Genomic DNA, 288,358 nt, shown 5'->3' with positions numbered 1-288,358 from the left:
AGGCTGAGCATGTCCCACAGGGGACACCTGTACTGGGTCCTAGCTCAGGGTAAATGGTGTGGGGGTAGATGGTGTGGGGGCAAAAGTATGATTGTGGTGGAGTGTGGGGATGGTGTAGGGTGGATGGTGTTGTGGTATAGTCTGGGTTGGGATTGTGTGGGGCTGTGCGGCTGTGAGGGGGATGGTGTAGATGGGATCCCATTTGGCATGATAATGTAGGGGAATGATGTGGGAGTGGGGAATGAGCGGGATGTCATCGGGACCTGTGGACACAGGGTATCTCCTTCCCCTAAGATGCAGAAGGAGACTTCTACAGTTAAAGGCGAACCCAGTCTGGGGTTTCTTGTGACACCCGCCCCTGAGTCGTTGTGTGGTCAGTGCAGGGCCCTGGCTGGACTGGGGGCATTATCTGGGGGTCATCATAATTTGTATGTTTTCAAATTACAAATTGTCTCAAATTAAATGCATAGAATTTAGAAATATATAAAGCACTGAGAGTGGGTGTCACTCTGACCCATCTGACCCTCATGGGATCGATGTGTGTCCTGCTTCAGCCATGGCCATGCTGCTTGGCCCCCAGGTCCAGTTCTTGCCCCCCCACATCCCCCACCCCATCCCCTGTTTCTCAAGGGGCTGTCTCTCTCCCCTATGGTGTTCGGCTCCCATGGCAACCCCTGGAGTCCCCATCCTAGTGGCCTTCTCATCCCTGAGGTCCCAGGGGTGTGGGCACGATGGTCATCCCCATCACCCTACCATGGAGTGGTGACTTGTTGACTGCTGTTGCTCCCCTGGCCTCAGAGAACCCGTTTTCCCTACCCAGAAGCCACCGGGACCCCGAAGCCCCCTGGCCCAGCAGCCTCACCTGACCCACTAGCAGTCCTAAAACATGATGTGGCTGCCCAACGTCCTGTTGACGTCCAGGTCTACCTGCGTGATGTCCTAGGAGGAGACAAGGGCGTCCTCCTTCATTTCCTGTGGGAACACCGGGGAGGAGGAGCAGGTGTCAGGGACACAGACCTGACCTCTCACAAGCTGTCATGCTGGGCAGGCAGCCCTGGTGCCACCATGGGAATGTGTCCTGCTGAAACCTCCTTCCATCCTCTGGGAGGCCAGGGACGGCGGGAGTGCCCACCGTGCCCGTGGGACCTGTGTGACGGCCTGTGCCCAGCTGTTGTGGGTGGGCAGGTGACTGAGTGTCACCCTGGGTGGGAGGGGATAGGGGTTCAGCCCAGGTGGGAGGGGACATGGGGGTGTTGTGCCCAAGATTGCGAATCCGAGAAACCACTAAGGAGCTGACAGCAATGCAAACACACAGGGTTGATTTCCAAACTTGAGCTTGCGTCCAAGTACACCCAACACAGCGGAGCAGGGACTTGGACCCCGAGGTGGGTTTTAGCTTAGTTTTAAGGGCTTGTCTCCGGGTCCTCCAGAAGGGCAGGAGCAATTCCTCAAGTTCTGTTTACATTTTGATATGGGTCCTTCAAGGGCATTGAGCTCTGTTCTCATTCTAATAGGCACTTCCAGCCCTTGACATGGGCTCAGTTCTTATTCTATTGTGGGGACTTTCTAGGACATTAAGCTGTAAACTTTTGTTTTTTTTTTCCTGTAACTAAAGTAATGTAAATTTCAGCTCTTCTTCACAGGGGCCTGTGATGGCTGGATTTGTTCAAATGTTGAACGTAAAGTGGATAGGCCTTCATTTTCTTGGCCTCCTTGCGTCCCTTCCCATCCTATCTAGCTCCTTCACCCTTCCAAGGAACTCCTAAGAGAGCAATTGCAAATGACCTCAGCCTGGCAGTGTGTGTTGGGGAACAGGCCCAGAGATTTGGGATCAGGAAGATCTGGGGCACGGGCGTCCCAGTTGTGCAGCGGGATTCGATGCTGCAGGCTCTTATTCCCTAAGGCTGTCTTGACAACTGACTTTGTACATAGAAAAGTTCTCCTTTGTCTTTAAAAGATGAGGAGCGAGTCAAAGCGTTTTTTCTCTGCCCATCTGATTGCTCAGATTCCAATATGAGATGTATTTCCTGTTAATAAGGATAATTTACATTCTGTAGTACTATGGTTAAAATATTCTGACACAAGTAATTCAGAGGGATGAGGGTTTCTCATCTCTTTCTTCACAGCTCAGTCACTCATCAGGAAATGCATCTGTATGGATTTGGAATTAATTGAGAGACATTAGTACCAATGGTCCTATTATTATGTGAAGGATTCTTCCCTGAGATTCTTCCCCTGTTTCAACTGGCACTGAAACACTGTGAACTCTTTGGAAGACAAATGTCAAGGAAATAAATGTTATGCATTGCTAATTTTAAATGCACTTGCAATATGGTGTCTATTATAATAGAAGTATTTTTATCTGATTTTTGCTATTTATTATCCTTTCCTGCTTTTCAGGTTGAGGAGGCATTATACGTGTTCATAAGTGTTTTTCTTTCCTTCTGATAAAAATTCTTACTTTGTTCCCATCGAAGGAACTCTTTAAGGCAAAAGTTCATTCAATGATTCTTAAAATGTCTTCAGACTTGGAGCCTGATTCATTTAAGTCAATTTTCAAAATAAATCTTATTTATTAGGAAAAAAACAAAGATTTACAGGGAAATTGAGAAGATAGTACAGAGCATTCGCATGCACTTGCACTCAATTTCTCCATTTATTGATATCTTTTATTAGTACAGTACAAATATTAGCTAATGAATCAATATTAAAATAGTTGCATTAACCAAAGACCATACTTTATTCAGATTTCCTTAGTTTTTGCTAAGTTACCACCCCTCATATCACATTCCATTTGTCGTGTTTTCTTAGGCTCCTCTCGATTGTTACAGTCTTTCAGCATTTCCTTGTTGTTGTTGAACTGGAACACTTTGTGAAGTAGAATATTTTGTAAAATTTCCCTCAGTTGGGACATGTCTGTTGTTTATCTCATGAGTGAACTGTTTTTGTGGATTATATACAGAGATATACTGCCATTTTCATTATATCATATAAAAAATAGATACTATCTACATGATTTATCAGTGTTGGTATCGATCTGGTCATCTTGCTGAGGTGTTTGTCAGCTTTCTCCGTAGTAAAGTGATTCTTTATTATTATTATTATTATTATTATTATTATTATTATATTATCATTATTATTTTAAGTTTTTCATAATATATTTTCTAGAAGCAATTTACTATGTGTATTGCACACATAAGAGTGGGAAGCTATGCTCATGAACTTGAGGGTGGAATGTCTACACAAATTGTTTGAAATTATTCTATATGGGAGATTTCTCTTCCTTCTGGGTTTGTTTCTTTTTCAAAGATGTTATTTAATTATTTGTGAGAGAGAGGAGAGAAAAAGCATGAGCGAGAGGGGCAGAGGGAGAGGGAGAATCAGGTTCCCTGCTGAACAGGGAGCCTGACTTGGGACCTGGATCTTGATCTGAGCCTAAGGCAGAAGCTTAACTGAATGACCACCCAAGTGCCACTCTTTCTTTCTTTCTTTCTTTCTTTCTTTCTTTCTTTCTTTCTTTCTTTCTTTCTTTCTTTCCTTCTTTCTTTCTTTCCTTCTTTCTTTCTTTTTTAATAATAAATTTATTTTCTTATTGGTGTTCAATTTGCCAGCATACAGAATAACACCCAGTGCTCATCCCGTCAAGTGCCCCCCATCAGTGCCCGTCACCCTTTCACCCCCACCCACCGCCCTCCTCCCATTACATCACCACTAGTTCATTTCCCAGAGTTTGGAGTCTTTATGTTCTGTCTCCCTTTCTGATATTTCCGACTCATTTCTTCTCCCTTCCCTTATATTTCCTTTCACTATTATCCATATTCCCCAAATGAATGAGAACATACAATGTTTGTCCTTCTCCGATTGACTTACTTCACTCAGCATGATCCCTTCCAGTTCCATCCACTTTGAAGCAAATGGTGGGTATTTGTCGTTCCTAATGGCTGAGCAAGGCCCACCTGTTCTCTCTCTTCATCTTCTGAGTCTCCTATGATATGAATGTTATTGTTTTAATAAGTGGCTGAGTTCCCTAAATCTGCCTCTATGGTCCATAACCTTTCTTGTTTTTAAGGCTTCCACTTGGGACTGCGTCAGAGTTATAGCGTTTTTAACGTTGGCCTGACTAGATTTTAGTTCTTTTATTTCTACAGTAAGGGATTCTCTAGTTTTCTTCTGTGCTCTTTTTCTAGCCCAGCAGCTATCTTTAGAATCATTGTTTTAAACTGTAGTTAGACATCATATATGTGTATTAATGAACTTCCTGGCAGTGAGTAGAACCTCATGTTATTTTATGGAGGTGAATTTCTCAATCTCATTGTTTTTGCCCGAAAAGAATGAGGGAAGAAAAAGAAAAACCAAGAAAAACAATAACAACTGCCCTCCAAAAAAAAAAAAAAAAAAAAAAAAAAAAAAAACAAGCCTAGATTATCTAGATTATTTTGGCCTGCTTGTTAAAAGATTCTAAATCCCAAAATAAGAAACACAATTAAAGTGATCCCTGGGTGGCACACCGGTTTAGTGCCTGTCTTTGGCCCAGGGCGTAATACTGGAGACCCGGGATTGAATCCCACGTTGGGCTCCCGGCATGGAGCCTGCTTCTCCCTCTGCCTGTGTCTCTGCCTCTCTCTCTCTCTCTCTGTGACTATCATAAATAAATTTTAAATAATTAAAAAAGGAAACACAATTAAAATACCATAAAAGTAAGGGATCCCTGGGTGGCGCAGCGGTTTGGCGCCTGCCCTTGGCCCAGGGCGCGATCCTGGAGACCCGGGATCGAATCCCACATCGGGCTCCCGGTGCATGGAGCCTGCTTCTCCCTCTACCTGTGTCTCTGCCTCTCTCTCTCTCTCTCTCTGTGACTATCATAAATAAATAAAAATAAAATAAAATAAAATACCATAAAAGTAAAAATAAGAAATATATAAGGTACATACATAAAAATTAAAATAAGGCATATAATAAAAAAGAATCAAAGAAAATACATGAATATAAAGCACAAAGTACAAAGGAGGCTAGACCCTACTTTCCAGGCAGAGCTGAAGATGAAGCTCTGCAGCCTCTGTGGTTCCACAACTTAGTTGTAGCAGGTGGTCTGTGCGGGGTCTGGGGATGGGCCATGGCTCTGGTTGTCCAATGCACATCTGCTTGGGAGATGCACCTGCGGGGTCAGAGGCGGGGTGGGCGTCAGCGCCTCTGGCCTCCAGCACGCGGCGCTGTGCTGCTCCCTGAGACTGGGCCAGACGCCGGTGGGGACTTGGGTACTGTGGCTCTGGGGCTGAGCATCCCGCTCCCCAGTCTGCAGGGGCCTTCACAGAAGATTCCCCAAGCCCCCGGGTCTCCGCCGTTTCTCTCCATACCCTGCGTTTATTTTGCCTGTGTTCCAGCTTCTTTTGGTTTTGTTTTTTAATCTCAGGCTGTTGTGCCCAAGATTGTGAATCCGAGAAACCACCGAGAATCCGACACCGATGCAAACACACGAGGGTTTATTTCCATGTTCGAGCTTGTGTCCAAGTATACCCAACACAGCGGAGCAGGGACTTGGTCCCTGAGGTGGGTTTTAGTTTAGTATTAAGGGCTGGTCTCGGGGACCTCCAGAAGGGCTGGAGCAATTCCTCAAGTCCTGTTTACATTTTGATATGGGGACTTCTTGGGCATTGAGCTCTGTTCTCATTCTAATAGGGGCTTCCTGCCCTTGGCCTGGGCTCTGTTTTTATTCCATTGCTGGGCTTTCTAGGACATTAAGCTGTAAACACAAAGGTTCCACATCTGGAAGAGGGACATCACACTGTCCCTATATGCTGAAGACATGTACTAGAAACAGGAAACCTGAGAGCCTCCACCAAAACCTGTTAGAACTAAGGAGTGAGTTCAGTAAAGTCACGGGACCCAAACTGACGCTACAGAGCAGAGTAGCCTTGCTGTGTCCTGACAATGAGCACGCAGGAAGGAAATGAAGGACGTGACTCCCTTCTCAGGAGCATCAAGGAAAATAAATAATGAGACTGAACCAAAGGAGCACAAGACTTGTGCACTGAGCCAAACGAGGCTCTGGGAGGCCGTCCTGGGCTCGTGGGGTGGGAGCCCCATCTTGTGAAAATATCCGCAGTTCCTGAAGCCACCCTCAGTTTCAATGTCATTCCTATCAAAATCATGGTGGCAGATCTTAGAAATAGGACAAAATTCCCTAACATCCATCCGCCCCCACAAATACCTCAGTATTGGAGAAGCAGGACAGAGCAGGATGCAGCACTTTCCTATTTCAAAGGATGTCACAGAGACACAGGATAAAGCAGTGTGGTTCTCAGGCCCCCGGCTGGCTCCTTCGGTTAAACATCCGACTCCTGACCTCTCCTCTGGTCCTGATCTCAGGGGTCGTGAGTTCTAGCCCTGGCCTGGGCCATGGACTAGGTGTGGCGCCAACTTAAACAAACCAGACCCTCGGGGGGTGGTCCCGGCATAAGCCGAAAGAGCAAAACAGAGAGTCCAGATGGAAATGTATTCTGATACAACTGATTTTTTTATCTTAATTTAATTTAACCCAATTAATTAACGTATAATGTATTATACTTTCAGAGGACGAATTCAGGGATTCATCAGTTGGACATAACAGCAGTCCTCGTGACATCACGTGCCCTTCTCCATGCCGGTCGCCTGTTATCCTCTCCCCCCTCCCCTCCCCTCCAGCGACCCTCAGTTTGTTTCCTATCATTAAGAGTCTGTATTTCCTACATCTGTTTTCATCTTGTTTTTCCTTCCAGATGTTCATCTGGTTTGCTTCTTTAATTCCACGTATGAATGACACCACCCGGTCATTCTCTTTCCCGACTGACTTATTTCAATTAACACGATCCCTCTAGTACTATCCACGTCATTGCAAATGGCAAGATTTCCTTCTCTTTGATAGTTTCATTCCATTCCTCTCTCTATGACCATTATCTATCTCCCATCCTCTTTATCCATCATCTGCCAGAGGGCACTGATGCTCCTCCCACAGTGTGTCTACTGTGGACCCGGCAGCTGTGGACATTGGGGTGCAGGTTTCCCAAGTCTCACTGCATTTATATCTTCGGATTGAGCTCCAGGTCCTGCACCTGCTGGTCACAGGGCGGCTCTATTTGTAACTTCCTGAGGAGCCTCCACACTGTTTCCAGGGCAGCTGCACCAGCCTGCAGTCCCTCCCACAGTGGAAAGGGTTTAGTGAGTTTTGCAGGACGTGGTAAAAGTCTGGTCCACATTTCATTTCGTGTCCTGTGGGCACCAGTTCCTTGTCCTTAAGTATTTCTGGGGATGCCGGGTGTTGGGCTCCGTTTCAGTGAGACGTTTCCAAAACTAACAGGCCATAGCTGGAGCCTGGGAGGAGGCAGGTGCGGCCCCGGGAGCTCCCGCTGCCTCCTGCAGGGCCTCCTGCAGTGCCTGAGCATCCCGCAGGGGGCGCCCGAGCCCAGGCCCCACCCAGGGGGCGCGCATGCCCAGTTGGCCTCCTCTGTCTGCACTAAAAGGAGCCTGCCTCTGCTGGGGAGGCCTGAGGAGGACGACGTGGTGAGCTGCAGCCTCCTCAGGACCCGCGGGCAGTCTTCAGGGGGACATTGGGCGGTGTTCATGCTGATAGGAGTCCCGGTTTCCTCAGGACCCACGATGAGGCTTCAGGAAGATTTGGGGCAGAATCCGCCCGGACAGGAGCCCCTGGGCCATCTCAGGACCCACGGGGAGGCTTCAGGAAATTGTGGGCCCGCATCCATGCTGACAGGAGCCCCTGGGCTGCCTCAGGACCCTCGGGGAGGCTTCAGAAAGATGTGGGCCTGCATCACCCTGACAGCAGCCCTTGGGCCCACATAACCCTGAATCACCCTGATAGGAGCCCCTGGGCCTGCATCACTCTGACAGGAGTCCCTGGATCCCGATGTGGGTTTCGATCCTGCATCTCCAAGTTCATGCACTGGGCCAAAAGCAGGAGACAAACCGCTGCGCCACCAGGGATCCCCTATTTTTAAATTTTCGAGGACGCTCCACACTGTTTTCCACAGTGGCTGCACATTTTCACATGCCCACCAGGAGTGTAAGGGGGATCCCCCTTCTCCATATCCTCACCAACACCTATAGTTTCTTGTGTTGTTAATTTTAGCCATTCTGGCAGCTGTCAGATGTCAGGTGACACATGATTGTGGTTTTGGTTTGCATTTCCCTGATGATGGGTGACGCTGAGTGTCTTTCCGTGTGTCTGGTGGCCATCTGGATGTCTTGTCAGAGACAAAGTACATTCATTTCTTCTGCCCATCTGCACTTGTATAATTTGTGTTTAGGATGCTGAGATTTATATTTGCTTTATGTATTTTGCATACTAACTCTTTATTGGATGTATTGTTTACAAATATCGCCTCTCATTTTGTTTGTTGCCTTTTAGCTTTGGTTGTTTCCCTCATTTTGTGGAAGCTTTTCAATTTGATGAAGTCCCAATAGTATTTTTGCTTTTGTTTCCCTCACCTAGAAAGAAGATCCAATGGCCAATGTCAAAGACGTTGCTGCCTATCTTTTCTTCTTTGTATGGTTTCAGGTCTCACTTTTAGGTCTTTCATCCATTTTTAATTTATTTTTTTATATATATGGTGTAAGAAAGTGGTCCAGTTTCATTCTTTTGCATGTGGCTGCCTGGTTTTCCCAACACCATTTGTTCTTATCCTGGGCTCAGGGTTAGGGTTTGTTGATGAGACTGTCTTTCTGCCTTTGGATATTCCTTCCTGCCTTGTTGTCGATTAATGGATCATAGAGTTACAGGTTTGGATCTTGTTTCGGATTTCCATTCTATTCTATTGTTCTAAGCGTCTCCTGTTGGGAGACCCTTGATTGCTGATTCAATTTCTTTGCTGGTTATCTGTCTGTTCAAGTTTCTTATTTCTTCCTTTTTCATTTTTCCTGTGTTAAATGTTTCTAGGAATTGATCTATTTCTTCCAGGTTCTAGGTTCCTGGCATATAATTTTTCATAATGTTCTCTTATAATCGTTTGCATTTCTCTAGTGTTGGTTGTTATTTCTCTTTTCTCATTTGTGATTTTATTTGGGTCCTTTCTCATCTTTTCATCTTTTTTCTTATTTAAAGATTATATTTATGTATTCGTGAGAGACACAGAGAGGCAGAGGTATAGGCAGAGGGAAATTGAGGCTCCATGCGGGGAGCCTGATGTGGGACTTGATTCCCGAGGACCCCGGGATCATGACCTGAGCCAAAGCCGATGCCCAACAAATGAGGCACCCAGGTGCATTGCTGATTCAATTCCTTTGCTAGTTATGGGTCTGTTCACATTTTCTATTTCTTCCTATTTCACTTTTACTCATTTGCACATTTCTAGGCATTTGTCCATTTCCTCCAGGTCTCCCAGTATGTTAGCGTATAAGCTTTCATAGTATTCCCTTATGATTGCCTAATTTTTCTGGTGTTGATTGTGATCTCTCTTCTCTCTTTTGTGGTTTTATTTATTTAGGTCATTTCTCTTTTCTCGTTGATAAGGGTGGCTAGGGCTTGATCCATTTTCTTAATTGTTTTGAAGAACCGTCCCTTTGTTTCGTTATTCCATTCTACTGCTTTGTTGTTTCTGTATTGTTTATTTCTGCTTTCATTTTTTCCCCTCTTCTATAGCCTTTAGGCATTGTTTGCTATTCCTTTTCCAGCTCCTTAAGGTGTAGGGTTAGGCTGTGTATTGGAGACTTCTTGTTTCTTGAGGTAGGCCTGTATTGCTATGTACTTCCCTCTTAGGACTACCTTTGCTACATCCCAGAGGTTTGTAGAAACATGTTTTCATTTTCTTTTGTTTTAAATTTCCTCTCTAATGTCCTAGTTGCTCCATTCATTCTCTAGTCGGATGTTCATAATCTCCACGTATTTTTGCTATGTCCAAATATTTTCTTACTGTCGACTTCGATTTTCATAGCGTCATGGTCTGAAAATGTACAGGATGTGCTATCAACCTTCTTGTACCTGTTGTACCTGTTGAGGGCTGATTTGTGGGCCATGATATGATCTGTTCTGGAGAATGTCCCATGTGCACTTGAAAGGAATGTGTATTCTGCTTTAGGTTGAAATGTTCAGACTATATCTGTTGAGTCCCTGTGGTCCAGTGTGTCAAGGCTATTTTTCCCTTGTTGATTTTCTGTATAGACGATCGGTCCATTGCCATAAGTGGTTGTTAAAATCCCCTGTCATTGTATTATCATCAGTGAGTTTCTGTACGTTTGTTGTTAATTGGTTTCTATATTTCGGTACTCCCATGTTGCCAGCATAAATATTTAGTTTTTTGATCTTGATAGAGGGTCTTTTAAATTATGAAATAATTCCCTTCTTCATCGCTTTTTACAGAATTTGTTCTTTCTTTATTGAAATGTAAATATTTTATTTATTTATTCATGAGGGATACACAGAGAAGAAGAGGTAGAAATATAGGCAGAAGGACAGGCAGGCTCCCCAAAGGGAGGCCGATGTGGGACTCGATCCTTGGATCCCAGTATCACCCCATGATCTGAAGGCAGATGCTTAACCACTGAGCCACCAGGTGTCTCCCAGGGTTTGGTTTCAAATCTAGTTAGTCTGATATAAGTATGGGTCTTCCATCTTTCTTTTGATATCCATTACTTTTATAGATGGTTCTCCATGCCCTACTTTCAATCTCCCGGTGTCTATAGGTCTAACGTGAGCATCTTGTAGGCAGCATACCAATGGATCTGGTTTTTTTAATAACGATTTTATTTATGAGCGAGAGAGAGAGAGGCAGAAAATTAGGCAGAGAGAGAAGCAGGCTCCGCACCAGGAGCCCAATATGGGACTGGATCCCAGATTCCAGGATCCCACCCTGAGTCAAAGGCAGAGGCTGAACCCCTGTGCCACCCAGGCATCACGGATCCTGCTTTTTAAGCCACTCAGATACCCTCTATCATTTGATTGGAGCATTTTGTCTATCAGCATTCAGAGTGATTATTGAAAGATATGAACTTATTGCCTTTGTGTTACCGGTAGAGTTGGTGTTTCTGGTGACGTTCTCTGGTCCTTTGTAGTCTTTGTTGCTTTTGGTCTCTTTTTTTCACCCACTAGAACAGTCCCTCTTAAAATTCCTTACTGGACTGATTAAGTGGTCCTGAACTCCTTTATATTTTGCTTGTCTGGGACACTCTTTCTCTCTCCTTCTATCCTGAATGACACCATTGCTGAAGAAAGAATTCATACAAATTGGACTCCAATAAAAAGAAATTTAAAAACATAAAATAAGTTTTTGGTCTTATAATTGAGGAAAATGGCATTTAGGAGGAAAACCAGAAGCTGAAACGGAGGAGGACAGATTTCACCATCCGTAGCCTTCACAGCAACCTGGTATCCTTTCCTAGGATTGGCCCCCCCTTCCTGACCCTCTGCGCTCCTTGTTGAAACCCAGCAGTCACATCTCCGTACCTCCCGCACCTCTGCAGTCATGCTTTATACCGCCTTCCATGTATCCTATTGGGGACCACAGCGTCGTGTATGGAATCATCCAGAAGCTGTTTGACAACATTGGGGGGATTCTGACTTTTGTTGGTTTTGGGGTGTGTGTGTGTCTATCACACGCAGCTATCACATGCAGCTATCGGATCCTCTGGCTGGGTCACCCCGATGCCAAAATGGTTGACACAATAGAATTTCTGGTGCTGGAGCTGGGCGGCTAGCCAGGCACTCCTGGCCGACCCGGTGCTCGCTTGTGCAGTGACATTCCACTGGAGGGGCAGCTGAGCTGGAAGGTCCAGCTCAGCCACATTCACATGTCTGGAAGTGTGGCCTGCCAATGGCGGCTGCTTCTCTTCTCCCCGATGCCTCTCCAGCAGGGAGCCAGAACTCGGGGCCGCCATGCGGGGAGCTCCTGAGTAGCTGGGTGCACATGGCGGGGAGCCCAGGGGCTGCCTGTGTGTGGGAGTTGGGGTGGGGACGGGGCTGGGTTCCTCGGTTTCCTGTGCTGCCTGGCCTTCAGGCCAGCCCCATGCTCACCCAGCCCCTACTCACTTGGGCAAGGAGGGTGCCCTCCACATGCTGGTGTGAGAGATCCCGCACCACAAGGTGTGCAGGCTGAGTTCACCTGGTGAGGGTGGCCCAGGTGCGTGAGTTGCAAGTGTGGGACCCAGGAAATTTAACAAAAATCTCCTACCTCTGGACAAGCAGAGCAGGACTGATTCCATTTTATGCTACACCTGCCACCTCCAGGATGACCCCCACATGACCTGCTTATGGCTTAAGGTGCTGCCCCCCCATAGTCAGGCCGCTGTGCACACCCTAATCGGAAATCAGCTCACAACAATGTAACCCTGCTTTGTGCCCCCCAAAACTGCATGCCCATTCTGAACTTCTCCTGGGGAGGGAGAGCTTTCTGTCCTTTAGGGGAGGGAAAGAATGACACAGGTTGGGGGGTCAGGTGCTGGAGTCCCCCACCTGAGCATGTGTGGAATCTGGGTGGGGGCATATGTCCTGAGGTTTCAGCCTGAGAGACGGTTCTGAGGACAGCAGAGCTGACCTGGACCTGCAGCTCATGGGCTCCTGCACTGGGTCCCTGCAGGGCAGCTGGACCCCGGCCTTGGGCTCCCAGTGGCCCCAGCACCTGGAGCAGCCTGCTTCCTGGTGTTGGTGCGGGTGGGGCCCACCGGCCTACTCCTGCTCTCCCCACCTTGGGGTGTCCCAGGATCCAAAGGGCGCCCTAGGTGAGTGACCTGGATCTGTGGGGTATGCCCAGGGCCTAAGAGACCACATCCAGCTGTGAGAGGGCTCGCTCAGCCTGGGGCCAGAATCCAGGGCTGGCCAGGGCCATGGGGGGCTGGATCCCATTAGTCTTTGTGTTGGGCCTGGAGCGGCTCAAATCAACTCAGCCCCCACAGAGCCCGGGGCCAGGTCAGCCCAGGTCCCTATGGGTTAGGGGCTGGTGTCCTGTGCAGGGTGTGCTGCCCTCCAGAGGGACAGTGGGCAGAGGCAGGGCACGGTGCATCCTCTGAACCACTCACCTGCACCCACCCTGTCAGGGGCTCCCTGTCTTTCCTCCTCTCTGCAACCCCTGGGTACTCTTTGAGACACCCGGGCTTCTGATGGGATCAGGGTATGCAGAGAAATGCCGGGAGGCTGAGCATGTCCCACAGGGGTCACCTGCACCTGGTCCTTGCTGGGGGTAAATGGTGTGGGGGTGGATGGTGTGGGGGCAGGGGTATGATTGTGGTGGAGTGTGGGGGATGGTGTAGGGGGATGGTGTTGGGGTATAGTGTGAGTTGGGTTTGCTTGGGGCTGTGTGGGTGTGAGGGGGATGGTGTAGGTGGGATGCCATTGGGAATGATGATGTAGGGGGGTGGAGTAGGAGTGGGGAATGAGGGGGATGTCATGGGGGGCCTGCGGACACAGGGTATCTCCTTCCCCTAAGATGCAGAAGGAGACTTCTACAGTTAAAGGCGACCCCAGTCTGGGGTTTGTTGTAACACCTTCCCCTGGGGCACGGTGTGTTCAGTGCAGGTGTCTGGCTGGACCGGGGGCATTATCTGGGGTTCATCATAATATGTATGCTTTCAAATTGCAAATTGTCTCAAATTAAATGCATAGAATTTAGAAATATATAAAGTACCGAGAGTGGGTGTCGCTCTGACCCATCTGACCCTCATGGGATCGATGTGTGTCCTGCTCCAGCCGCGGCCATGCCGCCTGGCCCCCAAGTCCGGTCCCTGCCCCCCACATCCCCACCCCATCCCCTGCTTCTCATGGGGCCGTCCCTATCCCTTTTGGTGTTCAGCTCCCATGGCAACCCCTGGAGGCCCCATCCTACTGGCCACTCATCCCTGAGGCCCGGGGGGTGGGCACGGGGGTCATCCCAATCACCCTACCATTGAGCAGTGTGTTGTTGGCTGCCGTTGCTCCCCCTAGCACAGAGGCCCTGTTTTCCCTACCCAGAAGCCCCCGGGGCCCCAAAGCCCCCTGTACAAGCAGCCTCACCCGACCCCCTAGCAGTATTAAAATATGATGTGGCTGCCCAACGTCCTGTTGACGTCCAGGTCTACTTTCGTGATGTCCCTGGAGAAGAAAAGGGCATCCTCCTTCATTTCCTGTGGGAAAACCAGGGAGGAGGAACAGGCGCAAGGGATACAGACCCCGACCTGTCACGAGCTGCCATGCTGGGCAGGGAGCCCTGGGGCCACAATGAGAGTGTGTCCTGCGGAAACCTCCTTCCTTCCTCTGGGAGTCCAGGGATGACGGGAGTGCCCACCGTGCCCGTGGACCTGTGTGACGGCTTGTGCCCAGCTGTTGTGGGCGGGGAGGTGACTGAGTTTCACCCTGCGTGGGAGGGGATAGGGGTTCAGCCAAGGTGGGAGGGGACATGGGAGTGTTGTGCCCAAGATTGTGAATCCGAGAAACCACTAAGTATCTGACACCAATGCAAACACACAAGGGTTAATTTCCAAACTCGAGCTTGCGTCCAAGTACTCCCAACACAGCGGAGCAGAGACTTGGACCCCGAGGTGGGTTTTAGCTTAGTTTTAAGGGCTTGTCTTGGGGTCCTACAGAGGGCTGGAGCAATTCCTCAAGTTCTGTTGACATTTTGATATGGGGCCTTCAAGGGTATTGAGCTCTGCTCTCATTCTAATAGACGGTTCCAGCCCTTGGCATGGGCTTAGTTTTGATTCAATTGTGGGGCTTTCTAGGACATTAAGCTGTAAACTTTTGTTTTTTTCCTGTAACTGAAGCAATGTAAATTTCAGCTCTTCTTCACAGGGGCCTGGGATGGCTGGGCCTATGCTAATGCTGAATTTAAATTGGAATGGCCTTAATTTTCTCAGCCTCCTTGCTTCCTGTCCCACCTATCTAGCTCCTTCCCCCTTCCCCAGAGCTCCTAAGAGAGTAATTGCAAATAACCTCAGCGTGGCATCCTGTGTTGGGCAACAGACCCAGTGATTTGGGATCAGGAAGACCTGGAGCACGGGTGTCCCAGCTGTGCAGCGGGACTCGAAGCTGCAGAATCTTATTCCCTGAGGCTATGTTGACAACTGACTTTGTACATAGAAAAGCTCTCCTTTGTCTTTAAAAGTTGAGGAGCAAGTCATAGAGTTTTATCTCTGCACATCTGATTGCTCAGATTCCAATCTGAGATGTATTTCCTGTTAATAAGGATAATTTACTACTATCTGTAGTACTATGGTTAAAATATTCTGACACAAGTAAATCAGAGGGAAGGGTTTCTCATCTCTTTCTTCACAGTTCAGTCACTCATCAGGAAATGCATCTTTATGGATTTGGAATGAACTGAGAGACATTATTACCAATGGTCCTATTATTATGTGAAGGATTCTTCCCTGAGATTCTTCCCCTATTTCAACTGACACTGAAACACTGTGAACTCTTTGGAAGACAAATGTCAAGGAAATAATATTATGCATTGCTAATTTTATTTTTTTATTTATTTTCTTTTATTTATTTATGATAGTCACAGAGAGAGAGAGAGAGGCAGAGACACAGGCAGAGGGAGAAGCAGGCTCCATGCACCGGGAGCCCGACGTGGGACTCGACCCCGGGTCTCCAGGATTGCGCCCTGGGCCGAAGGCAGGCGCCAAACAGCTACGCCACCCAGGGATCCCCCATTGCTAATTTTAAATGCACTTGCAGTATGGTGTCTATTATACTAGAATTATTTTTATCTGATTTTTGCTATTTATTATCCGTTCCTGCTTTTCAGGTTGAGGAGGCATTATACGTGTTCATAAGTGTTTTTCTTTCCTTCTGATCTAAAATTCTTTGTTTCCATCAAAGGAACTCTTTAAGAATAAGGCAAAAGTTAATTCAACTATTCTTAAAATGTCTTCACACTTGGAGCCTGATTCATTTAAGTCAATTTTCAAAATAAATCTTATTTATTAGGAAAAACAAAGATTTATAGGGAAATTGAGAAGATAGTACAGTGCATTCACATGCACTTGCACCGATTTCTCCAATTATTGATATCTTATTTTAGTACGGTACAAATATGAGCTAATGAATCAATATTAAAATAGTCGCATTAACCAAAGACCATACTTTATTCAGATTTCCTTAGTTTTTGCTAAGTTACCATCCCTCGTATTACATTCCATTTGTCCTCATTTTTTCTTAGGCTCCTCTGGATTGTGACAGTCTTTCAGCCTTTCCTTTTTGTTGTTGAACTGGAACACTTTGAGAAGGAGAGTATTTTGAAAAATTTCCCTCAGTTGGGACATGTCTGTTGTTTATCTCATGATTGAACTGTTTTTGTGGATTATATACATAGATATACTGCCATTTGTATTATATCATATAAGGATAGATACTATCACATGATTTATCAGTCTTGGTATCGATCTGATCATCTTGCTAAGGTAGTGTTTGTCAGCTTTCTCCATAGTAAACTGATTCATTTTTGTTATTTTTATTATTTTTTTAATTATTATTAGTGTATTATCATTATTATTTTAGGTTTTCCATAATATATTTTTAGAAGGAAGTTACTACGTGTTTTGCACTCATAAGAGTGGGAAGCTATGCTCATGAACTTGACGGTGGAATGTCTGCACAAATTCTTTGAAATTCTTCTACATGGGAGATTTCTCTTCCCTCTAGGTTTGTTTGATTTTTTTCCCAAAGATGTTATTTATTTACATGAGAGAGAGAGAGGAGAAAAAGCATGAACGAGAGGGGTAGAGGGAGAGGGTGAAGCAGGTTCCATGCTGAACAGGGAGCCTGCCTTGGGACCTGGATCATGATCTGAGCCTAAGGCAGAAGCTTAACTAACTCAGCCACCCAGGTGCCACTCTTTCTTTTTTTTTTAATAATAAATTTATTTTTTATTGGTGTTCAATTTGCCAAATATAGAATGACACCCAGTTCCCATCCTGTCTAGTGCCCCCCTCAGTGCCCGTCACCCATTCATCCTCACCCCTGCCCTCCTCCCATTCAATCACCCCTAGTTCATTTCCAGAGTTAGAAGACTTTATGTTCTGCCTCCCTTTCTGATATTTCCCACACATTTCTACTCCCTTCCCTTATATTCCCTTTCACTATTACCTATATTCCCCAAATGAATGAGAACATACAATGTTTGTCCTTCTCTGATTGTCTTACTTCACTCAGCATAATACCTTCCCGTTCCATCCACCTTGAAGTACATGGTGGGTATTTGTTGTTGCTAATGGCTGATCAAGGTCCACCTTTTCCCTCTCTTCATCTTGAGTCTCCTATGATATGAATGTTATAGTTTTAATAAGTGGCTGAACTCCCTAAGTCTGCCTCTTTGGTCCATAATCTTTCTTGTTTTGAAGACTTCCACTTGGGACTACATCTCAGTTATAGAATTTTTAACGTTGGACTGACTTGATTTAAGTTCTTTTATTTCTACAGTAAGGGATTCTCTAGTTTGTTCTGTGCTCTTTTTCCAGCCCAGCTGCTATCTTTATAATCATTGTTTTAAACTGTAGTTAGACATCATATATGTTTATTGATGAACTTCCTGGCTGTGAGTACTACTTCATGTTATTTTATCGAGGAGAATTTCTCAATCTCATTATTTTTTCCAAAAAAGAAAGAAGAAAGAAAAAGAAAAATCAAGAAAAACAATAACAACTGCCCTCCCAAAAAAACCCAGATTATTTTAGCCTGCTTGTTAAAAGATTCTAAATCCCAAAATATGAAACACAATTAAAGTACCATGAAAGTAAAAAAAGAAATATATAAGGTACATGCAAAAAATTAAAATAAGGCAATTAATAAAAAAGAATCAAAGAAAATAAATTAAAAAAGAGCACAGTGTACAAAGGAATCTAGACCCTACTTTCCAGGCAGAGCTGAAGCTCTGCAGCCTCTGTGGTCCAACAATTTGGAGGCAGCAAGTGGTCTGTGTGGGGTCTGGGGATGGGCCGTGGTGCTGATTGTCAGGTGCACATCTGCCTAGGAGTTGATCCTGCGGGGGTCAGAGGCGGGGTGGGCGTCAGCGTCTCTGGGCTCAAGCGGGCAGCGCTGGGCTGCTCCCTGAGACCCGGCCTTGATGGGCGGGATGCCGGTGGGGATGCTAGGTCCTCTGGCTCTGGGGCTGAGCATCCCACCCCCTGTCTGCTGGGGCTTCCAGAGAAGAGCCCCCAAGCCCCCGGGTCTCTGCCACTGCTCTCAGAACCCTGCGTTCACTCTACCTGCGTCCAAGCTTCTTTTGGTTTTGTTTTTTTATCTCAGACTGTTGTGCCCAAGATTGCGAATCTGAGAAACCACCAAGAAGCTGACACTGATGCAAACACACAAGGGTTTATTTACAAGCTCGAGCTTGTGTCCAAGTATACCCGACAGAGCGGAGCAGGGACTTGGACCCCGAGGTGGGTTTTAGCTTAGTTTTAAGGGCTGGTCTCGGGGAACTCCCAAAGGGCTGGTGCAATTCCTCAAGTTCGGTTTCCATTTTGATATGGGGCCTTCAAGGGCATTGAGATCTGTTCTAATAGAGGCTTCCTGCCGTTGGTCTGGGCTCAGTTTTTATTCTATTGTGGGGCTTGCTGTGTCCTGACAATGAGCACTCAGGAAGGAAATGACGGACGTGACTCCCTTCTCAGGAGCATCACAGAGAATAAATGAGACTGAACCAAAGAGCACAAGACTTGTGCACTTAGCCATACCAGGCTTTGGGAGGCCGTCCTGGGCTCGTGGGTTGGGAGCCTCATCGTGTGAAAATGTCGACAGTTCCTGAAGCCACCCTCAATTTCAATGTCATTCCTGTCAAATCATGGTGGCACATCCTATAAATAGGAAAAAAAAAACCCATAACATCCATCCGCCCCCACAAATGACCCCGGATAGCAAATCAGTATTGGAAAAGCAGGACAGAGTGGGACGCAGCACTTTCCTATTTCAAACGATGTCACAGAGACACAGGATAAAGCAGTGTTTTCCTCGGGACCCCTCCTGGCTCCATCAGTTAAGCATCCGACTCCTGACCTCACCTCCGGTCCTGATCTCAGGGTCGTGAGTTCTCGCCCTGGGCTGGTCCATGGACAAGGCCTGACGCCTACTTAACAAACCACACCCATGTGGGTTGGTCCCAGCATAAGGTGAAGGAACAGAACAGAGAGTCCAGTAGGAAACGTGTTCTGATACAACAGATTTTTTTAACTTAATTTAATTTAAACCCAATTAATTAACGTATAGTGTATTATACTTTCAGAGGAAGAATTCAGGGATTAAACAGTTGGAGATAACCGCAGTACTCGTACATCACGTGCCCTCCTTCATGCTGGTCCCATGTTATCCCCTCCCCCATCCCCGCCTAGCAGCGACACTCAGTTTGTTTCCTTTATTTTTTTTAATTAATTATTTATTTATTTACCATAGACACACACGCACAGAGAGAGGGGGGGGGGGTGGGCAGACAGAGACACAGGCAGAGAGAGAAGCAGGCTCCATGCCCGGGAGCCCGATGTGGGATTCGATCCCGGGTCTCCAGGATCGCGCCCTGAGCCAAAGACAGGCGCCAAATTGCTGCGCCACCCAGGGATCCCCAGTTTGTTTCCTTTAATTAAGAGTCTGTATTTCCTGCATCTGTTTTCATCTTATTTGTTTTTCCTTCCCTTCACAGATGTTCATCTGCTTTGCTTCTTTAATTCCACCTATGAATGACAACACACGGTCATTCTCTTTTCCGACTGACCTATTTCACTTAGGATGATCCTTCTAGTTCTATCCACGTCATTGCAAATGGCAAGATTTCCTTCTCTTTGATAGCTGAGTACCATTCCTCTCTCTATGACCATCATCTATCTCCCATCCTCTTTATCCATCATCTGGCAGAGGGCACCGAGGCTCCTCCCAAGTATGGCTACTGTGGCACGGCTGCTGTGGAAATTGGGGTGCAGTTGTCCCACGTCTCACTGCATCTGTATCTTCAGAGTGAGCTCCAGGCTGTACACCTGCTGGTCTCAGGGCAGTTCTATTTGTAACTTCCTGAGGAGCCTCCACACTGTTTCCAGGGCGGCTGCACCAGCCCATTGTCCCGCCCACAGTGGAAGAGGGTTGAGTGAGTTTTACAGGACATGGTAAAAGTCTGGTCCACATTTCATTTCGCTTTTTGGGCCCCAATTCCTTCTCCTTAAGTATTTTTTGGGGAAGCTGGGTGTTGGGCTCCTTTTCAGTCAGACGTTTCCGGAGATAACAGGCCACAGCTGGAGCCTGGAAGGAGGCAGAGGTGGGCCTGGGGATGGGCACTCTGCCTCCTGCACAGCCTCCTGCAGCGCCTGAGCATCCCGCAGGGGGCGCCTGAGCCCAGGCACCACCCAGAGGGCACGCATGTGCAGTAGGCCTCGTCTGCCTGCACTAACAGGAGCAAGCCTGTGCTGGGGAAGCCTGAGGAAGACGTGGGGACATGTCCACGCTGATGAGCCACAGCTTCCTCAGAATCTGCGGTGAGTCTTCAGGGGGATACTGGGCAGCGTTCACGATGACAGGAGCCCCGGTCTCAGGACCCGCGGGGAGGCTTCAGGAAGATGTGGGTCCATCTACGCTGACAGGAGCCCCTGGGCCACCTGAGGACATGCGGGGAGGCTTCTGAAAGATGTGGTGCTGCGTTCACTCTGGCAGGAGCTAATGGGCCCCTCAGGACATAAGTTGAGGCTTCTGGAAGCTGGGGGCCGCATCCACAGTGACAGGAGCCTCGGCCACCTCAGAACCTGTGGTGATGCTTCGGGAGGACGTGGGGCCACGTCCACACAACCGGACACTGATGTCCTCAGGACCCCCGGTGTAGATGTTGGGAAATATGGGGATGCGTCCGTGCGGACAGAAGACCCCAGCCTTGTCAGAGCCTGTGGTGAGGCCTAAGAAAAATGTGGATGCCGAATGCACACTGACAGGAGTCTCCGGCCTCCTCAGGATGCACTGTGAAGGACTGGGATGATTTGGGGCCACGTCCATGCTGACAGGAGCCCCCAACCTCCTCAGGTCTTATGGTGAGGCTGAGGAAAATGTGGGGCCAAGTCAAGACTGAGAGAACCCCCGTCCTCCTCAAGACCTGCACTTTGGCTTTGGGAGACATGGGGCTGCGTCTAGGCTGACAGGAACCCACAGCCTCCTCAGGACCTGCGGTGAGATTTCTGGGGGACGTGGGGCCATGTCCAGGCTGACAGGAGCCCCGGGCCTCCTGAGAACCTGCTGTGAGGCTTCCAGAGGATGTGAGGCATACCCACGGTGACAGGAGACCAGGCGTACTCAGGACCCGCTGACTAAGTCTCTGGAACACGTGGGGCCACGTCTGCACTCACAGGACCCCGGCTTCCACAGGACCTCCTGGAGGACTCTGGAGGTGCCATTGGGGACAATGTCCATATCAGTAGGGACTCCTCAGACCCATAGGGTAAGTAAATGGGTAGAATGAATGGTAGGGTCAGGGGAGGGGTGGCATTTGGTGGTGAGGCTTAGGTTAGATGTTAGGGGTTATTATTATGCTTATGGTTACGGATTAGAGGTTAGGGTGAGGGATAAGGGTAAGGGTCAGTGGTTAGGAGTTAGGATTGGGGTTTGTGTGAGGGACAGGAGTTAGAGTTAGGGATAGGGCTTAGACTTTAGGGATTAGGGCAGGAGGTTAGGAGTTGGGGTTTGGGTTATGGTGAGAGTTAGGTTTGGGCTAGGTTTGCGGTTAGGGTTTAGGGTGTGAGTTACGGTCAGGGGTTAGGGTTAGGGGTTATAGTAAAAGTTACAGCTAGGTTTAGTGTTAGGGCGAGGGTTAGGTTTAAGATAGGGGTTAGGGATAGGATTAGGGTTAGTGTTTGGTAGGGGTTAGGTTTAGGGTCAAGTCAGGGTCAGGGTACGGCTTGGAAAAGGTTAAGAGTGGGCTAGGCAGTGGGTTAGGGATTAGTTTTAGGGTACGGTTTAGGGTACACTTTTGGGTATGAGATAGGATTAGTATTAGAGGGTTAGGGTTAGGGTACAGGTTAAGTTTAGGAATACGATTTGAGTACATTAAGTTAAGGTTATGGTTAGAGGTTAGGGTTAGATTTAAGGTAAGGGTCAGGGTTTAGGGTTTAGAATATGTTCAGGAGTTAGGGTGAGGGTTGGCAGGAAGGTTCAGTGAATGTGTTTCGGTCTTGGGGTTTGTGTTTGGTTTTTGATTAGTGATAGTTCTTGTTTAAGGGTTAGGTTAACATTAGGCTTAAGTGTAGGGTAAGGGTTATGTCTGTGTATGGTTAGAGTTTGGGTCTTGGCATGTGCCTGCACTGGGACTCCTAGCATCTTGGGCAGTTTAGTTTTCTGCACTCTATTTAGGTTTTGGGATCAAAGATAGCCTGACTCCACCAAGTCAGTGGCCTCCCGAGAGAATCAAAATCCAGGCTTCTGCTGGGGTTAGAATAGGCATGGCAGGCTTCTCCTGAGCTCAGCTAAGGAGGGGTTTGTGGCTCTAAAGACTTTTGTTTGGATTTTCAGTTGCATTTCTGATTTTATCTCTTGTGCGCACATGTATCCTCTATACTACCAATTATTATTTTAAAGTTTTACTTGAATTCCTCTTTGTAAACACAGTATGATATAGTTTCAGGTTTACCACATAGTGATTCAACCCTTGAATACAACGCCTGGTACTGGTCAGAGGTGACCTCCACTATCCCCATCCCCTGATTCCCCATCCGCCCCACCTTCCTCTGGTATTTATTAGATTATTTTGTGTGGTTAAGAGTGTGTATCTTGGTTTGCATCTCTCATCCCCCCATTTGCCCCTTTGCCAGTTTGGTTTCTTAAAATTCACATGTGAATGCAATTGTATGGTATTTGGTACCTGTCTTACTCTGACTGACTGAGTTCATTTAGCGTAAGTCCCTTCCACTTCTCCCACGTCATTGTAAATGGCTTCATTTCATCCCTTCTGATGATCCAGTGATGTTGCAGTGTGTATATTTACCACATCGTCTCTGCCCATTCATCGTCGATGGACATCTGGGCTGTATACACAGTTTCGCTGTTGTTGATAATGCTGCTACCAACACTGGGCTGCGTGTTCCCCTTCGAATCTACTAAACTACTTTTGTATCCTCAGGGTAAATACGTAGCCGTGCAATTTTGGAATCCGAGGGTAGCTCTATTTTTAACTTAAAAAATTTTTTTTTATGATAGTCACAGAGAGAGAGGCAGAGACACAGGCAGAGAAAAAAGCAGACTACATGCACTAATAGCCGGACGTGGGATTCGATCCCGGGTCTCCAGGATCACGCCCTGGGCCAAAGGCAGTTGCCAAACCGCTGTGCCTCCCAGGGATCCCCTATCTTTAACTTCTCAAGGACACTCCAGACTGTTTTCCACAGTGGCTGCATCTTTATTTATGTATTTATGAGAGACACAGAGAGGCAGAGTTATAGGCAGAGGGAAAATGAGTCTCCATGCGGGGAGCCTGATGTGGGACGTGATCCCCCAGGAGCCTGGGAACATGACCTTAGCTAAAGCAGATGCTCAACCAAAGAGGCACCCAGGTGCCTTACTGATTCTGTTTCTTTGCTAATTATGGGTCTGTTCATATTTTCTATTTCTTCCTATTTCAGTTTTGCTTCTTTGCACATTTCTAGGGATTTGTCCATTTCTTCCAGGTCTCCCAGTTTGTTAGCATATAATCTTTCATAGTATTCCCTTATAATTTTTTTATTTTTCTGGTGTTGATTGTGATCTCTCTTCTCTCATTTGTGATTTTATTTATTTAGGTTTTCTCTTTTCTCATTGATAAGGCTGGCTAGGGCTTGATACATTTTATTAATTATTTTGAAGAACCAGCTCTTAGGGATCCCAGGGTGGTGCAGTTTTGGCGCCTGCCTTTGGCCCAGGGCGTGATCCTGGAGACCCGGGATCGAATCCCACATCGGGCTCCCGGTGCATGGAGCCTGCTTCTCCCTCTGCCTGTGTCTCTGACTTTCTCTCTCTCTCTCTGTGTGACTATCAAAAAAAAAAAAAAAAGAACCAGCTCTTAGGTTTCGTTATTGCATTCTACTGTTTTGTTTTTTCTGTATTGTTTATTTCTGCTCTCATCTTTATTTTTTCCCTTCTTCTGTAGGCTTTAGGCTTTGTTTGCTATTGCTTTACCAGCTCTTTTAGGTGTGGGGTTAGGTTGTGTATTGGAGACTTCTTATTTCTTGAGGTATGCCTGTATTGCTATGTACTTCCCTCTTAGGACTGCCTTTGCTACATCCCAGATGTTTGGAGAAACATGTTTTCATTTTCATTTCTTTTATATTTCCTCCTTAATTTCCTGGTTGCTCCATTCATTCTCTAGTAGGATGTTCATAATCTCCACGTATTTTTGATCTGTCCAAATTTTTTCTAACTGTCGACTTCGAGTTTCTCGGCGTCGTGGTCTGAAAATGTCCAGGGTGTGATATCAACCTTCTTGTACCTGTTGTACCTGTTGATGGCTGATTTGTGGGCCATGAATGATCTGTTCTGGAGAATGTCCCAGGTGCAGTTGAAAGGAATGTGTGTTCTTCTTTAGGATGAAATGTTCAGACTATATCTGTTGAGTCCCTGTGGTCCAGTGTGTCAAGGCAATTGTTCCCCTGTTGATTTTCTGCATAGACGATCAGTCCATTGCCATCATTGGGTGTTAAAATCCCCTGTCATTGTATTATTATCAGTGAGTTCCTGTACGTTTGTCATTAATTGGTTTCTATATTTAGGTACTCCTATGTTTGCAGCATAAATATTTAGTTGTTTGAACTTTTTTTAAAAAATAAATTTATTTTTTATTGGTGTTCAATTTACCAACAAGCAGAGTAACACCCAGGCTCATCCCGGCAAGTGCCCCCCTCAGTGCCCGTCACCCATTCACCCGCACCCCCTGCCCTCCTCCCCTTCCAGCATCCCTTGTTCCTTTCTCAGAGTCAGGAGTCTTTATGTTCTGTCTCCCTTTCTGATATTTCCCACACATTTCTTCTACATTACCTTATATTCCCTTTCACTATTATTTATATTAACCAATTGAATGAGAACATATGTTTGTCTTTCTCTGATTGACTTACTTCACTCAGCATAAAACCCTCCAGTTTCATACAGGTTGAAGCAAAAGGTGGGTATTTGTCGTTTCTAATGGCTCAGTAATATTCCATTGTATACATAAACCACATGTTCCTTATCCATTCATCTTTCAAAGGACTCCAAGCTTCCTTCCACATTTTGGCTATTGTGGACGTTGCTGCTATGAACATCGGGGTGCAGGTGTCCCCGCGTTTCATTGCATCTGAATCTTTGAGGTAAATCCCCAAAAGTGCAATTGCTGGGTCATAGGGCAGGTCTATTTTTAACTCTTTGAGGAACCTCCAGACAGTTTTCCAGAGTGGTTGCACCAGTTCACATTACCACCAAAAGTGTAAGAGTCTTCCCTTTTCTCGGCATCCTCTCCAACATTTGTTTTTTTCTTGCCTTGTTAATTATCCCCTTTCAGTGGTGTGAGGTGGTTCTCATTGTGGTTTTGATTTGTATTTCCATGATAGCAAGTGATGCAGAGCATTTTTTTATGTTCATGTTGGCCATGGCAATGTCGTCCTCTGTGAGATTTCTCTTCATGTCTTTTGCCCATTTCATGATTGGATTCTTTGTCTCTTTGTTGTTGGTTTTAAGAAGTTCTTTATCGATCTTTGAAACTAACCCTTTATCTGATACGTCATTTGCAAATATCTTCTCTCATTCTGTAGGTTGTCTTTTAGTTTTGTTGACTGTATCCTTTGCTGTGCAAAAGCTTCTTATCTTGATGAAATCACAATAGTTCATTTTTGCTTTTGTTTATTTTGCCTTCGTGGATGTATCTCCAAGAGGTTACTGTGGCCAAGTTCAAAAAAAGATATAGCCTGTGTTCTCCTCTCGGATTTTGATGGACTCTTGTCTCACATTTAGATCTTTCATTCATTTTGAGATTATTTTTGTGTATGGTGAAAGAGAGTGGTGTAGTTTCATTCTTTCTTCTGCATGTGTATGTCCATTTTCCCAGCACCATTTATTGAAGAGACTGTCTTTCTTCCAATCGATAGTCTTTCCAACTTTATCGAATATTAGTTGACCATAAAGTTCAGGGTCCACTTCTGGGTTCTCTCTTCTGTTCCATTGATCCATTTGTCTGTTTTTGTGCCAGTACCACACTGTCTTGAACCACAGCTTTGTAGTACACCCTGAAATCTGGCATTGTGATGCCCCTAGATATGGTTGTCTTTTTTTAAAATTCACCTCGCTATTTAGGGACTTTTCTGATTCCACACAAGTCTTTTTTTATTATGATAGTCACAAACAGAGAGAGAGAGAGAGAGGCAGAGACACAGTCAGAGGGAGAAGCAGGCTCCATGCACCAGGAGCCTGACATGGGATTCAATCCTGGGTTTACATGATCGTGCCCTGGGCCAAAGGCAGGCGCCAAACCACTGCATGACCTAGGGATCCTGATTCCACACAAATCTTAAAATAATTAGTTCTAAGTCTCTGAAGAAAGTCCATGGTATTTTGATAGGGTTTGCATTAAAGGTGAACATTGCCTTGGTAAAACTGATATTTTCACAATGTTAATTCTGCCAATCCATGAGCATGGAATATTTTTCCATCTCTTTGTGTCTTCCTCAATTTCTTTCAGAAGTTTTCTATAGTTTTTAGGGTATAGATCCTTTACCTCCTTGGTTAGGTTTATTCCTAGGTATCTTATGGTTTTGGGTGCAATTGTAAATGAGACTGACTCCCTAATTTCTCTTTCTTCAGTCTCATTGTTAGTGTATAGAAATGCCATTGATTTCCGGGCATTGATTTTGTATCCTGTAACGCTACCAAATTGCTGTATGAGTTCTAGCTATCCTGGGGTGGAGGCTTTTGGTTTTTCTAGGCAGAGTATCATGTCATCGGCGAAGAGGGAGAGTTTGACTTCTTTGTCAATTTGAATGACTTTCTTTTTGTTGTCTGATTGCTGAGGCAGGAATTCCAGTACTATTTTGAATAGCAGTGGTCAGAGTGGACATCCCTGTCTTGTTCCTGATCTTAGGGGTAAGGCTCCCAGTGCTTCCCCATTGAGAATGATATTTGCTGTGGGCTTTTCCTAGATGGCTTTTAAGATGTCGAGGAATGTTCCCTCTATCCCTACTCTCTGAAGTGTTTTGACCAGGAATGGATGCTCTATTTTGTCAAATGCTTTCTCTGCATCTAATGAGAGGTTCATATGGTTCTTGGTTTGTCTCTTGTTGATATGATGACTCACATTGATTGTTTTATGAGTGTTGACCAGCCTTGTGTCCCAGGGATAAGTCCTACTTGGTCATGGTGAATAATTTTCTTAATGTACTATGGGATCCTATTGGCTAGTATCTTGTTGAGAATTTTTGCATCCATGTTCATCAGGGCTATTGGTCTGTAATTCTCTTTTTTGGTGGGGTCTTTGTCTGGTTTTGGAATTAAGGTGATGCTGGCTTCATAGAACGAATTTGAAAGTACTCCATCTCTTTCTATCTTTCCAAACAGCTTTAGTAGGATAGGTATGTTTTCTTCTTTAAACGTTTGATAGAATTCCCCTGGGAAGCCATCTGGCCCCGGACTTTTGTGTCTTGGGAGGTTTTGGAAGACTGCTTCAATTTCCTCCCTGGTTATTGGCCTGTTTAGGTTTTCTATTTCTTCCTGTTCCATTTTTGGTAGTTTCTGGCTTTCCAGGAATGCGTCCATTTCTTCTACATTGCATAATTTATTGGTGTATGGCTGTTCATAATATGTTGTTAAAATCGTTTGTATTTCCTTGGTGTTGGTAGTGATCTCTCCTTTCTCATTCATGATTTTATTAATTTGAGTCTTCTCTCTCTTCTTTATAATAATGTTGGCTAATGGTTTATCTATCTTATTAATTCATTCAAAGAACCATTTCCTCATTCTGTTGATCTGTTCCACAGTTCTTCTGGTCTCGATTTCCTTGAGTTCTGCTCGAATTTTAATTAACTCTATTCTTCTGTTGGGTGTAGGATCTATCAGCTTTTTTTTCCTCTAGGCCCTTTATGTGTAAGGTTAGCTTTTGTATTTGAGTAGTTTCCCGTTTCTGAATGGATTCTTGTATTGTGATATATTTCCCCCTTAGGACTGCTTTTGCTGCATCCCAAAGAATTTGAACGGTTTTATGTTCATTCTCATTAGTTTCCATGTATCTTTTTAATTCTTCCTCAATTTCCTGGTTGACCCTTTCATCTTTTAGCAGGTTGATCCTTCACCTCCACGTGTTTGAGGTCCTTCCAAACTTCTTGTTGTGATTTAGTTCTAATTTCAAGGCATTATGGTCTGAGAATATGCAGGGGACGATCCCCATCCCTTGATATCGGTTCAGACCCTATTTGTGACCCAGTATGTGGTCTATTCTGAAGAAAGTTCCACGTGCACTTGAGAAGAATGTGTATTCAGTTGAGTTTGGATGTAAAGTTCTGTAGATTTCTGTGAAATCCATCTGGTCCAGTGTATCATTTAAAGCTCTTATTTCTTTGGAGATGTTGTGCTTAGAGACCTATCGAGGGTAGAAAGAGCTAGATTGAAGTCACCAAGTATAAGTGTATTATTATCTAAGTATTTCTTCACTTTGGTTATTAATTGGTTTAAATATTTGGGAGCTCCCACATGCGGGGCCTATATTGAGGATTGTTAAGTCCTCTTGTGGGATAGATCCCTTAAGTATGATTTAGTGTCCCTCTTCATCTCTCACTACAGTCTTCTGGGTAAATTTTAGTTTATCTGATATAAGGATGGCTACCCCTGCTTTCTTTTGAGGAACATTTGAATGGTAAATTGTTCTCCAACATTTCATTTTCAGGTTGTCGGTGTCCTTCTCTCTAATATGAGTCTCTTTTTTTTTTTTCGATTTTTTTTTTAACTTTCATTTATTTATGATAGTCACAGAGAGAGAGAGAGAGGCAGAGACACAGGCAGAGGGAGAAGCAGGCTCCATGCACCGGGAGCCTGATGTGGGATTCGATCCCGGGTCTCCAGGATCGCGCCCTGGGCCAAAGGCAGGCGCCAAACCGCTGCGCCACCCAGGGATCCCTAATATGAGTCTCTTGTAGACAGCTATAGATGGGTCCTGCTTTTTTATCCAGTCTGAAACCCTGCGCATTTTGATGGGGTCATTAAGCCCGTTCACCTTCAGAGTTACTATCAACAGATATGAGTTTAGTGTCTTCATGATATCTATTCAGTCCTTGTTTTTGTGGATTGTTCCACTGAACTTCTTCTTAAAGGGGAATTTTAAGAGTCCCCTTTCAAATTTCTTCCAGAGCTAGTTTGGAGGTCACATATTCTTTCAGTTCCTGCCTGTCTTGGAAGCTCTTTATCTCTCCTTCCATTTTGAATGAGAGCCTTGCTGGATAAAATATTCTTGGTTGCATGTTCTTCTCATGGAGGACCCTAAATATATCCTGCCAGCCCTTTCTGGGCTGCCAGGTCGCTGTAGAGATGTCTGCTGTTACCCTAATGCTCCTCCCCATAAATATCAGGATTTTATTTTCTCTTGCTGCTTTAAGGATCTTCTCTTTATCTTTGGAATTTGCAAGCTTCACTATTAAATGTCGAGGTGTTGGACGGTTTTTATTGATTTTAGGGGGGTATCTCTCTATTTCCTGGATCTGAATACCTGTTTCTCTTCCAGAGTAGGAATGTTTTCAGCTAGGATTTGTTCAAATACATATTCTGGCCCTCTGTCCATTTCGGCACCCTTGGGAACCCCAATTTCACATAGGTTTTTCTTCCTCAGGCTGTCGTTTATTTCCCTTAATCTGTCTTCCTGGTCTTTTAATTGTCTGTCTCTTTTTTCCTCAGTTTCCCTCTTTGCCATCAACTTGTGTTCTATGTCACTCACTCGTTCTTCCACCTCGTTATCCCTCGTCATTAGGACTTCTAGTTTGGATTGCATTGCATTCAATCGATTTTTAATTTCAGCCTGATTGGTTCTAAATTCTGCAGTCCTGAAGTCTCTTGAGTCCTTTATGCTTTTTTCTAGAGCCACCAGTAGCTGTATAATAGTGCTTCTGAATTGGCTTTCTGACATTCAGTTGTAATCCAGATTTTGTAACTCTGTGGGAGAGAGGACTGTTTCTGATTCTTTCTTTTGAGGTGAGGTTTTCTCTCTAGTCATTTTCCTGAGTGCCAAGTGGCCAAAAACAAATTGAATTGGGAAAAGGATAAAAAGAGAGGAAAGAAAGAAGGAAAGAAAAGAGAAAAAGGAAAAATAATAAAGGAAGAAAGAAGGAAAAAAGAGAATAAAAAAAGAAAGAAAAGAAAGAAAATGGGAAAAAGGGTGGGGGAAGCAATCAGAAATAAAAAAAAAAACATGGGGGAGTATCTTCTGTTTCTGTGTACTTTAAGTCCCTTGACTTCCCCTGGAACTTGTCCGTCTAGCTGGTCTTCTGGCGGAGGGGCCTATTGTGCTGATTTTCAGGTGTTAGCATTTGGGGGAGCTGCTCTGTCCCCTGCTTGTTGCAGGGCTCAGTGCGGTTAGTTTACCCCATGAGGTCCCAGGAGGAACAAACCCAGTGGCAGCGGCAAGCTCTGGAAACCTGTATCCAAACCACATAGTAACTCGGGAGCAGTCCACTTCTAATGGCTGAGTAATAATCCATTGTATACATAAAGCACATCTTCTTTATTCATTCAACTTTCGATGGACACCGAGGCTCCTTCCACAGTTTGGCTATTGTGGACATTCCTAATATAAGCATCGGGGTGCAGGTGTCCCGGCGTTTCATTGCATCTGAATCTTTGGGGTAAATCCCCAACAGTGCAATTTCTCGGTTGTCTTGAAGGTCTATTTTTATCTCATTGAGGAACCTCCACGAAGTTTTCCAGAGTGGCTGCACCAGTTCACATTCCCACCAACAGTGGTTTCTATATTTAGGTCCTCCCATGTTGGCAGCATAAATATTTAGTTGTTTGATCATGATAGAGAGTCTTTTTAATTATGAAATAATGCCCTTCTTCATCTCTTCTTACAGTATTTGTTCTTTCTTTTTTGAAATTTAAAATATTTATTTATTTATTCATGAGACTTACACAGAGAAGCAGAGGAAGGAACATAGCAGAGTGAGAGGCAGGCTCCCCAAAGGGAGGCTGATGTGGGACTCGATCCTGGGATCCCAGAATCACACCCTGAGCCGAAGGCAGATGCTCAACCACTGAGCCACCAGGTGTCCCCCAGGTTTTGGTTTCAAATCTCATTTGTCTGATATAAGTATGAGTCCTCCAGCTTTCTTTTGATATCCATTAGCGTCATAGATGATTTTCCATCCCCTGACTTTCAATTTGTTGGTGTCTATAGGTCGAAGGTGAGCATCTTATAGGCAGCGTACAGATGGATGTTGTTTTTTTAATAATAATTTTATTTATGATAGTGAGAGAGAGAGAGAGAGAGAGAGAGAGAGGCAGAAAATTAGGCAGAGAGAGAAACAGGCTCCCCACCAGGAGCCCAATATGGGACTCGATCCAAGACTCCAGGATCACACCCTGAGTCAAAGGCAGAGGGTCAACCCCTGAGCCACCCAGGCATCCTGGATCCTCCTTTTTAAGCCACTCTCATACCCTATATCTTTTGATTGAAGCATTTAGTCTATCAGCAGTCAGAGTGATTATTCAAAGATATGAACTTTGTGCATTTCTGTTACCAGAAGAGTTGGTGTTTCTGGTGACGTTCTCTGGTCCTTTCTAGTCTTTGTTGCTTTTCGTCTCTTTTTTTTCCCCCACTAGCAGAGTCCCTCTTAAAATTCCTTACTGGGCTGGTTAAGTGGTCATGAACTCCTTTATATGTTGCCTGTCTAGGAAAATCTTTATCTCTCCTTCTCTCCTGAATGACACCCTTGCTGAAGAAAGAATTCATACAAATTGGACTCCAATAAAAAGAAATTTAAAAACATAAAATAAATTCTTTCTAATATGATTGAGGAAAATGGCATTTAGGAGGAAAACCAGAAGCTGAAAGAGAGGAGGACAGATATCACCATCCATAGCCTTCACAGGGACCTAGTGTCCTTTCCTAGGTGGGCCCCCTCTCCGGAGGATGCTTCCTGCCCCTCTGCACTCTTTGTTGGATCACAGCAGGCACATCTTGGTGCCTCCAGCACCTCTGCAGTAATGGCTTATAGCGTTTTCCATGTATCCTATTGGGGACCACAGCGTAGTGTATGTAACCATCTGGCTGCTGTTTGACAACATTGGGGGGATTCTGACTTTTGTTGGTTTTGAGGTGCGTGTGTGTCTATCACATGCAGCTATCCCGTGCAGCTATCAGATCCTCAGTCTGGGTCACCCAAAACCCCAAAATGGTTGGCAGAATATCATTTCTGGTGCTGGTACTGGGTGGCTAGCTGGGCTCTCCTGGCCACACTGGCGCTCACTCGTGCAGTGACTTTCAGCTGGAGGGTCAGCTGAGCTGGAAGTTCCAGCTCGGCCACATTCCCATGTCTGGCAGTGGGTCCGGCCGCCCCGGGAAGGCACGTGGGGACGTCAGCTGTGTTTGCCTGGTGGCGCCCCTGCAGGGGCTGGTTGGGGCCTAGGTGGTGCCCCCTCCTCCTCTCTGGGGGGTCTCTCCACCCCCCATGCACAGAGTTCTGGGAGACACAGAAATGGGCTGGCTGTGCATTTTCACACCACAACACTTTATTGACTTTGTACAGCAAATGGGCTCAGAGCCGTAGGTGCGTGTCTTCCCCTGGGGAAGGAGACCTTTCTGTCCTTTATGTGGGGGCAAGAATCACATGGGGTGGGTGGGCGGGTGCTGGAGTCCCCCATCTGGGAGCATGTGTGGACTCCGGGTGGTGGCGTGTGTCCTGAGGTTTCAGCCTGAGTGACAGTTCTGAGGACAGCAGAGCTGACCTGGACCTGCTGGTCATGGGCTCCTGTGCTGGGTCCCCGAAGGGCAGCTGGACCCCTGCCTCGGACCCTCTGGGGCCCCAGCACCTGGAGGAGCCTGCCTCATGGTGTGGGTGCGGGTGTGGCCCACCGGCTTACCCCTCCTCTCCCCACACTGGTGTGGCCCGGGATCCTCAGGGCTGCCCTAGATAAGCGACCTGTATCGGTGGGGCACGCCCAGGGCCCAGGAGGCCACATCCACTTTGAGAGGGCTCGCTCATCCCGGGGCCAGAATCCAGGGTTGGCCAGGGCCATGGGGGCCTGATTCCATTAGTCTTTGAGTTGGGACTGTGGGGGCTCAAATCAACCCAGCCCCCACAGAGCCTGGGCCCAAGTCAGTCCAGGTCCCTCTGGGTTATGGGCTGGTGTCCTGTGCAGGTTGTGCCGTACTCCCGGAGGGACAGTGGGTGGAGGCAGGGCACAGTGTGTCTTCTGCACCACTCTCCTGCACACACACTGTCCGGGACTCCCTGCCTTCCCTCCTCCCTGCAACCGAGGTGTACTCAATGGGACACCCGGGCTTCTGATGTGAGCAGGGTATCCAGAGAACCCCGGGGAGTCTGAGCATGTCCCACAGGGTGCAGGTGCACTGGGTCCTTGCTCAGGGACGATGGTGTGGGGGTCGATGGTGTGGGGGCAAGGGTATGATGGTGGTGGGTTGTGGGGGATGGTGTAGCGGGGATGGTGTTGGGATATAGCGTGGGTGGGGATTGTGTGAGGCTGTGAGTGTGTGAGGGGGATGGTGTAGGGGCTATGCCATGGGGGATGATGATGTTAGTGGATGGTATGGGTCTGGGGAATGGGAGGATGGGGTGGGGGGCCTGCGGACACAGGGCATCCCCTTTCTCTAAGATGCACACGGAGACGTCTGCAGATAAAGGCGACCCCAGTCTGGGGAATGCTGTGACACTTGCCCCTGGGGACCCCTGTGGTGAGTGCAGGGCCCTGGCTGGACCAGGGGCATTATCTGGGGGTCATCATACTATGTATGTTTACAAATTGCAAATTGTCTCAAATTGAATGCATAGAATTTAGAAATATATAAAGTCCTGAGGGTGGGTATCACCCTGACCCGTCCGACCCTCATCAGATCGATGTGTGTCCTCTAGTCACGGCCATGCACCCTGCCCCCAGGTCCCCTTACTGGCCCCACGGCCCTCACCCCAGCCCCCTGCTTTTCAGGGGGCCGTCCCTCACCCCTCTGGGGTTCAGCTTACATGGCAATCCCTGGAGGCCCCATCCTAGTGGCCTCCTCATCCCTGAGACCCCGAGGGTGGGGGCACGGTGTTCATCCCCAACAATCTACCATGGAGCGGTGTGTTGTTCGTTGCTGTTCTTCCCCAGGCTCTGAAGCCCTGTGTTCCCTACCCAGAAGCCCCCGGTCCTCCCGGGTCCGGATCCCCCTGGCCCCTCAGCCTCACCCTACCCCCTAGTAGTCCCAAAACATGACGTGACTGCTGAACATCCTGTTGATGTCCAGGTCCCCCCGCGTGATGTCCCTAGAGGAGACTAGGGTCTCCTCCTTCATTTCCTGTGGGAAAACCGGGGAGGAGGAGCTGGCATCAGGGACACAGACCCCAAGCTGTCTGTCCTGGGCAGGGATCCCTGGGGCCACCATGGGAGTGTCTACTGCCAAAACCTCTTTCCTTCCTCTGGGAGGCCAGGGACGGCGGGAGTCCCCACCGTGCTCATGGGACCTGTGTGACGGCCTGTGCCCAGCTGTTGTAGGCAGGGAGGAGACTGAGTGTTACCCTGGGTGGGAGGGGATAGGGGTTCAGCCAAGGTAGGAGGGGACATGGGGGTGTTGTGCCCAAGTTTGCGAATCTGAGAAACCACTAAGGAGCTGACACCAATGCAAACACACAAGGGTTGATTTCCAAACTCCAGCTTGCGTCCAAGTACACCCAACACAGCGGAGCAGGGACCTGGACCCCGAGGTGGGTTTTAGCTTAGTTTTAAGGGCTTGTCTCGGGGTCCTCCAGAAGGGCTGGAGCAATTCCTCAAGTTATGTTTACATTTTGATATGGGGCCTTCAAGGGTATTGGGCTCTGCTCTCATTCTAATAGGCGCTTCCAGCCTTTGACATGGGCTCAGTTTCATTTTATTGTGGGGCTTTCTAGGCCATTAAGCTGTAAACCTTTGTTTTTTCCTGTAACTGAAGTAATGTAAATTTCAGGTCTTCTTCACAGGGGCCTGGGATGGCTGGACTTGTTCGAACACTGAACTTAAAGTAGAAAGGCCTTCATTTTCTCGACCTCCTTGTGTCCATTCCCATCCTATCTAGCTCTTTCCCCTTCCCTGGAGCTCCTAAGAGAGCAATTGCAAATGACCTCAGCTTGGCAGCGTGTGTTGGGGGACAGGCCCAGGGATTTGGGATCAGGAAGACCTGGGGCGTGGGCGTCCCAGCTGTGCAGCAGGATTCCATGCTGCAGACTCTTATTCCCTAAGGCTATCTTAACAACTGACTCTGTACATAGAAAAGCTCTCCTTTATCTTTAAAAGATGAGGAGTGAGTCTAAGTTTTTTTCTCTGCCCATCTAATTGCTCAGATTCCAATCTGAGACGTATTTCCTGGTAATAAGGATAATTTACTATCCGTAGTACTATGGTTAAAATATTCTGACACAAATAGTTCAGAGGGATGATGCTTTCTCATCTCTTTCTTCACAGCTCAGTCACTCATCAGGGAATGCATCTTTATGGATTTGGAAAGAACTGAGAAACATTATTACAATGGTCCTATTATTATGTGAAGGATTCTTCCCTGAGATTCTTCCCCTAATTCAAATGACACTGAAAAACTGTGAACTCTTTGGAACACAAATGTCCAGGAAATAAATGTTATGCATTGCTAATTTTAAATGCACTTGCAATATGGTGTCTATTATAATAGAAGTATTTTTTTTCTGATTTTTGCTTTTATTATCCTTTCCTGCTTTTCAGGTTGAGGAGGCATTATACGTGTTCATAAGTGTTGTTCTTTCCTTCTGATATAAAATTATTTCTTTGTTCCCACTGAAGGAACTCTTTAAGAATAAGGCAAAAGTTAATTCAACGATTCTTAAAATGTCTTCACACTTGGATCCTGATTCATTTAAGTCAATTTTCAAAATAAATCTTATTTATTAGGAAAAAAACAAAGATTTATAGGGAAATTGAGAAGATAGTACAGAGCATTCGCATGCACTGGCACTCTATTTCTCCAATTATTGATATCTTATATTAGTACGGTACAAATATGAACTATTTGTACATAGAATGAATCAATATTAAAATATTCGCAATAACCAAAGACCATACTTTATTCACATTTCCTTAGTTTTTGCTAAGTTACCATCCCTCATATCACATTCCATTTGTCCTCCTGTTTTCTTAGGCTCCTCTGGATTGTGACAGTCTTTCAGCCTTTCCTTTTTGTTGTTGAACTGGAACACTTTGAGAAGTAGAGTATTTTGTAAAATTTCCTTCAGTTTGGACATGTCTGTTGTGTATCTCATGACTGAACTGTTTTTGTGGATTATATAAAGAGATATACTGCCATTTTCATTATATAATATAAAGGATAGATACTATCAACATGATTTATCAGTCTTGGTATCGATCTGTCATCTTGCTGAGGTAGTGTTTGTCATCTTTCTCCGTAGTTAAGTGATTCTTTATTATTATTATTATTATTATTATTATTATATTATCATTATTATTTTAGGTTTTTCATAATATATTTTGCAGAAGGAAGTTACTATGTATATTGCACATATAAAAGTTTGAAGCTATGCTCATGAACTTGAGTGTGGTATGTCTTCACGAATTGTTTGAAATTCTTCTACATGGGAGATTTCTCTTCCTTCTGAGTTTGTTTCTTTTTCAATGATGTTATTTATTTATATGAGAGTGAGAGGAGAAAAAGCATGAGCGAGAGTGGCAGAGAGAGAGGGAGAAGCAGGTTCCCTGCTAAACAGGGAGCCTGCCTTGGGACCTGGATCATGATCTGCGCCTACAGCAGAAGCTTAACTGAATGACCACCCAGGTGCCACTCTTTCTTTCTTTCTTTCTTTCTTTCTTTCTTTCTTTCTTTCTTTCTTTCTCTCCTTTCTTTCTCTCTCTCTCTCTCTCTCTCTCTCTTTCTTTCTTTCTTTCATTTCTTTCTTTCTTTCTTTTATTTTAATAATAATTTTATTTTTTATTGGTTTTCAATTTGCCAGCATACAGAAAAACACCCAGTGTTCATCCATCAAGTGCCTCCCTCAATGCCCATCACCCATTCACCCCCACCGCCCGCCCTCCTCCCCTTCCATCACCCCTAGTTCATTTCCCTGAGTTAGGAGTCTTTATGTTCTGTCTCCCTTTCTGATATTTCCCACACATTTCTTCTCCGTTCCCTTATATCCCCTTTCACTATTATCTATATTCCCCAAATGAATGAGAACATACCATGCTTGTCCTTCTCCGATTGACTTACTTCACTCAGCATAATACCTTCCAGTTCCATTCACGTTGAAGCAAATGGTGGGAATTTGTCGTTTCTAATGTCTGAGCAAGGCCCACCTGTTCTCTCTCTTCATCTTCTGAGTCTCCTAAGATATGAATATTATGTTTTAATAAGTGGCTGACTTCCCTACGTCTGTCTCTGTGGTCCATAATCTTTCTTGTTTTTATGGCTTCCACTTGGGACTGCATCTCAGTTATAGCATTTTTAACATTGGCCTGACTAGATTTTAGTTCTTTTATTTCTGCAGTAAGGGATTCTCGAGTTTTCTTCTGTGCTCTTTTTCCAGCCTAGCTGTTTCTTTATAATCATTGTTTTAAACTGTAGTTAGACATCATATATGTGTATTGATGGACTTCCTGGCTGTGAGTACTACCTCATGTTATTTTATGGAGGTGAATTTATCCATCTCATTACCTTTTCCAGAAAAGAAAGAGGGAAGAAAAAGAAAAACCAAGGAAAACAATAACAACTGCCCTCCAAAAAAACCACCAGATTATTTTGGCCTGCATTTTAAAAGATTCTAAATCCCAAAATATGAAACACAATTAAAGTACCATGAAAGTAAAAATAAGAAATATATAAGGTACATACATAAAAATTAAAATAAGGCAATTAATAAAAAAATCAAAGAAAATAAATGACAATAAAGCACAAAGTACAAAGGAACCTAGATCCTACTTTCCAGGCAGAGCTGAATCTCTGCATCCTCTGTGGTCCGACAACATGGTGGCAGTGAGTGGTCTTTGCAGGGTCTGGGGATGGGCTCTGGCGCTGATTAGCATGTGCACATCTGGGTGGTAGATGCACCTGCGGGGTCAGAGGCGGGGTGGGTGTCAGCACCTCTGGCCTCCAGTGGGCGGTGCAGTACTGCTCCCTGAGACCCCCCTGATGGGCGGGATGCGGGTGGGGTCTCTGGGTCCTCTGGCTCTGGGGCTGAGCATCTGGTCCCCCAGTCTGCATGGGCCTCCACAGAAGAGCCCCCAAGCCCCCGGGTCTCGCTGATTCTCTCAGAAACCTGCGTTTGCTCTACCTGTGTCCGAGCTTCTTTTGGTTTTGTTTTTTTATCTCAGGCTGTTGTGCCCAAGACTGCGAATCCAAGAAACCACGGAGAAGCCAACGCTGCTTCAAACACACGTGCGTTTATTTACAAGCTCGAGCTTGTGTCCAAGTATACCCAACAGAGTGGAGCAGGGACTTGGATCCCGAGGCGGGTTTTAGCTTAGTTTTAAGGGCTGGTCTCAGAGACCTCCAGAAGGGCTGGAGCAATTCCTCAAGTTCTGTTTACATTTTGATATGGGACATTCAAGGGCATTGAGCTCTGTTCTCATTCTAATAGAGGCTTCCTGTCCTTGGCCTGGGCTCAGTTTTGATTCTATTGTGGGGCTTTCTAGGTCATTAAATTGTAAACTTTTGTTTTTTTCCTGTAACTGAAGTAATGTAAATTTCAGCTCTTCTTCACAGGGACCTGGGATGGGTGGACTTTGGCTAACACTGAATTTAAATTGGAATGGCCTTAATTTTCTTGGCCTCCATGCTTCCCGTTCCATCCTATCTCCTTCTCCCTTCCCCAGAGCTCCTAAGAGAGCAATTGCAAATGACCTCAGCATGGCAGCATCTGTTGGGGGACAGGCCCAGGGATTTGGGATCAGGAAGACCTGGGGCACTGGCTTCCCAGCTGCCCAGCGGGATTCCATGCTGCAGACTCTTATTCCCTAAGGCTATCTTGACAACTGAGTTTGTACATAGAGAAGCTCTCCTTTGTCTTTAAAAGATGAAGAGCGAGTCAAAGCAATTTTTCTCTGCCCATCTGATTGCTCAGATTCCAATCTGAGACATATTTCCTGTTAATAAGGATAATTTACTATCCGTGGTACTATGGTGAAAATATTCTGACACAAGTAATTCAGAGGGATGAGGGTTTCTCATCTCTTTCTTCACAGCTCAGTCACTCATCAGCAAATGCATCTTTATGGATTTGGAATGAACTGAGAGACATTATGACCAATGGTCCTATTATTATGTGAAGGATTCTTCCCTGAGATTCTTCCCCTGTTTCAACTGACACTGAAACACTGTGAACTCTTTGGAAGACAAATGTCAAGTAAATAAATGTTATGCGCTGCTAATTTTAAATGCACTTGCAATATGGTGTCTATTATAATAGAAGTATTTTTATCTGATTTTTGCTATTATCCGTTCCTGCTTTTCAGGTTGAGGAGGCATTGTATGTGTTCATAAGTGTTTTTCTTTCCTTCTGATCTAAAATTCTTACTTTGTTTCCATCGAAGGAACTCTTTAAGAATAAGGCAAAAGTTAATTCACTATTCTAAAAATGTCTTCACATTTGGAGCCTCATTCATTTAAGTCAATTTTCAAAATAAATCTTATTTATTAGGAAAAAACAAAGATTTATAGGGAAATTGAGAAGATAGTACAGAGCATTCGCATGCACTTGCACTCAATTTCTCCAATGATTGATATCTTATATCAGTACGGTACAAATATTAGCTAATGAATCAATATTAAAAAATTCGCTTTAAACAAAGACCAAAAACAAAAAAGAAAAAACAAAAACGAAAACGAAAACAAACCATACTTTATACAGATTTCCATAGTTTTTGCTAAGTTTCCATCCCTCATATCACATTCCATTTGTCCTCATGTTTCCTTAGGCTCCTCTGGATTGTGACAGTCTTTCAGCCTTTCCTTTTTGTTGTTGAACTGGGACACTTTGAGAAGTAGAGTATTTTGTAAAATTTCCCTCAGCTGGGACATGTCTGTTGTTTATCTCATGACTGAACTGTTGTTGTGGATTATATACAGAGATATACTGCCATTTTCATTATATCATATAAAGGATAGATACTATCAACATGATTTATCAATCTTGGTATCGATCTGATCATCTTGCTGAGGTAGTGTTTGTCATCTTTCTCCATAGTAAACTTATTATTATTATTATTATTATTATTATTATTATTATATTATCAATATTTTAAGTTTTTCATATTATATTTTGTAGTAGAAAGTTACTATGTGTATTCCACACTTAAGAGTGGGAAGCTATGCTCATGAACTTGAGGCTGGAATGTTTTCACAAATTGTTTGAAATTCTTCTAAATGGGCTATTTCTTTTCCTTGTGGGTTTGTTTGTTTGTTTCTTTTTCAAAGATGTTTTCTATTTATTTGAGAGAGAGAGGAGAGATAAAGCATGAACGAGAGGGGCAGAGGGAGAGGGAGAAGCAGGTTCCCTGCTGAACAGGGAGCCTTCCTTGGGACCTGGATCCTGATCTGAGCCTAAGGGAAAAGCTTAACTGACAGAGCCACACAGGTGCCACTCATTCTTTCTTTCTTTCTTTCTTTCTTTCTTTCTTTCTTTTTCTTTTTCTTTTTCTTTCTTCTTCTTCTTTCTTTCTTTCTTTCTTTCTTTCTTTCTTTCTTTCTTTCTTTCTTCCTTTATTTTTAATAATAATTTTATATTTTATTGGTGTCAATTTGCCAACATACAGAATAACACCCACTGCTCATCCTGTCAAGTGCCCCCCTCAGTGCCCATAACCCATTCACCCCCACCGCCCGCCATCCTCCCCTTCCATCACCCCTAGTTCATTTCCCTGAGTTAGGAGTCTTTATGTTCTGTCTCCCTTTCTGATATTTCCCACTCATTTCTTCTCCGTTCCCTTATATTCCCTTTCACTATTATCTATATTCCCCAAATGAATGAGAACATACAATGTTTGTCCTCCGATTGACTTACTTCACTCAGCATAATACCTTCCAGTTCCATCCACCTTGAAGTACATGGTGGGAATTTGTCGTTTCTAATGTCTAAGCAAGTCCCACCTTTTCTCTCTCTTCATCTTCTGAGTCTCCTATGGTATGAATGTTATTGTTTTAATAAGTGGCTGACTTCCCTACGTCTGTCTCTGTGGTCCATAACCTTTCTTGTTTTTAAGGTTTCCACTTGGGACTGCATCTCAGTTATACCATTTTTAACATTGGCCTGACTAGATTTTTATTCTTTTATTTCTACAGTAAACGTTTCTCTAGTTTTCTTCTGTGCTCTTTATCCAGCCCAGCTGCTATCTTTATAATCATTGTTTTAAACTGTAGTTAGACATCATATATGTGTATTGATGATCTTCCTGGCTGTGATTAGAACCTCATGTTATTTTATGGAGGTGAATTTCTCCATCTCATTATTTTTTCCAGAAAAGAAAGAAGGCAGAAAAAGAAATTCAAGAAAAACAATAACAACTGCTCTCCCCCCCCCAAAAAAAACACAACAGATTATTTTGGCCTGCTTGTTAAAAGATTCTAACTCCCAAAACAGAAACAATTAAAGTGATCCCTGGTGGCGCAGCGGTTTAGTGCCTGCCTTTGGCCCAGGCCATGATCCTGTAGACTCTGGATCAAATCCCACATCGGGCTCCCAGTGCCTGGAACCTGCTTCTCCCTCTGCCTGTGTCTCTACCTCTCTCTCTCTCTCTCTCTGTTTGTGATTATCATAAATAAATTAAAAAAATTTAGAAAAAGAAACACAATTAAATACTATGAAAGTAAAAATAAGAAATTTATAAGGTACATACATAAAAATTAAAGTAAGGCAATTAATATAAAGGAATCAAAGAAAATAAATGAAAATAAAGCACAAAGTACAAAGGAAGCTAGACCATACTTTCCAGGCAGAGCTGAAGCTCTGCAGCCTCTGTGGTCTGACAACCTGGTGGAAGCGAGTGGTCTGTGTGGAGTCTGGGGATGGGATGTGGTGCAGATTGTCAGGTGCACATCTGCCTGGGATATGCACCTGCAGGGATCAGAGACGGGGTGGGTTCAGCATCTCTGGGCTCCAGCGGGCGGCGCTGTGCTGCTCCCTGAGTCTCAGCGCTGATGGGGGGATGCGGGTGGGGACACTGGGTCCTCTGGCTCTGGAGCTGAGGATTCCGCCCCCCAGTCTGCAGGTGCAGGAACCAAAGGAGCCGCCAAACCCCCGGGTCTCTGCCGCTTCTCTCAGAACCCTGCTTTCACTCTGCCCGCGCCTGAGTTTCTTTGGTTTTGATTTTTACCTCAGACTGTTGTGCCCAAGATTGCGAATTTGAGAAACCACCAAGAAGCCGATTCCGATGCAAACACACGAGGGATTATTTACAAGCTCGATCTTGTATCTAAGTATACCCGACTCAGCAGAGCAGGGACTTGGACCCTGAGGTGGATTTTAGCTTAGTTTTAAGGGCTGGTCTCGGGGACCTCCAGAAGAGCAGAAGCAATTCCTCAAGTTCTGTTTACATTTTGATATGGGGCCTTCAAGGGAATTGAGCCCTGTTCTCACTCTAATATGGGCTTCCTGCCCTTGGCCTGGGCTCAGTTTTGATTCAATTGTGGGGCTTTCTAGGACATTAAGCAGTAAACAGCAAAGGTTCCACACCTGGAAGCGGGACGTCACACTGTCCCTATATGCTGAAGAAGAGGTACTAGAAATGAGAAACCCGAGAGCCTCCACCAAATCCTGTTAGAATTAAGGAGTGAGTTCAAAAGTCACGGGACACAAACTGACCCTACAGAGCAGAGTAGCCTTCTGTGTCCTGACAATGAGCACTCAGGAAGGAAATGAAGGATGTGACGCCCTTCTCAGGAGCATCAAGGAAAATAAATAATGAGACTGAACCAAAGGAGCACAAGACTTGTGCACTGAGCCAAACGAGGCTCTGGGAGGCCGTCCTGGGCTTGTGGGGTGGGAGCCTCATCTTGTGAACATGTCCGCAGTTCCTGAAGCCACCCTCAGGTTCAATGTCATTCCTATCAAAATCATGGTGGCAGATGTTAGAAATAGGAAAAAAAAAAAACCCCATAACATCCAACCCCCACAACAAATGACCCCGGACAGCAAATCAGTATTGAAGAAGCATGACAGAGTGGGACGCAGCACTTTCCTATTTCAAAAGATGTCACAGAAATAAAGCAGTGTGGTTCTCAGGCTCCTGGCTGGCTCCGTTGGTTAAGCATCCGACTCCTGACCTCACCTCCGGTCCTGATCTCAGGGGTTGTGAGTTCTAGCCCTATGCTGGGCCAAGGATGAGGCGTGGAGCCTACGTAGACAAACCAGACCCACGGGAGGTGGTCCCGACATAAGCTGAATGAGCAAAATAGAGAGTCCAGAAGGAAATGTGCTCTGAAAGAACTGATTTTTTTAACTTAATTTAAACCCAATTAATTAACGTATAGTGTATTATACTTTCAGAGGAAGAATTCAGGGATTCATCAGTTGGAGATAACAGCAGTGCTCGAGAAATCACGGGCCCTCTTTCATGCCTGTCCCCTGTTATCTGTCCCCTCCAGCTACCCTCAGTTTGTTTCCTATCATTAAGGGTCTGTATTCCCTGCATCTGTTTTCATCTTATTTGTTTTTACTTCCCTTCACAGTTGTTCATCTGCTTTGCTTCTTGAATTCCACCTATGAATGAAACCACGCGGTCATTCTCTTTCCCGAGTGACTTACTTCACGTAACATGATCCCTTTAGTTCTATCCACATTATTGCAAATGGAAAGATTTCCTTCTCTTTGATAGCTGAGTACCATTCCTCTCTCTATGACCATCATCTATCTCCCATCCTCTTTATCCATCATCTGACAGAGGGTACCGAGGCTCCTCCCACAGTGTGGCTACTGTGGCCCCAGCTGCTGTGGACATTGGGGTGCAGATGTCCCAAGTCTCACTGCATCTGTATCTTCGGAGTGAGCTCCAGGCCGTTCACCTGCTGGTCACAGGGCGGCTCTATTTGTATCTTCCTGAGGGGCCTCCACACTGTTTCCAGGGTGGCTGCACCAACCCGCGGTCCCGCCCACAGTGGAAGACGGTTGAGTGAGTTTTGCAGGACGTGGTAAAAGTCTGGTCCACATTTCATTTCACGTCCTGTGGGCTCCAATTCCTTGTCCTTAAGTATTTCTGGGAAGCCGGGTGTTGGGCTCCTTTTCAGTGAGATGTTTCCGAAGCTAACAGGCCCCAGCTGGAGCCTGAAAGGAAGCAGGTGTGGCCCATAGAGCACCTGCTGGCTCCTGCAGAGTCTCCTGTAGCACCAGAGCATCCCGCAGGGGGCGCCTGAGCCCAGGCCCCTCCCATGGGGCACGCATGTGCAGTAGGCCTCCTCTGCCTGCACTAACAGGAGCCAGCCTGTGCTGGGGAGGCCTGCAGAAGACATGGGGATGCATCTATGCTGATGAGCTGCAGCCTCCTCAGGACCCGCGGGGAGTCTTCAGGGGGAAATTGGGCCACATTCATGCTGACAGGAACCGCGGTCTCCTCAGGAATCACGGTGAGGCTTTAGGAAGATGTGGGCCCGCATCCACCCTGACAGGAGCCCCTAGGCCACCTCAGGACCCGCGGGGAGGCTTCAGGAAGATGTGGGCCCACATTCACGGTGACAGGAGCCCTGAGCACCTCAGGACTGGTGGGGAGGTTTCAGGAAATTGTGGGCCCACATCCACGCTGACAGGCGCCCCTGAGCAGCCTCAGGAACTGTGGGGAGGCTTCAGGAAGATATGGCGACGCGTTCACTCTGGCAGGAGCTCCCGGGCCCCTCAGGACATAAGTTGAGGCTTCTGAAAGCAGGGGACCGCATTCATGGTTACAGGAGCCCTGGCCTCCTCAAACCCTCAGCTACGCTACAGGAGGACTTGGGGCCAAATTGACACAACAGGACGCTGACTTCCTCAGGACCCCTGGTGTAGACTTGGGGAAATATGTGGATGCGTCCATGTGGACAGAAGACCCCAGCTTTGTCAGGGCCTGCGGTGAGGCCTAAGAAAACTGTGGGTGCCACATCCACAGTGACAGGAGTCTCCAGCCTCCTCAGGACACACTGTGAAGTTTTGGGAAGATTTGAGGCCACGTCCATGCTGACAGGAGCCCCCAGCCTCCTCAGGTCTTATGGTGAGGCTTGAGGAAAATGTGGGACCACGTCAATGCTGACAGGAACCCTGTCTTCCTCAGGACCTGCACTTTGGTTTCGGGACATAAGGTGCTGCGTGTATGCTGACAGGAGCCCACAGCCTCCTCAGGACCTGCGGTGAGTTTTCTGGGGGACGTGGGGCCATGTCCAGTCTGACAGGAGCCCCCGGCCTCCTGAGGACCTGCTGTGAGGCTTCCAGAGGATGTGAGGCATAGTCCACAGTGACAGGAGACCCAGCGTCCTCAGGACCCGTTGACTATGACTCAGGAACACGTGGGGCCACGTCCACACTCACAGGAGCCCGGCTTCCTCAGGACCCCTTGGAGGAATCTGGAGGAGCCATTGGGGGCCACGTCCATATCAGAAGAGACTCCTCAGAATCACAGTGTAAGTGAAAGGGTAGAATGAATGGTAGGGTTAGGGGAGGGGAGGAAGTTGGTGGTTAGCCTTAGGTTAGATGTTAGGGGTTAGTGATTATGCTTATGGTTACGAATTAGAGGTTAGGTGAGGCATAAGGGTATTGGTCAGTGTTAAGAGTTAGGATGGTGGTTAGGGTAAGGGACAGGATTTAGTGTTAGGGTTAGGGTTTAGGCTCTAGGGATGAGGGCAGGAGGTTAGGAGTTTGGGATAGGGTTATGTTTAGAGTTAGGGTTGGGCTTAGGTTTGCAGTTAGGGTTAGGGGTTAGGGTGTGAGTTATTGTTAGGGGTTAGAGTTAGGGGTTAGAGTTAAGGGTTAGAGTTAAAGCTAGGGCTAGGTTTAGGGTTACGGCGAGGGTTAGGATTAGGATAGGGGTTAGGGCTAGGGTTAGTGTTAGTGTTTGGTTAGGGTTTTGGGTTAGGGTCAGGTCAGGGTCAGGGTACGGTTTTGGAAAAGGGCAAGATATAGGATTAGGGAGTGGATTAGGGGTTGGCTTTAGGGTACGGGTTAGGGTACAGTTTGTGGTATGAGATAGGATTAGTATTAGAGGGTTAGGGTTAGGGTAAGGTTAAGGTTAGGAATAGGATTTGAATACCTTATTTTAAGGATAGGGTTAGAGGTTAGGGTTCGTGTTAGATTTAATGTAGGGGTCAGGGTTAAGGAAACCTAAGTTTAGGTGCACCTGCATTTAGGAGTTAGGGTGAGGTTTGGCAAGAAGGTTCAGTGAATGTGTTTTGGTCTTGGGGTTTGTGTTTGTTTTTCGATTAGTGATGGGTCTTGTTTAAGGGTTAGGTTAACTTTACGATTAAGTGTAGGGTTAGGGTTATGTCTGTGTATGGTTAGAGTTTGGGACTTGGCATGTGCCTGCACTGGGACTCCTAGCATCTTGGGCCGTTTAGTTTTATGCACTCTATTTAGGTTTTGGGTTCAAAGATAGCCTGACTCCACCAAGTCAGTGGCCTCCCCAGAGATTCAAAATCCTGGCTTCTGCTGGGGTGAGAATAGACATGGCAGGTTTCTCCCGAGCTGAGCTAGGAGGGGATTTGTGGCTCTAAAGACTCTTTATTTGGATTTTCAGTTGCCTTTCTGATTTTATCTCTAGTGCGTACATGTTTCATCAATACTATCAATTATAATTTTAAAGTTTTACTTGAATTCCTGTTTGTATACACAGTATGATATAGTTTCAGGTTTACCACATAGTGATTCAACTCTTGGTTACAACGCCTGGTACTGGCCACAGGTGCACTCCACTATCCCCATCCCCTGATTCCCCATCTCCCTCACCTTCCTCTGGTATTTATTAGTTGATTCTCTCTGGTTAAGAGTGTGTTTTTTTGTTTGCTTCTCTCATCCCCCCCCGCCCCTTTGCCAGTTTGTCTGGTTTCTTAAAATTCACATGTGAATGCAATTGTATGGTATTTCATATCTTTCTCTGCCTGACTGAGTTCATTAAGCATAAGTCCTTTCCACTTCTCCCACATCATTGTAAATGGCTTCATTTCATTGCTTCTGATGGCCGAGTGATGTCGCAGTGGGTATATTTACCACATCGTCTCTGCCCATTCATCAGTCGATAGACATCTGGGCTGTATCCACAGTTTGGCTATTGTTGATAACGCTGCTACAAACACTTATCTGCATGTCCTACTTGGAATGTACTAAAAGACTTTTGTATCCTCGGGGTAAATACCTAGCTCTGCAATTTTGGAATCGTAGGGTAGCGCTATTTTTAACTTCTTTTTTAATTTTTTTATGATAGTCACAGAGAGAGAGGCAGAGACACAGGCAGAGGGAGAAGCAGGCTCCGTGCACTGTTAGTCCGATGTGGGATTCGATTCCAGGTCTCCAGGATCGCGACATGGGCCAAAGGCAGGTACCAAACCGCTGCACCACCCAGGGATCCCCTATTTTTAACGTCTCGAGGACCCTCCACAGTGTTTTTCACAGTGGCTGCAACTGTTCGCATGCCCACCAGGAGTGTAAGGGGGGGCTCCCTCTTCTCTATAGCCTCAACAACACCTGTTGTTTCTTCTGTTGTTAATTTTAGCCATTCTGTCGGCTGTCAGGTGACATCTTATTGTGGTTTTCATTTGAATTTCCCTGATGATGGGTGACGCGGAGTGTCTTTCGGTGTCTGGTGGCCATCTGGATGTCTTGTCAGAGACAAAGTCCATTCATGTCTTGTACCCATCTGCAGTTGGATAATTTGTGTTTAGGAGGTTGAGATTTATATTTGCTTTGCGTATTTTGCATACTAACTGTTTATTGGATGTGTTATTTACAAATATCTCCTTTCATTTTGTATGTTGCCTTTTAGCGTTGGTTGTTTCTTTCATTTTGCAGAAGCTTTTGAATTTGATGAAGTCCCAAGAGTATTTTTGCTTTTGTTTCCCTCAACTCAGAGGCACATCTAGAAAGAAGATCCAATGGCCAACGTCAAAGACCTTGTTGCCTATCTTTTCTTCCTTTTATGGTTTCAGGTATCAAATTTAGGTCTTTCATCCATTTTGAATTTATTTTTTATATATATTGTGTAAGAAAGTGGTCCAGTTTCATTCTTCTGCATGTGGCTGCCTGGTTTTCCCAACACCATTTCTTCTTATCCTGGGGTCAGGGTTAGGGTTTGTTGAAGAGACTTTGTGCCATTGGATATTCCCTGCTGCCTTGTTGTCGATTATGGATCATAGAGTTACAGGTTTGTATCTTGTTTCGGCATTCCATTCTATTCTATTGATCTAAGCATCTCCTGTTGGGAGATTCCTGATTGCTGATTCAATTTTGTTGCAGGTTATCTGTGTGTTCTAGTTTCTTATTTCTTCCTTTTTCATTTTTGCTGTGTTATATATTTCCAGGAATTGATCTATTTCTTCCAGGTTCTAGGTTGCTGGCATATGATTTTTCATAATGTTCTCTTATAAACGTTTTTATTTCTCTAGTTTTGGTTGTTATTTCTCTTATCTCATTTGTGATTTTATTTGGGTGTTTCTCATCTTTTTATCTTTTTTCTTTTTTAAATATTTTATTTATGTATTCATGCAAGACACAGAGAGGCAGGGGTATAGGCAGGGGGAAAATGAGGCTCCACGCAGGGAGCCTGATGTGGGACATTATTCCCCAGGACCCCGGGATCATGACGTGAGCCAAAGCAGATGCTCAACCACTGAGGCACCCAGGTGCCTTGCTGATTAAATTCCTTTGCTAGTTATGGGTCTAGTCACATTTTCTATTTCTTCCTCTTTCAGTTTTGCTCGTTTGCACATTTCTAGGGATCTCTCCAATTCTTCCTGGTCTCCCAGGTTGTTAGCGTATAATCTTTTATAGTATTCCCTTATAATTGTCTTATTTTCTGGAGTTGATTGTGATCTCTCTTCTCTCTTTTGTGATTTTATTTATTTAGTTCTTTTCTGTTTTCTTGTTGATAAGGCTGGCTAGGGCTTGATCCATTTTCTTAGTTATTTTGATGAACCAGTTCTTAGTTTCATTATTCCATTCTACTGTTTTGTTGTTTCTGTATTGATTATTTCTGCTCTCATCTTTATTTTTTCCTTCTTAAGGAGGCTTTAGAATTTGTTCCCTATTCCTTTTCCAGCTCCTTTAGGTGTAGTGTTGGGTTGTGTATTGGAGACTTCTTGATTCTTGAGGTAGGCCTGTATTGCTATCTACTTCCCTCTAAGGACTGTCTTTGCTACATCCTAGAGGTTTGAAGAAACATGTTTTCATTTTCATTTGTTTTAAATTTCCTCCTTAATTTCCTGGTTACTCCATTCCTTCTCTGGTAGGATGATCATAATCTCCACAAATATTTGGTCTGTCCAAATTTTTTCTTACTGTCGACTTCAAGTTTCATAGCGTCGTCGTCCGAAAATATACATGGTGTTATACCATCCTTCTTGTACCTGTTGTACCTGTTGAGGGCTGATTTGTGGTCCATGATATAATCTATTCTGGAGAATGTCCCATGTACACTTGAAAGGAATGTGTATTCTGCTTTAGGAAGAAATGTTCAGACTATATCTGTTGAGTCACTTTGGTCCAGTGTGTCAAGCCTATTGTTCCCCTGTTGATTTTCTGCATAGACGCGGTCCATTGCCCTAAGTGGGTGTTAAAATCCCCAGTCATTGTATTATTATCAGTGTGTTCCTGTACGTTTGTTGTTAATTGGTTTCTATATTTCGGTACTCCCATGTTGGCAGCATAAATATGCAGTTGTTTGATCTTTTTTTTAAATAAATTTATTTTTTATTGGTGTTCAATTGACCAACATACAGAATAACACGCAGTGCTCATCCCGTCAAGTGTCCCCCTCAGTGCCCGTCACCCATTCACCCCCACCCCCCGCCCTCCTCCCCTTCCAGCACTGCTAGTTCTTTTCCCAGAGTTAGGAGTCTTTATGATCTCTCTCCCTTTCTGATATTTCCCAAACGTTTCTTCTCCATTCCCTTATATTCCCTTTCACTATTATTTATATTCCCTGAAGGAATGAGAACATACACTGTTTGTCCTTCTCCGATTGACTTACTTCACTCAACATAATAGCCTCCAGTTCCATCCACGTTGAAACAAATGTTGGGTATTTGTCGTTTCTAATGGTTGAATATTATTCCATTGTATACATAAACCACATCTTCTTTGTCCATTCATCTGTTGATGGACACCAAGGCTCCTGACACTGTTTGGCTATTGTGGACATTCTGCTATAAACATCGGGGTGCAGGTGTCCCGGCGTTTCCTTGCATCTGAATCTTTGGGGTAAATCCCCAATAGTGCAATTGCTGAGTCATCGGGCAGGTCTATTTTTAACACTTTGTGGAACCTCCACACAGTTTTCCAGAGTGACTGCACCAGTTCACATTCCCAACAGCAGTGTAAGAGGGTTCCCTTTTCTCCGCATCCTCTCCAACATTTGTGGTTTCCTGCCTTTTTAATTTTCCCCATTCTCACTGGTGTGAGGTGGTATCTCATTGTGGTTTTGATTTGTATATCCCTAAGGGCAAGTGATGCAGAGCATGTTTTCATGTGCATGTTGCCATGTCAGTGTCTTCCTCTGTGAGATTTCTCTTCATGTCTTTTGCCCATTTCATGATTGGATTGTTTGTCTCTTTGGTGTTTATTTTAAGAAGTTCTTTATAGATCTTGGAAACTAGCCCTTTATCTGAAACGTCTTTTGCATATATCTTCTCCCATGCTTGGGTTGTCTTTTAGTTTTGTTGACTGTATCCTTTGCTGTGCAGAAGATTCTTATCTTGATGAAGTCACAATAGTTCATTTTTGCTTTTGTTTCTTTTGCCTTCATGGATGTACGTTTCAAGAAGTTGCTGCGTCCAAGTTTAAAACGGGTGTTGCTTGTGTTCTCCTCTAAGATTTTGATGGATTCTTGTCTCACATTTAGATCTTTCATCCATTTTGAGTTTATCTTTGTTTATGGTGAAAGAGAGTGGTCTAGTTTCATTCTTCTGAAGGTGGATGTCCAATCTTCCCAGCACCATCTATTGAAGAGACTGTCTTTCTTCCAATGGATAGTCTTTCCTCCTTTATCGAATATTAGGTGACCATAAAGTTCAAGGTCCACTTCTGGGTTCTCTATTCTGTTCCATTGATCTATGTGTCTGTTTCTGTGCCAGTACCACACTGTCTTGATGACCACAGCTTTGTAGTACAACCTGAAATCTGGCATTGTGATGCCCCCAGATATGGTTTTCTTTTTTAAAATTCCCCTGGCTTTCGGGGTCTTTTCTGATTCCACACAAATCTTAAAATAATTAGTTCTAACTCTCTGAAGAAAGTCCACGATATTTTTTTAATTAATTAATTAATTTATTTTTGGTAGTCACAAGAGAGAGAGAGAGGCAGAGACATAGGCAGAGGGAGAAGCAGGCTCCATGCACCGGGAGCCTGATGTGGGATTCGATCCCGGTTCTCCAAGATTGCGCCCTGGGCCAAAGGCAGGCGCCAAACCGCTGCGTCACCAGGGGATCCCAGTCCATGGTATTTTGATAGGGATTGCATTAAATGTGTACATTGCCTGGGTAGCATTGACATTTTCACAATATTAATTCTGCCCTTCCATGAGCATGGAATATTTTTCCATCTCTTTGTGTCTTCCTCAATTTCTTACAGAAGTGTTCTATTGTTTTTAGGGTCTAGATCATTTACCTCCTTGGTTAGGTTTATTCCTAGGTATCTTTTGATTTGGGTGCAACTGTAAATGAAATTGACTCCTTAATTTCTCTTTCCTCAGTCTCATTGTCAGTGTATAGAAATGCCATTGATTTCTGGATATTGAGTTTTTATATTGCAATGCTACCAAATTGCTGTATGAGTTCTAGCAATCTTGGGGTGGAGGCTTTTGGGTGTTCTAGGTAGAGTATCATGTCATCTGAGAAGAGGGAGATTTTGACTGCTTCTTTGCCAATTTGAATGCCTTAATGTCTTTTTGTTGTCTGACTGCTAATGCTAGGACTTCCAGACTATGTTGAATAGCAGTGGTGAGAGTGGACATCCCTGTCTTTTTCCTGATATTAGGGGAAAGGCTCCCAGTGCTGCCCCACTGAGAATGATATTTGCTGTGGGCTTTTCGTAGATGGCTTTTAAGATGTCGAGGAATGTTCCCTCTATCCCTACGCTCTGAAGAGTTTTGATCAGGAATGGATGCTCTATTTTGTCAAATGCTTTCTCTGCATCTAATGAGAGGATCATATGGTTCTTGGTTTTTCTCTTGGTGATATGATGAATGACATTGATTGTTTTACACGTGTTGAACCAGCCTTGTGTCCCGGGGAAAATCCTACTTGGTCATGGTGAATAATATTCTTAATGTATTGTTGGATCCTATTGGCTAGTATCTTGTTGAGAATTTTTGCATCCATGTTCATCAGGGATATTGGTCTGTATTCTCCTTTTAGGTGGGGTCTTTGTCTGATTTTGGAATTAAGGTGATGCTGGCTTCATAGAACGAATTTGGAAGTACTCCATCTCTTTCTATCTTTCCAAACAGCTTTAGTAGGAGAGGTATGGTTTCTTCTTTAAACGTTTGATAGATTTCCCCTGGGAAGCCATCTGTCCCTGGACTTTTGTGACTTGGGAGGTTTTTGATGACTGCTTCAATTTCCTCCCTGGTTATTGGCCTGTTCAGCTTTTCTATTTCTTCCTCTTCCAGTTTTGGTAGTTTGTGGCTTTCCAGGAAAGCGTCCATTTCTTCTAGATTGACTAATTTATTTCCGTATAGCTGTTCATAATATGTTTTTAAAATCGTTTGTATTTCCTTGGTGTTGGTAGTGATCTCTCCTTTCTCATTCATGATTTTATTAATTTGAGTCTTGTCTCTCTTCTTAATAAGACTGGCTAATGTTTTATGTATGGTATTAATTCTTTCAAAGAACCAACTCCTGGTTTTGTTGATCTGTTCCACATTTCTTATGGTCTCAGTTTCCTTGAGGTCTGCTCTAATTATAATTAAATCTCTTATTTTATTTGGGTGTAGGATCTAGCTGCTGTTTTTTTGTCTAGCTCCTTTATGAGTAAGGTTAGCTTTTGTATTTGAGATCTTTCCAGTTTTTGAATGGATGCTTCTATTGTGATGTATTTCCCCCTTAGGACTGCTTTTGCTGCATGCCAAAGATTTTGAACATTTGTATCTTCATTCCAATTAGTTTCCATGAATCCTTTTAATTCTTCCTCAATTTCCTGGTTGAACCTTTCATCTTTTAGCAGGATGGTCCTTAACCTCCATGTTTTTGAGGTCCTTCCAAACTTCTTGTTGTGATTTAGTTCTAATTTTAAGGCATTATGGTCTGAGAATATGCAGGGGATGATCCGAATCTTTTGGTATCGGTTCAGACGTGATTTGTGTCCCAGTATGTGGTCTATTCTGGAGAACGTTCCATGTGCACTTGAGAAGAATGTTTATTCAGTTCAGTTTGGATGTAAAGTTCTGTAGATATCTGTGAAATCTATCTGCTCCAGTGTATCATTTAAAGCTCTCGTTTCTTTGGAGATGTTGTGATAGAAGACCTATCGAGGGTAGAAAGACCTAGATTGAAGTCACCAAGTATAAGATAATTATTATCTAAGTATTTTTCACTTTCGTTATTAATTGGTTTAAATATTTGTCAGCTCCGATATTCGGGGAATATATATTGAGGATTGTTAAGCCCTCTTGTTGGATAGATCCTTTAAGTATGATTTAGTGTCCATCTTCATCTCTCACTATAGTCTTCGGAGCAAATTTTAGTTTATCTGATATATGGATGGCTACCACTGCTTTCTTTCTTTTTTTTTTTTTCACTGCTTTCTTTTGAGGACCATTTGAATGGTAAATGGTTCTCCAACACATTATTTTCAGATTGTAGGTGTCCTTCTGTCTAATATGAGTCTCTTGTAGAAAGCAAATAGTTGGGTCCTGATTTTTTATCCAGTCTGAAACCCTGCGCCTTTGAAGGGGTCATTAAGCCCATTCACGTTCAGAGTTACTTTCAACAGATATGAGTTTAGTGTCATCATGACATCTATTCAGTCCTTGTTTTTGTGGATTGTTCCACTGAACTTCTTCTTAAAGGGGAATTTTAAGAGTCCCCCTTAAAATTTCTTGCAGAGCTACTTTGGAGGTCACATATTCTTTCAGTTCCTGCCTGTCTTGAAAGCTCTTTATCTCTCCTTCCATTTTGAATGAGAGCCTTGCTGGATAAAGTATTCTTGGTTGCATGTTATTCTCATGGAGGACCCTGAATGTATCCAGCCAGCACTTTCAGGGCTGCCAGGTCGCTGTGGAGGGGTCTGCTCCTCCCCATAAAGGTCAGGGATTTCTTGTCTCTTGCTGCTTTAAGGATCTTCTCTTTATCTTTGGAATTTGCAAGCTTCACTATTAAATCGAAGTGTTGGACGGTTTTTATTGATTTTAGGGGGGATCTCTCTATTTCCTGGATCTGAATGCCTGTTTCCCTTCCCAGATTAGGAAAATTTTCAGCTAGGATTTGTTCAAATACATATTCTGTCCCTCTGTCCCTTTCTGCGCCCTTAGGATCCCCAATTACACATAGGCTTTTCTTCCTCAGGCTGTCGTTTATTTCCCTTAATCTGTCTTCCTGGTCTCTTAATTGTCTGTCTCTTTTTTCCTCAGTTTTCCTCGTTGCCATCAACTTGTCTTCTATGTCACTCACTCGTTCTTCCACCTCGTTAACCCTCGTCATTAGGAATTCTAGTTTGGATTGCATCTCATTCAATTGTTTTTTACTTTCTGCCTGATTGTATCTAAATTCTGCAGTCATGAAGTCTCTTGAGTCCTTTATGCTTTTTTCTAGAGCCACCAGTAGCTGTATAATAGTTCTTCTGAATTGGTTTTCTGACATTGAGTTGTAATCCAGATTTGTAACTCTGTGGGAGAGAGGACTGTTTTTTCTTTTGAGGTGAGGTTTTCCTTCTAGTCATTTTGCTCAGTGCAGAGTGGTTAAAAACAAGTTGTATTGGGAAAAGGAGAAAAAGAGAAGAGAGAAAGAAAAAAGAGAAGAGAAAAAGAAAAAAGGAAAAAGGAAGAAAAAAGCAAAAAAGAATAAAAGGAGAAAGAAAAAGAAAGAAAGGGGGGAAAGGATGGGGGAAGCAATGAGAAATTTAAAAAAAACATGGGGGAGTATCTTCTGATTCTGTCTACTTTAAGTCCCTTGACTTCCTCTGGAACTTGGCCGTCTAGCTGGTCTTCTGGGGGGAGGTGCCTGTTGTACTGATTTTCAGGTGCTAGCCCTTGGGGGAGCGCCTCTCCCCCTGCCTAGTGAAGCGCTCAGTGGGCTCCTATACCCTGTGACCCCCAAGGAGGAACAACCCCAGTGGCAGCAGCCAGGTCGGAACACCTGTATTCAGCCTCCCCAGTAACTCTGGAGCAGTCCGTTTGCAGGGTCTGGAGGCTCTGGGGCAGGGCTGCTGATCTTCTCAGCTCTGAGCAGGAGCGTCCTTGTGGCCTGGGCCCTCCAGGCCTCTGACTGTCCCGGGAGAGGCCGAATCCTGGGCTGTGTCCCGGCCCTGTGCTCCCCGACCTGCGCTGTTGATTCTTGCTCCCGGCCGGGTAGGCACCTCTCCACGAGCCGCCATAGCCCCTCTGAGCTGCTCCTGGAGCCCTGCAGCCCCCTCCACACGAAGCCACTTCCTCTGCCCTAGGCGCCGCCACCTAGCTGTTCCCAGGGACCCGTTGCCCCCTCCGCACAGAGCTGCTGCCGGATCCCCTCAGAGCTACTCCTGGGTCAATGAATGTGCCCTACAGCCCTTAGGGACCTCAGTGCAATCTCCTGGGAGTGCAGGTGTATGTTTGTGTCCCGTGGAGCCCGAGGGTATCCATGCCCTCCTGGGGTCTTGCTCTGAATCCCTGCGGGCATCATTTCCCCCTGGAAGAATGGTGCAGCTCCTGCTTCTCTGGACAGAGCTCTCCTGCCCGGGGGGCACTCACCCTGGCCTTAGCCTGGCTCTGTGGGGCCCCTCCCCCTTGGATGCCTTTTGTATCTTTATTTCTTTTTCCCCATCTTCCTACCTTGATAGAAGTGTGAACTTTTCTCACTGTAGCATTCTATCTGGTCTCTGTTTAAGTCTCAGGCTGAATTCCAAGATTTTCAGGATGATTTGAAGTTTATCTAGGTAATTTGGTCAGGACAGGTGACTTGGGGACCCTTCTCTTCCACCATCTTGCCTCTCCTCCTGTATGTTGCTTTTTAGCTTTAGTTGTTTCCTTCACTTTGCAGAAGCTTTTCAATTTGATGAAGTCCCAATAGTATTTTTGCTTTTGTTTCCCTCACCTCAGAGGCATATCCTGAAAGAAGATCCAATGGCCAATGTCATAAACGTTGCTGCCTATCTTTTCTTCTATGTATGGTTTCAGATCTCACATTTAGGTCTTTCATCCATTTTGAATTCATTTTTTATATATATGGTGTAAGAAAGTGGTCCAGTTTCATTCTTCTGCATTTGGCTGCCTGGTTTTCCCAACACCATTTGTTCTTATCCGGGGGTCAGGTTTAGGGTTTGTTGAAGAGACTGTCTTTGTGCCATTGGATATTCCTTCCTGCCTTGTTGTCCATTATGGGTCATAGATACATGTTTGTATCTTGTTTTGGCTTTCCATTCTGTTCTATTGATCTAAGCGTCTCCTGTTGGGGAACCCTGATTGCTGATTCAATTTCTTTGCTGGTAATTGTCTGTTCAAATTTCTTATTTCATCATTTTTCATTTTTGCTATGTTATATATTTCCTGGAATTGATCTATTTCTCCCAGGTTCTAGGTTGCTGGCATGTAGTTTTTCATCATATTCTCTTATAATTGTTTGTATTTCTCTAATGTTGTTATTTCTCTTTTCTCATTTGTGATTTTATTTGGGTCCTTTCTCATCTTTTTTATCTTTTTTCGTTTTTAAAGATTTTATTTATGTATTCATGAGAGACACAGAGATGCATAGGTATAGGCACAGGGAAAATGAGGCTCCATGCGAGGAGCCTGATGTGTGACTTGATTCCCCAGGACCCCGGGATCATGACCTGAGCCAAAGCACATGCTTGACCACTGAGGCACCCAGGTGCCTTGCTGATTCAATTCCTCTGCTAGTTATGGGTCTATTCACATTTTCTATTTCTTCCTATTTCAGTTTTGCTTGTTTGCACATTTCTAGGGATTTGTCCATTTCTTCCAGGTCTCCCAGTTTGTTAACATATAATCTTTCATAGTATTCCCTTATGATTGTATTATTTTTCTGGTGTTGATTGTGATCTCTCTTCTCTCTTTTGTGATTTTATTTATTTATGTCTTTTCTCATTTCTCATTCATTTGGCTGGCTAGGGCTTGATCCATTTTATTAATTATTTTGAAGAACCAGCTCTTAGTTTCGTTATTCCATTCTACTGTTTCTGTATTGTTTATTTCTGCTCTCATCTTTATTTTTTCCCTTCTTCTGTAGGCTTTAGGCTTTGTTTCCTATTCCTTTTCCAGCTCCTTTAGGTGTAAGGTTAGGTTGTGCATTAGAGACTTCTTGTTTCCTGAGATAGGCCTGTATTTCTATGTGCTTCCCTCTGGACTGCCTTTGCTACATCCCAGTGGTTTGGTGAAACATGTTTTCATTTTCATTTGTTTTAAACTTCCTCTTTAATTTCCTGGTTGCTCCATTCCTTCTCTGGTAGGATGTTCATAATCTCCACGTATTTTAGGTCTGTCCAAATTTTTTCTTACTGTCGAGTTCGAGTTTCATAGCGTCGTGGTCGAAAATGTACAGGGTGTGATATCAACCTTCTTGTACCTGTTGTACCTGTTGAGGGCTGATTTGTGGCCCATGATATGATCTGTTCTGGAGAATGTCCCATGTGCACTTGAAAGGAATGTGTATTTTGCTTTAGGAAGAAATGTTCAGACTATGTCTGTTGAGTCCCTGTGGTCCAGTGTGTCAAGGCTATTGTTCCCCTGTTGATTTTCTGCATAGACGATCGGTCCATTGCCATAAGTGGGTAGGTGTTAAAATCCGCTGTCAGGGATCCCTGGGTGGCGCAGCAGTTTGGCGCCTGCCTTTGGCCCAGGGCGCGATCCTGGAGACCCGGGATCGAATCCCACATCGGGCTCCGGGTGCGTGGAGCCTGCTTCTCCCTCTGCCTGTGTCTCTGCCTCTCTCTCTCTCACTGTGTGCCTATCATAAATAAATAAAAAAAATTAAAAAAATAAAATAAAAATAAAATCTGCTGTCATTGTATTATTATCAGTGAGTTCCTGTACGTTTATTGGTAATTGGGTTCCATATTTAGGTACTCGCATGTTGGCAACATAAATATTTAGTTGTTTGATCCTGATGGAGAGTCTTTTTAAGTATGAAATAATGCCCTTCTTCATCACTTCTTACAGTATTCTCTCTTTTTGAGATTAAATATTTTATTTATTTATTTATTCATGAGAGATACACAGAGAAGCAGAGGCAGAAACATAGGCAGATGGAGAGAGGCTCCCCAAAGGGATGCCAATGTGGGACTCAATCCTGGGATCCCATGAACACACCTTGAGCCGAAGGCAGATGCTCAACCACTGAGCCACCAGGTGACCCCCAGGGTTTGGTTTCAAATCTAGTTTCTCTAATATAAGTATTGGGCTCCAGCTTTCTTTTCATAACCATTAGCATGATAGATGATTTTCCATCCCCTGCCTTTCAATCTGCTGTTGTCTATAGGTCTAAGGTGAGCATCTATTAGGCAGCATACCGATGGACCTTGTTTTTTTAATAACAATTTTATTTTTGAGAGCATGAGAGAGAAAGAGAGACAGAGACAGAGACAGAGGCAGAAATTTAGGCCAAGAGAGAAGCAGGCTCCCCACCGGGACCCCGATATGGGACTCGATCCCAGACTCTAGAATCACACCCTGAGTCAAAGGGAGAGACTTAACCCCTGAGCCACCCAGGCATCCCAGATCCTGTTTTTTAAGCCACTCTGATACCCTCTATCTTTTGATTGGAGCATTTAGTATTAGCATTCAAAGTGCTTATTCAAGGATATGAACTTTGTGCCTTTGTTTTACCTGTAGAGTTGGTGTTTCTGGTGACGTTTTCTGGTCCTTTCTAGTCCTTGTTGTTTTTGTCTCTTTTTTTCTCCCACTAGAATAGTCCCTCTTAAAATTCCTTAGTGGACTGGTTTAGCAGTCATGAACTGCTTTATACTTTGCCTGTCTGGGAAAATCTTTCCTTCTATCCTGAATGACACCCTTGCTGAAGAAAGAATTCATACAAATTGGACACCAATAAAAAGAAATTTAAAAACATAAAATAAATTTTTGCTATTATGATTGAGGAAAATGGCATTTAGGAGGAAAAGCAGAAGCTGAAAGAGAAGAGGAAAGATTTCACCAACCGTAGCCTTCACAGGGACTTGGTGTCCTTTCCTAGGAGGCCCCCCCCTCCGTTGGATGCGTCCTGCCCCTCTGCGTTCCTTTTTGGAACACAGCAGGCACATCTCCATGCCTCCAGCACCTCTGCGTTCATGGTTTATAGCGTATTCCAGGTATCCTATTGGGGACCACAGCGTCGTGTATGTAACCATCCAGCTGCTGTTTGACAACATTGGGGGGATTCTGACTTTTGTTGGTTTTGGGGTGTTTTTGTGTCTATTACATGAAGCTATCATGTGCAGCTATCAGATCCTCTGTCTGGGTAGCCCAAACGCCGGAATGGTTGGTACAACATCATTTCTCGTGCTGATGCTGGGTGGCTAGCTGGGCTTTCCTGGCCGACCCGCGACTCGCTCCTGTAGTGAATTTCAGCTGGAGGGTCAGCTGAGGTGGTAGGTCTGGCTTGGCCACATTCCCATGTCCGGCAGTGGGTCTTGCTGAGCTCCGGCTGCTTCTGTTCTCCCCGATGCCTCTCCAGCAGGGAGTCAGACCTCGGGGCCACCCTGGCGGGAGCTCCTAAGAACATGGGTGCCCATGGCGGGGAACGCTGAGACTGCATCTGTGTGGTCGGGGTGGGGACGTGGCTGGGGTTCCTCCGGCCCTGTGCTGCCTGGCTTTCAGGCCGAGGCCCATGCTCACCCAGCCCCTACTCACTAGGGCGAGGAGGGTGTCCTCCACACGCTGGTGTGATAGATCCAGCACCACAAGGTGTGCACGCTGAGTCCACCTGGTGAGCATTGCACAGGTGCATGAGCTGCAAGTTGGGACCCAGGAAATTTAACAAAATTCCCGTACCCCTGGACAAGCAGAGCAGGACTGATTCCATTTTGTGCTACACCCACCACCTCCCCTATGACCCCCAAATGACCAGCTTATGGCTTAAGGCGCTGCCCCACCCAAGTCAAGCTGCTGGGCACACCCTAATCGGAAATCAGCTCATAACAATGTAACCCTGCTTTGTGTCCCCGAAAACTGCGCACCGATTCTGACCAAAGTAATAGGCCAGCTCAAGTGGATACTATAGTGTAAGGTGTAATTCAATCAGCCACCTGCGTGTTGACCGACATGACTGTGCAAATTTCTGCATATCCCACGGTCCACTGACCCTATAAATCTGCTATGCCTCTTAGTCTCGGGGTCCAAGTCCCTGCTCCGCTGTGTCGGGTGAACTTGGACCCAAGCTCCACCTTGTAGAGAAACCCTCGAGAGTTTGCTTCGGTGTCAGCTCCTTGGTGGTTTCTCAGATTCGTAGTCTTGGGCACAACACAAGGGCCTGCTGTCCTGACATCCCTTCCATGTACAAGCTGAGTGTCCCACAGGCCCTCTGCCCCAGGCACTCTGGCATGGGGATGCGGGGAGGGTAGTACATGCCCTGGAACCGGGCCAGCCCCGGCCTCCTGGACAGAGGGAGCACAGACCTCCCAGGTCGCTTTGAACAGACCCTGGTGACCTGAGGTTCCCTGGCTGTCACTCTGCCCTAGCCCATTCTGGCCCGTGGGACACAGGATGAGTCCCAGTATAGTCTGTGGGGTCCTGACCCTGGCGTCTGGTCACCCTTGGAAGGCACGTGGGGACGTCAGCTGTGTATGCCTTGCGGTGTCCCTGCAGGGGCTGTTTGGGGCATGGGTGATGCCCCCTCCTCCTCTCTGTGTGTCTCTCCACACCCCGTGCACAGAGTTCTGGGAGACACAGAAAAGGGCTGACTGTGCATTTTTACACCACTACACTTTATTGACTTTCTAGAGTAAACGTGCTCAGAGCCGTGGGTGCACGCCTTCACCTGGGGAGGGAGACCTTTCAGTCCTTTACGGGAGGACAAGAATCACATGGGTTGGGGGTTGAGTGCTGGAGTTCCCCACCTGGTAATATGTGTGGACTCCGGGTGGTAGCGTGTGTCCTGAGGTTTCAGCCTGAGAGACGGTTCTGAGGACAGCAGAGCTGAACTGGACCTGCAGCTCATGGCCTCCTGTGCTGGGTTCCCGCAGGGCAGCTGGACCCTGGCCTCGGGCCTCCTGGGGCCCGAGTATCTGGAGGAGCTTGCCTCCAGGTGTGGGTGCGGGTGGGGCCCACTGGCCTACCCCTGCTCTCCCCACCCTGGGGTGTACTGGGATCCTCAGGGCTGCCCTAGGTCTGTGACCTGGACCTGTGGGTCACGCCCAGGGCCCAGGAGGCCACATCCAGCTGTGAGAGGGCTCGCAAAGTGTGGGGCCAGAATCCAGGCCTGCCCAGGGCCATGGGGGGCTGGAACACATTTGTCTTTTTGATGGGCCCTTGGGGGGGCCCAAATCAACCCAGCCCCCACAGATCCTGGTGCCAAGGCAGCCCAGGTCCCACTGGGTTAGGGGCTGTTGTCCTGTGCAGGGTGTGTCACCCTCCAGGAGGGAGAGCGAGCGGAGGCAAGGCACAGTGGTTCCTTTACACCACTCACCTGCACCCACTCTGTTGGGGATTCCGTGTCTTCACTCCTCCCTGCAACCCCTGTGTGCTCTATTGAACACCCGGTCTTCTGATGGGAACAGGGTATCCAGACAATCCCAGGGAGGCTGAGCATGTCTCACAGGGGTCACCTGCACCGGGTCTTTGCTGGGGGCCGATGGTGTGGGGTAGATGGTGTGGGACCAGGGGTATGATGGTGGTGGAGTGTGGGGAATGTTGTAGGGGGGATGGTGTTGTGGTGTAGTATTGGTTAGGATTGTGTGGGGCTGTGAGGGGGATGGTGTTATGTGGAATGCCATTGGGGATAATGATGTAGGGGGATGATGTGGGGGTGGGGAATGAGCAGGATGGCGTGGGGGGCCTGGGGACACAGGCATCCCCTTCCTCTAAGATGCACAAGGAGACTTCTACAGTTAAAGGCTACCCCAGTCTAGGGTTTGCTGAGACACCTGCCCCTGTGGCACCGTGTGGTCAGTGCAGGGACCTGGCTGGACCAGGGTCATTATCTGGGGGTTATCATACTATGTATGTTTTCAAATTGCAAATTGTCTCAAATGAAATGCATAGAATTGAGAAATATATAAAGCACCGAGAGTGGGTGTCACTCTGACCCGTCCGACCCTCATGGGATTGATGTGTGTCCTGCTCTAGCCGTGGCCATGCCGCCTGGCCCCCAGGCCTGGTTCCTGCCCCCCACATCCCCCACCCCATCCCCTGCTTCTCAGGGCATAGTCCCTCTCCCCTATGGGGTTCAGCTCCCATGGCAACCACTGGAGGCCCCATCCAATTGGCCTCCTCATCCTTGAGGCCCCGGGGTTGGGGGCATGTGGGTCATCCCCATCACCCTACCATGGAGTGGTGTGTTGTTGGCTGCTGTTGCTCCCCTTGGCTTCAGAAGCCCCATTTTCCCTACCCCGAAGCCCCCAGGCCTCCCCTGGGGCCCCTAAGCCCCCTGGCCCAGCAGCCTCACCTGACCCCCTAGCAGGCCCAAAACATAGTGTGGCTGGTGAACGTCCTGCTGACGTCCAGGTCTACCTGCGTGATGTCCCTGGAGGAGACCAGGGCCTCCTCCTTCATTTCCTGTGGGAAAACCAGGGAGCAGTAGCTCGCATCAGGGACACAGACCCCGACCTATCACGAGCTGCCATGCTGGGCAGGGAGCCCTGTGGCCACCATGGGAGTGGGTCTGCCGAAACATCCTGTCTTGCCCTGGGAGGCTGGGGATGGCGGGAGTGCCCACCGAGCCCATGGGAACTGTGTGAGGGCATGTCCCAAGCTGTTGTGGGTGGGGAGGTGACTGAGGGTCAGCCTGGGGGGGAGGGGATGTGGGGTCAGCCCAGGTGGGGAGGACATGGAGGTGTTGTGCCCAAGATTGCAAATACGAGAAACCACTGAGGAGCCGACACCAATGCAAATACACGATGGTTGATTTCCAAACTCGAGCTTGCGTCCAAGTACACCCGACACAGAGGAGCATGCACTTGGACCCCGAAGTGGGTTTTAGCTTAGTTTTAAGGGCTCGTCTCGGTGACCTCCAGAAGGGCTGGAGCAATTCCTCAAGTGCTGTTTACATTTTGATATTGGGCCTTCAAGGGCTTTGAGCTCTGTTCTCAATCTAATATGGGGCTTTCTGGGACCTTAAGCTCTAAGCTGTTTTTTTCTTTTTTTCCTGTAACTGAAGTAATGTAAATTTTAGCTCTTATTCACAGGGGCCTGGTATGACAGTACTTGTGCTAAGAGTGAACTTAAAGTGGAACCGCCTCAATTTTGTCAGCCTCCACACAGACAAGTTACTGATGTTTAAAACTCCAAATTTTAGGGGTGCCCTGGTGGAAACCTGCGCTCTTCCTGCCCGGGAGAGTGTCCTCCCCCTCATGGCCTTTGCTGGCCTGTCCCAGGAACGCAGCCCGGTGACTGCACAGGGGTTTGCAGCTTATGGCCACACAGGGCAGACAGCTGGCCCGAGTCCCACTGCTCTCAGCCGCGTTCCCGCTCCTGTGCCTGGGAACAGTTGGTGCCACCATCCTTGGGTCCCGTGGGATCCTGAGCCCACCCTGTCGCTCCAGGGACTGTACCTGACTTCTCCACCTGAACACCTTAAGGCTGGTGTGTCCCCCACTCTAGGAGACTTCTGAAAGTTCACATTTTGTGCTCTGCTGCATATAATACTGTGTGTAGAACCATCAGCTGGCTCCCTGCACTTGTGGAATCCGGGGCTATGTCTCCCCCAGATAAACTGATTGATTTTTTTTAAGATTTTATTTTTCTGTAATCTCTACAGCCAACATTGGGCTTGAACATGCTACCCCAAGAACAAAGTCCCATGTTCTTATGAAGCACACCGAGCCAGTTAGGCTCCCTTTGATTGATTGATACATGTTAATTGAAGCAGGGGTGTTGCATGTGTCAGGGCAGAAACTGAGGCCACGCTTTGAGGTGTGGTGGAGTCATTTGGACCTTGATCAATGTTAAAGAAACCATAGCTTCCCTGGGAGCCCAGGGAGCAGGGACCACATACGTGAAAATTTGATAATTTCCTTTTTGTAGTAGTTATCTTACTGACTATTTATTTAAAGTGCTATTCAATGGTAAATGTCAATCTAGGATTGGGATACAGTGAGAACATTCTAGGATTCGGAGGTAACTAAAGCTCCCCGTCAAGGAGTCAATGTTCCAGTTCGATGCAGAGATAGGCAAGGAAGCAAAGAGTTATGAAACATGGCACTGGGGTGCCTGGCTGGCCTGGTTGGGGGATCTTGAACTCAGGGTTATGAGTTTGAATACCGTATTGGGTATAGACAGGACATAAAATTAAAATATTTAACAAATAATAAATGGATGAACAAATAAAGCATGACATCAAAGGTAAATGTTTGCTTATGCCTCACCTGCGAACTATTCTTGATCGCCCCGTTTACACTACTTGGCCCAGATGACGTCTTCCACAAGGGATAGTCCCGCCCGAGTGGAAGTGGGCGTCTTTCATTGTAAGACCTGTGGTTCCCCTCATTCTGCAGAGAGAGAAGGGCCACGAAGGCACGAGTTCGGGGGATCAGCATACACCTAGAAAATGATCATTTCTGAACCCGGTAGCCAGAGCTCAGCCTCCTTTTAGGACCGGATATCGTAAATAAGCCTCTTTGGTCATTGGTTTGGATGCAGGGTGGAGGCTAAACTAGAATTAGGAAGAACAAAGGAGGAGGAAATCCAGAAGCTGAAAGAGAGGAGGAAAGATTTCACCATCCGTAGCCTTCACAGGGACCTGGTGTCCTTTCCTAAGAGGGCCCCCCCCATTGAAGTATGCTTCCTGTCCCTCTGCTCTCCTTGTAGGAATCCAGCAGGCACACCTCCTTGCCTCCAGCACCTCTGCAGTAGTGATTTATAGCGTCTTCCATGTATCCTATTGGGGACCACAGCGTCATGTATGTAAACATTCACATGCTGTTTGACAACATTGGGGGATTCCGACTTTTGTTTGTTTCGGTGTGAGTGTGTGTCTATCACATGCAGGTATCACGTGCAGCTATTGGATCCTCTGGCTGGCTCACCCAAACACCGAAATGGTTGGCACAATATCATTTCTGGTGCTGGTGGTGGGCAGCAAGCTGGACTCTCCTGGCCGACCCGGGGCTGGCTCATGCAGTGACTTTCAGCTAGAGGGTCAGCTGAGCTGGAAGTTCTGGCTTGGCCACATTCCCATGTCCGGCAGGGGGTCCCGCTGAGCGCCAGCTGCTTCTCTTCTCCCCAATGCCTCTCCAGCAGGAGCCAGATCTCGGGGCTGCCCTGGGGGGATCTCCAGAGGCGCCGAGTGCCCATTACGGAGAGCCATGGGGCAGCCTGTGTGTGGGAGTAGGGGTGGTGATGAGGCTGGGGTTCCTCGATCCACTGTGCTGCCTGGCCTTCATGCTGAGCCCCATGCTCACCCAGCCCCTACTCACTCGGGCAAGGAGGGTGCCCTCTACACGCTGGTGTGAGAGATCCAGCACCACAAGGTGTGCACACTGGGTCCACCTGGTGAGGGTGGCCCAGGTGCGTGAGCTGCAAGTGTGGGACACAGGAAATTTAACAAAAATCCCCTACCCCTGGACAAGCAGAGCAGGACTGATTCCATTTTGTGCTACACCCGCCACCTCCCCTATGACCCCCACATAACCTGCTTATGTCTTAAGGCGCTGCCCCAACCCAGTCAAGCCGCTGGGCACACCCTAATCTGAAATCGGCTCATAACAATGTAACCTAGCTCTGTGCCCGCCAAAACTGTGGGCCGATTCTGACCATAGTAATAGTCCAGGTCAAGTGGATCCTATAGGGTAAGATGTCATTCAATCGGCCACCTGCGTGTTGACCGACACGACTGTGCAACTTTCTGTGTATCCCATGGGCCACTGGCCCCTTTAAAGCTGCTATGCCTATTAGTCTCAGGGTCCAAATCCCTGCTCTGCTGTGTCGGGTGCACTTGGACTCAAGCTCCAGCTTGTAAAGAAATCCTTGGAGTTTGCATCGGTGACAGCTCATCGGTGGTTTCTTGGATTTGCAATCTTGGGCACAACACAAGGGCCTGCTGTCCTGACATCCCTTCCAGGGTCATGCTGACGGCCCCACAGGCCCTCTCTTCCCCAGGCACACAGGCACAGAGATGTGGGGAGGGGAGGAAGTACCTCAGAAACCAGCCAGCCCCGGCCCCCTTGACAGAGGGTGCAGAGACCTCCCAGGTCACTTTAAATAGACCCTGGTGATCTGAGGCTCCCTGGCCGTCACCCTGTCCCAGACGCTCCTGGCCCATGGGGCACAGGCTGAGTCACAGTATAGTTTGTTGGGTCCTGACTCTTCGTCTGGCCGCCCCTGGAAGGCACGTGGGGACATCAGCTGTGTGTGCCTTGCAGTGCCCATGCAGGAGCTGTTTGGGGACTGGGTGGTGCCCCTTCCTCCTCTCTGTGGGTCTATCCACGCCGCGTGCACACAGTTCTGGGAGACACAGAAATGGGCTGGCTGTACATTTTTGCACCACAACACATGTCAATAGACATTCTACAGCAAACGGGCTCAGAGTCGAGGGTTTCGCTCCTTCCCCTGTGGAGGGAATGTCTGTCCTTTAGGGGAGGGCAGGAATCACAGGGGTGGGGTGCGAGTGCTGGAGTCCCCCAACTGGAAGCACGTGTAGACCTCGGGTGGGGGCATGTGTCCTGAGGTTTCAGCCTGAGAGACGGTTCTGAGGACAGCAGAGCTGACCTAGACCTGCAGCTCATGGGTTTCTAGCTGGGTACCCGCAGGGCAGCTGGACCCCAGCCACGGGGCCCCTGCGGTCCCAGCACCTGGAGGAGTCTGCCTCCTGGTGTGGGTGCGGGTGGGGCCCACCAGCCCACCTCTGCCCCCCCAACCTTGGGTGTCCCGGGATCCCCAGGGCTGTCCTAGGTCAGCGACCTGGATCTGTGGGGAATCCCCAGGGCCCAAGACACCACATCAAGCTGTGAGAGGGCTCGCTCAGTGTGGGGCCAGAATCCAGTGCTGGACAGGGCCATGGGGGCCTGATCCCATTAGTCTTTTTCTTGGGCCTGGGGCGGGGGCTCAAATCACACCCACCCTCACAGAGCCCGGGGCCAGGCCAGTCCAGATCCCCCTGGTTAGGGGCTGGTGTCCTGTGCAGGGTGTGCCACCCTCCAGGATGGACAGTGGGCAAAGGCAGGGCACAGTGCTTCCTCTGCACCACTCAACTGCACACACCTTGTTGGGGGCTCCCTGTCTTCCCTCCTCCCTGCAACCCCTGAGTACTCTATGGGACACCTGGGCTTCTGATGGGAGCAGGGTTTCCAGAGAACCCCGGGGAGGCTGAGCATGTCCCACAGGGGTCACCTACACCGGGTCCTTGCTGGGGGCCGATGGTGTGTGGGTGGATGGTGTGGGGGCAGGGATACGATAGTCGTGGAGTGTGGGGCATGGTGTAGCTGGGACCCCATTGAGGTAGAGGATGTAGGTGGATGGAGTGGCAGTGGGGAATGAGGGAGATGTCGTGGGGGGCCTGTGGACACAGGGCATCCCCTTCCTCTAAGATGCAAAAGGAGACATCTACACTTTAAGGAGACTCCAGTCTGGGGTTTGCTGCAACACATGCCCCTGGGGCCGGGTGTGGTCAGTGCATGGCCCTGGCTGGACCGGGGGCATTATACAGGGTTCATCATATTATGTGCGTTTTCAAATTGCAAATTGTCTCAAATTAAATGCATAGAACTTAGAAATATGTAAAGTACTGAGAGTGGGTGTCACTCTTATCCGTCCAACCCACATGGGATCGAAGTGTGTCCTGCTCCTTCCGCGGCCATTCCGTCTGGCACCCAGTCCGGTTCCTGCCCCCCATGTCCCACCCCATCCCCTGCTTCTCAGGGGGTCGTCCCTCTTCCCTTTGGGGTTCAGCTCCCATGGCAAGCCCTGGAGGCCCCATCCTAGTGGCCTCCTCATCCCCGAGTCCCTGGGGGTGGGGCACAGAGGTCATCCCCAACACCCTACCATGGAGCGGTTTGTTGTTGGCTGTTGTTCTGCCCCCCGACTCAGAAGTCCCGTTTTCCCTACCCGGAATGCCCCGGTCCTCCCCTGGGTCCTGATCCCCCCTGACCCCTTAACCTCACCCTACCCCGTAGTAGTCCCAAAATATGATGTGACTGCTGAACGTCCTGTTGAAGTCCAGGTCCACCTGTGTGATGTCCCTGGAGGAGACCAGGTCCTACTCTCTCATTTCCTTTGGGAAACCAGGGAGGAGGAGCTGGCATCAGGGACACAGACCCCGACCTTTCACCAGGTGCTCTCCTGGGCAGGGAGCCCTGGGGCCACCATGGTAGTGTGTCCTGCCAAAACCTCCTTCCTTCCCCTGGGAGCCTGGGGATGGCGGGAGTGCCCACCGTGCCCGTGGGACCTGTGTGAGGGCCTGTGCCCCGCTGTTGTGGGCGGGGAGGTGACTGAGGGTCAGCATGGGTGGGAGGAGACAGGAGGTCAGTCCAGGTGGGGAGGGGTCATGGGGGTGTTGTGCCCAAGATGGCGAATCTGAGAATCCACTAAAGAGCCGACACTGATGCAAACACACGTGGGTTGTTTTACAAACTCCAGCATGGGTTCAAGTATATGCCACACAGTGGAACAGGGACTTGGACCCCGAGGAGTGTTTTAGCTTACTTTTAAGGGCTGGTCCGGGGACCTCCAGAAGGGCTGGAGCAATTCCACCAGTTCTGTTTACATTTTGATATGGGGCCTTCAGGGGCATTGAGCTCTCTTCTCATTCTAATTGGGTTTCCAGCCCTTTGCTTAGGCTCAGTTTTTATTCTATTGTGGGGCTTTCTAAGACATTAAGCTGTAAACTTTGTTTTTTTACAGTAACTGAAGTAATGCAAATTTCAGCTCTTCTTCACAGGGGCCTGGGATTGCTGGACGTGTGCTAATACTGAAGGTAAAGTAGAATGGCCTTAATGTTCTCAGCCTCCACGCATCCCGTCCCGTCCTATCTAGCTCATGCCCCCCTCCCTGGAGCTCCTAAGAGAGAAATTGCAAATGACCTCAGCGTGGCTACCTGTGTTGTGGGACAGGCCCAGGGATTTGAGATTAGGAAGAACTGGGGCACGGGCATCCCAGCTGTGCAGCAGGATTCGATGCTGCAGACTCTTTTTTTTTTAAATTTTTATTTATTTATGATAGTCACAGAGAGAGAGAGAGAGGCAGAGACACAGGCAGAGAGAAGCAGGCTCCATGCACCAGGAGCCCGAAGTGGGAATCGATCCTAGGTCTCCAGGATCGCGCCCTAGGCCAAAGGCAGGCGCCAAACCGCTGCGCCACCCAGGGATCCCCGATGCTGCAGACTCTTATTCCCTAAGGCTATCTTCACAACTGACTTTGTACATAGAAAAGTTCTCCTTTGTCTTTAAAAGTGCAGGAGCGAGTTAAAGCATTTTTTCTCTGCCCATCTGATTGCTCAGATTCCACTCTGAGACATATTTCCTGTTGATAAGGATAATTTACTATCCATAATACTATGGTTAAAATATTCTGACACAAGTAATTCAAAGGGATGAGGGTTTCTATTCTCTTTCTTCACAGCTCAGTCACTCATCAGGAAATGCATCTTTATTGATTTGGAAATGATTGAGAGACATTAGTACCAATGGTCCTATTATTACCTGAAGGATTCTTCCCTGAGTTTCTTCCTGTTTCAACTGACACTGAAACACTGTGAACTCCTTGGAAAACAAATGTCAAGGAAATAAATGTTATACATTGCTAATTTTAAATGCACTTGCAATATGGTGTCTATTATAATAGAAGTATTTTTATCTGATTTTTGCTATTTATTATCCTTTACTGCTTCAGGTTGAGAGGCATTATCTGTGTTAATAAGTGTTTTTCTTTCCTTCTGATATAAAATCCTTACTTTGTTCCCATCGAAGGAACTTTTTAAGAATAAGGCAAAAGATAATTCAAGGATTCTTTTTTTTTTTTTTAATTCAAGGATTCTTAGAATGTCTTCACACTGGAGCCTGATTCATTTAAGTCAATTTTCAAATTAAATCTTATTTCTTAGAAAGAAAACAAAGATTTATAGGGAAATTGAGAAGATAGTACAGAGAATTCTCATGCACTTGCACTCAATTTCTCCAAGTATTGATATCTTATATCAGTACGGTACAAATATTAGCTAATGAATCAATATTAAAATTTTCACAATAACCGAAGACCATACTTTATTCAGATTTCCTTAGTTTTGGCTGAATCACCATCCCTCATACCACACTCCATTTGTCCTCATGTTTTCTTAGGCTCCTCTGGATTGTGACAGTCTTTCAGCCTTTCCTTGTTGTTGTTGAACTGGAACACTTTGAGAAGTAGAGTATTTTGTAAAATTTCCCTCAGTTGGGATATGTCTGTTGTTTATTTCATGATTGAACTGTTTTTGTGGATTATATACAGAGATATACTGCCATTTTTATTATATCATGTAAAGGATAGATACTATCAACACGATTTATCAGTCTTGGTATCGATCTGATCATCTTGCTGAGGTAGTGTTTCTCAGGTTTCTCTGTAGTAAACTGATTCTTTATTATTATTATTATTATTATTATTATCATTATTATTTTAAGTTTTTCATAATATATTTTGTAGAAGGAAGTTACTATGTGTATTCCACACATAAGATTGGGAAGCTACGCTCAGGAACTTGAGGGTGGAATGTTGCACAAATTATTTGAAAATCTTCTACATGGGAGATTTTTTTTCCCTCTGGGTTTGTTTGTTTCTTTTTCAAAGATGCTATTTATTTATTTGAGAGAGAGAAGACTGATAAACATGTGCTAGAGGGACAGAGGGCGAGGGAGAAGCAGGTTCGCTGCTGAACAGGGAGCCTTCCTTGGAACCTGGATCATGATCTGACCCTAAGGCAGAAGCTTAACTAACTGAGCCACTCAGGTGCCACTCTTTCTTTCTTTCTTTCTTTCTTTCTTTCTTTCTTTCTTTCTTTCTTTCTTTCTTTCTTTCTTTCCTCCCTTCCTTCCTTCCTTTCTTTCTTTCTTTCTTTCTTTCTTTCTTTCTTTCTTTCTTTCTTTCTTTTCTTTCTTTCTATCTTTCTTTCTTTCTTTCTTTCTTCTTTCTTTCTTTTACTTAACAATAAATTTACATTTTATTGGTGTTCAATTTGCCTACATACAGAATAACAACCAGTGCTCATTGCGTCAAGTGTCCCCCTCAGTGCCCATCACACATTCACCCCCATCCCCGCCCTCCCCCCCTTACATCACCCCTAGTTCATTTCCCAGAGTTAGGAGTCCTTATGTTCTGTCTCCCTTTCTGATATTTCCCACACATTTCTTCTCCCTTCCCTTATATTCCCTTTCACTATTATCTATATTCCCCAAGTGAATGAGAACATACAATATTTCTCTTTTTCTGATTGACTTACTTCACTCAGCAGGATACCTTCCAGGTCCATCCACGTTGAAGGAAATGGTGGTTATTTGTCATTTCTAATGGCTGAGCAAGCCCACCTTTCCTCTGTCTTCATCTTGGGAGTCTCCCATGATATGAATGTTATTGTTTTAATAAGTGGCTGAGTTCGGAAGTCTGTCTTTGTGGTCCATAACCTTCCTTGTTTTTAAGGCTTCCACTTGGTACTGCATCTCAGTTATAGCATTTTGAACGTTGGCCTGACTAGATTTTAATTCTTTCATTTCTACAGTAAGGGATTCTCTAGTTTTCTTCTGTGCTCTTTCTCCAGCCCAGATGCTATCTTTATAATCATTGTTTTAAACTGTATTTAGACATCATATATTTGTATTGATGGACTTCCTGGCTGTGAGTACTACCTCATATTATTTTATGGAGGTGAATTTCTCCATCTCATTATTTTTTCCAGAAACGAAAGAAGAAAAAGAAAAACCAAGGAAAACAATAACAACTGCCGACCCCAAAAGAACTACCGGAGTATTTTTCCTGGTTGTTAAAAGATTCTAAATCCCAAAATAAGAAACATAATTAAAGTACCATGAAACCTAAAATGAGAAATATATAAGGTACATACAAAAAGTTAAAATAAGGCAATTTATAAAATAGAATCAAAGAAAATAAATGAAAATAAATCACAAAGTACAAAGGAAGCTAGACCCTTCTTTCCAAGCAGAGCTGAAGCTCTGCAGCCTCTGTGGTCCAACAACTTGGTGTCAGCGAATGGTCTGTGCGGGGTCTGGTGATTGGCCATGGCGCTCATTGTCAGGTGCACATCTGCCTGGGAGATGCATCTGCGGGGTCAGAGGCAGGGTGGGCATCAGGGCGTCTGGACTCCAGCGGGCAGCGCTGCGCTGCTCACTCGGACCCGGCCCAGATGGGCGGGATATGGGTGGGGTCTCTGGGTCCTCTCGCTCTGGGGCTGAGCATCCTGCCCCCTCTCTGCAGGGGCCTCCACAGAAGAGCCCACAAGCCCCCAGGTCTCTGCCGCTTCTCTCAGAATCCTGCATTCACTCTACCTGCGTCCGAGCTTCTTTTGGTTTTCTTTTTTTATCTCAGACTGTTGTGCCCAAGATTGCGAATCTGAGAAATCTCCGAGAAGCCGACACTGATGCAAACACACGAGGGTTTATTTACCACCTCGAGCTTGTGTCCAAGTATACCCGACAGAGCGGAACAGGGACTTGGACCCTGAGGTGGCTTTTAGCTTAGTTTTAAGGGCTGGTCTCGGGGACCTCCAGAAGGGCTGGAGCAATTCCTCAAGTTCTGTTTACATTTTGATATGGGACCTTTAAGGGCATTGAGCTCTGTTCTCATTCTAATAGGGGCTTCCTGCCCTTGGCTTGGGATCAGTTTTGATTCAATAGTGGGGCTTTCTAGGACATAAAGCTGTAAAAATCAAAGGATCCACACCTGGAAGAGGGACGTCACACTGTCCCTATATGCTGAAGACGTGGAACTAGAAACAGGCAACCCCAGAGCCTCCACCAAAACCTGTTAGAACTAAGGAGTGGGTTCAGTAAAGTCACGGGACACAAACTGAAACTACAGAGCAGAGTAGCCTTGCTGTGTCTCGACAATGAGCACTCAGGAAGGAAAGGAAGGATGTGAAGGCCTTCTCAGGAGCATCAAGGAGAATAAATAATGAGACTAAACCAAAGGAGCACGAGACTTCTGCACTGAGCCATACCAGGCTCTGGGAGGCCATCCTGGGCTTGTGGGGTGGGAGCCTCATCTTGTGAAAATGTCCACAGTTCCTGAAGCCACCCTCAGTTTCAAAGTCATTCCTATCAAAATCATGGTGGCAGAACTTAGAAATAGGAAAAAAAAAAACAAAACATGCATCCTCCTCAACAAATAACCCCGGACAGCAAATCAGTATTGGAGAAGCAGGACAGAGTGAGATTCAGCACTTTCCTATTTCCCCTGTTATGCCCCACCCCTCCAGCGACCCTCAGTTCATTTCCTATCGTTAAGAGTCTGTATTTCCTGCGTCTGTTTTGATCTTATTTGTCTTTCCTTCCCTTCACAGTAGTTCATCTGCTTTGCTTCTTGAATTCCACCTATGAATGACACCACACGGTCATTCTCTTTCCCAAGTGACTTACTTCACTTAACATGATCCCTTTACTTCTATCCACATCATTGGAAATGGAAAGATTTCCTTCTCTTTGACACCTGAGTACCATTCCTCTCTCTATGACCATCATCTATCTCCCATCCTCTTTATCAATGATCTGCCACAGGGCACTGAGGCTCCTCCCACAGTTTGGCTACTGTGGACCCAGCTGCTATGGACATTGGGGTGCAGTTGTCCCACGTCTCACTGCTTCTGTATCTTCGGAGTGAGCTCCAGGCCGTTCACCTGCTGGTCGCAGGGTGGCTCTATTTGTAACTTCCTGAGGGACCTCCACACTGTTTCCAGGGCGGTTCCACCAACCCGCGGTCCCGCCCACAGTGGAAGAGGGTTGAGTGAGTTTTGCAGGACATGGTAAAAATCTGGTCCACATTTCTTTTCGCGTCCTGTGGGCTCCAATTCCTTGTTCTTAAGTATTTCTGGGAAGCCGGGTGTTGGGCTCCTTTTCAGTGAGATACTTCCGAAGCTAACAGGCCCCAGCTGGAGCCTGAAAGTATCCCGCAGGGGCGCCCCAGGCCAGACCCCTCCCATGGGGCAGGTATGTGCAGTAGGCCTCCTCTGCCTGCACTATCAGGAGCCAGCCTGTGCTGAGGAGGCCTGAGGGGGATGTGGGGAGGCGTCTATGCTGATGACCTGCAGCCTCCAGAGGACCCGCGGGAAGTCTTCAGTGGGAAATTGGGTCGCAATCATGCTGACAGGAGCCCCGGTCTCCTCAGGACCCGCGGTGAGGCTTTAGGAAGATGTGGGCCCGCATCCACCCTGACAGGAGCCCCTGGGCCCCCTCAGGACCTGCGGGGAGTCTTCAGGAAGATGTGGGCCTACATCCACACTGACAGGAACCCTGAGCCACCTCAGGACCCACGGGGAGGTTTCAGGAAATTGTGGGCCCGCATCCACGCTGACAGGGGCCCCTGAGCAGCCTCAGGACCAGCGGAGAGGCTTCAGGAAGATATGGGCCTACATCCACGCTGACAGGAGCCCCTGAGCCGCCTCAGGACCTGCGGGGAGGCTACAGAAAGTTGTGGTGCGATGTCCACTCTGGCAGGAGCTCCCAGGCCCCTCAGGACATAAGTTGAGGCTTCTGGAAGCTGGGGGCCGCATTCATGGTTACAGGAGCCCCGGCCTCCTCAGAACCCTCGGTGATGCTTTGGGAGGACTTGGGGCCACATGGACAGAACAGGAACCTGACTTCCTCAGGACCCCCGGTGTAGACTTGGGGAATTATGGGGATGCGTCCATGTGGACAGAAGACCCCAGCCTTGTCAGGGCCTGTGGTGAAGCCTAAGAAAAATGTGGATGCCACATCCACACTGACAGGAGTCTCCAGCCCCCTCAGAACCCACTGTGAAGGTTTGGGTAGATTATGTGCCACATCCATGCTGACAGGAGCCCCGAGCCTCCTCAGGTCTTATGGTGAGGCTTGAGGAAAATGTGGGGCCACGTCAACCCTGACAGGAACCCCGTCCTCCTCAGGACCAGCTCTTTGGCTTCAGGACATATGGGGCTGCGTGTATGCTGACAGGAGCCCACAGCCCCCTCAGGGCCCGCGGTGAGTTTTCTGTGGGACGTGGGACCATGACCATGCTGACAGGAGCCCCCAGCTTTCTGAGGACCTGCTGTGAGGCTTCCAGAGGATGTGAGACATAGTCCACAGTGACAGGAGACCCGGCGTACTCAGGACCCGCTGACTATGACTCAGGAACACGTTGGGCCATGTCCACACTCAAAGGAGCCCGGCTCGCTTGGACCCCCTGGAGGACTCTGGAGGAGGCATTGGGGGCCACGTCTACATCAGAAGGGACTCCTCAGAACCACAGGGTAAGTGAAAGGGCAGAATGAATGGTAGGGTTAGGGGAGGGGAGGCAGTTGGTGGTTAGCCTTAGGTTATACGTTAGGTGTTAGTGATTATGCTTATGGTTACGGGTTAGAGGTTAGGTGAGGTATAAGGGTAATGGTCAGTAGTTAAGAGTTAGGATGGAGGTTAGGGTAAGGGACAGGATTTAGTGTTAGGGTTAGGGTTTAGGCTCTAGGGATTAGGGCAGGAGGTTAGGAGTTGGGGTTAGGGTTATGGTTAGAGTTAGGGTTGGGCTTAGGTTTTCAGTTAGGGTTAGGGGTTAGGGTGTAAGTTAGGGTTAGGGTTTAGGGTGAGGGGCTAGGGTTATAGTTAGGGCTAGGTTTAGAATTAGGGCGAGGGTTAGAGTTAGGATAGGGTTTAGGACAAGGGTTAGGGTTATTGTTTGGTTAGTGGTTAGGGTTAGGGACAGGTCAGGGTCAGGGTACGGATTTGGAAGAGTGGAAGAGATACGTTAAGGGAATGGGTTAGGGGTTAGTTTTAGGGTATGGGTTAGGGTACAGTTTGGGGTATGAGATATGATTAGTATTAGAGGGTTAGGGTTAGGGTACAGGTTAAGGTCAGGAATAGGGTTTGAGTACATTAAGTTCAATTTAGGTTTAGAGGTTAGGGTTAGGGTTAGAGTTAGATTTAAGGTAGTGGTCAGGGTTAAGGGTTTAGGGAATAGGTTTAGGAGTTAGGGTGAGGTTTGGCAGGAAGGTTCAGTGAATGTGTTTCGGTCTTGGGGTTTGTGTTTGGTTTTCGATTAGTGATAGGTCTTCTTTAAGGGTTAGGTCAACATTAGGCTTAAGTGTAGGGTTAGGGTTATATCTGTGTATGGTTAGAGTTTGGGTCCTGGCATGTGCCTGCAGTGGGACTCCTAGTATCTTGGGCAGTTTAGTTTTATGCACTCTATTTAGGTTTTGGGTTCAAAGATAGCCTGACTCCACCAAGTCGGTGGCCTCCCCAGAAAATCAAAATCCAGGCATGCTGGTGTCAGAATAGACATAGCAGGCTTCTCCCGAGCTGAGCTAAGGAGGGGATTTGTGACTCTAAAGACTCTTTATTTGGATTTTCATTTGCCTTTCTGATTTTATTTCTTGTACGCACATGTTTCATCAATACTACCAATTATTATTTTAAAGTTTTACTTGAATTCCTCTTTGTAAACACAGTATGATATAGTTTCAGGTTTACCACAAGGTGATTCAACCCTTGGATACAACGCCTGGTACTGGTCACAGGTGCTCTCCACTATCCCCATCGCCTGGTTCCCCATCCCCCCCACCTTCCTCTGGTATTTATTAGTTTATTCTCTGTGGTTAATAGTGTGTTTTTTTATTTGCTTCTCTCATCCCCCCCTCCGCCCCTTTGCCAGTTTGTTTGGTTTCTTAAAATTCACATGTGAATACAATTGTATGGTATTTGGTATATGTCTTCCTCTCACTGAGTTCATTTAGCATAAGTCCTTTCCACTTCTCCCACGTCATTGTAAATGGCTTCATTTCATCCCTTCTGATGACCGAGTGATGCCGCAGTGTGTATATTAACCACATCGTGTCGGCCCATTCATCTGTCGATGGACATCTGGGCTGTATCCACAGTTTGGCTCTTGTTGATAATGTTGCTACAAACACTGGGCTGCGTGTTCCTCTTTGAATCTACTAAACAACTTCTGTATCCTTGGGGTAAATACCTAGCTGTGCAATTTTGGAATCGTAGTGTAGCTCTGTTTTTAACTTTTTTAAAAAATTGTTTTTATGATAGTCACAGAGAGAGAGGCAGAGACACAGGCAGAGGGAGAAGCAGGCTCCGTGCACTGTGAGTCCGACGTGGAATTTGATCCCAGTTCTCCAGGGTCGTGACATGGGCCAAAGGCAGGTGCCAAACGGCTGAGCCACCCAGGGATCCCCTATTTTCAACTTCTCGAGGACACTTCACAGTGTTTTCCACAGTGGCTGCACCTGTTCGCCTGCCCACCAGGGGTGTAAGAGGCCTCGCTCTTCTCCATAGCCTCAACGACACCTGTTGTTTCTTCTGTTCTTAACTTTAGCCATTATGATGGCTGTCAGGTGACATCTCATTGTGGTTTTGGTTTGCATTTCCCTGTTGATGGGTGACGCTGAGTGTTTTTCCGTGTGTCTCATGGCCATCTGGATGTCTTGTCAGAGACAAAGTCCATTCGTGTCTTCTGCCCATTGGCAGTTGGATAAGTTGTGTTTAGGAGGCTGAGATTTATATTTCCTTTATGTATTTTGGATACTAAATCTTTATTGGATGTGTTGTTTACAAATATCTCCTCTCATTTTGTATGTTGCCTTTTAGGTTTGGTTGTTTCCTTCACTTTGTGGAAGCTTTTCAATTTGATGAAGTCCCAATAGTATTTTTGCTTTTGTTTCCCTCACCTTAGAGGCATATCTAGAAAGAAGATCCAATGGCAAATGTCAAAGACGTTTGTTATCTTTTCTTTTTTGTATGGTTTCAGGTCTCACATTTAGGTCTTTCATCCATTTAGAATTTATTTTTTATATATATGGTGTGAGAAAGGGTCCAGTTTCATTCTTCTGCATGTGGCTGCCTGGTTTTCCCAACACCATTTGTTCTTATGCTGGGGTCAGGGTTAGGGTTTGTTGAAGAGACTGTCTTTGTGCTTTGGATATTCCTTCCTGCCTTGTTGTCGATTATTGGATCATAGAGTTACAGGTTTGTATCTTGTTTTGGCTTTCCATTCTGTTCTATTGATCTAAGCGTCTCCTGTTGGGAGATCCTTGATTAGTGATTCAATTTCTTAGCTGGTTATCTGTCTGTTCAAGTCTTATTTCTTCATTTTTCATTTTTACTATGTTATATATTTCTAGGAATTGATCTATTTCTTCCAGGTTCTAGGTTGCTGGCATATATTTTTTCATAATGTTCTCTTATAATCGTTTGTATTTCTCTAGTGTTGGTTGTTATATCTCTTTTCTCATTTGTGATTTTATTTGGGTCCTTTCTCATCATTTTATCTTTTTTCATTTTTTAAAGATTTATTTATGGATTCATAAGAGACACAGAGAGGCAGAGGTATAGACACATGGAAATTGAGGTTCCATGCGGGGAGCCTGATGTGGGACTTCATTCCCCAGGACCCCGGGATCATGACCTGAGCCAAAGCACATGCTCAACCACTGAGGCACCCAGGTGCCCTGCTGATTCAATTCCTTTGCTAGTTATGGGTCTGTTCACATTTTCTATTTCTTCCTATTTCAGTTTTGCTCGTTTGCACATTTCTGGGGATTTGTCCATTTCTTCCAGGTCTCCCAGTATGTTAGCGTATAATCTTTCATAGTATTCCCTTATAATTGTCTAATTTTTTGGTGTTGATTGTGATCTCTCTTCTCTCATTTGTGATTTTATTTATCTAGGTCTTTTCTGTTTTCTTGTTGATAAGGCTGGCAATGGCTTGATCCATTTTCTTGATTATTTTGAAGAACCGTCTCTTTGTTTCTTTATTCCATTCTACTGCTTTGTTGTTTCTGTATTGTTTATTGATCCTCTCATATTTATTTTCCCCCTGTTCTATAGGCATTAGGATTTGTTTGCTATTCCTTTTTCAACTCCTTAAGGTGTAGGGTTAGGCTGTGTATTGGAGACTTCTTCTTTATTGAGGTAGGCCTGTATTGCTATGTACGTCTCTCTCAGGACTGCCTTTGCTACATCCCAGAGGTTTGGAAAAACATGTTTTCATTTTCATTTGTTTTAAATTTCCTCTTTAATTTCCTGGTTGCTCCATTCATTGTCTAGTAGGATGTTCATAATCTCCACGTATTTTTGGTCTGTCCAAATTTTTTCTTACTGTCGACTTCGAGTTTCATAACATCGTGGTCCAAAAATGTACAGGGTGTGATATCAACTTTCTTGTACCTGTTGTACCTGTTGAAGCCTGATTTGTGGCCAATGATATGATCTGTTCTGGAGAATGTCCCATATGCATTTGAAAGGAATGTGTATTCTGCTTTAGGTTAAAATGTTCAGACTATATCTGTTGAGTCCCTGTGGTCCAGTGTGTCGAGGCTATTTTTCCCTTGTTGATTTTTTGTATAGACAATAGGTCCATTGCCATAAGTAGGTGTTAAAATCCCCTGTCATTGTATTATTATCAGTGACTTTCTATACGTTTGTTGTTAATCGGTTTCTATATTTAGGTACTCCCATGTTGGCAACATAAGTATTTAGTTGTTTGAACTTTTTAAAAAAAATAAATTTATTATTTATGGTGTTCAATTTACCAACATACAAAAAAACACTCAGTGCTCATCCCTGCAAGGACCCCCCTCAGTGCCCTTCAAACATTCAACCGTAACTCTATCCCTCCTCCCCTTAAAGCAAGCCCTAGTTCCTTTCTCAGTGTTAGGAGTATTTATGTACTGTCTCCCTTTCTGATATTTCCAACACATTTCTTCTCCATTCCCTTATATTCCCTTTCACTATTATTTATATTAACCAATTGAATGAGAACATATGTTTGTCCTTCACCAATTGAGTTACTTCACTCAGCATAATACCCTCCAGTTCCATCCATGTTGAAGCAAATGGTGGGTATTTGTCATTTCTACTGGCTGAGTAATATTCCATTGTATACATAAACCACATCTTCTTTATCCATTCATCTTTCGATGGAAACCATGGCTCCATCCACAGTTTCGCTATTGTGGACATTCCTGCTAAAAACTTCGGGGTGCAGGTGTCCCGGTGTTTCATTGCATCTGAATACTTTGGGTAAATCCCCAACACTGCAATTGCTGGGTCTTAGGGCTGTTCTATTTTTAACTCTTTGAGGAAACTCCACACAGTGTTCCAGATTGGCTGCACCAGTTCACATTCCCAGAAACAGTGTAAGAGGGTTCCCTTTTCTCAGCATCCTCTCCAACATTTATGGTTTCCTGCATTGTTCATTTTTCCCATTGTCACTGGTGTGAGGTGGTATCTCATTGTAGTTTTGATTTGTATTTCCCTGAGACAAGTAATGCAGAGCATTTTCTCATGTGCATGTTGCAATGTCAGTGTCTTCGTCTGTGAGATTTCTGTTCATGTCTTTTGCCCATTTCATTATTGGATTGTTTGTTCCTTTGGTGTTGAGTTTAAGAAGTTCTTTATAGATCTTGGAAACTAGCCCTTTATCTGATACGTCTTTTGCAAATATCTTCTCCCATTCTGTAGGTTGTCTTTTAGTTTTGTTAACTGTATCCTTTGCTGTGCAAAAGCTTCTTATCTTGATGAAGTCCCAATAGTTGATTTTTGCTTTTTTTCTTTTGCCTTCATGAATGTACCTTGCAAGAATTTACTGTGGCCGAGTTCATAAAGGGTGTTGCCTGTGTTCTCCTCTTGGATTTTGATGGATTCTATTCTCACATTTAGATCTTTCATCCATTTTGAGTTTATCTTTGTGTATGGTGAAAGAGTGCTCTAGTTTCATTCTTCTGCATGTGGATGCCTAATTTTCCCACCACCATCTATTGAAGAGACTGTCTTTCTTCCAATGGAGAGTGTTTCCTCCTTTATCGAATATTAGTTGACCATAAAGTTCAAGGTCCACTTCTGGGTTCTCTTTTCTTTTCCATTGATCCATTTGTCTGTTTTTGTGCTGGATCCACACAGTATTGATGACCACAGCTTTTAATGCAACCTGAAATCTGCCATTCTGATGCCCCCAGATATGTTTTTCTTTTTAAAAATTCCCCTGGCTATTCGGAGTCTTTCCTGATTCCACACAAATCTTAAAATAGTTTGTTCTAACTCTCCGAAGAAAGTCCATAGTATTTTGATAGGGATTGCATTAAACGTGTACATTGCCCTGGGTAACATTGACATTTTCACAATATTAATTCTGTCAATCCATGAGCATGGAATATTTTTCCATCTCTTTGTGTCTTCCTCAATTTCTTTCAGTAGCATTCTATAGTGTTTATGGTTGAGTTCCTTTACCTCTTTGGTTAGGTTTATTCCTAGGTATCTTATGCTTTTGGGTGCAATTGTAAATGAGACTGACTCCTCAATTTCTCTTTCTTCAGTCTCTTTGTTAATGTATAGAAATGCCATTGATTTCTGGGCATTGATTTTGTATCCTGCCACGCTACCAAATTGCTGTATGAGTTCTAGCTATCTTGGGGTGGAGGCGTCTGGGTTTTCTAGGTAGAGTATCATGTCATCGGTGAAGAGGGTGAGTTTGACTTCTTCTTGGCCAATATGAATGCCTTTAATGTCTTTTTCTTGTCTGATTGCTGAGGCTAGGATTTCCAGTACTATGTTGAATAGCAGTGGTGAGAGTGGACATCCTGTCTTGTTCCTGATCTTAGGGGAAGGGCTCCCAATGCTTCCCCATTGAGAATGACATTTGTTGTGGGCTTTTCGTAGATGGCTTTTAAGATTTCGAGGAATGTTCCCTCTATCCCTACGCTCTGAAGTGTTTTGATCAGCAATGGATGCTCTATCTTGTCAAATGCTTTCCCTGCATCTAATGAGAGGATCATATGGTTCTTGGTTTTTCTCTTGGTGATATGAATCACATTGATTATTTTCGAGTGTTGAACCAGCCTGTGTCATGGGGATAAATCCTACTTGGTCATGGTGAATAATTATCTTAATGTATTGTTGGATCCTATTGGCTAGTATCTTGTTGAGAATTTTTGCATCCATGTTCATCAGGGATATTGGTCTGTAATTCTCCTTTTTGGTGGGGTCTTTGTCTGGTTTTGGAATTAAGGTGATGCTGGCCTCATGGAACGAATTTGGAAGTACTCCATCTCTTTCTATCTTTCCAAACAGCTTTAGTAGAATAGGTATGTTTTCTTCTTTAAACGTTTGATAGAAATTCCCTGGGAAGCCATCTGGCCTTGGACTTTTGTGTCTTGGGAGGTTTTTGATCACTGCTTCAATTTCCTCTCTGGTTGTTGGCCTGTTCAGGTTTTCTATTTCTTCCTGTTCCAGTTTTTGTAGTTTCTGGCTTTCCAGAAATGCGTCCATATCTCTAAATTGCCTAATTTGTTGGCATATAGGTGTTCATAATATGTTTTTAAAATCGTTTGTATTTCGTTGGTGTTGGTAGTGATCTCTCCTTTCTCTTTCATGATTTTATTAATTTGAATCTTCTCTCTCTTCTTTTTAATAAGGCTTACTAATGGCTTATGTATGTTATTAATTCTTTCAAAAAACCAACTCCTGGTTTTTTGTTGTTGTTCTGTTCCACAGGTCTTATGTTCTCCATTTCATTGAGTTCTGCTAAAATCTTAAATAACTATCTTCTTCTCTTGGGAGTAGGATCTATCTGCTGTTTTTTCCCTAGCTCCTCTATGTGTAAGGTTAGCTTGTATTTGAGTTCTTTACAGTTTTTGAATGGAGGCTTCTATTGCGATGTATTCCCCCCTTAAGACTGCTTGTGCTGGGATCCCTGGGTGGTGCAGTGGTTTAGCGCCTGCCTTTGGCCCAGGGCGCGATCCTGGAGACCCGGGATCGAATCCCACGTCGGGCTCCCGGTGCATGGAGCCTGCTTCTCCCTCTGCCTGTGTCTCTGCCTCTCTCTCTCTCTCTCTCTCTCTGTGACTATCATAAATAAATAAAAATTAAAAAAAAAAAGACTGCTTGTGCTGCATCCCAAAGATTTTGAACAGTTGTATCTTCATTCTCATTAGTTTCCATGAATCTTTTTTTTAATAAGTTAATTTTTTATTTGTGTTCAATTTACCAATATACAGAATAACACCCAGTGCTCATCCCATCAACTGCCCCCCTCAGTGCCCGTCACCCAGTCACCCCCAACCCCCGCCCACCTCCCCTTCCAACCCCCACCCCAATCCCAATCTTTTGTTATTAGTTCAGACTCGATTTGTGACCCAGTGTGTGGTCTATTCTGGAGAAAGTTCCATGTGCACTTGAAATTGAAAAGAATGTGTATTAAGTTGAGTTTGGATGTAATGTTTTGTAGATTTCTGTGAAATCCATCGGGTCCAGTGTATCATTTAAAGCTCTCATTTCTATGGAGATGTTGTGCTTAGAAGACCTATTGAGTATAGAATAGGGTAGACTTAAGTCACCAAGTATAAGTGTATTATTAACTAAGTATTTCTTTACTTTGGTTATTAATTGATTAAATGTTTGGGAGCTCCCAAATTCGGGGCATATATGTAGAGGATTGTTATGTCCTCTTGTTCGATAGATCCTTTATGTATGATGTAGTGTCCCTCTTCATCTCTCACTACAGTCTTCAGGGTAAATTTTAGTTTATCTGATACAAGGATGGCTACCCCTGCTTTCTTTTGAGGACCATTTGAATGGTAAATTGTTCTCCAACCTTTTATTTTCAGGCTGTAGTTGTCCTTCTGTCTAAAATGAGTCTCTTGTAGACAGCAAATAGATGGGTCCTGCTTTTTTATCTAGTCTGAAACCCTACAGCTTTTGATGGGGTCATTAAGCCTGTTCACATTCAGAGTTACTAATCGACAGATATGAATTTAATGTCATCGTGATATATCTATTCAGTCCTTGTTTTGTGGATTGTTCCACTGAACTTCTTCTTAAAGGGGAATTTTAAGAGTCCCCCTTAAAATTTCTTGCAGAGCTGCTTTGGAGGTCACATATTCTTTTTTTTTTTAATTTATTTTTTAATGGTGTTCAATTTACTAACATACAGAATAACCCCCAGTGCCCGTCACCCATTCACTCCCACCCCCCGCCCTCCTCCCCTTCCACCACCCCTAGTTCGTTTCCCAGAGTTAGCAGTCTTTACGTTCTGTCTCCCTTTCTGATATTTCCCACACATTTCTTCACCCTTCCCTTATATTCCCTTTCACTATTATTTATATTCCCCAAATGAATGAGAATATATAATGTTTGTCCTTCTCCGACTGACTTACTTCACTCAGCATAATACCCTCCAGTTCCATCCACGTTGAAGCAAATGGTGGGTATTTGTCATTTCTAATAGCTGAGTAATATTCCATTGTATACATACAAATGTTGCAGAGGATGCGGAGAAAAGCGAACCCTCATACACTGTTGGTGGGAATGTGAACTGGTGCAGCCACTCTGGAAAACTGTGTGGAGATTCCTCAAACAGTTAAAAATAGACCTGCCCTACGACCCAGCAGTTGCACTGTTGGGGATTTACCCCAAAGATACAGATGCAATGAAACGCCGGGACACCTGCACCCCGATGTTTATAGCAGCAATGGCCACGATAGCCAAACTGTGGAAGGAGCCTCTGTGTCCAACGAAAGATGAATGGATAAAGGAGGTCACATATTCTTTCAGTTCCTGCCTTTCTTGGAAGCTCTTTATCTCTCCTTCCATTTTGAATGAGAGCCTTGCTGGATAAAGTGTTCTTGGTTGCATGTTCTTCTCATTGAGGACCTTGAATATATCCTGCCAGCCCTTTCTGAACTGCCAGTTCTCTCTGAAGTGGTCTGCTGTTACCCTAATGCTCCTCCCCATAAAGGTCAGGGATTTCTTGTCTCTTGCTGCTTTAAGGATCTTCTCTTTATCTTTGGAATTTGCAAGATTTACTATTAAATGTCGAGGTGTTGATGGTTTTTATTGATTTTAGGGGGGGATCTCTCTATTTCCTAGATCTGAATGCCTGTTTCCCTTCCCAGATTAGGAATGTTTTCAGCTAGGATTTGTTCAAATACATATTCTGGCTCTCTGTCCCTTTCGGCGCCCTCGGGACCCCCAATTACACGTAGGTTTTTCTTCCTCAGGCTGTCGTTTATTTCCCTTAATCTGTCTTCCTGGTCTTTTAATTGTCTGACTCTTTTTTCCTCAGTTTCCCTCTTTGCCATCAACTTGTCTTCTATGTCACTCACTCGTTCTTCCTCCTCGTTAACCCTCGTCGTTAGGACTTCTAGTTTGGTTTGCATCTCATTCAATTGATTTTTATTTTCTGCCTGATTGGATCTAAATTTTGCAGTCATGAAGTCTGAGTCCTTTATGCTTTTTTTCTAGAGCCACCAGTAGCTGTATAAGTGCTTCTGAATTGGCTTTCTGACATTGAATTGTAATCCGTATTTTGTAACTCTTAGGAGAGAAGACTGTTTCTTTCTTTTGAGGTGAGGTTTTCCTTCTAGTCATTTTGCTCAGTGCAGAGTGGCCAAAAACACGTTGTATTGGGAAAAGGAGAAAAAGAGAGAGAAAGAAGGAAAGAAAGGAGAAGAGAAAAGGAAGACAAAAAAAGAAAAATAGAAGAAAAAGAGAAAGAAAAAGAAAGAAAGGAAAAAGGGTGGGGGATGCAAACAAATCAAAAAGAAATAAAAGAAAAGAAAAGAAAGAAAAGAAAAGAAAAGAAAAGAAAAAACCACGGGGGGTATCTTCTGATTCTGTATACTTAATTCCCTTGACTTCCCCTGGAACTTGTCCGTCTAGCTGGTCTTCTGGAAGAGGGGCCTGTTGTGCTGATTTTCTGGTGTTAGCTCTTGGGGGAGCTGCTCTGCCCTCTGCCTGGTGCAGGGCTCATTTATCCCGTGAGGCCCCACGAGGAACCATCCCAGTGACATCGGCAGCTCTCAGCCCTGGATTCAGCTCCCACAGTAACTATGGAGCTCTCCCTCTGCAGGGCCTGGAGGTGCCAAGGCGGGGACGCTTATCTGCTCAGCTCTGGGCCATAGCATCCTAGCTGTTGTGGGCCTTCCCGGGGTCTGCCTGTCCCAGGGAGAGGCCGTATTCTGGGCTGTGTCCTGGCGCCCTGTGCTCCAGTGCCTGCGCTTTTGATTCCCCCTCTAGGCCACACAGCCGCCTCCGCGGCACCACCACCCAAGCCCCACTGAGCTGGTCCCAGAGCCCCGCAACCCTCTCTGCAGGGATCCTCTTCCTCTGCCGGAGGCCCCTCCGAGCTGCTCCTGGCCTCGCAGCCCCCTCCATGTGGAGCCGCCGCCCAAGCCCCTCCGAGCTGCTCCGGGTCCAGCCGTGGTCCCTGCAGTCTTTTAGGGAGCTCAGCCACGGGGTATGGTGCAGTCTCCGGGTGCGCAGGTGTCTGTTAGTGTTCCAGGGAGCCTGAGGGCATCCCCACCATCCTGACGTCCTGCTACAACTCCCTTCAGGAGCCTTTCCACCCGGGAAGATTGGTGAAGCTCCTGCTTCTCCGGGACAGAGCTTTCCTGTCCTGGGGGCACTCGCCCTGGCCTTAGCCCAGCACCTCATGGGGCCCCTCCCCTTGGATGCCTTTTGTTTCTTTATTTTTTTCCCCCCTCTTCCTACCTTGATAGAAGTGCGAACTCTTCTCACTGTTGCATTCCAGCTGGTCTCTCTTTAAATCTCAGGCCGAATTCATAGATTTTCAGGATGATGAAGATTATCTAGGTAATTTGGTGGGGACAGGTGATTTGGGGACCCTACTCTTCTGCCATCTTGCCCCTCCCTCCACTTTCCTATTTCAAACAATGTCACAGAGACACAGGATAAAGCAGTGTGGTTCTCGGGCCCCAGCTGGCTCCGTTGGTTAAGCATCCGACTCCTGACTTCACCCTTGGTCTTGATCTCGGGGTCATGAATTCCAGCCCTGTGCTGAACTGTGGACGAGGCATGGAGCCTACTTAAACAAACCAAACCCACAGGGGTGTGGTTCTGGCATAAGCTGAAGGAGCAGAATAGAGAGCCTGGAAGAAAATGCACTCCGATACCGTCAACTGATTTTTTAAACTTAATTTAATTTAAACCTAATTAATTAACAGTATAGTGTATTATACTTTCAGAGGTAGAATTCAGGGATTCACCAGTTGGAGATAACAACAGGGATCATGACATCACGTGCCCTCCTTCATTCCCATCTACCATTTACCCTGTCCCTCCACTCCCCTCCCCTACAGCGACCCTCAGTTTTTTTCCTGTGATTGAGTCCTTTTTTCCTCCATCCTGTTTTCATCTTATTTGTTTTTCCTTCCCTTCACAGATGCCCATCTGCTTTGCTTCTTTAATTTCACCTATGAATGCAACCATACGGTAATTTACTTTCCTGACTGACTTATTTCACTTAACATGATCCCTCTAGTTCTATCCATGTCATTGCAAATGGCAATATTTTCTTCTCTTTGATAGCTGAGTACCATTCCTATCATCTAACTATCTATCATCTATGACCATCATCTATCTTCCATCCTCTTTATCCATCATCTGCCTGAGGGCACCGAGGCTCTTCCCACAGTGTGGCTACTGTGGACCCGGCTGCTGTGGACATTGGGGTGCAGGTGTCCCCGAGTCTCATGCATCTGTATCTTCGGGGTGAGCTAAGGCTGTGCACTTGCTGGTCTCAGGGCGGCTCTATTTGTAACTTCCTGAGGAGCCTCCACACTGTTTCCATGGCGTCTGCACCAGCCTGCGGTGCCGCCCACAGTGGAAGAGTGTTGAGTGAGTTTTACAGGACATGGTAAATGTCTGGTCCACATTTCATTTCACATTCTTTGGGCTCCAATTCCTTCTCCTTAAGAATTTTTGGGGAAGCCGTGTGTTGGGTTTCTTTTCAGTCAGACGTTTCCAAAGCTAACAGGCCACAGCTGGAACCTGGAAGGAGGCAGAGGTCGGCCCGGGGATGGGCACGTGCCTCCTGCACAGCCTCCTGTAGTGCCTGAGGATCCCGCAGGGGGCGCCCGAGCCCAGGCACCACCCAAGGGGCACGCATGTGCAGTAGGCCTCGTCTGCCTGCACTAACAGGAGCCAGCCTGTGCTGGGGAGGCCTGAGGAAGACGTGGGGACATGTCCATGCTGATGAGCCACAGCCTCCTCAGAATCTGCGGGGAGTCTTCAGGGGGATATTGGGCAGCATTCACGCTGACAGGAGCCCTGGTCTCCTCAGGACACACGGTGAGGCTTCCGGAAGATATGGGCCCACATCTATCCTGATAGGAGACCTTGGGCCGCTTCAGGACCTGCGGGGAGGCTTCAGGAAATTGTGGGCCCGACCCACCTGACAGGAGCCCCTGGGGCTGCCTCAGGACCCACGGGGAGGCTTCAGTAAGATGTGAGCCCCCATCCACGCTGACAGGAGCCCCTGGGCCGCCTCAGAACATGTGGGGAGGCTTCTGAAAGATGGGGCGCTGCTTCCACTCCGGCAGGAGCTTACTGGCCCCTCAGGACATAAGTTGAGACTTCTGGAAGCTGGGGGCCGCATCCACAGTGACAGGAGCCTCGGCCACCTCAGAACCGGGTGATGCTTCGGGAGGACGTGGGGCCACGTCCACACAACCGGACGCTAATGTCCTTAGGACCCCCAGTGTAGACTTCGGGAAATATGGGGATGTGTCCATGTGGACAGAAGACCCCAGCCTTGTCAGAGCCTGTGGTGAGGCCCCAGAAAAATGTGGATGCTGATTCCACACTGACAGAAGTCTCCGGCCTCCTCAGGACACACTGTGAACGATTTGGATGATTTGGGGCCACGTCCATTCTGACAAGAGCCCCCAGCCTCCTCAGGTCTTATGGTGAGGCTGAGGAAAATGTGGGGCCACATCAAGACTGAGAGGACCCCCTTCCTCCTCAGGACCTGCACTTTGGCTTCGGGACACACGGGGCTGCGTCTAGGCTGACAGCAACCCACACCCTCCTCAGGACCCGCGGTGAGTTTTCAGGGGACATGAGGCCATGTCCAGGCTGACAGGAGCCCCCGGCCTCCTGAGAACCTGCTGTGAGGCTTCCAGAGGTTGTGAGACATCCAGAAGGATGTTCCTCCTCCTTCCAGATTAGGCATACTCCACGTTGACAGGAGACCCGGCGTACTCAGGACCTGCTGACTATGACTCTGGAACACGTGGGGCCACGTCCGCATTCACAGGAGCCCGGCTTCCTCAGGACCCCCTGGAGGACTCTGGAGGCGCCGTTGGGAGCCACGTCCATGTCAGACGGGACTCCTCAGAACCATAGGGTAAGTGAATGTGTAGAATGAATGGTAGAATCAGGGGAGGGGATGTGGTTGGTGGTTAGGCTTAGGTTAGATGTTAGGGGTAGTGATTATGCTTATGGTTACAGATTAGAGGTTAAGGTGAGGGATAAAGGTAAGGGTCAGTGGTTAGGAGTTAGGATGGGGGTTTCGGTTAGGGACAGGAGTTAGAGTTAGGGTTTAGACTTTAGGGATTAGTGCAGGAAGTTAGGAGTTGGGGTTTGGGTTATGGTTAGAGTTAGGGTTCAGGTAGGTTTGCAGTTAGGGATAGGGTTTAGGGTGTGAGTTAGGCTTAGAGGTTAGCGTTAGGGGTTAGAGTTAAAGTTAGGGCTAGGTTTAGGTTTAGGGCGAGGGTTAGGTTTAGGATACGGGTTAGGGCTAGGATTAGGGTTAGAGTTTGGTTAGGGGTTAGGGTTAGGGTCAGGTCAGGTTCAGGGTACGGTTTTGGAAAAGGGTAAGAGAGGGTTAGACAGTGGGTTAGGGATTAGTTTTAGGGTCCGGGTTAGGTACAGTTTGGGATATGAGATAGGATTAGTATTAGAGGGTTAGGGTTAGGGTACAGGTTAAGGTTAGGAATAGGATTTGAGTACATTAAGTTAAGGTTATGGTTAGAGGTTAGGGTTAGGGTTAGATTTAAGGTAAGGGTCAGAGTTAAAGGTTTAGAATAGGTTTAGGAGTTAGGGTGAGGGTTGGCAGGAAGGTTCAGTGAATGTGTTTTGGTCTTGGGGTTTGTGTTTGGTTTTTGATTAGTGATAGTTCTTGTTGAGGGTTAGGTTAACATTAGGCTTAAGTGTAGGCTTAGGGTTATGTCTGTGTATGGTTAGAGTTTGTGTCTTGGCATGTGCTTGCACTGGGAATCCTAGCATCTTGAGCAGTTTAGTTTCATACACTCTATTTAGGTTTTGGTTTCAAGGATAGCCTGACTCCACCAAGTCAGCGGCCTCCCCAGAGATCATTTTAAAATGATCAAAATCCAGGCTTCTGTGGGGTGAGAATAGGCATGGCAGGCTTCTCCTGAGCTGAGCTAAGGAGGGGATTTGTGGGTCTAAAGACTTTTTTTGGATTTTCAGTTGCCTTTCTGATTTTATCTCTTGTGCGCCCATGTTTCCTCTATACTACCAATTATTATTTTAAAGTTTTACTTGAATTCCTCTTTGTAAACACAGTATGATATCGTTTCCAGTTTACCACATAGTGATTCAACCCTTGAATACAACGCCTGGTACTGGTCAGAGGTGACCTCTACTATCCCCATCCCCTGATTCCCCATCCCCCCCACTTTCCTCTGGTATTTATTAGTTTAATCTCTGTGGTTAAGAGTATGTTTCTTGGTTTGCATCTCTCATCCCCCCCTTCGCCCCTTTGTCAGTTTGTTTTGTTTCTTAAAATTCACATGTGAATGCAATTGTATGGTATTTGGTATCTGTCTTTCTCTGACTGAGTTCATTTAGCATAAGTCCCTTCCACTTCTCCCACGTCATTGTAAATGGCATCCTTTCATCCCTTCTGATGGCTGAGTGATGTCGCAGTGTGTATATTTACCACATCGTCTCTGCCCATTCATCTGTCGATGGACATCTGGGCTCTATACACAGTTTCGCTGTTGTTAATAACGCTGCTACCAACACTGGGCTTTGTGTTCCTCTTCGAATCTACTAAACTACTTTTGTATCCTCGGGGTAAATACCTAGCTTTGCAATTTTGGAATCGTAGGGTAGCACTATTTTTAACTTCTTTTTTTAAATTTTTTTTATGGTAGTCACAGAGAGAGAGGCAGAGACACAGGCAGTGGGAGAAGCTGGCTCCAGGCACCGGGATCCCAACGAGGGATTCGATCCCAGGTCTCCCGGATCACGCCCTGGGCCAAAGGCAGGGGCCAAATGGCTGCACCACCCAGGTATCCCCTATTTTTAATTTCTCGAGGACCCTCCAGACTGTTTTCCACAATGGCTGCACCTTTATTTATGTATTCATGAGAGACACAGAGAGGCATAGTTATAGGCAGAGGGAAAATGAGGCTCCATGCAGGGAACCTGATGTGGGACTTGATCCCCCAGGACCCCAGGATCATGACCTGATCCAAAGCACATGCTCAACCCCTGAGGCACCCAGGTGCCTTGCTGATTAAATTCCTTTGCTAGTTATGGGTCTGTTCACATTTTCTATTTCTTCCTATTTCAGTTCTGCTCGTTTGCACATTTCTAGGGATTTGTCCATTTCTTTCAGGTCTCCCAGTTTGCGTATAATCTTTCATAGTATTCCCTTATAACTGTCTTTTTTTCTGGTGTTGATTGTGATCTCTCTTCTCTCATTTGTGATTTTATTTATTTAGGTCTTTTCTCTTTTCTTGTTGATAAGCCTGGCTAGGGTTGATCCATTTTATTAATAATTTTAAAGAACCAGCTCTTAGTTTTGTTATTCCATTCTACTGTTTTGTTGTTTCTGTATTGTTTATTTCTGCTCTCATCTTTATTTTTTCCCTTCTTCTGTAGGCTTTAGGCCTTGTTTGCTATTCCTTATTCAGCTCCTTCAGGTATAGGGTTAGGATGTGTATTGGAGACTTCTTGTTTCTTGAGGTAGGCCTGTATTGCTATGTTCTTCCCTCTTAGGACTGCCTTTGGTACATCCCAGAGGTTTGGAGAAACATGTTTTCATTTTCATTTGTTTTAAATTTCCTCTTTAATTTCCTGGTTGCTCCATTCACTCTAGTAGGATGATCATAAACTCAACATATTTTTGGACTGTCCAAATTTTTTCTTACTTTCGACTTCCAGTTTCATAGCTCTGTGGCCAAAAATGTACATGGTGTGATATCAACCTTCCTGTACCTGTTGTACCTGTTGAGGGCTGATTTGTGGGCCCTGATATGATCTGTTCGGGAGAATGTCCCATGTGCACTTGATAGGAAAGTGTATTCTGCTTTCAGATCTAATTTTCTAACTATATCTGTTGAGTCCCTGTGGTCCGGTGTGTCAAGGCTATTGTTCCCTTGTTGATTTTCTGCTAGACGATCGGTCCATTGCCATAAGTGGGTGTTGAAATCCCCTGTCAGTGTATTATTATCAGTGAGTTCCTGTACGTTTGTTGTTAATTTGTTTCTATATTTACCTGCTCCCATGTTGGCAGCATAAATATTTAGTTTTTTGATCTTGATAGTCTTTTTAATTATGAAATAATGTTCTTCATCTCTCCTTACAGGATTTGTTCTTTCTTTTTGAGATTTAAATATTTTATTTATTTTTTCATGAGAGATACACAGAGAAGCAGAGGCAGAAATATAGGCAGAGGGAGAGGCAGGCTCCCCTAAGGGAGGCCGATGTGGGACTCGATCCTGTGATCCCAGGTTCACACCCTGAGCTGAAGGCAGATGCTCAACCACTGAGCCACCAGGTGTCCCCCAGGGTTTGGTTTCAAATCTCGTTTGTCTGATATAAGTATGGGTCCTCCAACTTTCATTTGATATCCATTAGCATGGTAGATGATTTTCCCTCCCCTGACTATCAATCTGCTGGTGTGTATACATGTAAGGTGAGCATCTTGTAGGCAGCATACAGATGGATTTTGTTTTTTTAATAACGATTTTATGTATGAGAGAGAGAGAGAGGCAGAAAATTAGGGAGAGAGAGAAGCAGATTCCACTCCTGGAGCTCAATATGGGACTTGATCCCAGACTGCAGGATCACGCCCTGAGTCAAAGGTAGATGCTCAACCCTTTGAGCCACCCAGGCTTCCCGGATCCTGTGTTTTTTTTTTTAATTTTATTTACTTATTTATTTATGATAGTCACACACAGAGAGAGAGAGAGAGAGAGGCAGAGACACAGGCAGAGGGAGAAGCAGGCTCCATGCACCGGGAGCCCGATGTGGGATTCGATCCCGGGTCTCCAGGATCGCGCCCTGGGCCAAAGGCAGGCGCCAAACCGCTGCGCCACCCAGGGATCCCCCGGATCCTGTGTTTTAAGCCACTCTGATACCCTGTATCTTTTGATTGAAGCATTTAGTCTATCGGCATTCAGAGTGATTATTCAAAGAAATGAACTTTGTGCCTTTGTGTTACCGGAAGAGTTGGTGTTTCTGGTGATGTTCTCTGGGCCTTTCTAGTCTTTGTTGCTTTTGGACTCTTTTTTTCCCCCACTAGAAGAGTCCCTCTTAAAATTCCTTACTGGACTAGTTAAGTGGTCATGAACTCCTTTATATTTTGCCTGTCTGGGAAAATCATGATCTCTCCTTCTCTCCTGAATGACACCCTTGCTGAAGCAAGAATTCATACAAATTGGACACCAACAAAAGGAAATTTAAAAACATAAAATAAATTTTTGGTCTTATGATTGAGGAAAATGGCATTTAGGAGGAAAACCAGAAGCTGAAAGAGGAGGACAGATTTCACCCTCCGTAGCCTTCACAGGGACATGATGTCCTTTCCAAGCAGGGGCCTCCCCTCTGTAGGATGCTTTCTGCCCCTCTGTGACCCTTGTTGGAACCAAGCAGGCACATCTCTGTGCCTCCAGCACCTCTGCAGTCATGGTTTATTGCGTCTTTCATGTATCCTATTGGAGACCACAGCGTCGTGTATGTAACCATCCGGCTGCTGTTAGACAACATTGGGGGGATTCCGACTTTTGTTGGTTTTGGGGTGTGTGTGTGTCTATCACATATAGCTATCACGTGCAGCTATTGGATCCTCTGGCTGGGTCACCCAAATGCCCAAATGGTTGGCACAACATCATTTCTGGTGCTGGTGCTGGGCGGCTAGCTAGGCTCTCCTGGCAAACCCTGGGCTCGCTCTTGCAGTGACTTTCTGCTGGTGGTTCAGCTGAGCTGGAAGGTCCGGCTTGGCTATATTCCCATGTGAAGCAATGGGTCCTGCCATGTGCTGGCTGCTTATCTTCTCCCTGATGCCTCTCCAGCAGGGAGCCAGACCTCGGGGCCATCTTGGTGGGAGCTCCTGAGGATCCAGCTGCCCATGGTGGGGAGCCCTGGGGCTGCCTGTGTTTGCGAGTCTGGGTGGGGACGGGGCTGGGGTTCCTCGGTCCCCTGTGCTGCCTGACCTTCAGGCCGAGCCCCATGCTCACCCGCCCCTACTCAGTCGGGCCAGGAGGGTGCCCTCCACACGCTGGTGTGAGAGATCAAGCACCACAAGGTGTGCACGCTGAGTCAATCTGGTGAGGCTGGCCCAGGTGCGAGAGCTGCAAGTGTGGGAGCCAGGAAATTTAACAAAAATCTCCTACCCCTGGAGAGGCAGAGCAGGACTGATTCCATTTTGTGCTACACCCTGCACCTCCAGGATGACCCCCACATGACCTTCTTATTGCTTAAGGCGCTGCCCCACCCTAGTCAGGCCGCTGGGCACACCCTTATCTGAAATCAGCTCATAACAATGTAACCCTGCTTTATGTCCCCCAAAACTGCACTCCGATTCTGACCAAAGTAATAGGCTAGAGCAAGTGGATACTATAGGGTAAGGTGTAATTCAATTGGCCACCTGCTTGTGAACAGACATGACTGTGCAACTTTCTGCATATCCCATGGGCCACTGGCCCCTATAAAGCTGCTACACCTCTTAGTCTCAGGGTCCAAGTCCATTCTCTGCTGTGTCGGGTGCACTTGGAACCATGCTCCAGCTTGTAAAGAAACCCTTGGGAGTTTGCATCGGTGTTGGCTCCTCGGTGGTTTCTCGGATTCACAATCTAGGGCATAACACCAGGGCCTGCTGTCCTGACATCCCTTCTAGGGCCATGCTGACCACCCCGCAGGTCCTCTCTGCCCCAGGCACACAGGCACGAGGATGATGCGTGGAGGAAGGGCCCGGAACACGGCCTGCCCAGGCCCCCTGGACAGAGGGAGCACAGACAACCGGGTTGCTTTGCACAGAACCTGGTGACCTGAGGCTTCCTGGCTGTCACTCTGTCCCAGCCCTTCCTGGCCCGCGGGGCACAGCCTGAGTCCTAGTAAAGTCTGTCAGGTCCTGACCCTGGCGTCTGGCCGCCCCTGGAAGGCACATGGGGATGTCAGCTGGCTGTGCATGGTGGTGCCCCTGCAGGGGCTGGTGGGGCCTGGGTGGTGCCCCCTCCTCCTCTCTGGTGGTCTCTCCAAGCCCTGTGCACAGTGTTCTGGATGACACAGAAACGGGTTGGCTGTGCATTTTCACACCACAACACTTTATTGACTTTCTACAGCAAACGGGCTCAGGGCCGAGGGGGCACGCCTACCCCTGGGAATGGAGAGCTTTCTGTCCTTTAGGGGAGGGCAAGAATGACACGGGTTGGGGAGGCGGGTGCTGGAGTCCCCCACCTGGGAGCATGTGTGGAATCCGGGTGGGGGCGTGTGTCCTGAGGTTTCAGCCTGAGAGATGGTTCTGAGGACAGCAGAGTTGACCTGGACCTGCGCTGGGTCCACGCAGGGCAGCTGGAGCCCGGTCTTGGGCTCCCAGGGGCCCCAGCACCTGGAGCAGCCTGGCTCCTGATGTGGCTGTGGGTGGGGCCCACAGGCCTACCCCTGCTCTCCCCACCCTGGGTTTCCCAGGATACAAAGGGCGCCCTAGGTCAGTGACCTGGATCAGTGGGGTAAGCCCAGGGTCCAAGGGGCCACATTCAGCTGTGAGAGGGCTCGTGCAGCCTGGGGCCAGCATCCAGGGCTGGCCATGGCCATGGGGGGCTGGATCTTTGTGTTGGCCCTGGGGGGCTCAAATCAACTCAGCCCCCACAGAGCCCGGGGTCAGGTCAGCCCAGGTCCCTATGGGTTAGGGGCTGGTGTCCTGTGCAGGGTGTGCTGCCCTCCAGGTGGGACACTGGGCGGAGGCAGGGCACGGTGCATCCTCTGAACCACTCACCTGCACCCACCCTGTCGGGGGCTCCATGTCTTTCCTGCTCCCTGCAACCCCTGGGTACTCTATGGGACACCAGGGCTTCTGATGGGATCAGGGCATGCAGAAAAACCCGGGGAGGCTGAGCATGTCCCACAGGGGCCACCTGCACCAGTTTTAAGGGCTGGTCTCAGGGACCTCCAGAATGGCTGGAGCAATTCCTCAATTTCTGTTTACATTTTGATATGGGACCTTCAAGGGCATTGAGCTCTGTTCTCATTCTAATAGGGGCTTCCTGCCCTTGGCCTGGGCTCTGTTTTGATTCTATTGTGGGGCTTTCTAGGACATTAAGCTGTAAACTTTTGTTTTTTTCCTGTAACTGAAGGCATGTAAATTTCAGCTCTTCTTCACAGGGGCCTGGCATGGCTGGGCGTGTGCTAATGCTGAATTTAAATTGGAATGGCCTTAATTTTCTTGGCCTCCATGCATCCTGTCCCATCCTATCTAGTTCGTTCCCCCTTCCCAAGAGCTCCTAAGAGAGCAATTGCAAATGACCTCAGCATGGCATCCTGTGTTGGGGGACAGGCCCAGTGATTGGGATCAGGAAGACCTGGAGCCTGGGTGTCCCAGCTGTGCAGCTGGATTCCATGCTGCAGACTCTTATTCCCTAAGGCTATGTTGACAACTGACTTTGTACGTAAAAAACCTCTCCTTTGTCTTCAAAAGATGAGGAGCAAGTCAAAGTGTTTTTTCTCTGCCCATCTGATTGCTCAGATTCCAATCTGTGACGTATTTCCTGAGGAAATAGTAGTACTGTAGTACTATGGTTAAAATATTGTGACACAAGAGTTCAGGGGGTGACGGTTTCTCATCTCATCTCTTTCTTCACAGTTCAGTCACTCATCAGGAAATGCATCTTTATGGATTTGGAAAGAAATGAGAGACATTATTACCAATGGTCCTATTATTATGTGAAAGATTTTTTCCTGAGATTCTTCCCCTGTTTCAACTGACACTGAAACACTGTGAACTCCTTGGAAAACAAATGTCAAGGAAATAAATGTTATGCGTTGCAAATTTTAAATACACTTGCAATATGGTGTCTATTATACTAGAAGTATTTTTATCTGATTTTTGCTATTTATTATCCATTCTTGCTTTTCAGGGTGAGGAGGCATTATACGTGTTCAAAAGTGTTTTTCTTTCCTTCTGATCTAAAATTCTTACTTTGTTTCCATCAAAGGAACTCTTTAAGAATAAGGCAAAAGTTAATTCAACTATTCTTAAAATGTCTTCACAGTTGGAGCCTGATTCATTTAAGTCAATTTCCAAAATAGATCGTATTAGGATAAAAACAAAGATTTATAGGGAAATTGAGAAGATAGTACAGTGCATTCACAGGCACTTGCACCGATTTCTCCAATTATTGATATCTTATTTTAGTACGGTACAAATATGAGCTAATGAATCAATATTAAAATAGTCGCATTAACCAAAGACCATACTTTATTCAGATTTCCTTAGTTTTTGCTAAGTTACCATCCCTCATATCACATTCCATTTGTACTCATGTTTTCTTAGGCTCCTCTGGATTGTGACAGTCTTTCAGCCTTTCCTTGTTGTCGTTGAACTGGAACACTTTGAGAAGTAGAGTATTTTGTAAAATTTTCCTCAGTTGGGACATGTCTGTTGTTTATCTCATGATTGAACTGTTTTTGTGGATTATATACAGAGATATACTGCCATTTTCATTATATCATATAAAGGATAGATAGAATCAACATGATTTATCAGTCTTGGTATCGATCTGATCATCTTGCTGAGGTAGTGTTTGTCAGCTTTCTCCGTAGTAAAGTGATTCTTATTATTATTATTATTATTATTATTATTATTATTATTATTATTATCATTTTTATATTAAGATTTTTATATTATATTTTGTAGAAGGAAGTTACTATGCGTATTACACACATAGAGTGGGAGGCTATGCTAATCAACTTGAGGGTGGAATGTCTGCACAACTTCTTTGAAATCCTTCTACATGGGAGATTTCTCATCCTTCTGGGTTTGTTTGTTTCTTTTTCAGGATGTTATTTATTTATTTGAGAGAGAGAGAGGAGAGAAAAACCATGAGCGAGTGGGGCAGATGGAGAAGGAGAAGCAGGTTCCCTGCTGAACAGGGAGCCTGCCTTGGGACCTGGATCATGATCTGAGACTAAGGCTGAAGCTTAACTGACTGAGCCAACCAGATGCCACTTTTTCTTTCTTTCTTTTTTTTTAATAATACATTTACTTTTTTATGGTGTTCAATTTGCCCACATACAGAATAACACCCAGTGCTCATCCCGTCAAGTGCCCCCCTCAGTACACGTCACCCATTCACCCCGACCCCCACCCTCCTCCCCTTCCATCATCCCTAGTTAATTTCCCAGAGTTAGGAGTCTTTATGTTCTGTCTCCATTTCTGATATTTCCCACACATTTCTTCTCCGTTCCCTTATATTCCCTTTCACTCTTATTTATATTCACCAAGTGAATGAGAACATACAATGTTTGTCCTTCTCCGATTGACTTACTTCACTCAGCATAATACCTTCCTGTTCCATCCACATTGAATCAAATGGTGGGTATTTGTCATTTCTAATGGCTGAGCAAGGCCCACCTTTTCTCTCTCTTCATCTTCTGAGTCTCCTATGATATGAATGTTATTGTTTTAATAAGTGGCTGAGTTCCCTATGTCTGCCTCTGTGGTCCATAACCTTTCTTGTTTTGAAGGCTTCCACTGGGGACTGCATCTCAGTTATAGCATTTTTAACATTGGCCTGACTAGATTTTAACTCTTTTATTTCTACTGTAAGGGATTCTCTAGTTTTCTTCTGTGCTTTTTTCCCAGCCCAGCTGCTATCTTTATAATCATTGTTTTAAACTGTAGTTAGACATCATATATGTGTATTGATGAACTTCCTGGCTGTGAGTACTACCTCATGTTATTTTATGGAGGAGAATTTCTCCATCTCATTATTTTTTCCAGAAAAGAAAGAAGGAAGAAAAAGGAAAATCACGAAAAACAATAACAACTACCCTCCCCCAAAAAACACTAGATTATTTTGGCCCGCTTGTTAAAGATTCTAAATCCCAAAATAAGAAACACAATTAAAGTACCATGATAGTAAAAGTAAGAAATATATAAGGTACATACATAAAAATTAAAATAAGTCAATTAATAAAAAAGAATCAAAGAAAATAAATGGAAATAAAGCACAAAGTACAAAGGAAGCTACACCCTACTTTCCAGGCAGAGCTGAAGCTCTGCTGCCTCTGTGGTCTGACAACTTGGTGGCAGTGAGTGGTCTGTGCAGGGTCTCGGGATGGGCCTTGGCGCTGATTCTCAGGTGCACATCTGCCTGGGAGATGCACCTGCGGTGTCAGAGGCTGGGTTGGTGTCAGCGCCTCTGGCCTCCAGTGGGCGGCGCTGTGCTGCACCCTTAGACTCTGATGATTGGCGAGATGTGGGTGGGGACGCTGGGTCCTCTGGCTCTGGGGCTGAGCATCCCGCACCCCATCTGCAGGGTCCTCGATAGAAGAGCCCCCCGGTTCTCCGCTGCTTCTCTCAGAACCCTGCTTTTACTCTGCGTGCGTCCGAGCTTATTTTGGTTTTCATTTTTTATCTCAGTCTGTTTGCCCAAGATTGGGAATCTCAGAAACCACCGAGAAGCCGACACCGATGCAAACACACGAGGGTTTATTTACAAGCTCGAGCTTGTGTCCCAGCACACCCGACATAGCGGAGCAGGGACTTGGACTGTGAGGTGGGTTTTAGCTTAGTTTTAAGTGCTGGTCTCGGGACCTCCAGGAGGGCTGGAGCAATTCCTCAAGTGCTGTTTACGTTTTGATATGGGGCCTTCTAGGGCATTGAGTTCTGTTCTCATTTTAATAGGGGCTTCCTGCCCTTTGCCTGGACTCAGTTTTTATTCTATTGTGGGGCTTTTTAGGGCATTAAGCTGTAAACATCAAAGGTTCCACAACTGGAAGGGGAACTCACACTGTCCCTATATGCTGAAGATGTGGTACTAGAAACAGGAAACTCAAGAGCCTCCACCAAGCCTCTTAGAACTAACGAGTGAGTTCAGTAAAGTCAGGGGACACAAACTGACCCTACAGAGCAGAGTAGCCTTGCTGTGTCCTGGCAATGAGCACTCAGGAAGGAAATGAAGGACGTGACTCCCTTCTCAGGAGCATCACAGAGAATAAATAATGAGACTGAACCAAAGGAGCAAAGACTTGTGCACTGAGCCATACCAGGCTCTGGGAGGCCTTCCTGGGCTCTTGGGGTGGGAGCCTCATCTTGGAAAATGTCCGCAGTTCCTGAAGCCACCCTCAGTTTCAATGTCATTCATATCAAAATCATGGTGGCAGATCTTAGAAATAGGAAAAAAAAAAAAAGCCTTAACATCCATCTGCCCCCACAAATGACCCCAGAGAGGAAATCAGTATTGGAGAAGCAGGACAGAGTGGGACATAGCACTTTCCTATTTCAAACGATGTCACAGAGACACAGGATATAGCAGTGTTGTTCTCGGGCCCCTGGCTGGCTCTGTCGGTTAAACATTCGACACCTGACCTCACCTCCTGTCCTGATCTTGGGGTCCTGAGTTCTAGCCCTGGGCTGGGCCATGGATGAGGCGTGGAGTCTACTTAAACAAACCAGACTCAATGGTGGTGTTCTTGACATAAGCTGAAGGAGCAGAACAGAGAGTCCAGAAAGAATTGTGCTCTGATACAACTGATTTTTTTAACTTAATTTAAACCCAATTAATTAACGTATAGTGTATTATACTTTCAGAGGAAGAATTCAGGGATTCACCAGTTGGAGATAACAGCAGTGCACATGACATCACATGCCCTCCTTCATGCTGGTTCCCTGTGATCCCCTCACCTGTCCCCTACCCTCCAGCGACCCTCATTTTTTCCCTATAATTAACAGTCTGTATTTCCTGCATCTGTTTTCATCTTGTTTTTCCTTCCCTTCACAAATGTTCATCTGCTTTGCTTCTTTAATTCCACCTATGAATGACACCCCACGGTCATTCACTTTCCTGACTGACTTATTTCACTTAACATGATTTCTCTAGTTCTATCCACATCATTGCAAATGGCAAGATTTCCTTCTCTTTGATAGCTGAGTACCATTCCTCTCTCTATGACCATCATCTATCTCCCATCCTCTTTATACATCATCTGCCTGAGGGCACCGAGACTCCTCACACAGTGTGACTACTTTGGACACGGCTGTTGTGGACATTGGGGTACAGGTGTCCTGAGTCTCACTGCGTCTGTATCTTCAAAGTCAGCTCCTGTCCCTGCACCTGCTGGTCGCAGGGCGGCTCTATTTGTACCTTCCTGAGGAGCCTCCACACTGTTTCCAGGGTGGCTGCACCAGCCCACGTTCCCACCCACAGTGGAAGAGGGTTGAGTGAGTTTTGCAGGACTTGCTCAAAGTCTGGTCCACATTTCATTTTGCGGTCTGTGGGCTCCAACTCCTTGTCCTTAAGTATTTCTGGGGAAGACGGGTGTTGGGCTCCGTTTCAGTGAGACATTTCCGATGCTAACAGGCCACAGCTGGAGCCTGGAAGGAGGCAGGTGCCGCCCCGTGCACCAGCAAGCCACCTCCTACACAGCTTCCTGCAGTGCCTAGCATCCCAAAGGGGGCGCCCGAGACCAGGCCCCACCCAGGGGACCCGCATGTGCAGTAGGCCTCCTCTGCCAGCATTAACAGGAGCCAGCCTGTGCTGGGGAGGCCTGAGGAGGACATGGGGACACATCGACCCTGATGAGCCGCAGCCTCCTCAGGTCGCTCAGGGAGTCTAAAGGGGACATTGGGCTGCGTTCACGCTGACAGGAGCCCGGGTCTCCTCAGGACCCGCAGTGAGGCTTCTGGAAGATGTGGGCCCGCATACACCCTGATAGGAGACCCTGGGCTGCCTCAGGACTCGCGGGGAGGCTTCAAGATATTGTGGGCCCGCATCCATGCTGACAGGAGACCGTGGGCCACCTCAGGACCTGCGGGGAGGCTTCAGGAAGATGTGGCAACGCGTCCACGGTGACAGGAGCACTTGGCTGCCTCAGGACCCACGTGGAGGCTTCAGGAAATTGTGGGCCCGCATCCAGGCTGACAGGAGCCCCTGGGCCGCCTCAGGACCCGCGGGGAGGGTTCAGGAAGATGTGGCACCGTGTCCACTCTGGCAGGAACTCCCAGGCCCCTCAGGATATAAATTGAGGCTTCTGGAAGCTGAGGGCCACATTCAGGATGACAGGAGCCGCGGCCTCCTAGATCCATTGGTGACAATTCGGGAGTATGTGTGGTAACGTCCACACAACAGGACGCTGACTTCCTCAGGACCCCTGGTGTAGTCTTCGGGAAATATGGGGATGCGTCCATGCGGACAGAAGAGCCCAGCCTTGTCAGGGCCTCTGGTGAGGCCTAAGAAAAATGTGGGGGCTGCATCCACACTGACAGGAATCTCTGGCCTCCTCAGGACGCACTGTGAAGTTTTGGGAATATTTGGGGCCACGTCCATGCTGACAGGAGCCCCCAGCCTCCTCAGGGCTTATGGTGAGGCTTGAGGAAAATGTGGGTCCACCTCAACACTGACAAGACCCCCGTTGTCCTCAGGACCTGCACTTTGGCTTTGGGATATATGAGGCTGGGTCTTTGCTGACAGGAGCCCACAGCCTCCTCAGGACCCACGGTGAGTGTTCTGGGTGGCGTGGGGCCATGTCCAGGCTGACAGAAGCCCCCGGCCTCCTGAGGACCTGCTGTGAGGCTTCCAGAGGATGTGAAGCATAGTCCACAGTGACAGGAGACCCGGCGTCTTCAGGACCCACTGACTATGGCTCAGGAACACGTGGGGCCACGTGCACACTCACAGGAGCCCGGTTTCCTCAGGACCCCCTGGAGGACTCTGGAGGTGCCATTGGGGGCCACGTCCATATCTAAAGGGACTCCTCAGAATCATAGAGTAAGTGAATGGGTAGAATGAATGGTTGGGTCAGGGGAGGGGAGGCAATTGGTGGTTAGCCTTACGTTAGATGTTAGGTGTTAGTGATTATGCTTATGGTTATGGATTAGAGGTTAGGGTGAGGGATAAGGGTAAGGGTCAGTGGTTAGGAGTTAGGATGTGGGTTAGGGCTAGGGACAGGATTTGGTGTTAGGGTTAGGGTTTAGGCTTTAGGGATTAGGGCAGGAGGTTCGGAGTTGGGGTTAGTGTTATGGTTAGAGTTAGGGTTGAGCTTAGGTTTGCAGTTAGGGTTAGGGGCTAGGGTGTGAGTTTTGGTTAGGGGTTAGAGTTAGGGGTTTGAGTTAAGGGTTAGAGTTAAAGCCAGGGCTAGGTTTAGGGTTATGGTGAGGGTTAGGATTAGGATAGGGGTTAGGGCTAGGGTTAGGGTTAAGGTTTGGTTAGGGGTTAGGGTTAGGGTCAGGACAGGGTCAGGGTACAGTTTTGGAAAAGGGTCAGATATAGGGTTAGGGAGTGTATTAGGGGTTGGTTTTAGGGTACGGGTTAGGGTACAGTTTGGGGTATGAGATAGGATTAGTATTAGAGGGTTAGTGTTATGGTACAGGTTAAGATTAGGAATAGGATTTGAATACCTTATTTTAAGGTTACATACGGTTAGAGGTTAGGGTTTGGGTTAGATATAACGTAGGGTTCAGCGTTAAGGAAACCTAAGTTTAGGTGAACCGACGTTTAGGAGTTAGGGTGAGGGTTGGCAGGAAGGTTCAGTGAATGTGTTTCGGTCTTGGGGTTTGTGTTTGGTTTTCGACTAGTGATAGGTCTTGTTTAAGGGTTAGATTAACATTAGGATTAAGTGTAGGGTTAGGGTTATGTCTGTGTATGGTTAGTTTGGGTCTTGGCATGTGCTTGCACTGGGACTCCTAGTATCTTGGGCAGTTTAGTTTTATGCACTCTATTTAGGTTTTGGGTTCAAAGATAGCCTGACTCCACCAAGTCAGTGGCCTCCCCAGAGAATCAAAATCCAGGCTTTTACTTGGGTGAGAATAGGCATGGCAGTCTTCTCCCGAGCTGAGGTAAGGAGGGGTTTTGTGGCTCTAAATACTCTTTATTTGGATTTTCAGTTGCCTTTCTGATTTTATCTCTAGTGTGTACATGTTTCATCAATACTACCAATTATAATTTTAAAGTTTTACTTGAAGTCCTCTTTGTAAACACAGTATGATATAGTTTCAGGTTTACCACATAGTGATTCAACCCTTGGATACAATGCCTGGTACTGGTCACAGGTGCCCTCCACTATCCCCATCCCCTGATTCCCCATCCGCCCCACCTTCCTCTGGTATTTATTAGTTTATTCTCTGTGGTTAAGAGTGTGTTTTTTTGTTTGCTTCTCTCATCCCCCCTCTGCCCCTTTGCCAGGTTTTTGGTTTCCTAATATTCACATGTGAATGCAATTGTATGGTATTTGGTATCTGTCTTTCTATGACTGACTGAGTTCATTTAGCATAAGTCCTTTCCCCTTCTCCCACGTCATTGTAAATGGCTTCATTTCATCCCTTCTGATGACTGAGTGATGTCGCAGTGTGTATATTTACCACATCTTTCTGCCCATTCATCTGCCAATGGACATCTGTGCTGTATCCACAGTTTGGCTCTTGTTGATAATGCTGCTACAAACACTGGGCTGCGTGTCCCTCATTGAAACTACTAAACGAGTTTTGTATCCTCGGGGTAAATACCTAACTCTGCAATTTTGGAATCATAGGGTAGCTCTATTTTTAACTTCTTTTTTATTTTTTTTATGATAGTCACAGAGAGAGAGGCAGAGACACAGGCAGAGGGAGAAGCAGGCTTCATGGACTGAGAGTCCAGCGTGGGATTCGATCCCGGGTCTCCAGGATCACGACATGGGCCAAAGGCAGGTTCCAAACCACTGCACCACCCAGGGATCCCCTATTTTTAACTTCTCGAGGACGCTCCACAGTGTTTTCCACAGTGGTTGCACCTGTTCGCATGCCCACCAGGAGTGTAAGTGGCTCCCTCTTCTCCATAGCCTCAACAACACCTGTTGTTTCTTCTGTTGTCAATTTTAGCCATTCTGATGGCTGTCAGGTGACATCTTATTGTGGTTTTAATTTGCATTTCCCTGATGATGGGTGACGCAGAGTGTCTTTCTGTGTGTCTGGTGGCCGTTGGATGTCTTGACAGAGACAAAGTCCATTCATGTCTTCTACCCTTCTGCAGTTGGATAATTTGTGTTTTGGATGCTGAGATTTATATTTGCTTTACGTATTTTGCATACTAACTCTTTATTGGATATGTTGTTTACAAATATCTCATTTCATTTTGTATGTTGCCTTTTAGCTTTGGTTGTGTCTTTCAATTTGCAGAAGCTTTTGCATTATTTTGAATTTGATGAAGTCCCAATAGTGTTTTTGCTTTTGTTTCCCTCAACTCAGAGGCATATCTAGAAAGAAGATCCAATGGCCAACGTCAAAGATGTTCCTGCCTATCTTTTCTTCTTTGTATGGTTTCAGGTCTCACATTTAGGTCTTTCATCCATTTTGAATTTAATTTTATATATATGGTGTAAGAAAGTGGTCCAGTTTCATTCTTCTGCATGTGGCTGCCTGGTTTTCCCAACACCATTTTTTTTTTTTTTTAGAAAAAATACCTTTTTATTAATTATTAGGAATAATCCATTCATTGAATGCAGGATGTGTATTGGGGAAGGTTAGGTACTGTCAGATGGCTGAGGGGAAACGTGCAAGAGGGCAGTGAGAAGGGAGACAGTCCCCACCTTTCCACATACTATCCCAACACCATTTGTTCTTATCCTGGGGTCAGGTTGGGGTTTGTTGAATAGACTGTCTTTGTGCCATTGGATATTCCTTCCTGCCTTGTTGTCGATTAATGGATCATAGAGTTACAGGTTTGTATCTTGTTTCGGCTTTGCATTCTGTTCTATTGATCTAAGCGTCTCCTGTTGGGAGATTCTTGAGTGCTGATTCAATATCTTTGCTGGTTATCTGTCTGTTCAAGTTTCTTATTTCTTCATTTCTCCTTTTTGCTATGTTATTATACTTCCAGGAATTGATCTATTTCTTCTAGGTTCTAGGTGGCTGGCATATACTTTTTCATCATATTCTCTTATTATCGTTTGTATTTCTGTAGTGTTGGTTGTTATCTCTCTTTTCTCATCTGTGATTTTATTTGGGTCCTTTCTCATTTTTTTATCTTTTTTCTTTTTTAAAGATTTTATTTATGGATTCATGCGAGATGCAGAGAGGCAGAGGTATAGGCAGAGGAAAATTGAGGCTCCATGTGGGGAGGCTGATGTGGGACTTGATCCACCAGGATCCTGGGATCATGACCTGACCCAAAGCACATGCTCAACCACTGAGGCACCCAGGTGCCTTGCTGATTCAATTCCTTTGCTATATGGGTCTCTTCACATTTTCTATTTTTTCCTATTTCAGTTTTGCTCGTTTGCACATTTCTAGGGATTTGTCCATTTCTTCCAGGTATCCCAGTTTGTTAGCATATTATCTTTCATAGTATTCCCTTATAATTGTCTTATTTTTCTGGTGTTGATTGTGATCACACTTCTCTCTTTTGTGATTTTATTCATTTAGTTCTTTTCTCTTTTCTCGTTCCTAAGGCTGGATAGGGTTTGATCCATTTTATTAATTATTTTGAAGAAATAGCTCTTAGTTTCGTTATTCCATTCTAATGTTTTTTATTTCTGTATTGTTTATTTCTGCTCTCATCTTTATTTTTTTCCCTTCTTCTGTAGGCTTTAGGATTTGTTTGCTATTCCTTTTCCAGCTCCTTTAGGTGTAGGGTTAAGCTGTGTATTGGATACTTCTTGTTTCTTGAGGTAGGCCTGTATTGCTATGTACTTTCCTCTTTGGACTGCCTTTTCTACATCCCAGAGTTTTGGAGAAACATGTTTTCATTTTCATTTGTTTTAAATTTCCTCTTTAATTTCCTGGTTGCTCCATTCATACTCTAGTAGGATGTTCATAATTTCCACATATTTTTGGTCTGTCCAAATTTTTTCTTACTGTTGACTTCGAGTTTCATAGCGTCATGGTCCGAAAAGGTACAGGGTGTGATATCAACCTTCTTGTACCTGTTGTATCTGTTGAGGGCTGATTTGTGGCCATGATATAATCTGTTCTGGAGAATGTCCCATGTGCACTTGAAAGGAATGTGTATTCTGGTTTAGGAAGAAATGTTCAGACTATATCTGTTGAGTCCCTGTGGCCCAGTGTGTCTAGGCTATTGTTACCCTGTTGACTTTCTGCATAGAAGATCAGTCCATTGCCATTACTGGGTAGGTGTTAAAATCCCCTGTCATTGTATCATTATCAGTGAGTTCCTGTACGTTTATTGGTAACTGGGTTCCATATTTAGGTACTGCCTTGTTGGCAGCATAAATATTTAGTTGTTTGATCCTGATAGAGAGTCTTTTTAATTATGAAATAATGCCCTCCTTCATCTCTTCTTACAGTATTTGTTCTTTCTTTTTGAGATTTAAATATTTTATTTATTTATTCATGAGAGATACAGAGAGGAGCAGAGGCAGAAACATAGCAGAGGGAGAGACAGGCTCCCCAAAGGGATGCCAATCTGGGACTCGATCCTAGGATCCCAGGAACACACCCTGAGCCGAAGGCAGATGCTCAACCACTGAGCCACCAGGTGTCCCCCAGGGTTTGGTTTCAAATCTAGTTTGTCTAATATAAGTATTGGTCCTCCAGCTTTCTTTTCATAACCATTAGCATGATAGATTATTTTCCATCCCCTGACCTTCAAACTGCTGGTGTCTATAGGTCTAAGGTGAGCCTCTAGTAGGCAGCATACTGATGGATCTTGATTTTTTAATAACAATTTTATTTTTGAGAGCATGAGAGAGAGAGAGGGGAGAGAGAGAGAGGCAGAAAATTAGGCAGAGAGAGAAGCATGCTCCCCACCAGGAGCACAATATGGGACTCGATCCCAGACTCCAGGATCACACCCTGAGTCAAAGGCAGAGGCTCAACCCCTGAGCCACCCAGGCATCCCGGATCCTGTTTTTTAAGCCACTCTGACACCCTATATCTTTTGATTGGAGCATTTAGTATCAGCATTCAGAGTGCTTATTCAATGATATGAACTTTGTGCCTTTGTGTTACCGGTAGAGTTGGTGTTTCTGGTGACATACTCTGGTCCTTTCTAGTCTTTGTTGCTTTTGGTCTCTTTTTTCCCCCACTAGAATAGTTCCTCTGAAAATTCCTTACTGGACTGGTTTAGTGGTCATGAACTCCTTTATACTTTGCCTGTCTGGGAAAATCTTTCTCTCTATCCTGAATGACACCCTTGCTGAAGAAAGAATTCATACAAATTGGACTCCAATAAAAAGAAATTTAAAAACTTAAAATAAATTTTTGCTATTATTATTTAGGAAAATGGCATTTAGGGGAAAAGCAGAAGCTGAAAGAGATGAGGAAAATTTCACCATCCGTGGCCTTCACAGGGACCTGCTGTCCTTTCCTAGGAGGGTCCCACACTCCGGAGGATGCTTCCTGCCCCTCTGCGCTCCTTTTTGGAACACAAGAGGCACATCTCCGTGCCTTCAGCCCCTCTGGAGTCATGGTTTATAGCGTCTTCCAGGTATCCTATTGGGGACCACAGCATTGTGTATGTAACCATCCAGCTGCTTTTGACAACATTGGGGGGATTCTGACTTTTGTTGGTTTTGGGGTGTTTGTGTGTCTATCACATGAAGCTATCACGTGCAGTTATCGGATCCTCTGGCTGGGTCACCCAAAAGCCGAAATGGTTGGTACAACATCATTTCTGGTGCTGATGCTGGGTGACTAGCTGGGCTCTCCTGGATCGCTCCTGTCATGAATTTCAGCTGGAGGGTCAGCTGAGGTGGAAGGTCTGGCTCGGCCACATTCCCATGTCTGGCAGTGGGTCTCCCCAATCGCCGCCTGCTTCTCTTCTCCCCGATGCCTCTCCAGCAGGGAGCCGGACCTCGGGGCTGCCCTGAGGGGACTCCAGAGGCGCCGGGTGCCCATTACGGGGAGCCTTGGGGAGCCTGTGTGTGAGAGTAGGGGTGGTGATGGGGCTGGGGTTCCTCAGTGCCCTGTGCTGCCTGGCCTTCAGGCCGACCACCATGTTCACCCAGTCCCTACTCACAAGGGTGAGGAGGGTGCCCTCTACACACTGGTGTGAGATATCCAGCACCACAAGGTGTGCACAGTGAGTCCATTTGGTGAGGGTGCCCCAGGTGCATGATCTGCAAGTGTGGGACCCAGGAAATATAACAAAAATCCCCTACCCCTGGACAAGCAGAGCAGGACTGATTCCATTTTGTGCTACACCCGCCACCACCCCTATGACCCCCACATGACCTGCTTATGTCTTAAGGCGCTGCCCCAACCCATTCAAGCCACTGGGCACACCCTAATCAGAAATAGGCTCATAACAAAGTAACTCTGCTTTGTGCCCGCCAAAACTGTGGGCCGATTCTGACCAAAGTAATAGGCCAGGTAATGTGGATCCTATAGGGTAAGGTGTAATTCAATCGGCCACCTGCATGTGGACCGACACGACTGTGCAACTTTCTGTGTATCCCATGGGCCACTGACCCGTATAAAGCTGCTACGCCTCTTAGTCTCAGGGTCCAAATCCCTGCTCCGCTGTGTCGGGTGCACTTGGACTCAAGCTCCAGCTTGTAAAGTAATCCTCGGAAGTTTGCATCGATGTCGGCTCATCGGTGGTTTCTTGGATTTGCAATCCTGGGCACAACACAAGGGCCTGCTGTCCTGACATCACTTCCAGGGTCACGCTGATGGCCCCACAGGCCCTGGCCCTCTGTTCCCCAGGCACACAGGCAAAGAGATGCGGGGAGAGGAGGAAGTACCCCAGAAACCAGCCAGCCCCTGCCCCCATGACAGAGGGAGCACAGACATCCCAGGTCCCTTTACAGAGACCCTGGTGACCTGAGGCTCCCTGGCCATCACTCTGTCCCAGGCCTTCCTGTCCCGGGGGCACAGGTTGAGTCCCAGTATAGTTAGTGGGGTCCTGACCCTGTCATCTGGCCGCCCCTGGAAGACACGTGGGGACGTCAGCTTGTGTGCCTTGCAGTGCCCATACAGGGGCTGTTTGGGGACTGGGTGGTGCCCCCTCCTCCTCTCTGTGGGTCTGTCCACGCCCCGTGCACAGAGTTCTGGGAGACACAGAAACGGGCTGGCTGTGCATTTTCGCACCACAACACTTTATTGACATTCTACAGCAAACGGGCTTAGAGTGGAGGGTGTGCGCCTTCCCCTGTGAAGGGAATGTCTGTCCTTTAGGGGAGGGCAAGAATCACATGGGTGGGGTGTGAGTGCTGGAGTCCCCCACCTGGGAGCACGTGTGGACCTCAGGTGGGGGCATGTGTCCTGAGGTTTCAGCCTGAGAGACGGTTCTGAGGACAGCAGAGCTGACCTTGACCTGCAGCTCATGGGTTCCTAGCTGGGTCACCGCAGGGCAGCTGGACCCCAGCCACTTGGCCCCTGGGGCACCAGCACCTGGAGGAGCCTGCCTCCTGGTGTGGGTTCGGGTGGGGCCCAGCGGCCCACCTCTGCTCTCTCCAACCTTGGGTGTCCCGGGATCCCCAGGGCTGCCCTAGGTCAGCAACCTGGATCTGTGGGGCACCCCCAGGGCCCAGGAGGCCACATCCAGCTGTGAGAGGGCTCGCTCAGCGTGGGGCCAGAATCCAGCGCTGGACAGGGCAATGGGGGGCTGGATCCCATTAGTCATTTTGTTGGGACTGGAGCGGGGGCTCAAATCACACCCACCCTCACAGAGCCCGGGGCCAGGCCAGTCCAGATCCCCCTGGTTAGGGGCTGGTGTTCTGTGCAGTGTAAGCCGCCCTCTGGGAGGGACAGTGGGCGGAGACAGGGCACAGTGCATACTCTGCACCACTCACCTGCACACACCCTTTCAGGGGCTCCCTGTCTTCCCTCCTCCCTGCAACCCCTGGGTACTCTATGGGACACCCGGGCTTCTGATGAGAGAAGGGTATCCAGAGAACCCCGGGGAGGCTGAGTATGTCCCACAGGGGGCACCTGCACCGCATCCTTGCTGGGAGCCGTTGGTGTGGGGGTGGATGGTGTGGGGGCAGGGGTATGATGGCGGTGGATTATGGGGGATGTTGTAGGGGGGATGGTGTTGGGGTATAGTGTGGGTGGGGATTGTGTGGGGTTGTGTGGGTTTGAGGGGGATGGTGTAGGTGGGATGCCATGGGGAATGATGATGTAGGCAGATGGAGTGGGAGTGGGGAATGAGGGGGATGTCGTGGTGGGCCTGCGGACAGAGGGCATCCCTTTCCTCTAAGATGCACAAGGAGACGTCTACACTTAAAGGAGACTCCAGTCTGGGGTTTGCTGTGACACCTGCCCCTGGGGCGTGGTGTGGTAGTGCAGGACCCTGGCTGGACCGGGGGCATTATCTGGGGTTCATCATACGATGTGTGTTTTCAAATTGCAAATTGTCTCAAATTAAATGCATAGAATTTAGAAACATGTAAAGCACCGAGAGTGGGTGTTACTCTGACCCGTCTGACCCTCATGGGATCGAAGTGTGTCCTGCTCCTGCTGCGGCCATGCTGCCTGGCATCAGGTCCGGTTCCTGTCCCCCACACCATCAACCCATCCCCTGCTTCTCAGAGGGTCGTCCCTCTCCCCTTTGGGGTTCAGCTCCCATGGCAAACCCTGGAGACCCCATCCTAGTGGCTTCCTCATCCCTGAGGCCCTGGGGGTGGGGGCACAGGGGTCATCCCCAACACCCTACCATGGAGCGGTGTGTTGTTGGCTGCTGTTCTGCCCCCGACTCGGAAGCCCCGTTTTCCCTACCCAGAATCCCCCGGTCCTCTCCTGGGTCTTGATCCCCCCTGGCCCCTCAACCTCACCCTATCCCGTAGTAGTCCCAAAATATGATGTGACTGCTGAACGTCCTGTTGACGTCCAGGTCCACCTGCGTGATGTCCCTGGAGGAGACCAGTGCCTACTCCTTCATTTCCTGTGGGAAAACCAGGGATGAGGAGCTGGCATCAGGGACACAGTCCCCGACCTGTCACGGTGCTCTCCTGGGCAGGGAGCCCTGGGGCCACCATGGGAGTGTGTCCTGCCAAAACCTCCTTCCTTCCCCTGGGAGGCTGGGGATGGTGGGAGTGCCCACAGTGCCTGTGGAACTGTGTGAGGGCCTGTGCCCAGCTGTAGTGGGTGGGTAGTGACTGAGGGTCAGCCTGGGTGGGAGGGGACAGGAGGCCAGTCCAGGTGGGGAGGGGTCATGGGGGTGTTGTCCCCAGATGGCGAATCTGAGAAACCACTAAGGAGCCGACACTGATGCAAACACCCAAGGGTTGTTTTACAAACTCGAGCATGTGTTCAAGTATAGGCCACACAGTGGAACAGGAATTTGGACCCCAAGGAGGGTTTTAGCTTAGTTTTAAGGGCTGTTCTCGGGGACGTCCAGAAGAGCTGGAGCAATTCCTCAAGTTCTGTTTACATTTTGATATGGGGCCTTCAAGGGCATTGAGCTCTCCTCTCATTCTAATTGGGGTGTTCAGCCCTTTGCTTAGGCTCAGTTTTTATTCTATTGTGGGGCTTTCTAAGAAATTAAGCTGTAAACTTGTTTTTTTCCAGTAACTGAAGTAATGTAAATTTCAGCTTTCTTCACAGGGGCCTGGGATTGCTGGACGTGTGCTGATACTGAACTTAAAGTAGAATGGCCGTAATGTTCTCGGCCTCCAAGCATCCCGTCTCGTCCTACCTAGCTCATGCCCCCCTCCCTGGAGTCCTAAGAGAGAAATTGCAAATGACATCAGCATGGCAGCCTGTTTTGTGGGACAGGCCCAGAGATTTGAGATCAGGAAGACCTGGGGCACAGGCGTCCTGGCAGGGCAGCAGGATTCCATGAGGCAGACTCTTATTCCCTAAGGCTATCTTGACAACTGACTTTGTACATAGAAAAGTTCTCCTTTGTCTTTAAAAGTGCAGGAGCGAGATAAAGCATTTTTTCTCTGCCCATCTGATTGCTCAGATTCCACTCTGAGACATATTTCCTGTTAATAAGGATAATTTACTATCCATAATACTATGGTTAAAATATTCTGACACAAGTAATTCAAAGGGATGAGGGTTTCTCATCTTTTTCTTCACAGCTCAGTCACTCATCAGGAAATGCATCTTTATGGATTTGGAAATAATTGAGAGACATTAGTACCAATGGTCCTATTATTATGTGAAGGATTCTTCCCTGAGATTCTTCCCCTGTTTCAACTGACACTGAAACACTGTGAACTCTTTGGAAGTCAAATGTCAAGGAAATAAATATTATGCATTGCTAATTTTAAATGCACTTGCAATATGGTGTCTATTATACTAGAAATATTTTTATCTGATTTTTGCTATTTATTATCCTTTACTGCTTCAGGTTGAGGAGGCATTATACATGTTCAATTTTCAAATTAAATCTTATTTTTTAGAAAGAAAACAAAGATTTATAGGGAAATTGAGAAGATAGTACAGAGAATTCTCATGCACTTGCACTCAATTTCCCCAATAATCGATATCTTATATCAGTACGGAACAAATATTAGCTAATGAATCTATATTAAAATTTTTGCAATAACCAGAGACCATACTTTATTCAGATTTCCTTAGTTTTTGCTAAATCACCATCCCTCATACCACACTCCATTTGTCCTCATGTTTTCTTAGGCTCCTCTGGATTGTGACAGTCTCTCAGCCTTTCCTTGTTTTTGTTGAACTGGAACACGTTGAGAAGTAGATTATTTTGTAAAATTTCCTTCAGTTGGGACATATCTGTTGTTTATCTCATGATTGAACTGTTTTTGTGGATTATATACAGAGATATAATGCCATTTTTATTATATCGTATAAAGGATAGATACTATCAACATGATTTATCAGTCCTGGTATTGATCTGATCATCTTGCTGAGGTACTGTTTGTCAGGTTTCTCCGTAGTAAAGTGATTCTTTATTATTATTATTATTATTATTATTATTATTATTATTATTATTTCATTATTATTTTAAGTTTTTCATAATATATTTTGTAGAAGAAGTTACTATGTGTATTGCACACCTAAGAGTGGGAAGCTATGCTCAGGAACTTGAGGGTGGAATGTCTGCACAAATTGTTTGAAAATCTTCTACATGGGAGATTTCTTTTCCCTCTGGGTTTGTTTGTTTCTTTTTCAAAGATGCTATTTATTTATTTCAGAGAGAGAGGAGTGAAAAACATGTGCTAGAGTGGCAGCGGGCGAGGGAGAAGCAGGTTCCCTGCTGAAGAGGGAGCCTTCCTTGGGACCTGGATCATGATCTGACCCTAAGGCAGAAGCTTAACTAACTGAGCCACACAGGTGCCACTCTTTCTTTCTTCTTTCTTTCTTTCTTTCTTTCTTTCTTTCTTTCTTTCTTTCTTTTTCTTTGTTTCTTTCTTTCTTTCTTTCTCCTTCCTTCCTTCCTTCCTTCCTTCCTTCCTTCCTTCCTTCCTTCTTTCCTTCCTTCCTTCCTTCCTTTCTTTCTTCTTCCTTCCTTCCTTCCTTCCTTCCTTTCTTTCTTTCTTTCTTTCTTTCTTTCTTTCTTTCTTTCTTTCTTTCCTTCTTCTTTCTTTCTTCTTTCCTTAAAAATAAATTTACTTTTTATTGGTGTTCAATTTGCCAACATACAGAATAACACCAGTAGTGCTCATCGCGTCAAGTGCCCCCATCAGTGCCTGTCACACATTCACCCCCACCCCCGCCCTACTCCCCTTACATCACCCTTAGTTTGTTTCCCAGAGTTAGGAGTCTTTATATTCTGTCTCCCTTTCTGATATTTCCCACACATTTCTTCTCCTTTCCCCTATATTCCCTTTCACTATTATCTATATTCCCCAAGTGAATGAGAACATACAATATTTGTCTTTCTCTGATTCACTTACTTCACTCAGCATAATACCTTCCAGTTCCATCCATGTTGAAGGAAAAGGTGGTTATTTGTCGTTTCTAATGGCTGAGCAAGCCCACCTTTCCTCTGTCTTCATCTTGGGAGTCTCCCATGATATGAATGTTATTGTTTTAATAAGTGGCTGAGTTCTGAAATCTGCCTCTATGGTCCATAACCTTCCTTGTTTTTAATGCTTCCGCTTGGTACTGCATCTCAGTTATAGGATTTTTAACATTGCCTGACTAGATTTTAATTCTTTTATTTCTACAGTAAGGGATTCTCTAGTTTTCTTCTGTGCTCTTTTTCCAGCCCAGATGCTATCTTTATAATCATTGTTTTAAACTGTGGGCGGAGGCAGGGCACAGTGGGTCCTCTGCACCACTCACCTGCACCCACCCTGTAGGGGGCTCCCTGTCTTCCCTCCTCCCTGCAACCCATGGGTACTCTATGGGACACCCGGGCTTCTGATGGGATCAGGGTATCCAGAGAACCCCAGGGAGGCTGAGCATGTCCCACAGGGGGCACCTGCACTGGGTCCTTGCTGGGGGTCAATGGTGTGGTGGTAGATGGTGTGGGGGCAGGGGTATGATGGTGGTGGAGAGTGGGGTATGGTGTAGGGGGGATGGTGTTGGGGTATGGTGTGAATGGGAATTGTGTGGGGCTGCGTGGTTTTGACAGGAATGGAGTCTGTGGGATGCCATTGGGGATGATGATTTAGGGGGATGGTGTGGGAGTGGTGAATGATGGGTATGTCGTGGGGGGCCTGTGGAGAAAGGGCATCTCCTTCCTCTAAGATGCACAAGGAGACATCTACAGTTAAAAGCGACTAGTCTGGGGTTTGCAGTGACACCTGCCCCTGGGGCACGGTGTGGTCAGTGCAGGGCCCTGGCTGGACTGGGGGCATTATCTGGGGGTCATTATACTATGTATGTTTTCAAATTGCAAATTGTCTCAAATGAAATGCATAGAATTTAGAAATATATAAAGCACCGAGAGTGGGTCTCACTTTGACCCGTCCGACCCTCATGGGATCGATGTGTATCCTGCTCCAGCCGCGGCCATGCCACCTGGCCCCCAGGTCCGGTTCCTCCCCCCATGTCCCCCACCCCATCCCCTGCTTCTCAGGGGGCCATCCCTCTCCTCTTTGGCGTTCAGCTCCCATAGCAACCCCTGGAGGCCCCATCCTACTGGGCTCCTCATCCCCGAGGCACCGGGAGTGTGGGCACGGGGTCATCCCCAGCATCCTATCATGGAGCAGTGTTTTGTTGGCTGCTATTCCTCCCCCCGGCCTCAGAAACCCGTTTTCCCTACCCAGAAGGCTCCGGGCCTCCCTCGGGGCCCTGAAGCCCCCTGGCCCAGCAGCCTCACCCGACCCCCTAGCTATCCAAAAATACGGTGTGGCTGCCGAATGTTCTCTTGACATCCAAGTCTACCTGGGTGATGTCCCTGGAGGAGACCAGGACCTGCTCCTTCATTTCCTGTGGGAAAACTGGGGAGGAGGAGCAGGCCTCAGGGACACAGACCCCCACCTGTCACGAGCTGCCATGCTGGCCAGGGAGCCCTGGGGCCACCAGGGGAGTGTGTCCTGCCAAAACCCCCTTCCTTCCCCTGGGAGGCCGGGCATGGCGGGAGTGCCCACCATGCCCGTGGGACCTGTGTGAGGGCCTGTGCCCAGCTGTTGTGGGCGAGGAGGTGACTGAGGGTCAGCCTGGGTGGGAGGGGATAAGGATTCAGCCCAGGTGGGAGGGGACATGGGGATATTGTGCCCAAGATTGCGAATCCAAGAAACCACTATGGAGCTGACACTGATGCAAACCCACAAGCGTTGATTTCCAAACTCGAGCCTGCGTCCAAGTACACCAGACACAGCGGAGCAGGGACTTGGACCACGAGGTGGGTTTTTGCTTAGTTTTAAGGGCTTGTATCGGGGACCTCCAGAAGGGCTGGAGTAATTCCTCAAGTTCTGTTTACATTTTGATATGGGGCCTTCAAGGGCATTGACCTCTGTTCCCATTCTAATAGGCGCCTCCATCCCTTGGCGTGGGCTCAGTTCTTATTTTATTGTGGGGGTTTCTAGGACATGAAGCTGTAAACTTTTGTTTTTTTCCTGTAACTGAAGTAATGTAAATTTCATCTCTTCTTCACAGGGGCCTGGGATGGCTGGACGTGTTCGAACGCTGAACTTAAAGCGGAAAGGCCTTCATTTTCTCAGCCTCCTTGCGTCCCATCCCATCCTATCTAGCTCCATTCACCTTCCCCGGACCTCCTGAGAGAGCAATTGCAAATGACCTCAGCGTGGCAGCGTGTGTTGGACAGGACCAGGGATTTGGGATCAGGAAGACCTGGGTTGCATGCACCCCGGCTGTGCAGCGGGATTCGATGCTGCAGACTCTTATTCCCTAAGGCTATCTTGAAAACTGACTTTCACATAGAAAAGCTGTCCTTTATGTTTAAAAGATGAGGGGTGAGTCAAAGCCTTTTTTCTCTGCCCATCTGATTGCTCAGATTCCAATCTGAGATGTATTTCCTGTTAATAAGGATAATTTACTATCCATAGTACTATGGTGAAAATATTCTGACACAAGTAATTCAGAGGGATGAGGGTTTCTCATCTCTTTCTTCACAGCTCAGTCACTCCTCAGGAAATGCATCTTTATGGATTTGGAAAGAACTGAGAGACATTAGTACCAATGGTCCTATTATTATGTGAAGGATTCTTCCCTGAGAATCTTCCCCTGTTTCAACTGACACTGAAACACTTTGAACTCTTTGGAAGACAAATGTCAAGGAAATAAATGTTATGCATTGCTAATTTTAATTGCACTTGCAATATGGTGTCTATTATAATAGAAGTATTTTTATCTGATTTTTGCTATTTATTATCTGTTCCTGCTTTTCAGGTTGAGGAGGCATTATACGTTTTTATAAGTGTTTTTCTTTCCTTCTGATGTAAAATTCTTACTCTGTTTCCATCAAAGGAAGTCTTTAAGAATAAGGCAACAGTTAATTAAACTATTCTTAAAATGTCTTCACACTTGGAGCCTGATTCATTTAAGTCAATTTTCAAAATAAATCTTATTTATTAGGATAAAAACAAAGATATATAAGGAAATTGAGAAGATAGTACAGAGCATTCGCATGCACTTGCACTCAATTTCTCCAATTATTGATATCTTATATTAGTACGGTACAAATGTTAGCTAATGAATCAATATTAAAATAGTCGCATTAACCAAGGACCATACTTTATTCAGATTTCCTTAGTTTTTGCTAAGATACCATCCTTCATATCACATTCCATTTGTCCTCATGTTTTCTTAGGCTCCTCTGGATTGTGACAGTCTTTCAGCCTTTCCTTGTTGTTGTTGCACTGGAACTCTTTGAGAAGTAGAGTATTTTGTAAAATTTCTCTCGTTTGGGACATGTGTGTTTTTTATCTCATGATTGAATTGTTTTGTGGATTTTATGCATAGATATACTGCCATTTTTATTATATCATATAAAGGATAGATACTATCAACATGATTTATCAGTCTTGGTATCCATCTGATCATCTTGCTGAGGTAGTGTTTGTCATCTTTCTCCATAGTTAAGTGATTCTTTTTATTATTCATTATTGTTATTATCATCATCATATTATTTTGTTTTTCATAATATATTTTGTAGAAGGAAGTTACTATGTGTATTCCACACGTAAGAGTGGGAGGCTATGCTCATCAACATGAGAGTGGAATGTCTGCACAAATTGTTTGAAATTCTTCTACAAGGGAGATTTCTCTTCCTTGTGGGTTTCTTTTTTTTGTTTCTTTTTCAAAGATGTTATTTATTTATTTGAGAGAGAGAAGAGAGAAAAAGCATGAGTGAGAGAAGCAGAGGGAGAGGGAGAAGCAGGTTCCCTGCTGAAAACGGAGCCTTCCTTGGGACCTGGATCATGATCTGACTTAAGGTAGAAGCTTAACTGATTGAGCCACCCCGGTGCCACTCTTTCTTTCTTTCTTTTTTTTAAATAATAAATTTATTTTTTATTGGTGTTCAGTTTGCCAAATCAGAATAACACCCAGTGCTCATCCCGTCTAGTGACCCCTCAGTGCCCGTCATTCATTCACCCTCAACCCTGCCCTCCTCCCCTCAGTCACCAAGAGTTCATTTCCTAGAGTTAGGAGTCTTTATGTTCTGTCTCCCTTTCTGATATTTCCCACACATTTCTACTCCCTTCCCTTATATTCCCTTTAAGTATTACCTATATTCCCCAAATGAATGAGAACATACAATGTTTGTCCTTCTCCGATTGTCCTACTTCACTCAGCATAATACCTTCCAGTTCCATCCACCTTGATGCAAATGGTGGGTATATGTTGTTTCTAATGCCTGAGTAAGTCCCACCTTTTCTCTCTCTTCATCTTCTGAGTCTCCTATGATATGAATGTTAGTTATTGTTTTAATAAGTGGGTGACTTCCCTACATCTGCCTCTGTGGTCCATAACCTTTCTTGTTTTTAAGGCTTCCAGTTGGGACTGCATCTCAGTTATAGCATTTTTAACGTTGGACTGACTTGATTTTAGCTCTTTTATTTCTACAGTAAGGGATTCTCTAGTTTGCTTCTGTGCTCTTTTTCCAGCCAGCTGCTGTCTTTATAATCATTGTTTTAAACTGTAGTTAGACATTATATATGTTTATTGATGAACTTCCTGGCTGTGAGTACTACCTCATGTTATTTTATGGAGGAGAATTTCTCCATCTCATTATTTTTTCCAGAAAAGAAAGAAGGAAGAAAAAGAAAAACCAAAAAAACAATAACAACTGCCCTCCAAAAAAACCCAGCAGATTATTTTGGCCTGATTGTTAAAAGATTCTAAATCCCAAAATATGAAACACAATTAAACTACCATAAAAGTAAAAATAAGAAATATATAAGGTACATACATAAAATTAAAATAAGGCAATTAATAAAAAAGAATCAAAGAAAATAATTAAAAATAAAGCACAAAGTACAAAGGAATCTAGACCCTACTTTCCAGGCAGAGCTGAAGCTTTGCAGCCTCTGTGGTCTGGCAACTTGGGGGCAGCGAATGGTCTGTGTGGGGTCTGGGGATGGGCCTTGGCGCTGATTGTCAGGTGCACATCTGCCTGGGAGTTGCACCTGTGGGGGTCAGAGTTGGGGTGGGCGTCAGCGCCTCTGGGCTCCAGCGCGTGGCAGTGTGCTGCTCCCTGATTCCTGGCCCTGATGGGCGGGATGCAGGTGGGGACACTGGGTCCTCTGGCTCTGGGGCTGAGCATCCCGCCCCCCAGTCTGCTGGGGCCTCCACAGAAGAACCCCGAAGCCCCCGGGTCTCCGCGGCTTCGCTCAGAACCCTGCGTTCACTCTACCTGCGTCCGAGATTCTTTTGGTTTTCTTTTTTTATCTCAGACTGTTGTGCCCAAGATTGTGAATCTGAGAAATCGCCAAGAAGCCAACACCAATGCAAACACATGAGGGTTTATTTACAAGCTCGAGCTTGTGTCCAAGTATACCCAACACAGTGGAGCGGGGACTTGGACCGGGAGGTGGGTTTTAGCTTATTTTTAAGAGTTGGTCTCGGGGAACTCCCGAAGGGCTGGAGTAATTCCTCAAGTTCTGTTTACATTTTGATATGGGGCCTTCAAGGGCTTTGAGATCTGTTCTAATAGGGGCTTCCTGCCCTTGGACTGGGCTCAGTTTTTATTCTATTGTGGGGCTGCTGTGTCCTGAGAGTGAGCATTCAGGAAGGAAATGATGGATGTGACTCCCTTCTCAGGAGCATCACAGAGAATAAATAAGGAGACTGAACAAAAAGAGCACAAGACATTGGGGGCTTCGTCCATATCAGAAGGGACTCCTCAGAACCACAGGGTAAGTGAATGGGTAGAATGAATGGTAGGGTCAGGGGAGGTGAGGCAGTTGGTGGTTGGCTTAGGTTAGATGTTAGGTGTTTGTGATTAACCTTATGGTTACGGATTAGAGGTTAGGGTGAGGGATAAGGGTAAGGGTCAGTGGTTAGCAGTTAGGGTGGGGGTTAGGATTAGGGAATGAGGTTAGGGTTAGTGACAGTATTTAGAGTTAGGGTTAGGGTTATGCTTTAGGGTTTAGGGCAGGAGGTTTGGAGGTGGGGTTAAGGTTATGGTTACAGTTAGGGTTGGGCTTAGGTTTGCAGTTAGGGTGAGGTGTTAGGGTGTGAGTTAGGGTTAGGGGTAAGGGTTAGGGGTTAGGGTAAAATTTAGGGCTACGTTTAGGGTTAGGGCGAGGGTTAGGTTTAGGATAAGGGTTAGGGCTAGGGATAGGATTAGTATTTAGTTAGGGTTTAGGGTCAGGTCAGGGTCATGGTCAGGGTACGGTTTTGGAAAAGGGTAAGAGATAGGTATAGGGAGTGGTTTAGGAGTTAGTTTTAGGGTACAGGTTAGAGTACAGTTAGGGGTATGAGATAGGATTAGTATTAGAGGGTTAGGGTTAGGGTACAGGTTAAGGTTAGGAATACGATTTGAGTACATTAAGTTAAGGTTAGGGTTAGAGGTTAGGGTCAGATTTAAGGTAGGGGTCAGGGTTAAGGGTTTAGAATAGGTTTAGGATATAGGGTGAGGGTTGGCATGAAGGTTCCGTGAATGTGTTTTGGTCTTGGGGTTTGTGTTTGGTTTTCGATTATTGATGGGTCTTATTTAAGGGTTAGGTTAACATTAAAACTAAGTGTAGGGTTAGGCTTATGTCTGTGTATGGTTAGAGTTTGGGTCTTGGCATGTGCCTGCACTGGGACTCCTAGCATCTTGGGCAGTTTAGTTTTATGCACTCTATTTAGGTTTTGGGTTCAAAGATAGCCTGACTCCACCAAGTAAGTGGCCTCCCCAGAGAATCAAAATCCTGGCTTCTGCTGGGGTGAGAATAGACATGGCAGGTTTCTCCCGAGCTGAGCTAAGGAGGGGATTTTTGGCTCTGAAGACTCTTTATTTGGATTTTCAGTTGCCTTTCTGATTTTATCTCTTGTGTGCACATGTTTTCTCTATACTACCAATTATTATTTTAAAGTTTTACTTGAATTCCTGTTTGTAAACACAGTATGATATAGTTTCAGGTTTACCACATAGTGGTTAGACCCTTGGATACAACGCCTGGTACTGGTCACAGGTGCCCTCCACTATCCCCATCCCCTGATTCACCATCCTCCCCACCTTCCCCTGGTATTTATTAGTTTATTCTCTGTGGTTAAGAGTATGTATCTTGGTTTGCTCATGCCTCCTCCGCCCCTTTGCCAGTTTGTTTGGTTTCTCAAAATTCACATGTGAATGCAATTGTATGGTATTTGGTATCTGTCTTTCGCTGACTGAGTTCATTTAGCATAAATCCTTTCCACTCCTTCCATGTCACCGTAAATGGAGTCATTTCATCCCTTCTGATGACCGAGTGATGTCGCAGTGTGTATATTTACCACATCTTTCTGCCCATTCATTTGTCGATGGACATCTGGGCTGTATCCGCAATCTGGCTGTTGTTGATAACGCTGCTACAAACATTGGGCTGCGTGTCCTTCCTCGAATCTACTAAAGTACTTCTCTATCCTCGGGGTAAATACCTAGCTGTGCAATTTTGGAATCGTAGTGTAGCTCTATTTTTAACTTCTTTAAAAAAAATTTTTTTTATGATAGTCACAGAGAGAGAGGCAGAGACACAGACAGAAGGAGAAGCAGGCTCCATGCCCTGGAGCCCAAAGTGGGATTCGATCTCGGGTCTCCAGGATCGCACCCTGGGCCAAAGACAGGTACCAAACCACTGCACCACCCAGGGATCCAATTTTTTTAACTTCTCAAGGACCCTCCACACTGTTTTCCACAGTGGCTAAATCTGTTCGCATGCCCACCAGGAATGTAAGGAGGCTACCCTTTCTCCAAAGCCTCACCAACACCTGTTGTTTCTTGTGTTGTTAATTTTAGCCATTATGACGGCTCTCAGGTGACATATCATTGTGGTTTTGGTTTGCATTTCCCTGATGATGAGTGATGCTTTGTGTCTTTCCGTGAGTCTGGTGGCCATCTGGCTGTCTTGTCAGAGACAAAGTCCATTCATTTTTCTGCCCATCTCTAGTTGCATAATTTGTTTTTAGGATCTTGAGATTTATATTTCCTTTATGTGTTTTGCATACTAACTCTTTAGTGGATGTGTTGTTTACCAATATCTCCTTTCATTTTGTATGTTGCCTTTTAGCTTTGGCTGTTTCCTTCATTTTGCGGAAGCTTTTCATTTTGATGAAGTCCCAATAGCATTTTTGCTTTTGTTCCCTCACCTCAGTGGCATATCTAGAAAGAAAAATCAGTGGCCAATATCAAAGACGTTGCTGCCTATCTTTTCTTCTTTGATTGGTTTCAGGTCTCACATTTAGGTCTTTCATCCATTTTGAATTTATTTTTTTATATATGGTGTAAGAAAGTGGTCCAGTTTCATTCTTCTGCATGTGGCTGCCTGGTTTTCCCAACACCATTTATTCTTATCCTGGGGTCAGGTTTAGGGTTTATTGAAGAGACTGTCTTTCTGCCATTGGATATTCCTTCCTGCCGTGTTATCCTTTATGGTTCATAGATACAGGTTTGTATCTTGTTTTGGCTTTCCATTCTGTTCTATTGATCTAAGCGTCTTCTGTTGGGAGAACCCTGATTGCTGATTCAATTTCTTTGCTGGTTATCTGTCTGTTCAAATTTCTTATTTCTTCATTTTTAATTTTTGCTATGTTATATATTTCTAGGAATTCATCTATTTCTTTCAGGTTCTAGGTTGCTGGCATATAATTTTTCATCATATTCTCTTATAATCATTTGTATTTCTCTAGTGTTGGTTTTTATTTCTCTTTTCTCATCTGATTTTATTTGGGTCCTTTCTCAACTTTTTATCTCTTTTCTTTTTTAAAGATTTTATTTATGTATTCATGAGAGACACAAAGATGCAGAGGTATAGGCAGAGGGAAAATAAGGCTCCATGCGGGGAGCCTGATGTGGGACTTCAACCCCTAGGACCCCGGGATCATGACGTGAGCCAAACACATGCTCAATCACTGAGGCACCCAGGTGCCTTGCTGATTCAATTCCTTTGCTAGTAATGGGTCTGTTCACATTTTCTATTTGTTCCTATTTCAGTTTTGCTCATTTGCACATTTCTAGGGATTTGTTCGTTTCTTCCAGGTCTCCCAGTTTGTTAGCGTATAATCTTTCATAGTATCCCCTTATAATTGTCTTATTTTTCTAGTGTTGATTGTGATCTCTCTTCTCTCATTTGTGATTTTATTTATTTAGGTCTTTTCTCTTTTCTCGTTGATAAGGCTGGCTAGGGCTTGATCCATTTTATTACTTATTTTAAAGAACTAGCTCTTAGTTCTGTTATTCCATTCTACTGTTTTGTTGTTTCTGTATTGTTTATTTCGGCTCTGATCTTAATTTTTCCCTTCTTTTGTAGGCTTTAGTCTTTGTTTGCTATTCCTTTTTCAGCTCCTTCAGGTGTAGGGTTACGATGTGTATTGGAGACTTCTTGTTTCTTGAGGTAGGCCTGTATTGCTCTGTACTTCCCTCTTAGTACTGCCTTTGCTACAGCCCAGAGATTTGGAGAAACATGCTTTCATTTTCATTTGTTTTAAATTACCTCTTTAATTTTCTGGTTGCTCCATTCATTCTCTAGTAGGATGATCATAAACTCCACGTATTTTTGGTCTGTCCAATTTTTTTTCTTACTGTCGACTTCCAGTTTCATGGCGCCTTGGTCTGAAAATGTATAGGGTGTGAAATCAACATTCTTGTACCTGTTGAACCTGTTGAGGGCTGATTTGTGGGCCCTGATATGATCTGTTCTGGAGAATGTCCCATATGCAATTGAACAGAATGGTTATTCTCCTTTTGTTTTTTTTTTGTTTGTTTGTTTTTGGTTATTCTCCTTTTGGATCTAATATTCTAACTATATCTGTTGAGTCCCTGTGGTCCAGTGTGTCAAGGCTATTGAGCCCTTGTTGATTTTCTGCATAGACGATTGGTCCGTTGCCATAAGTGGGTGTTGGAATCCTCTGTCAGTGTATTATTATCAGTGATTTCATATACGTTTGTTGTTAATCGTTTTCTATATTTAGGTACTCATGTTGGCAGCATAAATAGTTGTTTGATCTTGGTAGTCTTTTTAATTATGAAATAATGTTCTTCTTCATCTCTTCTTACAATATTTGTTGTTTCTTTTTGAGATTTAAAAATATATTTATTTATTTTTGAGAGATACACAGAGATGCAGAGGCAGAAACATAGGCAGAGGGAGAGGCAGGCTCCCCAAAGGGAGGGTGATGTGGGACTCGATCCTGGGATCCCAGGATCACACCCTGAGCCGACAGCAGATGCTCAACCACTGAGCCACCAGGTGTCCCTCAGGGTTTCGTTTCAAATCTCGTTTGTCTGATATAAGTATGGGTCCTCCAGCTTTCGTATGGTATCCATTACCGTGATAGATGGTTTTCCATCCCCTGACTTTCAATCTCCCGGTGTCTATAGGTCTAACGTGAGCATCTTGTTGGCAGCATACAGATGGATCTTGTTTTTTAATAACGATTTTATTTATGAGGGAGTGTGAGAGAGAGAGAGAGAGAGAGAGGCCAAAAATTAGGGAGAGAGAGAAGCAGACTCCCCACCAGGAGCCCCATATGGGACTCGATCCCAGACTCTAGCATCACAGCCTGAGTCAAAGGCAGATGCTCAACCCCTTGAACCACCCAGGTATCCCAGATCCTGTGTTTTAAGCCACTCTGATACCCTATATCTTTTGATTGGAACATTTAGTCTATCAGCATTCAGAGTGATTATTCACAGATATGAACTTTGTTCCTTTGTGTTACCAGAAGAGTTGGTGTTGCTGGTGATGTTCTCTGGTCCTTTCTAGTCTTTATTGCTTTTGATCTCTTTTTGTCCCCCACTAGAAGAGTCCCTCCTAATCCCTTACTGGACTGGTTAAGTGGTCATGAAATCCTTGATATGTTGACTGTCCAGAAAATGTTTCTCTCTCCTTCTCTCCTGAATGACACCCTTGCTGAAGCAAGAATTCATAAAAATTGGACTCCAATAAAAAGGAATTTAAAAAGATAAAATAAATTTTTGGTCTTATGATTGAGGAAACTGGGATTTAGGAGGAAAACCAGAAGCTAAGAGAGAGGAGGACAGATTTCACCATCCATAGCCATCACAGGGACATGGTGTCCTTTCCATGAAGGGGCCTCCCTTCCGTAGGGTTCTTCCTGCACCTCTGTTCTCCTTGTTGGAAACCAGCAAGCACATCTCTGTATCTCTAGCACCTCTGCAGTCATGGTTTATTGCATCTTCCATGTATCCTATTGGGTACAACAGCGTCGTGTATGTAACCATCTGGCTCCTGTTAGACAACATTGGAGGGGGATTCCGACTTCTGTTGGTTTTGGGGTGTGTGTGTGTCTATCACAGGTAGCTATCACGTGCAGCTATCTGATCCTCTGGGTGGGTCACCCAAATGCTGAAATGGTTGGCACAACATCATTTCTGGTGCTGGTGCTAGGCAGGTAGCTAGGCTCTCCTGGCAGACCCAGGGCTCCCTCGTGCAGTGATTTTCCGCTGGAGGGTCTGCTGAGTTGGAAGGTCTGGCTTGGCCATATTCCCATGTGCGGCAGTGGGTCCTCCCATGCGCTGGCTGCTTATCTTCTCCCTGATGCCTCTCCATCAGGGAACCAGAACTTGGGGCCGCCCTGCCCATGGGGGGCAGCCCTGGAGCTGCCTGTGTTTGGGAGTCTGGGTGGAGACTGGGCTGGGGTTCCTCGGTCCCCTGTGCTGCTTGGCCTTCAGGATGAGCCCCATACTCACCCAGCCCCTACTCACTAGGGGCTACTACTCCACATCCTGGTGTGAGAGATCTAGCACCACAAGTTGTGCACGCTGAGTACACCTTGTGAGGGTGGCCCACGTGCGTGAGCTGCAGTGTGGGACCCAGGATATTTAACAAAAATCCCTTACCCCTAGACAAGCAGAGCAGGACTGATTCCATTTTGTGCTCCACCTGTCATCTCCCTTATGACCCCACATGACTTGCTTATAGTTAAGGTGCTGCCCCACCCGACTCAAGCCGCTGGGCACCCCCTAGTTCGAAAATGGCTCATAACAATGTAACCCTGGTTTGTGCCCCATAAAACTGCGTGCCAATTCTGACTAAAGTAATAGGCCAGTTCAAGTCGATACTATAGGGTAAAGTGTAATTCAATCGGCCACCTGCGTGTGGACTGACATGACTACGCATCTTTCAGCATTCCCATGTGCCACTGGCTCCTATAAAGCTGCTACACCTCTTAGTCTCGGTGTCCAAGTCCCTACTCCTCTGTGTCCGGTGCACTTGGACCCAAGCTCCAGCTTGTAAAGAAACCCTCGGGAGTTTGCATTGGTGTGGGCTCCTTGGTGGTTTCTCGGATTCGCCATCTTGGGCACAACACAAGGCCCTGTTGTCCTGACATCCCTTCCAGGGCCACGCTACCGCCCCGCAGGCCCTCTGTGCCCCAGGCACACAGGCACAGGGGTTCGGGGAGGGGAGGAAGTGCCCCGGAACCCGGCCAGCCCTGGCCCCCTGGACAGAGGGAGCACAGACCTCCCAGGTCACTTTCCACAGACCCTGGTGCCCTGAGGCTCCCTGGCTGTCACTCTGTCCCAGCCACTCCTGGCCTGCGGGGCACAGGCTGAGTCCCAGTAAAGTCTGTGGGGCCTGACCCTGGCGTTGGCCGCCCCTGGAATGCACGTGGGGATGTCAGCTGGGTGTGCCTGGCAGCGCCACTGTAGGGGCTGTTTGGGGCGTGGATGTACCCCCTCCACGTCTCTCGGAGTCTCTCCACATCCTCTGCTCAGAGTTCTGGGAGACACAGAACAGGGCTGGCTGTGCATTTTTGCACCACAACACTCTGTTGACTTTCTACACCAAATGGGCTCAGAGCCAAGGGTGCGTGCCTTCCCCTGGGGAGGGAGACCATTCTGTCCTTTAGGGGAGGGCAAGAATCACATGTGGGGTGGGGTCTGGTGCTGGATTCCCCCACCTGGGAGCATGTTTGGACTCAGGGTGGGGACGTGTCCTGAGGTTTCAGCCTGAGAGACGGTTCTTAGGACAGCAGAGCTGACCTGGACTTGCAGGTCATGGGCTCCTGCGCTGGGTCCGCGCAGGGCAGCTGGACCCCGGACTTGGGCCCCCTGGGGCCCCAGAACCTGGTGGAGCCTGTCTCCTGGTGTTGGTGTGGGTGGGGCCCACCGCCTACCCCTCCTCTCCCCCACCTGGGGTGTCCCGGAATCCCCAGGCCTGCCCTAGTTCAGCGACCTAGGCACGTGTTGGGCACACCCAGGGCCCAATAGGCCACATCCAGCTGTGGGAGGGCTCTCTCAGCCTGGGGCCAGAATCCAGGGCTGGCCAGGGCTGGCCAGGGCCATTGGGGGGCTGGATCCCGTTAATCTTTGTGTTGGGCCTGGGGGGGCTCAAATCCCTGCAGCCCCCACAGAGTCTGGGGCCAGGCCAGCCCATGTCCCTCTGGGTTAGGGGCTGGTGTCCGATGCAGGGTGTGCCGCCCTCCAGGAGGGACAGTGGGTGGAGGCAGGACACAGTGGGTCCTCTGCACCACTCACCTGCACCCACCCTGTCAGGGGCTCCCTGCCTTCCCTCCTTCATGCCACCCCTGGGTACTCTATGGGAAACCTGGTCTTCTGATGGGAGCAGGGTGTCCAGAGATCCCTGGTGAGACTGAGTATGTCCCAAAAGGGGCAGCTGCACTGGGTCCTTGCTGGGGGCAGATGGTGTGGGGGTGGATGTTGTGGGGGCAGGGGCATGATGGTGGTGGCGTGTGTGGTATGGTGTAGGGGGGATGGTGTGGGTGTGGTGTGGGTGGGGATTGTGTGGGGCTGTGTGGGTGTGAGGGGGATGGTATAGGTGGGATGCCATTGGGGATGATGATGAAGGGGGAAGGTGTGGGGGTGGGGAATGAGGGGGGATGGCGTGGGGGGCCTGCCGACCCAGGGCATCCACATTCTCTCAGACGCACATGGATATGTCTACAGATAAAGGCGACCTCAGTCTGGGGTTTGGTGTGACACCTGCCCCTGGGGCCCCGTGTGGTCAGTGAAGGGCGCTGGCTAGACCGTGGGCATTATCTGGGGATCATCATACTATGTATGTTTACAAATTGCAAATTGTCTCAAATTAAATGCATAGAATTTAGATATATATAAAACACCAAGTGTGGGTGTCTCCCTGACCCGTCCAACCCTCATTGGATGGATGTGTGTCCTGCTCCAGCCACTGCCATGCCGCCTGGCCCCCAGGTCCGGTTACTGCCCTCCACGGGCCCCACCGCAGCCCCCTGCTTTTCAAGGGGCTGTCCCTCACCCCTTTGGGGTTCAGCTCCCATGGAAACCCCTAGAGGCGCCAACGTAGTGACCTCCTCATCCCCGAAGCCCCGGGTTTTGGGGCATGGTGGTCATCCCCGGCACCCTACCATACAGTGGTGTGTTGCTGGCTGCTGTCGATTCCCCCGGCCTCTTAAGCCATGTGTTCCCTACCCAGAAGCCTCTGGGACTCCCCTGAGGCCCTGAAGCCCCCTGACTCAGCAGCCACACCCCAACCCCTAGTAATCCCAAAACATTATTTGGCTGCTGAACGTCCTGTTGATATTCAGGTCTATCTGCATGATGTCCCTGGAGGAGACGAGGCCTCCTCCTTCATTTCCTGCAGGAAAACCGGGGAGGAGGAGCTGGCCTCAAGGACACAGACCACGGCCTGTCCCCAGCTGCCATCCTGGGCAGGGAGCCCTGGGGCCACCATGGGAATGTGTCCTACCGAAACCTCCTTTCTTCTCCTGGGAGGCCGTGGACAGCCAGAGTGCCGACCATGGCCGTGGGACCTCTGTGAGGGCTTCTGCCAAGCTGCTGTCGGCGGGAGGTGACTGAGGGTCAGCCTGGGTTGGAGGGGACAGGGGATCAGCCCAAATTGGAGAAACAACTAAGGAGCCGACACCAATGCAAACACAGGAGGGTTGATTTACAAACTCGAGCTTGGGTCCAAGTATACCCCACATAGTGGAGCAAGAACTGGGAATCCGAGGTGGGTTTTAGCTTAGTTTTAAGGGCTGGTCTCAGGGACCTCCAGAAGGGCTGAAGTAATTCCTAAAGTTCTGTTTACATTTTGATATGAGGCCTTCGAGGGCATTGAGCTTTGTTCTCATTCTAATATGGGGCTTTCTGGGACCTTAGGCTGTACCGTGTTTTTTTCTTTTTTTTTCCTGTAACTGAAGAAATGTAAATTTTAGCTCTTATTCACAGGGTCCTCGGATGGCAGTTCTTGTGCTAACAGTGAACTTAAAGTGGAACGGCCTCAATTTTCTCAGCCTCCACACAGACAAGTGACTGAATTTTAAAACTCCAAATTTTAGGGGTTGCCCTGGTGGAGCCCTGTGCTCTTCCTGCCCGGGAGGGTGTCCTCCCCCTCCTGGCCTTTGCTGGTCTGTCCCAGGAACGGGGCCCTGTGACTGCACAGGGCTTTGCAGCTTATGGCCACACAGGGCAGACAGCTGGCCCGAGTCCTGCTGCTCTCAACCGGGTTCCTGCTCCTGTGCCTGGGAACAGTTGGCGCCACTGTCCTTGGGACCCTTGGGATCCTGAGCCCACCCTGTTTCTCCAGGGATTGCCCCCTACTTCTCCACCTGGACACCTTAAGGCTGGTGTGTCCCCCACTCTAGGAGACTTCTGAAAGTTCAGATTTTGTGCACTGCTGCCTATAATATTGTGCGTAGCCCTTGAGTTGGCTCTCTGCCCTTGGGGGATCCGGGGCTGTGTCTCCCCAAGATCAACTGATTGAATGTTTTTAAGATTTTATTTTTCTGTAATCTCTACAGCCAACATGGGGCTAGAACTTGCTACCCCAAGAACAAGAGTCCCATGTTCTTACGAACAACACCAAGCCAGTCAGGCTCTCTTTGTTTGATTGATACATGTTAATTGATGCAGGGGTCTTGCATGTGTCAGGGCAGCAACTGAGCCCACGCTTTGAGGTGTGGTGGAGTCATTTGGACCTGATCAATGTGAAAGAAACCATAGCCCAGGTCTCTGCGGCTTCTCTCAGAACCCTGTGTTCACTCTACCTGTGTCTGAGCTTCTTTTGGTTTTGTTTTTTTATCTCAGACTGTTGTGCCCAAGATTGCTAATACGAGAAACCACCGAGAAGCTGACTCCAAGGCAAACACATGAGAGTTTTTTTTAAAAATTTTTATTTACTTATGATAGTCACAGAGAGAGAGAGAGAGAGAGAGAGGCAGAGACACAGGCAGAGGGAGAAGCGGGCTCCATGCACCGGGAACCCGACATGGGATTCGATCCAGGGTCTCCCGGATCGCGCCCTGGGCCAAAGGCAGGCGCCAAACCGCTGCGCCACCCAGGGATCCCTGAGAGTTTATTTACAAGCTTGAGCTTGTTTCCAAGTATACCCGACAGAGCAGAGCAGGGACTTGGACCCTGAGGTGGGTTTTAGCTTAGTTTTAAGGGTTGGTCTTGGGGTACTCCCGAAGGGCTGGAGCAATTCCCCAAGTTCTTTTTTTTAAAAAAAAACTTCTTTTTTTTTAAAGATTTTATTTTTTTTTATGATAGTCACAGAGAGAGAGAGAGGCAGAGACACAAGCAGAGGGAGAAGCAGGCTCCATGCACCGGGATCTGGACATGGGATTCGATCCTGGGTCTCCAGGATCGCGCCCTGGGCCAAAGGCAGGCGCCAAACCGCTGCGCCACCCAGGGATCCCCCTCAAGTTCTGTTTACATTTTGATATGGGGCCTTCAAAGGCATTGAGATCTATTCTCATTCTACTAGGGGCTTCCTGCACTTGGCCTGAGCTCAGTTTTTATTCTATTGTGGGGCTTTCCAGTGTATTAAGCTGTAAACTTTTGTTATTTTCCTGTAACAGAAGTAATGTAAATTTCAGCTCTTCTTCACAGGGGCCTGGGTTGGCTGGATATGTCAAACGCTGAACTTAAAGTGGAAAGGCCTTCATTTTCTTGGCATCCTTGTGTCCCTTCCCATCCTATCTAGCTCCTTCCCCCTTCCCCGGAGCTCCTAAGAGAGAAATTGCTAATGACCTCAGCCTGGCAGCCTGTGTTGGGGGACAGGCCCAGGGATTTGGGATCAGGAAGACCTGGGGCTCGGGCGTCCCAGCTGTGCAGCGGGATTTGATGCTGCAACTCTTATTCCCTAAGGCTATCTTGACAACTGACTTTGTACATAGAAAAGCTGTCCTTTCTCTTTATAAGACAAAGCGCGAGTCAAAGTGTTTTTTCTCTGCCTATCTGATTGCTCAGATTCCCAGGATAGATGTGGGCCCGCTTCCACCCTGACAGGAACACATGGGCCGCTTCAGGACCTGCAGGGAGGCTTCAGGAAGCTGTGGTGCTGCGTCCACTCTGTCTGGAGCTCCCGGGCCACTCAGGACATAATATGAGTCTTCTGGAATGTGGGGGCCGCATCCATGGTGTCAGGAGCCCTAGCCTCCTCAGAATCCGCAGTGAGGCTATGGGAGGACTTAGGGCCACGCCCACACAACAGGACGCTGACGTCCTCAGGACCCCCGGTGTAGACTTCAGGAAATATGGGGATGCTTCCATGCAGACAGAAGACCCCAGCCTTGTCACGGCCTGTGGTGAGGCGTAAGAAAAATGTAGGTGCGGTATCCAAACTGACAGGAGTCTCCAGCCTCTTTAGGATCAGCACTTTGGCTTCAGGACGTATGGGGCTGCGTCTATGCTGACAGGAGCCCACAGCCCCCTCAGGACCCACAGTGAGTTTTCTGGGGGCCATGGGGTCATATCCAGGCTGACAGGAACCCTCGGCCTCCTGAGGACCTGCTGTGAGGCTTCCAGAGGATGTGAGGCATAGTCCACAGTGACAGGAGACCCGGCTTCCTCAGGACCCGCTGACTATGACTCAGGAACACGTGGGGCCACATCCACACTCACAGGATCCTGGCTTCCTCAGGACCCCCTGGAGGACTCTGGAGGTGCCGTTGGGGGCCGCGTCCACCTCAGAAGGGACTACTCAGAACCACAGTGTAAGTGAATGGGTAGAATGAATGGTAGGGTCAAGGGAGGGGAGGCAGTTGGTGGTTAAGTTAGGTTAGATGTTAGGGTTTAGTGATTATGATTATGGTTACAGATTAGAGGATAGCATGAGGGATAATGGTAAGGGTCAATGGTTAGGAGTTAGGCTGGGGGTTAGGGATTAGGGAAAGGGGTTAGGGTTAGTGTTAGGGACAGGATTTAGAGTTACGGTTAGGGTTTAGGCTTAGGGATTAGGGCAGGATGTTAGGAGTTGGGGTTAGGGTTATGGTTAGTGTTAGGGTTGTGATTAGGTTTGCAGTTAGGGTTAGGGGTTAGGGTGTGAGTTAGAGTTAGGGGTTAGCGTTAAGGGTTAGAGTTAAAGTTAGGCCTAGGTTTAGGGTTAGGGCGAGGGTTAGGCTTAGGATAGGGTTTAGTGCTAGTGTTAGGGTTAGTGTTTGGTTAGGGGTTAGGGATGGGGTCAGGTCAGGGTCAGGGTAGGGTCAGGGTACGGTTTTGGAAAAGGGTAAGAGATAGGGTTAGGCAGTGGGTTAGGGATTAGTTTTAGGGTATGGGTAGTGTACAGTTTGGGGTATGAGATAGGATTAGTATTAGAGGGTTAGGGTTAGGGTACAAATTAAGGTTAGGAATAGGATTTGAGTACATTAAGTTCAGGTTAGGGTTAGAGGTTAGGGTTACAATTAGATTTAAGGTAAGGGTCAGGGTTAAGGAAACCTCAGAATAGGTTTAGGAGTTAGGGTGTGGCTTGGCAGGTAGGTTCAGTGAATGTGTTTCGGTCTTGGAGTTTGTGTTGGTGTTTGATTAGTGATAGTTCTTGTTTAAGGGTTAGGTTAACATTAGGCTTAAGTGTAGGGTAAGGGTTATTTCTGTGTATGGTTAGAGTTTGTGTCTTGGCATGTGCCTGCACTGGGACTCCTAGCATATTGGGCAGTTTAGTTTGATGCACTCTATTTAGGTTTTGGTTTCAAAGATAGCCTGACTCCACCAAGTCAGTGGCCTCCCCAGAAAATCAAAATCCAGTCTTCTCTGGGGTGAGAATAGGCATGGCAGGATTCTCGTGAGCTGAGCTAAGGAGGGGATTTGTGGCTCTAAAGACTCTTTGTTTGGATTTTCAGTTGCCTTTCTGATTTTATCTCTTGTGTGCACATGTATCCTCTATACTACCAATTATTATTTTAAAGTTTTACTTGAATTCCTCTTTGTAAACACAGTATGATATAGTTTCAGGTTTACCACATAGTGATTCAACCGTTGAATACAACGCCTGGTACTGGTCAGAGATGACCTCCACTATCCCCATCCCCTGATTTCCCACCCCCCACCTTCCTCTGGTATTTATTAGTTTATTCTCTGTGGTTAAGAGTGTGTTTCTTGGTTTGCATCTCTCATCCCACCCTTTGCCCCTTTGCCAGTTTGTTTGGTTTCTTAAAATTCACCTGTGAATGCAATTGTATGGTATTTGGTATCTGTATTCTCTGACTGACTGAGTTCATTTAGCATAAGTCCCTTCCACTTCTCCCATGTCATTGTAAATGGCTTCATTTCATCCCTTCTGATGACCCAGTGATGTTGCAGTGTGTATATTTAACACATCGTCTCTGCCCATTCATCTGTCGATGGACATCTCGGCTCTATACACAGTTTCGCTGTTGTTGACAACGCTGCTACCAACACTGGGCTGCATGTTCCTCTTAAAATCTACTAAACTACTTTTGTATCCTCGGGGTAAATACCTAGCTGTGCAATTTTGGAATCGTAGGGTAGCTCTATTTTTAACGTCTTTTTTTGATTTTTTTTATGATAGTCACAGAGACAGAGGCAGAGACATAGGGAGAGAAAGAAGCAGGCTACATGCACTAGGAGCCCGACGTGGGATTTGATCCCGGGTCTCAGGGATCACGCCCTGGGCCAAAGGAAGGCACCAAACCAATGCGCCACCCAGAGATCCCTATTTTTAATTTCTCGAGGACCCTCCAGACTGTTTTCCACAGTGGCTGCACCTTTATTTATGTATTCATGAGAGACACAGAGAGGCAGAGTTATAGGCAGAGGGAAAATGAGGCTTCATGCAGGGAGCCTGATGTAGGACTTGATCACCCAGGACCCCGGGAACATGACCTGAGCCAAAGCAGATGCTCAAACACTGAGGCACCCAGGTGCCTTACTGATTCAATTTCTTTGCTATTATGGGTCTGTTCATATTTTCTATTTCTTCCTATTTCAGTTTTGCTCGTTTGCACATTTCTAGGGATTTGTCCATTTCTTCCAGGTCTCCCAGTTTGTTAGTGTATAATCTTTCATAGTATTCCCTTATAATCGTCTTATTTTTCTGGTGTTGATTGTGATCTCTCTTCTCTCATTTGTGATTTTATTTATTTAGGTTTTCTCTTTTCTCGTTGATAAGGCTGGCTAGGGCTTGATCCATTTTATTAATTATTTTGAAGAACCAGCTCTTAGTTTCGTTATTCCATTCTACTGTTTTGTTTTTTCTGCATTGTTTATTTCTTCCTCATCTTTATTTTTTCCCTTCTTCTGTAGGATTTAGGCTTTGTTTCCTATTCCTTTACCAGCTCCTTTAGGTGTAGGGTGAGGTTGTGTATTGGAGACTTCTTGTTTCTTGAGGCCTGTATTGCTATGTACTTCCCTCTTAGGACTGCCTTTGCTACATCCCAGAGGTTTGGAGAAACATGTTTTCATTTTCATTTGTTTTAAATTTCCTCTTTCATTTCCTGGTTGCTCCATTCATTCTCTAGTAGGATGTTCATAATCTCCACGTATTTTTGGTCTGTCCAATTTTTTTTCTTACTGTCGACTTCGAGTTTCATACCGTCGTGGTCCGAAAATGTACAAGGGGTGATATCAACCTTCTTGTACCTGTTGTACCTGTTGAGGGCTGATTTGTGGCCCATGATATGATCTTTTCTGGAGAATGTCCCATGTGAACTTGAAAGGAATGTGTATTCTGCTTTAGGAAGAAATGTTCAGACTATATCTGTTGAGTCCCTGTGGTCCAGTGTGTCAAGGCTATTGTTCCCCTGTTGATTTTCTGCATAGACGATCAGTTCATTGCCATAAGTGGGTGTGAAAATCCAATGTCATTGTATTATTATCAGTGATTTCCTGTATGTTTGTTGTTAATTGGTTTCTATATTTAGGTACTCCTATGTTGGCAGCATAAATGTTTAGTTGTTTGAACTTTTTTTTTTTAGTAAATTTATTTTTTATTGGTGCTCAATTTACCAACAAACAGAATAACACCCATGCTCATCCCGGCAAGTGCCCCCCTCAGTGCCCGTCACCCATTCACCCGCACCCCCTGCCCTCCTCCCCTCCCAGCATCCCAAGTTACTTTCTCAGAGTTAGGAGTCTTTATGTTATGTCTCCATTTCTGATATTTCCCACACATTTCTTCTCCATTCCTTTATATTCCTTTTCACTATTTACATTAACGCATTGAATGACAACATACATTTGTCCTTCTCCGATTGACTTACTTCACTCAGCATAATACCCTCCAGTTCCATCCACGTTGAAGCAAATGGTGGGTATTTGTCATTTCTAATGGCTGAGGAATATTCCATTGTATACACAAACCACATCTTCTTTATTCATTCATCTTTCAATGGACACCATGGCTCCGTCCACAGTGTCGCTATTGTGGACATTCCTGGTAAAAACATCGAGGTGCAGGTGTCCCGGCATTTCATTGCATCTGAATATTTTGTGTAAATAGGGAAGAGTGCAATTTCTGGGTCATAGGGCAGGTCTATTTTTAACACTTTGAGGAACCTCCACACAGCTTTCCGGAGTGGCTGCACCAGTTCACATTCCCACCAACAGTGTAAGAGGGTTCCCTTTTCTCCGCATCCTCTCCAACATTTGTGGTTTCCGGCCTTGTTAATTTTCCCCATTCTCACTGGTGTGAGGTGGTATCTCATTGTAGTTTTCATTTCTATTTCCCTGAGGCAAGTGATGCAGAGCATTTTCTCATGTGCATGTTGGCCATGTCTATGTCTCCCTCTGTGAGATTTCTCTTCATGTCTTTTGCCCATTTCATGATTGGATTCTTTGTCTCTTTAGTGTTGATTTTAAGAAGTTCTTTATAGGTCTTTGAAACTAGCCTTTATCTGATACATCATGTGCAAATATCTTCTCCCATTCTGTAGGTTGTCTTTTAGTTTTGTTGACTGTATCCTTTGCTGTGCAAAAGCTTCTTATCTTGATGAAGTCACAACAGTTCATTTTTGCTTTTGTTTCTTTTGCCTTCGTGGATGTATCTTGCAAGAAGTTACTGTGGCCAAGTTCAAAAAGGGTGTTGCCTGTGTTCTCCTCTAGGATTTTGATGGACTCTTGTCTCACATTTAGATCTTTCATCCATTTTCAGATTATCTTTGTGTATGGTGAAAGAGAGTGGTCTCATTTCATTCTTCTGCATGTGGATGTCCATTTTCCCAGCCCCATTTATTGAAGAGACTGTCTTTCTTCCAATGGATAGTCTTTCCTCCTTTCTCGAATATTAGTTGACCATAAAGTTCAAGGTCCACTTCTGGGTTCTCTATTCTCTTCCATTGATCTATGTGTGTTTTTGTGCCAGTACCACACTGTCTTGATGACCACAGCTTTGTAGTACACCCTGAAATCTGGCATTGTGATGCCCCCATATAAGGTTGTCTTTTTTAAATTCCCCTGGCTATTCGGGGTCTTTTCTGATTCCACACAAATCTTAAATAATTTGTTCTAACTCTCTGAAGAAAGTCCATGGTATTTTGATAGGGTTTGCATTAAACGTGTTCATTGCCTGGGTACCATTGACATTTTCACAATGATAATTCTGCCAATCCATGAGCATGGAATATTTTTCCATCTCTTTGTGTCTTCCTCCATTTCTTTCAGAAGTGTTCTATTGTTTTTAGAGTATAGATCATTTACCTCCTTGGTTAGGTTTATTCCTAGGTATCTTAAGCTTTTTGGTGCAATTGTAAATGAAATTGACTCCTTAATTTCTCTTTCTTCAGTCTCATTGTCAGTGTATAGAAATGCCATTGATTTCTGGGCATTGATTTTTTATCTTGCAACGCTACCAAATTGTTGTATGTGTTCTAGCAATCTTGGGGTGGGGGCTTTTGGGTTTTCTAGGTAAAGTATTATGTCATCTGAGAAGAGGGAGTGTTTGACTACTTCTTTGCCAATTTGAATGTCTTTGATGTCTTTTTGCTGTCTGCTGAGGCTGGGACTTCCAGTACTATGTTGAATAGCAGTGGGAGAGTGTACATCCCTGTCTTGTTGCTGATCTTTGGGGAAAGGCCTCCAGTGTGGCCCCACTGAGAATGATATTTGCTGTGGGCTTTTCCTAGATTGCTTTTAATATGATGAGAAATGTTCCTTCTCTCCCTATGCTCTGAAGTGTTTTGATCAGGAATGGATGCTCTATTTTGTCAAATGCTTTCTCTGCATCTAATGAGAGAATCATATGGTTCTTGGTTATTCTCTTGCTGATATGATGAATCACATTGATTGTTTGACGAGTGTTGAACCAGCCTGTGTTCCGAGGATAAATCCTACTTGGTCATGGTGAATAATTTTCTTAATGTATTTTGGATCCTATTGGCTAGTATCTTGTTGAGAATTTTTGCATCCATGTTCATCATGGCTATTGGCCTGTAATTCTCCTTTTTTGGTGGGGTCTTTGTCTGGTTTTGGAGTTAAGGTGATGCTGGCCTCATGGAACGAATTTGGAAGTACTCTATCTCTTTCTAACCTTCCAAACATCTTTAGTAGGATAGGTATGGTTTCTTCTTTAAACGTTTGATAGAATTCCCCTTGGAAACCATCTGGCCCTGGACGTTTGTGTCCTGGGAGGTTTTGGAAGACTGCTTCAATTTCCTCCCTGGTTTTTGGCCTGTTCAGGTTTTGTATTTCTTCCTGTTCCAGTTCTGGCAGTTTCTGGCTTTCCAGGAATGCGTCCATTTCTTCTAGATTGCCTAATTTATTGGTGTATGGCTGTTCATAATATTTTTTAAAAATCGTTTGTATTTCCTTGGTGTTGGTAGTGACCTCTCCTTTCTCATTCATGATTTTATTAATTTGAATATTCTCTCTCTTCTTTTTAATACGGTTGGCTAATGGTTTATCTATCTTATTAATTCGTTCAACAAACCAACTCCTCCTTCCGTTGATCTGTTCCACGGTTCTTCTGGTCTCGATTTCCTTGAGTTCTGCTCGAATGTTAATTAACTCTATTCTTCTGTTGGGTGTAGGATCTATCTGCTTTTTTTTTTGCTCTAGCCTCTTTATGTGTAAGGTTAGCTTTTGTATTTGAGTAGTTTCCCATTTTGGAATAGATGCTTATATTGTGATGTCTTTCCCCCTTAGGAGCTTTTGCTGCATGCCAAAGATTTTAATGGTTGTATGTTCATTCTCATTAGTTTCCATGAATCTTTTTAATACTTCCTTAATTTCCTGTTTGACCCTTTCATCTTTTAGCAGGATGATCCTTCACCTCCAAGTGTTTGAGCTCCTTCCAAACTTCTTGTTATGATTTAGTTCTAATTCCAAGGCATTATGGTCTGAGAATATGCAGGGGACGATCCCAATCATTTGGTATCGGTTCAGACCCTATTTGTGACCCAGTATGTGGTCTATTCTGGAGAAAGCTCCATGTGCACTTGAGAAGAATGTGCATTCAGTTGAGTTTGGATGTAAAGTTCTGTAGATTTCTGTGAAATCCATCTGGTCCAGTGTATCATTTAAAGCTCTCGTTTCTTTGGAGATGTTGTGCTTAGAAGACCTATCGAGGGTAGAAAGAGCTAGATTGAAGTCACCAAGTATAAGATAATTATTATCTAAGTATTTCTTTACTTTGGTTATTAATTCGTTTAAGTATTTGGCAGCTCCCATATTCGCGGCATATATTGAGGATTGTTAAGTCCTCTTGTTGGATAGATCCCTTAAGTATGATTTAGTGTTCCTCTTCATCTCTCACTACATTCTTCGGGGTAAATTTTAGTTTATCTTATATAAGGATGGCTACCCCTGCTTTCTTTTGAGGAACATTTGAATGGTAAATGGTTCTCCAACATTTAATTTTCAGATTGTAGGTGTCCTTCTGTCTAAAATGAGTCTCTCGTAGGCAGCAAATAGATGGGTCCTGCTTTTTTATCCAGTGTGAAACCCTGGGCCTTTTGATGCGGTCATTAAGCCCGTTCATGTTCAGAGTTACTATCGATAGATATGAGTTTAGTGTCATCATGATATCAATTCAGCCCTTGTTTTTGTGGATTGTTCCACTGAACTTCTTCTTAAAGGGGAATTTTAAGAGTCCCCCGTAAAATTTCTTGCAGAGCTGGTTTGGAGGTCACATATTCTTTCAGTTCCTGCCTGTCTTGGAAGTTCTTTATCTCTCCTTCCATTTTGAATGAGAGCCTTGCTGGATAAAGTATTCTTGGTTGCTTGTTCTTCTCATTTAGGACACTGAATATATCCTGTCAGCCCTGTCTGGGGTGCCAGGTCGCTGTGTAGACGTCTGCTGTTACCCTAATGCTCCTCCCCATAAAGGTCAGAGATTTCTTGTCTCTTGCTGCTTTAAGGATCTTCTCTTTATCTTTGGAATTTGCAAGCTTCACTATTAAATGTCGAGGTGTTGGATGGTTTTTATTGATTTTAGGGGGGAATCTCTCTATTTCCGGATCTGAATGCCTGTTTCCCTTCCCAGATTAGGAAAGTTTTCAGCTAGGATTTGTTCAAATACTTACTCTGGCCCTCTGTCCATTTTGGCACCCTCGGGAACCCCAATTACACGTAGGTTTTCTTCCTCAGGCTGTCATTTATTTCCCTTAATCTGTCTTCCTGGTCTCTTAATTGTCTGTCTCTTTTTTCCTCAGTTTCCCTCTTTGCCATCACCTTGTCTTCTATGTCACTCCCTCGTTCTTCTACCTTGTTAACCCTCATCGTTAGGACTTCTAGTTTGGATTGCATCGCATTCAATTGATTTTTACTTTCTGCCTGATTGGATTTAAATTCTGCAGTCATGAAGTCTCTTGAGTCCTTTATGCTTTATTCTAGAGCCACCAGTAGCTGTATAATAGTGCTTCTGAATTGGCTTTCTGACATTGAATTGTAATCCAGATTTTGTAACTCTGTGTGAGAGAGGACTGTTTCTGATTCTTTCTTTTGCGCTGAGCTTCTCCTTCTAGTCATTTTGCTCAGTGCAGTGGCCAAAAACAAATTGTATTGGGAAAAGAGAAAAAGAGAGGAGAGAAAGAAGGAAAGAAAAGAGAAAAAGAAAAAAGAATAAAGGAAGATGGAAGGAAAAAAGAGAATTAAAAGAGGAAGAAAAAGAAAGAAGGGGAAAAAGGGAGGGTGAAGCAATCAGAAATAAAATAATAAAACATGGAGAAGTATCTTCTGATTCTGTATACTTTAAGTCCCTTGACTTCCCCTGGAACTTGTCCGTCTACCTGGACTTCTGGGGCGGGGCCTGTTGTGCTGATTTTAAGATGTTAGCACTTGGGGGAGCTGCTCTGTCCACTGCCTGGTGCAGGGCTCAGTGGGCGTAGTTTACCCCGTGAGGCCTCTGGAGGAACAACCCCAGTGGCAGCGGCCAGCTCTGGATACCTGTATTCAGCACCCACAGTAACTCCAGAGCAGTCCATCTGCAGGGACTGGAGGCTCTGGGGCGGGACCGCTGATCTGCTCAGCTCTAGGCAGGAGCGTCCTTGCTGTCCTGGGCCATCCGGGCCTCTTCCTGTCCCCGGGGAGGCCTCATCCTGGGCTGTGTCCTGGCGCCCTGTGCTCTGGCGCCTGCGCTGTCGGATTCACGCTCCTGTCAGCCCCTCTAGCTGCTCCTGGTCAGGCAGCCCCCTCAGGGAGCCGCCGCCTGAGCACCTCCGAGTTGCTTCCGGAGCCGCACAGCCCCCTCTGCACGGAGCCACTTCCTCTGCTTGACGCACTGCCACCAAGCTGCTACCGGGGCATGCAACCTGCTCCACGCAGATACCTGCCCAAACCCCTCGAAGCTGCTCCCAAGTCAGTGCACGTGCCATGCAGCACTTAGGGAGCTTGGTGCACTCTCCTGGGAGTGCAGGTGTCTCTTAGTGTCCCAGGGAGCCCGTGGGTATCCGCGCCCTCCTGGGGTCCTGCTCTGAATCCCTGTGGGCGCCATTCTGCCCAGGAAGATTGGTGCAGATCCTGCTTCTCTGGAACAAAGCTCTCCTGACCAGGAGGCACACCGCCTGGCCTTAGCCCGGCTCCTCGTGGGGCCCCTCCCCTTGGATGCCTTTTGTTTCTTTATTTCTTTTTCCCCTGTCATCCTAATTTGATAGAAGCGCGAACTTTTCTCACTGTAGCATTCCCGCTGGTCTGTCTTTAAATCTCAGGCAGAATTCGAAGATTTTCAGGATGATTTGAAGGTTATCTAGGTAATTTGGAGGTGACAGGTGACTTGGGGATCCTACTCTTCCGCCATCTTACTCCTCCTCCTGTATGTTGCCTTTTAGCTTTGGTTGTTTCTTTCACTTTGCAGAAGCTTTTCAATTTGATGAAGTCCCAATAGGATTTTTGCTTTTGTTTCCCTCACCTCAGAGGCATATCTAGAAAGAACATCCAATGGCCAATGTCAAAGTCATTGCTGCCTATCTTTTCTTCTTTATATGTTGTTTGGTCTCACATTTAGGTCTTTCATCCATTTTGAATTTATTTTTTATATATATGGTGTAAGAAAGTGGTCCAGTTTCATTCTTCTGCATGTGGCTGCCTGGTTTTCCCAACACCATTTGTTCTTATCCTGCAGTCAGGGTTAGGGTTTGTTGAAGAGACTGTCTTTCTGCCATTGGATATTCCTTCCTGCCTTGTTGTCCATTATGGGTCATAGATACATGTTTGTATCTTGTTTTGGCTTTCCATTCTGTTCTATTGATCTAAGCATCTCCTGTTGGGAGATTCTTGATTCCTGATTCAATTTCTTTGCTGGTTAACTGTCTGTTCAAATTTCTTATTTCTTCATTTTTAATTTTTGCTATGTTATATATTTCAGGGAATTGATCTATTTCTTCCAGGTTCTAGGTTGCTGGCATATAATTTTTCATCATATTCTCTTATGATCTTTTGTATTTCTCTAGTGTTGGTTTTTATTTCTCTTTTCTCATTTCTGATTTTATTTGGGTCCTTTCTCATCTTTTTATCTTTTTTCTTTTTTAAAGATTTTATTTATGTATTCATGCGAGACACAGAGATGCAGAGGTATAGGCACAGGGAACATGAGGCTCCATACGGGGAGCCTGATGTGGGACTTGATTCCCCAGGACCCCGGGATCATGACCTGAGCCAAAGCACATGCTCAACCACTGAGGCACCCAGGTGCCTTGCTGATTCAATTCCTTTGCTAGTTATGGGTATGTTCACATTTTCTATTTCTTCCTATTTCAGTTTTGCTCATTTGCACATTTCTAGGGATTTGTCCATTTCTTCCAGGTCTCCCAGTTTGTTAACGTATGTTCTTTCATATTATTCCCTTATAATTGTCTTATTTTTCTGGTGTTGATTGTGATCACTCTTCTCTCATTTGTGATTTTATTTATTTAGGTCTTTTCTCTTTTCTCTTTTCTCGTTCCTAAGGCTGGATAGGGCTTGATCCATTTTATTAATTATTTTGAAGAACCGGTTCTTAGTTTCATTATTCCATTCTACTGTTTTTTTATTTCTGTATTGTTTATTTCTTCTCTCATCTTAATTTTTTCCCTTCTTCTTTAGGCTTTAGGCTTTGTTTGCTATGGCTTTTCCAGCTCCTTTAGGTGTAGGGTTAGGTTGTGTATTAGAGACTTCTTGTTTCCTTTTTTTAAAAACATTTTATTTAATTTTTATTTATTTATGATAGTCACAGAGAGAGAGAGAGAGAGGCAGAGACATAGGCAGAGGGAGAAGGAGGCTACATGCACCAAGAGCCCGATGGGGGATTCGTTCCCGGGTCTCTAGGATCGCGCCCTGGGCCAAAGGCAGGCGCCAAACCGCTGCGCCATCCAGGGATCCCAGACTTCTTGTTTCCTGAGGTAAGCCTGTATTGCTATGTACTTCCCTCTTTGGACTGCCTTTGCTACATCCCAGAGGTTTGGAGAAACATGTTTTCATTTTCATTTGTTTTAAATTTCCTCTTTCATTTCCTGGTTGCTCCATTCATTCTCTAGTAGGATGTTCATAATCTCCACGTATTTTTGGTCTGTCCAAATTTTTTCTTACTGTCGACTTCGAGTTTCATAGCATCGTGGTCAAAAATATACAGGGTGTGATATCAACCTTCTTGAACCTGTTGTACCTGTTGAGGGCTGATTTGTGGCCTATGATATGATCTGTTCTGGAGAATGTCCCATGTGCACTTGAAAGGAATGTGTATTCTGCTTTAGGAAGAAATGTTCAGACTATATCTGTTGGGTCCCTGTGGTCCAGTGTGTCAAGGCTATTGTTCCCCTGTTGATTTCCTGCATAGACAATTGGTCCATTGCCATAAGTGGGTGGGTGTTAAAATCCCCTGTCATTGTATTATTATCAGTGTGTTCCTGTACGTTTGTTGGTGATTGTTTTCCATATTTAGGTACTCCCATGTTGGCAGCATAAATATTTAGTTGTTTGATCCTGATAGAGAGTCTTTTTAACTATGAAATAATTCCCTTCTTCATCACTTCTTACAGTATTTGTTCTTTCTTTTTTGAGATTGAATATTTAATTTATTTATTCATGAGAGATACACAGAGAAGCAGAGGCAGGAACATAGGCAGAGGGAGAGAAAGGCTCCCCAAAGGGATGCCGATGTGGGACTCGATCCTGGGATTCCAGGAACACACCATGAGCCGAAGGCAGATGCTCAACCACTGAGCCACCAGGTGTCCCCCAGGGTTTGGTTTCAAATCTAGTTTTTCCAATATAAGCATTGGTCTTCCAGCTAACCATTAGCGTGATAGATGATTTTCCATCCCCTGACTTTCAATCTGCTGGTGTCTATAGGTCTAAGGTGAGCATATAGTAGGCAGCATACCTATGGACCTTGTTTTTTTTAATAACGATTTTATTTTTGACAGCATGAGAGAGAGAGAGAGAGAGGCAGAAGATTAGGCCAAGAGAGAAGCAGGCTTCCCACCAGGAGCCCAATATGTGACTCGATCCCAGACTCTAGGATCACATCCTGATTCAAAGGCAGAGGCTCAAACCCTGAGCTCCCAGGCATCCCGGATCCTGTTTTTTAAGGCACTCTGATACCCTATAACGTTTGATTGGAGCATTAATATCAGCATTCAGAGTGCTTATTCAAAATATGAACTTTGTGCCTTTGTGTTACCAGTAGAGTTGGTGTTTCTGGTGACGTTCTCTGGTCCTTTCTAGTCTTTGTTGCTTTTGGTCTCTTTTTTCCCCCACTAGAATGGTCCCTCTGAAAATTCCTTACTGGACTGATTTAGTGGTCATGAACTCCTTTATACTTTGCCTGTCTGGGAAAATCTTTCTCTCTCTTTCTATCCTCAATGACACCCTTGCTGAAGCAAGAATTCATACAAATTGGACTCCAATAAAAAGAAATATAAAAACATAAAATAAATTTTTGCTATTATGATTGTGGAAAATGGCATTTAGTAGGAAAAGCAGAAGCTGAAATAGAAGAGGAATGATTTCACCATCCATGGCCTTCACAGGGACCTGGTGTCCTTTCCTAGGATGGCCCCTCCCTCTGTAGGATGCTTCCTGCCCCTCTGTGCTCCTTTTTGGAACACAGCAGGCACATCTCCATGCCTCCAGCACCTCTGCAGTCATGGTTTATAGCATCTTCCACGTATCCTATTGGGGACCACGGCGTCGTGTATGTAACCATCCAGCTGCTGTTTGACAACATTGGGGGGATTCTGACTTTTGTTGGTTTTGGGGTGTGTGTGTGTCTATCAAATGAAGCTATCACATGCAGCTATCAGATCTTCCGGCTGGGTCACCCAAATGCCGAATTGGTTGGTACAACATCATTTCTGGTGCTGATGCTGGGTGGCTAGCTGGGCTCTCCTGGCTGACCCAGGGCTCGCTCCTGCAGTGAATTTCAGCCAGAGGGTCAGCTGAGGTGGAAGGTCTGGCTCGGCCACAATCCCATGTCCCACAGTGGGTCTTGCCAAGCGCCGGCTGCTTCTCTTCTCCCCGATGCCTCTCCAGCAGAGAGCCGGACCTCGGGGCCACCCTTGGGGGATCTCCATAGGTGCCGGGTGCCCATTACGGGGAGCCATGGGGCAGCCTGTGTGTGGGAGTAGGGGTGGTGATGGGGCTGGTGTTCCTCTGTCCTCTGTGCTGCCTGGCCTTCAGGACAAGCCCCATGCTCACCCAGCCCCTACTCACTAGGGTGAGGAGGGTGCCCTCTACACACTGGTGTGAGAGATCCAGCACCACAAGGTGTGCACAGTGAGTCCACCTGGTGAGGGTGGCCCAGGTGCATGATCTTCAAGTGTGGGGCCCAGGAAATTTATCAAAAATCCCCTACCCCTCTACAAGCAGAGCAGGACTGATTCAATTTTGTGCTACAACCGCCACCTCCCCAAGACCCCCACATGACCTGCTTATGTCTTAAGGCATTGCCCCAACCCAGTCAAGCCGCTGGGCACACCGTAATCATAAATCGGCTCATAACAATGTAACCCTGCTTTGTGCCCGCCAAAACTGCACGCCGATTCTGACCAAAGAAATAGGCCAGGTCAAGTGGATCCTGTACGGTAAGTTGTAATTCAATCGGCCACCTGCATGTGGACCAACACGACTGTGCAACTTTCTGTATATCCCTTGGGCCAATGGCCCCTATAAAGCTGCTACGTCTCTTAGTCTAAGGGTCCAAATCCCTGCTCCGCTGTTTCGGGCGCACTAGGACACAAGCTCCAGATTGTAAGGAACCCTTGGGAGTTTGCATCGGTGTTGGCTCCTCAGTGGTTTCTCTGATTCACAATCTTGGGCACAAATCAAAGGCCTACTGTCCTAACATCCCTTCTAGGACCATGCTGACCGCCCGGCAGGCCCTCTCTGCCCCAGGCACACAGGCACAGGGATGCGGGGAGGGGAGGAAGTGCCCCGTACCCGGCCAGCCACGGCCTCCTGGAAAGAGGGAGCACAGACCTCTGGGTCGCTTTGCATAGACCCTGGTGACCTGAGGCTTCCTGGTGTCACTCTGTCCCAGGCCCTCCTGGCCCATGGGGCACAACCTGAGTTCAGTAAAGTCTGTTGGGTCCTGACCCCGGCATCTGGCCACCCGTGGAAGGTACGTGGAGACGTGTGCTGGGTGTTCCTGGCGGCGCCGCTGCAGGGGCTGGTGGGGCCTATTTGGTACCCCCTCCTCCTCTCTGGGGGTCTCTCCATGCCCCGTGAACAGTGTTCTGGGAGACACAGAAGTGGGCTGTCTGTGCATTTTCACACCACAAGACTTTATTGACATTCTACAGTAAAGGGGCTCAGAGCCAAGGGTGCACGCCTTCCCCTGGGGATGGAGACCTTTCTGTCCTTTAGGGAAGGGCAAGAATGACATGGGTTGGGGACGGATGCCGGAGTCCCCCACCTGGAAGCATGTGTGGACTCTGGGTGGGGGCGTGTGTCCTGAGGTTTCAGTCTGAGAGACGGTTCTGAGGACAGCAGAGCTGACCTGCACCTGCAGCTCATGGGCTTCTGTGCTGGGTCTCCACAGGGCAGCTGGACCCCGGCCTCAGGCTCCCTGGGGCCCCAGCACCTGTAGGAGCCAGTCTCCTGGTGTGGATGCGGGTGGGGCCCACCATCCAGCTGTGAGAGGGCTGGCTCAGCCCGGGGCCAGAATCCAGGGTAGCCAGGGCCATGTGGGCTGGATCCCATTAGTCTTTGTGTTGGGCCTGTGGTGGGGGCTCAAATCACCCCAGCCCTCACAGAGCCCAGGGCCAGGCCAGCCCAGATTCCCATGGGTTAGGGGCTGGTGTCCTGTGCAGTGTTTGCCGCCCTAAATGAGCGACAGTGGGCGGAGTCAGGGCACAATGGGTCCTCTGCACCACTCAACTGCACCCACCCTGTCGGGGGCTTCCTGTCTTCCCTCCTCCCTGCAACCCCTGAGTACTCTATGGGACACCCGGGCTTCTGATGGGAGCAGGGTATCCAGAGAACCCCAGGGAGGCTGAGCTTGCCCCACAGGGGGGCACCTGCATCGGGTCATTGCTGGGTGCCAATGGGTGTGGTGGTGGATGGTGTGGGGGCAGGGGTATGATGGTGGAGTGTGGGGGATTGTGTAGGGGTGATGGTGTTGGGGTACAGTGTGAATGCGTATTGTGTGGGGCTTTGTGGGTGTGAGGGGTATATGTAGGTGGGATACCATTGAGGATGATGATGTAGGAGGATGGTGTGAGAGTGGGGAATGTGGGGGATGTCGTGGGGGGCCTGCGGACACAGGAAATCTCCTTCCTCTATGATGCTAAGGCGACATCTACAGTTAAAGGCGACTAGTCTGGGGTTTGCAGTGACACCTGCCCCTGGGGCTCCGTGTGGTCAGTGCAGGGCCCTGGCTGGACCGGGGGCATTATCTGGGGGTCATTTTACTATATATGCTTTCAAATTGCAAATTCTCTCAAATTAAATGCATAAAATTTAGAATAATATAAAGCACCGAGAGTGGGTGTCACTCTGACCCGTCCAACCCTCATGGGATCGATGTGGTCCTGCTCCAGCCGTGGCTATGCAGCCTGGCCCCCAGGTCCGGTTCCTGCCCCCCCATATCCCCCACTCCATCCCCTGCTTCTCAGGGAGCCGTCCCTCTCCTCTTTGGTCTTCAGCTCCCATGGCTACCCCTGGAGGCCCCGTCCTAGTGGCCTCCTCATCCCCGAGGCACCGGGAATGTGGGCACGGGTGTCAGCCCCAGCATCCTACCATGGAGCAGTGTGTTCTTGGCTGCTATTGCTCCCCCGGCCTCAGTAGCCCCGTTTTCCCTACCCAGAAGGCCCAGGGCCTCCCTTGGTGTCCCGAAGACCCCTGGCCCAGCAGCCTCACCCGACCCCCTAGCCATCCCAAAATATGGTGTGGCTGCCGAACATCCTGTTGACGTCCAAGTCTACCTCCAAGATGTCCCTGGAGGAGACCAGGGCTTCCCCCTTCATTTCCTGTGGGAAACCCGGGGAGGAGGAGCAGGCGTCAGGGACACAGACCCCAACCTGTCATGAGCTGCTGTGCTGGGCAGGGAGCCCTGGGGCCACCATGGGAGTGTGTCCTGACGAAACCTCTTTCCTTCCTCTGGGAGGCCAGGCATGGTGAAAGTGTCCACCGTGCCCGTGACACCTGTGTGAGGGCCTGTGCCCAGCTGTTGTGGGTGGGGAGGTGACTGAGTGTCAGCCTGGATGGGAGGAGATAGTGGTTCAGCCCAGGTGAGAGGGGACATGGGGGTGTTGTGCCCAAGATTGTGAATCCGAGAAACCACTATGGAGCTGACACTGATGCAAACCCAAAAGGGTTGATTTCCAAACTCGAGCTTGCGTCCAAGTACACCTGACACAGCAGAGCAGGTACTTGGACCCCAAGGTGGTGTTTTGCTTTTAAGGGCTTGTCTCGGGGACCTCCAAAAGGGCTGGAGCAATTCCTCAAGTTGTGTTTACATTTTGATATGGGGCCTTCAAGGGCATTGAGCTCTGTTCTCATTCTAATAGGCGCTTCCAGCCCCTGGCGTGGGCTCTGTTCTTATTCTATTGTGGGGCTTTCCAGGGCATTAAGCTGTAAACTTTTGTTTTTTTCCTGTAACTGAAGTAATGTAAATTTCATCTCTTCTTCATGGGGGCCTGGGATGGCTGGACGGGTTCGAACGCTGAACTTAAAGTGGAAAGGCCTTCATTTTCTTGGCCTCCTTGCGTCCCTTCCCATCCTAACTAGCTCCTTCCCCCTTCCCCGGAGCTCCTAAGAGAGCAATTGCTAATGACCTCAGCCTGGCAGCGTGTGTGGGGGACAGGCCCAGAGATTTTGGATCAGGAAGACCTGGGGCACCGGCGTCCCAGCTGTGCAACGGGATTCGATGCTGCAGACTCTTATTCCCTAAGGCTATCTTGACAACTGACTTCGTACATAAAAAAGCTGTCCTTTCTCTTTATAAGGTGAAGAGCGATTCAAAGTGTTTTTTCTCTGCCCATCTGATTGCTCAAATTCCAATCTGAGACGTATTTCCTGTTAATAAGGATAATTTACTTCTATCCGTAGTACTATGGATAAAATATTCTGACACAAGTAATTCAGAGGGATGAGGGTTTCTCATCTCTTTCTTCACAGCTCAGTCACTCCTCAGGAATTGCATCTTTATGAATTTGAACGAACTGAGATATATTATTACCAGTGGTCCTATTATTATGTGAAGGATTCTTCCCTGAGATTCTTCCCCTGTTTCAACTGACACTGAAACACTTTGAACTCTTTGGAAGACAAATGTCAAGGAAATAAATGTTATGCATTGCTAATTTTAAATGCCCTTGCAATATGGTGTCTATTATAATAGAAGTATTTTTATCTGATTTTTGCTATTTATTATCCATTCCTGCTTTTCAGGTTGAGGAGACATTATACGTGTTCATAAGTGTTTTTCTTTCCTTCTGATATAAAATTATTACTTTGTTCCCATCGAAGGAAGTCTTTAAGAATAAGGCAAAAGTTAATTTAACTATTCTTAAAATGTCTTCACACTTGGAGCCTGATTCATTTAAGTCAATTTTCAAAATAAATCTTATTTACTAGGAAAAAAAGAAAGATTTATAGGGAAATTGAGAAGATATTACAGAGCATTCGCATGCACTTGCACTCAATTTATCCAATTATTGATATCTTATATCAGTATGGTACAAATATTAGCTAATGAATCAATATTAAAATATTCGCATTAACCAAGGACCATACTTTTTTCAGATTTCCTTAGTTTTTGCTATGTTACCACCCCTCATATCACATTCCATTTGTCCTCCTGTTTTCTTAGGCTCCTCTGGATTGTGACAGTCTTTCAGCCTTTCCTTGTTGTTGTTGCCCTGGAACACTTTGAGAAGTAGAGTATTTTGAAAATTTCCCTCAGTTGAGACATGTCTGTTGTTTATCTCATGACTGAACTGTTTTTGTGGATTATATACAGAGATATACTGCCATTTTCATTATATCTTATAAAGGATAGATACTATCAACATGATATCTGTCTTGGTATCGATCTGATCATCTTGCTGAGGTAGTGTTTGTCATCTTTCTCCGTAGTTAAGTGATTCTTCCTCTTCTCCTTCTTCTTCTTCTTCTTCTTCTTCTTCTTCTTCTTCTTCTTCTTATTATTATTATTATTATTATTATATTATTATTATTTTAAGTTTTTCATAATATATTTTGTAGAAGGAAGTTACTATGTGTATTCCACACGTAAGAGTGGGAAGCTATGCTCATCAACTTGAGGGTGGAATGTCTGCACAAATTGTTTGAAAGTCTTCTACATGGGAGATTTCTCTTCTTGTGGCTTTGTTTTTTTTAGTTTCTTTTTCAAAGATGTTATTTATTTATTTGAGAGAGAGAGGAGAGAAAAACCATGAGTGAGAGGGGCAGAGGGAGAGGGAGAGGCAGGTTCCCTGCTAAACAGGGAGCCTTCCTTTGGACCTGGATCATGATCTGACTTAAGGCAGAAGCTTAACTGACTGAGCCACCAAGGTGCCACTATTTCTTTCTTTCCCTCTTTCTTTTTTTTTAAATAATATATTCACTTTTTATTGGTGTTCAATTTGACAACATACAGAATAACACTCAGTGCTCATCCCGTCAAGTGCCCCCCTCAGTGCCCGTCACCCATTCATACAGATCCCTGACCTCCTCCCCTTCCATCACCCCTAGTTAGTTTCCTAGAGTTAGGAGTCTTTATGTTCTGTCTCCCTTTCTGATATTTCCCACACATTTCTTCTCCCTTCCCCTATATTCCCTTTCACTATTATTTATATTCCCCAAGTGAATGAGAACATACAATGCTTGTCCTTCTCTGATTGACTTACTTCACTCAGCATAATACCTTCCCGTTACATCCACATTGAAGCAATGGTGGGTATTTGTCATTTCTATTGGATGAGTAAGGCCCACCTTTTCTCTCCTTTCATCTTCTGAGTCTCCTATGATATGAATGTTATTGTTTTAATAAGTGGCTGAGTTCCCTAAATCTGCCTCTGTGGTCCATAACTTTCTTTGTTTTTAAGGCTTCCACTTGGGACTGCATCTCAGTTATACCATTTTTAACATTCGCCTGACTAAATTTTAGTTCTTTTATTTCTACAGTAAGGGATTCTCTAGTTTTCTTCTGTGCTCTTTTTCCACCCCAGCTGCTATCTTTATAATCATTGTTTTAAACTGTATTTAGACATCATATATTTGTTTTGATGGACTTTCTGGCTGTGAATACTACCTCTTGTTATTTTATGGAGGTGAATTTCTCGATCTCATTATATTTTCCAGAAAAGAAAGTAGGAAGAAAAAGAAAAACCAAGAAAAACAATAACAACTGCCCTCCCCCAAAAAAACCACTAGATTATTTTGGCCTCCTTGTAAAAAGATTCTAAATCCCAAAATAACAAACACAATTAATGTTCCATGAAAGTAAAAATAAGAAATATATAAGGTACATACATAAAAAATAAAATAAAGCAATTAATAAAATAGAATCAAAGAAAATAAATGAAAATAAAGCACAAAATACAAAGGAAGCTAGACCCTACTTTCCAGGCAGCGCTGAAGCTCTGCAGCCTCTTGGGTCTGACAACTTGGTGGCAGCGAATGGTCTGTGTGGGGTCTGGGGATGGCCAATGGTTCTGATTGTCAGGTGCACATTTGCCTGGGAGATGCACCTGCGGGGTCAGGGGTGGGGTGGTCTTCAGCGCCTCTGGCCTCCAGCAGGTGGCGCAGTGGTGCTCCCTGAGATTGGCGCTGTTTGGCATGATTTGGGAGGGGACACTGGGTCCTCTGGTTCTGGGGCTAAGCATCCCACCCCCCAGTCTGCAAGCCCTCCACAGAAGAGCCCCCAAGCGCATCTCTCAGAACCCTGCTTTCACTTTGCCCGCGTCCGAAATGCTTTTGGTTTTGTTTTTTTATCTCAGACTGTTGTGCCCAAGACTGTGAATCCGAAATACCATGGAGAAGCCCACACCAAAGCAAACACACGAGGGTTTATTTACAAGCTCGAGCTTGTGTCCAAGTATACCTGACAGTGCGGAGCAGGGACTTCGACCCCGAGGTGAGTTTTTGCGTAGGTTTAAGGGCTTGTCTCGGGGACCTCCAGAAGGGCTAGAGCAATTCCTCAAGTTCTGTGTACATTTTGATATGGGGAATTCAAGGGCATTGAGCTCTGTTCTCATTCTAATAGGGGCTTCCTGCCCTTGGCCTGGGCTCAGTTTGATTCTATTGTGGGGCTTTCTAGGACATTAAGCTGTAAACAGAAAAGGTTCCACACCTGGAAGTGGGACGTCACACTGTCCCTATATGCTGAAGATGCGGTACTGGAAACAGGAAACCCGGGAGCCTCCACCAAAACCTGTTAGAACTAAGGAGTGAGTTCAGTAAAGTCACGGGACACAAACTGACCCTACAGAGCAGAGTAGCCTTGCTCTGTCCCGACAATGAGCACTCAGGAAGGAAAGGAAGGACGTGACTCCCTTCTCAGGAGCATCAAGGAGAATAAATAATGAGACTGAAACATAGGAGCACAAGACTTGTTCACTGAGCCATACAAGGCTCTGTTCTGGGAGGCCGTCCTGGGTTCGAGGGGTGGGAGCCTCATCTTGTGAAAATGTCCACAGTTCCTGAAGCCACCCTCAGTTTCAAAGTCATTTCTATCAAAATCATGGTGGCATATTTTAGAAATAGCAAAAAAAAAAAAAAAAACATAACATCAATCTGCCCCCACAAATGACCCCGGACAGCAAATCAGTACTGGAGGAGCAGGAGAGAGTGGGATGCAGCACTTTCCTATTTCAAACGATGTCACAGACACAAAGGATAAAGCAGTGTGGTTCTCGGTCCCCCAGCTGGCTCCGTTGGTTACGCATCTGACTCCTGACCTCACCTCCTGTACTGATCTCAGGGGTGGTGAGTTCTAGCCCTGGGCTGGGCCATTGACGGTGCCTGGAGCCTACTTAGGCAAACCAGTCCCATTGGGGGTGGTTCTGGCATAAGCTGAAGGAGCAAAACAGAGAGTCCAGAAGGAAATGTGCTCTGATACAACGGATTTTTTTTAACTTAATTTAATTTAAACCCAATTAATTAATGGATAGTGTATTATACTTTCAGAGGAAGAATCAGGGATTCACCAGTTGGAGATAACAGCAGTGCTCGTGGGATCCCTGGGTGGCGCAGGGGTTTGGCGCCTGCCTTTGGCCCAGGGCGCGATCCTGGAGACCTGGGATCGAATCCCATGTCGGGCTCCCGGTGCATAGAGCCTGCTTCTCCCTCTGCCTGTGTCTCTGCCTCTCTCTCTTTCTCTCTCTGTGACTATCATAAATAAATGAACATTAAAAAAAAAAACAATTCTTAAAAAAAAAAACAATTCTTAAAAAAAAAAACAGCAGTGCTCGTGACATCACGTGACCTCCTTCATGCAGGTCCCCTGTTAACCTCCCCGCCTCCAACGACCATCAGTTTGTTTCCTATCATTAAGAGTCTGTATTTCGGGGATCCCTGGGTGGTGCAGTGGTTTGGCGCCTGCCTTTGGCCCAGGGCGCGATCCTGGAGACCCGGGATCGAATTCCACATCGGGCTCCCGGTGCATGGAGCCTGCTTCTCCCTCTGCCTATGTCTCTGCTTCTCTCTCTTTCTCTCTCTGTGAATATCATAAATAAATAAAAATAAAAAAAAGAATCTGTGTTTCCTGCAACTGTTTTCATCTTATTTGTTTTTCCTTCCCTTCATAGTTGTTATATGCTTTGCTTTTTAATTCCACCTATGAATGACACCACACGGTCATTCTCTTTCCTGACTGACTTATTTCATTTAACATTGTCCCTCTAGTTCTATCCACGTCATTGCAAATGGCAATATTTCCTTCTCTTTGATAGCTGAGTTCCATTCCTCTCTCTATGACCATCATCTATCTCCTATCCTTTTTATCCATCATCTGCCACAGGGCACCGAGGCTCCTCCCACAGTGTGGCTACTGTGGACCCGGCTGCTGTGTACATTGGGGTGCAGGTGTCCCAAGTCTCACTGCATCTGTATCTTCGGAGTGAAATCAGGCCGTTCACCTGCTGTTCTCAGGATGTTACAAATAGAGTCGCCCTGCAGAGCCTCCACACTGTTTCCAGGGTGGCTGCACCAGCCCACAATCCCGCCCACAGTGGAAGAGTGTTGAGTGGGTTTTGCGGGACGTGGTAAAACTCTGGTCCACATTTCATTTCACGTCCTGTGGGTTCCAATTCCTTGTCCTTAAGTATTTCTGGGGAAGCCAGGTGTTGGGCTCCGTTTCAGTGAGACGTTTCCAAAGCTAACAGGCCACAGCAGGAGCCTGGAAGGAGGCAGGTGCGGCCCCTGGAGCGCCACCGCCTTCTGCACAGCCTCCTGCAGCACCTAAGCGTCCTGCAGGGGGCACCCGAGCCCAGGCCCCACCCAGCGGGCATGAATGTGCAGTAGGCCTCCTCTGCCTGCACTAACAGGAGCCAGCCTGTGCTGGGGAGGCCTGAGGAGGACGTGGGGACACGTCCACGCTGATGAGCCGCAGCTTCAGGAAATTGTGGGCTCACATCCGTGCTGAAAGGAGACCTTGGGACTCCTCAGGACCCACGGGGCGGCTTCAGGAAGATGTGGGCCCGCATCCACGCTGACAGGAGACCCTGGGCCACCTCAGGACATAAGTTGAGGCTTCTGGAAGCTGCGGTCCGCATTAATGGTGGCAGGAGCCCCGGCCTCCTCAGAACCCTCGGTGATGCTTCGGGAGGACGTTGTGTCACATCGACACAACAGGATGCTGAATCCTTAGGATCCCTGGTGTTGACTTGGGGAAATATGGGATGCGTCCATGCGGACAGAAGACCCCAGGCTTGTCAGGGACTGTGGTGAGGCCTAAGAAAAATGTGGGTGCCTTATCCACACTGACAGGAGTCTCCAGCTTCCTCAGGACCCACTGTGAAGGTTTGAGAAGATTTGGGGCCACATCTATGCTGACAGGAGACCCCAGCATCCTCAGGTCTTATGGGGAGGCTTGAGGAAAATGTTAGGCCACCTCTACACTGACAGGACGCCCGTCCTCCTCAGGACATGCACTTTGGCTTCGGGAAATATGGGGCTGCGTCTATGCTGACAGGAGCCCACAGCTCCTCAGGACGTGTGGTGAGTTTTCTGGGGGACGTGTGGCCATGTCCAGGCTGACAGGAGCCCCAGGCCACCTGAGGACCTGCTGTGAGGCTTCCAGATGATGTGAGGCATAGTCCACAGTGACAGGAGACCCAGCATCCTCAGGACCCTCTGACTATGACTCAGGAACAATTGGGGCCACGTCCGCACTCACAGGAGCCCTGCTTCCTCAGGCCCCCCTGGAGGACTCTGGAGGAATTGTTGGGGGTCACGTCCACATCAGAAGGGACTACTCAGAACCACAGGGTAAGTGAATGGGTAGAATGAATGGTAGGGTCAGGGGAGGGGAGGCAGTTGGTGGTTAGGCTTAGGTTAGATGTTAGGTGTTTGTGATTAAGCTTATGGTTACGGAATACAGGTTAGGGTGAGGGATAAGGATAAAAGTCAGTGGTTAGGAGTTAGGATGGGGGTTAGGGATTAGGGAACCGGGTTAGGGTTAGTGACAGGATTTAGAGTTAGGTTTAGGGTTTAGGCTTTAGGGATTAGGACAGGAGGTTTGGAGGTGGGGTTAGGGTTATGGTTACAGTTAGGTTTGGGCTTAGGTTTGCATTTAGGGTTAGGGGTTAGGGTGTGAGTTAGGGTTAGGGGTAAGTGTTAGGGGTTAGGGTAAAAGTTAGGGCTAGGTTTAGGGTTCGGGCGAGGATTAGGTTTAGGATAGGTGTTAGGGCTAGGGTTAGGGTTATTGTTTAGTTAGGGATTAGGGTCAGGTCAGGGTCAGGTTACGGTTTTTTAAAAGGGTAAGAGATAGGTTTAGGGAGTGGTTTAGGAGTTAGTTTTAGGGTACAAGTTAGAGTACCATTTGGGGTATGAGATAGGATTAGTATTAGAGGGTTAGGGTTAGGGTACAGGTTAAGGTTAGGAATAGGATTTGAGTACATTAAGTTAAGGTTAGGGTTAGAGGTTAGGGTTAGATTTAAAACAGGGGTCAGGGATAAGGGTTTCGAATAGGTTTAGGAGTTAGGGTGAGGGTTGGCAGGAAGGTTCACTGAATGTGTTTAAGTCTTGGGGTTTGTGTTTGGTTGTCGATTAGTGATGGGTTTTGTTTAAGGGTTAGTTTAACATTAGGATTAAGTGTAGGGTTAGGGTTATGTCTGTGTATGGTTAGAGTTTGGGTCCTGCCATGTGCCTGCACTGGGACTCCTAGTATCTTGGGCCGTTGAGTTTTATGCACTCTATTTAGGTTTTGGGTTCAAAGATAGCCTGACTCCACCAAATTAGTGGCCTCCCCAGAGACTCAAAATCCAGGCTTCTGCTGGGGTCAGAATAGACATGACAGGCTTCTTCCAAGCTGAGCTAAGGAGGGGATTTGTGGCTCAAAATACTCTTTATTTGGATTTTTAGTTGTCTTTCTGATTTTTTCTCTAGTGCGCACATGTTTCTTCAATACTACCAATTATTATTTGAAAGTTTTACTTGAATTCCTGTTTGTAAACACAGTATGATATAGTTTCAGGTTTACCACTTAGTGATTCAACACTTGGATACAACGCCTGGTACTGGTCACAGGTGCCCTCCACTGTCTCCATCCCCTGATTCCCCATCCCCCCACCTTCCTCTGGTATTTATTAGTTTATTCTCTGTGGTTAAGAGTGGGTATCTTGGCTTGCTTCTCTCATCCCCCCTGAGCCCCTTTGCAAGTTTGTTTGGTTTCTTAAAATTCACCTGTGAATGCAATTGTATGGTATTTGGTATCTGTCTTTCTCTGACTGAGTTCATTTAGCATAAATCCTTTCCACTCCTTCCACATCATTGTAAATGGCTTCATTTCATCCCTTCTGATGACCGAGTGATGTCGCACTGTGTATATTTACCACATTGTCTCTGCCCGTTCATCTGCCGATGGACGAAGGGCTGTATCCACAGTTTGGCTGTTGTTGATAACGCTGCTAGAAACACTGGGCTGAGTGTCCCCCTCGAATCTACTAAAGTACTTTTGTGTCCTCAGGGTAAATACCTAGCTCTGCAAATTTGGAATCGTAGGTTAGCTCTATTTTTAACTTTTTTTTAAATAAATTTTTTTTATGATAGTCACAGAGAGAGAGGGAGAGACACAGGCTGAGGGAGAAGCAGTCTCCATGCACTGGGAGCCCAATGTGGGATTTGATCCCAGGTCTCCAGGATCATGCCCTGGGCCAAAGACAGACACCAAACCACTGCACCACCCAGGGATCACCTATTTTTAACTACTAGAGGACCCTCCACACTGTTTTCCACAGTGGCTACTTCTGTTCGCATGCCCACCAGGAGTGTAAGGGAGCGACCCCTTCTCCATAGCCTCACTAAAACCTGTTTTTTCTTGTGTTGTTAATATTAGCCATTATGACGGCTGTCAGGTGAACTATCATTGTGGTTTTGATTTGCATTTCCTTGATGATGGGTGATGCTTAGTGTCTTTCCTTGTGTCAGGTCGCCATCTGGCAGTCTTTCAGAGAGAAAGTCCATTCATTTTTCTGCCCAGCTCCAGTTGCATAATTTGTTTTTAGGATCTTGAGATTTATATTTGCTTTATGTGTTTTGCATACTAACTCTTTAGTAGATGTGTTGTTTACCAATATCTCCTTTCATTTTGTATGTTGCCTTTTAGCTTTGGTTGTTTCCTTCACTTTGCGGAAGCTTTTCAATTTGATAAAGTCCCAATAGGATTTTTGCTTTTGTTTCCCTCACCTCAGAGGCATATCTAGAAAGAACATCCAATGGCCAATGTCAAAGACTTTGCTGCCTATCTTTTCTTCTTTGTATGGTTTCAGGTCTCACAGTTAGGTCTTTCATCCATTTTGAATTTATTTATTTATTTATTTATTTTAATTTATTTTTTATTGGTGTTCAATTTACTAACATACAGAATAACCCCCAGTGCCCGTCACCCATTCACTCCCACCCCCCGCCCTCCTGCCCTTCTACCACCCCTAGTTCATTTCCCAGAGTTAGCAGTCTTTACGTTCTGTCTCCCTTTCTGATATTTCCCACACATTTCTTCTCCCTTCCCTTATATTCCCTTTCACTAATATTTATATTCCCCAAATGAATGAGAACATATAATGTTTGTCCTTCTCCGACTGACTTACTTCACTCAGCATAATACCCTCCAGTTCCATCCACGTTGAAGCAAATGGTGGGTATTTGTCATTTCTAATAGCTGAGTAATATTCCATTGTATACATAAACCACATCTTCTTTATCCATTCATCTTTCGATGGACACCGAGGCTCCTTCCACAGTTTGGCTATCGTGGCCATTGCTGCTATAAACATCGGGGTGCAGGTGTCCCGGCGTTTCATTGCATTTGTATCTTTGGGGTAAATCACCAACAGTGCAATTGCTGGGTCATAGGGCAGGTATATAGAACAAATTATTTTAAGATTTGTGTGGAATCATGGGATCCCTGGGTGGCGCAGCGGTTTGGCGCCTGCCTTTGGCCCAGGGCGTGATCCTGGAGACCCGGGATCGAATCCCACATCGGGCTCCCGGTGCATGGAGCCTGCTTCTCCCTCTGCCTGTGTCTCTGCCTCTCTCTCTCTCTCTGTGACTGTCATAAATAAAAAAAAAAATTTAAAAAAAAAAAAAGATTTGTGTGGAATCAGAAAAGACCCCGAATAGCCAGGGGAATTTTAAAAAAAGAAAACCATATCTGGGGGCATCACAATGCCAGATTTCAGGTTGTACTACAAAGCTGTGGTCATCAAGACAGTGTGGTACTGGCACAAAAACAGACACATAGATCAATGGAACAGAATAGAGAATCCAGAAGTGGACCCTGAACTTTATGGGCAACGAATATTCGATAAAGGAGGAAAGACTATCCATTGGAAGAAAGACAGTCTCTTCAATAGATGGTGCTGGGAAAATTGGACATCCACATGCAGAAGAATGAAACTAGACCACTCTCTTTCACCATACACAAAGATAAACTCAAAATGGATGAAATATCTAAATGTGATACAAGATTCCATCAAAATCCTAGAGAAGTACACAAGCAACACCCATTTTGAACTCGGCCATAGTAACTTCTTGCAAGATACATCCACAAACGCAAAAGAAACAAAAGCATAAATGAACTATTGGGACTTCATCAAGATAAGAAGCTTTTGCACAGCAAAGGATACAGTCAACAAAACTCAAAGACAACCTACAGAATGGGAGAAGATATTTGCAAATGACATATCAGATAAAGGGCTGGTTTCCAAGATCTATAAAGAACTTACTAAACTCAACACCAAAGAAACAAACAATCCAATCATGAAATGGGCAAAAGACATGAACAGAAATCTCACAGAGGAAGACATAGACATGGCCAACATGCATATGAGAAAATGCTCTGCATCACTTGCCATCAGGGAAATACAAATCAAAACCACAATGAGATCCCACCACACACCAGTGAGAATGGGGCAAATTAACAAGGCAGGAAACAACAAATGTTGGAGAGGATGCGGAGAAAAGGGAACCCTCATACACTGTTGGTGGGAATGTGAACTGGTGCAGCCACTCTGGAAAACTGTGTGGAGGTTCCTCAAACAGTTAGAATTTATTTTTTTTATTTTTTTTATTTTTTTTATTTTTTTATTTTTTTATTTATTTATGATAGGCACACAGTGAGAGAGACAGGCAGAGACACAGGCAGAGGAAGAAGCAGGCTCGGTGCACCGGGAGCCTGACGTGGGATTCGATCCCGGGTCTCCAGGATCATGCTCTGGGCCAAAGGCAGGCGCTAAACCGCTGCACCACCCATGGATCCCGAATTTATTTTTTATATATATGGAGTAAGAAAATGGTCCAGTTTCATTCTTCTGCATGTGGCTGCCTGGTTTTCCCAACACCATTTGTTCTTATCCTGGGGTCAGGGTTAGGGTTTTTGAAGAGACTGTCTTTGTGCTTTGGATATTCCTTCCTGCCTTGTTGTCCATTAATGGATCATAGAGTTACAGGTTTGTATCTTGTTTCGGCTTTCCATTCTGTTCTATTGATCTAAGCATCTCCTGTTGAGAGATTCTTGATTGCAGATTCAATTTCTTTGCTGGTTATCTGTCTGTTCAAGTTTCTTATTTCTTCCTTTTTCATTTTTGCTGTGTTATATATTTCCAGGAATTGATCTATTTCTTCCAGGTTCTAGGTTACTGGCATATAATTTTTCATAATATTCTCTTAAATCGTTTGTATTTCTCTAGTGTTGGTTGTTATTTCTCTTTTCTCATTTGTGATTTTATTTAGGTCCTTTCACATCTTTGTATTTGTTCTCTTTTTTAAAGATTTTCTTTATGTATTCATGCGAGACACTGAGAGGCAGAGGTATAGGCAGAGGGAAAATGAGGCTCCATTTGGGGAGCCTGATGTGGGACTTGATCCCCCAGGACCCCGGGATCATGACCTGAGCCAAAGCAGATGCTCAACCACTGAGACACCCAGGTGCCTTGCTGATTCAATTCCTTTGCTAGTTATGGGTCTGTTCACACTTTCTATTTCTTCCTATTTCAGTTCTGCTCATTTGCTCATTTCTAGGGATTTGTCCATTTCTTTCAGGTCTCCCAGTTTGTTTGCGTATAATCTTTCATAGTATTCCCTTATAATTGTCTTATTTTTCTGGTGTTGATTGTGATCTCTCTTCTCTCATTTGTGATTTTATTTATTTAGGTCTTTTCTCTTTTCTCGTTGATAAGGCTTGCTAGGGCTTGATCCATTTTCTTAATTATTTTAAAGAAACAGCTCTCAGTTTTGTTTTTCCATTCTACGGTTTTGTTGTTCCTATATTGTTTATTTCTGCTCTCATTTTTATTTTTTCCCTTCTTCTGTAGGCTTTAGGCTATGTTTGCTATTTCTTTTTCAGCTCCTTCAGGTGTAGGGTTACGATGTGTATTGGAGACTTCTTGTTTCTTGAGGTAGGCCTGTATTGCTATGTACTTCCCTCTTAGGACTGCCTTTGGTACATCCCAGAGGTTTGGAGAAACATGTTTTCATTTTCATTTGTTTTATATTTCCTCTTTAATTTCTTGGTTGCTCCATTCATTTTCTAGTAGGATGATCATAAACTCAACATATTTTTGGTCTGTCCAAATTTTTTCTTACTGTCGACTTCAAGTTTCATAGCGTTGTGGTCCAAAAATGTACAGGTGTGATATCAACATTCTTGTAACTGTTGTACCTGTTGAGAGCTGTTTTGTGGGCGTTGATATTATCTGTTCTGGAGAATGTCCCATGTGCAGTTGAAAGGAATGTGTATTCTGCTTTCGGATCGAATATTCTGACTGTATCTGTTGAGTCCCTGTGGTCCAGTGTGTCAAGGCTATTTTTCACTTGTTCATTCTGCTACACGATCGGTCCTTTGCCATAAGTGGGTGTTGAAAATCCCTGTCAGTTTATTATTACCAGTGATTTCCTGTATGTTTGTTGTTAATTGGTTTCTATATTTAGGTACTGCCATGTTGGCAGCATAAATATTTAGTTGTTTGATCTTGATAGAGTGTCTTTTTAATTATGAAATAATGTTCTTCTTCATCTCTTCTTACAGTATTTTTCTTCCTTTTTGAGATTTAAATATTTTATTTATTTTTTCATGAGAGATACACAGAGAAGCAGAGGCAGAAACGTAGGCATAGCGAGAGGCATGCTCCCCTAAGGGAGTCCGATGTGGGACTCGATCCTGTGATCCCAGGATCACACCCTGAGCCGAAGACAGATGCTCAACCACCTGAGCCCAGGTGTCCACCAGGGTTTGGTTTCAAATCTCGTTTGTCTGATATAAGTATGGGTCCTCCAGCTTTCGTTCGATATCCATTAGCGTGGTAGATGATTTTCCCTCTCCTGACTATCAATCTGCTGGTGTGTATAGGTCTAAGGTGAGCATCTTGTAGGCAGCATACAGATGGATCTTGTTTTTTTAATAACGATTTTATTTATGAGAGAGAAAGAGAGAGAGGCTGAAAATTAGGGAGAGAGAGAAGAAGACACCCCACCAGGAGCCCCAAATAGGACTCGATCCCAGACTCCAGGATCACGCCCTGAGTCAAAGGCAGATGCTCAACCCCTTGAGCCACCAAGGCATCCCAATCCTGTGTTTTAAGCCACTCTGATACCCTATATCTTTTGATTGGAGCATTTAGTCTATCAGCATTCAGAGTGATTATTCAAAGATATGAACTTTGTGCTTTTGTGTTACCGGAAGAGTTGGTGTTTCTGGTGACGTACTCTGGGCCTTTCTAGAGTTGTTGTTTTGGTCTCTTTTTTTCCCCCACTAGAAGAGTCCCTCTGAAAATTCCTTACTGGACTGGTTAAGTGGTCATGAACTCCTTTATATGTTGCCTGTCTGGGAAAATCATTATCTCTCCTCTCCTCCTGAATGACACCCTTGCTGAAGCAAGAATTCATACTAATTGGACTCCAATAAAAGAAATTTAAAAACATAAAATAAATTTTTGGTCTTGGGATCCCTGGGTGGCGCAGCGGTTTGGCGCCTGCCTTTGGCTCGGGGCGTGATCCTGGAGACCCGGGTCGAGTCCCACATCGGGCTCCCGGTGCATGGAGCCTGCTTCTCCCTCTGCCTGTGTCTCTGCCTCTCTGTCTCTCTCTGTGTGACTATCATAAATAAATAAATAAAATCTTTAAAAAATAAATAAATAAATAAATTTTTGGTCTTATAATTGAGGAAAATGGCATCTAGGAGGTAAACCGGAAGCTGAAAGAGCGGAGGACAGATTTCACCGTCCATAGCCTTCACAGGGACATGATGTCCTTTCCAAGGAGGAGCCTCCCCTCCGTAGGATGCTTCCTGCCCCTCTGTGATCCTTGTTGGAACCCAGCAGGCACATCTCTGTGCCCCCAGCACCTCTGCAGTCATGGTTTATTGCGTCTTTCATGTAGCCTATTCGGGACCACAGCGTCGTGTATGTAACCATCCGGCTGCTGTTAGACAACATTGGGTGGATTCCAACTTTTGTTGGTTGTGTGGTGTGTGTGTGTCTATCACATGTAGCTATCACGTACAGCTATTGGATCATCTGCCTGGGTCACCCAAATGCCGAAATGGTTGGCACAACATCATTTCTGGTGCTGGCGCTGGGCGGCTAGCTAGGCTCTCATGGCAGACCAACGGCTCGCGCGTGCAGTGATTTTCCGCTGGAGGGTAGGCTGAGCTGGAAGGTCCGGCTTGGCCATATTCCCATGTGCGGAAGTGGGTCCTGCCATGCGCTGGCTGCTTATCTTCTCCCTGATGCCTCTCCAGCAGGGAGCTAGATCTCGGGGCCATCCTGGTAGGAGCTCCTGAGGAGCCAGCTGCCCATGCTGGGGAGCCCTGGGACTGCCTGTGTTTGGGAGTCTGCGTGGGGACGGGGCTGGGGTTCTTCGGTCCCCTGTGCTGCCTGGCCTTCAGGCTGAGCCCCATGCTCACCCAGCCCCTCTTCACTAAGGCAAGGAGGGTGCCCTCCACATGTTGGTGTGAGAGATCTAGCACCACAAGGTGTGCACGCCGAGTACACCTTGTGAGGGTGGCCCACGTGCGTGAGCTGCAGTGTGGGACCCAGTAAATTTAACAAAAATCCCTTACCCCTGGACAAGCAGAGCAGGACTGATTCCATTTTGTGCTCCACCAGCCATCTCCCCTATGACCCCACGTGACCTGCTTATGGCATAAGGCGCTGCCCCACCCGACTCAAGCCGCTGGGCACACCCTAATCTGAAATCGGGTCATCACAATGTAACCCTGCATTGTGCCACACAAAGCTGCGCGCCAATTCTGTCCAAATTAATAGGCCAGTTCAAGTCGATACTAAAAGGTAAAGTATAATTCAATCAGCCACCTGCATGTGGACAAACATGACTACGCATCTTTCAGCATTCCCATGTGCCACTGGCTCCTATAAAGCTGCTACACCTCTTAGTCTCGGGGTCCAAATCCCTACTCCTCTGTGTCTGGTGCACTTGCACCCAAGCTCCAGCTTGTAAAGAAACCCTCGGGAGTTTGCATCGGTGTGGGCTTCTTGGTGGTTTCTCGGATTAGCAATCTTGGGCACAACACAAGGGCCTGTTGTCCTGACATCCCTTCCAGGGACACGCTACCGCCTCACAGGCCTTCTGTGCCCCAGGCACACAGGCACGGGGATACGGGGATGAGAGGAAGTGCCCCGGAACCCAGCCAGCCCTGGCCCCCTGGACAGAGAGAGCACAGACCACCCAGGTCTCTTCCACAGACACTGGTGCCCTGAGGCTCCCTGGCTGTCACTCTGTCCCAGCCCCTCCTGGCCTGCTGGGCACAGGCTGAGTCCCAGTAAAGTCTATGGTGCCTGACCCTGGCGTCTGGCAGCCCCTGGAAGGCATGTGAAGATGTCAGCTGGGTGTGACTGGCAGCGCTACTGTAGGGGCTGTTTGGGGCATGGATGTGGCGCCTCCTCCTCTCTCGGGGTCTCTCCACGCCCTCTGCTCAGAGTTCTGGGATACACATAAATGGGCTGGCTGTGTATTATCGCACCACAACACTTTATTGACGATCTACAGCAATGGGGCTCAGAGCCGAGGGCACGTGCTTTCCCCTGGGGAGGGAGACCTTTCTGTCCTTTAGGGGAGGGCAAGAATCACATGTGGGGTGGGGATGGGTGCTGGAGTCCCCCACCTGGGAGCATGTTTAGACTCCGGGTGTGGACGTGTCCTGAGGTTTCAGAAAGAGAGACGGTTCTGATGGCAGCAGAGCTGAGCTGGACCTAAGCTCATGGGCTCCTACACTGTTCCCCGCAGGGTAGCTGGACCCTGGTCTCGGGGCCCTGGGGCCCCAGAACCTGGTGGAGCCTGTCTCCTAGTGTGGGTGTGGGTGGGGCCCACCGGCCTACCCCTTCTCTCCCCAACATTGGGTGTCCCGGGATTCCTAGGGCTGCCCTAGGTCAGCGAGCTGGATCTGTGGGGCACACCCAGGGCCCAAGAGGCCACATCCAGCTGTGGGAGGGCTCTCTCAGCCTGGGGCCAGAATCCAGGGCTGGCCAGGGCCATGGGGGGCTGGATCTCATTAGTCTTTGTGTTGGGCCTGGGGGGGCTGAAATCACCCCAACCCCACAGAGCCCGGGGCCAGGCCAGCCCATGTCCCTCTGGGTTAGGGGCTGGTGTCCTATGCAGGGTGTGCCGCCCTCCAGGAGGGACAGTGGGTGGAGGCAGGGCACAGTGGGTCCTCTGCACCACTCACCTGCACCCACCCTGTCTGGGGCTCCCTGCCTTCCCTCCTTCCTGCAACCCCTGGGTACTCTATGGGAAACCCGGTCTTCTGATGGGAGCAGGGTATCCAGAGAACTCCGGTGAGGCTGAGTATGTCCCACAGGGGGCAGCTGCCCAGGGTCCTTGCTGGGGACAGATGCTGTGGGGGTGGATGTTGTGGGGGCAGGGACATGATGGTGGTGGAGTGTGGGGGATGGTTTAGGGGGGATGGTGGGGGGAATAGTGTGGGTGGGGATTGTGTGGGGTTGTGTTGGTGTGAGGGGGATAATATAGGTGGGATGCTATTGGGGATGATGATGAAGGGGGATGGTGTGGGGTTAGGGAAATAGGGGATGACATGGGGGGCCTGCCGACACAAGGCATCCACTTTCTCTCAGTCGCACATGTATATGTCTACAGATAAAGGCGATCCCAGTCTGGGGTTTGCTGTGACACCTGCCCCTGGGGCCCCGTGTGGTCAGTGCAGGGCGCTGGCTGGACCGGAGGCATTATCTGGGGGTCATCATACTATGTATGTTTACAAATTGCAAATTGTCTCAAGTTAAATGCATAGAATTTAGATATATATAAAACACCAAGTGTGGGTGTCACCCTGACCCGTCCGACCCTCATGGGAACGATGGGTGTCCTGCCTCAGCCACGGCCATGCCGCCTGGCTCGCAGGTCCGGTTACTGCCCTCCACAGGCCCCACCACAGCCCCCTGCTTCTCAAGGGTCCGTCCCTCACCCCTGTGTGGTTCAGCTCCCATGGAAACCCCTAGAGGCACCGACCTAGTGACCCCCTCAACCCCGAAGCCCCGGTGGTTGGGGCACAGGTGTCATCCCCTGCACCCAACCACACAGTGGTGTGTTGCTGGCTGCTGTTGCTTCCACCGGCCTCTTAAGCCCCGTGTTCCCTACCCAGAAGCCCCTGGACCTCCCCCGGGGCCTAGAAGCCCCCTGACTCAACAGCCTCTCCCCACCCTCTAGCAGTCCCAAAACTTGATTTGGCTGCCAAACATCTTGTTGATGTCCAGGTCTATCTGCATGATGTCCCTGGAGGAGACGAGGCCTCCTCCTTCATTTCCTGTGGGAAAACCAGGGAGGAGGAGCCGGCGTCAGGGACACAGACACCGGCCAGTCACCAGCTGCCATCCTGGGCAGGGAGCCCTGGGGCCACCATAGGAGTGTGTCCTGCTGAAACCTCCTTTCTTCTCCTGGGAGGCCGGGGATGGCCAGAGTGCCGACCGTGGGTGTGGGACCTCTGTGAGGGGCTGTGGTGAGCCGCTGTAGGAGGGAGGTGACTGAGGGTCAGCTTGGGTGAGAGGGGACAGGGTATCAGCCCAGGTGGGGAGGGGACTTGGAGGTGTTGTGCCCAAGATTGCAAGTGCCCAACACTTGGGGGTGTTGTGCCCAAGCTTGTCCAAGCCAACACCGATGCAAACACACGAGGGTTGATTTACAAACTCGAGCTTGGGTCCAAGTATAGCCCACACAGCGGAGCAGGGACTTGGACCCCGAGGTGGGATTTAGGTTAGTTTTAAGGGCTGGTCTCAGGGTCCTCCAGAAGGGCTGGATCAATTCCTCAAGTTCTGTTTACATTTTGATATGAGGCCTTCAAGGGCATTGAGCTTTGTTCTCATTCTAATAAGGGGCTTTCTGGGACCTTAAGCTGTAAGATTTTTTCCTTTTTTTCCTGTAACTGAAGTAATGTAAATTTTAGCTCTTATACACAGGGTCCTGGGATGGCAGTATTTGTGCTAACCGTGAACTTAAAGTGGAACGGCCTCAATTTTCTCAGCCTCCCCACGGACAAGTGACTGAAGTTTAAAACCCAAATTTTAGGGGCTTCCCTGGTGGAGACCTGTTCTCTTCCTGCCCAGGAGGGTGTCCTCGCACACCTGGCCTTGCTGGTCTGTCCCAGGAACTGGGCCACATGACTGCACAGGGGTTTGCAGCTTATGGCCACACAGGGCAGACAGTTGGCCCGAGCCCCGCTGCTCTCAGCTGGGTTCCTGCTCCTGTGCCTGGGAACAGTTGGTGCCACCATCCTTGGGACCTGTTGAATCCTGAGCCCACCCTGTCGCTCCAGGGACTGCCCCCCATTTCTCCACCTGAACACCTTAAGGCTGGTGTGTCCCCCACTCTAGGAGACTTCTGAAAGTTCAATTTTTGTGCACTGCTGCTTATAATATTGTGAGTAGATTCGTCAGTTGGCTCTCTGCCCTTGTGGGATCCAGGGCTATGTCTCTCCAAGATCAACTGATTGATTTTTTTAAGATTTTATTTTTCTATAATCTCTACAGCCCACATGGGGCTTGCACTTGCTACCCCAAGAACAAGAGTCCCATGTTCTTACGAACCACACTGAGCTGGTCAGGCTCTCTTTGATTGGTTGATACATGTTAATTGAAGCAGGGGTCTTGCATGTGTCAGGGCAAAACTGAGACCATGCTTTGAGGTGTGGTGGAGTCATTTGGACCTGATCAATGTGAAAGAAACCATAGCTTCCCTGGGAGCCCAGGGAGCAGGGCCCACACACGTGAAAAGTTGATAATTTCCTTTACTGTAGTAGTTATTTTACTATTTATTTAATCTGTTTTTTCTTAATTTTTATTTATTTATGATAGTCACAGAGAGAGAGAGAGAGAGGCAGAGACACAGGCAGAGAGAGAAGCAGGCTCCATGCACTGGGAGCCTGATGTGGGATTCGATCCCGGGTCTCCAGGATCGCGCCCTGGGCCAAAGGCAGGCGCCAAACCGCTGCGCCACCCAGGGATCCCTTTACTATTTATTTAAAGTGCTATTCAATGGTAAATGTCAATCTAGGATTGGGATACAGTGAGAACGTTCTAGGATTCGGAGGTAACTAAAGCTTCCTGTCCAGGACTTAATGTTCCAGTTCGATGCAGAGATAGGCAAGGAAGCAAAGAGTTATGAAACATGGCAGTGGGGTGCCTGGATGGCCTGGTTGGGTATCTTGACCTCAGGGTTGTGAGTTTGAACTCCATGTTGGGTATAGAGAAGACATGAAACGAAAATATTTAACAAATAATAAATGGATGAACAAATAAAGCATGACATCAAAGGTAAGTGTTTGCTTATGTCTCACCTGCGAACTATTCTTGATCGCCCCGCTTGTACTACTTAGCCCAGATGACGTCCTCCACAAGGGATAGTCCTGCCTCAGTGTAAGTGGGCGTATTTCATTGTAAGACCTGTGGTTCCCCTCGTTCTGCAGGGAGAGAAGAGCCGTGAAGCCACGACTTCGGGGGATCAGCATGCACCTAGGCAATGACCATTTCTGAACCCGGTAGCCAGAGCTCGGCCTCCTTTAGGACGCGATGTCATAACGAAGCCTCTTTGGTCATTGTCTTGGATGCAGGGTGGAGGCTAAACTAGAATTAGGAAGAACAAAAGAGGAGGAAAACCAGAAGCTGAAAGAGAGGAGGACAGATTTCACCATCTGTAGCCTTCACAGGGACCTGGTGTCCTTTCCTAGGAGGGGCACCCCGTCCAAACTCTCTGTGCTCCTTTTTGAAACCCAGCAGGCACATCTCCGTGCCTCCAGTACCTCTGCAGTCATGGTTTATAGTGTCTTCCACGTATCCTATTGGGGACCACAGCGTCGTGTATGTAACCATCCGACTGCTGTTTGACAACATTGGAGGAGTCCGACTTTTGTTGGTTTTTGGTTGTGTGTGTGTCTATCACATGCAGATATCACGTGCAGGTATCTGATCCTCTGGCTGGGTCACCCAAATGCCGAAATGGTTGGCACAACATCATTTCTGGTGCTGGCACTGGGCAGATAGCTGGGTTCTCCTTGCTTACTCGGGGTTCGCTCCTGCAGTGACTTTCCTCTGGAGGGTCAGCTGAGCTTGAAGTTCCGACTAGGCCAAATTCCCATGTCCAGCAGGGGGTCCTGCTGAGCACAGGCTGCTTCTCTTCTCCCGGATGCCTCTCCATCAGGGAGCCAGACCTCAGCGCTGCCTGGGGGAGATCCTGAGGAGCTGCCCATGGTGGAGAGCCCTTTTGCTGCCTGTATGTGGGAGTCGAGTTGGGGTGAGGGCTGGGGTTCTCGGTCCCCTGTGCTGCCTGGCCTTGTGGCGAGCCCCATGCTCACCAAGCCCCTACTCACTAGGGCAAGGAGGGTTCCCTCCACACGCTGGTGTGAGAGATCCAGCACCACAAGGTGTGCAGGCTGAGTCCACCTGGTCAGGGTAGCCGAGGTGCATGAGCTGAAAGTGTGGGACCCAGGAAACTTAACAAAAATCCCCTACTCCTGGACAAGCAGGGCAGAACTGATTCCATTTTATGCTACACCCGCCACCTCCCCTATGACCCCCACATGACCTGCTTATTGCTTAAGGTGCTGCCCCACCCTAGTCAGGCCGCTGGCCACACCATAATCGGAAATCGGCTTATAACAATGTAACCCTGCTTTGTGTCCCCCAAAACTGTGCGACGATTCTGACCAAAGTAATAGGCCAGCTGAATTGGATACTATAGGGTAAGGTGTAATTCAATCAGCCACCAGCTTGTGGACCGGCATGATCGTGCAACTTTCTGCGAATCCCATGTGCCACTGGCCCCTATAAAGCTGCTATGCCTCTTAGTCTCGGGATCCACGTCCCTGCTCTGCTGTGTTGGGTGCAATTAGACCCAAGCTCCAGCTTGTAAAGAAACCCTCGGGAGTTTCCATTGGTGTGGGCTCCTTGGTGGTTCCCCTGATTTACAATCTTGGGCACAACACCAGGGCCTGGTGTCGTGGCATCCCTTCCAGGGCCACGCTGACCGCCCACAGGCCCTCTGTGCCCCAGGCACACAGGCACGGGGATGCGGGGAGGGGAATAAGTGCCCCGGAACTCGGCCATCCTCGTTCATCAGGACAGAGGGAGCACAGTCCTCCCAGGTCGCTGTGCACAGACCCTGGTGACCAGAATCTCCCTGGCTGTCACTCTGTCCCACCCCTCCTGGCCCAGGGGGCTGAGCCTGAGTCCCAGGAAAGTCTGTGGGTCCTGACCCTGGCATCTGGCCGCCCCTGGAAGGCACGTGGGGATGTCAGCTGTGTGTACCTGGCGGCGCCCATGCAGGGGCTGTTTGGGGCCTGGATGGTGCCCCCTCCTCCTCTCTGGGTATCTCTCCACGCCCCATGCAGAGTTCTGGGAGACACAGTAATGGCCTGGCTATGCATTTTCGCACCACAAAACTTTATTGACTTTTTACAGCAAACGGGCTCAGAGCCTAATGTACGCCATCCCCTGGGGAGGGAGACCTTTCTGTCCTTTAGGGGAGGGCAAGAATCACACAGTGTGGGGGGGCGGCTGCTAGAGTCCACATTGTGGGAGCATGTGTGGACTCTGGGTGGGGGCGTGTGTCCTGAGATTTCAGCCTGAGTGACTGTTTTGAGGACAGCAGAGATGACCTAGACCTGCAGCTCATGGGCTCCTGACTGGGACCCACAGGGCAGCTGGACCCCAGCCTTGGGCCCTCTGGGGCCCCAATACCCAATACCTGGAGCCTGCCTCCTGGTGTGTGGTCGGGTGGAGCCAACCGGCCTATCCATCCTCTCTCCACCCTGGGTTGTCCCGGGATCCCCCAGCCTGCCCTAGGTTAGTGACCTGGATCTGTGGGCACACACAGGGCCCAAGAGGCCACGTCCAGCTGTGAGAGGGCTCACTCAGCCTGGGGCCAGAATCCAGGGCTAGCCAGGACCATGGGGGCCTGGATCCCATTAGTCTTTGTGTTGGAGCTGGGTGGGGCTCAAATCACCTCAGCCCCCACAGAGTGCGGGGCCAGGTCAGCCCAGGTCGCTTTGGGTTAGGGGCTGGTGTCCTGTGCAGGGTGTGCCGACCTCCAGGAGGGACAGTGGGCGGAGTCAGAGCCCAATGTGTCCTCTGCACCACTCACCTGCACCCACCATTTCAGGGATCCTTGCCTTCCCTCCTCCCTGCAAACCCTGGGTTCTCTATGGGACAATCACGCTTCTGATGGGAGCAGGGTATCCAGAGAACACTGGGGAGGCTGAGCATGTCCCACAGGGGGACAGCTGCACTGGGTCCTTGCTGGGGGCCGGTGGTGTGGTGGTGGATGGTGTGGGGCAGGGATATGATTGTGGTGTTATATTTGTCCTGTACAAATATTAGCTAATGAATCAATATTAAAATAGTCGCATTAACCAAAGACCATACGTTATTCAGATTTCCTTAGATTTTGCTAAGTTACTATCTTTCATATCACATTCCATTTGTACTCATGTTTTCTGAGGCTCCTCTGGATTGTGACAGTCTTTCAGCCTTTCCTTGTTGTCGTTGAACTGGAACATTTTGAGAAGTAGAGTATTTTGTAAAATTTACCTCAGTTGGGACATGTCTGTTGTTTATCTCATCGTTGAACTGTTTTTGTGGATTATATACAGAGATATAATGCCATTTTTATTATATCATATAAAGGATAGATATTATCAACATGATTTATCAGTCTTGGTATTGATCTGATCATCTTGCTGAGGTAGTGTTTGTCAGCTTTCTCCATAGAAAAGTGATTTTATTATTATTATTTTTTTAAGATTTTTTTTTAATTTTTATTTGTTTATGATAGGTGCACAGTGAGAGAGAGAGAGAGGCAGAGACACAGGCAGCGGGAGAAGCAGGCTCCATGCACCGGGAGCCCAATGTGGGACTCGATCCCGTGTCTCTAGGATCGCGCCCTGGGCCAAAGGCAGGTGCCAAACCGCTGCGTCACCCAGGGATCCCTATTTTTTTTATATTAAGATTTTCATATTATATTTTGTAGAAGGAAGTTACTATGTGTATTCCACACATAAGAGTGGGAGGCTATGCTAATCAACTTGAGGGTGGAATGTCTGGACAACTTCTTTGAAATTCTACTACATGGGAGATTTCTCTTCCTTCTGTTTGTTTCTTTTTCAGGATGTTATTTATTTATTTGAGAGAGAGAGGAGAGAAAAACCATTAGCGAGAGGGGCAGGTGGAGAGGGAGAAACAGGTTCCCTGCTTCAGGGAGCCTGCCTTGGGACCTGGATCATGATCTGACTTAAGGCAGAAGCTTAACTGACTGAGCCACCCAGATGCCACTTTTTCTTTCTTTCTTTCTAATAATAAATTTACTTTTTATTGGTGTTCAATTTGCCCACATACAGAATAACACCCAGTGCTCATCCCGTCAACTGCCCCCCTCAGTACACGTCACCCATTCACCCCCACCGCCATCCTCCTCCCCTTCCATCACCCCTAGTTCATTTCTCAGAGTTAGGAGTCTTTATGTTCTGTCTCCATTTCTGATATTTTCCACACATTTCTTCTCCGTTCCCTTATATTCCCTTTCATTCTTATTTATATTCCCCAAGTGAATGAGAACATACAATGTTTGTCCTTCTCTGATTGACTTACTTCACTCAGCATGATACCTTCCTGTTCCATCCACATTGAATCAAATGGTGGCCATTTGTCTTTTCTAATGGCTGAGCAAGGCCCACCTTTTCTCTCTCTTCATCATCTGAGTCTCCTATGATATGAATGTTATTGTTTTAATAAGTGGCTGAGTTCCCTACGTCTGTCTCTGTGGTCCATAACCATTCTTGTTTTGAAGGCTTCCACTTGGGACTGCATCTCAGTTATAGCATTTTTAACATTGGCCTGACTAGATTTTAGTTCTTTTATTTCTACAGTAGGAATTCTCTAGTTTTCTTCTGTGCTCTTTTTCCAGCCCAGCTGCTACCTTTATAATCATTGTTTTAAACTGTAATTAGACATCATATATGTGTATTGATGAACTTCCTGGCTGTGAGTACTACCTCATGTTATTTTATGGAGTTGAATTTCTCCATATCATTATTTTTTCCATAAAAGAAAGAAGGAAGAAAAAGGAAAACCAAGAAAAACAATAACAACTACCCTCCAAAAATAAAAAACACCAGATTATTTTGGCCTGCTTGTTAAAGATTCTAAATTCCAAAATAAGAAACACAATTAAAGTACCATGATAGTAAAAATAAGAAATATATAAGGTACATATATAAAAATTAAAATAAGGCAATTAATAAAAAAGAATCAAGAAAATAAATGAAAATAAAGCACAAAGAACAAAGGAAGCTAGACCCTACTTTTCAGGCAGAGCTGAAGCTCTGCAACCTCTGTGGTCCGACAACTTGGTGGCAGTGAGTGGTCTGTGCAGGGTCTCAGGATGGGCCATGGCGCTGATTCTTAGGTGCACATCTGCCTGGGAGATGCAACTGTGGGGTCAGAGGCTGGGTGGGCGTCAGCGCCTCTGGCCTCCAGTGGGCGGCGTTGTGCTGCTCCCTGAGACTCTCCTGATGGGGGGGATGTGGGTGGGGACGCTGAGTCCTCTGGCTCTGGGGCTGAGCATCCCTCCCCACCCCCACCCTCGCCCCCCCCCCTTCTGCAAGGGCCTATACAAAAGACCTGCCATACCCGGGTCTCCACTGCTTCTCTCAGAACCTTGCTTTTACTCTGCCTGTGTCCGAGCTTCTTTTGGTTTTGTTTTTTTTCTCAGACTGTTTTGCCCAAGATTGCAAATCCGAGAAACCACCGAGAAGCCGACACCAATGCAAACACACGAGGGTTTATTTACAAGCTCGAGCTTGTGTCCAAGGACACCCGATATAGCGGAGCAGGGACTTGGACCCCGAGGTGGGTTTTAGCTTAGTTTTAAGTGCTGGTCTCTGGACCTCCAGGAGGGCTGGAGCAATTCCTCAAGTTCTGATTACATTTTGATATGGGGCCTTCTAGGGATTGAGCTCTGTTCTCATTCTAATAGGGACTTCCTGCCCTTTGCCTGGACTCAGTTTTTATTCTATTGTCGGGCTTTCTAGGACATTAAGCTGTAAACAGCAAAGATTCCACAATTGGAAGGGGAACTCACACTGTCCCTGTATGCTGAAGACGTGGTACTAGAAAAAGGAAAGTCGAGAGCCTCCATCAAGCCTGTTAGACCTAAGGAGTGAGTTCAGTAAAGTCAGGGGACACAAACTGACCCTACAGAGCAGAATAGCCTTGCTGTTTCCCGACAATGAGCACTCAGGAAGGAAATGAAGGACGTAACTCCCTTCTCAGGAGCATCACAGAGAATAAATAATGAGACAGAAGCAAAGGAGCACAAGACTTGTGCACTGAGCCATACCAGGCCCTGGGAGGCCTTACTGGGCTCGGGGGTGGGAGCCTCATCTTGTGAAAATGTCCGCAGTTCCTGACGCCACCCTCAGTTTCAATGTCATTCCAATCAAAATCATGGTCGCAGATCTTAGAAATAGGAAAAAAAAACCCATAACATCCATCCGCCCCCCAAAATGACCCCGGACAGCAAATCAGTATTGGAGGAGCAGGCCAGAGAGGGACATGGCACTTTCCATTTCAAAGGATGTCACAGAGACACAGGATATAGCAGTGTTGTTCTCGCGCCCCCGGCTGGCTGTCAGTTAAACATTCGACACCTGACCTCACCTCCCGTCCTGATCTCGGGGTCGTGAGTTCTAGCCATGGCCTGGGCCATGGATGAGGCGTGGACCCTACTTAAACAAACCAGACTCAAGGGGGGTGGTCCCGGCATAAGCTGAAGGAGCAGAACAGAGATTCTAGAAGGAATTGTGCTCTGATACCACTGATTTTTTTAACTTAATTTAATTTAAGCCCAATTAATTAACGGATAGTGTATTATACTTTCAGAGGAAGAATTCAGGGATTCACCAGTTGGAGATAATAGCAGTGCATGTGACATCACATGCCCTCCTTCATGCCGGTCCCCTGTGATCCCCTCACCCGTCCCCTACCCTCCAGCGATCCTCAGTTTGTTTCCTATCATTAAGAGTCTGTATTTCCTGCATCTGTTTTCATCTTATTTGTTTTTCCTTCCCTTCACAGATGTTCATCTGCTTTGCTTCTTTAATTCCACCTATGAATGACACCCCACAGTCATTCTCTTTCCCGACTGACTTATTTCACTTAACATGATTTCTCTAGTTCTATCCACGTCATTGCAAATGGCAAGATTTCCTTCTCTTTATACCTGAGCACCATTCCTCTCTCTATGACCATCATCTATCTCCCATCCTCTTTATTCATCATCTGCCTGAGGGCACCGAGATACCTCACACAGTGTGGCTGCTGTGGACCTGGCTGTTGTGGACATTGGGGTGCAGGTGCCCCGAGTCTCACTGTATCTGTATCTTTGGAGTCAGCTCCAGGCCCTGCACCTGCTGGTCGCAGGGCGTCTGTATTTGTAACTTCCTGAGGAGCCTCCACACTGTTTCCAGGGCGGCTGCACCATCCCGCAGTCCCGCCCACAGTGGAAGAGAGTTGAGTGAATTTTGCAGGACTTGCTAAAGTCTGGTCCACATTTCATTTTGCAGTCTGTGGGCTCCAATTCCTTGTCCTTAAGTATTTCTGGGGAAGCCGGGCGTTGGGCTCCTTTTCAGTGAGACGTTTCCAATGCTAACAGGCCACAGCTGGAGCCTGGAAGGAGGCAGGTGCGGCCCCCTGCACCAGCAAGCCGCCTCCTGCACAGCCTCCTGCAGCGCCTAGCATCGCAAAGGGGGCGCCCAAGCCCAGGCCTCACCCAGGGTGCACGCATGTGTAGTAGGCCTCGTCTGCCTGAACTAATAGGAGCCAGTCTGTGTTGGGGAAGCCTGATGAAGACATGGGGACGCATCCACCCTGATGACCCACAGCCTCCTCAGGAGGCGCAGGGAGTCTAAAGGGGGATATTGGGCCGTGTTCACGCTGACAGGAGCACCGGTCCTCTCAGGACCCGCAGTGAGGCTTCAAGAAGATGTTGGCCCACATACACCCTGATAGGAAACCCTGAGCTACCTCAGGACCCGCGGGGAGGCTTCAGGATATTGTGGGCCCGCATCCACGCTGACAGGAGCCCCTGGGCCACCTCAGGACCCGCGGGGAGGGTTCAGGAAGATGTGGCACCACGTCCACTCTGGCAGAAACTCCCAGGCCTCTCAGGATATAAGTTGAGGTTTCTGGAAGCTGGGGGCCGCATTCAGAGTGACAGGAGCCACGGCCTCCTCAGTACCCTCAGTGACATTTTGGTAGTACGTGTGGTCATGTCCACACAAAAGGACGCTGACTTCCTCAGGACCCCTGGTCTAGTCTTTGGGAAATATGGGTATGCGTCCATGCGGACAGAAGACCCCAGCCTTGTCAGGGCCTCTGGTGAGGCTTAAGAAAGATGTGGGTGCCGCATGCACACTGACAGGAACCTCCAGCCTCCTCAGGACACACTGTGAAGTTTTGGGAAGATTTGGAGCCCTGTCAATGCTGACAGGAGCCCCCAGCCTCCTCAGGTCTTATGGTGAGGCTTGAGGAAAATGTGGGGCCACGTCAACACTGACAGGACCCCCGTCCTCCTCAGGACCTGCACTTTGGCTTCGGGAAATATGGGGCTGGTTCTATGCTGACAGGAGCCCACAGCTTCATCAAGATCCACAGTGAGTTTTCTGGGGGATGTGAGGCCATGTCTAGGCTGACAGGAGCCCCCGGCCTCCTGAGGACTTGCTGTGAAGCTTCCAGAGGATGTGAGGCATAGTCCACAGTGACAGGAGACTCGGCGTCCTATGGACCCACTGACTATGACACAGGAACAGGTGGGGCCATGTCCACACTCACAGGAGCCTGGCTTCCTCAGGACCCCCTGGAGGACTCTGGAGGCGCCATTGGGGGCCACGTCCATATCAGAACGGACTCCTCTGAACCACAGGGTAAGTGAATGGGTAGAATGAATGGTAGGGTCAGGGGAGGGGAGGCAGTTGGTGGTTAGCCTTAGGTTAGATGTTAGGTGTTAGTGATTATGCTTATGGTTATGGATTAGAGGGTAGGGTGAGGGATAAGCGTAAGGGTCAGTGGCTAGGAGTTAGGATGTGGGTTAGGGGTAGGGATAAGATTTAGAGTTAGGTTAGGGTTTAGGCTTTAGGGATTAGGGCACGAGTTTTGGAGTTGGGTTTAGGGTTATGGTTATGGTTAGAGTTAGTGTTGGGCTTAGGTTTGCAGTTAGGGTTAGGGGTTAGGGTGTGAGTTAGGGTTAGGGATTAGAGTTAGGGGTTAGAGTTAAGAGTTAGAGTTAAAGTTAGTGCTAGGTTTAGGGTTAGGGCGAGGGTTAGGATTAGGATAGGGGTTAGGGCTAGGGTTAGGGTTAGTGTTTCGTTAGGGGTTAGGGGTAGGGTCAGGTCAGGGTCAGGGTACGGTTTTGGAAAAGGGGAAGATATAGGGTTAGGGAGTGGGTTAGGGGTTGGTTTTAGGGTACGGGTTAGGGTACAGTTTGGGGTATGAGATAGGATTAGTATTAGAGGGTTAAGGTTAGTGTACAGGTTAAGGTTAGGAATAGGATTTGAATACCTTATTTTAAGGTTAGGGTTAGAGGTTAGTGTTCGGGTTAGATTTAAGTTAGGGGTCAGGGTGAAGAGTTCATAATAGGATTAAGAGTTAGCGTGAGGGTTGGCAGGAAGGTTCAGTGAATGTGTTTTGGTCTTGGGGTTTGTGTTTGGTTTTCGATTAGTGATGGGTCTTGTTTAAGGGTTAGGTTAACATTATGATTAAGTGTAGGGTTAGGGTTATGTCTGTGTATGGTTAGAGTTTTGGTCTTGTCATGTGCCTCCACGGGGACTCCTAGTATCTTGTGCAGTTTAGATTTATGCACTCTATTTAGGTTTTGGGTTCAAAGATAGCCTGACTCCACCAAGTCAGTGGCCTCCCGAGAGAATCAAAATACAGGCTTCTGTTGGGGTCAGAATAGACATGGCAGGATTCTCCCGAGCTGAGCTAAGGAGGGGATTTGAGGCTCTAAAGACTCTTTATTTGGATTTTCAGTTGCCTTTCTGATTTTATCTCTAGTGCACACATATTTCATCAATACTACCAATTATTATTTTAAAGTTTTACTTGAATTACTGTTTCTAAAACAGTATGATATAGTTTCAGGTTTACCACATAGTGATTCAACCCTTGGATAGAACGCCTGGTACTGGTCACAGGTGCCCTCCACTATCTCCATCCCCTGATTCCCCATCCCCCCCAACATATCTCTGGTATTTATTATTTTATTCTCTGTGGTTAAGAGTGTGGTTTTTTTGTTTGCTTCTGTTGTCCCCCCTCTGCCCCTTCGCCTCTTTGTTTGGTTTCTTAAAATTCACATGTGAATGCAATTGTATAGTATTTGGTATCTGTCTTTCTCTGACTGACTGAGTTCATTTAGCATAAGTCCTTTCCACTTCTCCTACGTCATTGTAAATGGCTTCATTTCATCCCTTCTGATGACCCAGTGATGTCGCAGTGGGTATATTTACCACATTGAATCTGCCCATTCATCAGTCGATGGACATCTGGGCTGTATCCACAGTTTGGCTCTTGTTGATAATGCTGCTACAAACACTGGACTGCGTGGCCTCTTTGAAACTACTAAACGAGTTTTGTATCCTCGGGGTAAATACCTAGCTCTGCAATTTTGGAATCGTAGGGTAGCTCTAATTTTAACATCTTTTATAAATTTTTTTTATGATAGTCACAGAGAGAGAGGCAGAGACACAGGCAGAGGGTGAAGTAGGCTCCATGCACTGTGAGTCCGACATGGGATTCCATCCTGGGTCCCCAGGATCGCGACATGGGCCAAAGGCAGGTGCCAAACCACTGCACCACCCAGGGATCCCCTTTTTTTAACTTCTTGAGGACCCTCCACAGTGCTTTCCACATTGGCTGCACCTGTTCGTATTCTGATGTATTTCCCCTTAGGACTGCTTTGGCTGCATCCCAAAGATTTTCAAGGGTTTTATGTTCATTCTCATTAGTTTCCATGAATCTTTTTAATCCTTCCTTAATTTCCTGATTGACCCGTTCGTCTTTTAGCAGGATGATCCTTCACCTCCACGTGTTTGAGCTCCTTCCAAACTTCTTGTTGTGATTTAGTTCTATTTTCTTTTTTTCATTATGTTATTATTTTTTTTTAATTTATGATAGTCACACAGTGAGAGGGAAAGAGAGGCAGAGGCACGGGCAGAGGGAGAAGCGGGCTTCTAGCACCGGAAGCCCAACCTGGGATTCAATCCCTGGTCTCCAGATTCACGCCCTGGGCCAAAGGCAGGCGCCAGACTGCTGCGCCACTCAGGGATACCTTAGTTCTACTTTCAAGGCATTATGGTCTGAGTATATGCAGGGGACAATCCCAATCTTTTGGTATCGGTTCAGACCCGATTTGTGCCCCAGTATGTGGTCGATTCTGGAGAAAGTTCCATGTGCACTTGAGAAGAATGTGTATTCAGTTGAGTTTGGATGTAAAGTTCTGTAGATTTCTGTGAAATCCATCTGGTCCAATGTATCATTTAAAGCTCTCGTTTCATTGGATATGTTGTGCTTAGAAGACTTATCGAGGGTAGAAAGAACTAGATTGAAGTCACCAAGTATAAGATAATTATTATCTAAGTATTTCTTCACTTTGGTTATTAATTGTTTTAAATATTTGGCAGCTCTCACATATGGGGCAATATATTGAGGATTGTTAAGTCCTCTTGTTGGATAGATCCTTTAAGTATGATTTACTGTCCCTCTTCATCTCTCACTACAGTCTTTGGGGTAAATTTTAGTTTACCTGATATAAGGATGGCTACCCCTGCTTTCTTTTGAGGACCATTTGAATGGTAAATGGTTCTCCAAACATTTATTTTCAGGCTGTAGGTGTCCTTCTGTCTAAAATGAGTCTCTTGTAGACAGCAAATTGATGGGTCCTGCTTTTTTATCCAGTCTGAAACCCTGCGCCTTTTGATGGGGTCATTAAGCCTGTTCACATTCAGAGTTACTATCAACAGATATGAGTTTAGTGTCATCATGATATCTATTCAGCCCTTGTTTTTGTGGATTGTTCCACTGAACTTCTTCTTAAAGGGGAATTTTAAGAGTCCCCCTTAAAATTTCTTGCAGAGCTCGTTTGGAGGTCACTTATTCTTTCAGTTCCTGCCTGTCTTGGAAGCTCTTTATCTCTCCTTCCATTTTGAATGAGATCCTTGTTGGATAAAGTATTCTTGGTTGCATTTTCTTCTCATTTAGGATCCTGAATATATCCTGCTAGCCCTTTCTTGCCTGCCAGGTCGCTGTGGAGAGGTCTTTTGTTACCCTAATGCTCCTCCCCATAAAGGTCAGGGATTTCTTGTCTCTTGCTGCTTTAAGGATCTTTTCTTTATCTTTGGAATTTGCAAACTTCACTATTAAATGTGGAGGTGTTGGACGGTTTTTATTTATTTTAGAGGGGATCTCTCTATTTCCTGGATCTTAATGCCTGTTTCCCTTCCCAAATTAGGAAAGTTTTCAGGTAGGATTTGTTCAAATACATAATCTGGACCTCTGTCCATTTCGACGCCCTCTGGAACCCCAATTAAACGTAGGGTTTTCTTCCTCAGGCTGTCATTTATTTCCCTTAATCTGTCTTTCTGGTCTTTTAATTTTCTGTCTCTTTTTTCCTCAGTTTCCCTCTTTGCCATCAACTTGTCTTCTATGTCACTCACTCGTTCTTCCACCTCCTTAACCCTCGTCATTAGGACTTCTAGTTTGGATTGCATCTCATTCAATTGATTTTTACTTTCTGCCTGATTGGATCTAAATTCTGTAGTCATGAGTCTATTGAGTCCTTTATGCTTTTTTCTAGAGCCACCAGTAGCTGTATAATAGTGCTTCTGAATTGGCTTTCTGACATTGAATTGTAATCCAGATTTTGTAACTGTGGGAGAGAGGACTGTTTCTGATTCTTTCTTTTGAGGTGAGGTTTTCCTTCTAGTCATTTTGCTCAGTGCACAGTGGTCAAAAACAAGTTGTATTGGGAAAAGGAGAAAAATAGAGGAGAGAAAGAAGGGAAGAAAAGAGAAAGAGAAAAAAGAATAAAGGAAGAAAGAAGGAAAAAAGAGAATAAAAAGAGAAAGAAAACGAAAGAAAGGGGGAAAAGGTTGGGGGAAGCAATCAGAAATGAAAAAAAAACATGGGGGAGTATCTTCTTATTCTGTATACTTTAAGTCCCTTGACTTCCCCTGGAACTTGTCCGTCTAGCTGGTCTTCTGGGGGAGGGGCTTGTTATGCTGATTTTCACGTGTTAGTCCTTTGGGGAGCTGCTCTGCCCCCTGCCTGGTGCAGGGCTCAGTGGGGGTGGTTAACCCTGTGAGGCCCCAGGAGGAACAATCGAAGTGGCAGAGGCCAGCTCTGGAAACCTGGATTCAGCCCCCCCAGTTACTCCGGAGCAGTCTGTCTGATGGTCCAGGAGGCTCCAGGGCAGGACCTCTGATCTGCTCAGCTCTGGGCAGGAGGGTCCTTGCGGTCCTGGGCTCCCCCGGCCTCTGCCTGTCTCAGGCGAGGCCAGATCCTGGTCTGTGTACCGGAGTCCTGTCCTCCGGGGCCTGCACTGTTGGATTCGAGCTCCCGGCCGTGCAGCCGCCTCTCCACCAAACCGCCTCCCCAGCCCCACTGAGCTGTTCCTGGAGCCTCACCGCCCCCTCTGCCCGGAGCCTTTTCCTCTGCCCTAGGCGCCACCGCCAAGCCGCTCCCAGGTTCGTGCAGCCCCTTCAGCACAGAGCCACCGCCCGAGCCCCTTGGAGCTGCTCCAGGGTCAATGCATGTGCCGTGTACCCCTTAGTGAGCTCAGTGGACTCTCTTGGGAATGCAGGTGTCTGTTAGTGTCCCAGGGAGCCCGAGGGCATCCCCGCCCTCCAAGGTCCTCTGCTGACTCCCTGACGGCCCAATTCCACCCTGGAAGGTTGGTTCAGCTCCTGCTTCTCTGGGACAGAGCTCTCCTGACTGGGGGGCACGCGCTGTGGCCATAGCCGGCTCTTCGCAGGACCCCTCCCTTTGGATGCCCTTTGTTTCTTTATTTCTTTTCCACCGTCTTCCTACCTTGATAGATGCGCGAACTTTTCATACTGTAGCATTCGATCGGGTCTCTTTTTAAATCTCAGGCCGAATTTGTAGATTTTCAGGATGATTTGAAGGTTACTTAGGTAATTTGGTGGGTACAGGTGACTTGGGGACCCTACTCTTCCACCATCTTGCCCCTCCTCCTGTATGTTGCCTTTTAGCTTTGGTTGTTTCCTTCACTTTGCAGAAGCTTTTCAATTTGATGAAGTCCCAATAGTATTTTTGCTTTTGTTTCCCTCACCTCAGAGGCATATCTAGAAAGAGGATCCAATGGCCAATGTCATAGTTGTTGCTGCCTATCTTTTCTTCTTTGTATGGTTTCAGGTCTCACATTTAGGTCTTTCATCCATTTTGAATTTATTTTTTATATATATCGTATAAGAAAGTGGTCCAGGTTCATTCTTCTGCATGTGGCTGCCTGGTTTTCCCAACACCATTTGTTCTTATCCTGCGGTCAGGGTTAGGGTTTGTTGAAGAGACTGTCTTTCTGCCTTTGGATATTCCTTCCTGCCTTGTTGTCCATTAATGGATCATAGAGTTACAGGTTTGGATCTTGTTTCGGATTTCCATTCTGTTCTATTGATCTAAGCATCTACGGTCGGGAGATCCTTGAATGCTGATTCAAATTCTTTGCTGGTTATCTGTTCAAGTTTCTTATTTCTTCCTTCTTCATTTTTGCTATGTCATATATTTCCAGGCATTGATCTATTTCTTCCAGGTTCTAGGTTGCTGGCATATAATTTTTCATAATGTTCTCTTATAATCGTTTGTATTTCTCTAGTGTTGGTTGTTATTTCTCTTTTCCTTTGTGATTTTATTTGGGACCATTCTCTTTTTTATCTTTGTTCTTTTTTAAAGATTTTATCTATGTATTCATGAGAAACACAGGGAGGCAGAGGTATAGGCAGAGGGAAAATGAGGCTCCATGCAGGGAGCCTGATGTGGGACGTGATCCCCCAGGACCCTGGGATCATGACCTGAGCCAAAGCAGATGCTCAACCGCTGAGGTACCCAGGTGCCTTGCTGATTCAATTCCTTTGCGTTTATATGTCTGTTCACATTTTCTATTTCCTCCTATTTAGGTTTCCTCGTTTGACATTTCTAGGGATTTGTCCATTTCTTCCAGGTCTCCCAGTTTGTTAGTGTATAATCTTTCATGGTGTTCTCTTTTTTTTTTTAAAAAAAAAAAACACATTTTGGAGTTCTTTTTTTTTTTAATTTTTATTTATTTATGATAGTCACCAAGAGAGAGGGAGAGAGGCAGAGACATAGGCAGAGGGAGAAGCAAACTCCATGCACCAGGAGTCCGACGTGGGATTCGATCCCGGGTCTCCAGGATTGCGCCCTGGGCCAAAGGCAGGCGCCAAACCGCTGCGCCACCCAGGGATCCCTCATGGTGTTCTCTTATAGTTGTCTTATTTTTCTGGTCTTGATTGTGATCTCTTCTCTCTCATTTGTGATTTTATTTATTTAGGTCTTTTCTCTTTTCTTGTTGATAAGGCTGGCTAGGGCTTTATTCAATTTATTAATTATTTTGATGAACCATCTCTTTGTTTCGTTATTCCATTCTACTGCTTCGTTGATTCTGTATTGTTTATTTCTGCTCTCATCTCTATTTTTCCCCTCTTCTATAAGCTTTAGGCTTTGTTTTCTATTCCTTTTCCAGGTCCTTAAGGTGTAGGGTTAGGCTGTGTATTGGAGACTTCTTGTTTCTTGAGGTAGGCCTGTATTGATATGTACTTCCCTCTTAGGACTCCCTTTGCTGCATCCAAGAGGCTTGGAGAAACATATTTTCATTTTCATTTGTTTTAAATTTCCTCTTTAATTTCCTGGTTGCTAAAAAAATAATAATAATAATTTCCTGGTTGCTCCATTCTCTAGTAGGATGATCATAAACTCAACGTATTTTTGGTCTGTCCAAATTTTTTGTTACTGTCAACTTCGAGTTTCATAGCGTTGTGGTCCGGCAATGTACAGGGTGTTATATCAACCTTCTTGTACCTGTTGTACCTGTTTAGGGCTGATTTGTGGCCCATGATATGATCTGTTCTGGAGAATGTCCCATGTGCACTTGAAAGGAATGTGTACTCTGCTTTAGGTTGAAATGTTCAGACTATATCTGTTGAGTCCCTGTTGTCCAGTGCGTCAAGGCTATTGTTCCCTTGTTGTTTTTCTGTATAGATGATCTGTCCATTGCCATAAGTGGGTGTGAAAATCCGCTGTCATTGTATTATTATCAGTGAGTTCCTGTAAGTTTGTTGTTAATTGGTTTCTATATTTAGGTACCCCCATGTTGGCACCATAAATATTTAGTTGTTTCATCTTGATAGTCTTTTTAATTATGAATAATGCCCTTCTTAATCTCTTCTTACAGTATTTGTTCGTTCTTTTTTGAAATGTAAATATTTTATTTATTTATTCATGAGAGACACAGAGAGCAACAGAGGCAGAAACATAGGCAGAAGGAGAGGCAGGCTCCACACAGGGAGGCCGATGTGGGACTCGGTCCTGGGATCCCAGGATCACACCCTGCGCCAAAGGCACATGCTCAACCACTGACCCACCAGGTGTCCCCCAGGGTTTGGTTTCAAATCTACTTAGTCTGATATAAGTATGGGTCCTCCAGCTTTCGTATGGTATCCATTACCGTGATAGATGGTTTTCCATCCCCTGACTTTCAATCTCCCGGTGTCTATAGGTCTAACGTGAGCATCTTGTTGGCAGCATACAGATGGATCTTGTTTTTTTAATAACGATTTTATTTATGAGGGAGTGAGAGAGAGAGAGAGGCAGAAAATTAGGCAGAGAGAAAAGCATGCTCCCCACCAGGAGCCCAATATGGGACTGGATCCCAGACTCCAGGATCACAGACTGAGTCCAAGGCAAAGGCTCAAACCCTGAGCCACCCAGGCATCCCGGATCCTGTTTTTTAAGCTACTCTGATACCTTATATCTTTTGATTGGAGCAATTTTTCTATCAGCATTCAGAGTGATTATTGAAAAATATGAACTTATTGCCTTTGTGTTACCGGTAGAGTTGGTGTTTCTGGTGACGTTCTCTGGTCCTTTCTAGTCTTTGTTGCTTTTGGTCTCTTTTTTTCCCTCACTAGAAGAATCCCTCTTAAAATTCCTTACTGGACTGGTTTAGTCGTCATGAACTCCTTTATACTTTGTCTGTCTGGGAAATCTTTCTCTCTCTTTCTATCCTGAATGACACCCTTGCTGAAGAAAGAATTCATATGAATTGGACACCTGTAAAAAGAAATTTAAAAACATAAAATAAATTTTTGCTATTTTCATTGAGAAAAATGGCATTTAGGAGGAAAACCAGAAGCTGAAAGGGAGGAGGACAGATTTCACCCTCCGTAGCCTTCACAGGGACCTGGTGTCCTTTCCAAGGAGGGCCCCCCCCTCCGTAGGATAATTCCTTCCCCTCTGCACTTCATGTTGGAACCCACCAGGCACATCTCCGTATCTCTGACACCACTGCAGTCATGGTTTATACTATCTTCCATGTATCCTTTTGGGGACCACAGCATCATATATGGAATCATCCGGCTACTTTTTGACAACATTCGGGGGATTCTGACTTTTGTTGGTTTTGGGGTGTGTGTGTGTCTATCACATGCAGCTATCATCTGCAGCTATCGGATCCTCTGGGTGGGTCACCCAAATGCCGAAATGGTTGGCACAACATCATTTCTGGTGCTGGATCTGGGCAGCTAGCTGGGGTCTCCTGGCCGACCCTGTGCTCTCTGGTGCAATGACTTTCAGCTGGAGGGTCAGCTGAGCTGGAAATTCCTGCTCAACCACATTCTCATGACCTGCAGTGGGTCCCGCCAGGCGCCGGGTGCTTCTATTCTCCCCGATGCCTCGCCAGCAGGGAGCCAGACCTTCGGGCCGCTCTGGGGGGAGCTCCTGAGGAGCCGGTTGCCCATGGCGGGAGCCCTGGGGCTGCCTGTGTGTGGGAGTCGGGGTGGGGATGGGACTGGGGTTCTTCAGTCTGCTGTGCTGCCTGGCCTTCAGGCCGAGACCCATGCTCACCCAGCCCCTACTCACTAGGGTGAGGAGGATGCCCTCCATATGCTGGTGTGAGTTATCCAGCACCACAAGTTGTGTAGGGTGAGTCCACCTGGTGCGGGTGGCCCAGGTGCATGAGCTGCAAGTGTGGGACCCAGGAAATTTCACAAAAATCTCCTACCCCTGGGCACACAGAGCAGGACTGATTCCATTTTGTGCTACACCCACCACTTCCCCTATGACCCTGACATGACCTGATTGTTGCTTAAGGCGCTGCCCCACCCTAGTCAGGCTGCTCAACACACCCTAATCAGAAATCAGCTCATAACAATGTAACCCCGCTTTGTGCCCGCCAAATCTGTGCGCCGATTCGACCAAAGTAATAGGCCAGCTCAAATGGATACTATAGGGTAAGGTGTAATTCAATCGGCCACCTGCGTGTGAAGTGACATGACAGTGCAACTTTCTGCATATCCCATGGGCCACTGGCCCCTATAAAGCTGCTACGCCTTTTAGTCTCGGGGTCCAAGTCCCTGCTCTGCTGTGTCGGGTGCACCTGGACACAAGCTCCAGCTTGTAAAGAAATCCTTGGGAGTTTGCAATGGTGTTGGCTCCTCAGTGGTTTCTCAGATTCACAATGTTGGGCGCAAAAAAAGGGCCTACTGTCCTGACATCCCTTCTAGGGCCATGCTGACCGCCCTGCAGGCCCTCTCTGCCCCAGGCACACAGCCAAGGGAATGCAGTGAGGGGAGGAAGAGCCCCACACCCAGCCAGCCACAGCCTCCTGGACAGAGGGAGCACAGACCTCCGGGTGGCTTTGCACAGACCCTGGTGACCTGAGGCTTCCTGGCTGTCACTCTGTCCCAGGCCCTCCTGGCCCGCGGGGCGCAGTCTGAGTCCCAGTAAAGTCTGTTGCGTCTTGACCCCGGCATCTGGTCCAGTGGAAGGCACGTTGGGATGTCAGCTGGGTGTTGCTGGCGGCGCCCCTGCAGGGGCTGGTGGGACCTAGGTGGTACCCCGTCCTCCTCTCTGGGGTTCCCTCCATGCCCCGTGAACAGTGTTCTGGGAGACACAGAAACGGGCTGGCTGTGCATTTTTGCACCAAAACACTTTATTGACTTTCTACAGCAAACGGGCTCAGAGCTGAGGGTGCACGCCTTCCCCTGGGGAGGGAGACCTTTCTGTCCTTTAGGGGAGGGCAAGAATGACATGGGTTGGGGGGCGAGTGCTGGAGTCCCCCACCTGGGAGCATGTGTGGACTCTGGGTGGGGGCGTGTGTCCTGAGGTTTCAGTCTGAGAGATGGTTCTGAGGACAGCAGAGCTGACATGGACCTGCAGCTCATGGGCTTCTGTGCTGGGTCCCAACAGGGCAGCTGGAACCTGGCCTCAGGTTCCCTGGCACCCCAGCACCTGGAGGAGTCTGCCTCCTGGTGTGGGTGTGGGTGGGGCCCACCATCCTACCCCAGGGTCCAGGAGTCAACATTCAGTTGTGAGAGGGCTTGCTCAGCCCAGGGCCAGAATCCAGGCCTGGCCAGGGCCATGAGGGCTGGATCCCATTAGTCTTTGTGTTGGGCCTGGGGCGGAGGCTCAAATCACCCCAACCCTTACAGAGCCCAGGACCAGGCCAGCCCAGATCCCCATGGGTTAGGGGCTGGTGTCCTGTGCAGGGTGTGTAAGCTAAATGAGGGACAGTGGGCGGAGGCAGGGCACAGTGGGTCCTCTGCACCATTCTCCTGTACTCACCCTGTTGGGGGTTCCCTGTCTTCCCTCCTCCCTGTAACCCCTGGGTATTCTATGGGACACCCAGTCTTCTGATGGGAGCAGGGTATCCAGAGAAACCCGGGGAGGCTGAGCATGTCCCACAGGGGGCACCTGCACCAGGTCCTTGCTGAGGCCGATGGTGTGGTTGTGGATGGTGTGGGGGCAAGCTTATGATGGTAGTGGAGTGTGGGGGATGGTGTAGGGGTGATGGTGTTGGGGTATAGTGTGAGTGGGGATTGTGTGGGGCTGTGTGGGTTTGAGGGGGATGGTGTAGGTGGGATGCCAATGGGGATGATGATGTAGGGGGATGGTGTGGGAGTGGGGAATGAGGGGGATGTCGTGGGGGGCCTGCGGACACAGGGCATCTCCTTCCTCTAAGATGCACAAGGAGACGTCTACAGTTAAAGGCGACTAGTCTGGGGTTTGCAGTGACACCTGCCCCTGCCCTGGCTGGACCAGCAGCATTATCTGGGGATCATTATACTATTTATGTTTTCAAATTGCAAATTGTCTCAAATTAAATGCATAGAATTTAGAATAATATAAAGCATCGAGAGTTCGTGTCACTCTGACCCGTCTGACCCTCATGGGATCGATGTTTGTCCTGCTCCAGCAGTGGCCATGCAGCCTGGTCACCAGGTCCGGTTCCGCCCCCCATGTCCCCCACCCCATCCCCTGCTTCTCAGGGGGCCGTCCCTCTCCCCTTTGGTGTTCAGCTCCAATGGCAACACCTGAAGGCCCCATCCTTCTGGCCTCCTCATCCCCGAGGCATCGGGAGTGTGGGCACGGGAGTCATCCCCAGCATCCTACCATGGAGCAGTGTGTTTTTGGCTTCTATTGCTCCCCCGGCCTCAGAAGCCCCATTTCCCTACCCAAAAGGACCCGGGCCTCCCTCAGGGCCCCGAATCCCCCTGGCCCAGCAGCCTCACCCGACACCCTAGCCATCCCAAAATATGGTGTGGCTGCCGAACGTCCTGTTGACGTCCAAGTCTACCTGCGTGATGTCTCTGGAGGAGACCAGGGCCTCCTCCTTCATTTCCTGTGGGAAACCCGGGGAGGAGGAGCAGGCGTCAGGGAAACAGACCCCGACTTCTCACGAGCTGCCGTGCTGGGCAGGGAGCCCTGGGGCTACCATGGGAGTGTGTACTGCCGAAACCTCCTTCCTTCCTCTGGGAGGCCGGGCATGGTGGGAGTGCCCACCGTGCCCGTGACACCTGTGTGAGGGCCTGTGCCCAGCTGTTGTGGGCGGGGAGGTGACTGAGTGTCAGCCTGGGTGGGAGGGGATAGGGGTTCAGCCCAGGTCGGAGTGGACATGGAGGTGTTATGCCCAAGATTGTGAATCTGAGAAACCACTATGGAGCTGACACTGATGCAAACCCACAAGGGTTGATTTCCAAACTCGAGTTTGCGTCCAAGTTCACCCGACACAGAGGAGCAGGGCCTTGGACCTCGTGGTGGGTTTTTGCTTAGTTTTTAGGACTTGTCTCAGGGACCTCCAGAAGGGCTGAAGTAATTCCTCAAGTTCTGTTTACATTTTGATATGGGGCCTTCAAGGACATTGACCTCTGTTCTCATTCTAAGAGGCGCTTCCAGCCCTTGGGGTGGGCTCAGTTCTTATTCTATTGTGGGGCTTTCTAGGACATTAAGCTGCAAACTTTTGTTTTTTTCCTGTAACTGAAGTAATGTAAATTTTACCTCTTCTTCACAGGGGCCTGGGATGGATGGACCTGTTCGAACCCTGAACTTAAAGAGGAAAGACCTTCATTTTCTTGGCCTCCTTGCGTCCCCTCCCATCCTATCTAGCTCTTTCCCCTTTCCCCGGAGCTCCTGAGAGAGCAATTGCAAATGACCTCAGCTTGGCAGGGTCTGTTGGGGGACAGGCCCAGGGATTTGGGATCAGGAAGACCTGGGGTGCGGGCATACCGGCTGTTCATCGGGATTTAATGCTGCAGACTCATTCCCTAAGGCTATCTTGACAACTGACTTTATACATAGAAAAGCTCTCCTTTATCTTTAAAAGATGAAGAGTCAGTCAAAGCCTTTTTTGTCTGCCCATCTGATTGCTCAGATTCCAATGTGAGACGTATTTCCTGTTAATAAGGATAATTTACTATCCGTAGTACTATGGTTAAAATATTCTGACACAAGTAATTCAGAGGGATGAGGGTTTCTCATCTCTTTCTTCACAGCTCAGTCACTCCTCAGGAAATGCATCGTTATGGATTTGGAAAAAACTGAGAGACATTATTACCAATGGTCCTATTATTATGTGAATGATCCTTCCCTGAGATTCTTCCCCTGTTTCAACTGACACTGAAACACTTTGAACTCTTTGGAAGACAAATGTCAAGGAAATAAATGTTATGCATTGCTAATTTTAAATGCACTTGCAATATGGTGTCTATTATAATAGAAGTATTTTTATCTGATTTTTGCTATTTATTAATCGTTCCTGCTTTTCAGGTTGAGGAGGCATTATACGTGTTCATAAGTGTTTTTCTTTCCTTCTGATATAAAATTCTTACTTTGTTTCCATCAAAGGAACTCTTTAAGAATAAGGCAAAGTTAATTCAACTATTCTTCAAATGTCTTCACACTTGGAGCCTGATTAAGTCAATTTTCAAAATAAATCTTATTTATTAGGAAAAAAAACAAGGATTTATAGGGAAATTGAGAAGATATTACAGAGCATTTGCATGCACTTGCACTCAGTTTCTCCAATGATTGATATCTTATATCAGTATGGTACAAATATTAGCTAATTAATCAATATTAAAATATTCGCATTAATCAAAGACGATACTTTATTCAGATTTCCTTAGTTTTTCCTAAGTTACCACCCCTCATATGACATTCCCTTTGTCCTCCTGTTTTCTTAGGCTCCTCTGGATTGTGACAGTCTTTCAGCCTTTCCTTGTTGTTCTTGTACTGGAACACTTTGAGAAATAGAGTATTTTGTAAAATTTCCCTCAGTTGAGACATGTCTGTTGTTTATCTCATGATTGAACTGTTTTTGTGGATTATATACAGAGATATACTGCCATTTTTATTATATCATATAAAGGATAGATACTATCAACATGATTTATCCATCTTGGTATCGATCTGATCATCTTGGTGAGGTAGTGTTTGTCATCTTTCTCCGTAGTTAAGTGATTCTTCTTCTTCTTCTTCTTCTTCTTCTTCTTCTTCTTCTTCTTCTTCTTCTTCTTCTTCATTATTATTATTATCATTATATTATCATTATTATTTTAAGTTTTTCATAATATATTTTGTAGAGGGAAGTTACTATGTGTATTCCACATGTAAGAGTGGGAAGCTATGCTCACCAACTTGAGGGTGGAAAGTCTGCACAAATTGTTTGAAATTCTTCTACATGGGAGATTTCTCTTCCTTGTGTGTTTGTTTTTTTTTTCTTTTTCAAAGATGTTATTTATTCATTTGAGAGAGAGAGAGAGAGGAGAGAAAAACCATGAGTGAGAGCGGCAGATGGACAGGGAGAAGCAGGTTCCCTGTTAAACAGGGAGCCTACATTGGGACCTGGATCATGATCTGACTTAAGGCAGAAGCTTAACTGACTGAGCCACCCAGGTGCCACTATTTCTTTCTTTCTTTCTTTCTTTCTTTCTTTCTTTCTTTCTTTCTTTCTTTCAATAATAAATTTACTTTATATTGGTGTTCAATTTGCCAACATACAGAATAACACTCAGTGTTCATCCCGTCAAGTGCCCCCCTCAGTGCCCGTCACACATTCACACCCACCTCTGCCCTCCTCCCCTTCCATCACCCCTAGTTCGTTTCTCAGAGTTAGGAGTCTTTATGTTCTGTCTCCCTTTCTGATATTTCCCACACATTTCTTCTCCCTTCCCCTATATTCCCTTTCACTATTATTTATATTCCCCAAGTGAATGAGAACATACAATGTTTGTCCTTCTCCGATTGACTTACTTCACTCAGCATAATACCTTCCAGTTCCATCCACGTTGAAGGAAATGGTGGGTATTTGTCATTTCTAATGGATGAGCAAGGCCCACCTTTTCTCTCCCTTCATCTTCTGAGTCTCCTATGACATGATTGTTATTGTTTTAATAAGTGGCTGAGTTCCCTAAATCTGTCTCTGTGGTCCATAACTTTCGTTGTTTTTTTTTTTTTTTTACATTTTTTATTTTTTTATTCTTAGAGATGCAGAGAGAGAGAGAGAGAGGCAGAGACACAGGCAGAGAGAGAAGCAGGCTCCATGTAGAGAACCTGATGTGGGACTCGATCCAGGGTCTCCAGATCACGCCCGGGGCTTCAGGCTGCGCTAAACCGGTGCGCCACCTGGGCTGCCCAACTTTCGTTGTTTTTAAGGCTTCCACTTGGGACTGCATCTCAGTTATAGCATTTTTAATGTTGGCCTGACTAAATTTTAGTTATTTTATTTCTACAGTAAGGGATGCTCTAGTTTTCTTTTGTGCTCTTTTTCTAGCCCAGATGCTATCTTTATAATCATTGTTTTAAACTGTAGTTAGACATCATATATTTGTATTGATGGACTTCCTGGCTGTGAGTACTACCTCATGTTATTTTATGGAGTTGAATTTCTACATCTCATTATTTTTTCCAGAAAAGAAAGAAGGAAGAGGGATCCCTGGGTGGCGCAGCGGTTTGGCGCCTGCCTTTGGCCCAGGGCGCGATCCTGGAGACCTGGGATCGAATCCCGCGTTGGGCTCCCGGTGCATGGAGCCTGCTTCTCCCTCTGCCTGTGTCTCTGCCTCTCTCCCTCTTTCTCTCTCTGTGTGACTATCATGAATAAATAAAAAAAATTAAAAAAATTAAAAAAAAAACTAAGTATCTCTTTAAAAAAAAAAAAAGAAAGAAGGAAGAAAAAGAAAAATCAAGAAAAACAATAACAACTTCCCTTCCCCCCCAAAAAAACACCAGATTATTTTGTCCTCCTTGTTAAAAGATTCTAAATCCCAAAATAACAAACACAATTAAAGTACCATGAGTGTAAAAATAAGAAATATATATGGTACGTACATAAAAATTAAAATAAGGCAATTAATAAAATAGAATCAAAGAAAATAAATGAAAATAAAGCACAAATTACAAAGGAAGCTAGACCCTACTTTCCAGGCAGTGCTGAAACTCTACAGCCTCTGTGGTCCGACAACTTGTTGGCAGTGAGTGGTCTGTGCGGGGTCTGGGGATGGCCCATGGTGCTGATTGTCAGGTGCACATCTGCCTAGGTGATGCACCTGCATGGTCAGGGGCCGGGTGGGTTTCAGTGACTCTTGCCTCCAGCGAGTGGCACTGTGCTGCTCCCTGAGACTCAGCGATGTTTGGCATGATGCAGGTGAGGATGCCGGGTCCTCTGGGTCTGGGGCTGATCATCCCACCCCCAGTCTGCAGGCCCTCCTCAGAAGAGCCCCCAAGTTCATTTCTCAGAATCCTGCTTTTACTCTGCCTACGTCCGAGCTGCTTTTGGCTTTGTTTTTTTATCTCAGACTGTTGTGCCCAAGATTGCGAATCCGAGAAACCACCAAGAAGCCCACACCGAAGCAAACTCACAATGGTTTATTTATAAGCTCGAGCTGGTGTCCGAGTATACACGACACAGCCGAGCAGGGACTTGGACCCCGAGGTGGGTTTTAGCTTAGTTTTAACGGCTTGTCTCAGGGACCTCCAGAAGGGCTAGAGGAATTCCCCGAGTTCTGTTTACATTTTGATATGTGGCCTTCAAGGGCATTGAGCTCTGTTCTCATTCTAATAGGGGATTCCTGCCCTTGGCCTGGGCTTAGTTTTGATTCTATTGTGGAGCTTTCTAGGACATTAAGCTGTAAACAGCAAAGGTTTCACACCTGGAAGGGGTATGTCACACTGTTGCTATATGCTGAAAATGCGGTACTGGAAACAGTAAACCCGGGAGCCTCCACAAAAACGTGTTAGAACTAAGGAGTGAGGGATCCCTGGGTGGCGCAGCGGTTTGGCGCCTGCCTTTGGCCCAGGGCGCGATCCTGGAGACCCGGGATCGAATCCCACGTCAGGCTCCCGGTGCATGGAGCCTGCTTCTCCCTCTGCCTGTGTCTCTGCCTCTCTCTCTCTCTCTCTCTCTCTGTGACTATCATAAATAAAATTAAAAAAAAATTTAAAAAAAAAGAACTAAGGAGTGAGTTCAGTAAAGTCATGGACACAAACTGACCCTACAGAGCAAAGTAGCCTTGCTGTGTCCCGACAATGAGCACTCAGGAAGGAAAGGAAGGACGTGAAGGCCTTCTCAGGAGCATCAAGGAGAATAAATAATGAGACTGAAACAAAGGAGCACAAGACTTGTGCACTGAGCCATACCAGGCTCTGGGAGGCCGTCCTGGGCTCGTTGGGTGGGAGCCTCATCTTGTCAAAATGTCTGCAGTTCTTGTAGGCACCCTCAATTTCAATGTCATTCCTATCAAAATCATGGTGGGAGATCTTAGAAATAGGAAAAAAAAATCCATAACATCCGTCCGCCCCCACAAATGACCCGGGACAGCAAATCAGTATTTGAGATGCAGGACAGAGCGGGATGCAGCACTTTCCGATTTCAAATGATGTCACAGAGACACAGGATAAAGCAGTGTGGTTTTCAGGCCACCACCTGGCTCCGTTGGTTAAGCATCCGACTCCTGACCACACCTCCTGTCCCGATATTAGGGGTGGTGAGTTCTAGCCCTGGGCTGGGCCATGGACGAGGCATGGAGCCTATGTAGGCAAACCAGTCCCACGGCGGGTGGTCCCAGTATAAGCTGAATGAGCAAAACAGAGAGTCCAGAAGGAAATGTGCTTTGATACAAATGATTTTTTAACTCAATTTAATTTAAACCCAATTAATTAACGGATAGTGTATTATACTTTCAGAGGAAGAATTCAGGGATTCACCAGTTGGAGATAACAGCAGTGCTCATGACATCACATGCCCTCCTTCATGCCGGTCTCCTGTTAACCCACCCCCTCGCCTCCAACGACCCTCAGTTTGTTTCCTATCATTAAGAGTCTGTATTTCCTGCAACTGTTTTCATCTTGTTTTTCCTTCCCTTCACAGTTGTTATATGATTTGCTTCTTTAATCCCACCTATGAATGACAGCACACGGTCATTCTCTTTCCTGACTGACTTATTTCACTTAACATGACCCCTCTAGTTCTATCCACGTCATTGCAAATGGCAAGATTTCTTTCTCTTTGATAATTGAATACCATTCTTCTCTCTATGACCATCATTTATCTCCCATCCTTTTATCCATCATCTGCCCGAGGGCACCGAGGCTCCTCCCACAGTGTGGCTACTGTTGACCCGGATACTGTGAACATCAGGACATGCAGGTGTCCCGATTCTCACTGCATCTGTATCTTCGGAATGAGCTCAGGCCTTTTACCTGCTGGTCGCAGGGCGGCTCTATTTGTAACTTCCTGAGGAGCCTCCAAACTGTTTCGAGGGTGGCTGCACCAGCCCGCAGTCCCGCCCACAGTGGAAGAGGGTTGAGTGAGTTTTCTGGGATGTGGTAAAAGTCTGGTCCACATTTCATTTCGCGTCCTGTGGGCTCCAATTCCTTGTCCTTAAGTATTTCTGGGGAAGCCAGGTGTTAGGCTCCGTTTCAGTGAGACATTTCCGAAGCTAACAGGCCACAGCTGGAGCCTGAAAGGAGGCAGGTGCTGTCCCTGAAGCGTCCGCTGCCTGCTGCACAGCCTCCTACAGCGCCAGAGCGTCCCGCAGGGGGCGGCCGAGCCCAGGCCCCACCCAGGGGGCATGAATGGGCAGTAGGCCTAATCTGCCTGCAATAACAGGAGCAAGCCTGTTCTGGGGTAGGCCTGAGGAGGACGTGGGGAAACGTCCACGCTTATGAGCCGCAGCTTCAGGAAATTGTGGGCTTGTATCCAGGCTGAAAGGAGCCCGTGGGCCACTCAGGACCCACGGGGAGTCTTCAGGAAGATATGGGCCCACATCCACGCTGACAAGAGCCCCTGGGCCACCTCAGGACATAAGTTGAGGCTTCTGGAAGTTGGGGTCCGCATTCACGGTGACAGGAGCCCCGGTCTCCTCAGAACCCTCAGTGATGTTCGGGAGGACGTTGGGTGACATCTACACAACAGGATGCTGACTTCTTAAGGACCCCCGGTGTTGACTTGGGGAAATATGGGATACGTCCATGCGGACAGAAGACCCCAGCCTTGTCAGGGCCTGTGGTGAGGTCTCAGAAAAATGTGGGTGGCCAATCCACACTGACAGAAGTCTCCAGCCTCCTCAGGACCCACTGTGAGTTTTTGGAAGATTTGGGGCCACATCTATGCTGACAGGAGCCCCCAGCCTCCTCAGGTCTTATGGTGAGGCTGAGGAAAATGTGGGGCCACGTCAATCCTGACAGGACCTGGACTGGGCTTCTGGAAATATGGGGCTGCGTCTATGCTGACAGGAGCCCACAACCTCCTCAGGATGTGCCCTGAGTTTTCTGGGGGATGTGGGGCCATGTCCAGGCTGACAGGAGCCCCCGGCCACCTGAGGACCTGCTTGAGGCTTCCAGAGGATGTGAGGCATAGTCCACAGTGACAGGAGACCCAGCATCCTCAGGACCCACTGACTATGACTCAGGAACACGTGGGGCTACGTCCGCACTCACAGGAGCCCTGCTTCCTCAGGACCCCCTGGAGAACTCTGGAGGCTCCGTTGGGGGACATGTCCACATCAGAAGGGACTACTCAGAACCACAGGGTAAGTGAATGGGTAGAATGAATGGTAGGGTCAGGGGAGGGGAGGCAGTTGGTGGTTAGGCTTAGGTTAGATGTTAGGTGTTTGTGATTAAGCTTATGGTTACGGATTACAGGTTAGGGTGTGGGATAAGGGTAAGGGTCAGTGGTTAGGAGTTAGGATGGGGGTTAGGAATTAGGGAACGGGGTTAGGGTTAGCGATAGGATTTAGAGTTAATGTTAGGGTTTAGGCTTTAGGGATTAGGGCAGGAGGTTTGGAGGTGGGGTTAGGGTTATGGTTACAGTTAGGGTTGGGCTTAGGTTTGCATTTAGGGTTAGGGGTTAGGGTGTGAGTTAGGGTTAGGGGTAAGGGTTAGGGGTTAGGGTAAAAGGCTATGTTTAGGGTTAGGGCGAGGGTTAGGTTTAGGATAGGAGTTAGTGCTAGGTTTAGGGTTAGTGTTTAGTTAGGGATTAGGGTCAGGTCAGGGTCAGGGTATGGTTTTGGAAAAGGGTAAGAGATAGGTTTAGGGTGTAGTTTAGGAGTTAGTTTTAGGGTACAGGTTAGAGTACAGTTTGGGGTATGTGATAGGATTGGTATGGGGTTAAGGTACAGGTTAAGTTTAGGAATAGGATTTGAGTATATTAAGTTAAGGTTAGGGTTAGAGGTTACGGTTAGATTTAATGTAGGGGTCAGGCTTAAGGGTTTAGAATAGGTTTAGGATTTAGGGTGAGGGTTGGCAGAAAGTTTCAGTGAATGTGTTTTGGTCTTGGGGTTTGTGTTTGGTTTTCGATTAGTGATGGGTTTTGTTTAAGGGTTACGTTGACATTAGGATTAAGTATAGGGTTAGTGTTATGTCTGTGTATGGTTAGAGTTTGGGTCTTGGCATGTGCCTGCACTCGGACTCCTAGTATTGGGCAGTTTAGTTTTATGCACTCTAGATTTTGGGTTCAAAGATAGCAAGACTCCACCAAGTCAGTGTCCTCCCCGGAGAATAAAAATACAGGCTTCTGCTGGGGTCAGAATAGACATGGCAGGCTTCTCCCGATCTGAGCTAAGGAGGGGATTTGTGGGTCTAAAGACTCTTTATTTGGATTTTCAGTTGTCTTTCTGATATTATCTCTACTGCACCCATGTTTCATCAATACTAGCAATTATTATTTTAAAGTTTTACGTGAATTCCTGTTTGTAAACACATATGATATAGCTTCCAGTTTACCACGTAGTGATTCAACCCTTGGATACAACGCCTGGTACTAGTCACAGGTGCCCTCCACTGTCCCTATCCCCTGATTCCCCATCCCCCCCTTCCTCTGGTATTTATTAGTTTATTCTCTGTGACTAAGAGTGTGTCTCTTGGTTTGCTTCTCTCATCCCCCCTGAGCCCCTTTGCCAGTTTATTTGGTTTCTTAAAATCCACATGTGAATGCAATTGTATGGTATTTGGTATCTGTCTTTCTCTGACTGAGTTCATTTAGCATAAATCCTTTCCACTCCTTCCTCGTCATTGTAAATGGCTTCATTTCATCCCTTCTGATGACCGAGTGATGTCGCAGTGTGTATATTTACCAAATCTTTCTGCCCATTCATCTGCCGATGGACATCTGGGCTGTATCCACAGTTTGGCTGTTGTTGATTATGCTGCTACAAACACTGTGCTGCGTGTTTAGAATCTACTAAAGTACTTTTGTATCCACGGGGTAAATACCTAGCTCTGCAATTTTGGAATCGTAGGGTAGCTCTATTTTTAACTGCTTTTTTAAAATTTTTTTTATGATAGTCAAAAAGAGAGAGGCAGAGACACAGGCAGAGGGAGAAGCAGGCTCCATGCACTGGGAGCCCGAAGTGGGATTCCATCTCGGGTCTCCAGGATCGCGCCCAGGGCCAAAGACAGGCACCAAACCACTGCACCACCCAGGGATCCCCTTTTTTTAACTTCTCGAGGACCATCCACACTGTTTTCCACAGTGGCTACATCTTTTTGCATGCCCACCAGGAGTGTAAGGGTGCTACCCTTTCTCCAAAGCCTCACCAACACCTGTTGTTTCTTGTGTTGTTAATATTCGCCATTATGACGATTGTCAGGTGACATATAATTGTGGCTTTGGTTTGCATTTCCCTGATGATGGGTGATGCTTAGTGTCTTTCCATGTGTCTGGTGGCCATCCGGCTGTCTTGTCAGAGACAAAGTCCATTCATTTTTCTGCCCATCTCCAGTTGCATAATTTGTTTTTAGGATCTTGAGATTTATATTTCCTTTATGTGTTTTGCATACTAACTCTTCACTGGATGTGTTGTTTACCAATTACTCCTTTCATTTTGTATGTTGCCTTTTAGCTTTGGTTGTTTCCTTCACTTTGCGGAAGCTTTTCAATTTGATGAATTCCCAATAGTATTTTTGCTTTTGTTTCCTCACCTCAGAGGCATATCTAGAAAGAAGATCCAGGGATCCCTGGGTGACGCAGCGGTTTAGCGCCTGCCTTTGGCCCAGGGCCCGATCCTGGAGACCTGGGATGGAGTCCCACGTTAGGCTCCCTGCATGGAGCCTGCTTCTGTCTCTGCCTATGTCTCTTTCTCTCGCTCTGTGTGTGTGACTATCATAAATAAATAAAAATTAAGGGATCCCTGGGTGGCGCAGCGGTTTGGCGCCTGCCTTTGGCCCAGGGCGCGATCCTGGAGACCCGGGATCGAATCCCACGTCAGGCTCCCAGTGCATGGAGCCTGCTTCTCCCTCTGCCTGTGTCTCTGCCTCTGTCTCTCTCTCTGTGTGTGACTATCATAAATAAATTAAAAAATAAAAAAAATTAAAAAAACAAATTTGTGTATATATATATGTATATATATATATATATATATATATATATATATATATATAGATCCAATGGCCAATGTCAAAGACGCTGCTGCCTACCTTTTCTTCTTTGTATGGTTTCAAGTCTCACATTTAGGTCTTTCATCCATTTTGAATTTATTTTTTATATATATGGTGTAAGAAAGTGGTCCAGTTTCATTCTTCTACATTTGGCTGCCTGGTTTTCCCAATACCATTTGTTCTTTTCCTGGGGTCAGGGTTAGGGTTTGTTGAAGAGACTGTCTTTGTGCTTTGGATATTCCTTCCTGCCTTGTTGTCGATTAATGGATCATAGAGTTACAGGTTTGTATCTTGTTTCGGATTTCCATTCTGTTCTATTGATCTAAGCATCTCCTGTTGGGAGATCCTTGATTACTGATTCAATTTCTTTGCTGGTTATCTGTCTGTTCAAGTTTCTTATTTCTTCCTTTTTCATTTTTGCTATGTTATATATTTCCAGGAATTGATCTATTTCTTCCAGGTTCTAGGTTGCTGGCATATAATTTTTCATAATGTTCTCTTATAATCGTTTGTATTTCTCTAGTGTTGGTTGTAATATCTCTTTTCTCATTTGAGATTTTGTTTAGGTCCTTTCATCTTTTTATCTTTTTTCTTTTTGAAGGATTTATTTATGGATTCATGAGAGACACAGAGAGGCAGAGGTATAGATACAGGGAAATTGAGGCTCCATTCGGGGAGCCTGATGTGGGACTTGATTCCCCCAAGACCCCTGGATGATGACCTGAGCCAAAGCAGTTGCTCAACCACTGAGGACCCCAGGTGCCTTGCTGATTCAAATCCTTTGCTAGTTATGGGTCTGTTCACATTTTTTATTTCTTCCTATTTCAGTTTTGCTCGTTTGCACATTTCTAGGCATTTGTCCATTTCCTCCAGGTCTCCCAGTATGTTAGCGTATAATCTTTCATAGTATTCTCTTATAATTGTCTTATTTTTCTGGTGTTGATTTGATCTCTCTTCTCTCATTAGTGATTTTATTTATTTAGGTCTTTTCTCTTTTCTCGTTCCTAAGGCTGGATAGGGCTTGATCCATTTTCTTAATTATTTTGAAGAACCATCTCTTTGTTTCGTTATTCCATTCTACTGCTTTGTTGTTTATGTATTGTTTATTTGTGCTCTCATCTTTATTTTCCCCCTCTTTTATAGGATTTAGGCTTTGTTTACTAATCATTTTCCAGCTTCTTAAGGTGTAGGGTTTGGCTGTATATTGGAGACTTCTTGTTTCTTGAGGTAGGCCTGTATTGCTATGTACTTCCCTCGTACGACTGCCTTTGCTACATCCCAGAGGTTTGGAGAAACATGTTTTCATTTTCATTTGTTTTAAATTTCCTCTTTAATTTCCTGGTTGCTCCATTCATTCTCTAGTAGGATGTTCATAATCTCCACGTATTTTTGGTCTGTCCAAATTTTTTCTTACTGTTGACTTTGAGTTTCATAGCGTCGTGTTCCGACAATGTACAGGGTGTGATATCAACATTCTTGTACCTGTTGTACCTGTTGAGGGCTGATTTGTAGGCCATGATATGACCTGTTCTGGAGAATGTCCCATGTGCAATTGAAAGGAATGTGTATTCTGCTTTAGGAAGAAATGTTCAGACTATATCTGTTGAGTCCCTGTGGTCCAGTGTGTCAAGGCTATTTTTCCCTTGTTGATTTTCTGTATAGACGATCGGTCCATTGCCATAAGTGGGTGTTAAAATCCGCTGTCATTGTATTATTATCAGTGAGTTCCTGTATGTTTGTTGTTAATTGGTTTCTATATTTAGGTACTGCCATTTTGGCAGCATAAATATATAGTTGTTTGATCTTGATAGAGAGTCCTTTTAATTATGAAATAATGCCCGTCTTCATCTCTTCTTACAGTATTTGTTCTTTCTTTTTTGAAATGTAAATATTTTATTTAGTTATTCATGAGAGACACAAGAGCAGCAGAAGCAGAAACATAGGCAGAAGGAGAGGCAGGCTCCAAATGGAGGCCGATGTGGGACTCGGTCCTGGGATTCCCCAGGCATACAGGCACGGGGATGATGGGCGGAGGAGGGGCCCCGGAACAAGGCCTGTCCCGGCCAACATTGACAGAGGGAGCACAGACATCTGGGTGGCTTTGCTCAGAAACTGGTGACCTGAGGCTTCCTGGCTGTCACTCTGTCCCAGCCCCTCCTGGTCGCGGGGCACAGCCTGAGTCCCAGTAAAGTCTGTCAGGTCCTGAACCTGGCATCCGGCCGCCCCTGGAAGTCACATGGGGAGGTCAGCTGGGTGTGGATGGTGGCGCCCCTGCAGGGGCTGGTGGGGCCTGGGTGGTGCCCCCTCCTCCTCCCTGGGGGTCTCTCCAATCCCCGTGCAGTGTTCTGGGAGACACAGAAAAGGGCTGGCTGTGCATTTTCGCACCACAACACTTTATTGACTTTCTACAGCAAATGCCCTCAGAGCCGAGGGTTCACGCCTTCCCCTAGGGACGGAGAGCTTTCTGTCCTTTAGGGGAGGGCAAGAATGACACGGGTTGGGGGGGCGGGTGCTGGAGTCTCCCACCTGGGAGCATGTGTGGACTCCGTGTGGGCGTGTGTGTCCTGAGGTTTCAGCCTGAGAGACGGTTCTGAGGAGAGCAGAGCTGACCTGGACCTGCAGCTCATGGGCTCCTGTGCTGGGTCCCCGCAGGGCAGCTGGACCCCGGCCTCGGGCTCCCAGGTACCCCAGCACCTGGAGCAGCCTGCCTCCTGGTGTGAGTATGAGTGGGGCCCACCAGCCTACCCCTGCTCTCCCCACACTGGGGTGTCCCAGGATCCAAAGGGCGCCCTAGGTCAGCCACCTGGATCGGTGGGGTACGCCCAGGGCCCAAGAGGCCACATCTAGCTGTGAGATGGCTTCCTCAGCCCGGGGCCAGAATCCAGGGCTGGCCAGGGCCATGGGGGGCTGGATCCCATTAGTCTTTGTGTTAGGCCTGGGGGGGCTCAAATCAACTCAGCCCCCACAGAGCCCGTGGCCAGGTCAGCCCAGGTTCCTATGGGTTAGGGGCTGGTGTCCTGTGCAGGGTGTGCCGCCCTCCAGGAGGGACAGTGGGCGGAGGCAGGACACGGTGGATCCTCTGCACCACTCACCTGCACCCACTCTGTCGGGGGCTCCCTGTCTTTCCAGCTCCCTGCAACCCCTGGGTACTCTATGGGACACCCGGGCTTCTGATGGGATCAGGGTATACAGAGAAACTCGGGGAGGCTGAGCATGTCCCACAGGGGGCATCTGCACCAGGTCGTTGCTAGGGATAAATGGTGTGGGGGTGGATCCTGTGGGAGCAGGGGTATGATTGTGGTGGAGTGTAGGGGATGGTGTAGGGGGGTGGTGTTGGGGTATAGTGTGGGTGGGGATTGTGTGGGGCTGTGTGGGTTTGAGGGGGATCATTTAGGTGGGATGCCTTTGGGGATGATGATGTAGGGGGATGGAGTGGGAGTGGGGAATGAGGGGGATGTCGTGGGGGGCCTGCGCACACAGGGTATCTCCTTCCACTAAGATGCACAAGGAGACATCTACAGTTAAAGGCGACCCCAGTCTGGGGTTTGTTGTGACACCTGCCCCTGGGGCACGGTGTGGTCAGTGCAGGGCCGTGGCTGGACCGGGGGCATTATCTGGGGGTCATCATAATATGCATGCTTTCAAATTGCAAATTGTCTCAAATGAAATGCATAGAATTTAGAAATATATAAAGCACCGAGAGTGGGTGTCACTTTGACCCGTCCAACCCTCATGGGATCTATGTGTATCCTGCTCCAGCCGTGGCCATGCCACCTGGCCCCCAGGTCCGGTTCCTGCCCCCCACATCCCACACCCCATCCCCTGCTTCTCATGGGGCCGTCCCTCTCCCCTTTGGTGTTCAGCTCCCATGGCAACCCCTGGAGGCCCCATCCTAGTGACCTCCTCATCCCTGAGGCCCAGAGGGGTGGGCACGGTGGTCATCCCAATCACCCTACCATGGAATTGTGTGTTGTTGGCTGCTGTTGCTCCCCCTGGTGTCAGAGGCCCCATTTTCCCTACCCAGAAGCCCCCGGGGCCCCAAAGCCCCCTGGCCCAGCAGCCTCACCCAACCCCTAGCAGTCCTAATATATGATGTGGCTGCCAAACGTTCTGTTGACGTCCAGGTCTACCAGCGTGATGTCCCTGGAGGAGACCAGGGCCTCCTCCTTCATTTCCTGTGGGAAAACCGGGGAGGAGGAGCAGGCGTCAGGGAAGAACTCCGACCTGTCACGAGCTGCCGTGCTGGGCAGGGAGCCCTGTGGTCACCATGGGAGTGTGTCCTGCCAAAACCTCCTTCCTTCCTCTAGGATGCCAGGGAAGGGGGGAGTCCCCACCGTGCCCGTGGGACCTTTGTGAGGGCCTGTGCCCAGTTGTTGTGGGCGGGGAGTTGACGGAGTGTCAGCCTGTTTGGAAGGGGATAGGGGTTCAGCCAAGGTGGGAGGGGACATGGGGGTATTGTGCCCAAGATTGCGTATCTGAGAAACCACTAAGGAGCTGACACTGATGCAAACACACAAGGGTTGAATTCCAAACTCGAGTTTGCGTCCCAGTACACCCAACACAGCGGAGCAGGGACTAGGACCCGGAGTTGGGTTTTAGCTTAGTTTTAAGGGCTGGTCTCAGGGACCTCCAGAAGGGCTGGAGCAATTCCTGAAGTTCTCTTTACATTTTGATATGGGGCCTTCAAGGGCATTGAGCTCTGCTCTCATTCTAATAGGGGCTTCCTGACCTTGGCCTGGGCTCTGTTTTGATTCTATTGTGGGGCTTTCTAGGACATTAAGCTGTAAACTTTTGTTTTTTTCCTGTAACTGAAGTAATGTAAATTTCATCTCTTCTTCACAGGGGCCTGGGATGGCTGGGCGTGTGCGAATGTTGAATTTAAATTGGAATGGCCTTAATTTTCTCGGCCTCCCTGTGTCCTGTGCCATCCTATCTAGTTCCTTCCCCCTTCCCAAGAGCTCCTAAGAGAGGAATTGCAAATGACCTCAGCATGGCATCCTGTGTTGGGGGGACAGGCCCAGTGATTGTGATGAGGAAGACCTGGTGTGTGGGTGTCCCAGCTGTGCAGCAGGATTCGATGCTGCTGACTCTTATTCCCTAAGGCTATCTTGACAACTGACTTCGTACATAGAAAAAGTCTCCTTTGTCTATAAAAGATGAGGAGCGGGTCAAAGTGTTTTTTCTCTGCCTATCTGATTGCTCAGATTCCAATGTGAGACGTATTTCCTGTTAATAAAGATAATTTACTATCCGTAGTACTATGGTTAAAATATTCTGACACAAGTAGTTCAGAGGGATGAGGGTTTCTCATCTCTTTCTTCACAGTTCAGTCACTCATTAGAAAATGCATCTTTATGGATTTGGAAAGAACTGAGAGACATTATTACCAATGGTCCTATTATTATGTGAAGGATTCTTCCCTGAGATTCTTCCCCTGTTTCAACTGACACTGAAACACTGTGAACTCTTTTGAAGACAAATGTCAAGGAAATAAATGTTATGCATTGCTAATTTTAAATGCACTTGCAATATGGTGTCTATTATAATAGAAGTATTTTTATCTGATTTTTGCTATTTATTGTCCTTTACTGCTTTTCAGGTTGAGGAGGCATTATACGTATTCATAAGTGTTTTTACTTCCTTCTGATCTAAAATTCCTACTATGTTTCCATCAAAGGAACTCTTTAAGAATAAGGCAAAGTTAATTCAACTATTCTTCAAATGTCTTCACACTTGGAGCCTGATTCATTTAAGTCAATTTTCAAAATAAATCTTATTTATTAGGAAAAAATCAAAGATTTATAGGGAAATTGAGAAGATACTACAGTGCATTTACATGAACTTGCACTCAATTTCTCCAATTATTGATATCTTATATTAGTACGGTACAAATATTAGCTAATGAATCAATATTAAAATAGTCACAATAACTAAAGACCATACTTTATTCAGATTTCCTTAGTTTTTGCTAAGTTACCATCCCTCATATCACATTCCATTTGTCCTCATGTTTTCTTAGGCTCCTCTGGATTGTGACAGTCTTTCAGCCTTTCCTTGTTGTTGTTGAACTGGAACACTTTGAGAAGTAGAGTATTTTGTGAAATTTCCCTCAGTTGGGACATGTCTCATTTATCTCATGACTGAACTGTTTTTGTGGATTATATACAGAGATATACTGCCATTTTCATTATATCATATAAAGGATAGATACTCTCAACATGATTTGTCAGTCTTGGTATCAATCTGATGATCTTGCTGAGGTAGTGTTTGTCACCTTTCTCCGCAGTAAACTGATCCTTTATTATTATTATTAATTATTATTATTTTATTATCAATATTATTTTAAGTTTTTCGCATTATATTTTGTAGAAGGAAGTTACTACGTGTATTCCACACATAAGCGTGGGAAGCTATGCTCATGAACTTGACAGTGGAATGTCTGCAAAAATTGTTTGAAATATTTCTACATGGGAGATTCCTCTTCCTTGTGGGTTTGTTTCTTTTTCAAATATATTTTTTATTTATTTGAGAGAGAGTGGAGAGGAAAAGCATGAGCGAGAGGGGCATAGGGAGAGGGAGAAACAGGTTTCCTGCTGAACAGATAGCCTGCCTTGGGACCTGGATCATGATCTGAGCCTAAGGCAGAAGCTTAACTAACTGAGCCACACAGGTGCCACTCTTCTTTCCTTCCTACCTTCCTTCCTTCCTTCCTTCCTTCCTTCCTTCCTTCCTTTCTTCCTTCCTTCCTTCCTTCCTTTCCGTTTCTCTTTCTTTCTTTCTTTCTTTCTTTCTTTCTTTCTTTCTTTCTTTCTTTTCTTTCTTTCATTCTTCTTCTTTTAATAATAATTTTATTTTTTATTGGTGTTCATGTCGCCAACATACAGAATAACACCCAGTGCTCATCCCATCAAGTGCCCCCCTCAGTGCCCGTCACCCATTCACCCGCACTCCCTGTCCTCCTCCCCTCCCAGCATCCCTAGTTACTTTCTCAGAGTTAGGAGTCTTTATGTTCTGTCTCCATTTCTGATATTTCCCACACATTTCTTCTCCATTCCCTTATATTCCTTTTCACTATTATTTATATTAACGCATTGAATGACAACATACGTTTGTCCTTCTCTGATTGACTTACTTCACTCAGCATAATACCCTCCAGTTCCATCCACATTGAAGCAAATGGTGGGTATTTGTCGTTTCTAATGGCTGCATAATATTCTATTGTATACATAAACCACATATTCTTTATCCATTCATCTTTTGATGGACACCATGGCTCCATCCACAGTTTCGCTATTGTGGACATTGCTGCTATACACATCAGGGTGCAGGTGTCCCAGCGTTTTATTGCATCTGAATCTTTGAGGTAAATCCCCAACAGTGCAATTGCTGGGTCGTAGGCCAGGTGTATTTTTAACTCTTTGAGCAACCTCCACACAGTTTTCCACAGTGGCTGTACCAGTTCACATTCCCACCAACAGTGTAAGAGTCTTCCCTTTTCTGCGCATCCTCTCCAACATTTGTTGTTTTTTGCCTTGTTAATTACCCCCATTCAGTGGTGTGAGTTGGTTCTCATTGTGGTTTTGATTTGTATTTCCCTGATGGCAAGAAATGCAGAGCATTTTTCCATGTTCATGTTGGCCATGTCAATGTCTTCCTCTGTGAGATTTCTCTTCATGTCTTTTGCCCATTTCATGATTGCATTGTTTGTCTCTTGGTGTTGATTTTAAGATGTTCTTTATAGATCTTTGAAACTAGCTCTTTATCTGATACGTCATTTGCAAATATCTTCTCCCATTCGGTAGGTTGTCTTTTAGTTTGGTTGACTGTATCTTTTGCTGTGCAAAAGTTTCTTATCTTGATGAAATCACAATAGTTCATTTTTGCTTTTGTTTCTTTTGCCTTCGTGGATGTATCTTGCAAGAAGTTACTGTGGCCAAGTTCAAAAAGGATGTTGCCTCTGATCTCCTCTAGGATTTTGATGGATTCTTGTCTCACATTTAGATCTTTCATCCATTTTGAGTTTATCTTTGTTTATGGTGAAAGAGAGTAGTCTAGTTTCATTCTTCTGCATGTGGATGTCCATTATCCCTGCACCATATATTGAAGAGACTGTCTTTCTTCCAATGGATAGTCTTTACCCCTTTATCGAATATTAGTTGACCATAAAGTTCAGGGTCCAATCCTGGGGTCTCTTTTCTGTTCCACTCATCTATTTGTCTGTTTTTGTGCTAGTACCACACTCTCTTGAACCACAGCTTTGTAGTACACCCTGAAATCTGGCATTGTGATGCCCCCAGATATGGTTGTCTTTTTTAAAATTCCCCTGGCTATTCAGGGTCTTTTCTGATTACACACAAGTCTTTTTTTTTATGATAGTCACACACACACAGAGAGAGAGAGAGAGAGAGAGAGAGGGACACAAGCAAAGTGAGAAGCAGGCTCCATGAACCGGGAGCCTGACATGGGATTCGAACCCAGGTCTCCAGGATCGTGCCCTGGGCCAAAGGCAGGCGCCAAACCGATGCACCACCCAGGGATCCCGATTCCACACAAATCTTAAAATAATTTGTTCTAAATCTCTGAAGAAAGTCCATGGTATTTTGATAGGGTTTGCATTAAACCTGTACATTGCCTTGGTAACATTGACATTTTCACAATATTAATTCTGCCATTCCATGAGCATGGAATATTTTTCCATCTCTTTGTGTCTTCCTCAATTTCTTTCAGAAATGTTCTATAGTTTTTAGGGTATAGATCCTTTACCTCCTTAGTTAGGGTTATTTCTAGGTATCTTATGCTTTTGGGTGCAATTGGAAATGAGATTGACTCCTTAATTTCTCTTTCTTCAGTCTCATTGTTAGTGTATAGAAATGCCATTGATTTCTGGCCATTGATTTTGTATCCTGCAAGGCTACCAAATTCTGTATGAGTTGTAGCAATCTTGGGGTGGAGGCTTTTGGGTTTTCTAGGTACAGTATCATGTCATCGGCAAAGAGGGAGAGTTTGACTTCTTCTTTGCCAATTTGAATGCCCTGAATGTCTTTTTGTTGTCTGATTGCTGAGGCTAGGAATTCCAGTACTATGTTGAATAGCAGTGGTGAGAGTGGACATCCCTGTCTTGTTCCTCATCTTAGGGGAAAGGATTCCAGTGCTTCCCCATTGAGCATGATATTTGCTGTGGGCTTTTCATAGATGGCTTGTAAGATGTCGAGGAATGTTCCCTCCATCCCTACACTCTGAAGTGTTTTGATCAGGAATGGCTGCTCTATTTTGTCAAATGCTTTCTCTGCATCTAATGGGAGGATCATATGTTTCTTGGTTTTTCTCTTGCCGATATGATGAATCACATTGATTGTTTTATGAGTGTTGAACCAGCCTTATGTCCTGGGGATAAGTCCTACTTGGTCATGGTGAATAATTTTCTTAATGTACTGTTGGATCCTATTGGCTAGGATCTTGAGAATTTTTGCATCCATATTCATCAGCGATATTGGTCTGTAATTCTCCTTTTTGGCAGGGTCTTTGTCTGGTTTTGGAATGAAGGTGATGCTGGCTTCATGGAACGAATTTGGTAGTACTCCATCTTTCTATCTTTCCAAACAGCTTTAGTAGATTAGGTATGAAATCTTCTTTAAACGTTTGATAGAATTCCCCTGGGAACCATTTGGCCCTGGACTCTTGTGTCTTGGGAGGTTTTGGATGACTGCTTCAATTTCCTCCCTGGTTATTGGCCTGTTCATTTTTTCTCTTTCTTTCTGTTCCATTTTTTGGTAGTTTCTGGCTTTCCAGGAATGCATGCATTTCTTCTAGAATGCCTAATTTATTGGTGTATACCCAATAATATAATAATAATTATAGCCAATAATATAATAATATTATAGCCAATAGTATGTTTTAAAAATCGTTTTATTTCCTTGGTGTTGGTAGTGACCACTCCTTTCTGATTCATGATTTTATTAATTTGAATATTCTCTCTCTTCTTTTTAATAAGGTTGGCTAATGGTTTATCTATCTTATTAATTCGTTCAAAGACCCAACTCCTCGTTCCGTTGATCTGTTCCACAGTTCTTCTGGTCTTGATTTCCTTGTGTTCTGCTCGAATGTTAATTAACTCTATTCTTCTGTTGGGTGTAGGATCTATCTGCTGTATTTTCTCTAGCTCCTTTATGTGTAATGTTAGCTTTTGTATTTGAGTAATTTCCCGTTTTTGAATGGATGCTTGTATTGTGATGTATTTCCACCTTAAGGCTGCTTTTGCTGATCCCAAAGATTTTGAATGCTTGTATGTTCATTCTCATTAGTTTCCATGAATCTTTTTAATTCTTCCTTAATTTCCTGGTTGACCCTTTTGTCTTTTAGCAGGATGATCTTTCACCTCCACGTGTTTGAGCTCCTTCCAAACTTCTTGCTGTTATTTAGTTCTAATTCCAAGGCATTATGGACTGAGAATATGCAGGGGATGATCCCAATCCTTTGTTATCAGTTCAGACCCTATTTGTGACCCAGTATGTGGTCTATTCTGGAGAAAGTTCCATGTGCACCTGAGAAGAATGTGTATTCAGTTGAGTTTGGATGTAAAGTTCTGTATATATCTGTGAAATCCATCTGGTTCAGTGTATCATTTAAAGCTCTCGTTTCTTTGGAGATGTTGTGCTTAGAAGACCTATCGAGGGAAGAAAGAGCTAGATTGAAGTCACCAAGTATAAGATAATTATTATCTAAGTATTTCTTCACTTTGGTTATTAATTGGTTTAAATATTTGTCAGCTCCCACATTCGGGGCCTATATTGAGGATTGTTAAGTCCTCTTGTGGGATAGATCCCTTAAGTATGATTTAGTGTTCCTCTTCAACTGTCACTACACTCTTTGGGTTAAATTTTAGTTTATCTGATATAAGGGTGGCTACCCCTGCTTTCTTTTGAGCACCATTTAAATGGTAAATGGTTCTCCAACATTTTATTTTCAGATTGTAGGTGTCCTTCTGTCTAAAATGAGTCTCTTGTAGACAGCAAATAGGTGGGTCCTGCTTTCTTATCCAGTCTGAAACCCTGCGCCTTTTGATGGGGTCATTAATCCTGTTCACGTTCAGAGTTACTATCGACAGATATGAGTTTAGTGTCATCATGATATCTCTTCAGTCCTTGTTTTTGTGGATTGTTCCACTGAACTTCTTCTTAAAGGGGAATTTTAAGAGTCCTCCTTAAAATTTCTTGCAGAGCTGGTTTGGAGGTCACATATTCTTTCAGTTCCTGCCTGTCTTGGAAGCTCTTTATCTTTCCTTCCATTTTGAATGAGAGCCTTGCTGGATAATGTATTCTTGGTTGCTTGTTTTTCTCATTTAAGACCCTGAATATATCCTGCCAGCCCTTTCTGGGCTTCCAGGTCGCTGTGGAGAGGTCTTCTGTTATCCTAATGCTCCTCCACATAAAGGTCAGGGATTTCTTTTCTCTTACTGCTTTAAGCATCTTCTCTATATGTTTGGAATTTGCAAGGTTCACGATTAAATGTCGAGGTGTTGGACGGTTTTTATTGATTTTAGGGGAGGATCTCTCTATTTCCTGGATCTGATAGCCTGTTTCCCTTCCCAGATTAGGAAAGTTTTCAGCTAGGATTTGTTCAAATACTTATTCTGGCCCTCTGCCCCTTTCGGCGCCCTCGGGAACCCAAATTACACGTTGCTTTTTCTTCCTCAGGCTGTCGTTTATTTCCCTTAATCTGTCTTCCTGGTGTTTTAGTTGTCTGTCTCTTTTTTCCTCAGTTTCCCTTTTCAATCCACTTGTCTTCTATGTCACTCCCTTGTTCTTCCACCTCCTTAACCCTCGTCGTTAGGACTTCTAGTTTATATTGCATCTCATTCAATTGATTTTTAATTTCGGCCTGATTGTATCTAAATTCTGCAGTCATGAAGTCTCTTGAGTCCTTTATGCTTTTTTCTAGAGCCACCAGTAGCTGTATAATAGTGCTTCTGAATTGGCTTTCTGACATTGAATTGTAATCCAGATTTTGTAACTCTGTGGGAGAGAGGCTTGTTTCTGATTCTTTCTTTGAGGTAAGGTTTTCCTTCTAGTCATTTTGCTGAGTGCAGAGTGGCCAAAAACAAATTGTATTGGGAAAAGGAGAAAAAGAGAGGAGAGAAAGAAGGAAAGAAAAGAGAAAAACGAAAAAGAAATGTGTGGGAAATATCAGAAAGGGAGACAGAACGTAAAGATTGCTAACTCTGGGAAACGAACTAGGGGTGGTGGAAGGGGAGAAGGGCGGGGTGTGGGAGTGAATGGGTGACGGGCACTGGGGGTTATTCTGTATGGTAGTAAATTGAACACCAATAAAAAATAAATTAAAAAAAAGAAAGTGAAATAAAAAGGAAAAAAAGAAAAAGAATAAAGGAAGAAAGAAGGAGAAAAGAGAACAAAAAGAAAGAAAAAGAAGGAAAGGGGGAAAAGGGTGGGGAAGCAAACAGAAATGAAAAAACAACATGGGGGAGTATCTTCTGATTCTATATACTTTAAGTCCCTTGACTTCCCCTTGAAATTATCCGTCTAGCTGATCTTTTGGGCGAGGGGCCTGTTGTGCTGATTTTCAGGTGTTAGCACTTGGGGGAGCTGCTCTGTCCCCTGCCTGGTGCAGGTCTCAGTGCGGGTAGTTTAACCCGTGAGGCCCCAGGAGGAACAACCCCAGTGGCACCGGCCAGCTCTGGAAACCTGTATTCAGCCCCCGCAGTAACTTGGGAGCAGTCCATCTGCAGGGCCTGGAAGCTCTGGGGCAGGGCCGCTGATCTGCTCAGCTCTGGGCAGGAGCGTCCTTGCTGTCCTGCTCCATCCGGGCCTCTTCCTGTCTCGGGGGAGGCTGAATCCTGGGCTGTGTCCCAGCGCCCTGTGCTCCAGGGCCTGCCCTGTTGGATTCTCACTCGCGGCCGCATAGCCGCCTCACTGCGGAGCCACCGCCCAAGCCCCTCAGAGTTGCTCCCGGAGCCCCGCAACCCCCTCCGCATGGAGCCTCTTCCTCTGCAGGAGGCGCCGCCACCAAGCTGCTCCTGGGGCCATGCAACCCCTCCGCACAGAGCCACCGCCCAAGTTCCTCAGAGCTGGTCCGGGGTCACTGCATGTTCCCTGCAGCCCTTAGGGAGCTCGGTACACTCTTCTGGGAGTGCTGTGTCTGTTAGTGTCCCAGGGAGCCCGAGGGCATCTCCGCTTTCCTGGGGTCCTTCTCTGACTCCTTGAAGGCGCCATTCCACCCTGGAAGATTAGTGCAGCTCCTCCTTATCCCAGGACAGAGCTCTTCTGTCCTGTGGGCACTCGCCCCAGCCTTAGCCCAGCTCCTTGCAGGGCCCCTCACCCTTGGATGTCTTTTGTTCTTTATTTATTTTTCCCATCTTCCTACCTTGATAGAATCACGAACTTTTCTCACTGTAGCATTCGATCTCGTTTCTGTTTAAATCTCAGGCCGAATTCGTAGATTTTCAGGATGATTTGAAGGTTATCTAGGTAATTTCGTGGGGACAGGTGATTTGGGGACACTACACTTCCGCAATCTTGCCCCTCCTCCTCTATGTTGCCTTTTAGCTTTGGTTGTTTCCTTCACTTTGCAGAAGCTTTTCAATTTGATGAAGTCCCAATAGTATTTTTGCTTTTGTTTCCCGCACCTCAGAGGCATATCTAGAAAGAACATCCATTTTTATCCGACAACATGGTGGCAGTGAGTGGTCTGTGCAGAGTCTGGGGATGGGCTCTGGCGCTGATTATCAGGTGCAGGTAGATGCACCTGCGGGGTCAGAGGTGGGGTGGGCCTTTTAAGCACCTCTGTCCTCCAGTGGGCGGTGCAGTGCTGCTCCCTGAGACCCCCCTGATGGGCGGGATGCGGGTGGGGTCTCTGGGTCCTCTGGCTCTGGGGCTGAGCATCTGGTCCCCCAGTCTGCATGGGCCTCCACAGAAGAGCCCCCAAGCCCCCGGGTCTCGCTGATTCTCTCAGAAACCTGCGTTTACTCTACCTGTGTCCGAGCTTCTTTTGGTTTTGTTTTTTTTTATCTCAGAGTGTTGTGCCCAAGACTACGAATCCAAGAAACCACGGAGAAGCCAACACTGATTCAAACACACCTGCGTTTATTTACAAGCTCGAGCTTGTGTCCAAGTATACCCAACAGAGTGGAGCAGGGACTTGGATCCCGAGGCGGGTTTTAGCTTAGTTTTAAGGGCTGGTCTCAGAGACCTCCAGAAGGGCTGGAGCAATTCCTCAAGTTCTGTTTACATTTTGATATGGGACATTCAAGGGCATTGAGCTCTGTTCTCATTCTAATAGAGGCTTCCTGTCCTTGGCCTGGGCTCAGTTTTGATTCTATTGTGGGGCTTTCTAGGTCATTAAGCTGTAAACTTGTTTTTTTCCTGTAACTGAAGTAATGTAAATTTCAGCTCTTCTTCACAGGGACCTGGGATGGGTGGACTTTGGCTAACACTGAATTTAAATTGGAATGGCCTTAATTTTCTTGGCCTCCATGCTTCCCGTTCCATCCTAACTATCTCCTTCCCCCTTCCCCAGAGCTCCTAAGAGAGCAATTGCAAATGACCTCAGCATGGCAGCGTCTGTTGGGGGACAGGCCCAGGGATTTGGGATCAGGAAGACCTGGGGCAAGGGCTTCCCAGCTGCGCAGCGGGATTCCATGCTGCAGACTCTTATTCCCTAAGACTATCTTGACAACTGAGTTTGTACATAGAGAAGCTCTCCTTTGTCTTTAAAAGATGAAGAGCGGGGACGCCTGGGTGGCTCAGTGGTTGAGCGCCTGCCTTGGGCCTAGGGTGTGATCCTGGAGACCCGGGATCGAGTCCCACGTTGGGCTCCCTGCATGGAGCCTGCTTCTCTCTATGTCTCTCACGAATAAATAAATAACAAAAAAAAGATGAAGAGCGAGTCAAAGCAATTTTTCTCTGCCCATCTGATTGCTCAGATTCCAATCTGAGACATATTTCCTGTTAATAAGGATAATTTACTATCCGTGGTACTATGGTGAAAATATTCTGACACAAGTAATTCAGAGGGATGAGGGTTTTTCATCTCTTTCTTCACAGCTCAGTCACTCATCAGCAAATGCATCTTTATGGATTTGGAATGAACTGAGAGCCTATATTACCAATGGTCCTATTATAATGTGAAGGATTCTTTCCTGAGATTCTTCCCCTGTTTCAACTGACACTGAAACACTGTGAACTCTTTGGAAGACAAATGTCAAGGAAATAAATGTTATGCGCTGCTAATTTTAAATGCACTTGCAATATGGTGTCTATTATAATAGAAGTATTTTTATCTGATTTTTGCTATTATCCATTCCTGCTTTTCAGGTTGAGGAGGCATTGTACATGTTCATAAGTGTTTTTCTTTCCTTCTGATCTAAAATTCTTACTTTGTTTCCATCAAAGGAACTCTTTAAGAATAAGGCAAAAGTTAATTCAAGTATTCTAAAAATGTCTTCACATTTGGAGCCTCATTCATTTAAGTCAATTTTCAAAATAAATCTTATTTATTCGGAAAAAACAAAGATTTACAGGGAAATTGAGAAGATAGTACAGAGCATTTGCATGCACTTGCACTCAATTTCCCCAATTATTGATATCTTATATTAGTATGGTACAAATATTAGCTAATGAATCAATATTAAAAAATTCGCTTTAGGGATCCCTGGGTGGCGCAGCGGTTTGGCGCCTGCCTTTGGCCCAGGGCGCGATCCTGGAGACTCGGGATCGAATCCCACGTCGGGCTCCCGGTGCATGGAGCCTGCTTCTCCCTCTGCCTGTGTCTCTGCCTCTCTCTCTCTCTCTGTGACTATCATGAATAAATAAATAAAATCTTTAAAAAAAAAATTCGCTTTCAACAAAGACCAAAAACAAAAAAAGAAAAAACAAAAACAAAAACGAAAACAAAGACCATACTTTATACAGATTTCCTTAGTTTTTGCTAAGTTTCCATCCCTCATATCACATTCCATTTGTCCTCATGTTTCCTTAGGCTCCTCTGGATTGTGACAGTCTTTCAGCCTTTCCTTTTTGTTTTTGAACTGGAACACTTTGAGAAGTAGAGTATTTTGTAAAATTTCCCTCAGCTGGGACATGTCTGTTGTTTATCTCATGACTGAACTGTTGTTGTGGATTATATACAGAGATATACTGCCATTTTCATTATATCATATAAAGGATAGATACTATCAACATGATTTATCAGTCTTGGTATCGATCTGATCATCTTGCTGAGGTAGTGTTTGTCAGCTTTCTCCATAGTAAACTGATTATTATTATTATTAATTGTTATTATTATTATATTATCAATATTTTAAGTTTTTCATATTATATTTTGTAGTAGGAAGTTACTATGTGTATTCCACACTTAAGAGTGGGAAGCTATGCTCATGAACTTGAGGCTGGAATGTCTTCACAAATTGATATTCTTCTAAATGGGTGATTTCTCTTCCTTGTGGGTTTGTTTGTTTGTTTCTTTTTCAAAGATGTTTTCTATTTATTTGAGAGAGAGAGGAGAGATAAAGCATGAATGAGAGGGGCAGAGAGAAAGGGAGAAGCAGGTTCCCTGCTGAACAGGGAGCCTTCCTTGGGACCTGGATCATGATCTGAGCCTAAGGGAAAAGCTTAACTGACAGAGCCACTCTCTCTTTCTTTCTTTCTTTCTTTCTTTCTTTCTTTCTTTCTTTCTTTCTTTCTTCTTTCTTTCTTTTTTTTTAAATTTTTTATTGGTGTTCAATTTACTAACATACAGAATAACCCCCAGTGCCCGTCACCCATTCACTCCCACCCCCCGCCCTCCTCCCCTTCTACCACCCCTAGTTCGTTTCCCAGAGTTAGCAGTCTTTACGTTCTGTCTCCCTTTCTGATATTTCCCACACATTTCTTCTCCCTTCCCTTATATTCCCTTTTATTATTATTTATATTCCCCAAATGAATGAGAAGATATAATGTTTGTCTTTCTCTGACTGACTTACTTCACTCAGCATAATACCCTCCAGTTCCATCCACGTTGAAGAAAATGGTGGGTATTTGTCATTTCTAATAGCTGAGTAATATTCCATTGTATACATAAACCACATCTTTTTTCTTTCTTTCTTTCTTTCTTTCTTTCTTTCTTTCTTTCTTTCTTTCTTTCTTTCTTCTTCTTCTTCTTTTTTTTCTTTCTTTCTTTCTTTCTTTCTTTCTTTCTTTCTTTCTTTCTTTCTTTCTTCCTTTATTTTTAATAATAATTTTATATTTTATTGGTGTCAATTTGCCAACATACAGAATAACACACACTGCTCATCCTGTCAAGTGCCCCCCTCAGTGCCCATAACCCATTCACCCCCACCGCCCGCCATCCTCCCCTTCCATCACCCCTAGTTCATTTCCCTGAGTTAGGAGTCTTTATGTTCTGTCTCCCTTTTGGATATTTCCCACACATTTCTTCTCACTTCCCTTATATTCCCGTCCACTATTATCTAGATTCCCCAAATGAATGAGAATATACAATGTTTGTCCTCCAATTGACTTACTTCACTCAGCATAATACCTTCCAATTCCATCCACTTTGAAGCAAATGGTGGGTATTTGTTGTTTCTAATGTCTGAGCAAGGCCCACCTTTTCTCTCTCTTCATCTTCTGAGTCTCCTATGGTATGAATGTTATTGTTTTAGTAAGTGGCTGACTTCCCTACGTCTGTCTCTGTGGTCCATAACCTTTCTTGTTTTTAAGGTTTCCACTTGGGACTGCATCTCAGTTATAGCATTTTTAACATTGGCCTGTCTAGATTTTCATTCTTTTATTTCTACAGTAAACGTTTCTCTAGTTTTCTTCTGTGCTCTTTATCCAGCCCAGCTGCTATCTTTATAATCATTGTTTTAAACTGTAGTTAGACATCATATATGTGTATTGATGATCTTCCTGGCTGTGATTAGAACCTCATGTTATTTTATGGAGGTGAAATTCTCCATCTCATTATTTTTTCCAGAAAAGAAAGAAGGAAGAAAAAGAAATTCAAGAAAAACAATAACTACTGCCCACCCCCCAAAAAAATAAAACAACAGATTATTTTGGCCTGCTTGTTAAAAGATTCTAACTCCCAAAATAGAAACAATTAAAGTGATCCCTGGTGGCGCAGCAGTTTAGTGCCTGCCTTTGGCCCAGGGCACGATCCTGTAGACTCTGGATCAAAACCCACATCGGGCTCCCAGTGCCTGGAGCCTGCTTCTCCCTCTGCCTGTGTCTCTCTCTCTCTCTCTCTCTCTCTCTCTTTCTCTCTGTTTGTGATTATCATAAATAAATTGAAAAAATTAAAAAAGAGAAACAATTAAAATACTATGAAAGTAAAAATAAGAAATTTATAAGGTACATACATAAAAATTAAAGTAACGCAATTAATATAAAAGAATCAAAGAAAATAAATGAAAATAAAGCACAAAGTACAAAGGAAGCTAGACCATACTTTCCAGGCAGAGCTGAAGCTCTGCAGCCTCTGTGGTCTGACACCTTGGTGGCAGGGAGTGGTCTGTGTGGGTTCTGGGGATGGGATGTGGTGCAGATTCTCAGGTGCACATCTGCCTGGGATATGCACCTGCGGGGATCAGAGACAGGGTGGGCGTCAGCATCTCTGGGCTCCAGCGGGCGGCACTGTGCTGCTCCCTGAGACTCAGCACTGATGGGGGGATGCGGGTGGGGACACTGGGTCCTCTGGCTCTGGGGCTGAGGATTCCGACCCCAGTCTGCAGGCTGCAGGAACCAAAGGAGCCGCCAAGCCCCCGGGTCTCTGCCGCTTCTCTCAGAACCCTGCTTTCACTCTGCCCGCGTCCGAGTTTCTTTGGTTTTGTTTTTTACCTCAGACTGTTGTGCCCAAGATTGTGAATATGAGAAACCACCAAGAAGCCGATTCCGATGCAAACACACGAGGTATTATTTACAAGCTCGATCTTGTATCCAAGTATACCCAACACAGCAGAGCAGGGACTTGGACCCTGAAGTGGGTTTTAGCTTAGTTTTAAGGGCTGGTCTCAGGGACCTCCAGAAGGGCAGAAGCAATTCCTCAAGTTCTGTTTACATTTTGATATGGGGCCTTCAAGGGAATTGAGCCCTGTTCTCATTCTAATATGGGCTTCCTGCCCTTGGCCTGGGCTCAGTTTTGATTCAATTGTGGGGCTTTCTAGGACATTAAGCTGTAAAGAGCAAAGGTTCCACACCTGGAAGGGGGACGTCACACTGTCCCTATATGCTGAAGAAGAGGTACTAGAAACGAGAAACCCGAGAGCCTCCACCAAATCCTGTTAGAATTAAGGAGTGAGTTCAAAAGTCACGGGACACAAACTGACCCTACAGAGCAGAGTAGCCTTCTGTGTCCTGACAATGAGCACTCAGGAAGGAAATGAAGGATGTGACGCCCTTCTCAGGAGCATCAAGGAAAATAAATAATGAGACTGAACCAAAGGAGCACAAGACTTGTGCACTGAGCCAAACCAGGCTCTGGGAGGCCGTCCTGGGCTTGTGGGGTGGGAGCCTCATCTTGTGAAAATGTCCGCAGTTCCTGAAGCTACCCTCAGTTTCAATGTCATTCCTATCAAAATCATGCTGGCAGATGTTAGAAATAGGGAAAAAAAAAACCATAACATCCAACCCCGACAACAAATGACCCCGGACAGCAAATCAGTATTGGAGAAGCATGACAGAGTGGGATGCAGCACTTTCCTATTTCAAAGGATGTCACAGAGATAAAGCAGGGTGATTCTCAGGCTCCTGGCTGGCTCCGTCGATTAAGCATCCGACTCCTGACCTCACCTCCGGTCCTGATCTCAGGGGTTGTGAGTTCTAGCCCTATGCTGGGCGAAGGATGAGGCGTGGAGCCTACATAGACAAACCAGACCCACGGGGTGTGGTCCCGGCATAAGCTGAATGAGCAAAATAGAGAGTCCAGAAGGAAATGTGCTCTGAAAGAACTGATTTTTTTAACTTAATTTAAACCCAATTAATTAACGTATAGTGTATTATACTTTCAGAGGAAGAATTCAGGGATTCATCAGTTGGAGATAACAGCAGTGCTTGAGGCATCACGTGCCCTCCTTCATGCCTGTCCCCTGTTATCTTCCCCCTCCAGCTACCCTCAGTTTGTTTCCTATCATTAAGGGTCTGTATTTCCTGCATCTGTTTTCATCTTATTTGTTTTTCCTTCCCTTCACAGTTGTTCATCTGCTTTGCTTCTTTCATTCCACCTATGAATGAAACCACACGGTCATTCTCTGTCCCGAGTGACTTACTTCACTTAACATGATCCCTTTAGTTCTATCCACATTATTGCAAATGGAAAGATTTCCTCCTCTTTGATAGCTGAGTACCATTCCTCTCTCTATGACCATCATCTATCTCCCATCCTCTTTATCCATCATCTGGCAGAGGGTACCGAGGCTCCTCCCACAGTGTGGCTACTGTGGACCCAGCTGCTGTGGACATTGGGGTGCAGGTGTCCCAAGTCTCACTGCATCTGTATCTTCGGAGTGAGCTCCAGGCCGTTCACCTGCTGGTCGCAGGGCGGCTCTATTTGTAACTTCCTGGGGGGCCTCCACACTGTTTCCAGGGTGGCTGCACCAACCCGCGGTCCCGCCCAAAGTGGAAGACGGTTGAGTGAGTTTTGCAGGACGTGGCAAAAGTCTGGTCCACATTTCATTTCACGTCCTGTGGGCTCCAATTCCTTCTCCTTAAGTATTTCTGGGAAGCCGGGTGTTGGGCTCCTGTTCAGTGAGATGTTTCCGAAGCTAACAGGCCCCAGCTGGAGCCTGAAAGGAGGGAGGTGCGGCCCATAGAGCACCTGCTGCCTCCTGCACAGTCTCCTGTTGCACCAGAGCATCCCGCAGGGGGCGCCTGAGCCCAGGCCCCTGCCATGGGGCAGGCATGTGCAGTAGGCCTCCTCTGCCTGCACTAACAGGAGCCAGCCTGTGCTGGGGGGGCCTGCAGAAGACATGGGGACGCATCTCTGCTGATGAGCTGCAGCCTCCTCAGGACCCGCGGGGAGTCTTCAGGGGGAAATTGGGCCACATTCATGCTGACAGGAACAGCGGTCTCCTCAGGACCCGCGTTGAGGCTTTAGGAAGATGTGGGCCCGCATCCACCCTGACAGGAGCCCCTGGGCCGCCTCAGAACCCGCGGGGAGGCTTCAGGAAGATGTGGGCCCACATTCACGGTGACAGGAGCCCTGAGCACCTCAGGACTGGCGGGGAGGTCTCAGGAACTTGTGGGCCCACATCCACGCTGACAGGTGCTCCTGAGCAGCCTCAGGAACTGTGGGGAGGCTTCAGGAAGATGTGGCGATGCGTTCACTCTGGCAGGAGTTCCCGGGCCCCTCAGGACATAAGTTGAGGCTTCTGGAAGCGGGGGGCCACATTCATGGTTACAGGAGCCCTGGCCTCCTCGAACCCTCAGCTACGCTTCAGGAGGACTTGGGGCCACATGGACACAACAGGACGCTGAATTCCTGAGGACCCCTGGTGTAGACTTGGGGAAATATGTGGATGCGTCCATGTGGACAGAAGACCCCAGCTTTGTCAGGGCCTGTGGTGAGGCCTAAGAAAACTGTGGGTGCCACATCCACAGTGACAGGAGTCTCCAGCCTCCTCAGGACACACTGTGAAGTTTTGGGAAGATTTGAGGCCATGTCCATGCTGACAGGAGCCCACAGCCTCCTCAGGAACAGCAGTGAGTTTTCTGGGGGACGTGGGGCCATGTCCAGGCTGACAGGAGCCCCCGGCCTCCTGAAGACCTGCTGTGAGGCTTCCAGAGGATGTGAGGCGTAGTCCACAGTGACAGGAGACCCGGAGTCCTCAGGACCCACTGACTATGACTCAGGAACACGTGGGGCCATGTCCACACTCACAGGAGCCCGGCTTCCTCAGGACCCCTTGGAGGAATCTGGAGGAGCCATTGGGGGCCACGTCCATATCAGAAGGGACTCCTCAGAACCACAGTGTAAGTGAAAGGGTAGAATGAATGGTAGGGTTAGGGGAGGGGAGGAAGTTGGTGGTTAACCTTAGGTTAGATGTTAGGGGTTAGTGATTATGCTTATGGTTACGAATTAGAGGTTAGGTGAGGCATAAGGGTATTGGTCAGTGTTAAGAGAGGATGGTGGTTAGGGTAAGGGACAGGATTTAGTGTTAGGGTTAGGGTTTAGGCTCTAGGGATGAGGGCAGGAGGTTAGGAGTTGGGGATAGGGTTATGGTTAGAGTTAGGGTTGGGCTTAGGTTTGCAGTTAGGGTTAGGGGTTAGGGTGTGAGTTATTGTTAGGGGTTAGAGTTAGGGGTTAGAGTTAAGGGTTAGAGTTAAACTTAGGGCTAGGTTTAGGGTTACGGCGAGGGTTAGGATTAGGATAGGGGTTAGGGCTAGGGTTAGTGTTAGTTTTTGGTTAGGGTTTAGGGTTAGGGTCAGGTCAGGGTCAGGGTACGGTTTTGGAAAAGGGCAAGATATAGGATTAGGGAGTGGGTTAGGGGTTGGCTTTAGGGTATGGGTTAGGGTACAGTTTGCGGTATGAGATAGGATTAGTATTAGAGGGTTAGGGTTAGGGTACAGGTTAAAGTTAGGAATAGGATTTGAATACCTTATTTTAAGGTTAGGGTTAGAGGTTAGGGTTCGTGTTAGATTTAATGTAGGGGTCAGGGTTAAGGAAACCTAAGTTTAGGTGCACCTGCATTTAGGAGTTAGGGTGAGGGTTGGCAGGAAGGTTCAGTGAATGTGTTTTGGTCTTGGGGTTTGTGTTTGTTTTTCGATTAGTGATGGGTCTTGTTTAAGGGTTAGGTTAACATTACGATTAAGTGTAGGGTGAGGGTTATGTCTGTGTATGGTAAGAGTTTGGGACTTGGCATGTGCCTGCACTGGGACTCTTAGCATCTTGGGCCGTTTAGTTTTATGCACTCTATTTAGGTTTTGGGTTCAAAGATAGCCTGACTCCACCAAGTCAGTGGCCTCCCCAGAGAATCAAAATCCAGGCTTCTGATGGTGTCAGAATAGACATGGCAGGCTTCTCCCGAGCTGAGCTAGGAGGGGATTTGTGGCTCTAAAGACTCTTTATTTGGATTTTCATTTGCCTTTCTGATTTTATCTCTAGTGCGTACATGTTTCATCAATACTACCAATTATTATTTTAAAGTTTTACTTGAATTCCTGTTTGTATACACAGTATGATATAGTTTCAGGTTTACCACATAGTGATTCAACTCTTGGTTACAACGCCTGGTACTGGCCACAGGTGCCCTCCACTATCCCCATCCCCTGATTCCCCATCTCCCTCACCTTCCTCTGGTATTTATTAGTTGATTCTCTGTGGTTAAGAGTGTGTTTTTTTGTTTGCTTCTCTCATCCCCCCCTCTGCCCCTTTGCCAGTTTGTCTGGTTTCTTAAAATTCACATGTGAATGCAATTGTATGGTATTTCATATCTTTCTCTGACTGACTGAGTTCATTAAGCATCAGTCCTTTCCACTTCTCCCACATCATTGTAAATGGCTTCATTTCATCGCTTCTGATGACTGAGTGATGTCGCAGTGCGTATATTTACCACATCGTCTCTGCCCATTCATCAGTCGATGGACATCTGGGCTGTATCCACAGTTTGGCTCTTGTTGATATCACTGCTACAAACACTGGTCTGCTTGTCCTACTTGGAATCTACTAAAACACTTTTGTATCCTCGGGGTAAATACCTAGCTCTACAATTTTGGAATCGTAGGGTAGTGCCATTTTTAACTTCTTTTTTAATTTTTTTTATGATAGTCACAGAGAGAGAGGCAGAGACACAGGCAGAGGGAGAAGCAGGCTCCGTGCACTGTTAGTCCGACGTCGGATTCGATCCCAGGTCTCCAGGATCGCGACATGGGCCAAAGGCAGGTACAAAACCACTGCACCACCCAGGAATCCCCTATTTTTAACGTCTCGAGGACCCTCCACAGTGTTTTTCACAGTGGCTGCAACTGTTCGCATGCCCACCAGGAGTGTAAGGGGGCTCCCTCTTCTCTATAGCCTCAACAACACCTGTTGTTTCTTCTGTTGTTAATTTTAGCCATTCTGTCGGCTGTCAGGTGACATCTTATTGTGGTTTTCATTTGAATTTCCCTGATGATGGGTGCCTCGGTGTGTCTTTCGGTGTCTGGTGGCCATCTGGATGTCTTTTCAGAGACAGAGTCCATTCATGTCTTGTACCCATCTGCAGTTGGATAATTTGTGTTTAGGAGGTTAAGATTTATATTTGCTTGGCGTATTTTGCATACTAACTGTTTATTGGATGTGTTATTTACAAATATCTCCTTTCATTTTGTATGTTGCCTTTTAGCGTTGGTTGTTTCTTTCATTTTGCAGAAGTTTTGAATTTGATGAAGTCCCAAGAGTATTTTTACTTTTGTTTCCCTCAACTCAGAGGCACATCTAGAAAGAAAATCCAATGGCCAACGTCAAAGACGTTGTTGCCTATCTTTTCTTCTTTTTATGGTTTCAGGTCTCACATTTAGGTCTTTCATCCATTTTGAATTTATTTTTTATATATATTGTGTAAGAAAGTGGTCCAGTTTCATTCTTCTGCATGTGGCTGCCTGGTTTTCCCAACACCATTTGTTCTTATCCTGGGGTCAAGGTTAGGGTTTGTTGAAGAGACTGTCTTTGTGCCATTGGATATTCCCTGCTGCCTTGTTGTCGATTAATGGATCATAGAGTAACAGGTTTGTATCTTGTTTCGGCATTCCATTCTATTCTATTGATCTAAGCATCTCCTGTTGGGAGATTCCTGATTGCTGATTCAATTTCGCTGCTGGTTATCTGTGTGTTCTAGTTTCTTATTTCTTCCTTTTTCATTTTTGCTGTGTTATATATTTCCAGGAATTGATCTATTTCTTCCAGGTTCTAGGTTGCTGGCATATAATTTTTCATAATGTTCTCTTATAAACGTTTTTATTTTTCTAGTTTTGGTTGTCATTTCTCTTATCTTATTTGTGATTTTATTTGGGTCCTTTCTCATCTTTTTATCTTTTTTTTCTTTTTTAAATATTTTATTTATGTATTCATGCAAGACACAGAGAGGCAGGGGTATAGGCAGGGGGAAAATGAGGCTCCACGCAGGGAGCCTGATGTGGGACATGATTCCCCAGGATCCCGGGATCATGACCTGAGCCAAAGCAGATGCTCAACCACTGAGGCACCCAGGTGACTTGCTGATTCAATTCCTCCGCTAGTTATGGGTCTAGTCACATTTTCTATTTCTTCCTCTTTCAGTTTTGCTCGTTTGCACATTTCTAGGGATCTCTCCAATTCGTCCTGGTCTCCCAGGTTGTTAGCGTATAATCTTTTATAGTATTCCCTTATAATTGTCTTATTTTCTGGTGTTGATTGTGATCTCTCTTCTCTCTTTTGTGATTTTATTTATTTAGTTCTTTTCTGTTTTCTTGTTGATAAGGCTGGCTAGGGCTTGATCCATTTTCTTAGTTATTTTGAAGAACCAGTTCTTAGTTTCATTATTCCATTCTACTGTTTTGTTGTTTCTGTATTGATTATTTCTGCTCTCATCTTTATTTTTTCCTTCTTAAGGAGGCTTTAGAATTTGTTCCCTATTCCTTTTCCAGCTCCTTTAGGTGTAGTGTTGGGTTGTGTATTGGAGACTTCTTGATTCTTGAGGTAGGCCTGTATTGCTATCTACTTCCCTCTAAGGACTGTCTTTGCTACATCCTAGAGGTTTGAAGAAACATGTTTTCATTTTCATTTGTTTTAAATTTCCTCTTTAATTTCCTGGTTACTCCATTCCTTCTCTGGTAGGATGATCATAATCTCCACAAATATTTGGTCTGTCCAAATTTTTTCTTACTGTCGACTTCAAGTTTCATAGCGTCGTCGTCCGAAAATATACATGGTGTGATACCATCCTTCTTGTACCTGTTGTACCTGTTGAGGGCTGATTTGTGGTCCATGATATAATCTATTCTGGAGAATGTACCATGTGCACTTGAAAGGAATGTGTATTCTGCTTTATTTTTTATTTTTTTAATTTATTTTTGATAGTCACAGAGAGAGAGAGAGACAGAGAGAGAGAGAGGTAGAGACACAGGCAGAGGGAGAAGCAGGCTCCATGCACTGGGAGCCCAATGTGGGATTCGATCCCAGGTATCCAGGATCACGCCCGGGTCCAACGGCAGGCGCCAAACCGCTGTGTCACCCAGGGATCCCTTTATTCTGCTTTAGGAAGAAATGTTCAGACTATATCTGTTGAGTCACTTTGGTCCAGTATGTCAAGCCTATTGTTCCCCTGTTGATTTTCTGCATAGACGATCGGTCCATTGCCATAAGGGGGTGTTAAAATCCCCAGTCATTGTATTATTATCAGTGTGTTCCTGTACGTTTGTTGTTAATTGGTTTCTATATTTCAGTACTCCCATGTTGGCAGCATAAATACGCAGTTGTTTGATCTTTTTTTTAAAATAAATTTATTTTTTATTGGTGTTCAATTGACCAACTACAGAATAACACGCAGTGCTCATCCCGTCAAGTGTCCCCCTCAGTGCCCGTCACCCATTCACCCCCACCCCCTGCCCCCTCCCCTTCCAGCACTGCTAGTTCTTTTCCCAGAGTTAGGAGTCTTTATGATCTGTCTCCCTTTCTGATATTTCCCAAACGTTTCTTCTCCATTCCCTTATATTCCCTTTCACTATTATTTATATTCCCCAAAGGAATGAGAACATACACTGTTTGTCCTTCTCCGATTGACTTACTTCACTCAGCATAATAGCCTCCAGTTCCATCCACATTGAAACAAATGTTGGGTATTTGTCGTTTCTAATGGTTGAATATCATTCCATTGTATACATAAACCACATTTTCTTTATCCATTCATCTTTCGATGGACACCAAGGCTCCTGACACTGTTTGGCTATTGTGGACATTCTGCTATAAACATCAGGGTGCAGGTGTCCTGGTGTTTCATTGCATCTGAATCTTTGGGGTAAATCCCCAATAGTGCAATTGCTGAGTCATCGGGCAGGTCTATTTTTAACACTTTGTGGAACCTCCACACAGTTTTCCAGAGTGACTGCACCAGTTCTTATTCCCAACAGCAGTGTAAGAGGGTTCCCTCTTCTCCGCATCCTCTCCAACATTTGTAGTTTCCTGCCTTGTTAACTTTCCTCATTCTCACTGGTGTGAGGTGGTATCTCATTGTGGTTTTGATTTGTATATCCCTAAGGGCAAGTGATGCAGAGCATGTTTTCATGTGCATGTTGCCATGTCAGTGTCTTCCTCTGTGAGATTTCTCTTCATGTCTTTTGCCCATTTCATGATTGCATTGTTTGTCTCTTTGGTGTTGATTTTAAGAAGTTCTTTATAGATCTTGGAAACTAGCCCTTTATCTGAAACGTCTTTTGCATATATCTTCTCCCATGCTGTATGTTGTCTTTCAGTTTTGTTGACTGTATCCTTTGCTGTGCAAAAGATTCTTATCTTGATGAAGTCACAATAGTTAATTTTTGCTTTTGTTTCTTTTGCCTTCATGGATGTACGTTTCAAGAAGTTGCTGTGTCCAAGTTTAAAACGGTTGTTACTTGTGTTCTCCTCTAGGATTTTGATGGACTCTTGTCTCACATTTAGATCTTTCATCCATTTTGAGTTTATCTTTGTTTATGGTGAAAGAGAGTGGTCTACTTTCATTCTTCTGAAGGTGGGTGTCCAATTTTCCCAGCACCATCTATTGAAGAGACTGTCTTTCTTCCAATGGATAGTCTTTCCTCCTTTATCGAATATTAGTTGACCATAAAGTTCAAGGTCCACTTCTGGGTTCTCTATTCTCTTCCATTGATCTATGTGTGTTTTTGTGCCAGTACCACACTGTCTTGATGGCCACAGCTTTGTAGTACAACCTGAAATCTGACATTGTGATGCCCCCAGATATGGTTTTCTTTTTTAAAATTCCCCTGGCTTTCGGGGTCTTTTCTGATTCCACACAAATCTTAAAATAATTTGTTCTAACTCTCTGAAGAAAGTCCATGGTATTTTGATAGGGATTGCATTAAACGTGTACATTGCCTGGGTAACATTGACATTTTCACAATATTAATTCTGCCAATCTATGAGCATGGAATTCTTTTCCATCTCTTTGTGTCTTCCTCAATTTCTTTCAGAAATGTTCTATTGTTTTTAGGGTATAGATCATTTACCTCCTTGGTTAGGTTTATTCCTAGGTATCTTTTGATTTGGGTGCAACTGTAAATGAAATTGACTCTTAATTTCTCTTTCCTCAGTCTCATTGTCAGTGTATAGAAATGCCATTGATTTCTGGATATTGAGTTTTTATATTGCAATGCTACCAAATTGCTGTATGAGTTCTAGCAATCTTGGTGTGGAGGCATTTGGGTGTTCTAAGTAGAGTATCATGTCATCTGAGAAGAGGGAGATATTGACTTAATCTTTGCCAATTTGAATGCCTTTAATGTCTTTTTGCTGTCTGACTGCTAAGGCTAGGACTTCCAGACTATGTTGAATAGCAATGGTAAGAGTGAACATCCCTGTCTTGTTCCTGATATTAGGGGAAATTTTAGTTATCTGATATATGGATGGCTACCACTACTTTCTTTCTTTCTTTTTTTTTTTCACTGCTTTCTTTTGAGGACCATTTGAATGGTAAATGGTTCTCTAACCCATTATTTTCAGATTGTAGGTGTCCTTCTGTCTAATATGAGTCTCTTGTAGAAAGCAAAGAGTTGGGTCCTGATTTTTCATTCAGTCTGAAACCCTGCGCCTTTGAAGGGGTCATTAAGCCCATTCACGTTCAGAGTTACTATCAACACATATGAGTTTAGTGTCATCATGACATCTATTCAGTCCTTGTTTTTGTGGATTGTTCCACTGAACTTCTTCTTAAAGGGGAATTTTAAGAGTCACCCTTAAAATTTCTTGCAGTGCTGGTTTGGAGGTCACATATTCTTTCAGTTCCTGCATGTCTTGAAAGCTCTTTATCTCTCCTTCCATTTTGAATGAGAGCCTTGCTGGATAAAGTATTCTTGGTTGCATGTTATTCTCATGGAGGACCCTGAATATATCCAGCCAGCACTTTCTGGGATGCCAGGTCGCTGTGGAGAGGTCTGCTCCTCCCCATAAAGGTCAGGGATTTCTTGTCTCTTGCTGCTTTAAGGATCTTCTCTTTATCTTTGGAATTTGCAAGCTTCACTATTAAATCGAGGTGTTGGACGGTTTTTATTGATTTTAGCGGGGATCTCTCTATTTCCTGGATCTGAATGCCTGTTTCCCTTCCCAGATTAGGAAAGTTTTCAGCTAGGATTTGTTCAAATACATATTCTGTCCCTCTGTCCCTTTCAGCGCCCTCAGGATCCCCAATTACACATAGGTTTTTCTTCCTCAGGCTGTCGTTTATTTCCCTTAATATGTCTCACTGGTCTCTTAATTGTCTGTCTCTTTTTTCCTCAGTTTTCCTCGTTGCCATCAACTTGTCTTCTATGTCACTCACTCGTTCTTCCACCTCGTTAACCCTCGTCATTAGGAATTCTAGTTTGGATTGCATCTCATTCAATTGTTTTTTACTTTCTGCCTGATTGTATCTAAATTCTGCAGTCATGAAGTCTCTTGAGTCCTTTATGCTTTTTTCTAGAGCCACCAGTAGCTGTATAATAGTGCTTCTGAATTGGTTTTCTGACATTGAGTTGTAATCCAGATTTGTAACTCTGTGGGAGAGAGGACTGTTTTTTCTTTTGAGGTGAAGTTTTCCTTCTAGTCATTTTGCTCTGTGCAGAGTGGCCAAAAACATGTTGTATTGGGAAAAGGAGAAAAAGAGAAGAGAGAAAGAAAAAAGAGAAGAGAAAAAGAAACAAAGAAAAAGGAAGAAAAAAGCAAAAAAGAGAATAAAAGGAGAAAGAAAAAGAAAGAAAGGGGAAAAGGATGGGGGAAGCAGTCAGAAATTTAAAAAAAACATGGGGGAGTATCTTCTGATTCTGTCTACTTTAAGTCCTTTGACTTCCCCTGGAACTTGGCCGTCTAGCTGGTCTTCTGGGGGGAGGGGCCTGTTGTGCTGATTTTCAGGTGATATCCCTTGGGGGACCTCCTCTACCCCTGCCTGGCGAAGTGCTCAGTGAGGGTTGTATACCCTGTGACGCCCAAGGAGGAACAACCCCATGGCAGCAGCCAGGTTGGAACATCTGTATTCAGCTTCCCCAGTATCTCTGGAGCAGTCCGTCTGCAGGGCCTGGAGGCTCTGGGGCAGGGCTGCTGATCTTCTCAACTCTGAGCAGGCGCGTCCTTGTGGCCTGGGCCCTCCAGGCCTCTGCCTGTCCCGGGGGAGGCCGAATCCTGGGCTGTGTCCCGGCCCTGTGATCCCCGACCTGCGCTGTTGGATTCTCGCTCCCGGCCGGGTAGGCACCTCTCCACGGAGCTGCCATAGCCCCTCTGAGCTGCTCCTGGAGCCCCGCAGCCCCCTCCACACGAAGCCACTTCCTCTGCCCTAGGCGCCGCCAACTAGCTGTTCCCAGGGACCCGCTGCCCCCTCCACACAGAGCCGCTGCCGGATCCCCTCAGAGCTGCTCCTGGGTCAATGCATGTGCCCTACAGCCCTTAGGGAGCTCGGTGCAATCTCCTGGGAGTGCAGGTGTATGTTTGTGTCCCATGGAGCCTGAGGGTATCCCCGCTCTCCTGGGGTCTTGCTCTGAATCCCTGTGGGTGTCATTTCCCCCTGGAAGAATGGTGCAGCTCCTGCTTCTCTGGGACAGAGCTCTGCTGCCCGGGGGGCACTCGCCCTGGCCTTAGCCTGGCTCTGTGGGGCCCCTCCCCCTTCGATGCCTTTTGTATCTTTATTTCCTTTCCCCCATCTTCCTACCGTGATAGAAGTGTGAACTTTTCTCACTATAGCATTTTTTTAATTTTTTTAATTTATTTATGATAGTTACAGAGAGAGAGAGAGAGTGGCAGAGACATAGGCAGAGGGAGAAGCAGGCTCCATGCGCCGGGAGCCCGATGTTGGATTCGATCCCGGGTCTCCAGGGTCACGCCCTAGGCCAAAGGCAGGCGCCAAACCGCTGCGCCACCCAGGGATCCCTCACTGTAGCATTCTATCTGGTCTCTGTTTAAGTCTCAGGCTGAATTCTTAGATTTTCAGGATGATTTGAAGTTTATCTAGGTAATTTTGTCAGGACAGGTGACTTGGGGACCTTTTTCTTCCACCATCTTGCCTCTCCTCCTGTATGTTGCTTTTCAGCTTTAGTTGTTTCCTTCACTTTGCAGAAGCTTTTCAATTTGATGAAATCCCAATTGTATTTTTGCTTCTGTTTCCCTCACCTCAGAGGCATATCCTGAAAGAAGATCCAATGGCCAATGTCAAAGACTTTGCTGCCTATCTTTTCTTCTTTGTATGGTTTCAGGTCTCTCATTTAGGTCTTTCATCCATTTTGAATTTATTTTTTATATATATGGTGTAAGAAAGTGGTCCAGTTTCATTCTTCTGCATGTGCCTGCCTGGTTTTCCCAACACCATTTGTTCTTATCCTGGGGTCAGGTTTAGGGTTTCTTGAAGAGACTGTCCTTGTGCCATTGGATATTCCTTCCTGCCTTGTTGTCCATTAATGGATCATGGAGTTACAGGTTTGTATCTTGTTTTGGCTTTCCATTCTGTTCTATTGATCTAAGCATCTCCTGTTGGGAGATCCCTGATTGCTGATTCAATTTCTCTGCTGGTTAACAGTCTGTTCAAGTTTCTTATTTCTTCATTTTTCATTTTTGATATGTTATATATTTCTAGGAATTGATCTATTTCTTCCAGGTTGTAGGTTGCTGGCATATATTTTTCATCATATTCTCTTATTATTGTTTGTATTTCTGTAGTGTTGGTTGTTATTTCTCTTTTCTCATTCGTGATTTTATTTGGGTCTTCTCATCTTTTTATGTTTTTCCTTTTTTTTAATTTTTGGTTCTATTTTTTTTTATTTATGATAGTCACAGAGAGAGAAAGGGAGAGAGGCAGAGACATAGGCAGAGGGAGAGGCAGGCTCCATGCACCGGGAGCCTGATGTGGGATTTGATCCCGGGTCTCCAGGATCGCGCCCTGGGCCAAAGGCAGGTGCCAAACCGCTGCGCCACCCAGGGATCCCTATGTTTTTCCTTTTTTAAAGATTTTATTTATGTATTCATGAGAGACACAGAGAGGCAGCAGTATAGGCAGAGGGAAAATGAGGCTCCATGCGGGGAGCCTGATGCGGGACTTGATCCACCAGGATCCTGGGATCCTGACCTGAACCAAATCACATGCTCAACCACTGAGGCACACAGTTGCCTTGCTGATTCAATTCCTTTGCTAGTTATGGGTCTGTTCACATTTTCTATTTCTTCCTATTTCAGTTTTGCTCGTTTGCACATTTCTAGGGATTTGTCCATTTCTGCCAGGTCTCCCAGATTGTTAGCATATAATCTTTCATAGTATTCCCTTATAATTGTCTAATTTTTCTGGTGTTGATTGTGATCACTCTTCTCTCTTTTGTGATTTTATTTATTTAGGTCTTTTCTCTTTTCTCGTTCCAAAGGCTGGATAGGGTTTGATCCATTTCATTAATTATTTTGAAGAAATAGCTCTTAGTTTCGTTATTCCATTCTAACGTTTTTTTATTTCTGTATTGTTTATTTCTGCTCTCATCTTTATTTTATCCCTTCTTCTGTAGGCTTTAGGCTTTTTTTGCTATTCCTTTTCCAGCTCCTTTAGGTGTAGGGATAGGCTGTGTATTGGAGACTTCTTGTTTCTTGAGGTAGGCCTATACTACTATGTACTTTTCTCTTTGGACTGCCTTTTCTACATCCCAGAGGTTTGGAGAAACATGTTTTCATTTTCATTTGTTTTAAATTTCTTCTTTAATTTCCTGATTGCTCCATTCATTCTCTAGTAGGATGTTCATAATCTCCACGTATTTTTGGTCTGTCCAAATATTTTCTTACTGTTGACTTCGAGTTTCATAGCATCATGCTCCGAAAAGGTACAGGGTGTGATATCAACATTCTTGTACCTGTTGAGGGCTGATTTGTGGCCCATGATATGATCTGTCCCAGGCCCTCCTGGCCCATGGGGCACAGGCTGAGTCTCAGTATAGTCTGTGGGGTCTTGACCCTGGCATCTGGCCGCCCCTGGAAGGCATGTGGGGATGTCAGCTGTGCCTTGCAGTGCCCATGCAGGGGCTGTTGGGGCCTGGGTGGTGCCCCCTCCTCCTCTCTGTGGGTCTCTCCACGCCCCGTACACAGAGTTCTGGGAGACACAGAAATGGGCTGGCTGTGCATTTTCATACCACAATACTTTATTGACATTCTACAGCAAACGGGCTCAGAGTCGAGGGTGCATGCCTTCCCCTGGGAAGGGAGACCGTTCTGTCCTTTAGGGGAGGGCAAGGATCACATGGGTGTGGGGCAAGTGCTGGAGTCCCCCACCGGGGAGCATGTGTGGACTCCGGGTGGGGGTGTGTGTCCTGAGGTTTCAGCATGAGAGACGGTTGTGAGGACAGCAGAGCTGACCTTGACCTGCAGCTCATGGGTTCCTGCGCTGGGTCCCCACAGGGCAGGTGGACCCTGGTCATGGGGCTCCTGTGGCCCCAGCACCTGGAGGAGCCTGCCTCCTGGTGTGGGTGCGGGTAGGGTCCACCAGCCTACCTCTTCTCTCCCCAACCTTGGGTGTCCCGGGATCCCCAGGGCTGCCCGAGGTCAGTGATCTGGATCTGTGGGGCACCCCCAGGGCCCAGGAGGCCACATCCAGCTGTGAGAAGGCTCGCTCAGTGTAGGGCCAGAATCCAGGGCTGGACAGGGCCATGGGGGGCTGGATCACATTAGTCTTTTTGTTGGGCCTGGGGCGGGGTCTCAAATCACCCCCACCTTCACAGAGCCTGGGGCCAGGCCAGCCCAGATCCCCGTGGGTTATGGGCTCGTGCCCTGTGAAGGGTGTGTCGCCCTCCAGGAGGGACAGTGCATCCTCTGCACCACTCACCTGCACACACCCTTTTGGGGGCTCCTTGTCTTCGCTCCTCCCTGCAACCCCTAGGTACTCTATGGGACCCCCAGGCTTCTGATGGGAGCAGGGTATCGAGAGATCCCTGGGGAGGCTGAACATGTCCCACAGGGGGCACCTGCACCGGGTCCTTGATGGGGGCTCATTGTGTGGGCGTGGATGGTATGGGGGCATGGTGTTGGGGTATAGTGTGGGTGGGGATTGTGTGGGGCTGTGTGGGTTTGAGTGGGATGATATAGGTGGGATGCCATGGGGAATGATGATGTAGGGGGATGGAGTGGGAGTGGGGAATGAGGGGGATATCATGGCGGGCCTGCGGACACAGGGCATCCCCTTCCTCTAAGATGCACAAGGAGACGTCTACACTTAAAGGCAACTCCAGTCTGGGGTTTGCTGAGACACTTGTCCCTGGGGCGGGGTGTGGTCAGTGCAAGACCCTGGCTGGACTGGGGGCATTATCTGGGTTTCATGATACTATGTGTGTTTTCAAATTGCAAAATGCCTCAAATTAATAGCATAAAACTTAGAAATATATAAATCACCGAGTGGATGTCACTCTGACCCGTCCGACCCTCATGGAATCAATGTGTGTCCTGGTCCAGCCGTGGCCATTCCGCCTGGCTCCCAGGTCTAGTTCCTGCCCCCCACGTCCCGAAACCTCATCCCCTGCTACTCAGAGGACCGTCCCTCTCCCCTTTGGGGTTCAGCTCCCATGGCAAGCCCTGGAGACCCCATCCTAGTGGCCTCTTCATGTCCGAGGCCCCGGGGGTGGGGGCACAGAGGTCATCCCCAATACCCTACCATGGAGTGGTGTGTTGTTGGCTGCTGTTCTGCCCCCCGACTCAGAATCCCCGTTTTCCCTACCCAGAATCCCCCGGTCCTCCACTGGGTCCTGATCCCCCCTGGCCCCTCAACCTCACCCTACCCCGTAGTAGTCCCAAAATATGATGTGACTGCTGCACAACCTGTTGACGTCCAGGTCCACCTGCGTGATGTCCCTGGAGGAGACCAGGTCCCCCTCTTTCATTTGCTGCGGGAAAACCTGGGAGGAGGAGCTGGGATCAGGGACACAGACCCCGACCTGTCACCAGGTGCTCTCCTGGGCAGGGAGCCCTGGGGCCACCATAGGAGTGTGTCCTGCCGAAACCTCCTTCCATTGCCTGGGAGGCCGGGGACGGCGGGAGTGCCCACCGTGCTCATGGAACTGTGTGATGGCCTGTGCCCAGCTGTGGTGTGTGGGGAGGTGACTGAGGGTCAGTCTGGGTGGGAGGGGACAGGAGGTCAGTCCAGGTGGGGAGGGGTCATTCGGGTGTTGTGTCCAAGATTGCGAATCCGAGAAACCACTAAGGAGCCGACACTTATGCAAACACATGTGGGTTGTTTTACAAACTCAAAAAAGGGTCCAGGTATACCCCACACAGTGGACCAGAGACTTGGACCCCGAGGAGGGTTGTAGCTTAGTTTTAAGGGCTGGTCTCAGGGACCTCCAGAAGGGCTGGAGCAATTCCTCAAGTTCTGTTTACATTTTGATATGGGTCCTTCAGGGGCATTGAGCTCTCATTCAAATTGGGGCTTCCAGCCCTTGGCTTAGGCTCGGTTTTTATTCTATTGTGGGGCTTTCTAAGACATTAAGCTGTAAACTTTTGTTTTATTCCAGTAACTGAAGTAATGCAAATTTCAGCTCTTCTTCACAGGGGCCTGGGATTGCTGGACGTGTGCTAATACTGAACTTAAAGTAGAATGGCCATAATGTTCTCGGCCTCCACGCATCCCGTCCTGTCCTATCTAGCTCATGCTCCCCTCCCTGGAGCTCCTAAGAGAGACATTGCAAATGACCTCAGCCTGGCAGCCTGTGTTGGGGGACAGGCCCAGGGATTTGGGATCAGGAAGACCTGGGGCGCGGGCGTCCCGGCAGTACAGCAGGATTAGATGCTGCAGAATCTTATTCCCTAAGGATATCTTGACAACTGACTTTGTACTAGAAAAGTTCTCCTTTGTCTTTACAACTTCAGGAGCGATTTAAAGCATTTTTTCTCTGCCCATCTGATTTCTCAGATTCTAATCTGAGACGTATTTCCTGTTAATAAGGATAATTTACTATCCATAGTACTATGTTTAAAATATTCTGACACAAGTAATTCAGAGGGATGAGGCTTTCTCATCTATTTCTTCACAGCTCAGTCATTCATCAGGAAATGAATCTTTATGGATTTGGAAATAATTGAGAGACATTAGTACCAATGGTCCTATTATTAAGTGAAGGATTCTTCCCTGAGATTCTTCCCCTGTTTCAACTGACACTGAAACACTGTGAACTCTTTGGAAGACAAATGTCAAGGAAATAAATGTTATACATTGCTAATTTTAGATGCACTTGCAATATGGTGTCTATTATACTAGAAGTATTTTTATCTGATTTTTGCTATTTATTATCCTTTCCTGTTTTTCAGGTTGAAGAGGCATTATACGTGTTCATAAGTGTTTTTCTTTCCTTCTGATATAAAATTCTTACTATGTTCCCATCGAAGGAAATCTTTAAGAATAAGGCAAAAGTTAATTCAATGATTCTTAAAATATCTTCACACTGGAGCCTGATTCATTTAAGTCAATTTTCAAATTAAATCTTATTTTTTAGAAAGAAAACAAAGCTTCATAGGGAAATTGAGAAGATAGTACAGAGAATTCTCATGCACTTGCACTCAATTTCTCCAATTATTGATATCTTATATCGGTACGGTACAAATATTAGCTAATGAATCAATATTAAAATATTCGCAATAACCAAAGACCATACTTTATTCAGATTTCCTTAGTTTTTGCTAAGTCACCATCCCTTATATCACACTCCATTTGTCCTCATGTTTTCTTAAGCTCCCCTGGATTGTGACAGTCTTTCAGCCTTTCCTTGCTGTTGGTGAACTGGAAAACTTTGAGAAGTAGAGTATTTTGTAAAATTTCCCTCAGTTGAGACATGTCTGTTGTTTATCTCATGATTGAACTGTTTTTGTGGATTCTATACAGAGATATACTGCCATTTTTATTATATCATATAAAGGATAGATACTATCAACAAGATTTATCATTCTTGGTATAGATCTGATCATCTTGCTGAGGTAGTGTTAGGTTTCTCCATAGTAAAGTCATTCTTTATTGTTATTATTATTATTATTATTATTATTATATTATAATTATTAAGCTTTTCATAATATATTTTGTAGAAGGAAGTTACTATGTGTATTCCATACATAAGAGTGGGAAGCTATGCTCATGAACTTGAGTGTGGAATATCTGCACATAACCTTTCTTGTTTTTAAGGCTTCCACTTGGGACTGCATCTCAGTTATAGCATTTTTAACGTTGGCCTGACTAGATTTTAGTTCTTTTATTTCTACAGTAAAGGATTCTCTAGTTTTCTGTTGTGCTCTTTTTCCAGCCCAGATGCTATCTTTATAATCATTGTTTTAAACTGTAGTTAGACATCATATATTTGTATTGATGGACTTCCTGGCTGTGAGTATTACCTCATGTTTTTTTATAGAGGTGAATTTCTCCATCTCATTATTTTTTCCAGAAATAGAAAGTAGGAAGAAGGAAGAAAAAGAAAAACCAAGAAAAACAATAACAACTGCCCTCCCCCCAAAAGAATCACGAGATTATTTTGGCCTGGTAGTTAAAAGATTCTAAATCCCAAAATAAGAAACAAAATTAAAGTACCATGAAACTAAAAATAAGAAATATATAAGGTACATACATAAAAATTAAAATAAGGCAATTTATAAAATAGAATCAAAGAAACTAAATGAAAATAAAGCACAAAGTAAAAAGGAAGCTAGATCCTACTTTCCAGGCAGAGCTGAATCTCTGCAGCCTCTGTGGTCTGACATCTTGGTGGCAGGGAGTGGTCTGTGCGGGGTCTGAGGTTTGGCCATGGCAGTGATGTCAGGTGCACATCTGACTGCTGTGTCAGAGGCGGGTTGGGTGTCAGCCCTTCTGGCCTCCAGCGGGCAGTGCTGTGCTGCTTCCTGAGACTTGGAGCTGATGGGCGGGATGCGGGTGGAGACGCTGTGTCCCCTGGCTCTGGGGCTGAGCATTCCACCCCCCAGTCTGCAGGCCCTCCACAGAAGGGCACCCAAGCCCCCGGGTCTCCGCCGCTTCTCTCGGAACCCTGCTTTCACTCTGCCCGCATCCGAGCTCCTTTTGATTTTGTTTTTTTTTACCTCAGACTGTTGTGCCCAAGATTGTGAATATGAGAAACCACCAAGAAGCCGATTCCGATGCAAACACACGAGGTATTATTTACAAGCTCGATCTTGTATCCAAGTATACCCAACACAGCAGAGCAGGGACTTGGACCCTGAGGTGGGTTTTAGCTTAGTTTTAAGGGCTGGTCTCAGGGACCTCCAGAAGGGCAGAAGCAATTCCTCAAGTTCTGTTTACATTTTGATATGGGGCCTTCAAGGGAATTGAGCCCTGTTCTCATTCTAATATGGGCTTCCTGCCCTTGGCCTGGGCTCAGTTTTGATTCAATTGTGGGGCTTTCTAGGACATTAAGCTGTAAACAGCAAAGGTTCCACACCTGTAATGGGGACGTCACACTGTCCCTATATGCTGAAGACGTGGTACTAGAAACAGGAAACCCGAGAGCCTCCACCAAAACCTGTTAGAACTAAGGAGTGAGTTCAGTAAAGTCACGGGACACAAACTGACAAAGCAGAGGTCTACAGAGCAGAGTAGCCTTGCTGTGTCCCGACAATGAGCACTCAGGAAGGAAAGGAAGGACATGAAGGCTTTCTCAGGAGCATCAAAGAGAATAAATAATGAGACTGAACCAAAGGAGCACAAGACTTGTGCTCTGAGCCAAACCAGGCTCTGGGAGGCCGTCCTGTTCTTGTGGGGTGGGACCCTCATCTTGTGAAAATGTCCACAGTTCCTGAAGCTACCCTCAGTTTCAATGTCATTCCTATCAAAATCATGGTGGCAGATCTTAGAAATAGGAAAAAACCACCCATAACCTCCATCCCCCCCCAACAAATGCCTCGAACAGCAAATCATTATTGGAGAAGCATGACATAGTCGGACCCAGCACTTTCTATTTCAAATGATATCACAGAGACACAGGATAAAGCAGCGTGGTTCTCGGGCCCCCGCCTGCTCCATCGGTTAAGCATCCGACTCCTGACCTCACCTCTGGTCCTGATCTCAGGGGTCTTGAGTTCTAGCCCTGGGCTGGGACAGGGACGAGGCATGGAGCCTACTTAGACAAACCAGACCCACGGAGGGTGGTCCCGGCATAAGCTGAATGAGCAAAACAGAGATTCCAGAAGGAAATGTGCTCTGATACAACTGATTTTTTTAACTTAATTTAATTTAAACACAATTAATAAACGTATAGTGTATTATACTTTCAGAGGAAGAATTCAGGGATTCACCAGTTGGAGATAACAGCAGTGCCCATGACATCACGTGCCCTCCTTCATGCCGGTCCCCTGTTATCCCCCCCCTTCCAGAGACCCTCAGTTCCGTTCCTATCTTTAAGAGACTGTATTACCTGCATCTGTTTTCATCTTATTTTTTTTCTTTTCCTTCACAGTAGTTCATCTGCTTTGCTTCTGTAATTCCATCTATGAATGACACCATACGGTTATTCTCTTTCCTGACTGACTTACTTCACTTAACATGATCCCTTTAGTTCTATCCACATCATTGCAAATGGAAAGATTTCCTTCTCTTTGATAGCTGAGTACCATTTCTCTCTCTATGACCATCATCTATCTCCCATCCTCTTTATCCATCATCTGCCTCAGGGCACCGAGGTCCTCTCACAGTGTGGCTACTGTGGACCTGGCTGCTGTGGACATTGGGGTGCAGGTGTCCCGAGTCTCACTGCATCTCTATCCTCGGAATAAGCCCCAGGCCTTTCACGTGCTGGTCACAGGTCAGCTCTATTTGTAAATTCCTGAGAGGCCTGCACACTGTTTCCAGGGCGGCTGCACCAACCAGTGGTCACGCCCACAGTAGAAGAGGGGTGAGTGAGATTTGCAGGAAGTGGTAAAAGTCTGGTCCACATTTCATTTCGCATCTTCTGGACTCCAATACCTTGTCCTTAAGTATTTCTGGGGAACCCGGGTGTTGGGCTCCTATTCAGTGAGATGTTTCTGAAGCTAACAGCCCCAGCTGGAGCCTGAAAGGAGGCAGGTGGGGCCCATGGAGCACCCGCTGCCTCCTGCACAGCCTCCTGCAGCGCCTGAGCATCCCACAGGGAGTGCCCAAGACCAGGACCTTCCCAAGGGGCACGCATGCGCAGTAGGCCTCCTCTGCCTGCACTAACAGGAGCCAAGCTGTGCTGGGGAGGCCTGAGGATGACGTGGGGACGTGTCTATGCTGATGAGCTGCAGCCTTCTCAGGACCCGTGGGGAGTCTTCAGGGCGAAATTGGGCCACGTTCATGCTGACCGGAGCCTCGGTCTCCTCAGGACGCGCGGTGAGGCTTTTGGAAAATGTGGGCCCGCATCCACCCTGACATGAGCCCCTGGGCCGCCTCAGGACCTGCGGGGAGGCTTCAGGAAGATGTGGGCCCTCATCCACGCTGACTGGAGCCCTGAGCCACCTCAGGACCTGCGTCGAGGCTTCAGGAAATTGTGCGCCCGCATCCACGCTGACAGGAGCCCATGAGCAGCCTCAGGACCTTCAGGGAAGTTTCAGGTAGATATAGGCCCCCATCCACACTGACAGGAGCCCCTGAGCTGTCTCAGGACCTGAGAGGAGCTTCAGGAAGATGTGGCGCTGCGTCCACTCTGGCAGGAGCTCCCGGGCCCCTCAGGACATAAGTTGAGGCTTCTGGAAGCTGGGGGCCGCATTCATGGTTACAGGAGCCCCGGCCTCCTCAGAACCCTCGGTGATGCTTTGGGAGGACTTGGGGCCACATGGACACAACAGGACGCTGATTTCCTCATGACCCCCAGTGTAGACTTTCGGAAATATGGGGATGCGTCCATGCGGTCACGAGACCCCAGCCTTGTCAGACCCTGTGATGAGGCCTAAGAAAGATGTGGATGCCGAATCCACACTGACAGGATTCTCTGGCCTCCTCAGGATGCACTGTGAAGGATTGGGATGATTTGCGGCCACATCCATGCTGACAGGAGCCCCCAGCCTCCTCAGATCTTATGGTGAGGCTGAGGAAAATGTGGGGCCATGTCAAGACTGAGAAGACCCCCGTCCTCCTCAGGACCTGCACTTTGGCTTCGGGACACATGGGGCTGCGTCTAGGCTGACAGCAACCCACAGCCTCCTCAAGACCCGCGGTGAGTTTTTTTTTTTTATTTTTATTTATTTATGATAGTAACAGAGGGAGAGAGAGAGGCAGAGACACAGGCAGAGGGAGAAGCAGGCTCCATGCACCAAGAGCCCGACATGGGATTCGATCCGGGGTCTCCAGGATCGCGCCCTGGGCCAAAGGCAGGCGCCAAACCGCGGCGCCACCCAGGGATCCCCCGCGGTGAGTTTTTCGGGGACGTGGGGCCATGTCCATGCTGACAGGAGCCACCAGCCTCCTGAGAACCTGCTGTGAGGCTTCCAGAGGATGTGAGGCATACTCCACGGTGACAGGAGACCCGGTGTCCTCAGGACCCGCTGACTATGACTCTGGAACACGTGGGGCCACGTCTGCACTCACAGGAGCCCAGATTCCTCAGGAATCCCTGGAGGACTCTGGAGGCGTCTTTGGGGGCCACGTCCATGTCAGAAGGGACTCCTCAGAAACATAGAGTAAGTGAATGGGTAGAATGAATGGTAGGGTCAGGGGAGGGGAGGCAGTTTGTGGTTAGGCTTAGGTTAGATGTTAGGGGTTAGTGACTATGCTTATGGTTACGGATTAGAGGTTAGTGTGAGGGATAAGTGTAAGGGTCAGTGGTTAGGAGTTAGGATGGGGGTTTGGGTTAGGGACAGGAGTTAGAGTTAGGGTTAGGGTTATACTTTAGGATTTAGGGCAGGTGGTTAGGAGTTGGGGTTTGGATTATGGTTAGAGTTAGGGTTGGGCTAGGTTTGCAGTTAGGGTTAGGGGTTAGGATGTAGGGTAGAGTTAGGGTTAGGGGTTAGAGTTAAAGTTAGGGTTAGGTTTAGGGTTAGGGCGAGGGTTAGGTTTAGTGTTTGGTTAGGGTTTAGGGTTAGGGTCAGGTCAGGGTCAGAGTACGGTTTTGGAAAAGGGTAAGAGAGAGTTAGGCAGTGGGTTAGGGATTAGTTTTAGGGTACGGGTTAGGGTACAGTTTGGGGTATGAGATAGGATTAGTATTCGAGGGTTAGGGTTAAGGTAGAGGTTAGGGTTAGGAATAGGATTGGAGTACATTAAGTTAAGGTTATTGTTAGAGGTTAGCGTTAGGGTTAGATTTAAGGTAAGGGGCAGGGTTAAGGGTTTAGAATAGGTTTAAGAGTTAGGGTGAGGGTTGGCAGGAAGGTTCAGTGAATGTGTTTCGGTCTTGGGGTTTGTGTTTGGTTTTTGATTAGTGATAGTTCTTGTTTTAGGGTTAGGTTAACATTAGGCTTAAGTGTAGGGTTAGTTATGTCTTTGTATGGTTAGAGTTTTTTTCTTGTCATGTGCCTGCACTGGGACTCCTAGCATCTTGGGCAGTTTAGTTTTATGCAGTCTATTTAGGTTTCGGGTTCAAAGATAGCCTGACTCCACCAAGTCAGTGGCCTCCCCAGAGAATCAAAATCCAGGCTTCTGCTGGGGTCAGAATAGGTATGGCAGGCTTCTCCTGAGCTGAGCTAAGGAGGGGATTTGTGGCTCTAAAGACTCTCTGTTTGGATTATCAGTTGCATTTCTGATTTTATCTCTCTGCGCACATGCTTCCTGTATACTACCAATTATTATTTTAAAGTTTTACTTGAATTCCTCTTTGTAAACTCAGTATGATATAGTTTCAGATTTACCGCATAGTGATTCAACCCTTGAATACAACACCTGGTACTGATCAGAGTTGACCTCCATTGTCCCCATCCCCTGATTCCCCATCCCCCCCACTTTCCTCTGGTATTTATTAATTTATTCTCTGTGGCTAAGAGTGTGTTTCTTCGTTTGCATCTCTCATCCCCGCCTTCGCCCCTTTGCCAGTTTGTTTGGTTTCTTAAAATTCACATGTGAATGCAATTGTATGGTATTTGGTATCTTTCTCTGACTGACTGAGTTCATTTAGCATAAGTCCATTCCACTTCTCCCACATCATTGTAAATGGCTTCATTTCATCCCTTCTGATGACCAAGTGATGTCGCAGTGTGTATATTTACCACATTGTCTCTGCCCATTCATCTGTCTATAGACATCTGGGCTGTATACACAATTTCGCTGTTGTTGATAATGCTGCTACCAACACTGGGCTACGTGTTCCCCTTCGAATCTACTAAATTACTTTTGTATCCTCGGGGTAAATACCTAACTGTGCAATTTTGGAATCGTAGGGTAGCTCTATTTTTAACTTTTAATTTTTTTTAGGATAGTCACAGAGGGAGAGGCAGAGACACAGGCAGAGGGAGAAAAAGGCTACATGCACCGGGAGCCCGACGTGGGATTCGATCCCGGGTCTCCAGGATCATGCCCTGGGCCAAAGGCAGGCGCCAAACCGCTGCGCCACCCAGGGATCCCCTATTTTTAACTTATCGAGGACCCTCCAGATTGTTTGGCACAGTGGCTGAACCTTTATTTATGTATTCATGAGAGACACAGAGGCAGAGGTATAGGCAGAGGGAAAATGAGGCTCCATGCGGGGAGCCTCATGTGGGACGTTATCCCCCATGACCCCGGGATCATGACCTGAGCCAAAGCAGATGCTCCACCCCTGAGGAACCCAGGTGCCTTGCTGATTCAATTTCTTTGCTCATTATGGGTGTGTTCCTATTTTCTATTTCTTCCTATTTCAGTTTTGCTCGTTTGCACATTTCTAGGGATTTGTCCATTTCTTCCAGGTCTCCCAGTTTGTTAGCGTATAATCTTGCATAGTATTCCCTTATAATTGTCTAATTTTTCTGGTGTTGATTGTGATCTCTCTTCTCTCATTTGTGATTTTATTTAATTAGGTTTTCTCTTTTCTCGTTGATAAGCCTGGCTAGGGCTTGATCCATTTTATTAATTATTGTGAAGAACCAGCTCTTAGTTTCGTTATTCCATTCTACTGTTTTGTTTTTTCTGCATTCTTTATTTCTGCTCTCATCTTTATTTTTCCCTTCTTCTTAGGCTTTAGGCTTTGTTTGCTATTCCTTTTCCAGCTCCTTTAGGTGTAGGGTTTGGTTGTGTATTGGAGACTTCTTGTTTCCTGACGTATGCCTGTATTGCTATGTACTTCCCTCTTAGGATTCCCTTTCTACATCCCAGAGTTTTGGAGAAACATGTTTTCATTTTCATTTGTTTTAAATTTCCTCTTTAATTTCCTGATTGCTCCATTCATTCTCTAGTAGGATGTTCATAATCTCCACGTATTTTTGGTCTGTCCAATTTTTTTTCTTATTGTCGACTTCGAGTTTAATAGCATCATGGTCCGAAAATGTACAGTGTGTGATATCAACCTTCTCCTGTCATTGTGTTATTATCAGTGAGTTCCTGTACATTTTTTGTTAAATGATTTCTATATTTAGGTACTCCCATGTTGGCAGCATAAATATTTAGTTATTTGAACTTTTTTTAAATAAATTCATTTTTATTGGTGTTCAATTTACCAACAAACAGAATAACACCCAGTGCTCATCCCGGCAAGTGCCCCCCTCAGTGCCTGTCACCCATTCACTCGCACCCCCTGCCCTCCTCCCCTTCCAGCTCCCTAGTTCCTTTTCAGAGTTAGGAGTCTTTATATTCTGTCTCCCTTTCTGATATTTCCAACACATTTGTTCTCTATTCCCTTATATTCCCTTTCTCTTATTTATATTAACTAATTGAATGAGAACATACATTCGTCCTCTCTGATTGACTTACTTCACTCAGCATAATACCCTCCAGTTCCATCCACGTTGAAGCAAATGGTGGGTATTTGTCGTTTCTAATGGCTGAGTAATATTCCATTGTATACATAAACCACATCTTCTTTATCCATTCATTTTTGAATGGACACCATGGCTCCATCCACAGTTTTCCTATTGTGGACATTCCTGCTAAAACCATCGGGTTTTAGCAGGTGCAGGTGTCCCGGAGTTTCATTGCATCTGAATATTTGGGGTAAATCCCCAACAGTGCAATTGCTGGGTTGTAGGGCAGGTCTATTTTTAACTCTTTGAGGAACCTCCACACAGTTTTCCAGAGTGGCTGCACCAGTTCACATTCCCACCAACAGTGTAAGAGGGTTCCATTTTCTCCACATCCTCTCCAACGTTTGTGGTTAGCAATCTTGGGGTGGAGGCTTTTGGTTTTTCTAGGTAGAGTATCATGTCATCAGAGAAGAGGGAGAGTTTGACTGCTTCTTTGCCAATTTGAATGCCTTTAATGTCTTTTTGTTGTCTGATTGCTGAGGCTAGGACTTCCAGTACTATGTTGAATAGCACTGGTGAGAGTGGACATCCCTGTCTTGTTCCTTATCTTAGGTGAAAGGCTCTCAGTGCTTCCCCATTGAGAATGATATTTGCTGTGGCTTTTCATTGATGGCTTTTAAGATGATGAGGAATGTTTCCTCTATCCCTACGCTCTGAAGTGTTTTGATCAGGAATGGATGCTTTATTTGTCAAATGCTTTCTCTGCATCTCATGAGAAGATCATATGGTTCTTGGTTTTTCTCTTGCGGATATGATGAATCACATTGATTGTTTTACAAGTGTTGAACCAGCCTTGTGTCCCGAGGATAAATCCTACTTGGTCATGCTATATAATTTTCTTAATGTATTGTTGGATTCTATTGGCTAGTATCTTGTTGAGAATTTTTGCATCCATGTTCATCAGGGCTATTGGTCTATAATTCTCCTTTTTGGTGGGGTCTTTGTCTGGTTTTGGAGTTAAGGTGATGCCGGCCTCATAGAATGAATTTGGAAGTACTCCATCTCTTACTATCTTTCCAAACATCTTTAGTAGGATAGGTATGGTTTCTTTCTTAAACGTTTGATAGAAATCCCCTGGGAAGCCATCTGGCTTTTGACTTTTGTTTCTTGGGAGGTTTGGATGACTACTTCAATTACCTCCCTGGTTATTGGCCTGTTCAGGTTTTCTATTTCTTCCTGTTCCACTTTTGGTAGGTTCTGGCTTTCCAGGAATGCATCCAATTCTTCTAGATTGCCTAACTTATTGGCATATGGCTGTTCATAATATGTTTTAAAATAGTTTGTATTTCCTTGGTATTGGTAGTGATCTCTCCTTTCTCATTCATGATTTTATTAATTTGAGACTTTATTCTCTCTTTTTCTTAATAGGCTGGCTAATGGTTTATGTATCTTATTAATTCTTTCAAAGAACAAACTCCTGGTTTTGTTTATCTGTTCCACATTTCTTCTGGTATCGATTTCCTTGAGGTCTGCTCGAATTTTAATTAATTCTCTTCTGTTGGGTGTAGGATCTATCTGCTGCTTTTTCTCTCGCTCCTTTATGAGTAATGTTAGCTTTTCTATTTGAGTTCATTCAGGTTTTTGAATGGATGCTTGTACTGTGATGTATTTCCCCCTTAGAATGCTTTTGCTGCATTCCTAAGATTTTGTACAGTAGTATCTTCATTCGTATTAGTTTCTATGAATATTTTTCTTAAAATTAACTTTTTACTTCTGGTCAATTTACCAACATACATAATAACACCCAATGCTCATCCCGTCAAGTGCCCCCCTCAGTGCCCGTCAAACATTCACCCCCATCCCCCTTCCTCCTCCCCTTCTACCACCCCTAGTTCGTTTCCCAGAGTTAGGAGACTTTATGTTCTGTCTCCATTTCTGATATTTCCCACACAATTCTTCTCCATTCCCTTATATTCCTTTCACTATTATTTATATTCCCCAATGAATGAGAACATACACTGTGTGTCCTTCTCCGATTGAGTTCACTCAGCATAATACCCTCCAGTTCCATCCACGTTGAAAAAAATGGTGGGTATTTGTCGTTCCTATAGGCTGAGTAATATTCCATTGTATACATAAACCACTTATTCCTTATCCATTCATCTTTAAATGGACTCCAAGCCTCCTTCCACATTTTGGCTATTGTGGACATTGGTGCTATAAACATCGGGGTGCAGGTGTCCCAGCGTTTCATTGCATCTGAATCTTTGAGGAAAATCCCCAGCAGTGCAATTGCTGGGTCTTAGGGCAGATCTATTTTTAACTCTTTTTTTTAAATTTTTATTTATGATAGTCAGAGGGAGAGAGAGAGAGAGGCAGAGACACAGGCAGAGGGAAAAGCAGGCTCCATGCACCGGGAGCCCAATGTGGGATTTGATCCCGGGTCTCCAGGATTGCGCCCTGGGCCAAAGGCAGGCGCCAAACTGCTGCGCCACCCAGGGATCCCTATTTTTAACTCTTTGAGGAACCTCCTCACAGTTTTCCAGAGTGGCTGCACCAGTTCACATTCCCACCAACAGTGTAACAGGGTTCCCTTTCCTTCCCATCCTCTCCAACATTTGTGATTTCCTGCCTTGTTAATTTTTCCCATTCTCACTGGTGTGAGGTGGTTGTCTTTGTGGTTTTGATTTGTATTTCCCTGATGGCAAGTGATGCAGAGCATTTTTTCATGTGCATGTTGGCCATGTCAATGTCTTCCTCTGTGAGATTTCTCTTCATGTCTTTTGCCCATTTCATGATTGGATTGTTTGTTTCTTTGGTGTTGAGTTTAAGAAGTTCTTTATAGATCTTGGAAACTAGCCCTTTATCTGATACGTCTTTTTCAAATATCTTCTCCCATTCTGTAGGTTGTCTTTCAGTTTTGTTGACTGTATCCTTTGCTGTGCAAAAGCTTCTTATCTTGATGAAGTGACAATAGTTCATTTTTGCTCTTGTGTCTTTTGCCTTCGTGGATGAATCTTGCAAGAAGTTACTGTGGCTGAGTTCAAAATGGGTGTTACCTGTGTACTCCTCTAGGATTTTGATGGACTCTTGTCTCACATTTAGATCTTTCATCCATTTTGAGTTTATCTTTGTTTATGGTGAAAGAGAGTGGTCTAGTTTCATTCTTCTCCATGTGGATGACCATTTTCCCAGCACCATCTATTGAAGAGACTGTCTTTCTTCCAATGGATAGTCTTTCCTCCTTTATCGAATATTAGTTGACCATAAAGTTCAGGGTCCACTTCTGGGTTCTCTATTCTCTTCCATTGATCTATGTGTCTGCTTTTGTGGCAGTACCACACTGTCTTGATGACCACAGCTTTTTAGTACACCCTGAAATCTGGCATTGTGATGCCCCCAGATATGGTTGTCTTTTTTAAAATACCCCTGGCTCTTCGGGGTCTTTTCTGATTCAATACAAATCTTAAAATAATTTGTTCTAACTCTCTGAATAAAGTCAATGGTATTTAGATAGGGTTTGCATTAAACATGTACATTCCTGGGTACAATTGACATTTTCACAATGTTAATTCTGCCAATCCATGAGCATGGAATATTTTTCCATCTCTTTGTGTCTTCCTCAATTTCTTTCAGAAGTGTTCTATTGTTTTTAGAGTATAGATCATTTACCTCCTTGGTTAGGTTTATTCCTAGGTATCTTATGATTTGGGTGCAATTGTAAATGAAATTGACTCCTTAATTTCTCTTTCCTCAGTCTCATTGTCAGTGTATAGAAATGCCATTGATTTCTGGGCATTGAGTTTTTATATAGCAACGCTACCAAATTGCTATATGAGTTCTAGCAATCTTGGGGTGGAGGCTTTTGAGTTTTCTAGGTAGAGTATCATGTCATCAGAGAAGAGGGAGTGCTTGACTACTTATTTGCCAATTTGAATGCCTTTAATGTCTTTTTGCTGTCTGACTGCTAAGGCTAGGACTTCCAGACTATGTTGAATAGCAGTGGTGAGAGTGGACATCCCTGTCTTGTTCCTGATATTAGGGGAAAGGCTCCCAGTGCTGCCCCACTGAGAATGATATTTGCTGTGGGCTTTTCCTAGATTGCTTTTAAGATTACGAGAAATATTCTGTCTCTCCCTATGCTCTGAAGTGTTTTGATCAGGAATGGATGCTCTATTTTGTCAAATGCTTTCTCTGCATCTAATGAGATGATCATATGGTTCTTGGTTTGTCTCTTGCTGATATGTTGAATCACATTGATTGTTTGACGAGTGTTGAACCAGCCTTGTGTTCCGAGGATAAATCCTACTTGGTCATGCTGAATAAATTTCTTAAAGTCCTTTTGGATCCTATTGGCTAGTATCTTGTTGAGAATTTTTGCATCCATGTTCATTAGGGCTATTAGTCTGTAATTCTACTTTTTGGTGTAGTCTTTGTCTGGTTTTGGAGTTAAGGTGATGCCGGCCTCCTCGAACGAATTTGGAGGTACTCTATCTGTTTCTATCTTTCCAAACAGCTTTAGTAGGATAGATGTTGTTTCTTCTTTAAACGTTTGATAGAATTCTCCTGGGAAGCCATCTGGCCCTGGACTTTTGTGTCTTGGGAGGTTTTGGATGACTGCTTCAATTTCCTCCCTGGTTATTGGCCTGTTTAGGTTTTCTATTTCTTCCTGTTCCAGTTTTGGTAGTTTGTGGCTTTCCAGGAATGCGTCCATTTCTTCTAGATTGCCTAATTTATTGGTGTATGGCTGTTCATAATATGTTTTTATTTTTTATTTTTTATTTTATTTTTTTTTAAGATTTATTTATTTATTTATGATAGACATAGGGAGAGAGAGAGAGGCAGAGACACAGGCAGAGGGAGAAGCAGGCTCCATGCACCGGGAGTCTGACGTGGGATTCGATCCCGGGTCTCCAGGATCGCGCCCTGGGCCGAAGGCAGGCGCCAAACCGCTGCGCCACCCAGGGATCCCCCATAATATGTTTTTAAAATCGTTTGTATTTCCTTGGTGTTGGTAGTGACCTCGCCTTTCTCATTCATGATTTTATTAATTTGAATATTTTCTCTCTTCCTTTTAATAAGGTTGGCTGATGGTTTATCTATCTTATTAATTCGTTCAAAGAACCAACTCCTCGTTCCATTGATCTGTTCCAGAGTTCTTCTGGTCTCGATTTCCTTGAAAAAACATAGGTTTTTCTTCCTCAGGCTGTCGTTTATTTCCCTTAATCTGTCTTCCTGGTCTTTTAGTTGTCTGTCTCTTTTTACCTCAGTTTCTCTCTTTGCCATCAACTTGTCTTCTACATCACTCCCTCGTTCTTCCACCTTGTTAACCCTCGTTGTTAGCACTTCTAGTTTGGATTTAATCTCATTCAATTGATTTTTTATTTAGGCCTGATTGGATCTAAATTCTGCAGTCATGAAGTCTCGTGAGTCCTTTATGCTTTTTTCTAGAGCCACCAGTAGCTGTATAATAGTGCTTCTGAATTGGCTTTCTGACACTGAATTGTAAATCAGATTTTGTAACTGTGTGGGAGAGAGGACTGTTTCTGATTCTTTCTTTTTAGGTGAGGTTTTCCTTCTAGTCATTTTGCTCAGTGCAGAGGCCAAAAACAAATTGTATTGGGAAAAGGAGAAAAAGAGAGGAGAGAAAGAAGAAAAGAAAAGAGAAAAAGAAAAAAGAATAAAGGAAGAAAGAAGAGAAAAGGGAATAAAAACAGAAAGAAAAAGAAAGAAACGGGGGAAAAAGGGTGGGGGAAGCAATCAGGAATAAAAAAAACATGGGGGAGTATCTTCTGATTCTGTATACTTTAAGTCCCTTGACTTCCCCCTGGAACTTGTCCGTCTAGCTGGTCTTCTAGGGGAGGGTCCTGTTGTGCTGTTTTCAGGTGTTAGCACTTGGGGGAGCTGCTCTGTCCCCTGCCTGGTGCAGAGCTCAGTGGGATAGTTTACCCTGTGAGGCCCAAGGAGGAACAACCCCAGTGGCAGCGGCCACCTCTGGAAACCTGTATTTAGCCCCCGCAGTAACTCGGGAGCAGTCCATCTGCAGGGCCTGGAGGCTCTGGGGTGGGGCCGTTGATCTGCTCAGCTCTGGGCAGGAGCATCCTTGTTGTGCTGGGCCCTCCGGGCCTCTGCCTGTCCCGGGGGAGGCCAAATCCTGGGATGTGTCCTGGCGCCCTGTGCTCTGGGGCCTGTGCTGTTGGATTCGTGCTCCTGGCTGCGCAGCCGCCTATTCCCAGAGCTGCTTCCCAGCCCCTCTGAGCTGCTCCTGGTCGCGCAGCTCCATCAGGGAGCCGCCACCTGAGCACCTCCGAGTTGCTCCCGGAGCCACGCAGCCCCCGCTGCACTGAGCCCCTTCCTCTGCCAGAGGCACCGCCGCCAAGCTGCTCCCAGGGCATGCAACCCTCTACACGCAGAACCCTGCTCGAGCCCCTCTGAGCTGCTCCCAAGTCAGTGCATGTGCTCTGCAGCCCTTAGGGAGCTTGGTGCACTCTCCTGGGAGTGCAGGTGTCTGTTCGTGTCCCAGGGAGCACGTGGGTATCCCCGCACTCCTGGGGTCCTGCTCTGAATCCCTGCAAGCGCCATTCCGCCCAGGAAGATTGGTTCAGATCCTGCTTCTCTGGGAGAGAGGTCTCCTGACCGGGGGGCACTCGCCCTGGCCTTTGCCCAGCTCCTCGTGGGGCCCCTCCTACTTGGATGCCTTTTGATTCTTTATTTCTTTTTCCCCGTCTTCCTACCTTGATAGAAGCGCGAACTTTTCTCACTGTAGCATCCGATCTGTTCTCTGTTTAAATCTCAGGCCGAATTCCTAGATTTTCAGGATGATATGAAGGTTATCTAGGTAATTTGGTGAGGACAGGTGACTTGGGGACCCTACTCTTCCGCCATCTTGCCCCTGCTCCTGTATGTTGCCTTTTAGCTTTGGTTGTTTCCTTCACTTTGCAGAAGCTTTTCTATTTGATGAAGTCCCAATAGGATTTCTGCTTTTGTTTCCCTCACCTCAGATGCATACTTGGAAAGAAGATCCAATGGCCAATGTCAAAGACGTTGCTGCATATCTTTTCTTCTTTGTATGGTTTCAGATCTCACATTTAGGTCTTTCATCCATTTTGAATTCATTTTTTATATATATGGTGTAAGAAAGTGGTCCAGGTTCATTCTTCTGCAATTGGCTGCCTGGTTTTCCCAACATCATTTGTTCTTATCCTGGGGTCAGGGTTAGGGTTTCTTGAAGAGACTGTCTTTGTGCCATTGGATATTCCTTCCTGCCTTGTTGTCCATCATGGGTCATAGATACATGTTTGTATCTTGTTTTGGCTTTCCATTCTGTTCTATTGATCTAAGCGTCTCCTGTTGGGAGAACCATGATTGCTGATTCAATTTCTTTGCTGGTTAACTGTCTGTTCAAATTTCTTATTTCTTCATTTTTCATTTTTGGTATGTTATATATTTCTAGGGACTGATCTATTTCTTCCAGGTTCTAGGTTGCTGGCATGTAATTTTTCATCATAATCTCTTATAATTGTTTGTGTTTTTCTAGTGTTGGTTGTTATTTCTCTTTTCTCATTTGTGATTTTATTTCGGTCCTTTCTCATCCTTTTATCTTTTTCCTTTTTTAAAGATTTTATTTATGTATTCATTGAGACACAGAGATGCGTAGGTATAGGCACAGGGAAAATGAGGCTCCATGCAGGGAGCCTGATGTGTGACTTGATTCCCCAGGACCCTGGGATCATGACCTGAGCCAAAGCACATGCTCGACCACTAAGGCACCCAGGTGCCTTGCTGATTCAATTCCTCTGCTAGTTATGGGTCTATTCACATTTTCTATTTCTTCCTATTTCAGTTTTGCTTGTTTGCACATTTCTAGGGATTTGTCCATTTCTACCAGGTCTCCCAGTTTGTTAACATATAATCTTTCATAGTATTCCGTTATGATTGTCTTATTTTTCTGGTGTTGATTGTGATCTCTCTTCTCTCTTTTGTGATTTTATTTATTTAGGTCTTTTCTCATTTCTTGTTCATTTGGCGGCTAGGGCTTGATCCATTTTATTAATTATTTTGAAGAACCAGCTCTTAGTTTCGTTATTCCATTCTACTGTTTCTATATTGTTTATTTCTGCTCTCATCTTTATTTTTTCCCTTCTTCTGTAGGCTTTAGGCTTTGTTTCCTATTCCTTTTCCAGCTCCTTTAGGTGTAAGGTTACCTTGTGTATTAGACTTCTTGTTTCCTGAGATAGGCCTGTATTGCTATGTACTTCCCTCTTTGGACTGCCTTTGCTACATCCTAGAGGTTTGGAGAAACATGTTTTCATTTTCATTTGTTTTAAATTTCCTCTTTAATTTCCTGGTTGCTCCATTCATTCTCTCGAAGAATATTCATATCTCCACGTATTTTTGGTCTGTCCAAATTTTTTCTTACTGTCGACTTCAAGTTTCATAGCGTCGTAGTCGAAAATGTATAGGGTGTGATATCAACCTTCTTGTACCTGTTGTACCTCTTGAGGGCTGATTTGTGGCCCATGATATGATCTGTTCTGGAGAATGTCCCATGTGCACTTGAAAGGAATGTGTATTTTGCTTTAGGAAGAAATGTTCAGAAAATATCAGTTGAGTCCCTGTGGTCCAGTGTGTCAAGGCTATTGTTCCCCTGTTGATTTTCTGTATAGATGATCGGTCCATTGCCATAAGTGGATAGGTTTTAAAATCCCCTGTCAATGTATTATTATCAATGAGTTCCTGTACGTTTATTGGTAATTGGGTTCCATATTTAGGTACTCCTATGTTGGCAGCATAAATATTTAGTTGTTTGATCCTGATAGAGAGTCTTTTTAACTATGAAATAATGCCCTTCTTCATCACTTCTTACAGTATTTGTTCTTTCCTTTTGAGATTAAATATTTTATTTATTTATTCATGAGAGATACACAGAGAAGCAGAGGCAGAAACATAGGCAGAGGGAGAGAGGCTCCCCAATGGGATGCCAATGTGGAACTCGATCCTGGGATCCCACGAACACTCCTTGAGCTGAAGGCAGATGCTCAACCACTGAGCCACCTGGTGACCCCCAGGGTTTGGTTTCAAATCTAGTTTGTCTAATATAAGTATTAGTCCTCCAGCTTTCTTTTCATAACCATTAGCGTGATAGATGATTTTCCATCCCCTGACTTTCAATCTGCTGTTGTCTATAGTTCTAAGGTGAGCATCTACTAGGCAGCATACCGATGGACCTTGTTATTTTAATAACAGTTTTATTTTTGAGAGCATGAGAGAGAGAGAGAAAGAGAGAGAGAGGCAGAAAATTAGGCCAAGGGAGAAGCAGGCTCCCCACCAGGAGCCCAATATGGGACTCAATCCTAGACTCTAGGATCACACCCTGAGTCAAAGGCAGATGCTCAACCCCTGAGCCACCTAGGCATCCTGGATCCTGTTTTTTAAGCCACTCTGATACCCTATATCTTTTGATTGGAGCATATAGTATCAGCATTCAGAGTGCTTATTCAAAGATATGAACTTTGTGCCTTTGTGTTACCCGTAGAGTTGGTGTTTCTGGTGACGTTCTCTGGTCCTTTCTAGTCTTTGTTGCTTTTGGTCTCTTTTTCCCCCCACTAGAATAGTCCCTCTTAAAATTCCTTTCTGGACTGGTTTAGCGGTCATGAACTCCTTTATACTTTGCCTGTCTGGGAAAATCTTTCTATCCTGAATGACACCCTTGCTGAAGAAAGAATTCATACAAATTGGACTCCAATAAAAAGAAATATAAAAACATAAAATAAATTTTTGCTATTATGATTGAGGAAAATGGCATTTAGGAGGAAAAGCAGAAGCTGAAAGAGAGGAGGAAAGATTTCACCATCCGTAGCCTTCACAGGGACCTGGTGTCCTTTCCTAGGAGGGCCCCCCCCTCCGTAGGATGCTTCCTGCCCCTCTGTGCTCCTTTTAGGAACACAGCAGGCACATCTCCGTGCCTCAAGCACCTCTGCAGTCATGGTTTATAGCGTCTTCCAGGTATCCTATTGGGGACCATGGCGTCGTGTATGTAACCATTCATCTGCTGTTTGACAACATTAGGGGGATTCTGACTTTTGTTGGTTGTGTCTTGTGTGTGTGTCTGTCAAATGAAGCTATCACGTGCAGCTATCGGATCCTCTGGCTGGGTAACCCAAATGCCGAAATGGTTGGTACAACATTATCTCTGGTGCTGATGCTGAGTGGCTAGCTGGGCTCTCCTTGCTGACCCGGGGCTCGCTCCTGTAGTGAATCTCAGCTGGAGAGTCAGCTGAGGTGGAAGGTCTGTCTCGGCCACATTCTCATGTCCAGCAATGGGTATTGCCGAGCGCCAGCTGCTTCTCTTCTCCCCGATGCCTCTCCAGCAGGGAGTCAGACCTCAGGGCTGCCATGGCGGGAGCTCCTGTGGAGCCCGGTGCCCATGGCGGGGAGCCGTGAGGCTGCCTGCGTGTGGAAGTCAGGGTGGGGATGGGGCTAGGGTTCCTCAACCCTGTGCTGCCTGGCTTTCAGGCCGAGCCCCATGCTCACCCAGCCCCTACTCACTAAGGCGAGGACGGTGTCCTCCACAGGCTGGTGTGATAGATCCAGCACCACAAGGTGTGCACGCTGAGTCCACCTGGTGAGCGTTGCCCAGGTGCATGAGCTGCAAGTTGGGACACAGGAAATTTAACAAAAATCCCCTACCCCTGGACAAGCAGAGCAGGACTGATTCCATTTTGTGCTATACCCGCCACCACCCCTATGACCCCCAAATGACCAGCTTATATCTAAAGGCGCTGCCCCACCCAAGTCAAGCTGCTGGGCACACCCTAATCGGAAATCGGCTCATAAAAATGTAACCCTGCTTTGTGTTCCCCAAAACTGCACACCGATTCTGACCAAAGTAATAGGCCAGGTCAAGCGGATCCTATAGGGTAAGGTGTAATTCAATCAACCACCTGCGTGTGGACCAACATGACTGTGCAAATTTCTGCATATCCCACAGTCCACTGACCCTATAAAGCTGCTATGCCTCTTAGTCTCAGGGTCCAAGTCCCTGCTCCGCTGTGTCAGGTGCACTTGGACCCAAGCTCCAGCTTGTAGAGAAACCCTCGGGAGTTTGCATCGGTGTTGGCTCCTAAGTGGTTTCTCAGATTTGTAGTCTTGGGGACAACCCAAGGGCCTACTGTCCTGACATCCCTTCCAGGGCCACACTGAGCGCCCCACAGGCCCTCTGTGCCCCAGGCACACTGGCATGGGGATGCGGGGAAGGTAGTACATGTCCCGGAACCAGGCCAGCCCCGGCCTCCTGGACAGAGGGAGCACAGACCTCACAGGTCACTTTGCACAGACCCTGGTGACCTTAGGTTCCCTGGCTGTCACACTGTCCTAGCCCATTCTGGCCCACGGGGCACAGGATGAGTCCCAGTATAGTCTGTGGGGTCCTGATCCTGGCGTCTGTCCGCCCCTGGAAGGCACATGGGGACATCAGCAGTGTGTGCCTTGTGGTGCCCGTGCAGGGGATGTTTGGGGCCCGGGTGATGCCCCCTCCTCCTCTCTGTGGGTCTCTCCATGCCCCATGCACAGAGTTCTGGGAGACACAGAAACAGGCTGGCTGTGCATTTTCACACCACAACGCTTTATTGACTTTCTACAATAAATGGGCTCAGAGGCATGGGTGCGTGCCTTCACCTGGGGAGGGAGACCTTTCTGTCCTTTACAGGAGGAAAAGAATCACATGGGTTGGGGTTGAGTGCTGGAGTCTCCCACCTGGAGCATGTGTGGACTCCAGGTGGGGGCGTGTGTCCTGAGGTTTCAGCCTGAGAGATGGTTCTGAGGACAGCAGTGCTGAACTGGACCTGCAGCTCATGGGCTCCTGCGCTGGGTTCCCACAGGGCAGCTGGACCATGGCCTCGGGCCCCCTGGGGCCCCAGTATCTGGAGGAACCTGCCTCCTGGTGTGGGTGCGGGTGGGGCCCACTGGCCTACCCATGCTCTTCCCACCCTGGGGTGTACCGGGATCCTCAGGGCTGCCCTAGGTCTGCGACCTGGATCTGTGAGTCACGCCCAGGGCCCAGGAGGCCACATCCAGCTGTGAGAGGGCTCGCTCAGCGTGCGGCCAGAATCCAGGGCTGCACAGGGCCATGGGGGCCTGGAATCCATTCATCTTGTGTTGCCATGGGGGGGCCCAAATCAACTCAGCCCCCACATATCCTGGTGCCAGGGCAGCCCAGGTCCCACTGGGTTAGGGGCTGTTGTCCTGTGCAGCTTGTGTCACCCTCCAGGTGGGAGAGTGGGCGGAGGCAGGGCACAGTGGGTTCTTTGCACCACTCACCTACACCCACTCTGTTGGAGACTCCGTGCCTTCACTCCTCCCTGCAACCCCTGTGTGCTCTATTGAACACCCGGTCTTCTGATGGGAACAGGGTATCCAGAGAACCCCAGGGAGGCTGAGCATGTCCCACAGGGGGCACCTGCACCGGGTTTGCTGGGTGCCGATGGTGTGGGGTAGATGGTGTGGGACTAGGGGTATGATGGTGGTGGAGTGTGGGGGATGGTGTAGGGGGGATGGTGTTGTGGTGTAGTGTGGGTAAGGATTGTGTGGGGCTGTGTAGCTGTGAGGGGGATGGTGTTATGTGGAATGCCATTGGGGATTATGATGTAGGGGGATGATGTGGGGGTAGGGAATGTGCGGGATGGCGTGGGGGGCCTGTGGACACAGGGCATCCCCTTCCTCTAAGATGCACAAGGAGACGTCTACCGTTAAAGGCGACCCCAGTCTGGGGATTGCTGTGACACCTGCCCCTGTGGCACCATGTGGTCAGTGCAGGGCCCTGGCTGGACCGGGGTCATTATCTGGAGGTCATCATACTATGTATGTTTTCAAATTGCAAATTGTCTCAAATGCATAGAATTTAGAAATATATAAAGCACCGAGAGTGGGTGTCACTCTGTCCCGTCCGACCCTCCTGGGATTGATGTGTGTCCTGCTCCAGCCGCGGCCATGCCTCCTGGCCCCCAGGTCTGGTTCCTGCCCTCCACTTCCCCCACCCCATCCCCTGCTTCTCAGGGCGCCATCCCTCTCCCCTTTGGGGTTCAGCTCCCATGGCAACCACTGGAGGCCCCATACAATTGGCCTCCTCATCTCTGAGGCCCCGGCGTTGGGGGCACGTGGGTCATCCCCATCACCCTATCATGGAACAATGTGTTGTTGGCTGCTGTTGCTCCCCCCGGCTTCAGAAGCCCCGTTTTCCCTACCCTGAAGCCCCCAAGCCTCGCCTGGGGCCCCTAAGCCCCCTGGCCCAGCAGCCTCACCGGACCCCCTAGCAGGCCCAAAACATAGTGTGGCTGCCGAACGTCCTGTTGACGTCCAGGTCTACCTGCGTGATGTCCCTGGAGGAGACCAGGGCCTCCTCCTTCATTTCCTGTGGGAAAACCGGGGAGCAGGAGCCCACGTCAGGGACACAGACCCCAACCTCTCACGAGCTGCCATGCTGGGCAGGGAGCCCTGGGGCCACAATGGGAGTGGGTCTGCTGAAACCTCCTGCCTTTCCCTGGGAGGCCGCGATGGCAGGAGTGCCCACCGAGCCCATGGGACCTGTGTGAGGGCCTGTCCCAAGCTGTTGTGGGTGGGGAGGTGACTGAGGGTCAGCCTGGGGTGGAGGGGATGTGGGGTCAGCCCAGGTGGGGAGGGAACATGGAGGTTTTGTGCCCAAGATAGCAAATCTGAGAAACCACTGAGGAGCCTACACCGATGGAAACACACGATGGTTGATTTCCAAACTCGAGCTTGCGCCCAAGTACACCCGACACAGCGGAGCATGGACTTGGACCCCGAAGTGGGTTTTAGCTTAGTTTTAAGGGCTGGTCTCAGGGACATCCAGAAAGGCTGGAGCAATTCCTCAAGTTCTGTTTACATTTTGATATGGGGCCTTCAAGGGCATTGAGTTCTGTTCTCATTCTAATATGGGGCTTTATTCGACTTTAAGCTGTAAGCTGTTTTTTTCTTTTTTTCCTGTAACTGAAGTAATGTAAATTTTAGCTCTTATTCACAGGGGCCTGGGATGGCAGTTCTGGTGCTAACAGTGAACTTAAAGTGGAACCGCCTCAATTTTGTCAGCCTCCACACAGACAAGATACTGAAGTTTAAAACTCCAAATTTTAGGGGCTGCCCTGGTGGAGACCTGTGCTCTTCCTCCCTGGGAAGTTGTCCTCCCACTCCTGGCCTTTGCTGGTCTGTCCCAGGAATGTGGCCCCGTGACTGCACAGGGTTTTGCAGCTTATGGCCACACAGGGCAGACAGCTGGCCCAAGTCCTGCTACTCTCAGCTGCATTCCCGCTCTTGTGTCTGGGAACTGTTGGTGCCACCATCCTTGGGACCCGTGGGATCCTGAGCCCACCCTGTCGCTCCAGGGACTGCCCCTGACTTCTCCACCTGAACACCTTAAGGCTGGTGTGTCCCCCACTCTAGGAGACTTCTGAAAGTTCACATTTTGTGCTCTGTTGCATAATATTGTGCGTAGAACCATCAGCTGGCTCCCTGCTCTTGTGGGATCAGGGGCTATGTCTCCCCAAGATAAACTGATTGATTTTTTTTAAGATTTTATTTTTCTGTAATCTCTACAGCCAACATTGGGCTTGAACATGCTACCCCAAGAACAAGAGTCCCATGTTCTTACAAACCAAACTGAGCCAGTTAGGCTCCCTTTGATTGATTGATACATGTTAATTGAAGCAGGGGTGTTGCATGTGTCAGGGCAGAAACTGAGCCCACGCTTTGAGGTGTGGTGGAGTCATTTGGACCTTGATCAATGTTAAAGAAACCATAGCTTCCCTGGGAGCCCAGGGAGCAGGAACCACATACGTGAAAATTAGATAATTTCCTTTTCTGTAGTAGTTATTTTACTGACTATTTAAAGTGCTATTCAATGGTAAATGTCAATCTAGGATTGGGATACAGTGAGAACGTTCTAGGATTCAGAGGTTACTAAAGCTCGCCGTCATGGACTCAATGTTCCAGTTTAATGCAGAGATAGGCAATGTAGCAAAGAGTTTTAAAACATGGGACTGGGGTGCCTGGCTGTCCTGGTTGGGGTATCTTGAACTCAGGGTTATGAGTTTGAACACCGTGTTGGGTATAGACAGGACATAAAATTAAAATAGTTAGGGGATCCCTGGGTGGCGCAGCGATTTAGCACCTGCCTTTGGCCCACGGCGCGATCCTGGAGACCCGGGATCGAATCCCACATCGGGCTCCCAGTGCATGGAGCCTGCTTCTCCCTCTGCCTGTGTCTCTGCCTCTCTCTCTCTGTGTGTGACTATCATACATAAATAAATGAAAAAAAAATAGTTAACAAATAATAAATGGATGAAAAAATAAAGCATGATATCAAAGGTAAATGCTTGCTTATGTCTCACCTGCGACCTATTCTTGATCACCCCACTTGCACTACATGGCCCAGATGACGTCCTCCACAGGGGACAGTCCTGCCCGAGTGGAAGTGGGCGTCTTTCATTGTAAGACCTGTGGTTCCCCTCGTTCTGCAGGGAGAGAAGAGTCATGAAGGCACGAGTTCAGGGGATCAACATACACCTAGAAAATGATCGTTTCTGAACCCAGTAGCCAGAGCTCAGCCTCCTTTTAGGACCGGATATCATAAAGAAGCCTATTTGGTCATTGGTTTGGATGCAGGGTGGAGGTAAACTAGAATTAGGAAGAACGAAGGAAGAGGAAATCCAGAAGCTGAAAGAGAGGAGGAAAGATTTCACCATCCGTAGCCTTCACAGGGACCTGGTGTCCTTTCCTAAGAGGGCCCCCCCCATTGAAGTATGCTTCCTGCCCCTTTGCTCTCCTTGTTGGAACCCAAGAGGCACATCTCTGTGCCTCCAGCACCTCTGCAGTCGGGATTTATAGCGTTTTCCATGTATCCTATTGGGGACCACAGTGTCGTGTATGTAACCATTCGACTGCTGTTTGACAACATTGAGGGATTCCGACTTTTGTTGGTTTCAGGGTGTGTGTATGTGTGTCTATCACATGCAGCTATCACGTGCAGCTATAGGATCCTCTGGCTGGGTCACCCAAACACCGACATGGTTGGCACAACATCATTTCTGGTGCTGGCGCTGGGCAGCTTGCTGGACTCTCCTGGCCGACCCGGGGCTGGCTCATGCAGTGACTTTCCGCTGGAAGGTCAGCTGAGCTGGAAGGACTGGCTCGGCCACATTCCCATGTCTGGCAGTGGTTCCCGCTGAGCTCCAGCTGCTTCTCTTCTCCCCGATGCCTCTCCAGCAGGGAGCTGGACCTCGGGGCCGCCCTGGGGGGATCTTCAGAGGCGCTGGGTGCTCATTACAAGGAGCCATGGGGCAGCCTATTTGTGGGAGTAGGGGTGGTGATGGGGCTGGGGTTCCTCGGTCCCCTATGCTGGCTGGCATTCATGCCGAGCCCCATGCTCACCCAGCCCCTACTCACTAGGGCGAGGAGGGTGCCCTCTACACGCTGGTGTGAGATCCAGCACCACAAGGTGTGCACACCGAGTCCACCTGGTGAGGGTGGCCCAGGTGCATGAGCTGCAAGTGTGGGACCCAGGAAATTTAACAAAAAGCCCCTACCCAAGGACAAGCAGAGCAGGACTGATTCCATTTTGTGATACACCTGCCACCTCCCCTATGACCCCCACATAACCTGCTTATGTCTTAAGGCGCTGCCCCAACCCAGTCAAGCCGCTGGGCACACCCTAATCGGAAATCGGCTCATAACAATATAACCCTGCTTTGTGCCTGCCAAAACTGCACGCCAATTCTGACCAAAGTAATAGGCCAGGTCAAGTGGATCCTATAGGGTAAGGTGTAATTCAATCGGCCACCTGCGTGTGGACCGACACGACTGTGTAACTTTCTGTGTATCCCATGGGCCACTGGCCCCTTTAAAGCTGCTATGCTTCTTAGTCTCAGGGTCCAAATCCCTGCTCCACGGCCATGCCGCCTGGCCCCCAGGTCTGGTTCATGCCCCTCATGTCCCCCACCACATCCCCTGCTTCTCAGGGAGCAGTCACTCTCCCCTTTGGGGTTCAGCTCTCATGGCAAGCCCTGGAGGCCCCATCCTAGTTGCCTCCTCGTCCCCGAGGCCCCAGGGGTGTGGGCATAGAGGTCATCCCCAACACCCTACCATGGAGCGTTGTGTTCTTGGCTGCTGTTTTGCCCCCTGCCTCAGAAGCCCCGTTTTCCCTACCCAGAATCCCCCGGTCCTCCCCTGGGTCCTTATCCACCCTGGCCCCTCAACCTCACCCTACCCCGTAGTAGTCCCAAAATATGATGTGACTCCTGAGCGTCCTGTTGACGTCCAGGTCCACCTGCGTGATGTCCCTGAAGGAGACCAGGGCCTCCTCCTTCATTTCCAGTGGGAAAACCGGGGAGGAGGAGCTGGCGTCAGGGACACAGACCCCGACCTGTCACCAGGTGCTCTCCTGGGCAGGGAGCTTTGGGGCCACCTTGAGATTGTGTCCTGCCAAACCCTCCTTCCTTCCCCTGGGAGGCTGGGGTTAGCTGGAGTGCACACCATGCCCGTGGAACTGTGTGAGGGCCTGTTGTCCCAGCTGTTGTCAGTGGGGAGGTGACTGAGGGTCAGCCTGGGTGGGAGGGGACAGAGGTCAGTCCAGGTGGGGAGGGGTCATGGGGGTGTTTTGCCAAAGATTGCGAATCCGAGAAACCACTAAGGCGCAGACACCGATGCAAAGACACGAGGGTTGATTTCAAAACTCGAGCGTGGTTCCAGGTATACCCCACACAGTGGAGCAGGGACTTGGACCCCAAGGAAGGTTTTAGCTTAGTTTTAAGGGCTTGTCTTGGGGACCTCCAGAAGGGCTGGAGCAATTCCTCAATTTCTGTTTACATTTTGATATGGGTCCTTCAAGGGCATTGTGCTCTCTTCTCATTCTAATTGGGGCTTCCAGCCCTTGGCTTAGGCTCAGTTTTTATTCTATTGTGGGGCTTTATAAGACATTAGCTGTAAACTTTTGTTTTATTCCATTAACTGAAATAATGCAAATTTCAGCTCTTCTTCACAGGGGCCTGGGATTGCTGGACCTGTGCTAATACTGAACTTAAAGTAGAATGGCCGTAATGTTCTCGGCCTCCACACATCCTGTCCCATCCTATCTAGCTCATGCCGCTCTCCCTGGAGCTCCTAAGAGAGAAATTGCAAATGACCTCAGCGTGGCAGCATGTGTTGGGGGACAGGCCCAGGTATTTGGGATCAGGACGACCTGGGGCACGGGCGTCCCTGCTGTGCAGCAGGATTCCATGCTGCAGACTCTTTTTCCCTAAGGCTATCTTGGCAACTGACTTTGTACATAGAAAAGTTCTCCTTTGTCTTTAGAAGTTGAGCAAGTTAAGCATTTTTTCTCTGCCCATCTGATTGCTCAGATTCCAATCTGAGACATATCCTGTTAATAAGGATAATTTACTATCCGTATTACTATGGTTAAAATATTCTGACACAAGAAATTGAGAGGGATGAGGGTTTCTCATCTCTTTCTTCACAGTTCAGTCACTCATCAGGAAATGCATCTGTATGGATTTGGAAATAATTGAGAGACATTAGTACCAATGGTCCTATTATTATGTGAAGGATTCTTCCCTGAGATTCTTCCCCTGTTTCAACTGACACTGAAACACTGTGAACTCTTTGGAAGACAAATGTCAAGGAAATAAATGTTATACATTGCTAATTTTAAATGCACTTGCAATATGGTGTCTATTATACTAGAAGTATTTTTATCTGATTTTTGCTATTTATTATCCTTTCCTGCTTCAGGTTGAGGAGGCATTATACATGTTCATAAGTGTTTTTCTTTCCTTCTGATATAAAATTATTATTTGTTCCCATCGAAGGAACTCTTTAAGAATAAGGCAAAAGTTAATTCAACGATTTTTAAAGTGTCTTCACACGGGAGCCTGATTCATTTAAGTCAATTTTCAAATTAAATCTTATTTCTTAGAAAGAAAACAAAGTTTTATAAGGAAACTGAGAATATAGTACAGAGAATTCTCATGCACTTGCATTCAATTTCTCCAATTATTGATATCTTATATCAATACGGTACAAATATTAGCTAATGAATCAATATTAAATTTTTTCCAATAACCAAAGACCATACTTTATTCAGATTTCCTTACTTTTTGCTAAGTCTCCATTCCTCATATCACACTCCATTTGTCCTCTTGTTTTCTTAAGCTCCTCTGGATTGTGACAGTCTTTCAGCCTTTCCTTGTTGTTGTTGAACTGGAACACTTTGAGAAATAGAGTATTTTGTAAAATTTCCCTCAGTTGGGACATGTCTGTTGTTTATCTCATGATTGAACTGTTTTTGTGGATTATATACAGAGATATACTGCCATTTTTATTATATCATATAAAGGTTATATACTATCAACATGATTTATCAGTCTTGGTATCAATCTGATCATCTTGCTGAGGTAGTGTTTGTCAGATTTCTCTGTAGTAAAGTGATTATTATTATTATTACTACTAATATTAGTATTATTATTATATTATCATTATTATTTTAAGTTTTTCATATTATATTTTGTAGAAGGAAGTTACTATGTGTATTCCACACATAAGAGTGGGAAGCATGCTCATGAACTTGACGGTGGAATGTCTGCACAAATTGTTTGAAAATCTTCTACATGGGAGATTTCTTTTCCCTCTGGGTTTGTTTGTTTCTTTTTCAAAGATGCTATTTATTTATTTGAGAGAGAGAGGAGTGAAAAACATGTGCTAGAGGGTCAGAGGGAGAGGTAGAAGCAGGTTCCCTGCTGAACAGGGAGTCTTCCTTGGACCTGGATCATGATCCGACCCTAAGGCAGAAGCTTAACAGACTGAGTCACCCAGGTGCCATTTTTTCTCTTTCTTTCTTTCTTTCTTTCTTTCTTTCTTTCTTTCTTTCTTTCTTCTTTCTTTCTTTCTTTCTTTCTTTCTTTTTTTCTTAATAATAAACTTACTTTTTATTGGTGTTCAATTTGCCAACATACAGAATAACACCCAGTGCTCATCCCGTCAAGTGCCCCCCTCAGTGCCCATCACACATTCACCCCCACCCCCGCCCTCCTCCCCTTCCATCACCCCTAGTTCGTTTCCCAGATTTAGGAGTCTTTATGTTCTGTCTCCCTTTCTGATAATTCCCCCACATTTCATCTCCCTTCCCTTATATTCCCTTTCACTATTGTCTATATCCCCCAAGTGAATGAGAACATACAATATTTGTTCTTCTCTGATTAACTTACTTCACACAGCATAATACCTTCCAGTTCCATCCACGTTGAAGGATATGGTGGTTATTTGTCATTTCTAATGGCCGAGCAAGGCCCACCCTTTCACTCTCTTCATCTTCTGAGTCTCCCATGATATGAATGCTATTGTTTTAATAAGTGGCTGTGTTTCCAAGTCTGCGTATTTAGTCCATAAACTTCCTTGTTTTTAAGGCTTCCACTTGGGACTGCATCTCAGTTATAGCATTTTTAACGTTGGCCTGAATAGATTTTAGTTCTTTTATTCCTACAGTAAGGGATCCTCTAGTTTTCTTCTGTGCTCTTTTTCCAGCCCAGATGCTATCTTTATAATCATTGTTTTAAACTGTAGTTAGACATCATATATTTGTATTGATGGACTTCCTGGCTGTGAGTACTACCTCATTTTATGTTATGGAGGTGAATTTCTCCATCTCTTTATTTTTTCCAAGAAAAGAAAGAAAGAAGAAAAAGAAAAACAATAAAAACTGCCCTCCCAAAAAAACCACCAGATTATTTTGGCCTGGTTGTTAAAAGATTCTAAATCCTAAAATAAGAAACAAAATTAAAGTACCATGAAACTAAAAATAAGAAATATATAAGGTACATATATAAAAATAAAATAAGGCAATTTATAAAATAGAATCAAAGAAAATAAATGACAATAAAGCACAAAGTACAAAGGAAACTAGACCATACTTTCCAAGCAGAGCTGAATCTCTGCAGCCTCTGTGGTCCAACACCTTGGTGGCAGCGAGTGGTCTGTGCGGGGTTGGAGATTGGCCATGGCGCTGATTGTCAGGCGCACATCTGCCTGGGAGATGCACCTGCGGGGTCAGAGGCGGGGTGGGCATCAGCACTTCTGGCCTCCAGTGGGCAGTGTTGTGCTTCTCCCTGAGACTCGACACTGATGGTGGGGTCTCTGGGTCCTCTGGCTCTGGGGCTGAGCCTCCGCCCCCCAGTCTGCATGTCCTCCACAGAAGATTCCCCAAGCCCCCGGGTCTCCGCCGCTTCTCTCAGAACCCTGCTTTCTGTCTGCCCGCCTCCGAGCTTCTTTTGGTTTTGTTTTTTTATCTCAGACTGTTGTGCCCAAGATTGCGAATCTGAGAAACCACCAAGAAGCCAATTCCGATGCAAACACACGAGGGACTATTTACAAGCTCAATCTTTAGTCCAAGTATACCTGACACAGCGGAGTAGGGAATTTGACCCCGAGGTGGGTTTTTGCTTAGTTTTAAGGGCTGGTCTCGGGGACCTCCAGAAGGGCTGGAGCAATTCCTCAAGTTCTGTTTACATTTTGATATGGGGCCTTCAAGGGCAGTGGATCTTTTCTATTTTTTTTTAAATTTTTTATTTATTTATGATAGGCACACAGTGAGAGAGAGAGGGGCAGAGACACAGGCAGAGGGAGAAGCAGGCTCCATGCACCAGGAGTCCGACGTGGGATTCGATCCCAGGTCTCCAGGATCGCGCCCTGGGCCAAAGGCAGGCACCAAACCGCTGCGCCACCCAGGGATCCCCAGTGGATCTTTTCTAATAGGGGCTTCCTGCCCTTGGCCTGGGTGCAGTTTTTATTCTATTGTGGGGCTTGCTGTGTCCAGACGATGAGCAATCAGGAAGGAAATGACAGACGAGAATCCCTTCTCAGGAGCATCACAGAGAATAAATAATGAGACTGTACCAAAGGAGCACAAGACTTGTGCACTGAGCCACACTAGGCTCTGGGAGGCCTTCCTGGGCTCATTGGTTTGGAGCCTCATCTTGTGAAAATGTCGGCAGTTCCTGAAGCCACCCTCAATTTCAATGTCATTCCTGTCAAGTCATGGTGGCAGATCCTATACATAGGAAAAAAAAACCAAAACATCCAACAGCCCCCACAAATGACCCCGGAGAGCAAATCAGTATTGGAGAAGCAGGACAGAGTGGGACGCAGCACTTTCCTCTTTCAAACGATGTCACAGGGATCCCTGGGTGGCGCAGCGGTTTGGCGCCTGCCTTTGGCCCAGGGCGCGAACCTGGAGACCCGGGATCGAATTCCACGTCGGGCTCCCAGTGCATGGAGCTTGCTTCTCCCTCTGCCTGTGTCTCTGCCTCTCTCTCTGACTATAAGTTAATTAAAAATTAAAAAAAATATTTTAAAAAAATAATAAAACAAACGATGTCACAGAAACAAAAGATAAAGCAGTGTTGTCTCGGGACTCTGCCTGGCTCTGTTGGTTAAGCATCTGACTCTTGATGCTTGGGGCTGTGAGTTCTAGCTCAGGGCTGGTCCATGGACGAGGCCTAATGCCTACGTAAACAAACCAGACCCACGAGGGTGGTCCCAGCATAAGCTGAAGGAGCAGAACAGAAAGTCCAGTAGGAAACGTGCTCTCATACAACTGATTTTTTACCTGAATTTAATTTAAAGCAAATTAATTAACATATAGTGTATTATACTTTCAGAGGATGAATTCAGGGATTCACCAGTTGGAGCTAACAGCAGTCCTCGTGACATCATGTGCCCTCCTTCATACTGGTCCCCTGTTATCCCCTCCCTCGTCCCCTCCCTTGCAGCGACAATCAGTTTGTTTCCTATATATAATAGTCTGTATTCCCTGCATCTGTTTTCATCTTATTTGTTTTTCCTTCCCTTCACAGATGTTCATCTGCTTTGCTTCTTTAATTCCACCTATGAATGACACCACACGGTCAATCTCTTTTCCGACTGACCTATTTCACTTAAGATGATCCCTCTACTTCTATCCACGTCATTGCAAATGGCAAGATTTCCTTCTCTTTGATAGCTGAGTACCATTCCTCTCTCTATGACCATCATTTTTTCCTTTTTTTAAAAGATTTTATTTATTTATTCATGATAGTCACAGAGAGAGAGAGAGAGGCAGAGACACAGGCAGAGGGAGAAGCAGGCTCCATACACCGGGAGCCCGATGTGGTACTCGATCCCGGGTCTCCAGGATCGCGCCCTGGGTCAAAGGCAGGCGCCAAACCGCTGCGCCACCCAGGGATCCCCATCATCTATTTCCTATCCTCTTTATCCATCATCAGTCAGAGGGCACCGAGGCTCCTCCCACAATGTGACTACTGTGGACACGTCTGCTGTGTACATTGGGGTGCTGGTGTCCTGAGTCTCACTGCATCTGTATCTTCGGAGTGAGCTCCAGGCCGTACACCTGCTGGTCGCAGGGCGGCTCTATTTGTAACTTCCTGAGGGGCCTGCACACTGTTTCCAGGATGGCTGCACCAGCCCACTGTCCCGCCCACAGTGGAAGAGGGTTGAGTGAGTTTTACAGAACGTGGTAAAAGTCTGGTCCACATTTCATTTGGTGTCCTTTGGGCTCCAATTCCTTCTCCTTAAGTATTTTTGAGGAACCCGGGTGTTGGGCTCCTTTTCAGTGAGATGTTTCCAAAGCTAACAGGCCCCAGCTGGAGCCTGGAAGGAGGCAGAGGTGGCCCCTGGGATAAGCAGGTGCCTCCTGCACAGCCTCCTGTAGCATCTGAGCATCCCGCAGGGGGCGCCCGAGCCCAGGCACTGCACAGGGGGCACTCATGCACAGTAGGCCTCCTCTGCCTCCAGTAACAGGAGCCAGCCTGTGCTGGGGAGGCCTGAGTAAGACGGGGGGACAAATCCACGCTGATGAGCACAGCCTCCTCAGAGCCTGTGGGGAGTCTTTAGGGGGATATTGCTCAGCGTTCACGCTGACAGGAGTCCCAGTCTCCTCACGACACACGGTGAAGCTTCAGGAAGATGTGGGTCCACATCCACCCTGACAGGAGCCCCTGGACCATTTCAGCACCTCCCAGGAGGCTTCAGGAAATAGTTGGCCCACACCCACCCTGAGAGGAGCCCCTGGGCTGCCTCAGGACCCACGGGGAGGCTTCAGTAAGATGTGGGCCCACATCCACACTGACAGGAGCCCCTGGGCCACCTCAGGACATGCGGGGAGGCTTCTGAAACATGTAGCGCCACGACCACTCTGGCAGGAGCTAATGGGCCCCTCAGGACATAAGTTGAGTCTTCTGGAAGCTGGGGGCCGCATCCACAGTGACAGGAACACCGGCCACCTTAGAACCTGCGGTGACGCTTCAGGAGGATGTGGGGCCATGTCCACACAACCAGACGCTGATGTCCTCAGGACCCCCGGTGTAGACATTGGGAAATATCGGGATGCATCCATGCGGACAGAAGACCCCAGCCTTGTCAGAGCCTGTGGTGAGGCCTAAGAAAAATGTGGATGCCGAATCCACACTGACAGGATTCTCTGGCCTCCTCAGGACCCATTGTGAATGATTGGGATGATTTGGGGCCACATCCATTCTGACAGGAGCCCCCAGCCTCCTCAGGTCTTATGGTGAGGCTGAGGAAATTCTGGGGCCACGTCAAGACTGAGAGGACCCCCGTCCTCCTCAGGACCTGCACTTTGGCTTCGGGACACATGGGGCTGCGTCTAGGCTGACAGCAACCCACAGCCTCCTCAGGACTTGCGGTGAGTTTTCAGGGGACATGGGGCCATGTCCAGGCTGACAGGAGCCCCCGGCCTCCTCAGAACCTGCTGTGAGGCTTCCAGAGGATGTGAGGAATACTCCACAGTGACAGGAGACCTGGCATACTCAGGACCCGCTGACTATGACTCTGGAACACGTGAGGCCACGTCCACGTTCACAGGAGCCCGGCATCCTCAGGACCCCCTGGAGGACACTGGAGGCGCCGTTGTGGGCCTCGTCCATGTCAGAGGGGATTCCTCAAAACCATAGGGTAAGTGAATGGGTTGAATGAATGGTACAGTCAGGGGAGGGGAGGCAGTTTGTGGTTAGACCTAGGGATTAGTCATGTTAGGGTTTAGTCATTATGCTTATGGTTATGGATTAGAGGTTAGGGTGAGGGATAAGGGTAAGGGTAAGTGGTTAGGAGTTACGATGGGGGTTTGGGTTAGGGACAGGAGTTAGAGTTAGGGTTAGGATTTAGACTTTAGGGATTAGGGCAGGAGATTAGGAGTTGAGGTTTGGGTTATGGTTAGAGTTAGGGTTGGGCTAGATTTGCAGTTAGGGTTACAGGTTAGGGTGTGAGTTAGTGTTAGTGTTTAGGGTTAGGGGTTAGAGTTAAAGTTAGGGCTAGGTTTAGGGTTAGGGTGAGGGTTAGGTTTAGGATAGGGGTTAGGGCTAGGGTTAGGTTTAGTGTTTGTTTAGGGGTTAGGGTTAGGGGCAGGTCAGGGTCAGGGTACGGTTTTGGAAAAGGGTAAGAGAGGGTTAGGCAGTGGGTTAGGGATTAGTTTTAGGGTACAGTTTAGTATAGAGTTTGGGGTATGAGATAGGATTAGTATTAGAGGGTTAGGGTTAGTGTACAGGTTAAGGTTAGGATTAGGAATTGAGTACATTAAGATAAGGTTAGGGTTAGAGGTTATGGTTAGGGTTAGATTTAAGGTAAGGGTCAGAGTTAAGGGTTTAGAATAGGTTTAAGAGTTAGGGTGAGGGCTGGCAGGAAGGTTCAGTCAATGTGTTTCGGTCTTGGGGTTTGTGTTTGGTTTTTGATTAGTGATAGTTCTTGTTTAAGGATGACCTTAACATTAGGCTTAAGTGTATGGTTAGGGTTATGTCTGTGTATGGTTAGAGTTTGTGTCTTGGCATGTGCCTGCACTGGGAATCCTAGCATCTTGGGTAGTTTAGTTTTATGCCCTCTATTTAGGTTTCAGGTTCAAAGATAGCCTGACTCCACCAAGTCAGTGGCCTCCCCAGAGAATCAAAATCCAGGCTTCTGCTGGGGTGAGAATAGGCATGGCAGGCTTCTCCTGAGCTGAGCTAAGGAGGGGATTTGTGGCTCTAAAGACTGTTTGGATTTTCAGTTGCCTTTCTGATTTTATCTCTTGTGCGCACATGTTTCCTCTATACTACCAATTATTATTTTAAAGTTTTACTTGAATTCCTCTTTGTAAACACAGTATGATATAGTTTCAGGTTTACCACATAGTGATTCAACCCTTGAATACAACGCCTGGTACTGGTCAGAGGTGACCTCCACTATCCCCATCCTCTGATTTCTCATCCCCCCCACCTTCCTCTGGTATTGATTACTTTATTCTCTGTGACTAAGAGTGTGTTTTTTTGTTTGTTTGTTTGCTTCTCTCATCCCCTCCTCTGCCCGTTTGCCAGTTTGTTTGGTTTCTTAAAATTCACATGTGAATGCAATTGTATGGTATTTGGTATCTGTCTTTCTCTGACTGAGTTCATTTAGCATAAGTGTGTTCCACTTCTCGCACATCATTGTAAATGGCTTCATTTCATTCTTCCTGATGACCGAGTGATGTCGCAGTGTGTATATTTACCACATCGTCTCTGCCCATTCATCTGTCGATGGACATCTGGGGTGTATACACAGTTTTGCTGTTGTTGATAATGCTTCTACCAACACTTGGCTGCGTGTTCCTCTTCAAATCTACTAAACTACTTTTGTATCCTTGGGGTAAATACCTAGCTGTGCGATTTTGGAATCGTAGGGTAGCTCTATTTTTAACTTCTTTTTTTTTTAATTGTTTTTTTATTTATTTATGATAGTCACACAGAGAGAGAGAGAGAGAGAGAGGCAGAGACATAGGCAGAGGGAGAAGTAGGCTCCATGCACCGGGAGCCCGATGTGGGATTCGATCCCGGGTCTCCAGGATCGCGCCCTGGGCCAAAGGCAGGCGCTAAACCGCTGCGCCACCCAGGGATCCCTATTTTTAACTTCTTTTTAAAAAAAATTTTTTTATGATAGTCACAGAGGGAGAGGCAGAGACACAGGCAGAGGGAGAAGCAGGCTACATGCCCCGGGAGCCCGACATGGGATTCGATCCCGGGTCTCCAGGATCAGGCCCTGGGCGAAAGGCAGGCACCAAACCACTGCGTACCCAGGGATCCCCTATTTTTAACTTCTTGAGGACCCTCCAGACTGTTTTCCACAGGGGCTGCACCTTTATTTATGTATTCATGAGAGACACAGAGAGTCAGAATTATCGGCAGAGGGAAAATGAGGCACCATTTGGGGAGCCTGATGTGGGACGTGATTCCCCCAGGATCATGACATGAGCCAAAGCAGATGCTCAAACACTGAGGCTCCCAGGTGCCTTGCTGATTCAATTTCTTTGCTAGTTATGGGTGTGTTCATATTTTCTATTTTTTCCTATTTCAGTTTTGCTCATTTGCACATTTCTAGGGATTTGTCCATTTCTTCCAGGACTCCCAGTTTGTTAGCATATCATCTTTCTTAGTATTCACTTATAATTGTCTAATTTTTCTGGTGTTGATTGTGATCTCTCTTCTCTCATTTGTGATTTGATTTATTTAGGTCTTTTCTCTTTTCTCGTTGATAAGGCTGGCTAAGGCTTGATCCATTTTGTTAATTATTTTGAAGAACCAGCTCTTAGTTTCATTATTCCATTCTACTGTTTTGTTTTTTTCTGCATTGTTTATTTCTTCTCTCATCTTTATTTTTTCCCTTCTTCTGTAGGCTTTAGGCTTTGTTTGCTATTCCTTTTCCAGCCTATTGGGCGTAGGGTTAGGTTGTGTATTGGAGACTTCTTGTTTCTTGAGATAGGCCTGTATTGCTATGTACTTCCCTCTTAGGATTGCCTTTGCAACATCCCAGAGGTTTGGAGAAACATTTTCATTTTCATTTGTTTTAAATTTGATCTTTAATTTCCTGGTTGCTCCATTCATTCTCTAGTAGGATGTTCATAATCTCCACGTATTTTTGGTCTGTCCAATTTTTTTCTTACTGTCGACCTCGAGTTTCATAGAGTCATGGTCTGAAAATGTACAGGGTGTGATATCAACCTTCTTGTACCTGTTGTACCTGTTGAGGGCTGATTTCTGGGCCATGATATGATCTGTTCTGGAGAATGTCCCATGTGCACTTGAAAGGAATGTGTATTCTGCTTTAGGAAGAAATGTTCAGACTATATCTGTTGAGTCCCTGAGGTCCAGTGTGTCAAGACTATTGTTCCCCTGTTGATTTTCTGTATAGACGATCGGTCCATTGCCGTAAGAGGGTAGGTTTTAAAATCCCCTGTCATTGTATTATTATCAGTGAGTTCCTGTATGTTTGTTGTTAATTGGTTTCTATATTTACGTACTCCCATTTTGGCAGCATCAGTATTTAGTTGTTTGAACTTTTTTTTAAAATAAATTTATTTTTTATTGTTCTTCAATTTACCAAACAACAGAATAACACCCAGTGCTCATCCCGGCAAGGGACCCCCTCAGTGCCTTTCACCCATTCACCCGCACCCCCCGCCCTCCTCTCCTTCTAGCATCCCTTGTTCCTTTTTCAGAGTTAGGAGTCTTTATGTTCTGTCTCCCTTTTGATATTTCCCACACGTTTCTTCTCCATTACCTTATATTCCCATTCACTGTTATTTATATTAACTAATTGAGAACATACGTTTGTCCTTCTCCGATTGACTTACTTCACTTAGCATAATACTCTCTAGTTCCATCCACGTAGAAGCAAATGGTGGGTATTTGTTGTTTCTAATGGCTGAGTAATATTCCATTGTATACAAAAACCACATCTTCTTTTTTTTTTTTTAAACCACATCTTCTTTATCCATTCATCTTTCGATGGACACCATGGCTCTGTCCACAGTTTCGGTATTATGGACATTCTTGCTAAAAACATCGGGGTGCAGGTGTCCCGGCATTTCATTGCATCTGAATATTTTGGGTAAATCCCCAAGAGTGCAATTGCTGGGTCATAGGGCAGGTCTATTTTTAACTCTTTGAGGAACCTCCACACAGTTTTCCAGAGTGGCTGCACCAGATCACATTCCTACCAACAGTGTAAGAGGGTTCCATTTTCTCCACATCCTCTCCAACATTTGTGGTTTCCTGCCTTGTTAATTTTCCCCATCCTCACCGGTGTGAGGTGGTATCTCATTGTAGTTTTGATTTGTATATCCCTGAGGCAAGTGATGCACAGCATTTTCTCATGTGCATGTTGGCCATGTCTATGTCTTCGTCTGTGAGATTTCTGTTCATGTCTTTTGCCCATTTCATGATTGGATTGTTTGTTTCTTTGGTGTTGATTTTAAGAATTTTTTATAGATCTAGGAAACTAGCCCTTTATCTGATACGTCATTTGCAAATATCTTCTCCCATTCTGTAGGTTGTCTTTTAGTTTTGTTGACTGTATTTATGCTGTGCAAAAGCTTCTTATCTTGATGAAGTAACAGTAGTTCATTTTTGCTTTTGTTTCTTTTGCCTTTGTGGATGAATCTTGCAAGAATTTACTGAGGCCGAGTTCAAAAAGGGTGTTGCCTGTGTTCTCCTCTAGGATTTTGATGGACTCTTGTCTCACATTTAGATCTTTCATCCATTTTGAGTTTATCTTTGTGTATGGTGAAAGAGAGTGGTCTAGTTTCATTCTTCTGAAGGTGGATGTCCAATTTTGCTACCACCATCTATTGAAGAGATTGTCTTTCTTCCAATGCATAGTCTTTCCTCTTTTATCGAATATTAGTTGACCATAAAGTTCAAGGTCCACTTCTGGGTTCTCTATTCTGTTCCATTGATCTATGTGTCTGTTTTTGTGCCAGTTCCACGCTGCCCTGATGACCACAGTTTTGTAGTACAACCTGAAATCTGGCATTGTGATGCCCCCAGATATGGTTTTCTTTTTTAAAATTCCCCTGGCTATTTGGGGTCTTTTCTGTTTCCACACAAATCTTGAAATAATTTGTTCTAACTCTCCGAAGAAAGTCTATAGTATTTTGATAGGGATTGCATTAAACGTGTACATTGCCCTGCGTAACATGACATTTTCACAATATTAATTCTGCCAATCCATGAGCATGGTATATATTTCCAACTCTTTGTGTCTTCCTCAATTTCTTTCCGAAGCGTTCTATAGTGTTTTTGGTTTCGATCTTTACCTCCTTGCTTAGGTTTATTCCTAGGTATCTTGCAAGAAGTTACTGCGGCCAAGTTCAAAAAGGTGTTGGCTGTGTTCTCCTCTAGGATTTTGGTGGACTCTTGTCTCACATTTAGATCTTTTATCCATTTTGAGTTTATCTTTGTGTATGGTGAAAGAGAGTGGTCTAGTTTCATCCTTCTGCGTGTGGATATCTATTTTCCCAGCACCGTTTATTGAAGAGACTGTCTTTCTTCCAATGGATAGTCTTTCCTCCTTTATCAAATATGAATTGACCATAAATTTCAGGGTCCATTCTGGGTTCTCTATTCTGTTCTATTGATCTATGTATCTAATTTTGTGCCAGTACCACACTGTCTTGGTGAACACAGCTTTGTTGTACAACCTGAAATCTGACATTGTGATGCCCCCAGATATGGTTTTCTTTCTTAAAATTCCCCTGGCTATTCGGGGTCCTTTCTCTTTCCACACAAATCTTAAAATAATTTGTTCTAACTCTCTGAAGAAATTTCATGGTACTTTGATAGGGATTGCATTAAACGTGAACATGGCCTGGGTAACATTGACATTTTCACAATATTAATTCTGCCATTCCATGAGCATGGAATATTTTTCCATCTCTTGGTGTCTTCCTCAATTTCTTTCAGAAGTTTTCTATAGTTTTTAGTGTATAGATCATTTACCTCCTTGGTTAGGTTTATTCCTAGGTATCTTATGCTTTTGGGTGCAATTGTATATGAGATTGACTCCTTAGTTTTTCTTTCTTCAGACTCATTGTTAGTGTATAGAAATGCCATTGATTTCTGGGCATTTATTTTGTATTCTGCAACGCTACCAAATTGCTGTATGGGTTCTAGCAATCCTGGGTGGAGGGTTTTGTGTTTTCTAGGTAGAGTATCATGTCATCAGTGAAGAGGGAGTGTTTGACTACTTTTTGGCTAATTTGAATGCCTTTAATGTCTTTTTGTTGTCTGATTGCTGAGGCTAGGACTTCCAGTACTATGTTGAATAGGAGTGGTTAGAGTGGACATCCCTGTCTTGTTCCTGATCTTAGTGGAAAGGCTCCAAGTCCTGCCCATTGAGAATGATATTTGCTGTGGACTTTTCCTAGATGGCTTTTACGATGTCGAGGATTGTTCCCTCTATCCCTACGCTCTGAAGTGTTTTGATCAGAAATGGATGCTCTATTTTGTCAAATGCTTTCTATGCATCTAATGAGAGGATCACATGGTTCTTGGTTTTTCTCTTGCTGATATGATGAATCACATTGATTGTTTTACGAGTGTTGAACCAGCCTTATGTCCCAGGGATAAGTCCTACTTGGTCATGGTGAATAATTTTCTGAATGTATTGTTGGATCCTATTGGCTAGTATCTTGTTGAGAATTTTTGCATCCATGTTCATCAAGGATATTGGTCTGTATTCTCCTTTTTGGTGGGGTCTTTGTCTGGTTTTGGAGTTAAGGTGATCCTGGCTTCATAGAACTAATTTGGAAGGACTCCATCTCTTTCTATTTTCCAAACAGCTTTAGTAGGATAGGTATGGTTTCTTCTTTAAACGTTTGATAGAATTCCCCTGGGAAGCCATCTGGCCCTGGACTTTTGTGTCTTGGGAGGTTTTGGATGACTGCTTCAATTTCCTCTCTGGTTATTGGTCTGTTCAGATTTTCTATGTCTTCCTGTTCCAGTTTTGGTAGTTTGTGGCTTTCCAGGAATGCGTCCATTTCTTCTACATTGTGTAATTTATTTCCGTATAGCTGTTCATAATATGTTTTTAAAATCGTTTGTATTTCCTTGGTGTTGGTAGTGATCTCTCCTTTCTCATTCATGATTTTATTAATTTGAGTCTTCTCTCTCTTCTTTTTTCTTTCTTTTTTTTAAATTTATTTTTTATTGGTGTTCAATTTACTAACATACAGAATAACCCCCAGTGCCCGTCACCCATTCACTCCCACCCCCCGCCCTCCTCCCCTTCTACCACCCCTAGTTCGTTTCCCAGAGTTAGCAGTCTTTACGTTCTTTTTAATAAGACTGGCTAATGTTTTATGTATGGTATTAATTCTTTCATAGAACCAACTCCTGGTTTTGTTGATCTGTTCCACATTTCTTCTGGTCTCGATTTCCTTTGAGGTCTGCTCGAATTTTAATTAACTCTCTTATTCTTTTGGGTGTAGGATCTATCTGCTGTTTTTTTCTCTAGCTGCTTTATGAGTAAGGTTAGCTTTTGTATTTCCATTCTTTCCAGTTTTTGAATGAATGCTTGTATTGTGATGTATTTCCCCCTTAGGACTGCTTGTGCTCCATCCCAAAGATTTTGAATGGTTGTATCTTCATTCTCATTAGTTTCCATGAAACTTTTTAATTGTTGCTCAATTTCCTGGTTGACCCTTTCATCTTTTAGCAGGATGGTCCTTAACCTCCACGTGTTTGAAGTCCTTCCAAACTTCTTGTTGTGATTTAGTTCTAATTTCAAGGCATATGATCTGAGAATATGCAGGGGACGATCTGAATCTTTTGGTATCCGTTCAGATGTGATTTGTGTCCCAGTATGTGGTCGATTCTGGAGAAAGTTCCATGTGCACTTGAGAAGAACGTTTATTCAGTTCAGTTTGGATGTAAAGTTCTATAGATTTCTGTGAAATCTATCTGCTCCAGGGTATCATTTAAAGCTCTCATTTCTTTGGAGATGTTGTGCTTAGAGGACCTATCGAGGGTAGAAAGAGCTAGATTGAAGTCACCAAGTATAAGATAATTATTCTCTAAGTATTTCTTCACTTTGGTTATTAATTGGTTTAAATATTTGGCAGGTCCCTCATTCGGGGCATTTATATTGAGGATTGTTAAGTCGTCTTGTTGGATAGACCCTTTAAGTAAGATTTAGTGTCCGTCTTCATCTCTCACTACAATCTTCGCGGTAAATTTTAGTTTACCTGATATAAAGATGGCTACCCCTGCTTCTTTTGAGGACCATTTGAATGGTAAATGGTTCGCCAACCCATTATTCTCAGATTGTACGTGTCCTTCTGTCTAATATGAGTCTCTTGTATACAGCAAATAGATGGATCCTGCTTTTTTATCCAGTTTGAAACCCTGCACCTTTGATGGGGTCATTAAGCCCTTTCACGTTCAGAGTTACTATCGACAGATATGAGTTTGGTGTCATCATGATATCTATTCAGTCCTTGTTTTTATGGATTGTTCCACTGAACTTCTTCTTAAAGGGGAATTTTAAGAGTCCCCGTTAAAATTTCTTGCAGAGCTGCTTTGGAGGTCACATATTCTTTCAGTTCCTGCCTGTCTTGAAAGCTCTTTATCTCTCCTTCCATTTTGAAGGAGAGCCTTGCTGGATAAAGTATTCTTGGTTGCATGTTCTTCTCATTGAGGACCCTGAATATATCCTGCCAGCCATTTCTGGCGTGCATGGTCTCTGTGGAGAGGTCTGCTGTTACCCTTATGCTCCTCCCCATAAAGGTCAGGATTTTCGTGTCTCTTGCTGCATTAAGGATCTTCTCTTTACCTTTGGAATTTGCAAGCTTCACTATTAAATGTCGAGGTGTTGGATGGGTTTTATTGATTTCTGGGGAGATCTCCTATTTCCTGGATCTGAATGCCTGTTTCCCTTCCCATATTAGGAAAATTTTCAGCTATGATTTGTACCAATACATATTCTGACCCTCTGTCCATTTCTGCACCCTTGGGAACCCCAATTTCACATAGGTTTTTCCTCCTCAGGCTGTCGTTTTTTTCCCTTAATCTGTCTTCCTGATCTTTTAGTTGTCTGTCTCTGTTTTCCTCAGTTTCCCTCTTTGCCATCAACTTGTCTTCTATGTCACTCACTCGTTCTTCCACCTCATTAAACCTGGTCATTAGGACTTCTAGTTTGGATTGCATCTGATTCAATTGATTTTCATTTTGTCCTGATTGGATCTAAATTCTGCAGTCATGAAGTCTCTTGAGTCCTTTATGTTTTTTTCTCGAGCCACCAGTAGCTGTATAATAGTGCTTCTGAATTGTTGTTCTGACATTGAATTGTAATCCATATTTGTAACTCTGTGGGAGAGCGGACTGTTTTTTTCTTTTTAAGTGATGTTTCCTTCTAGTCACTTTGCTCAGTGCAGAGGGGCCAAAAAGAAGTTGTATTGGGAAAAGGAGAAAAAGAGCGGAGAGAAAGAAGGAAAGAGAAGAGGAAAAGAGAGGGAAAAAGGAGGAAAAAAAGCAAAAAGAGAATAAAATGAGAAAGAAAAAGAAAGAAAGGGGGAAAATGGTGGGGGAAGCAATCAGAAATAAAAAAAAACATGGGGGAGTATCTTCTGATTTTGTATACTTTAAGTCCCTTGACTTCCCCTGGAACTTGTCTGTTTAGTTGGTATTGTGGGGGAGGGTCATATTGTGCTGATTTTCAGGTGTTAGCCCTTGGGGGAGCTCCTCTCTCCCTGCCTGGTGAAGCGCTCAGTGGGGCTTGTTTACCCCGTGATACCCAAAGAGGAACAACCCCAGTGGCAGCGGCCAGATCTGAAAACTTGTATTCAGCCCCCGCCATAACTCCGGAGCAGTCCATCTGCAGGGACTGGAGCCTCCGGTGTGGGGCTGCTGATCTGCACCCCTCTGGGCAGGTGCGTCCTTGCTGTCCTGGGCCCTCCAGGCCTCTGCCTGTCCCGGGGAAGGCCGAATCCTGGGCTGTGTCCCGGGGCCCCGTGCTCTCGGGCCTTTGCAGTTGGATTCTCGGCCCCGTGCTCTGGGGCCTTTGCTGTTGGATTCTCGCTCCCAGCTGCACAGCCTCCTATCCACAAAGCCGCCGCCCCAGCCCTTATGAGCTGCTCCTGGAGCCGCCCAGCCCCCTCCACACGGAGCCTCTTCCTCTGCCCTAGGCACCGCCGCCTAGGTGCTCCCAGGGACCCGCAGCCCTCTCCAGAGAGAGCCACCGCCCGAGCCCCTCAGAGCTGCTCCTGGTTCATGCATGTGCCCTGCAGCCTTTCAGGAGCTCGATGCACTCTCTTGGGAGTGCAGGTGTCTGTTAGTATCCCATGGAGCCCGAGGGTATCCCCGCCCTCCTGGGGTCCTGCTCTGAATCCCTGCAGGCCCATTCCACCCTGGAAGATTGGTGCAGTTCCTGATTCTCTGGGATAGAGCTCTCCTGACCCGGGGGCACTCGGCCTGGCCTTAGCTCGGCTCCTCGTGGGGCCCGTCCCCCTTGGATGTCTTTTGTTTCTTTATTTCTTTTTCCCATCTTCCTACCTTGATAGTTGCACAAACTTTTTTCACTGTAGCATTAGATCTGGTCTCTGTTTAAATCTCAGGCCGAATGCGTAGATTTTCAGGATGACGTGAAGGTTATCTAGGTAATTTGGTAGGGATAGGTGACTTGGGGACCCTACTCTTCCGCCATCTTGCCCCTCCTCCTGTATGTTGCCTTTTAGCGGTGGTTGTTTCCTTCACTTTGCAGAAGCTTTTCAATTTGATGAAGTCCCAATAGGATGTTTGCTTTTGTTTCCCTCACCTCAGAGGCATATCTAGAAAGAAGATCCAATTGCCAATGTCAAAGACGTTGCTGCCTATCTTTTCTTCTTTGTATAGTTTCAGGTCTCACATTTAGGTCTTTCATCCATTTTGAATTTGTTTTTTATATATATGGTGTAAGAAAGTGGTCCAGTTTCATTCTTCTGCACGTGGCTGCCTGGTTTTCCCAACACCATTTGTTCTTATCCTGGGGTCAGGGTTAGGGTTTGTTGAAGAGACTGTCTTTGTACCATTGGATATTCTTTCCTGCCTTGTTGTCCATTTTGTAAAATAGATACATGTTTGTATCTTGTTTTAGCTTTCCATTCTGTTCTATTGATCTAAGCGTCTCCTGTTGGGAGATCCCTGATGGCTGATTCAATTTCTTTGCTGGTTAACTGTATATTCAAATTTCTAATTTCTTCATTTTTCATTTTTTTTGTGTATATATATATATATATATATATATATATATATAATCTAGGAATTGATCAATTTCTTCCAGGTTCTAGGTGTCTGGCATAGAATTTTTCATCATATTCTCTTATTATCATTCGTATTTCTGTAGTGTTGGTTGTTATTTCTCTTTTCTCATTTCTGATTTTATTTGGGTCCTTTCTCATCTTTTTATCTTCTTTCTTTTTTAAAGATTTTATTTATGTATTCATGAGAGACACAGAGAGGCAGAGGTATAGGCAGAGGGAAAATGAGGCTCCATGCAGGGAGCCTGAAGTGGGACATGATTCCCCAGGACGCCGGGATCATGACCTTCGCCAAAGCACATGCTCATCATGCCCCCCCCCCTCCGTAGGATGCTTCCTGCCCCTCTGCGCTCCTTTTTGGAACCCAGCAGGCACATCTCTGTGCCTCCAGCACCTCTGCAATTATGGCTTATAGCGTCTTCCATGTATCCTATTGGGGACCACACCGTCGTGTATGTAAGCATCCAACTGCTGTTTGACAACATTGTGGGATTCCGACTTTTGTTGGTTTTGGGGGGTGTGTGTGTCTATTACATGCAGCTATCATGTGCAGCTATCTGATCCTCTGGCTGGGTAACCCATACACCGACATGGTTGGCACAACATCTTTTCTGGTGCTGGCACTGGGCGGCTAGCTGGGCTCTCCTGACTGACCCAAGGCTCGCTCGTGCAGTGACTTTTCACTGGAGGGTCAGCTGAGCTGGAAGGTCCGGCTCCGCCACATTCCTATATCCGGCAGTGGGTCCCACTGTGCCCCGGCTGCTTGTCTTCTCCCCGATGCCTCTCCAGCAGGGAGCCAGACCTCGGGGCCACCCTGGGGGGATCTCAGAGGAGCCGGGTGCCCATTACGGGGAGCCATGGGGCTGGAGTAGGGGTGATGATGGGGCTGTGGTTCCTCGGTACCCTGTGCTGCCTGGCCTTCATGCCGAGCCCCATGCTCACCCAGCCCCTACTCACTAGGGCGAGGTGGGTGGCCTCTACACGGTGGTGTGAGAGATCCAGCACCACAAGGTGTGCACAGTGAGTCCACCTGGTGAGTGTGGCCCAGGTGCATAAGCTGCAAGTGTGGGACCCAGGAAATTTAACAAAAATCCCATACCCCTGGACAACCGAGCAGGACTGATTCTATTTTGTGCTACACCCGCCACCTCCCCTATGACCCCCACATGACCTGCTTATGGCTTAAGGCGCTGCCCCAACCCAGTCAAGCCACTCGGCACACCCTAATCAGAAATCTGCTCATAAGAATGTAAACCTGTTTTGTGCCCACCAAAACTGCGGGCCGTTTCTGACCAAAGTAATATGCCAGGTCAAGTGGATCCCATAAGGTAAGGTGGATTTCAATCAGCCACCTGCGTGTGGACCGACATGACTGTGCAACTTTCTGTGTATCCCGAGGGCCACTGGCCCCTATAAAGCTGCTACGCCTCTAAGTCTCAGGGTCTAAATCCCTGCTCCGCTGTGTCGGGTGCAATTTGACTCAAGCTCCAGCTTGTAAAGATATCCTCGGGAGGTTTCATCAGTGTTGGCTCATCGGTGGTTTCTTGGATTTGCAATCTTGGGCACAACACAAGGGCCTGCTGTCCTGACATCCCTTCCTGGGTCCCACTGTCCGCCCCGCAGGCCCTCTGTTCCCCAGGCACACAGGCACAGAGATGCGGGGATGGCAGGAAGTGCACCAGAAACCATCCAGCCCCAGGCCCCTTGACAGAGGGAGCACAGACCTCCCAGGTCGCTTTACACAGACCCTGGTGACCTGAGGCTCCCTGGCTGTCACTCTGTCCCAGGCCCTCCTGGCCCATGGGCACAGGCTGAGTCCCAGTATAGTCTGAGGGGTCATGACCCTGGTGTCTGGCCACCCCTGGAAGGCACGTGGGTACGTCAACTGTGTGTGCCTTGCAGTGCCCATGCAGGGGCTATTTGGGGCCTGGGTGTTGCCCCCTCCTCCTCTCTGTGGGTCTCTCCACGCCCCGTGCACAGAGTTCTGGGAGACACAGAAACAGGCTGGCTGTGCATTTTCAAATCACAACACTTTATTGATCTTCTACAGCAAATGGGCTCAGAGCCCAGGGTGTGCGCCTTCCCATGGGGAAGGAGACCATTCTGTCCTTTAGGAGAGGGCAAGAATCACATGGGTGGCGATGCGAGTGCTGGAGTCCCCCACCTGGGAGCATGTGTGGACTCCGGATGGGGGCATGTGTCCTGAGGTTTCAGCCGTAGAGATGGTTCTGAGGACAGCAGAGCTGACCTTGACCTGTAGCTCATGGGTTCCTAGCTGGGTCCCTGCAGGGCAGCTGGACCCTAGCCTCGGGGCCACTGGGGCCCCCAGCAACTGGAAGAACCTGGCTCCTGGTGTGGGTGTCGGTGGGTCCCACCAGCCTACCTCTGCTCTCCCCAACCTTTGGTGTCCTGGGATCCCCAGGGCTGCTCTAGGTCAGTGACCTGGATCTGTGGGGCACGCCAAGGGCCCAGGAGGCCACATAAAGCTGTGAGAGGGCTCTCTCAGCGTGGGGCCAGAATCCAGGCCTGGACAGGGCTACGGGGGGCTGGATCCCATTAGTCTTTTTTTTGGGCCTCGGGCGGGGGCTCAAATCACACCCACCCTCACAGAGCCCGGGGCCAGGCCAGTCCTGATCCCCCTGGGTTAGGGGCTGTTGTCCTGTTCAGGGTGTGCCGCCCTCCAGGACGGCCAGTGGGCGGAGGCAGGGCACAGTGCTTCCTCTGCACCACTCACCTGCACAAACCCTGTCTGGGGCTCCCTGTCTTCCCTCCTCCCTGCAACTCCTGGGTACTCCATGGGACACCCAGGCTTCTGAAGGGAGTAGGGTATCCAGAGAAACCCTGGGAGGCTGAGCATGTACCACAGGGTGCACCTGCACCGGGTCCTTGCTGGGCGCTGATGGTGTGGGGGTGGATGGTGTGGGGGCAGGGGTATGATGGTGGTGGAGTGTGGAGAATGGTGTAGGGGGTATCCCATTGAGGTAGAGGATGTAGGTGGATGGAGTGGCAGTGGGGAATGAGGGAGATGTTGTGGGGGGCCTGCGGACACAGGGCATCCCCTTCCTCTAAGATGCACAAGGAGATGTCTACACTTAAAGGAGACTCCAGTCTGGGGTTTGCTGTGACACCAGCCCCTGGGGCCGGGTGTGGTCAGTGAATGGCCCTGGCTGGACCAGGGCATTATCTGGGGTTCATCATATTATGTGTGTTTTCAAATTGCAAATTGTCTCAAATTAAATGCATAGAACTTAGAAACATGTAAAGCACCGAGAGTGGGTGTCACTCTGACCCATTCGACCCTCATGGGATCGAAGTGTGTCCTGCTCCTGCCGTGGCCATTCTGCCTGGCACCCAGCTTCAGTTCCTTCCGCCCATGTCCCCACCCCATCCCCTGCTTCTCAGGGGGTCGTCCCTCACCCCTTAGGGGTTCAGCTCCCATGGCAACCCCTGGAGGCCCCATCCTGGTGGCCTCCTCATCCCCAAGGCCCTGGGTGTGGGGGCACAGAGGTCATCCCCAACACCCTACCATGGAGCGATGTCTTGTTGGCTGCTGTTCTGCCCCCCGCCTCAGAAGTCCCGTTTTCCCTACCCGGAATGCCCCGGTTCTCCCCTGGGTCCTGATCCCCTCTGGCCCCTCAACATCACCCTACCCTGTAGTAGTCCCAAAATATGATGTGACTGCTGAACGTCCTGTTGACATCCAGGTCCACCTGCGTGATGTCCCTGGAGGAGACCAGGGCCTCCTCCTTCATTTCCTGTGGGAAAACTGGGTGGAGGAGCTGGCGTCAGGGACACAGACCCCGACCTGTCACCAGATGCTCTCCTGGGCAGGGAGCCCTGGGGCCACCATGGTAGTGTGTCCTGCCAAAACCTCCTTCCTTCCCCGGGAGGCTGGAACGGCGGGAGTGCCCACCGTGCCTGTGGAACTGTGTGAGGGCCTGAGACGAGCTGTTGTGGGCGTGTACGTGACTGAGGGTCAGCATGGGTGGGAGGGGACAGGGGGTCAGTCCAGGTGGGGAGGGGTCATGGGGGTGTTGTGCCCAAGATGGCGAATCCGAGAAACCACTAAGGAGCGGACACCGATGCAAACACACGAGGGTTGTTTTTCAAACTCGAGCATGGGTTCAAGTATATGCCACACAGTGGAACAGGGACTTGGACCCTGAGGAGGGTTTTAGATTAGATTTAAGGCTGGTCTTGGGGACCTCCAGAAGGGCTGGAGGAATTCCTCAAGTTCTGTTTACATTTTGATATGTGGCCTTCAAGGGCATTGAGCTCTCTTCTCATTCTAAATCTTTTTTTTTTTAATTTTTCTTTATGATAGTCACAGAGAGAGAGAGAGAGAGGCAGAGACATAGGCAGAGGGAGAAGCAGGCTCCATGTACCGGGAGCCCGATGTGGGATTCGACCCGGGTCTCCAGGATCGCGCCCTGGGCCAAAGGCAGGTGCCAAACCGCTGGGCCACCCAGGGATCCCTCTCTTCTCATTCCAATTGGGGTTTCCAGCCCTTTGCTTAGGCTCAGTTTTTATTCTATTGTGGGGCTTTCTAAGACATTAAGCTGTAAACTTTGTTTTTTTACAGTAACTGAAGTAATGCAAATTTCAGCTCTTCTTCACAAGGGCATGGGATTGCTGGACGTGTGCTAATACTGAACTTAAAGTAGAATGGTCATAAAGTTCTCGGCCTCCACGCAACCTGTCCCATCCTATCTAGCTCATGCCGCTCTCCCTGGAGCCCCTAAGAGAGAACTTGCAAATAACCTCAGCGTGGCTACCTGTTGTGGGACAGGCCCAGGGATTTGAGATCAGGAAGACATGGGTCATGGGCGTCCCAGCTGTGCAGTCGGATTCCATGCTGCAGACTCTTTTTCCCTAAGGCTATCTTGACAACTGACTTTGTACATAGAAAAGTTCTCCTTTGTCTTTAAAAGTGCAGGAGCGAGTTAAAGCATTTTTTCTCTCCCCATCTGATTGCTCAGATTCCACTCTGAGACATATTTCTTGTTTCCAGGATAATTTACTATCCATAATACTATGGTTAAAATATTCTGACACAAGTAATTCAGAGGGATGAGGGTTTCTCATCTCTTTCTTCACAGCTCAGTCACTCATCAGGAAATGCATCTTTATGGATTTGGAAATAATTGAGAGACATTAATACCAATGGTCCTATTATTATGTGAAGGATTCTTCCCAGAGATTCTTCCCCTGTTTCAACTGACACTGAAACACTATGAACCCTTTGGAAGTCAAATGTCAAGGAAATAAATGTTATACATTGCTAATTTTAAATGCACTTGCAATATGGTGTCTCTTACAATAGAAGTATTTTTATCTGATTTTTGCTATTTATTATCCCTTACTGCTTTTCAGGTTGAGAAGGCATTATGCGTGTTCATAAGTGTTTTTCTTTCCTTCTGATATAAAATTATTACTTTGTTCCCATCGAAGGAACTTTTTCAGAATAAGGCAAAAGATAATTCAACGATTCTTAAAATGTTTTCACACTGGAGCCTGATTCATTTAAGTCAATTTTCAAATTAAATCTTATTTCTTAGAAAGAAAACAAAGATTTATAGGGAAATTGAGAAGATAGTACAGAGAATTCTCATGCACTTGCACTCAATTTCTCCAATTATTGATATCTTATATCAGTACGGTACAAATATTAGCTAATGAATCAATATTAAAATTTTCGCAATAACCAAAGACAATACTTTATT

This window comes from Canis aureus, chromosome 32 (assembly GCF_053574225.1).
Source record: "Canis aureus isolate CA01 chromosome 32, VMU_Caureus_v.1.0, whole genome shotgun sequence".
NCBI classification, from domain to species: domain Eukaryota; kingdom Metazoa; phylum Chordata; class Mammalia; order Carnivora; family Canidae; genus Canis; species Canis aureus.
The sequence above is the reverse complement of the archived record's forward strand: the minus strand, read 5'-3'. Positions refer to the sequence as shown.